A 276,801-nucleotide genomic window follows, 5' to 3' on the forward strand; every position below is an offset into this window, starting at 1 on the left:
TAGTTCCTTTGTGTTGATCAGAATTCTCAAGGATTTCAAAGTTGTGTATATTTACAATATGATTATTACATAAATTGTTCTCATTGTTATATTCAAATTGCTGTATATCAAGTTGTTATAACAAGTCTTCCCAGATTTTTCTAAAACTATCCCCTTCATTTCATATCCCCATTTCATTTCATTACAAGTATCCCATCACAAAAATATACCAACACATTTGTTTCTCTTTTGAAAGGTTCTCATTCCTGTCCTCCTTATCAGTTTCCAATTCTTTGCTACCACAAAAAGGAACTGCTATATTTTTGTACATATGGGTCCTTTCCTTTTTCTTTGATTTCTATGGGAGTATAGATCTACTAAGCAGAAATAGTAAGTTAAAGGGTTGTCATTATTCAGTTGTTTCACTTGTCTGACTTTGTGACCTCACTTGGGATTTTCTCTGCAGAGATGGGTTTGCCGTTTTCTTCTGCAGCTCATTTTACAGATAAGGAAACTAAGGCAAATAGAGTTGAGTGACTTGTCCAGAATTATTTAGTAAGTGTCTGATATCTAATTTGAAGGTGAGTCTCTATCTACTGCTCCACCTAGAGTATATATACTTTAATAACTTTTTGAGCATAGTTTCTAAATTGTTTTCCAGAATAGTCAGACCAGTTCTATGCCATCAACAGTGCATTAATATACCTGTTTTCTCAGAGTTTTCACTTTTCTTTTTTTTGTCCATTTTGCCATTCTGATATGTATGAAACAGTATGTCAATGTTATTTTAATTTGTATTTTTCTAATTACTAGTAATTTCAAGCATTTTTTCATATGGCTATTGATAGCTTGGGTTTTTCTCTGCTTATTCATATAGGTAGTTTTTGACCATTTTGATCTTTGACAATTTATCAATTGGGAAATGGCTTTTATTTTTGCAAATTTGAATTGATTCTCAATATACCTTAGAAATGAAATCTGCATCAGAAAAACTTGCTGCAATAATTTTTTCCCTCATTTCCCATTCAATTTCAGCTGCATTAATTTTGTTAGTGCAAAACTTTAAATTTTATCTAATCATAACTGTCCATCCTGTTTTTGTTGAAGGCACCATCCTTCTAGTTACTCAAGTATACTCAAGTATACCTAGTAGATTATCTGCAACTTTCTATTTTCCCTCATATTGTCAATTCTACCTTCAAAATACATCTTACATCTTTCCTTTTCTCTCTACTAATACAGACATCATTCCAATTCAAGTTATTTGTTTTGGACTATTGCAATTGCTTCCTAAATGCCTGCCTCTAGCCTCTCTTTCTAAATTATCTACTATACAGTTGCCAAATTGATATTACTAAAACATAGGTCTGACTATGTCATCTTCTTGCTGAAAAAGTGCCAGTAGTATCTTCCTGCCCCTTGGATTAAAGAAAATTCTTCCTTGGCTTTTAAAACTCTTCACAATTGGCTTACAAACTATTTAACCTTCCTACTCTCAAATTCTATATTCTAGCCAAATTGACTTGGGTAGTTTCCTTTATATGACATCTCATTTCCCCAACATATATTTTTGGACAAGGTATCCATCACCAAGTTCACTCCTTCCACATTTTACTTTTAGAATCCCTAGCATTCCGCTGCTAGCTTTTTGTATCCTTATTATTTACTTGGCATAGTGCCTAAAACACATCGGGCTTTAAATGCTTGCTGATGGAATGATAAAGTTCAGCTCAAGTACTACCCCCTATATCTCAGCTTCTTAAACCGTGGCTCCAGATCCCATATGGAGTCTCTTAACTAATGCCGGGGTTGTGAAATTATGATTTAAATGTTTGATCTGTATACTTACTTTATATGCCTACATAGCAGGGGTCACATAAAAATTCCTCAGGCAAAAAAAATCTTGAGTGGAAAAAATTTAAGAAGCCCCTCTCTTTTTATTATTTATTATAAATATTATTATTATATTATGATGATCATCTTATTTGCTAGTATGTTCTTCCAAGAAAACACTATGTTTAGGGCAGATAGGTGGTGCAGTGGATAGAGAGCACCAGCCCTTAAGTCAAAAAGACCTGCGTTCAAATCTGGTCTGAGACACTTAACACTTCCTTGCTGTGTAACTCTGGGCAAGTCTTAACCCTAACTGCTTCAGCAAAAAAAGCAAAACAAAAAAACAAAAACAAAAACAAAAACCTATGTACTTTAACTGTATTCACATCTGTTCCTCTAATAAAATATAAATTCCTTGGGGGAACTTTTGTTCAGCACTCAGGATGTAACAAATGTTTGTTTTATAAAGTGAACTGGTCCAGTTTTTCTTTCAGGGTTTTCTTCTAGACGACTTCTGCACAGGAAGCCTCTCATACTGGCCATAGCAATCTGCAACAATTGGCAGCTTATTTAGATCTTCACCGCAAAGCAGTAGGCTTGCTCCCGCGTCTAGCACTGAGGCAGATTTCAAGGAGAGAGAAAAAGGAAAGAGGGAATGCTCAGCTCTCTAGGTTTTCCACCATTTTGTGCTGGGGAATCTATATAAAGATGAAACTAAACACACTCTATGGATAGATGTATGTGTATGCCTATATGTTTATACATGTGAGCTCCTCGAAAGCAGGGACTCTTATCTTCCTCGGTTTCTCCAGCGCTTAGCTCAGTGCCTTGCACGTATCCAGTAGGTGCTTAATAAATGCCTAGAGAGCGAATGACCCACTAAAGGATAAACTAGAGGGACAAGGAAGAAGAGGGAAAGATGTTGCATGACGGGGCGGTCGGCTCTCAGTCAGGCCCTGCCTCCGGCATTGGAGTTCCGGGGTCCCTGGGCTCCGGGGCCAGGCTCGGAGGGGGAGGGGAGGAGAAGGAAGATCGCGGCCTGCCCTCGGCACTGCCGCACGTCAGCTCGGCTAGTCCCTTATCCTCTCTGGGCTGGTTATCTCCTCGGTTAAAAAAGAACGCGGCCACGGCGGGGCGGTGGGTCTCACAGACCCAGGGTCTCTTCCGTCCCACACTCACCTAGTCCCCAATATTCCCGGCGAGGATACGACCGGCCGACTACATTTACCAAGCGAACTCCCTATACCTAGGAGGTCGCCGGAGGCTCCGGCCACGGCGCAGGCGCAGTAAACAGTGCGGATTTCCCAAGTAAAAAACAGCCTCCGCCCCAAAGCGCCGCTCGGGGAGTTCGGCGCAGGCGCAGCAATCTCCGGAACCGTTCGCCAATCGTTGAGGTCCAAGAAGAGGCCCGTCTTTTAGTCCCTCGGGCGTCTTCGGCTCACTGCCCACGTCGGGTCGCGTCGCGCCGGCTGACGCGAACACTCACGTCACTTCCGCCCCCTCCCGGGAGGCGGCGCTGGGCCGGTGGCAAGCCCCCGGAGGAGGCGCAGTCGTGAGAGGGAAGATGGCGACGAGCGGCGGGGAAGACGCTGTGGTGGCGGCGGCCGTGGTGGCGGCGGCGGGGACGGCGGCCATAGCGGCGGCGGGGGCGGCTCCTGCTGCCCCGGCGCCGGCCCCGGCCCCGACCCCGGCCCCGGCCCCGACCCCGACCCCAACCCCGGCCCCGGCCCCGGCCCCGGCCCCTGCCTCTGCCCCTGCCCCTGCCCCTGCTCCGGCCCCAACCCCGCCGGTTCCGGCCCCGGCTCCGGCCGCGGCCTCAGCCCCGGCCGCGGCCCCGGGCTGGGAGGTGGCGGTCCGACCGCTGCTATCCGCCTCCTACTCCGCCTTCGAGATGAAGGAGCTGCCGCAGCTGGTGGCCTCAGTCATCGAGAGGTAGTACCGGGCGGGGACCGGGAGCCGGGCCGGGCGGGGGGAGGGGGAGATTCTGCTGCATCATTCTGGCCGCCGCCCCTCTGACCCCCCCTCCTCCCCGCTGCCGGACCCGCCCTCCCCGGACCGGGCACCTGGTCCGAGGAGCTCGGACTCAGTTTCCCCGAGAGAGGCATGTCTTGGAGGTTGAGGAGTGGTAACAGCGCCGGTTTCGGGGCATTGAATCCAACCTGTGCCTCTGACTCACGGTATAACCTTGGACAAGTCATTGCCCCGCCTGAGCCTCCTCCGTTGTAAAAGGAGCAATTGGGGCTAAAGAATGCCCGAGGTTCCGGCTAGCTTTGACATTCCGTGGAAGATGCACCCCTCCACCTTTTTAGACTTGGGCCACCCTGAAGGGGGGGATCAGGAAACATAAGGGTGCGGGGGCCAAGCACTCGCTTTGGAGCTGGGGGATCTGGATTCAGATTCTGCCTATCTATACCACTTCCACTGCTTGGGTGACCTTGGGCCAGCCCTGTGACCTCTCTAGACCTCGTGTCCTGAGAACGTGTCCTCTGTCCAGGTCCTCTCCTGCCTGAGTGTGTGCTCCTTGGATCTCGAGTCCTTGGAAGGGGGTCCCACCGGTCCTCATCATCCCCCGCATTTAGCCAGGCAACCTTGGGCACTTAGACTTCCCGCCTTAAGGGGAGGTGGAGGACAGAGCCAATATCCTCATCCTCAGTTAACAGATGAGAGAAGCTGAATCCTGGGCTTCAGTGGTACCTGAGATCACCCAGGTGGTAGGGATTGGAGTCAGAATTAAGCGACTGCAGCATTGTGGGCTTCCGTTTCCACCTCTGTCAAATGAGAATAGCATGGTCACATTCAGAGTGTGGCTTCTTGTGAATAGGATGGGGAGTTCAAAGAAGCTTGACTTTGGAGTCCCAGGAGCTGATTTGGGACTCCAGCTTTGTCATTTTATGACCTTGATGATATCTGGGCAGGTTCTTTTACCCACAGCCTTCATTTTCCTCTTCTATAACAGGGCCCTTCTAACTCTTTTGATGAGTTTGCTTCCCTGGGTACAACTTTTCCCCTCCCACAAGAATAGGGGCTTCAGGAGCCTGGGTTTAAATGAAGAGCTGACCAAATGATTTAATAACTAAAATTCCTTGATAGATGTGTAATCATAGTGATATGGGCCTTTATAAGAGTCTAAGCCACAATACCGATCATTCTCTTCTTCCCTTTTATAAACTTTAAATTTCCCTGTCACAGAATTAGGTTAAAGTCATCCAAAGACAGGGATCAGAAAGCTCCTATACTCCTTGACCAAGAAGCTGGCATTTTTTCCATGGTGAAGAGTTCTTTTTTTCTTTGTAAAAAACAATGTCTTCAAATCATTTTGCAAGCAGCTTTATTAGCATGTGCCAGAGGATCTTGGAGAGGGTTGAGCAAGTGATGAAGAGTTTCTCTGTAGAAGTAAGGTTTAGGAAGTTAAGAACAATAAGGCAGCTCAGGGAATGTAGGTTTATTTAAACCTACTCTATCATTACCTTATTTTAAAATCTAGGGCATTTATGTTTCTTTTCGTAGGCTATTTCTTTGAATAGCCAAAATTTTAAGTCAGGCCTCCTGACAACAGCCTACCCCAGTGTCCATTACTATTCTCTTCAGTAAAACAAGGTTATGAGACTAGTTATCCTTTGGTTTTCTTTCCAGCTTTTAACTTTTTCTAAATCTCGTATTTACATTGGTTTTTTTCCATCATGGAGACACTACCACCATCAGGTTGTGAGAGCCGTTTATTGACATAGATGTTATGTCAGAGTACCTGGCTTCTCATCTTGCTAACAGATCAGACTCTTATAAATGTAATGAAAGAAGTCATCCTTTAAGTTAGTCTCTCTAAGAAATGAACTTTGTTCTTTGTTCTGTTTGTCCAGCCAAAACTTTAGACTGCTCTCTACATTTGGTGCTGAGTTGCTTTATTGTAGAATAAAGTTAAAAAAAAAAAAGAAAGTTTTGCAAACATTCAGAAATAAGGAACTGTGACTTCAGCAGAGTTTAGAGTCTGACAAATTGATTGGCATTTGTGGTATATCAAATCCTTCATAATTTTATCCTGCAGATAATTTTTGCTATATTATAAAACCAAAAATATTTTTAAAGATGAAGACATATTAAAGATCTTATCTTTAAATTATATACTCTTCTTTTAAAAACTTTTAGATAAGTAGTATTTTATTCCAGTGTGTTGTTTGAATTGAGTTGTAGTCAATAGTTTTTGGCATTAGAAACATTGAATTTTACAGCCAGATGGAGTCTTAAATTGCCTTTATCCTGTCCAACCCCCTTATTTGATTAGAAAACTAAGGTTCCCTGTCCCCAGTCCAGGACTCTTTCCTCCTCTGCAAATTTACTTTTATGTTCTTATTTGATTTTGTGAGGCAGTTCAACTTTTTGGACCTCAATTTCCTTTTCTGTAAAATGAGGGAAATGGGCTATATGTCTTAAGGGTTTCAAGGCTATCTGCATAAGCTTAGGTAGTTTGTCATCCCATAAAAGCTGAATAACAGTTATTTTTTTATATACTGCCCCAAACCCAGAAATAGGTCTGTTAAATGAAAAAATTAAATGATTTCAGGGAATGTGGGCTGCTCAGTGGTGCAGTGCATAGAGTGCTGAGCCTGGAGTTAGGAAATCTTATGTTCATAACTTCAAATCTGACCTCAGACGGCTGTGTGACCCCTGGGCAAGTCACTTGATTTTGTTTGCCTCAATTTCCTTATGTGTTTAAAAAAAAAAAAAAAAAACTGGCGAAGGAAATAGCAAATGGATTCAGTATCTCTGCCAAGAAAATCCCAAATGGGATCTCAAAGAGTCAGACCCAAAGGAAATTTAATAAAAAGAAATCTGGAGAGTATACTGAAGTTTAAGTATAGCAGAACAGATAGTAGGCAAAATGATCTGGTTTCTTCCTGCTTCATCCTCTGATAACTCGTGTAATTGAGATTTGACTGTGGTCACACAGAATAGTAAGATAGCTTTTCATTGTTTTAAAAGCAATTCCCAACTGATAGGCATTTTCCCACAGGCTCTTATTGACAAAGTTGAATCCCGCTGAATCACTCACTGGGCAGCTTCGATTTGAATATGTGTGCACTGGTATGTCTTCCTTAGAATTCCAGATGAGCTTTTGAAGGATGAAGGTGCTGAGAGGATAACTTTTCTGTGAATTCTTCATTCTAATGCTGCTCTAGACAAGAACAAATACTTTGGATGTGATACATAGGCTTCTTATCTATGTAGTACATTATGGTTATATAAATTGCTATGAGGCAGTATAGTAGAGTCCATTTCTGGAGTCAGAGTAAGTGGTTCAAATCTTGGTTCTTTGATTTATTAACAGTGTGATCTTGGAGAAGGTCCTTCTCAAGGCTTTAGTACCTTCATCTGAAAAATGAGAAGGTTCAACTAGATGATTCCTAAAGGCTGTTCCACTTAGACAACTGATCACTATGATCTGATAGTAAGTCATACCAGGACTTGAACCGGGCCTCCTGACTCTCAGACCAATTCTTACTTTATTATTACATGTAAAATAGGCTGAATGTTTTATTTAATGGGTGGCTTATTCGGTTTCCTATATTTATGTGCAGATTATTTTTGCTTTTCCTCTTCTGTGAGTTCCTAAGCTCCAATTCACATTTACTCTATGTTTTTCTTCCCTTTTTCTGCCCTTTCCCAGTGTCCTCTTTTCCTGCTACTGTGTAACTTTACTTTTTTTTTTTTTTTTTTTTCTTTGACTATCCTGGCTCTCCTACCAGCTTTCACCTCCTACTCTGGTGTTCTGAAGCTCCATTAAGTCAATTCCACATGACTCTCAGGGGTGATGACATGAAATAGGAGATTTCCAGGCATTGTGATCCACTCTTTGTTCTCTTATTGATGGTAGTTACCTTCCATTCTGATGAAGAGGTGTATGGACAAGATCCAGACACTGCTTATTGAGAATCCATTGAGAATTTTAATTAGACACTTGCTGAAATAAGGGAGGAATTAATTAGCATATATAAATTGGTGCTCCATGCTCAAAAGTGTCAGAGTGTAAAAATAATTAGGAATTTGGTTCTGTTTTTTGATGGGCATATTCTCTCTAATTTTCTGAGGCCTGCATGTATCATGTAGGTCCTTAACACTGCAAGCAAGCTCTTTAAATACTAACACCTTTCCAAGCTAAGGAATAAATATATTGTAGCCAGAATTGATTCAATCCAGCACTAATGCTTTTCATGGGATTAATTGATCAAATTGATGAGGACTGGTTTCTTTTTTCTACCACTGCAATTCCTTGTCTTTGGAGAATTCTTATCTTCACATAGAAATTTACGAACTTTTCCCTGAAACAGTGTTTCCATGTGTTGTCACTGAGATTCTTGAAAATAGACTTCCCTTTTATGTTATGTAAAGATACTTGTTAAATTATGTCCCTGCCAGAGATGTTTTAGACATTCATTTCTTAAAAACAGACAAATTGGGCAGGCCTGGGTTTGAAATTGCCTTTGACATTTGACGAGTTATGTGATTATTTTCTTTATCTGAAAAATGGAGATAATATCTATAATACTTCTTTCACATTTAAGGTTAAAATAAGATCATGTCTGCAGAATGCTTTGTAAGTCTTAAAGCTTTTTATATAAATATCTGCTATTACTATTCATTCAGCCATTGTTTCTCTGTAAGAAAAGCAAAGAGGAAGGCTACCATTCTACTAACCTAATTGCTTTGTGTCAAAACATGGTGGTTAACAAATAGAAACGGATTCCCACTACTGGGAGATACTATTTAATTGTGCTGATACATGACCTAAATCCTTTAACAGTCTTTATGACTTTAGTTGAGTTCTTTAGCTTCTCTGAGTATTGACTTTTCCTTTTCGTTCCAAAGCAAATAAGATATCTGAAAAAGACTTTCATTTCATTAGTAAGCATTTTTTAAAATGTCATTCCATGCATAGAAAAATATGGGGATGCCATGTCTTTGATAGTTAAGAAAAGAATAGGGAAGGACTTTTGTTGTCCTTTGGCATTTATTGGCTAGCAGGAGGTAGGATGTAGGGTTGGATAACTGTAGTTTAAAAAGAGAGAGAAGGCGGTAGCTAGATGGCATAGTGGATAGAGTTCAAATCCAGCCTCAGACACAATACTTCCTAGCTGTGGGATCCTGGGCAAGTCACTTAACTCCAATTGCCGCATCCAGAAAAAAAAAAGAAACCATATAGAAAGAAAATAGCTCAGAAATAGAAAGCATTAAGTTGCTTGAGAGATGAGGATAGAAGTAAATTTCTCTCTATCTTGTACCTCTCTGCCAAAAAAGCGAAAGGTTTTCTTTCCAAAACCTAATCTTTATAATCATCTTCCATCACATCATTTGGTTAGCTATTGTTGCTCTTATTACACTATCATTTCCAGTATAAGACACTGATGATACTATCATGGCAGGTTGGGAAAAATGGATGTCTGGAGGATTGAATGAACAAGAGTATTATTTGACAAATTAGAGAAGACATTCTTGCCTATTGGTTCTCGGCCTTTGTGTGCTTTTTGTCTATTTTTCATTTCATGTTTTCTGCCTTTCCCTCCCCCCCCCCCCTTTTTTTTTTTTTTTGCTGCTTGATCTGTTTTCCTACTTTGTTTCTCTGTACTCTTCAATGCCTCTCACTTACTTGGTGTGACTTTTAGTGGACTTACCTAATGTACTTCTTCCTGTAAAATCCTTTTAAAGACTCATTTCTCACAGACCTTACATTCCTCTCAAAATGGCAAGTGACTCAAGGCTGTTGCCAATACATCTTTTGTCCAACTACATTTTTATCTTTTCTCTGTGCTTGTCATTTTGCTATCATATTTAGTTACTGAGCTGTTGGGCTATGGTTAGTGTATGGATTTATGATTTAATCCACACCTCACACACTCTCCACATAAAATAAGCATTCAATAACAGTGTGGCAATACTGAATCTGGACTAAATGAGTCTAAACCGTTTTTCAATATATTGGAGTAACCTTGTCCTCAGATTACAAATAATATTCAACAGAATATGTCTCTGAAGTGCAAGTATTTTGCTTCAAAAATTCCTCTTAGTTTTTAGTGTTGCTACTCTGCTCCTTCAAGTCACAAAGGATAAATAGAAAAGTAATAATAATGCTGTAATGTTTTTACATATACTACTATCTCATTTGGCTTTAATAACTGAGGTAGATGGAACAGGAATTAACTATGTCCATTTAATAATAAAACGGAGGCTCAGAAATTCATAAATACTGAAAAATGCTTTTTTGGCACTTGCTCTCTCTCTTCTCCCTCCTTTCCTCATTTCTCCTATCTTTAATGTCTTGATACTATAGCTCATAATTTAAATAAATTGAAATAAGGGACAGAGCTGGAACTAGAACATAAAATTATTCTGGGTTGTGAAAACCTTAGAGTAGTGAATAGGAAAGCCCCACATCAGAAGAGAAGGAAAAAAGCAGCTGTGTGTTCAGCTTGGAGAAAACAAAGGCAATGAGCTCCACAGTTATTTTTTTGGGGGGGGGTGGTAGTGGTGTTTTTTTTGATCTTGTGGATTCTTTTAGCAGTCTGGGAAAGTCTATGGACCCCTTCATAGAATCATGTTCAGTTACTTAAAATAAAGTACTTGGAATTACAGAGAGAACTAAGTGTTTTGTATGTAGTAAAATATATTAAAAAAAATAAAAAGACAAAATTCCATAGCAAATTTTGCATAGCCCAGATTAAGAACCCTTTGAGATGAAGAGCTCTGAACTTTCAGACTCTATAATTCTATGAACTGGTTTTCTGAAACAGAATATTAGATCTTAGAGAACAACTGATTTAGCTTTTTTATTTTAAAGATAAAGAAACTGAGACTCAGATAAATCAAGTGCCAAGCTTGTTTATGAGTCAGGACTTTAATTCAAATGCTCTGGCTTCTTCAACCAGTGCTATCTAGGCTCCACTATATTTGGTTTATGAAGTGAGGTCTACTTATAATAACTTGAAGCTTCAAATGCTCTTCCCAGACTCCCTTGAACAGAATTTTTGGTATTTCTCTTTTGTTTTCTTTGCTTGAAATGAAGCCAGAAGAGAGGCACCAGCCTAATACTGCCCAGCATAGAGAGCCTAACACATGATGGCCCCTCAGTCAATATTGAAGCTTAACTGTCATCGAAGGAACCACTCCTTGATCAGTTTCTGTTTTAGTGTTCCAAAGTAACAAAGCTCTAGATGTCTTCTGAAGGGCTGGCTCCCCTGAATTGGGGCCCTCTGAGTAGGATACTTTACTTTGGCCACATTCTACATTGAGGTGCCAACCATGATATTGCCTGTAGATGCTGCAGAGCCAGTTCTCTGTATTTACCTATGAGGGTGGGATGTTTTTTGCTTGAGAAAATCAAACTCTCAGCGAAGTTAACTGGCTCCATTGAGTCACAGACTATTCAGTGCCTTCTTTATTTCCTTAAATTCTGGTCAGTTTTAATGGATGAATAGATCATGTTGCCTCTTATAGCTTAGCCAAGAAGTTCGTACTCCTTTAAAGGTCTTATAAAGAAGCAGGAGCTTCCCAGCTAAGGGTAGGGATGTAAATGGGGGTGGAGGGAGGAGGGAATTGCCAGATTGTTATGATCATCTTCTACTTGCAAAAGTGGAGAAAAGTGTGGTACCTGATAGATATTTCAGTTGGATCTGTTAACTAAATGAATGCTCACCTTGTGTTATTGATGAATCAAGATTCTGGATTGCCAACTAGTCATGTTGTTTTTGCAGTGAATTAGAAATCCTGCACCACGACAAGCAGTATGAGCCCTTCTACTCTTCCTTTGTCGCACTTTCCACACACTATATCACAACGGTCTGCAGCCTCAGTAAGTATCCAGCTGCTGTTACTCCCAGCTCTTGGTTTGTGAATAGGGGGATTGTTGTTTCTTCTGTTAGGTTTTGATTGCACGAGTTGGTTAATGAAGTGTCTTTGCTTCAACACTCCCATGCCATCTTCCCAGGAGCTGAGACAACAGCAAACTATGATGTACCCCCAGTCTCTACATGTTCATTTTAATTTAAGCTGCCCAAACAGAAGTAGAAAGTGACTTGAGGCTTGAGATCCAGGTCCTCAGTTCATTAAGTTTCTCTAGGCAAAGCCCTTTATATTTGATTTCACACACCTGTCTCTGAAGAAGTGCAATTCTCAGTTAGCTTTGGTGCTAACAGCTGGTATATTAAACTAATATCACATCCTGTGGTTTGAAAGTGAATTTAACTTCTTTATGTGCCCTGCAATATGAAGTGACTTCTTCCAGCTTTCATTTTCTTACCTTTGTTGATTATTAAATTTGTATTTTTTCTGTTTGTTATATTTCAATAATTGATCATTCCAATTTCATAATTCTTATCAATATAGCAATCTACCTACAAAAGCACCAAAATTAATTAAATGAGTACCTGAATTCTTGACTTGTTTAGTTAGCAGGTTATTCAGGTAGACAGTGAGCAACTTCAAAAACCCTCAGCATCCTTCCAGGTAAGAGGCTGGAGTTGTTGATAGCAAACATCATATCCTGATGGCATCTGTTCCTTTGTCTTTAGGGGATAAAGCTTTGAAAAAAGCAAGAGCCCCTGGGAAAAATAGATATAGGAAAAATAGATACTTTCCTTCATACTTAACAAAGAGAAGAGAACCTATGTATCAACAAATATAAAATGTGCTTTAAAAAAAAAAATGGCTCAAAGTCACCTTTGATTATAGATGAAGGTTAGTTGATGTGACTTTTAGACATGAAGTAGAAGATCCAAAAAATCTTATCAGTTGCTTTATTTGCTGGTAAAGGAGGACTATAATTCCCTGTACATAAGTAGTTGGTTGCTTTTTCAGTTCCCCGAAATCAGCTCCAGTCAGTGGCAGCTGCCTGCAAAGTCCTGATTGAATTCTCTCTCCTGCGCCTAGAGAATCCAGATGAGGCCTGTGCTGTATCCCAGGTGAGAGCAGTGGGCTAGGTTGTCACTGTTTTCAGGTTGGAGGTTTTCTTCTTATATGGCATGGGATTGCTGAGTAAAATGAGTAAAGAAGGCTGGTGGGAGAGACTCTTGTAAGTCTTTGCCAATGAGAATGCATGGCACTGTACCTACTTAAAGTCACATTTTAAATTTGATTTCTCCCCAGAAACACTTGATTCTCCTTATCAAAGGCCTGTGTACTGGCTGTAGCCGGCTAGATCGAACTGAAATCATTACTTTTACTGCAATGATGAAATCTGCCAAGCTACCACAGACAGTGAAAACTCTCTCAGATGGTAAGTGTTTGTCCTACAGGATTTATCCATTTGGTCTCTGGCATTTCCAGATTTTTTGCTGCTTTGCCTCTATCATTTTTGTCCCATTTCCTTCCTTTGAACTAATGCAGTGGAAGATCAGAAGGAGCTGGCTTCACCAGTTAGCCCAGAGCTCAGACAAAAGGAGGTACAAATGAACTTTTTGAACCAATTGACCTCAGTCTTCAATCCTAGAGCAGTAGCAACACCATCCCTCACACCAGTGATTCAGGTGAGATTTTTTTAGCTTTGTCCCTATCACATGTTAATCTATTTAAGTAAAAGGCAATAATTAACACTTTTTGGTACATTCTCTGTGTATTGCTATTTGAACTAGATACATAACCTCTATATTCTCACAGAGTTGGGGAATAGCATTTTTGAATTTGGCCTAGGAGTAATAAGGTGTTAGAAGTGGAGGGAACTGCTGGACTAGATGACTCCTAAGTTCTCTTTCATTTCTAAATCTATTATCTTAATATTCTTTTCCAGGAAATGAATATAAACTGCTTGCATTTATGTTTTTCCTCCCGGGTTATTTATACCTTCTGAATTCAATTCTCCCTGTGCAACAAGAAAACTGTTCGGTTCTGCACACATATATTGTATCTAGGATAAACTGCAACCCATTCAACATGTAAAGGACTCTTGCCATCTGGGGGGAAGGGGTGGAGTGAGGGAGGAGAAAAATCGGAACAGAAATGAATGCAAGGGATAATGCTGTAAAAAATTACCCTGGCATGCGTTCTATCAATAAAAAATTATTTAAAAAAAAACAAAAACAAAAACAAAAAAAAATATTCTTTCCAGGATTTGGGGCTATGGTTTGTTTCCCACATTTTAGGACAGTAACTAATAAAGTTGTGGCGGCTAGTTTCTGTAAGAGATCTCAGTCACTTTGCATTTTCATTTAGGTGGAAGGAGAAAACGATGACCAGTCCTCAGCAGATCAAGCCTCTGCTATCAAGACCAAGAATGTATTCATAGCTCAAAATGTGGCTAGTTTACAGGAGCTTGGTAAGATCAACCAACTAATTTTAATCTTAGAACTAGGGCCAGTACAGGCTGTGTTCCAGTAATTGTCTAGAAGCCAGACCTTATCTCTGTGTCTCTCTGTAAAAAGGGGTTAAAAATCAGAGAGTCTTGTTTGTAGCTCTGCCTTATCATTGGTGCAGGTGGCTCAGAGAAGCTGCTTCGTGTGTGTCTGAATCTGCCATATTTTCTACGCTACATCAATCGGTTCCAAGATGCTGTGTTGGCTAATTCTTTCTTCATTATGCCTGCAACAGTGGCAGATGCCACTGCTGTCCGTAATGGGTAAGAGGTTGCAAAGGTTATGTCCAAAAAGAGAGCTATAATTAACCCTTTATTGATAGGTACTGTGACCTGAGGGTTGTAGAAGGGAAGACATTGCAAGGACTACCTACACTCATCCTGTCTTCTCTCATCTTATAGTTTTCATTCATTAGTCATTGATGTAACCATGGCATTGGACACCCTTTCTCTCCCTGTTTTGGAACCCCTTAATCCTGCTCGATTACAAGATGTGACAGTGCTCAGCCTCAGCTGTCTCTATGCAGGTTAGTAGTTGCTGGGCTTTTTAGCCCTGAGAATCTTCCTGATTTTTGCTCATTGCCTGATTTATTTCCCTGTAAGATTACCTGATAGTTTCTGTATGGGCAGTTTCCCATAGTTCATTCTCTGTTCTGCCACAGAGAAATCAATGGTGCTTGACAGAGTACCTTATGTACAATGGTGCTTATTATTGTAAATGTTCTCTGTTAAGCTTGTGACACCTTAGTTTCTCCTCTTACCTTGATGCCTGAAAGTACATGAGGCTTGAGTGGGAGCTTACTTTCTACTATGTTATGGTTATATTTTAATTGGAAGAATCTTTATAGTCTTTCAGGCCTTATTTTATACAAATCTTTTCACATACTTTGTATAGGGAAATTGGATTGTTCACCTTCCAGTTCTAGTCCAGAATTTTTCCCTAGCTGTCTTCACTAACCCTAGCTGCCTGCCTGTGTGTGTGTGTATTCTCCTCCCTAAACCCAAAGAAATATATAAATATGCAAAATACAAAATTCTACTTTTTGAAGTATTTTCCTGTCCAGCTTTCAACTTTGCTTCTGCTTCCTCCATGAAGCATTTTCACATTCCTTCCCTGAATGAAGCAATTTTTCCTTCTTCAGACTTTTCCTAGCACTTTGATCTGTCTTCTTATACCAGTTAAATTTTGCTATATATTTTATCTCTTGTTTCCCTCATTAGATTCTAAGTTTATCTCATTTTCATATTTTCATGATCCTTGAAGTTTATTTGTTTAATAGAATTATTTATTTCTTAGTTTTAAGGACATCAAAGAGGACTTGGTGTATCTTGGGAATTAAGTTCTGAAAATAGTTGATTAGAGAGGCATCCTTAGAAATTTGGCTTTGAGGTGCCCAGGAATTATTAAAATTGGTTTAGTATTATTCATTCAACCATTGAACAAATATTTATTGAGCCAGGTAGAAGGTTCTTGTTTGCCTAGTGCTAGTTGCTAAGATGAATCAGTATCTTTACTCTCAAGGGAGTTTAGAATGTTAAGTAAATATACAAATAAGAATAGACAGAAGTTGAAATTTTCAAAATGAGGAGTAGAGGATGACCAAAGGGATTGAAGGGGAAGGGAAAATCAAAGGAAAAGGCTTCAGGGAAGAGATGATATTTGATTTTAACCGAGTGTCATAGCAGTGGAAAAATTCTAGTTTTGGTCTGAGAGTGGTGAAACAAAAACCTAGAATAAGCCGGGATCAAATCATTGAGGATTTGGACTTGGATTTTATTCTTTCTTTTTTTCTTAATAGTTTTTTATTTTTCCAAATACATACAAAGATCGTTTTCAACATCCACCTTTGCAAAACTTTGTGTAACAAATTTTTCTGTCTCCATTTACCCTTCCCATAGACAGCAAACAGTCCAGTATAGGTTAAATATGTGTAATTCTTCTAAACATTTCTATATTCATTGGACTTTATTTAAGCCACTTCAGAGGGAAGCCATCGATGGTTTTGAATGAATGGAATGACATGATCTGAATTGTATTTTAGGATTATTAGCTAGTCGGTTTTGCATCTAGGATGTTTCAGAGGGAAAGAGACCGTTGCCATAGTCTTGCATGCATGGAACTTGAGTATTGCAAGCTTGGAATGGACAAAAAGGAAGGAGTCAAAAGTGGGTTCTCTTAGACTTGAATTTTTAACTACTATTGGATTTTCTTGAGGTACATCAAGTAGATCAGAGACTTTGGTGTTACCATGTTGGATACCAGGTTCCAAAATTGGGATTGTAGTTTAATTGATAGGATACGATATGATAGGTACCTTATGTCAATGGTGCTCATTATTTAAATGTTCTGTTAAGCCTGTGACACTTTGTTCCTTCCCTTACCTTGATGCCTGAAAGCATATGGGGCCTGAGTGTGAGCTTACTTTCTACTATGTTGTGGTTATATTTTAATTGGAAGAATCTTTATAGTCTTTCAGACCTTATTTTATACAAATCTTTTCAGGTGCCCAGGAATTATTAAACTTGGTTTAGTAGTATTCATTCAACAGGAAGTCATGGAATTTCTACTCTTGTTACAGGTGTGAGTGTGGCCACTTGTATGGCCATTCTTCACGTGGGCAGCACCCAACAGGTGCGGACAGGCTCCACAAGCTCCAAAGAAGAAGATTATGAAAATGATGCTGCTACAATTGTCCAGAAATGTGTAAGCCAAGGATGCTTATGTCCTGGCGAGGACTGGGGGGAGATAGAGGTTTGGTTGGTAAGGTTGACTTTAGGAGTTTATACTGAGAATAATGGACCTCTTTAGTGGACAGTGAACATATGTGGCTGGACTGTTCCTAATGAGCTTTACTTTTTTTCCTTTAATTATGCAGTAACACACACAACTTAGCTTTAGCAGTAGACTTTCTGTAATTGAGATATCACTTTAGAAGAGACAAGTTGTCTTCGTGGATGGGATGTGGGCAGAAATAGTCTTTTATTACCGGGTGGTTTCTGTGGATTCCCATTGTGTGTATGTTTTTTTCTGACAGCTTGAAATCTACGAGATGATTGGGCAGGCCATCAGCAACTCCCGGCGAGCTGGTGGTGAGGTAGGAAGCACAGCTCTTAGCAGTGTTTATCTCCTGCTGCTTTTCAGGTTTGGACTTCCTCAGATTCTCATTTGTGCTTTGCCTTTCACTCCAGCACTACCAGAACTTTCAGCTGTTGGGTGCATGGTGTTTGCTGAACAGTCTCTTCCTCATTCTGAATCTCAGCCCAACTGCCCTAGCTGATAAGGGGAAAGAGAAAGATCCTCTGGCTGCCCTCAGAGTGCGAGACATCATTGCTCGGACGAAGGAGGGTGTGGGCTCTCCCAAACTGGGACCTGGGAAAGGGTATGTAATTAGTTGCTTTTGGTTTGTTTTCCCATTTCCTTTTATAAAATCAATAAAGAACATCAATGAGGATCTTAATATATTTGCAGAACTTTGGAGAATAGAATATTTGGGTAGGGGGAGCAATATATGATCAATATTCTTCACCTGTTTTAAGGACTGGCATATGAAAGGTGGGATTGTGACTTGGCCCTAGGGGAGAGAAAGGGAGGGGAGGCAGATTGGGGAGAGGGTGTTGCTAAGAGGGAACTTTTGGTTTAATGTAAGGAAAGATTCCCTAATGATAGGATCTCACCAAAAATGGAATATGATGTTGTTGGGGAGAAATAATGATTTCTTCATCACTTCATCAAAGCAAGGGAGCTTTTAAGCAAATTATGGGCTATTTCTCAGGGATTTTATAAAGAAAACAGGTTGAATCATGTGAGTTCCTAGGTCTTTTTGTGCTTTTGTGAAATTTTAGGATTTTTTTTTTTCCCTTCCTCTTTTGTTTGAACTTTTTGCATAGAATAATGACGAAGTATTCCCAGCTTGATTGAAGTTTTTTCAGGTTTATAAGCCTAATCCAATAAAATGACATCACTTTGTACAGTAAAATTGATTGCAATAATAATTCAGCATTCTAGTAAAATCTGGACAGAAAGCACCTGAGTTTAGCAAAGGAAAAGGTTAAATTTTGAGATTGTATAATGTTGTTAAAGTCCTACTCCTCTCCCTCATTTTCTCTCTTCTTCTACTCTTTCAAAATAATAGCATTTATTTTTACAATCCCTTTTCTAAATTAGTCTGTGCCCAACAATCTACTTGTAAAGAATTTTTCAAAAATTGAACAGTTTTGTAGAACTGACCAATGCACCAATCATATCTGACAGTAAATACTTTATTCTATACCCATAGTCTTCCATCTCTGCATGAAGGAGGGGGGAAGGTGCTTTTTCTCATCTCTCTCCTTGAACCAAGCTTAGCCATAATTATGTAACATTCAGTTTTGCTTTCTTGTTCATTGTACTTATTATTGTGTTCAGTTTGTGTGTAGTTTTTCTGCTTCTACATGAGTTCATGTAAATAAATCTGTATTTTTCTGAATTCTTTCATATTTGACATTTCTTGTAGTATAGTAATATTGAATTATTCATACATCATAGCTTGTTTAGCCTTTCTGTAATCAGCAGGTATTTGCTTTGTTTCATATTCTTTGCTACTACATATTTTGGTCAGTATGAGAATTTTCTGTCTTTGACCTCCTTGAAGTATATCTTAGACTTTTTGCTCTTGTCTATACCTTTCCATGATTAAGTAGAGTACTGAATTCAAGGGCTGATTGTGGTTTTATTTCTAGGTATTGAGAAAAGCAAGGTAAGAAGGCTTGGGGATGTCTTCAGAGGGAGAGAAACAGTTTCAATACAAAGTGATAATTTTTCATTTGGACAGTAGAATTTACTGATTTCCTCTCTTGCTTTTGAGATTAGCAACTTTGTAGAAATGAGTTGTGTTTTTAAAAAATAATAATTTATTGTGATTTAATCTCAATAAGTACATACACACACAAAAGTCTTATTTAAATATTTTTAGTTTATCAAATAAATCACTTTAACCACTTTAAAACTAATTTGATAATCTATATATGTAAAATTTAACCTTTAAATAAATAAAATTTATACATAAATAACCATATGCCATATTAAAAAAAACAACAAACTTACTGACACTTTCCAGTTTCAACACCATGGATATTTTCCAACAACACCAAAACAAACATTCTTACCAAGTAACAAAACACTTGGTTGTCAATTATTAATAGAAAAGAGTGTTTACTTGACTTTGGTAATTTGACATTAAAATTAACCCTTGTGTACAATTTAATTGTGTTTCCTCTCTCCATAGTGATTCTGTATATGTTGCGCTAGATATTTATACATACAATGTATATGTTGTGTTTCAGAGGACTCTTTACTATTTCCCCCAGTTGCTTATATTTGTCATTCTTTAAAATGCAATAATACTTTATTGCAACAGTAAACCAGATTTTTTCCCAACTACTTTCTGATTGTTGGGTGCCTATTGTGTTTTAAGCTTTTTGTTATAAATAATACTTTGGTAAATACTTTTATACACATGGGTTCTTTCTTGCTGACACAATTTTCTTTAGGATTACAGAATTACAAAATTTGAGCGTTTAAAGAAACTAGTTCAACCTATACACAAATTGAATCCTTATTCAGTTGGTCAACAAACATTTATTAAATTATATACCTGGCATTGTCCAAGTACTGGGAATACAAAGGAAAAACAGTGTGAGATGGATATCCAACAGAGAGATCTATAGTCTAAATATATAGGTGATCAATCTTCATAGAGACAATAATTCAGTGGTCCCAGGAGAGGGGATCAAAGAGTAGGAATAAATTCCAAATTGTTTTCTAGATTAAAACAATGGAACCAGTTTTAAGTTTTATCAGTAATCAGTTATCTGCATTTTCATATCTTGTATCTTTCCTATTTTGATAAATATAACATGACTTCAGGATTTTAATTTTTATTTCTCTATTAGTAATTTTGAACATTTTTTCAAGGAGTTGTGAGTAGTTTGCATTTATTTTAGAAAGCTGTTTATATCTGTTCTTTTATCATATGTCTATAGAATGGATCTTGTATCTATATTTGAAAAATACATACTTCCAACAAATCATGAGTAGTAGCGACTTGTTACCACTTTTTTTTTCCCTTGGTCTCTTTTTTCATATTTACAGAAGGATTTGTTTTTTTTGCAGTTGTAAAAAAGTGTGTTCTGTTTGTTTTCTTTGTAAAATTTTGTGTTTTCCCACATTTTCTTCTATTCCTAATGTTTGATGTTTTTAATGATCTACTAACACTCCCTTCAGTCTTTCTTTTTTCCTTTAATAATAATAATAATAATAATTACATTAGTTTGCTATTTAACAATTTGCTCTACTATTTCCCAGACTTTAGATGCATAAAAGTTATTTCTGATTTTTTTTTCCTTTAACAGAAGAGGAGTATTTTTGAGGGAAGGGGTATTCCTGGGTCAAAGTATATATGACCTTTATTTTGCCTTTTTTTTTTTATTACCAGATTGTTCTTCTGTTTACAATTTCATAAACTTTGAATTTTGTCATCTTTAATTGCTTTTGTCAATTTTATAGTTGCAGTTGCAATTGCAATAACCTTAAGGTTATTGTCATTTGTATTAACTTTTAAAAACTGTTTTATTATTTTCAGTGTCAGATTTCTTCTTCTCCTGTTGTGAAGTAAAGAAAAACAAAATTTGTTACAAATATTTATACTCAGGCAAAACAAATTCCCTCTTTAGCCATGTCCAGAAAAAAAGGAAGGAAAGAAAATATGTTAATCTGTACTTTCAATCCATCAGTTCTCTATTTGAAGTATTTGGAGCTGCTGGATAGCATGTTTCTTCATTAGTCCTTTTGAATTGTGGCTAGTCGTGGTATAGATCAGAGTTGGGAGTCTTTGCAAAGTCGATTATCTTTACAATTTTGCTGTTTCCATGAAGATTGTTTTCTTATTTCCATTTTATTCTATGGCAGTACATCCTAGTTTTCCCAGGTTTCTCTGAATCCATCTCTTTCATCACTTTTTATGGAACAAAATTGCATTCCCACCTACTTTATATTTTATAATTTGTTCAGCTATTCCTCAGTTGATGGGTATCCCCTCGCTTTCTAATTCTTTGCCACCACAAAAAGAGTTACTATAAATATTTTTGTACCTTTCAATCCTTTTTATCTTGTAAAAAATCTCTGAATATTTTTCATGTGGTCCTTTATGGCTTCACTGTCTTCTTATAAACTGTATATTTTTTGACCATTTAAAGTTTTTTTTTTTAATTTAATTTAATTTTATAATAACTTTATATTGACAGAATCCATGCCAGGGTAATTTTTTACAACATTATCCCTTGCACTCGCTTTTGTTCCGATTTTTCCCCTCCCTCCTTCCACTCCCTCCCCTAGATGCCAAGCAGTCCTATATATGTTAGATATGTTGCAGTATATCCTAGATACAATATATGTTTGCAGAACCGAACAGTTCTCTTGTTGCACAGGGAGCATTGGATTCAGAAGGCAAAAATAACCTGGGAAGAAAAACAAAAATGCAAATAGTTCACATTCGTTTCCCAGTGTTCTTTCTTTGGGTGTAGCTGCTTCTGTCCATCATTTATCAATTGAAACTCAGTTAGTTGACCATTTAAAGTTGTGTATTATTACTCTTAAAAATTTGTACCAGTTTCTTAGAAATTTTATATATTAGATTTTTTCCAGATATATTTGCTAAAATCTTTTTTCCTATCAATTTGCTTTTTTAAATTTTAGTTAATGCTTAATTACTTAAGTAAATTTAAAAACTTAAAATCCTCTCTAAATTTCTCCTGTTTGTTTCATATAAATATTTCTTTTCCACAGTTAAAATATATAATTCTATTTTCTTCCAATTTTTATGATTTTAAAAAAGATTTTTGATATATCCTTGATCCAAAAGAAATTTATTGTATGTAATGTGAAATAGGGATTTAAATTAATTTTTCTTTCTACTAACTAGACTTGAATGATTTTATAGCAAAGTTTTATCCTAATTTCTTCCAGTGTCAAACGAATCTCTAAACAAGTTTTAATTGTGACATTTAATTTCTCATTCAAGTTCATCATCTCATTAAACTCCAAGATCAAAAAAAAAATCCTCTGACATGTAGAGGTTTTGATAACTTTTCCCATTTTCTTATTTCTTATTCCCTTCTCTTTCCTGCTTCTTGCTTTGATCCAGTGACAGTGTCTTCCTCTTTGTTCTCCCTGTTCTGTGCATTTTCATTTATTGTCCCCCAAACCTGGAGTCTTCTTTGCATCTCTTGGCTTTCCTGGTTTCCTTCATGTCTCATCTAAAAATCCCTCCTTCTACAAGAAGCCTTTCTCAACCCCCCTTAATTTCAATGCTTGTTGATCTGTTCTTCCAAATTGATCCTCTGTGTGTGTGGCTTATTTGGATATAATTGTTTGTATATTATCACCTTCATTAGACAATGAATTCTTGTCTTTGTATGCCCAGTGCTTAATACCATGCCTTTCACATAGTAGGCACAAATGCTTGTTGACTTATCAACCACTATATAAATACTGTAATATTGGTCAGTGGGTATAATAGCATTTGGCTTAATATATAATACCAGATCTTAAAAAGTATATCTGAAATTTGCTGATTTTAAAATATAATTTTGCTACTCAGTTCTTAATTATTGTTGGCTTAAAAGCATTTAAGAAGTGAAAAATTTTTAGATCTTAGAAAAGTTTGCTTTTCTGGCAGCTACTGTTAATCATTTAAGATCTTACGATAATTTTTCCTTCCACAGCCATCAAGGATTTGGGGTCCTTTCTGTAGTGTTGGCAAACCATTCAATCAAACTATTAACATCTCTTTTTCAAGACCTGCAAGTTGAGGCTCTTTATAAGGTGAGGAGGTGGTGGACCTGAGAGAAAGGCTTATGATATAGTAGGTATGCTTTTTTATCTGTTTAGTTTCATGCAGTGATCCATGTTGTCATCTCTAGGGTTGGGAGGCAGATGGCCCCCCGGCAACCCTGAGCATCATGGCTCAGAGTACGTCAATACAGAGAATTCAACGATTGATTGACTCTGTTCCACTCACAAATCTGCTGCTGACCTTGCTCTCTACCTCGTACAGAAAGGTGGGCCAACAGTCCTTACAGATCATTATTGGGAATTTTAAAAGTATTTTAAATGTAATAGCTCTTTGACTTTCAAAGCTGCTTTTGACTAAGATGATAACTTGTGCTAATAAAATAAGGAGACTATACAATTATAGTGACTCTCAGCAAGACTAAGGTGAGCAAACAGAATCTATCTAGGAGGGTTACCTTGTCAAAATCCATTGATGTCCCTTCACAGTATTCATCATTCTTAAGCCAGGTGAGAGAAGGTTGACACATTGAGCAGAGCACATAGGATCACACACTGTAAGGACTTTCTCTTAGTTGGCTGGAATATGGGGTGGGGATCCTTACCTAGACATGAATGATGTCTCTCCCTTTAAGATAGCTGTGAGAAGAATTTAATGTAAGCATTTGCAAGTAAAATACAAGAGGAGTAAAAGAAAAACTAAAAATTCTTTTGGAGCAACTGGTCAGGTAAGCAGGGATTTGTTAGTTGTCGATCTGTCTTGTCACCCGGGGCCTCATTTTCCTTTCTGTTCCTTTAGGCATGTGTCTTGCAGCGTCAGAGGAAGGGCTCCATGAGTAGTGATGCCAGTGCTTCTACTGACTCCAACACCTACTATGAGGATGATTTTAGCAGCACGGAGGAGGACAGTAGCCAAGGTAGAGGCCCTAGCCTTCCTGTCTCTTACAGAGAAGAGGAGCTGACTCCAATAAGACTTTCCCCAGCAGGTTCCATTTGTTTCCTATTTGTGTCATTTTGTTCTCTCTTATCCAGCATAGATATATAGATGTATTCCCCCAACAGAACAGTTTAATTGAAGAGGAATTTGAAGAATGAATGATTAGAGCCACTTTCAGCCAAACCTAGGGTGAACTCATTCCTCTCTGCCTCAGAACTAAAAATGAAGTTCCATTTCCCCCCATTTCTTTATGCTGACCCATGTCACGACCTCTAATCTCAGGCTTCTTTAAAGAGCCCAAAGGCAGTGTGTATACTCCCTGGTTTGGCTTTTCTAGCCAGGCTTACCAGAGTGGCAGAACCTACCTCGCAGAGGCCCAAGCTGGAGTCTCTCTCTCATAGTGAGTAAAACTCTTCCTGAGTCTGGAGGGAGGTGAGGAAGAGGTCTATTGGATTCTTCTTCTTATAATTGGTCAGGTGTGCTGGGTACTACTCCCAGTACAGAGAGGGTTCTAATTCTTAGCATCTTGGGGTTTATGACCAATCCTATGAGGCGTAAACTCAGGTGTTTGTCCTGGAGTATAAATCTGAAAGGCAAGCATCATTTCCTTCCTTATCTTGGAGCTAGTGAGCCCCCCCCTCATTTGAGCTTCCCAAGCAGAGGCTGAAGGCCAGCTTTTTGGGATGTCTTGTTGTAGAGGGGAGTCATGCTTTGGCCATGACCTCATGTCCCTTTGAATTTGAAGAGTCAGTGATTCTCTCTGGGGCCCCTTTCCATTTAGCAGTTTGTACAAAGTACCCGAACAACTAGCAGGGGGCCTTGGATAGAGTCAGTACTTGATAAATTCTTGTTGAACCAAATTGAACGTCTCCATGTTCTTGTACAGATGATGACAGCGAGCCTATCCTCGGGCAGTGGTTTGAGGAAACCATCTCTCCGAGCAAGGAGAAAGTGGCACCTCCTCCCCCTCCACCTCCTCCACCACTGGAGAGCTCACCTCGCGTCAAGAGCCCAAACAAACCTGCTGCTGGCGAGAAAGGCAACATCCTGGCCAGTCGCAAGGACCCCGAGCTGGTATGAGGGGCTTCAGGAGGGCCTCTGGATTGCTTCTGGGTCAGACCCTGATTTGAGGATAGGATTGTGAACGGATGATTAGATTGATCAAGTAGTGAAATCAAGTCAGTGTCTGGGACATAGGAAGTATGTAGTGCAATGACCACTCTGTTCTGGAGAAATAAAATAGCCTGTCACAGGAAGGAGATTGTGAGTACTTACTAAGCCCCTACTGTGTGCTAAGTCCTGTGCAAAAGGCAGCCCTTGTCCCCAAGGAGTAGGTTCACAAGAAATGCTAATGGGGGAGGTGGCACTGGAACACAGAAGGATTGGGAACAGCTTTGAGCAGATGTGGCACTGCAGTTAGACCTTGTAGGACCCAGGAAATGGCAACAAGTAGAGACTGTCCAGGTTGGGGGATGGTCAGGAGTGAGGAGCAGCCAGGAGGCCAGGGTCAGTGGGTAAGAGTGTATGTAAGATGTGGGAGGGAAGGAATCAGATGCTGAAGTGAAGGACCTTTGGTGGCAAACAGGGATTTGGCCTTAATATCAGGGGTGAAAAGGAGCCAGTTGAGATTGGTGTCTGTCCTTTGCGGGCATCCTATTGGCAGCTGATCAGAGGGCAGACAAGGGATATGGATGATCTTTGGGTCCTTGTGCCTTTGTGAAGTCAGGGGGACAAAACTGATGTTGAAATTGACTAGTTGTGGGACTTGGGCGACTCACTGTATCTTCGCTGATCTGTAAATGTGGAGTTTGGGTTAGAGCTTCTCTAAAGTTTCCTCTAGCTCTCAGCCTAAGCCCGGTGATCCCATCATGGTTGTCCCCGTCCTAGGGATGGGAATCAAAAGGCAGTGGCTAGTTTAGAGTCATTTGTAAGAGATCTTCACAGCTACAAACTAGACCATGATGTTTGCAAAAAGAATTGTCCCCTTCTCCATGTTTTTAATTGTAATATGCAGTCATATGTCGTATCATACAACGTGATCAGATGCTTGACTGATGTTTCCCCTGTTTGAGGTTTCCCATATATGTTAGTACTAAACCTGAGAGGAGCTTGTTCTCTGTCCTTTCAGTTTTTAGGTTTGGCTTCTAACATTCTGAACTTCCTCACCTCCTCCATGTTGAACTCTCGAAACAACTTTATTCGCAATTACTTGAGTGTTTCTCTGTCTGAGCAGCACATGGCTACCTTAGCCAGCATCATCAAGGAGGTGGACAAGGATGGGCTCAAGGGTGAGTAGCGAAGAATTCTTTCTGTAGACTTTAGATGCCTGGTTGTTTCTGGTGGCCTGGAAGATTGTCAGGAGCAGTTGGTAGAAAATATAGATAGACTATTTTCCTTGTCTTCAAGGTTCATCAGATGAAGACTTTGCTGCTGCACTTTATCACTTTAACCACTCTCTAGTCACGTCAGACCTTCAGTCTCCTACCCTGCAGGTGAGTGTGCCTCTGGAGGGGTTGGCACAGGTTGGCACAGGGATGGGAATCAAAAGGCAGTGGCTAGTGTAGAGTCAGTGCTGCTTACTCCATTTAAGGGATAAGATTTATTATCTAGTCTTGGTGCTGGACTGTGCAGAAGGGGGAAGAGGAAAGCTTGGTTATGTCCTCAGGTCAGCCAGTGAACTTGGAGGCAAATACTAGAAATAATACCTCTCATTTCTATTCCATATTGTTACTTTGCCAGCACTTTACTCAGAAAATTCCTGTGAGGGGGCTCACCTACTACCAGTCATTTCCTTTTTTAGAGTGGAAGGAAATTAGGCCCTGAGATTTTAAGGGTACCAGCTACTGCCCCCTGGTTGCTGAGAGTTTCAGCCCTGCTGTCTTCTGCCGACAGGAACTTTAGTAGCCTTTTCTCTCCATTCTGAGGGCAACAGAGAAGATCTGGCTCCTGAATGAGCTCTTCCCTATCTCTTTTCCTTTTTCTCCTTTCTTCCCTCCCTTTCTTCTTTCCTCCTTTCCTTCCTCCCTCCTTTTCTCTGTCCACATGGTGGTCAGAACTACATTTTGCAAAAAGAGGGATGAGACTTTGAGGCAGGGAAATCACTGAAGAGGCTCTGGCAAAGGTTTGGGTAGGAAGAAATGAGGATTTGAAGTGGTAGCCCTTCACAAGTCACTGTGGGGGCCATGGAAAAGTCACTTGACTTCTTAGAGTCTTAGTTCCATCCTCTGTGAAATGGGATAGCTAAACTTCATTACCTACAAGCTCCCAGGGTTGTGGTGAGTTTTGGACTTTGCCATGCTCTCAGCACCACATAGATTTGTGGTGGTAGAAGCTTAAGAAATCAAGCCTAGATAACTTTGGTGATTCATCATCATCTCCTTACACATTGTGCTTTTTTTTTTTTTTTTAAATGAAGAGTCTTCTCTTGCGTTATGAGATGATCTAGAGTAGGCTGAACACAAAAAGCCAAAACTTGTGTGTGTCTCTGTGTGTGTGTGTGACAGAGACAGACACACATCTGACCCATTTTAAACATCGGGGCTTGCTGTAGCAAAGCTCTGCCTCCTTAGACCACTGATTCATTAGGATGTGATTCAGGACTAAAAGAGACTTCCCTGAGGCACTAGAAAATGAATAGAAACAGCAGAACTGTAGCCCCACATTAACTAGGGCTTAACTTCCCACTGAAAAAATGGTCATAGCATACATAGGAATTAATGAAAGTTTTATTTTACTATACTTAAGTAAAATTCTTAAGATGAAAAATGGCAGTGATTATTCACTGTTGAATTAAAGTTCCTTTTCCTCATCTTTCCCTCATACTATATCTTAAAGTACTTGGGCCAGAGATCTGGTCTCATTCTTACATTTTCCCTAGGACATAGTATAGACCTCACACATAGTAGGTACAGAATAAATATTGAATTGATTTAATTGTTAATTTCCATAATGTTAAATAATCAGGTTCTAACAGGGCACTAAAATAGTTTTCTGTAGATGTAAGGAGCTTCTTTCTTTCTCATAGGTAGTTTAGAGTAGTATTTTTTTCCAAAAATAGTTCTTTGAGTTGTCTTTGAAGGTTTATTTCACACAAACACACTTGGCACACTCCTGACCTGGATTATCATTATATAAACCCTGATTTGGTAGGGATGGTACTTTACAGTTTATGTAACCGAACTAGAGCAAGTCTTGCTAGAATTAAAGACAAGAAAAACCATTACCTAGAACCTTTGCCTGAGGTTTCACTGGCATTGTTTTCCTAATCTTCTCCATCTTGCATTTGTTTCAATCCATCATTTCTTTTGGTGTTAATTACGAAGTTAAATACCGCTCAATTTTCTGACAAGCAATTAACATCTTCCTCCTTGGAAACATCAGCTCTTCATGTGCTTTCTCTTTAGACATTCTTGGGCAAGAATTCCTCAGATTTTGCCTCTATTCTTCTGTTCACTTTCCTGTGATAGTTCTTGAGTTTTCCTGAATGGCATGCTGTGTGGCATGCCTCCATTGCAGCAGTGTTCTGGGGAAGCAGCTGGCTGTAGAAAAGGTGCACAAAGCTGGGCATCAGGAGCTTCTGGTTTTTATTTGACTATAATCACCTCTTTGACCTTGGCCTAATCATTTCCTTATTTTGGATTTGTTTTATAATCTGTAAAATGAAGGGATTGATATAGATCCTCTCTAAGCTCTGTTTGATTCTACATTTCCCATTCGACTATTTGTGTTATAAGTGCAGTTTATTGGTTTAGCCCTATACGTAAATGAAGTATATGTGGAACTCACTTTTATCTCCTTCCTAACAGAATACTCTGTTGCAACAACTGGGAATTGCTCCCTTTTCTGATGGCCCGTGGCCTTTGTACATCCACCCTCAGAGCTTATCTGTCCTCTCACGCCTCCTGCTTATCTGGCAGCACAGAGCCAGTGCTCAAGGAGACCCTGATGTTCCCGAATGCCTTAAAGTTTGGGAGAGGTAAGAAAAATAGAGAAGTCTCCTGTTGAAAAGTTAACAACTTTTGACCCAGTTAATAATGGCTTTTTTAAAAAGTGAAGGAAATGTTTTCTTGACTTTTTTTTTTTTTAACATTATTGTCACTTTTTAGTGATCCCATTAATCACTAGACCCTCAAAAGAACTTTTCCTTACCACAAAGAGATACAGCTAAAGAAAATAAATGACCCCTTGGCCATTTGTGACATTTCAAATATTTTTGTTTGGTTCCATATTTTTATCACCTGTCCATCAAAAGGAGAGAAGCTTGCATCACTAATAATTAAAATTATGCTTAATCATTGGACTGATCAGGTTTCTAAAGTCTTTAATGATTATTTTTCTTCGCATCTTTGTGGGCATTATGTAAAATGGTCTTTTGATTCTTTTCACTTTATTCTGTGGCAGTTTGTACAGGACCTTTCAAATTTCCTGGAATTCTTCATATTCCTTGTTTCTTACTATGGAGTATTATTTCATTACATTGCTGTACCACCATTTATTTCACTATTCCCTAGTAAATGGGTACTTATTTTGTTTTCAGTTCTTATGAACATATATTTTTGTATATGTGTGATTATGATTTCCATCTCCTTCAAGGGTTGAAATTTGGAGCTGCTGATTATATAACTTGAGACAATGGGAGAAGATGCCTTGTATATGATTTGTATATGGATGCTTACAAAATAGTGATAAGGTTCCCAAAGGAATCTTTCATCAGAACATATAAATTCTAGGCTAAACATGACTCTACAGAAAAAATTTTGATCCCAGCCCATTTAAAAAAAATAAAAAAAGATGGAAGCAGAAAAGCAATCTTGTTTTCAAATTCTGTTCCTAGGCATTCTGCTTGAAACCAGTTAAAGAACTTGCATTCTTTTGGCCAGATTTTAAAGGTTTTCTTTGCACTTAAGGGAAAACTCAGATTAATTGGTCGTCTATTAAATCCTCTTTAGATGGATCTCGTTTGCCTTTTTTTTTGTTTACATGTTTATGAATCTTCAAAGCTGTTTGTGTTCCTAAAAGGCTTTGCCTTTTTATTCTCCTCTCTAGGATCAAATAGCTATAATGCTGGATTTGTGAAATCATAAACCCATGTGACTGATCCCAGCAGGATCAGGCAAAAATGAGGGGGAAAAGCCCTTATTAAAACACAAATCTCTTTCCTAATAGCCAAAGGGAGTGAACAGAATGCTGGCCACATTCATTGCTTTTTTGCATTAAAGCTCTTTTCCCTAGTTTGCTCAAGGGTAAAATTTTTTCCTATACTTGGTGCATACATAGGATGCTGACTTATTCAGAACTTTTTCATATTATGTGATAATTTTAATATGCAGGCTAATCTCTGCTGTTAAGACTAGAACCAAATGATAGACTCACCACTGGAGGAAGCAGCAAAGCCTATCTTACTTGCATAGGCTGGTTATCGTTATGCTTTTGGGCTGCCGGTTTTTTATAGTACAGTCCTTTGTCTGTCTACTTTATTTCTACTGATAAGGAGGCTGGAGTAGCTGCCTCATCACAGGACTCTGGGAACGGCTTTGGTTGCTAATGCTGACATTTGTATTTTCAGGGAAAGATTTAGTTTATGCTTCCTGTCCATTCATGCTCTTCCTCTTTCCCCTCCTTCCCCTCCTCCTGTCCTGGGCACTCTAACTTAATTATTGGATTTAAGAAACTTAATTGCTTATGGGATGTTTGTTGTTGATCTTAACAGAAGAGTCCCTTTTTTCCCCCCCCGGACAGGTTTGTGGCCACATTGAAACAAAATGCCTTGCAAGGGGTGCTTCCCAATGATACGGAAGACCTGAACGTAGAGCATCTGCAGCTTCTCCTCCTTCTTTTCCACAACTTCTCAGAGAAAGGTCGTCGTTCGGTATTGACTCTTTGCATCCAGACCATCCTGGAGTTGACATCCAGCTTGGACTCTCAGCTGCGCTCAGTGCCGTTGCTCCTGGCACGCCTTCTCCTGGTCTTTGATTATCTGCTTCATCAGTACTCCAAAGCCCCCATGTACCTTTTTGAGCAGGTATGGCCCCAAATGCTCATTCCTTCAACCTTTTGTTTTTTTTCCGATAGATTGTGACTAACTGATGTAAGATTAACCTTGTTTGTAATGAAAGGCAGGAACGTATTGTGGGAGCATTGTTACAGTTGGGAGAGACCTATTTTCAAATCCTGCCTCTGATCTCTTACTAGCAAACCACGTACCCTTAGTGAGCCTCACTTCCCTTGTCTTAAAAAGAAGATAAGAGTTGTGAGGATCAAATTAGGTTTTATAAATATTGCATACATACACACAGACAGACAGACATATCTCAGTTGGCAAATTTTAAAGCATCATTACTCTTGATTCAGCAAGTTTCACATCCTTCCTGAACCTTCTCAGCCAAGGACCCTACTTCCTACTTTACTTAGGAGAGTGAGACCATCTGTAATGCAGTCTCTCTTCTCCATTCTTCTTTATCACAAAACTTTCCCACATCATTTCCTGGCCTCTGTTTTAGTCTCTGAAGATGGGGTCTTTTACTTTATCTAGGACAACTTCTTGTGCTCTGGATCCCATCCTCTCTCTTCTGAGAGCTTGTACCTTCCATCATCCCTTTTATCTTCAGCCTCTCCTTATCTTTGCTGACTTTTTTCTGGCATCTACAAATATATCTGTAGCTCCCTTCCTCTCCTTTGGTGGCATCCCAGCCACTCCAACTGTGAGGCTGGGTTCTCTTGATCTTTTACAAACTGGAAAAAGTTAGCTGTGACTGTTGCCTTTTGAGCCTTTTCTTCTGCTCCTTTTTGATCAGAGCTCTGCAGTGTCACTCATCCTCCCTTAAGGGAGACTCCTCTTTCTGAAGTTGTTTGGGATCTCGGTTGCCAAACCTGAGGGTCTTTTTTCACTAAAACTCTTTCTTGACCTCTCTGTGGCTACTATGGGTATTCTCTCCTTGTTCACATTTTATGATCCACCTTTCTCTTGACTTTACTCATTCCAGCCTGACTGCTCTTGTTCAGTTTCCATTGATGGCTCATTATTTGTGGCTGCCCCCACTAAAATCCACATATTCTTCCAGCTTCTTACCTGGATCTCTTTCCTCTTACTCTGCCCTTGCTTAACTCCTGTGAATCCATTTTTCTTCTTTATACAGAGTATTCCCACATAGAACTATCCGATCCTTGTTTTTTTTTAGAACTCAAATTTTACACCATTAGCCAGGCATTTTAATTATGTCCTATTGCCATCTCAAAGTCACCATTCTAAAGTAAAACTCATCATCTTTTTTCCTAAATCTCTCCTTTCTGTAAATTTTCCAATTTCTATTGAGTGTAACATGTTTCCCAGTTGCCCAGATTGGCAGCTGTGGAATTATCTTTGACTCTTCCCTTTCCCTTGAACAAAAGAGTGACCAAGTGTGGTCAGTCTTTTCTCTATATCATATCTCACATCTATCCCCTTTTCTCCATTCACACAGTTTTCACTGTTGTTGGGGTCATTATCCCCTCTTGTCTGTACTATTGTAATAGCTTTCTAATCGGCTTCTTTGTCTCGGGTTTTCCACTATTCTAATCTGTCTTACACAGAACTGCCACATTGATTGGCCTAAAACATAGGTTTGACTTTTTCACTCTTCTGCTCAGTAATCGACTCCAACAGATCTTCCCAGACTTATTTCATGTTTTGCCTTTTGATCTAATTGTAAATTAGTTTGGCCTCCCTGCTACTTTCTAAACTTTGCATTTCATTTCCTTTTGCAACCTTTTCACAGGCTATTTTCCTTTCCTGGAGTCTATATCCTCTACGTTTTTGTCTTCTAGAATTCATAACTTTTTTCCAGGCTCAGGCCAAGTGCCATCTCTTGGACTGAGAAAACTTGGATGATGTTGTCATCATTTGGGTGCTGTCCCTTCTCAAAGTCATGTTATATTGGCTTTTATTTTTAAAAAGTTTACCATTTCACCCACATAGTTGGGATGAAGAATAACAAGTGGACAATCTGAGAGCTCCACACTGAAGATTCTTGCTATCTTGAGAAAATTAAGAAGGTCACTAATGTGGCCCTTCTCCCATTTCCCTCACTCCTCTTGTCACCACTAACCTCATGGGGAGGGCATGGAGAAGAATTGTTTTGGATGATTAGCCATGAATGATTGCTATAGACTTTTTTTGGAAGGAACGTCCTTCTCAAGAGATCACAGGATCCATTTGAGTAAAATATCACCTGTGGAATAATTAAAAATCCTTAAGGGCAGAAGTGATTGTTTTTTGTTTTTGTCTTTATAGCTTTTAGACCTCTCACAGTACTTTGAATGTAGTAGGTGTTTTAACAAATCTTGTCAAACTGAATTGTTAAAAGCATTATGTTAATGCTAATAATAATAAAATAACAATAATAACAATGTCCAGAAAAAGAAATTCTGTAACCATTGTAGAGTCAAATAATAAAAATAAAACTGACAATATTTTGCTTTAAAGTTTGCAAAAGCACTTTCTATTTATTCATTATCTCGAGTCTCCTAACAGTCTCTTGAGGTAGATCCTATATCTGTTAGTTATTGTCCTTGTTTTATAGCTGAAAAAGCTAGGATGGAGAAATTAAATGACTTGGTCAGTGGGACAAAGCTAGGTGCTCCCAGAGACCAAATTCTGAGCCTGATTTGTTCAGACTCCAAGCCCAGTACTACATTATATTAATGCTTGAATTTAAAGAGAATTTTTTTATGTTTCTACCTACTCACTCATGCTTACAAATCAGTGGCTCTGCAGGATGATTTATCAATTCTTATCTCCTTGTGAGAGTTAACAAACTTCTGCAACTGGACAGTTCCTTGTGGCACTTTGCTCTAGATTCCCCAAATGTGGACCTGACTATCCTGTAGGGATACCTTATGCCATTGTAAAGAGAAATAGTGGTTCCTCGTGATGAGATTGTGTATTTGGAGTGAAGTCTCCTATATGTGGCACTAAACTGATCTGGCCCTTAGCACCTCTGCCTGTGTTTCCTCCTGTGCAGTGATAATGGTGGTCTGTTTTATATATCGACAGGGCTGTTTGTGCTGTCATATGTGATCCTGTGTTAAAGAGCTTTGCTAATTTTAAAGCATTATAGGATGGGAAGCCTAACAACCCTGTTAATTAACTCTCTCATTCCCATCATTTTCATTGAGGTTCAGGTGGTGATGATTATTTTATTTACTGTAACACAATGGGTGATGCTGTATTTTCTCCCTTAAACTGAGTCCTAATGTGTCTCACACAGGTGCAGTATAACCTTCTTAGTCCTCCTTTTGGCTGGGTGAGTGGACCTCAGGAAAGTGGCCGCAGAGCCACTGTGCCCTTGTATCATGGCTTCAAAGAAGTGGAAGAAAACTGGACCAAACATTGCTCCTCAGGTCAGAAGAGAAGAGCTTCCTAAAGTCCCTCTGGCCTCTTCTGCACGTCTCACTGACAAAATAGGGCAGGGGAAAGAAAGAAATAAATGAACATTTTTTAAGTGAGAAGAGGGTAGGATCAAAATAATTAAAAGAAATGTGGATGATCAGGATCATTGTGTCACACCTAGGAAGGTAGGCTAGACCCCACTGTACAAGATTTCTAGGTTCCCTGCTAGGGGAATGAATGCCCTAACTGCTGGGCTTTAACTTCTTTGTTCTATTTTTGCGTACGGTTTTTTCAGTTTTGGATCAGAACTGTGGAGCTCCTACTTTCCCACAAGCCCTTTGGTTTTCCTAAGTGAGGGTTTAGCAAAAATTTCTTAAATATCTGTAGAGACAGAGAACACTATGTTAGACACTGAGCAAGACATACAGTTGGGAAAAGACCCAATTCCTGTCTTCTTGGGACTTCCTGTCTCTAATGGGACACACATAGTTATAAAATATTACATGAGCCATGCATTAGAGTATGCCCCACAAAATGCTGTGTTGGTTGTCCATTGTCTACTTACCATCTACAGTCCCTGTTTGCTCAGATTCCATCCCCTTATCAAGGAGGGCCAGCCAGTGGCCTTTGATGTCAGACTCTCAGGCCTATGAGGTGGTTCTGTCAGTGAGGGTGCCTCAGTCTGTCTTAATTGCACTTGGCCATCTCTTCTCTTATCTCTTGTTGAACCCATGCTTTCATTCAGATGCTGCTCCACAACCCAGGTTTTACTGTGTACTATCACCAGAAGCCTCAGAAGATGACTTAAATCGCCTTGATAATACGGTATGAGCCCTAACCCTTGTCTGACATTATGCCAGGAGCTCCTTTGTACTCTCCCCTGACAGAGCTGTTCGATGGAAAGAGAGGGACTGGCTGAGGGCTTTGAGCCTGGGTGTGGGCTGGGCACTATGGCGACCTCTTCTGATCTTAGGAGACCACTTTCAGCCAGGGTCTGCCAGGCAGTGTGGGAGGAGGCTCTTGGGTGCCCTGGGATTGTCTGGGCCAATGGGCCTCGAGCCCTACCATTTCTCACAATTACAGCCAGGGGGTCTGAGGGCCTTCAGGGGGTGGGAGTTTTGTCAGCAGGGAGGAGGACGTGGCAAGAGAGCCCTGAGAGGAGGCTGACAGAAGCGTGAGGAAATCCTCTTGTCCCTGTTTCTGCTGTCAGATCTGTGAGGTCCTCTTCTCCAGAGCCATGAAATACGATGAGCTGTACAGTGCCCTGACTTCTTTGCTAGCAGCTGGATCTCAGTTTGACACGGCCAGGAGGAAGGAGAGCAAGGATGTGACAGCGCTGGTAAGGGCTCAGGCGTGTCGCTCTGTTGTTCTAAAGGAGGGTTGGGACAAGGCAGCCTGGGGCTTCACCAGTGAGTAGGACATCAGTTGGTATGTAAGACTAATTCTTAATCCCGTGTCATAAGCAAATGTCAGAATTATTTGTTTATGTTTGGCTAGATTACATTGATATGCTTTATTGTTGTTTTAGTGAAATGACCACAAAGGAGTAAATAACAGTCTGGGTATTGTGGGCTGATGTTGAGTGGCGGGGTCAGCTCAGGAGCCTCAGTGATCTTGAGCTCACTGCCCTGGTAGAGGGCTGCCTCCGTCCCTGGCAGTGTCATGCTGGTGAAAGAGGGTAGCTTGGTCCGGCTCTCGCTTTTCCAACTTGTTGTAGACATAAATGGTTTGGACTTAAGACTATCTTCAGTTTGGAGCAGGTGATTTGCATGTGCAAAATGCATTTTCTGCTCTTTTATGGGGTGTATTGCACCAGAGGTTTTCCTCTGTAGCAGAGTTGTTGAACACAGACATCAGTACTCTGGAAGTGACCTGAGCCAGATAAAATATTTAGTCAAATAAATGAAAATGCAGGAGAACGTATGTGATGTTAACATGGGTTTTTCCAAATATGTGGCTGCAGGGATTCTTATGTAAGTTTAGTGTCTCCTTTTTGTGTATGAACTTGACACTACTGGCCTAAAACTTCTGGGAGAAGTCTCAAAGATGAGTAAAGTAAAACTCAGTTGGAGCCAGGGACTTGATGCAGTGACAGTTTTGATTCTCATATTAGGATAGTACTTTTACACAGAGAGATATTGGAAGTAGGTTAGGCCTAGTGCCAGCCTGCTGACTCAGTACTCTTGCCTCTTTCAGGAGGCTTGTGCCCTCCAATATTACTTCTTGATACTCTGGAGGATCCTGGGGATTTTGCCACCGTCAAAGAAATACATGAACCAGTTGGCTATGAACACCCCTGAGATGAGTGAATGTGACATCCTGCACACTTTGCGCTGGTCATCCCGCCTTCGCATTGGCTCTTATGTCAGCTGGATAAAGGTACAGTAGTGTCACACACAGTGTAGCAAGCACGGAGGGTTTTGGTGATTGAGAAGGTGGATGGTGACAGGCCTGGCCCAGATCATGAGCTCAAAGGTGTTCTAAAATCAGATTCTTTTTCTGTCCCATGAACAGGACCACCTTGTCCAGCAGGGCATGAAAGCAGACCATGCTAGTTCTCTCATAGAGCTCGCCTCCACCAAGTGCAATTCTGTGAAATATGATGTGGAAATAGCAGAAGAGTATTTTGCTCGACAGGTAGGTGTTCATACAAAGAGGTGCTGATATAGCCACTGGACCTTCTTAGTGCTCCTGAGTAATAATGTCTGGTCTTTTTAAGATCTCATCATTCTGTGGCATCGACTGTACCACCATCTTGCAGTTACATGAGATTCCCAGCCTGCAGTCCATCTATACCCTCGATGCAGCCATTTCCAAGGTCCAGGTCTCTCTAGATGAACATTTTTCCAAGTTGGCAGCTGAGACCGACCCTCATAAGTCATCGGAGATAACTAAGAACCTGCTGCCTGCTACATTACAGCTGATTGATACCTACGCATCATTCACTAGGTGTAGTATATTGCTTAGAGAAATGGGGAGTAAGGACAGTTTTCCGGGAATTCCAGTTTCCCAGAACTTTTATAGTTCTAATGTTGTGTATGGTATGAGTGTTCATTCTTTACAGCTCTGGTGGCTCAAAAATTCATCATTCATTACTTTTGGGGATTTTTTTCCCCCTTTTGTGCAGTGTTTCCTTGTTTTGTATGGGAAGGTACATATGATTTGTTTTTCAGTAATATGTAGGGACACTTAAGTTTGAGGAGGAGGGTCTGCTTTTGTCTAGACTCTAGCTATTTCTTAACTATATACATATATATGTATATAATTATTTCTCTAACTATGTGGGTTAGTTATTGGTGGGAAGAGTTTTTCTAAATGTGGTAAGTTCTTGCACTAATTGTGAAAGGTTTCTACTCCCTCATTTTCCAGATATTGACTAAATTCAGCAGCTGTTTATTAAACATTACTATTTGCAAGGCAAGTGTTCAAGGCTGGGCAAACAAAGGTTAGCTTCAGTCTCAGCCCTCAGGGAATTTAGAATCAGTAGTGGGGGAAGATATGTTACAGCTATAACACAGGGCACCATGGGAAGGATAAGAGCAATGGAAAGATGTAGAGTCGTAGTTGTCAATTTTTTAAAACATGAGGACCCCTTTTAAAAAAATATGTATCTTTTCAGTGAACGAAATCCATCTCTCCCTCCTATCTTGTAAAAATAGCAAAACATTATAACTTTTTTTTTACCCTCTCTCCAAAAATTCATAGGCACTCCACATAATAGTAGTTGTATTATCAGTATTTGTTGATTGAGAAAATCCATAATGACTACATGCCAATCCTTGGTGCCCACATATATCCTCCTTGGTCGTAACTATGTAGCCCTTTCTGTTCTAAAAGGCATGGGTGGGAAGGCCGGTTCTAGAAAAGGAAGCAAGGGAGATGTCACTTTCTTTTGGGAAATTAGGCAAACCTTCCCCCCCACCCCCCCAATTTATTTATTTATTTATTTGTTTGTTTGTTTTTGCTGAGGTAATTAGGGTTAAGTCACTTGCCCAGAGTCACATAGCTAGGACGTGTTAAATATCTGAGACCAAATTTGAACTCAGGTCCTTCTGACTTCAGGTCTGATTCTCTATACACTGTGCCATCTAGCTTCCCCAAATTAGGGAAATCTTGATGGAAGAGGTATTTTGATGGAACTGAGCCCCCAAGAGAAAGACTGTCAATAATACTTGGGAAAAAAAAAAGCTTTTAAAGATCTTAGAAATTATTTTAAAAGATCTAGAATTCAGTTTTCTTTTCAGATTTTCTGTTGGAATTTCCCTGTTAAAAGAATCATTAGTGGTAGTGAAAATGATTGTATGTAGGTATTCTATGGTAGAAATGTTTAGTTATTGAAACAAAAGAAAATAATACTTAACATTTTTTAAAAGTCTTATATTAAGGAGTTCCTGGTGCTTTATGCGGCTTATCTCAGTAATGTTAATGGAGCAGGACAAAATATGGCCCATAGGTTGTTTCTAGTCTTCCAGGCTGTTGGATCTTTCTCCATTGGAAATCTTCAGTGTCTGCTCTGTGTTAGTAGTGACTACAGAAGGATAGACCAATACAACATTGTTATTTTCATTTCACTAGTTTAATTTCGTTTAAATAGCATCAAATTACCATCAGAATTTTGGAGTAAAAGTCTTGTCAGTCTGCCCTGCTTCTGTTTTATTCCTTATTTTTGTTCCTGTGAGACAGGGAAACTGAGATACATAGAGTTTTAGTGATTTCCCCAATATCTTAAAGATTTTCTTGACTGAAGTGAGAATAGACTTCCAGTGTATATATTTTTTGCCTTGATTTTATTTCTCCATATTCTTCTTACAGATCTTATTTGCTGCAAAGCCTTTCTGAAGAGGGATCCACTGAGAATAAACCTTCTGAAGAGAAATTGGGAGGTTATTCTGCTGTCTTAGCAATAGGCTCGAGCCGCTGCAAGTCCAATACTTTGGGTAAGGGATAGCTGCCTGCTGAAGTTCAGAAACGGAAATCTTTGTAGAGCTGTCTTCCTTTTGGGTCCACACCTTTGTAGACTTTTATCTTCTATGTAAACTTGGATAGTAGTCTCCTAATTGTTCTCATTTCTCCCTATCTGATTCATCCTTCATATTGTTGCCAACATACATTCCATAATGCACAACTTTGATTATGTGGACCTTCTGCTCAGTGACACTCCAGTGGCTTCTTAATAAAATAGAGCACCTGAACTGTAGTGAACTAATGAGACTTCCTGAGCTTTTTAGCCTCTCTTCATCCTTCCTTTCATTTTTTATTTCATGTTATTTCTCCTCAATTACTATGTATTTCAGTCCAGATACTCCTTGGTCTTGTGTCCGATGGTAACCATTCCCCTCTTCTCCTTTCCCTTTTTCCTTCCCTTTTCCCCTGCCCAGATCTTCACTTATTGGCCTACTTTATTTTCTCTTTCAATATCCAAGTGAGATACCACCATCTCTGGTCTGTCCTTGTTTCTCTATGATAGATAGGTTTTCCATCTGCTCAGTGATGTTTTTCTCTTCCTTTCACTCTAGAAGTGCAAGTATTTAAGAATACTTAGAAGGACCAAGCTAATTTTTGTGTCATTTAATTTATGTTCTTTTAATCCAGATTAGGTAATTGTGTCTCTATAATGCCTTGTTTGATTCCCTCAGAAGTAATTCTAAGGGTGAATTATACAGTTACTTATTTTATTCCTTATAGTTGTTAAAGTCAGTCAATAATAAAGCTATTAAGTGCCTAAGGTATGTCAGACACTGCTGTTGTGGTAACAGTTACTTTTAGGAAAGACAAAAGACAATTCCTTCTTGTAAGAGGCTCACTCTTTAATGGGGAGGCAACATGCAAAACAACTATGTACAAACAAATTATGGGATAAAATTGAAGGAAGATACTAGATTTAAGATGGGTTGGAAAAGGCTTCCTGTACAAAATGGGATTCTTGGTTGTTGAGGTAAGGAAAGCATAGGATAGCTAGGAAAATGCTCGGAGTTTTGAAATGGATTGTCTTGTTTGTGGGATAGCAAGGTGTCACTGGATTGAGGGAGTAAAAAGTTTGTAAAGGTGTGTGGAGAGGGAAAGTTGTGAAGTACTTTGAATACCAAACCGGAAGATTTTATATTTGAGCTTGGAGGTGACAGGGAGCCCGTAGAGTTCGAGTGGTGCAGGCCTTTGTCACCTCATGTCTTCTGGGCGTGCTGTCTGCCTCAAGTCTTTTCCCTACTACAGTCTTTCATTCAGCTGTTAAAGTCATCTTCCTAAATTGTAGGGATCACCATACCATCACACATCTACTCGATGAACTTTAGCAGCTACCTCAGTTTCCTTATCTGTAAAACAAGGCTAATAGTACCTACCCACCAGGATGGTTGTGAGGAATCAAATGAGAGAATGTTTGTAAAGTGCTTAGCACACTCTCTGGCACATGGTATGCTGGCTATAGTATTCTTGTTGTGGTTACTATTGCTATCATCAACCTCATTCTTATTTAGTTCCTATTAATGATTTCATTGATGTGAAGAATTCTCAGCAAAGGAACTCCCTCTACCAAAAAAAACAAGCTCATTCCTTCCTATCCCTTCCCCCCCCCCCCTTTTTTTTTTAAAACAACTTATATAGACTTCTAGATGTGTCTGAAGTACTTGAGAATATCTGTGACTTTTCAAGGGTCCCACAACTGGTAGCTTTCAGAGAGGAAAGTCAAACCAGGTCTTCCTGATTCTTAAACTTGCTAGCCATTATTCCAAAATGCCTCTTAATTATTTGGCAACTTGTGATGGAGATATTTGAGTTGTAGTTTGTCATTTAGAGAGAGACATTTTTGTTTTTTGTCTTGTGCCTCTTTTTTTCTTTCAGATATTAAGGTAATGCTATTGAAAACCTTTTTCTTTTCTTTTTTTTTAAATTTAATAATAACTTTATATTGACAGAATCCATGCCAGGGTAATTTTTTTTACAACATTATCCCTTGCACTCACTTCTGTTCCGATTTTTCCCCTCCCTCCCTCCACCCCCTCCCCTAGATGGCAAGCAGTCCTATATATGTAAGATATGTTGCAGTATATTTTAGATACAGTATATGTTTGCAGAACCGAACAGTTCTCTTGTTGCACAGGGAGAATTGGATTCAGAAGGTAAAAATAACCTGGGAAGAAAAACAAAAATGCAAATAGTTCACATTCGTTTCCCAGTGTTCTTTCTTTGGGTGTAGCTGCTTCTGTCCATCATTTATCAATTGAAACTGAGTTAGGTCTCTTTGTCAAAGAAATCCACTTCCATCAGAATATATCCTCATACAATATCGTTGTCAAAGTGTATAATGATCTCCTGGTTCTGCTCATTTCACTTAGCATCAGTCCATTTGAGTCTCTCCAGGACTTTCTGGAATCCTCCTGCTGGTCATTTCTTACAGAACAATAATATTCCATAACATTCATATACCACAATTTACCCAGCCATTCTCCAATTGATGGGCATCCATTCAATTTCCAGTTTCTAGCCACTACAAACAGGGCTACCACAAACATTTTGGCACATACAAGTCCCTTTCCCTTCTTTAGTATCTCTTTGGGGTTATAAGCCCAGTAGTAGCATTGCTGGATCAAAGGGTATGCACAGTTTGATAACTTTTTGAGCATAGTTCCAGATTGCTCTCCAGAATGGTTGGATTCGTTCACAACTCCACCAACAATGCATCAGTGTCCCAGTTTTCCCGCATCCCCTCCAACATTCATCATTATTTTGAAAAACTTTTTCAATTGGGCTGAAATTTTTAAATGGTGATGTCATCAAATGTTCTCTTTCTTCTGACAATGGTTTCTGTTCCTTTCTCTTGCCTGTAGGTTCTACACTTGTTCAGAATTTACCATCATCTGTGCAGGCCCTGTGTGAGTCATGGAACAATATTCACACAAATGAGTTTCCCAATATTGGATCCTGGGTGAGCAAGTTTGTGGTATCTTTTTGAATAACGGTTGTATGAATGCTACATGTAATGTCTATGCTCTTTTCCCTTTCTTTGTCCATCAGAGAGATTCCAAGAAGATCTTTACACAGTAGACATATGTGGTGCTAAGGTCCATGCACTGTAGGGCCCAGGTGGAGACACGTCAGTTCTGAAAGCTCCCATGTTTTACCGTGGTTCAGTTTGGCTTTCTCTTAAGTTTTCTTAATCCTATCAGGGAAAAAAATGGTAAAATTTGTTATCTAGTATTCTGTTGATTAGCAGTTTTTAAGTTTCATTTGCATCTGGGAAGACAACTTGTCTTCACTGACCAAGAGTCCTGGGCCTGATATAAGAAGGATTATGTTCTTTTAGAAAGACTGATCACTCACACTCATTACATGTATTGAGTATCATTCTGAGACTATAACCTCCCTTTCCTGATCATAGTGGATAACAGATTGGATCCTGAATAACAATGCCCTTAATAATACTTCCTCCACAAGTGGTCATCCAGTCTACCTGAGGACTCAAGTCCATCATCCACTACATATTGAGATGACTCCATCATTTGGTCTTGCTGCGACATGGCTCCTTTAGCCAAATTCTTTTCAAACTACATGCATGTATTCTCCTTTGACTTTGAACACCTTCCACTGAGGTAGATAGGTTAACGATTAGTCACCTAGTTAGTTGCTGTCTGTTTTCATTGTCTTATTTTAAGTGTCTGTTCCTTTATTCTCATATCATTAAAATACAATCGTTAGTCTGCAAGCCCTGCTGACTTTTTCTGTTGTCATTTTTCGTCTGAGAAAATTTAGTAACATGTAGATTGTGTGCTCCTTATACTTTATATGATAGATTTATGTTCTGCTTTCCTTATAGCGTAATGCGTTTGCCAATGACACAATTCCAGCAGAGAGTTATATCAGTGCTGTGCAGGCCGCTCACCTGGGGACCCTTTGCAGCCAGAGTCTGCCCTTGGCTGCTTCCTTGAAGCACACACTCCTTTCTCTGGTCAGACTGACTGGGGATCTTATTGTGTGAGTATTTGATATAAGTGAATAAAAGAATAAGTTTTATGTGCTTTTTGCCCTAGTTTTTTTAGTTGAGAGAATTGTCTATATTTAGAGAAAAGATAATAGTGAGTGAAGGCTGTGGGGGTTGGTAATAGGCCTTTCTCAAATTCTTGTCTAATAGAGGATACATGTACAGTTGACCATTGGAATGAAAATGTTTGCTATGAGTCATATTTCTGGTTTTAATCTTTATATGAAGCAAGAGCATTGAGGAAAGGCTTAATGTTTTAAGAATGAAGTTTTAAGATTCAGGTCTGTCATTGACCCTTTGGACAAATAACTTGACATTTCTGTGCCTTGGTTTTCTCTGTATAATTGGTGCAATCATACTTGTGCTGCCCACCTCAAAGGGCAATATTGAGGAAATTGATTTGTAAACTATGAAGGTTCCATCAATGTGAGCTCTTAGGATATGAAGGTAGAGGCAGTCCCCACCTTGCTTCCTACATGTGATTTCTGGAAGGGAGGTGCTGTATTTAAGATAGCAATATCAGATAGATGTGGGGAATGGTGATATTGTAGGCAATTGATGAGGAGATATTGTTTGAAAGGTTTGTAAACACCAGGAGGAGCTCAGGCTTTCTATTGTAATAGTTGAGTAGACTGACAAGGGACGGTGTGATGCTTTTGTGAACAGTTCACATAAAATTAGGGTCATAGTCCCTGGAGAAGAAATGTAAGTCAAAGTGCTGGAATTATTTTTGTACCTTCACTTTTGGAGACATCAATTACTTCTTAGTTTTAAGGTATCTTAATTTATATAAATTTTACGAAATTATCTTCAATAAAGATCAATGTGTTTCCATTCAGAAATGCCTAGTAGTGTCTCAGAAGAACACAGTAACTGATCTAGTTCCTTTTTCTTCCCTGAAGTTGGTCCGATGAGTTAAACCCTCCCCAGGTAATCCGGACACTGCTGCCCCTTCTTTTGGAGACAAGCACTGAGAGTGTGGCTGAGATGAGCAGCAACTCCCTAGAAAGGATTCTGGGCCCAGCTGAGTCAGATGAATTTTTGGCTCGAGTTTATGAGAAGCTGATCACTGGGTGTTACAACATTTTGGCCAATCATGCAGATCCTAATAGGTGAGTCTGATTCAGCATTGTTGGCTTCCACCTGCCCCTTTGTCATTAATCTTAGGCAAGGTAATGGAGTTCTTGCAGATGGACATAGCAACTTTTTAAAAAATTGATCCTTGGATACTGGCCCTATCTTCAGTGAAAAATGTTAGATTACAAAAAAAGACAGGGACAATATTTGAATCCTGCTAGGATTTGTGATAGGTTCTTGTGTGAATTTTACATTTTTACAGAAAACTGTATGACATGTTGTTTTTGTCCATTTATGACAAATTTTACAAATGTCTGATTAAGGCCTCTAACATCTGGGCCTTGTATCCGTCATCTTGATGACAAGGAGACCAAGTTTGTTCAGTAGATAGATATATATATATATACATATATATATATATATATTTTAATTGTAGTAAGTTTATTTACTTTTAATACACATTGCTTTGAATCATGTTGGGAGAGAGACCAAAATGGAAAATCCATGGGAGAGAGAAAAACAAAAAACAGGAAAAAGAAATGAACATAGCATGTGTGTTGATTTACATTCAGTCTCCTTAATTATTTTTCTGGATGCAGATGGCATTTTTTGTCCAAATTCTATTGGGATTCCTTCAGATCACTGAACTGCTGAGAATGACCAAGCCTTTCATAGTTGATCATCGCACATTGTTACTATGTATAATGTATTTCTGGGTCTGCTTGTTTTCATCAAAATCTTTATTCTTTTTTGGGCATTTTGCCTTTTTATTTTGGAGGAGTTGAAAATTATTAGGCAAATGTGACTTCCCTCCTGTCACCCAAGGGTATCCAAGACAAAAAGAGGATTAGAACTCATAGCTTTTGTTGCTGAATCACATCTTTGCAAACAATTGAAAGGTAGTGATTCCATTCATTAATTCGGGAGGCACAGAGGATAGGGAAAGCCAGATCAAAGAAGTATAATTTAGAAAAGATTGATAATTTTAGTAGAGTAGACTCTTGACCACGGCTTTCATTTTCTTTGACATCTTCACGGTTCATTTATGTGGGTATTATGAATGCTCAGAAAGCTGTTAGAAGGTACCTGATTGCTCAATGTCATCTTCTCCTTTTTGATTCTCAGTGGGCTAGATGAGTCCATCTTGGAAGAGTGTCTCCAACATCTGGAGAAGCAGTTGGAAAGTAGCCAGGCTCGCAAAGCTATGGAGGAGTTTTTCACTGAGAGGTGAGACTTTTTGGCATGCTGCTGGGCTGCGAAGTCTGACTAGGGGCTTGTGTATCTGGAGAGCAACTACTTTTATTTCCTGCTTTCTGAGGTAGCTGGGTGAGAGTGAGGGAGGGTGTCCTAGCCTGAACCAGTCACGCTCAGAGATGAGTGGTTCCACTGGAAAGAGAAGTGATAGGGAGGAAATGGAAATGGATGCCTTTTGTGGGACTTAATGTGATTCTTCCATTTTTCTCTCTCTTCTGTCTCCTAGTGGAGAACTTGTCCAGATCATGATGGCCACAGCCAATGAGAACCTCTCTGCTAAATTCTGTAACCGAGTTCTGAAATTCTTCACCAAACTCTTCCAGCTGAGTGAGTGACAGCTTTTAATAATCTCCTTATGGGAACTTTGATGTCTGGCTAATAACTGGGCCACCTTCTGCCAGAGTGTCACAGCAGCATGAAAATACTAACAAGTGGGGAGAATCTCTCCAGGAGAATTTTTGGAGAGAGACAGAACACACGATTAAAATGGCCTCCCTTTTCCCTCCCCCACATTTCCTCCCATCTGCCTTTCTTCTCCCCCTTGGCTGGCCCCTGCTGTGTTGACTGAAGCCCTTTGCTCTGTCCTTAGCTGAGAAGAGCCCTAACCCCAGCCTGCTCCATCTCTGCGGTTCCCTCGCCCAGTTGGCATGTGTGGAACCTGTGAGGCTCCAGGCCTGGCTCACTCGCATGACCACATCACCCCCCAAGGAGTCTGACCAGCTGGAGGTGGTGCAGGAGAACCGGCAGCTGCTGCAGCTACTGACCACCTACATTGTTCGAGAAAACAGGTAGAGAATCTTTACCTAGTGTACTTGAATGCCCCTTCAGAACACCAAAAACATGTGTTGTCCACTGTCTGCTTGCTCTCAGTCCCACGCTCTCCTCAGCTCCATCCTGGATGCATAACCAGGGCTGTGTGCAGGGCTACACTGAGATTTTTGTCTAGATGGGGCTGGGGAGCATAACCGTGGGAAATGAAGGTGACTGATGGGTGTGCTCCCATTGTGCCCACAGTCCGGGCTCTGTTTGCCCACATGGTGTCCCACATGTCAGCCAGTTCAGGACCCAGTTCCTGTTGGTGTCTCATTGTTTCACTGCTTTCTCTCCTCAACAGCCAAGTTGGGGAAGGTGTTTGCACCGTGCTGCTGAGCACCCTGATCCCTATGGCGACAGAAATGCTGGCCAATGGGGATGGCGCTGGTTTTCCTGAACTCATGGTTGTGATGGCGACGCTGGCCAGTGCAGGCCAAGGTGCTGGCCACCTCCAGCTTCATGGTGCTGCTGTGGACTGGTTGAGCAGATGGTAAGTGGAAAGGAGACGGAATGAGGAGAAATGAGGCCTGGAGTTGGGCTTTGGAGGTGAATCCTTGCTGACTACTTCCTCATTCAGCTGATCAAATCCTCAGCCGAGCACTTTTGTCAGGAGGAAGGAGTCTGGGGGGTCGAGCTCCTCCTATTCATGAAGTTTACAGCTGGGAAGGGCTAAGATGCTGAGGCATAATTGTCATTAGAGGGCTGGCTGGGCAGTTGGCAGAGGATTGGCAAGTCAGGAAATGCTTAGTTGTGGAAGTTTGAATTGGGCTTTAAAAAACATGTACAAATACAATGATGAGAAGGAAAGATAACTCCAAGGGCAAGGAAGAGTATAATGAAGTTATAGAGATGAAAGAGCAAAGAAGAGTGAGACAGAGACACAAGGAGGGAGGGAAGGGGAGAGAGAGGCAAAGACAGAGAGAGAGAGAGAGAGAGAGAGAGAGAGAGAGAGAGAGAGAGAGAGTGAGTGTGTGTGTGTGTGTGTGTGTGTGTGTGTGTGTGTGTGTGTGTGTTTTGGGGTTAACAGGGCAGCACCAGATTATATAGAACCTTGAATGTTGCATAAGGGAGTTTTGATTTTGTTACATGGACATAGTAGGTAAAACACTGAAGATGTGATTGTGCAACATGACTCAATCGGTTTATTAGGAAGGTTAGTTTAACAATGATTAGAGAAGTATTTATTGTGTGGAGTGTTGGGGGGGAGATTCATGGGAGGAGGAGGTTACAGTTGTCTAGGTGGGTAGTAAAAATGAGCTAATACTAGATATGCTACAGGTGGGGGAGGGGTGGAGTTGACAAGAAAGGGGAGAGTTGTGAAAGAATGGAGAAGAAAACTTGAAAATCTTTGTCATTTTCCTTATAATGATGCTTTTTCATTGATTTATTCCATTAAAAAAGTCATGATTGGGTATACATCGTCATAGTTTTAGTAGACCACTGATGAGAAAACTGAGGTATGGGACACATTGCTGGAAAAGGGTTAGTGATAAAGGCCCATATAGCTTAACTCTTAGGTTGTTCACTCAATTTCAGTACATTCTGTTCACACTTTTTTTGTTAAGAATTAATTTCTCTTTTTTTTTCATTTACCAACTTTACTGGTAACTGAGGACTTGATGGAGTCAGAAAGTCGTTTCCTTTCTCTGAACACCTCATTTTTTCTGTATTTCCTTTCTTCAACAGTAAGAAATACTTGTCTCAGAAGAATGTAGTTGAAAAAATGAATGCTAATGTAATGCATGGGAAGGTAAGAAAATTGGGAAGCAACTGTTAGTTGGGTGGGTGAGAGTTAAACAATTTGGGGGTAATGTGCACCGTAGGTGGGTATTGATTGATTTTTCTCTTCAGTTCACCAGAACGGCACTGCTTCTCAGCCTTGATCTCTATCCCTGGTTGTCCTCTGGGGAGTAAGGGCTGTATCTCAAAGACCTAGAAGTGTGTAATTGTCAACTGCATGCCTTTAGGCCTTTTCAAGGTGTCAGGGAGTGATAGGAGACTGCAAATACTCTGAGAAACAGGCTTTCAGTAGAGCCAGCCCTAAAATATCATGTGGCTACTGTTTAAAAAAATACATTGTCATGGTACAGAAAATTCTTCTGCATTCCATAAAGCAACACCCTGCTTAGTGAACTGAGTATATGGTGACCTTCTGGGGTTCTGCATGTCTCTCCCTCAAATTCCCCAGGAAGCTAGGTTGCCTTGCTTTGTTCAGGTCCTCAGGTCACTCTGCTGAGATTCATAATTTCTGCATTCAGGTGACATTTCATCCCCTGTGGAATGGCTGAATATCAGGTGGTAGTTTTGAGAGTATATGGTGACTGTTTGCCTTGGGTCCCCTCCTAGAAGCCAGTTCTCCTCTTGCCAGTCTTTGTCCTCATCAAAGAGGGTAGAATAAAGTCAGTTGGGTCTCTGACAAAAAGACACAAGGGATTGACCAGAATTTGTCCTAAGCTAACTCGTGATCTCTCCAGCTGCTCCCCTTTTCTTGTGTTTTAATGGTCTGAGCATTTACTTTGTTACAGTCATTAGGTGGTGAAGGCCAGTAGGCAGCACTTGGAGTTGATAAGACTCAATCCAAATTCTGCCTTTTTTAGTCACTTTTTTGTTCCCTTATGATCCTGGACAAGTTGCTTCATCTCTCTCATCCTCAATTTATTTCTCTGTAAAATAGGGATAATACTTTAGCATCTACTTCCCAACATTGTTTGAGAATCAATTTAATATATCCTGTAAATCATTTTGCAGCCCTTAGAGTGCTGTGTGTGCTGTTATGATTATTATTAATTATTATTAAATGAGTGCTGCTGTCAGTGGAAGATAAAGGACTGATTGAAGGTTCCTAAAGTCCCAAGAGAAGAGTTAGGGAACAAAAGTAAGAGAGAATGGAGGGAAGAGAGAATGGAGGGGAAAAAGATGAAACTAATCAAGGAACAAAACCTTTGAAGTCAATAAAAACTTCCATATATATTGTACAAAGGTGTACAAACTGATTTTCAGGTTAAAAAGTATAACATACAAAGAGTGATGTAAGTGAAAAAAGGAGCTTTTTTTTCATTGGGAAAAAATACTTGATTTTATGTAACAGGAAATTATAGTAATTTCTGAGAAATCATGAACTTCTTTTGTATAGCACGTGACTATTCTGGAATGTACCTGCCATATTGTATCTTACCTGGCTGATGTCACCAATGCCCTGAGCCAGGGCAGTGGTCAGGGCCCTAGTCATCTCTCAGTGGATGGAGAGGAGCGGGCCATCGAGGTCGACTCAGACTGGGTAGAGGAACTGGCAGTAGAAGAAGAAGACTCTCAGGCTGAGGACTCAGTAAGTTCCCCCTAAGGAGGCCAGCCCTACATTTGATGGCCAGGTATTGATAGAACAACCTATTTAGATTTTTAATCCATGCTGATAGAACCCAAGCTTTAAAAAATTGTCCTCTCCAGGCTCAGCAGCTGCTGAGGCCCCAGGAAAAACTTTCCCATAACTTATAGTCAAAGACTCTTTAATTTTCAGCAGTTGGAAAAGTGCATTAGAAAAACTCATCCTTCTGGAAGGAGGTGTTCATTTGGAAGATAGTCTTTTATGTACCAGTGAACTTTGATAGAACTTGGGGCAGAACTTGAATAGGAAATTCAAGTTCTCTTGTTATTTTCACCACAAAACAAATGAGGCCTCTGCTAATACTTGGCAGTAAGTTTTGTTTTCAGCCTGTCAACTCTTGCTGCTCTGGGTTTCCTCTGACCATTGGACCATCTGGTCCAAGCTGACCAGAAGATTTCCAGATGGATGAAAGAGTTGGAAAGTTGGGAGGGCGTGTGTGCGCACGTGTGTGTATGTGTGTATGTGCATGCGTGTGTGCACATGTGTGTGTGTGTCTGTGTGTGTGTTTCTGGCTAAATGACTTTCTTTACTTTGGAGGATGAAGATTCTCTTTGCAACAAACTATGTACATTTACTATCACACAGAAAGAATTCATGAACCAGCATTGGTAAGTGCACCTTTTCCCATGAGTTAGGAGTTCTCTTTCTTGCCTGCTGGGATCTGTCACTCATTTGGGGATTTTTGATCTCCATAGGTACCACTGCCATACCTGCAAGATGGTGGATGGGGTTGGCGTGTGCACTGTGTGTGCTAAGGTCTGCCACAAAGATCACGAGATTTCCTATGCCAAGTACGGGTCCTTCTTCTGTGACTGTGGAGCCAAAGAAGATGGGAGTTGCTTGGTAAGAGAGCCGGAAGGCTTGCTGTGCTCTTATATGATCTGGCAGTTAGATCAGACTGGGAGTGAAATGCCAAGCCCTAGCTTGTTGTATGACTCTGTGAAAGTTAGTTCTCTTCTTAAATCCTCATTGTCTTCTACAAATGGAGGGGCATAGGCAGGATGACCTCCAAGATCACATCTGTACCCAAGAGCTGCTTTGGGACAGATGTGATGAGTCCAGCACTGTGCCTGTGCTGCTCCCGCAGGCACCCTGTAGACCATAGGCAGGGTACATCATTTCTTGTCACTTCCCCCCGCCTACTGCCCTGTCTGGTTTTTTAGGCTTAGTCTCTGACGTATACTGATAGGGAAATCCTGTGGCATGGCGCTGTCCTCAGAATTAAGACACCGTATATGAGCATTTGGGAGGACAGAATTTAGGTCATCAGTACTAAAATTAGTAGATGTTGTCAAGTTAGGACACACACTGGACAGGAGAATTGGACTTCCAGAAGGTCTCACCAGGCTAGATAAAACACTCGCCCAAAGTAACACAACAGGGGAGGTGTGGCTAGGAGCAGTTGATCTGGAAAGTTTAAGACTTTTTAGTGAATGACAGGTTCAGTATGAATCCAAAAAGCTAATGGGGCTCTTGCTTGCTGTAAGAGGTGACATGGCTAGGGTACAGGAGTTCCTGCTGGGCCCTGCTCGGATCACAAATGGGATGCTGTATTCATTTCTGGGCACCAGGTTTTAGGGAGGCTGGCAGCCTACCTAAAAGAGTGGAGTCAGGATGGGGAGGGCCCTCAGTTGTCTGATGTGAGGATTGCTTGAAGGGACTAGACCTGAGGAGCAGAGAAGACTTAGCAGGGATATTAGTTTTTTTCGTATCTGAAATGCTAGCATGTGAAAGGGATTAGTTCGTTTTGCTTGATCTCAGAAGGGAATTCAGAGAGACAAATTGAGATTTGATATAAGAAAAACTTTACAATTAGAGGTTTCCAAATATGTACTGGGATGACTTAATAGGCTATTCAGTTTTCTTCCTCCTCCTCTATCTCCTGAATCTAGAGATCTTTGGGCCTTTTTGGGGTATATTGTAGATGGGGGTGAGTTCCACGCATAAAATGATGTCACTCATTCACATGTTTGGCTGCCTCAGGACTTCAGATAGTGTGGATTCAAGGTTCTGTGGTTAGAGCCAGGGCTCTCTGAGTTCTTATACATTTATTAATTTTTATTACATTAATAAATGTTTAAATAATGTATTACATATTAACTAATATTTAAATATATTTATTCAGGCTCTGGTGAAGAGGACACCCAGCAGTGGCATGAGTTCCACCATGAAGGAGTCAGCATTTCAGAGTGAGCCTCGGGTTTCTGAGAATGTGGTGCGTCATGCTAGCAGCTCATCACCAGCAGACAAGGCCAAGGTCACTATCAATGATGGCAAAGTTGCTGATGAAGAGAAACCCAAAAAAAGCAGTTTATGTCGGAGTGTGGAAGGTTGTCGCGAGGAACTTCAGACCCAGGTGAGCTTCCCAGATGGCGTTCATCCTGGACCAGAGAAAAGAATCTGAAGGAGGCAAGAGGAAGAGCATTTCTGGGCTCTGGTTCTCTGTAGGTGCACTTGATCACCTGGAGTCACAGAATTTTCACCTCTATCTCTCCTTATGTGTGATGGAAGTAGCTATAATTTAACCCTCACCAGTTATTACTTCACCATAGTTCTGTCGCCTAGTAGAATAAAATGGGGGTGAGGGACATTGGAATAGTTAACTGAGGCTGTGGCATAATAAGTTTGGTAGCCATTTCCACAAAAGGTAAGGTTGGGAAGTTTTGAGTTTTTACATAAATCAAATGAAGCTTCAGTAGGTTGGTCCAATGGCTGCCAGTATGTTGGACCAGGAATGAGAAGTATATTGTTATGACCCCTCCTCTTGAGGATATTGCACATATAACCTTTTATCTTTGTGCATTTTCATTTTTTCATTTGTTTTATTCCACAGGCAAACTTCTCCTTTGCTCCCTTGGTGTTAGATATGCTTGGCTTCCTCATGGAGGCAATTCAAATCAACTTCCAGCAAGCTTCAGCCATGGGCAGCAGCAGTCGGGCACAGCAGGCACTCAATGAGTTACACACCTTGGACAAGATGGTAGAGATGACAGACCAGCTGATGGTGAGTGCCAACGAGCTCATTGAACCAGGCAATGAGGGGATCAGTTAACTTATTGCTGACCAGTACCTTTAGGATCTAGTTTCTACCTTCTTAAAATAAATGTATAACCATAGACCATCTGTCATCTTATTCATACCTCCTGTAGTTCTCGTATACTTTTTATTTCTTGTGGTATATAAATCACATAAATTGTACTTAAATTTGTTTTTAAAATAATATTTTCCCCTAGTTACATGTAAAGACAATTTTTAACATTCATTTAACAAAGTTTTTGAGTTCTAAATTTTCTCTGACTCTCATCTATCTCCTCCTTGAGACAGTACGTAATTTGATAAAAGTTATACAATACATATATTTTTTAAAAGGTAGACCTAGTATTGGGGTATAACCACTTGGTTATGTTATCACTGGGTTATTTACATTTCTCTCCTTTGTGTAGGTCCCCACCTTAGGGTCTCAGGAAGGTGCCTTTGAAAATGTCCGGATGAACTATAGTGGAGACCAGGGCCAGACAATTCGCCAGCTCATTAGTGCCCACGTGTTGAGACGTGTGGCAATGTGTGTGCTGTCTTCACCCCACGGGCGACGTCAACATTTAGCTGTCAGCCATGAAAAGGGCAAGGTAGATCTTCCAGTTCTCTTATTCATTTTCTAGTATTTGTTTTTATTTATATTTTATTTTCTTCAATGAACAAAAATTTACCTTCTCTCCTGCCTGTCTCCAACTCCTCTATCCCCTTACCCTCAAATTGAGACCAAAAGGAAAACAAAACATAACATTTATCAACAAATATGTGTAATCAAAAACCACTTGCTGTGTTGGCCATGTGTCTCTTTGTCCCCCTCCCCCCTTTAACTCTCCCTTTCCCTCTCTCTCTCTGTCTCTCCCTGTCTCTTCCTTTTCCTCCCTCTCCCTTCCAACTCTCCTCCCTCCTCCCCCCTCTGTCTTTTTCTCTTTTTCTGTCTCTCCTTCTTCCCTCCTTTCTCTCTTTCTCCCTTTCTCTTTCCCTCTCTCCCTCCCACTCTAAGATAAATACTTTCAGACAACCTTCATTAGAGTTTGTTTTGCTTAGGACTAATGCCCCCTTACTTTACTTTCTTTCTAATTGCTCGTTTTCCTTCTCTTCTTGAGTGAAGTGTATTTTTGTATCCAACTCTGTTTCCTTACCCAACTTTGCTTATTTAGCTGTCTGATTATGCATCTTGATTAAGAGAATTTTCCTCACTTTCCTTTTTCCCCTCCAGTATATTTCTCATCCCCTGTCATATTGTAGTCCTTTTTGCATCTCTTTGTATGCTTCTTTTAAGATCATTAAGATATAATAAAACCACTCCCAGCCCTTTTGTCTAATTAGGCTTCCTCTGTGACCCCAGATGGTGATAAACATGATCATCTCCCCATATTTGAATGTAAGCAATTTATTCTTGTTTAGTTCTTTTATCATTATTCATTCCTGTTTACCTTTATGTTTCTTTTCACTCCTGTATTTCATCATCATAATTCTACACAGCTCTGGTTTTCATCTGTAATACTTAGAAGTTTACTATTCAACAATGGTCTATTTTTCCTGCTGTAAGCTTATATTTAGTTTTTTGCTCAGCAAGTTAATCTTTAAGTTTTTTGTGTTTATTCTGTCTCTCATTCTTTTATAGCAGGCACTGTTAAATCTTGGGTGATCCCAACTGTGGCTTCTTGGTACCTGAATTCATTCTTTCTGAATGTAGTATTTTTTTCTTTAACTTGTAAGTTGTAGATTTTGGCCATAATGTTTCTGAGGATTTATTTTAAGGTTGCTTTCAGGGTGTGACTAGTAGATTTTTGTATTTCTCTTTTACCTTCTAACTCTCATTAACGCAGTGAAGTTTCTTTAAAAATTTCTTGAAATATGATGTCAAGGTTTCTTTTTCCTTTATGGCTTTCAGGTGGATTGATTCTTCACTTTTTTTTCCTTGATCTTTTTTCCAGGTCATTTTTTTTTGAAATTTTTTTTAAATTTAATTTAATTTTATAATAACTTTATATTGACAGAATCCATGCCAGGGTAATTTTTTTACAACATTATCCCTTGCACTCACTTCTGTTCCCATTTTTTCCCTCCCTCCCTTCATCCCCTCCCCTAAATGGCAAGCAGTCCTATATGTGTTAGATATGTTGCAGTATATCCTAGATACAATATATGTTTGCAGAACCGAACATTCTCTTGTTGCACAGGGAGAATTGGATTCAGAAGGTAAAAATAACCTGGGAAGAAAAACAAAAATGCAAATAGTTCACATTCATTTCCCAGTGTTCTTTCTTTGGATGTAGCTGCTTCTGTCCATCATTTATTAATTGAAACTGAGTTAGGTCTCTTTGTCAAAGAAATCCAGAATACATCCTCATACAATATCATTGTCGAAGTGTATAATGATCTCCTGGTTCTGCTCATTTCACTTAGCATCAGTCCATTTGAGTCTCTCCAGGACTTTCTGGAATCCTCCTGCTGGTCATTTCTTACAGAACAATAATATTCCATAACATTCATATACCACAATTTATCCAGCCATTCTCCAATTGATGGGATCCATTCAATTTCCAGTTTCTAGTCACTACAAATAGGGCTGCCACAAACATTTTGGCACATACAGGTCCAGGTCATTTATTTTCATGATGAGATACCTTACATTTTCTTCTCTTCCCCCTCTCCCCCATTCTTTTGACTTTTTTTTAATGTTTCTTGTTGTCTTATGGAGTCATTGGCTTCTGTTTGATTCATTTAGTTTTTAGAGTTTCTTGTTCAGGCAAAGTTGTCTACCTTTCATGTCAAGCTATTAATTCCTTTTCCAATTCCTTTTTCTATAATTTTTATTTTTCCCCCAATATTTTCTTCAGCATCAAAGACATTTCTAAACTTAAAAATTCTTTTTCATTTATTTCAGGAATTCTAATTGAATTTGTGCCCTTGTTGTCTTTTTCTTTTGAGAGTTTGCCTGTAGATATTTGGAATCATCCTCTTCTTCTGGGTTTCTGTCTTGATTATCTCTATCACCATGTTAGCTTTTTATGGTGGGATTCCTTTTTTTGTTTGCACATTCTGCCAGGTTATGTCTTGATTTCATTCTAGATATTTGGCTGGGCTTTGTGCACTTCTGGGCTGGTCCTGTTGCTTTTTTCTTAGGCATATTGAGTATTGTGTTCCAGGATCTCAGGGACAGCTCACACTGGGCATCTGTAAGCTTTCAGTGGTCCTAGAATAATCTAGTCCAGGGTAAAGGCTTATTGCTGCCCCTGTGGTCTGAGCTCTGCAAATTCTTCCTTTGGGCTCATATCACCACTTCAGTCCAATCTGGATCTCTGACTTCTTTCCATTGAGTTGCTGTGATATAGTTTTGGGTATATCTCAGTTTGGGCCTAAGACATCCTCCTTCCCATGTGCACAGCCTCTCCCTGGTATTAGAATGTTCTATATGCAGTGATCTTGATTATAGCTTGTCCTCGGTGTCTACAGATTTCTGTCTCTCTATGCCATCCTGTCCTGGAGAAGTAACTCACTGCTACCTTTTCTTGAATTTCTCCATCAGGATTCAATTTGGTGCATTCTCTAGTTCTTTTTGAAGGAATTTTGTTTGGGTGGCTGGGAGTGGTGAACATACTTCTACTGCTTCCTGCTACTCTGCCATCTTGACTCCCTTCCTAATTTCTTGTCTACCTGCCAAAAAAACTTCATCTAAGAGCTCTAGTCACAAGACATTAGGAAGAAATCATGTCCTTTTCTGAAGATCCTTAGCTCTGTGTCCTCTGGTGGTATCAGAGCTGGGAATATATGGTGGTCATGTTCCTTTGCAGATTACTGTTCTGCAGCTCTCTGCACTTCTCAAACAAGCAGATTCCAGTAAAAGGAAGCTGACTCTCACTCGCCTGGCATCAGCACCAGTCCCCTTCACTGTATTAAGTCTCACTGGAAATCCTTGTAAGGAAGACTATCTTGCTGTGTGTGGGCTGAAGGTAAGAAGATAGAGTTGATTTTGGAGGCCATTAGGATTTTGTCGATAGTTGCCCCTTTATCAGATTAAACCTAAGTCCTTTACTTGACCGTTTCTTGCAAGGAGTTTGAAAACTTCTTCACAGCAGTTTGTAAGTGCTTGTCTTTAAAGAGTTTCTTTCAACAAATTCAGTGAATCTTTTTTGAGTGCTCACTCTATACAATGCCTTAGGGACAGAGGCAGATAAATAATAATTTTTGCCTTAATACAATCTAAATCTAATATGGGGAGACAGTTGGTAAATGATTCTGCAAAAGACATCATGAGAAGTACATAAAGTTCAGGTGAAGTGGTTTGCAAGGTCTAAGGAGATTGGCCATTTGTGACCTGGGAGCAGAGGTCAGTGGGGAGAGGAGGGTGGACATTGTGCTGTAGCTTGATGGGACTGAGTGGATGTGGAAGTCAGTATGCTCATCACAGCCCTTAGAAGGTCCTGATGGGATGTGTTGAGGATGGGAGAAGATTACATTACTAGCAAAGACATACCATAGCCGAGAGCAAGTCTCTATTTCCAGGCACAGAAGTCAATTGAGAGGCCAAGAAAAGAGGGGGATTTCTGAGACTTGAGCAAGAATAAGTCAGACCATGCTTTGTCTTCTTTGTCCCCATGCTGGGTGCCAGGACTGCCATGTGCTGACCTTTAGTAGCTCAGGCTCCGTTTCTGATCACTTGGTGCTGCATCCTCAGCTGGCAACAGGAAACTTTATCATCAAAGCTGTGTGGTTACCTGGCTCACAGACAGAGCTGGCCATCGTCACTGCAGACTTTGTCAAGGTACTGTCTCCTCTTAGTGTTGGTACGGTGGAAGTCTCTGCTTCAGAAGGCTTCTCTGGGAGCAACCCACTGGTGGTGGCGGTCATCCCTCGTTCTTGAAGAGGACCAGTGCCATTGCGAAGGTGTGATTTGACTTGGATGTGAATTGAGACAGCTGCTCAGAGTCATACATATGTTAAATTGGAAAGCCTCTGTGACTTACTATTGAGGCTTATGTGAATGTAGATAGAGGGATCATTTTCTGTTCTGCTCAAAAATCTGAGGGTCTTCCCCTCCTAGATGGATGTTTTTGAAGATACATTAGGCCATCTTTTGTCTTAATTCTTATTTATTGAAAAGACATTGTCTCAGATCCATTCGGGGCTAACAGATTTCAGTGCCTCATTTTGCTTTTGCCAAGAAATCCAAGTTAAAACTCATTCTAACACTTTGCCAGTCTCTACCTTAGCCTGGCAGCTTTAGTTTAGCAGTAATAGGTTAGGTGAACTTCTGCCCGAGAGTATCAAGGGTTGGCTTCTTATTAGTCTTTTCTTTCTCTGCCCTACAGATATACGACCTCTCTGTTGATGCCTTGAGCCCAACTTTCTATTTTCTCTTGCCAAGCTCAAAAATCAGAGACGTTGCTTTTCTCTTCAACGAAGAGGGCAAGAACATTATTGTTATCATGTCCTCAGCTGGCTACATCTACACTCAGCTCATGGAGGAGGCCAGCAGTGCCCAGCACGGGCCTTTCTATGTCACAAATGTGCTGGAAGTCAATCATGAAGACCTGAAGGTTGGAGTGACTTTTCTCTTTTTCTGCCCTCAATTATTTAGGATCATAGGATTTAGCATTGGAGGAGAACCGTAGAGATCCTTTAGTCTAACATCCCCATTTCATAACTGAGGAAACCCAGGTCAAGTGTGGAAAATGGATATATCCTGTGTTACTCAGGGAGTAAGGAGCAGAACCAGTATTTGGACCCAGGCCTCTGACTTTTAAAAATGTTTTCCCCTCTGCTCTGTAGTCTCTCTAACAGTTTATCCATGAGAACGGGAGAGAATGGTTATTTTTTTCTATTTTTCACTTGATGTCTTGCTTCCCATGATCTTAAACAGAATCATGTCCTAAAGAACATGATTGGCCTGAAACTGATTGACTTGATTGCTCCACCCTCCTCAATTACCAGGGTTTGGGGTATAAGTTTCTCCCAGGAGATGTCCCCTCTGCAGTAGCTTTTGGAGCTGTCCAGGAGGCTAGTGTGAGATACCTGGCCCTAGCCTAAGAGTCTGATAGAACTGCTGATGAGCAGGAGCAGCAAAGGCTTGCCTGCCTGGTAGAGCTCTGCTGGTGCTTTTCTCAGTACAAATGTTGGGTCTGTATCCCGGCAGGACAGCAATAGCCAGGTGGCAGGAGGAGGCGTGTCTGTGTACTACTCCCACGTGCTGCAGATGCTCTTCTTCAGCTACTGTCAAGGCAAATCCTTTGCAGCCACCATCAGCAGGTCTACTCTGGAGGTGCTGCGGCTCTTCCCCATCAACATTAAGAGGTAGGAGCCAGCTTCATTGCCTGAGTAGGAACATTCCCTTTCTGGTATTGGTTATAAGCAAAAGAAGTTTTTTTGTACTACTTCATCTGAAAACCAAAGCTGAATCTCTGGATCATAGGATTATGTGAGAAAATAGTCATCAGACTTTTAAAGGCAAAAGTAAAGGTTTGGAATCCTTGGAAATGTTTCTTTATGGTTACTTCCCAAATGTTCTTCTTTTGGTCACCCACTTCCAGATAAACTCAGGCATGCCAGGAAACACGCCTTGCTCTAAGTCAACTTGGAGCATTAGACAAGACAATGGGCAAGGAACAAACAGGCATTTCACACTCTTATCTGTCTGCCAGAGTTCTGACCACTGAGAACCCCACATTGCCATTCTGACCCATTGCATTTGGTTACTAAACATTGGTAAAGGTGTTAGATCTATGATTCTGATATGTCTCCAGAGGGTTAGTGGATAAAGGCAAAAGTGTATTTAATCTAGAATAGAATCAGGTCCTAAAGACTGCCTAGGTGCAGTATCATTTCTTTCCTATGATGAATGACTACAGTTGATTTAACTGATCTGGTCAGACATGTGTTCCTATCCTCTTTTCATACCCTGTCTTCATTCATCATTAGTCCATGTAATCTTTTGAGTAAAATGGCTTTTTCATTCTTTGCTTAAGTGTGGAATTACTATTTGAGCTGGTCACCTAAATTATTGTGGCCTGTCTGTATTTGTTGCAGTACTAATGGCGGCGGCAAAACTTCTCCTGCCCTTTGCCAGTGGTCTGAGGTGATGAATCACCCTGGTTTGGTGTGCTGTGTCCAGCAAACTACAGGTGTGCCGCTAGTGATCATGGTGAAACCAGATACCTTTCTCATCCAGGAAATCAAGACTTTGCCAGCTAAAGCAAAGGTTTGTGCCAGTTCCTCCTGTCTTTGACCAGGAACCTCTTCTGCACTATCGAAGATCAGTACCCTTGCCTTATATAGAAGGCCTGAAGAAGAATAGCAGTTTTCTCCTATTTTGAGGAAGAAAACTGCTGCCATGCCATGACTACTATTACTACTATTACTACTACTACTACTACTACTACTACTACTACTACTACAACTTTTTTTTGAGGCAGTTGTGGTTAAGTGATTTGCTCAGGGTCACACAGCTAGGAAGTGTTAAGTGTCTGAGACCAGATTTAAACTCGGGTCTTTCAGGGCTAGTGCTCTATGCACTGTGCCACCTAGCTGCCTCATGCCATGACTTATTAATTTTGAATCCCTTTACTTGCTGTGGAAGCTTATTTTTATTTTTGTAATAGCTTTTTATTTTTCAAAATTCAGGCAAAGATAGCTTTCAGCATTCACCTTTGCAAAACTTTGTTGCAAATTTTTTTCCCTCCTTCCCCCCCCAACCCCCAGCAAGTAATCCAATATAGGTTAAACATGTAAAATTCTTCTAAACATATTTCTAAGTTTCTCATGCTACATAAGAAAAATGAGAGAAAAAAAAAAACAAGCAAGCAAATAACAACAACAAAAAAGGTGAAAATACTATGTTGTGGTCCACATTTGTTCCCCATAATCTTCTCTCTGGAAGCAGATGGCTTTATCTGTCACAAGTCTGTTGGAATTGTCCCTAACCACTTCATTGTTGAAAAGAGCCAAGTAACAGTCCTTATTTTCTCTTTGCAGATCCAGGACATGGTTGCTATTCGGCATACAGCCTGCAATGAGCAGCAGAGGACAACTATGATTCTGCTGTGTGAGGATGGCAGTTTGCGCATTTACATGGCCAATGTGGAAAACACATCCTACTGGCTCCAGCCTTCCCTGCAGCCCAGCAGTGTCATCAGCATCATGAAACCTGTCCGCAAACGCAAGGCAGCAGCCATTAGTAAGCTACCATCCTTCTTCATTTCCTTTTTAAACCATTTGAGATGCATTTGAATACAATCTGTTAGCTGCTAGCAGTAGGGCAACAGCTCTAATATGAAGCCATATAAATGTTCAACTTAGTTTTAAATTGGGTTTAGGGGGAGGCTCTTCAGTTTTTTATATTTGGGAAACATGACTTTTCTTGTGTTCAGAGGAGAACTGACTTACGGAGGCATCAAAGGTTAACAAACAACCAAGAACTTAGCCCATATTTCTGAAGTGATGCACTGCTCTTTAGTGTCTGTGGTGTAAAAGTCATGAGTAGTTGAATTGAAGCAGAGAGTTCCCAACAGACGGTTGCTAGGCTTGTCCTGGTGATTCATATTAATTAAACTGTTTGGTGTAACTAGCACTTCTCAAAAGGAGATAATATTAATGATAAGTGGGCTAACAGCTTCTCTTGCCAATGAGAGGGCCAACCCTGGAGTTGATTGTTGACAGGGAAAAATCTGTCATTGGCAAGGAAAAGAAGGACAAAGAAGTATCTTCTGATACTCCTTGGTTTAGTAGCAAGAACATGGGTCTTGGGCATCACACTTTGTTTGGTGTCCTGAGCCTGACGCTCACCCAGGACCTGAAACAAGTCCTTTCACTTCTTTGAGTCCTATGTAAAAGAAGGATAATAACGCTTATACATCCTTACTCCCAGAATCGTGGGGAGGAATGGAATCTGCTGTTTTTGGTCTGCTTGAGTTCCTCTGTGGGCTTCTCAGCTCAGAGTTCAAGGGGAGCAGTTCAAGTATAGAAAAAGCAGAGGTTTCTATAAGTGATTTCATACAAGAATTTATTATTATTATTATTATTATGGCTTTTTATTTACAAGTCATATGCATGGGTAATTTTTCATCATTGACAGTTGCAAAACCTTTTGTTCCAATTTTTCCCCTCCTTCCCCCCATCCCCTCCCCCAGATGGCAGGTAGATCAATACATGTTAAATATCATACAAGAGTCTTGTAGACATGAACAGACTCAGTGTAGTTAGAAGGTGTTGAAGCTTTTTAATCTTTTTCTTTGCTCTCCACACACAGCTACTCGAACTTCTAGCCAGGTCACCTTCCCCATTGATTTCTTCGAACACAATCAGCAGCTGACAGATGTGGAATTTGGTGGCAATGATCTCTTACAGGTCTACAATGCACAACAGATAAAACACCGGCTTAACTCCACGGGCATGTACGTGGCCAACACCAAGGTGAGCGCTGGGTGAAGCTAACTCTTTCTGAAAAGAACCCTCGCATTCATTTGTTTGGGAAATGGAGTTCTTATCAGAGAGCAAGGATGTAGTTACCAGGTGGGATTTTCCTCTAATAGAAATAGATAGCATAAAAAAAGTGGACTTGGGTGTCTTGTTACCTTCTCAGTTTCAAGCTCTAAATGTCACATGTAAGAGGATGGATATTGCTAACATTCCTAAGAGTAGTGTATAGTATCAGGGAAGTAGTATCAGGGAAATGGATAGAAGTGATGGGGAAATCTGGTCACTGTAGTTGGGCCTGGAGAGAGCGTTTAGAAGTCTGAAATTAAGAAATGTGTAGAATGTCAGTTGGCCTTTCATCCTGTGTCTTGAGGAGCATGGAGAAAATTATGATTTCAATTTTACAGGTAAGGATGCTAGAGTGACATAGGTTAAATGACCCATCCACTCACTCATTGAGCTATTGTCAGACAATTAAGTGGCCTCCCATCAGTCTTTCAGGGAAGATCATGGCCCTTCTGGGCTTTCTCCTCCTATGTGATACATGTGTGTGTCTCCTTGGAAGCTGCCGTAGTAGACCCTTCTTTTGCCTTCCCTCTGTGCTCGAGTCGCAGGATGATGTCTGTCTGTTCAAGCTCTGCTTGTTTCTTGAGCTGTGCTCTCCTTTCTCGTAGCCTGGAGGTTTTACCATTGAAGTGAACAACAACAACAGCACGATGGTGATGACAGGCATGCGCTTACAGATTGGAACCCAGGCCATTGAGCGGGCCCCATCTTACATTGAGATCTTTGGCCGGACTATGCAGCTCAATCTGACACGCTCACGCTGGTTTGACTTCCCATTCACCCGAGAAGAAGCCTTGCAGGCTGACAAGAAGCTGAGCATCTTCAGTGAGTCCTAGCCCCTCCTGCTGCAAGCTCATTTCCATTGCACTTAGAAGGGTACCTCTCTTCTTGAGATGATTTTTTTTTTTTTTTGGTGGGGGATAAAAATAGAGAGAGCACAGTAACCTTGGGCAAGCTTCAGGAGATTCATTTGCCCATTGATAGACTTGGAATTCTTTGTGGAACAGCAGCATTTAGGACATTCTCGTCCTTGGCAGGTGCTGTCTGGCACAGGAGAAGAAAAGGGATCGAAGCGCATGTTTATTCAGTGTTTTCTATATGTGGAACATTGTGGTGGTCCTTGTTGGGGGGAAAAAAGAAGTGTACCATGTTGGAGTGATAAGTTAGTGTGTCTTGAGAGGTCATGATCTGTGTTGTTGGCTGTATCTGGCAGTATGGTACTGATGGGGTCATGAGCAGAGTGCTGGGCCTGGAATCAGGAAGAACTGAATTAAAATCCAAACTCTGTTACTAATTGTGGGATCCTGCGCATATTACTTAATCTGTCTTTGTCTTAGTCTCATCACTTAAGATGGGCATAAGGGCAGCGTCTTTACAGGATTGTTGTGGGCATCAAATAAGATGATAGTAGTAAAAAGGGCACAGCATAGTGCTAGCACATGGTAGGGAATGATAATAGCTCTTTCCTTTTCCCCTCCCTGGGACTCGCTGTCTTATTTGGGATAGGGAGGCGGCCAAATAACAGAAAGAAAAGGACCCTTTGGAGATCTTATTTTGCCTGTAATCATTAGTATCTTGGGGTCATCTTTGCTCATGTCTCTCAGGCAGAGAGCCCAGCAGTCCAAGGCTGGAGTTCTGGGTTCTTTCTTTCTCGGTTGAGATTTAGTGGAGACTGTTCCCTCACTGCTAAGAACTTTTGACTTTGAGTCCTAGATCCTTTAATCATGCAGTGAAGACAGGCTCGGTTCGGCTTTCCTCTTTTACTTGTGGCTGTCTTGCCCACTTCCAGAAGAGGCAGCCATGGCATCTTGGAGGTGGCTGGTGTGCACAGGGCTGGCTGCTTAGGCTCCTATTGTGTGGGGTGGTGACCTCCCCTGGTAACTGAGTCTGGGCACCTCAGTTTCAGATCCTAGAACCAAGGACATTTGGCTTGTTCTTTGTTACTGAAACCAAGAATGTTTGTGGAGGAGTGCAGAGTCCTTGAGGTTTTAGGAGCAGAAGCTGACATGGAGAGCAAAAGAATGGTTATATTTGCTTCTCCCCAGTGTTTTCTCTCACAGGGTCAAGTGCCAATTCTGTGGGGTTCCTGTCTCCTAAATTCTCTCTTTGGTTTGCAGTTGGGGCCTCAGTGGATCCAGCAGGAGTCACTATGATAGATGCTGTCAAGATTTATGGCAAGACAAAGGAGCAGTTTGGCTGGCCTGATGAACCCCCAGAGGATTTCCCTTCTGCCTCTGTCAGTAATATCTGCCCACCCAATGTGAGCCAGGGCAATGGCACTGGAGAGAGTGACACAACAACCCCTGCCACTGCCAGCGGGACTGTCCTAGAGAGGTATCAGTCTTAGAGTGATTTAATGTTTTGATATAACTGGGTGTTTTCCTCTTCCCCTCCCTCACTCCATGCTCCTATATATCTTCAGAATGCTTTAAAACATTTGTCCAGAACTCAATCTTTGCCCTTCATTTTCACTTAGCTCGCCAATGTCCAGCATCTCCCAGGTAGAATTGAAGAGACCTCTGGAGCCTAGTTTATTCCTAAGGCTCCTTTCCCTTCTCCTGATGATCCCCCTGAGCTCAGGTTTCCTTCTGAGATTTCCTGACTCCTTCCTTTCTTAAGCCATGTGGATCAGCTGCATAGAACAGAAAGTTAAGTCTCGAGCCAGCTAGCCATTTAGGGTGCCAGTCTTGCAGATTAGTGCTGCTGGCGGGTTGTCCCAGCCTCTCTGATCTTACCATCCTTTGGTCTCTTTCTGCAGTAACCACTTTGGTGGGAAAAGCCTTGCAGTTCTGAGGCTGCCCTTTGCATCCTGGGGATCAGTTCAAGAGTCTCTCAAAACATGCCTTGTGCTTGGCTTTGTGCAAAGAGGCTTGGCCGGGTATCTTACAATATGAGATGTTGACTTTCTTATCTTGTAAGAGCTGAGAAGAGCCTGGCTTGACAGCACCTTTTCCCTGCCCTCCCCTTCCCCATATTGATTTATAGTTTCCACTTTTCTCTGAGCTTCACTTATTTTCTTTCCTTTTTTTCTTTGCTTTCCCCAAGTTCTGAAACTGAATCCCTAACCAAGCTGGATCGGTTAGTATGCCCTCCTGTCCTCTGCACGAGTGAATGTGTGTCTGAGAGCACCATGAGCAGTGATGTAGCTTGGCACTGACCCTGCTTCTGTCGACAGGGACTGTTCGCCTCTTTCTGCTTCTCTGCTTTCTGCTCCTTGCATGGCTGCAGGCTTCTCCCCTGTGAAGGTGGTTGGCCTGAGGAGTTCAGGCGCCCATTTGATGTCATTGTTGCCTGCTTTGCAGACTGACTTGTAGCTTGCTCTATTTTACCCTTTTTCTTTCTGACATTTCTGTACCATGTGTTTATGACTAAGGGAAGAAAAATGTGTTATCTGCTTGATCACTAGATACCGCCATCTGCTTGATCACTAGATACGCAAGCGGAGAGCTTACCTGATCTTGTATCTGTAGTTTTTCCTCATATCTTTCCTTATTTTTTGCTCCATTTCTCGACCCCCTTTTGCCCTTTTCTCTCATACTACCCTCTCTACACTTCTTTGTGTACCAGAACTTTATATATCAAGATACTTGGTTTTTTCTTTATAAAATACTTGTTAGCATTGGAGCAGGAGACTTGAAAGAGTGTTGGCAGGATGTTTCTTTTGGGGATCTTACACTTTGGTAATAGTATTTCTTATCCCCCTCCTTCCTTGAGTTTGATGGGCAGCTGTATGGCATCTGATTGGCACCATAAATATGCCATCACTGGGGTACTGGCAGTACAATGCCCATGATAACCCAGTTTCTTCTCTCCCTTGCTGTGAATAGCTTCTACATCAGGGTTCCCGGGAAGTGCTTGTAGGGTCTTTGCTGAAGGTGCAGGGGAGACCTAAAGGTCTAGGGTCATGATATAACTTTTGCTCATTTCAAGAAATATTCAAGAATACTCTTCCCTTGAGGGCAACCCTTCATTCCTTGATCTCTGTACCCCTGTGCCTTGGGCTCTGGTGGTGTTAAGCCAATTCCAGTGATCCTTGCCACAGGCGGCAGAGAGAACAGTTTTATCTTCTTTGAGAGAGAAAAGCTCTGTCTTTGAGCTGCGGATTATGAGCACGGCCCCAGGTTGATATGTGAGGAGGAGCCAGGTTTCACTCTGGCTTGTGACACAAGCAAACGATAGTATGGTGCCTGTGGCTCAACTTATCATGCTCTGATTCTGTCCTTGGCATTCCCTAGCTGTCCCCGAGCTACCACAGCTGTAGTCTGCCTAGGCCAGAGGACAAGGGGGAGGTGGGCTGCTCGACTCAAGCTGCTTTTCTCTCTTCCCTCCAGGCTAGTGGGGAGTTCTTTAGAAGCCCTTGAAAGCTGCTTTGCTGTGGGCCCTATCAGTGAGAAGGCAAGTAACTTCTTCAAAGCCATGGGAGCTTTGTGACAAGGCGTGTGGGTCCCGGGGCTTTTCTGATCTTGTGTTGGAAGAGCTGGGTCTCTGGCACAGGCCCTGGGAGTGGATCGTGGGGAACATATGGCCTCTGCCACATTTCTGGCTGTGCTTCAGCCTTGCAAAAGCCAGGCGGGGTTACTGGATTGCCTGCTTGAGGCTTTCACAAGGGCATGGATTGGTCTAGAGTTTGAGGTCCTGCCCTGGCCAAGTCTGAGAGAGACAGGTCTTTTAAAGTGGTGGGGGAAGGGAGAGAGGGAGAGTTGGGAACAGACCCTTTGTGTCTACATTGATACTAATCCCTGTGTCCTCACTTTCTATGTCCTCCTCTCTGGGACCAGGAAAAGAGCAAGGCTGCAGCTCAGGAGTTGGCTACCATGCTACTGTCCATGCCGGCACCATCCAGTGTCCAGCAGCAAACCAAGAGCCTCCTTGCTAGCCTTCACACCAGCCGCTCAGCTTATCACAACCACAAGGTAATCATCCGAGAGCTCCTTCAGGGCCTTAGAGCTCAAGCACCCCTAAAATTCATCTTTGCCAGTTCCTTCTCTCAAGAGATGGCCGAGACTCTGATAGAGTCTGGGGAGTGGGAACCATCACATGATACAGAGGGGAAGATGAGTTCTCTCCTGCAGGCGTAAACCTGGAGAACTGAGATCCGACTGGTGAAGAGGTTGTAATCCTCAGTGGTTTCTCATTCCTTAACACCTGCAGCAGCCTGTCCACTCCCTGCCCACTGGAGTGTGGAGGGAGTGCCACTGCGCCCTCCCACACCCTCCCTTAGGCTGCAACCCTAGTCCCCTGCTTTTGGCCAGTCCCGTGTGAGCCTGCTGTTTTAACAGGACCAGGCCTTGTTGAGTAAAGCTGTGCAGTGCCTCAACTCCTCCAGCAGAGACGGGAAGGAGCTGGACCCGGAGGTGTTCCAGCGGCTCGTGATCACCGCTCGCTCTATTGCCATCATGCGCCCCAACAACCTGGTTCATTTCACCGAGTCCAAGGTGCCCCCGGTGGAAGCAGGTGAATGGAACCTTGGGTGGCCACACCCTTCCTCATCTTCCCAGCTCCTGACTGTCCCACAGGAGAAACGAGAGGGAGATGCAGAGTGCCTTTGTGGCTCTTGTCCCTGAAAGACAGGATAATGGCTGAGGATCTTGCAGCAGCTGCCCACTTGGTCGCCTGGACTCTAGCGTCAGCCCCCTCTAATCTGTCACATGTTCTGCACAAGTAATCATCTTATTGGGGTGTTCAGATTATAACACTCCTATTTCAAAACCTTCATTGCTGCTCTTGGCAGATGAGGTTAAGTACAGTCTTTTTGAGGTCATAGGGCCTCCCTGTGTAGCCTAACACTACTCCTTCTCTTGCTTTCTTCTACAACCCTAATAAATGATGCTGTTTGGCATTCTTCAGCCTCATCTGACCCTTTCTCACTTGTACCCTGCCCTGGGATGTCCTTTTCCCCTCCCTAAGTATGATGGCACGTAGAAAATCTGAGGCCGACCTTCCTCTACTTGAAGGCCTCTAGTGAGGGGAGGCCCACCTCCCGGGAAAGCCTTTTCTTCTTTCAGACAGTGCTAAGGGTTGTTCCTGATTCTGTTATCTGGGACTAGCAGAGCAAGTTTCGTCCTTATTCCATGTCTTTCAGATATTTGAAGCTGTTTCTAGTCGGACTAAGCACCCTCGGTCCCTCCGGTTAATCCTCACTTGGCATCATCTGGAATCCTTTCACCATTTCAATGATCTGCCCTCTGTCTTCTGTCTATGGTTGCTTTCCATATGACTAGTTTCTTCCTTTTTTTCTTTTTTTGGTGAGGAAATTGGGGTTAAATGACTAGTCCAGGGTCACACAGCTAGTAAATGTTAGACTTAGAACATGTCTGAGGCCACATTTGAACTCAAGTCCTCCTGACTTCAGGACTGGTATTCTTTCCACTGAGCCATCTGACTGCCCTAAGTTTCTTAAAACAAGGTTTGCAGAACCAAACCCAGTGCTCTTAAGCTAGTTTGTTTGCATTCCCTTGTCTTGGGAAAGATCTTGGGGGCAACAAGGTACCCCATGGATAGGACAGGACCTGGAGTCGAGAAAGTCAGAGTTCAGGTCAGGCCTCAGACATTTACTAGCTGTGTGTAACCCTGGACAAGTCATCTTTGTCCTCAGTTTCCTTATCTATAAAACTAAGCGAATGACAGCACCTACCCCCCAGGATTGTTGTGACAGTTTTTAACAGAATAAATACTGTTTAAATGTTAGTTGTTGTTATTAGTTACCTTGTTCAGCTAGAATGGATTTCTCCTTACATTTACTCTTTCTGCTTGTTTCGTCTCGTTGCTTTTTGATAGTTTGTATTAATATCTTTTGTATACAAGCTCTTATATCCTCTGTTGTAGATTACATAAGAGACTTTTTCATCTTTTTATCTGTCTGTTGAGTTGAAATGACTAGAATCTTACTTATAGAAGCACTTAGAATTCTGGAAAAGGGGATAATCCTTTATTGAATACTGCTTGCAGGTCCCTGAGTCAGTGACTTTCTCTTTACCCATTCATCCTTTCAGTGTTCCCACTGGTCTTTGGCTGACTAAGCTATTGTCAGACACTTTGAAAAGAAAAGACTTTTCTTGAAGTCTTTTCTGTGGAGCTGTCCATTTTAAAATATTTTTTAGCTTGTAGATGTTGCCATAGGGGCCCCTTCTATTACATTACTATTTCATAGTTAGCATCGACAGTAACAGACATAATGTTATTTCTGGGCAGAACATGTTTTATAAGACAGCATTTTGCTTGCCCTCTAAAGTTTAACTCTCTTGACCTGTGGGGTATAACTCAAAGCCATACTTGGATTCTGATTGTGGTAGGGCCCTAAGTATTTGTCTTTCCGCTGTTCAGCAGTTGTTTTGTTAATTCAGTGGCCACTGTCCAGTTTTGGTTCTACCCTTATACTTTTGAGCAGGCCTTCTTAAACTTTTTATATTTGCGACCCCTTTTTGCCTGAGAAATACCCTGGATATGTGGGTATGTTAAATAGGTACACAAATCAGACATTTACTGATAATAAATCATAAAAAAATTTATTTTAAGGAAATTTTTGGCGTACATATGATTTACCATTTTTTAAAGATGAAAGCAAATTTGCATATTAATGAGGGGAATGTGCTTGGGTTTCTTTTTTCTTTTTACATTGATACTTTATGTAAGTATTAAATCTAGATAGAATGTTTGATACCTTTTACTTTTGCTAAATTTTTTTATGACTCCCACATTTGGTTACACAACTCCATTTGCATCCCTGACCCATGGTTTAAGAAGCTTTGCTATAGAGCTCCTATGCCAGTATTATTAAGTGAGCTTCTGAATAGTTATTTGTTGATTTCTTTAAAATCAATCCTTGCTCAAATTATTCCTTATCCATCATCTTTTCATCCTTTTTCCTCACAATTTGTAGCCCTGGAATTATTCTAGAAAAACTTAGAAACTGATGGCAAAAGAAGAAAGGCCCTAGACCTCTCCCATTTCTTTAAGGCCAGTGGTAAAATTGTTTTGAAATGTGCCTTCCCTTGTCTAATTTTTTTCTTTATAATTTCTGTTAAGAGTCTTGAGACAATTCCCCTTTTGATTGGGGCTTCCATTGAAATTCCATACATGGGCAAATATCCTTGACTTGAGGTAACTCTAATGAAAATTAAATTCCATCCCCAACTTACCATCACTAATAATTTTCTTTCTGCTGCTTAGAAGGAGTGGATGAGGGGAAAGAGCCCCAGAAACATACAGAAGGGGATGGCTGTACTTTCATCACCCAGCTCATCAACCACTTTTGGAAATTGCATGCATCTAAACCAAAGAATGCCTTTTTGGCACCTGCCTGCTTACCAGGTACTTCATTAAATAGTAGTCTGCTGCATTGTCTGTTTTTTTTTTTTTTTTTTTTTTTTAGGGAATGGTCAGACAACTGTTAGAAGGCATTTATTAAGCAGTTATTATGTAGCAGGTATTGGGCTAGGAGTTCTTGAGGTGGTGGATAGTAGTCTGGGATAGGTGGAACCTGCTGGTATATTCTGGCAAAACAGCAGCTCCCTACTTAACTTAATTCCTCTTGGTGACTGTACAACTATTAACCCGTGAAATATTTGGTATCTCAAGTCGTTTGAAGATTGTTTGAGAGAGAAAGAGAGAGATATTGATTGAGAGATTGAAATTATTTTAGGTACATGCTATGATAATACCTATACTCTCATTGTTTTCTCCCCTTCCCCCAGGCAGTTGAGGTTAAGCGACTTGCCCAGGGTCATACAGCTAGAAAATGTTAAGTGTCTGAGGCCAGATTTGAACTCAGATCCTTCTGACTTCAGGACTGGTGCTCTATCCACTGTGCCACCTTGCTGCCCCATCTCATTGGTTTCATTGTCACTCTATTGCCTTTTCTCTGATAATAACCTTCCTGCCAAAAAACAGGAATTTAGCCATTCTAAATGGTAAGGGTTTCCTTTCAATCTTGAGCAGTCTTGAATTTTCTAATTATTTTCCCCATTTTTAGGTTTGACCCATGTTGAAGCTACTGTTAATGCATTGGTGGACATCATCCATGGCTATTGTACTTGTGAGCTAGACTGTATCAACACAGCCTCCAAGATTTATATGCAGATGCTCCTATGCCCCGTATGTATTGATATACTTTGTGACTGTCCTGTAACAACCTCACAGAGGTTGATGCCGAGTATCTGAGTAGAGAATCTTTTTTTAAAGAATATCCCTGTCAGATTGGGAAAATTTAATGAGGCCTTTTGCTGCCAGAACTTATTTCTTCTTCCCATATTTTTTAATACCCACTGAATTTCTGGGATGGTGACTAATAAAGCAGTATGGTATAGGGGAAAAGCTCTGGATTTGGAGTTGGGACCTTGCTTTGAATTATTAGCTCTTTTTGATCATCTCCTTTATATTGGTCAAACCATTTAACATCTTTGAGCCTCATTTTTAAATCTATAAAATGTGTGAATTGAACTTGAATAGATTTTTGAAGTGGAGAGAATAGGAATCAATCATTTTTAATGGCAACTGAATAGATTTCTGAAGGGCTTATGTTCTATTTCCATGTGTTCCCATCTTAAGAGAATATAAAAATTAGAAGCACAAATTATTGTAGCTTGTAAACTAAGGTCATCACTAAGAAACTTTTCATTTTTTTGTTTGACTAAAAACAAATATAAGAACTTACCTTGACTTCATTTTATGTAACAGTCTGGTGTTTTATTGGATGACAACTCATCTGTTACGGTGGTGGATGTATATTATGTAGTAGGTCAGGAGTCAGGGATGAAAAGCTGATCTGATACAATGGGGTCTCAGAATTAGTTAGAAAGTGTAGGTGTTGATTGATAACTACTTTAAAACCCATGTGTGATGGCTTTCATTTATATTTCAGGATCCTGCGGTGAGCTTCTCCTGCAAACAGGCTCTGATCCGAGTGCTAAGGCCCAGGAACAAGCGGAGACATGTGACGCTGCCCTCTTCCCCTCGGAGCAACACACCCATGGGTAATGCAGGGCCCTGGCTGTCAGTTTGGCACATGGTGCTTATAAGTGCTCAAGGGCTCAGGTCATCCAAGTGCCTGGATAATCAGTCTTCTCTCTGGAATTTAGAGTTAAGCTTCTTTTTTCAGGTCTACTGTTGTTACTTCTCTCTTGGTTCTCTAACAGTAGATTGAGGTTTATTCCCCTGAGAGACAGATGGGCTTGATAGCATCTTTTTTCCTTTTTTGCCCAAGACTGCCCAGGAATAGGTGGAAATGCCTGCTACCTTCATCTTCTCAGACTAAACTGGCTAGGTGTAGATTGGAGTTCCAAGTAAGATCCAAGCTATCAAGCTCTGAGAGCTGAATTGCTGTTACCCAGAGGTTTTAATAGCACATGAGGTAACCTGCTGTAGATAGAGGAAGGAAGAAGTCATTATCCCCAAGCTGACTGTTCTTTTCTCATTCAGGAGACAAGGATGATGATGATGACGACGATGCTGATGAGAAGATGCAGTCCTCAGGGATTCCGGAGAGTGGGCACATCCGGCAGGAGAGCCAAGAGCAGAATGAGGTGGATCATGGCGACTTTGAGATGGTGGTGAGTCTTAGCCTGCTGGGGAGGGTGCCCTGGGCTTCACAGCCCTCAGGGGTACTTAGCAGGCTTTTCCCCTGCAGTCTGAGTCCATGGTGCTGGAGACGGCTGAGAACGTGAACAATGGCAATCCTTCTCCCCTGGAGGCTCTTCTGGCTGGTGCAGAAGGCTTCCCTCCTATGTTGGACATCCCTCCTGATGCAGATGATGAGACTATGGTGGAGCTGGCCATTGCCTTGAGCCTACAACAGGACCAGCAAGGTAGAAGGCTTTCCTGGCAATTGCTGTGGCCCTGCAGGAATGGCCTTTGTAGTGAATGGTTTCATGTGACTCATTAGCCTGTTCCCAGATTTGGGAGATGATTTTGATCTGGGTAATTGCTGCTCGGAGACACAGGTGGAGAGTGACAGAGGGGTCGCCTTCAGTGGATTTCATCATAAGTTTTTCTCAGGCCTCTCTCTTTGGTCCTTTCTTCCTGAATCAGTTTGGCTTCTCTGGCCCGTGTCCTTGTTCGAACAGATGGATGCTTCCCACCATCACCCAAGCCTGGTGGGTGGACGGCAGTGGCTGTTTAAAGACCTCCTGCTGGCCAGGAAGGAGCCACGCGCTGGTGTTAGAGGCTCTCAGGAACAGCAGGTGGCCTGAGCAGTGTTGTGGTTAAGGGGTTGGAGGGGGTGTGATGCTCACTCTCCACTTGTTTCCCAGGCAGCAGCAGCAGTGCCCTGGGCCTGCAGAGCCTGGGACTGTCCGGCCAGGCACCCAGCTCTTCCTCCCTGGACGCAGGAACCCTTTCTGACACCACAGCATCAGGTAACTGTCCGCAGCAAGGAGAGAGGCTCAGGGCCCCTGGCCCCTGAAGCCTCCCTGCCTGCGCTGCGCAAGTGTGATGGGCAGCTGCTTTGACGGGCCATCTCGCGCTCGCGGCTTCGGCTTTGGTTGGAGGCCGCGTGCGTCAGAGGCGTCTACGTAGATAACGCTTGGCAGCAGCGCATGTCTGTCTTCTCTGTCCCTCCCCTGCTGCAGTCCTACTCCACCTGGTGCCACGAGGGCAGGCCTAGCGAAGGCCCGGTGGCTGGCGAAGTCCAGGCTCTGTGGAGCCGGACGGTCTCCACTGGAGGGCTTTGTAGCATCTGGGGCAGGAAATACAGACCCCATCTTTTATCTTTTCTCACCACTTGTAGGTAAAACTGAAATGGCAAGAAGTGAGAATGCTTCAGGTGAAATTCGTGTGACTTTTGCATCAGTTTGACCAACCCAAGTTACCTTTGGGCTCAAAGACTGAGGGATAGCATGGACTTGGAAATTCACAGATAATTCCTAAACCTCATTATAGTCTTTTAAGTTCAACCTCTTTGCAACAAAACTTATCAGATATGGTAAAAGGAAATGTTTGACCAGCGTGAATTTCATCAGTTTTTCACTTTCCTCACTCGTGTCCTCAGGAAGGTATAAATGGTAAAGAATTAGATCCAAATTGAGGCTGATGAGAGGAAGAAGAGTTTGCAGTAGAGAGCCTGAATAAGTGGATTTACTGGAAACCCAGTCCTTTCATAGGCCAAGGGTTCAGTCCAGTGTGTTTTAGACCTTGGCTCCCTGTTTTCTGTCTCTTTTCTTTTCTCTTGGATATCTTATCTTGAGAAGATGAGCAAAGAAGAAATCAACCTATCCTACTGTTTCCCCTACCCACAACCACCGCCATGGCCTGTAGCTTCTTTTAAGGCTTGTTGGATGACTGCCCCCAAGGTTTTAGAGCTTTGAGGTGGATGTTGTCTTTTGTGCACTGTGGCTTAACTGTGCTCTGTGTGGCTTTCCTGGCTGGTCCTTCTTGATGTGTTGCATCCAGCATTTTCCTCTGTCTCAGTTCAGCCCTGATCCTGGATGCTGTGGCTGTCTCTGGGGAATTTCCTTGCTTCATTATTAGCATCTGATGAGGCTAATTAGAAAGTCTGAAACTTCCTACTGAATTTTCCTCATGCCATATGATGTTTTAAAAAAGAGGGAGAGAAATGGGCTGGTTTGTGAAAGCTCATGGTGTATGGTTGATGAGAGGACCTTATGGGCTTTTCATAAAGGAAACTTCCTTCAGAGATGAAAATAGAGATAAATGCTCACAATAATTTTAAGAGTCCCTTGTTTTGGGTGGTTATGACCAGTCCCTGGGTGTTCAGGACACCTAGATACTAATGTATCTAGTATTTAGATACTAATGACCATTATGCATTTTATTTGGGAAAAATTTGTTGAATACTCAACTTATAGCATAACACAATGGCTAAGGAAATACCCAGTGAACTGGGTTTTCACTTGTCTGAGTACCAGTGAGCTGTGTATGATGTTTGTTTTTCTTGGAGATTAACCAGCAAAGCTATCTCTTGGACAACAGGATGTAAACTGCATCGTGTCCCTTGCACTGTGTGGTTTGTTGCTGTCACACCAAAGCAATGTTTTTACCTGTAACAGCTCTTGTTACTCTCTTAGCTCCAGCATCAGATGACGAAGGCAGCACGGCCGCGACCGATGGCTCCACCCTTCGGACTTCTCCTGCCGATCATGGCGGTAGTGTAGGCTCCGAGAGTGGAGGGAGCGCCGTGGACTCAGTGGCTGGAGAGCACAGTGGTAATGTCTCATGAGAGCCTGACCTCCCTGTGGAGAGGGTAGAGACAAAGGGAGAAATGACTGCCTGGATGCTAGGCCTAGATTGCAGCAAGTGGACATGGCTTGAACTAAAGTGTTTGATTCTCCTTGTTGAGATATAATTGAAGTTATAAGTTTTTTTCTTATAATTTATATCTTTTTACATCACTTGTATTTCTCACTGTATCCCTTTCTTCACCCCCTAACCCAAAGCCATTCCTTATAAAGAATCTTAAAAGAGGAAGAAAAAAGAAGTCCACAAATCTAACTGATGCATTGAAAAAGGTTGATGTTCTATATAGTATTCCACAGTTCCTACTTCTGGGCAGAAGCCAAGGGAGATCTTTTCTCAGATCTTTTCTCTGGGACTAAGCTTGAACCTAGAGGTTACAGCTTGGACTTGTATCTTGAGCCCAGAATATTGAGAACGATACATAATCAGGGAGAGTAGAGGGGTATCATCAAGGAGAGTAGAGGTGTACCACTGGGATTCAAATCCCAATTAATAGTTAATCTAAAATTTTTAAACAATTTTCTATTATCTGCATAGGATCCTATTTCTGCATAGGATTTCCTCCCCTTGCTTATTAAAATTAGCGTACATTTCCAAAATGCATAGCAGTTCACTGAAGGACTCTGTGTATGGGAGGTAGGGATAGGGAATTGGGGGTGGCTGAAAATGAGCTTTCTTTCCAAAAATTCTCTTAAAGCATTTTCTCTGGAGTTCTCCTTTAATCTCAGACTAACTTGTGTAGGGCACATATTCGTGTATGGGTTTTATTTTCTGCTTACCCCAACTGCTTCATTAGATTGTAAACTCCTTGAAGACTAGGGCTGTACCATTTTTCCTTTTGTGTCTAGCACTAAGTTTGATAGACACTTTAGTTAATTGAATTAGGTTGAATAGAGATCACTGGCCTGAGATAAAAATTTCTGTTTGAAAAATTAAACCCTAGAAGGATTTCGTACCAAAGGGGAACGGAACTTACTGCCCCAGGTAGCTTAGCTCAGGAGAAAAGTGTGGAAGCTAAACTCATGAGCTCCAGCTCTCTAGAGGCTCTAGCTTTCTTAATTTCATGTGGAGAAAAATTATTTGAAGGCCACAAACTCTACCCATAATCCTGATGGGCCACTTGGGGCAGAGGGAGGAGGAGGGAGAGTACATTGCTTTTCTTTGGGGCTGATGATGTTTTCTGATGCTTTTCTTCAGTGTCAGGCCGGAGCAGTGCCTATGGTGATACTACAGCAGAGGGACACCCAGCTGGGCCAGGCAGTGTCAGCTCCAGTACTGGAGCCATCAGTACCACCACAGGCCAGCAGGAAGGAGATGGCTCTGAGGGAGAGGGAGAAGGGGAGGCTGAAGGAGACGTCAACACCAGTAACAGGTCAGGACCCAGAAGGTACAATCTGAAAAATGCTTCTTACCTGGGCAGGTGAGGATTGGTGGCCAAAAGAGAAGGGGTTGATTTTACTTTAATACTATAAACACAAAAAGCTTAAAAAACTGATTAAAGCCTTTTAGAGCTAGAAGAGATTTCAAAAGGTATTCTGCTTTATTTCCCTGCCTGCAGCTGAATTTGCACCAAAGACAGCTAAGTTTGTCCCAGATGGAGATCATGAACATGTCTTTAGTCTCACATTTATTTTAATAATCCCATTGCAGTTGTCAAAAAGTTAATCTTTTTAGTTTCCACAAGTTTTTCCTGCCTTATCGCTATCCTTAAAATGGTATTAAGCTCTCAATTCTTAATCTAAGTTGTTGAAATGGTTAGATGACTGGCCTTGTCACTTTACTGTGGTTATTGAGATGGCAGTGATCTTTTTGACTTGAGAAAGGTTCTGGGCTTTTTGAGCATTCATTTAGCCATCCTGGATGGACTCCTCTATTGATTGCAGCAATAGAATATTTTTCCCCACCTAAGGACCTTTCCTGATCAATGATCATTTGTTTACTCCTAATTCAGGAGACACCGCTTTTTCTACATTATAATGATTATCCCATGTCTGATTTTTTTAAATTTGTGTTTCATAAGACTGCACATGGTCCGCCTGATGCTTTTGGAGAGGTTGCTGCAGACCTTACCCCAGCTGCGCAATGTCGGTGGTGTCCGAGCTATCCCTTATATGCAGGTATAAATTGTGTCATCCTGGAGCTGGTTACCCTGTGTGTGCGGAGGCTGTGATCATGCACCCTACCTCTCTCCCCTTGCTACGTGGCTCCTGCCTTTGGAGAATGTAGTAAAAGGTCTTGCTTAGTGTAGTGTTACAGAATATTAAAACTGGAGGGGATTAAAAGTTAATTAGACCACCTCCCTCATGTGTAATATATGATGAAACTATGACCCAGAAAAGTGAAACACATTACCTAGGGTCATGAGTGGCTAGTAAAGGAGCAATGAGTGAGACCAGGCCCTTCTGGCCAGCACTTTAGTCATCCCCCATACCAATTGTCTTCATCTTTTGTAGTGGTCTTGAGCTTAAAGGGACGATATAATGAGTATGCCATCCTTTAAATCAGGTCCAGGGCCTCTCTAGCATTCTTCTATTATTTTTGCACATTACTCCCTTCTACACATTCTGTAGTCTCCTGTTCCTCACATATGGCCCTCTTATTTCCTTTTATACCCCCACCACTACCTCTTAGAAGACTGTGCTTTCTTCAAGGTTCCGCTCAAGCATCACCTTCCACATTGGGTGTCAGACTAGATGAGTAACCTTAGGGGTCCCTCCCTGTTTGAGTTTGATACCACTGTTTCACACCTGCCCCTACTCTTGGTGCCTTACTTCCCAAAATTATGCCATATTTATATCTATGTATTTTACATTATGCCTGTATCTTCCACAATGGATCGTAAGCATCTGGTGGATAGGGATTGTTAAGTCTTTGTCTTTGTGTCTTTCCCCTAGCATAGTTTTTGGAAAATAAGGCATTTAGTAAATGTTTCTTGATCGATTAACTTCTTGTATGGTGGTCTTCCCTCCATACTATAATGATGATGATGTTAATAAGAGCTAACATTGTAGTGCTTTAAGGTTTGCAAAGTGCTTTGTAGACATTGTCATTTGATCCTCATGACAACACTGTGAAGTAGGTACTATGGGTATTATTATCACCATTTTACAGATGAGGAAACTGAGACTCAGAGGTGTTAAGTGACTTGCCCATGGTCACACAGCTAGTAAGTGTCAGGTGGGATTCAAACCCAGGTCTCTCCTAATTCCAAGTCCAGCATTTTTTCCATTATGCCACACAGCCTCTTATTCTGTTATGTCCTGATAGTTCTAATGGTGCTCTATTCCTGTCAGGAGCTTGTTCTCTTCATCTTCGCTTTCAGTGCTGAAGTTTCACCTCTTAACTTAAACCATCTTTGTCAAATGGGGATAATAATCCCCACTCCTGTGTCCCAGCCCATCTTGTAGGCATACTATGTGGATAAATGAAATGTAGTTCTTATCAATAGAGAAAACTAGGAAATTAGGACTAACCTTGCCCTTTGACATACCCTGTATAGAAACCTTTCTTCTCTAGGAATCCAGATTTTATCCTTTGCCTCTCTGCTCCTTTTTAGGTCATTCTGATGCTCACAACTGATCTGGATGGAGAAGATGAGAAGGACAAGGGTGCTCTGGACAACTTGCTGTCTCAGCTTATTGCAGAATTGGGCATGGACAAGAAGGTGAGTTGAGAGAGTCCTTTCTGCAGTCTGGAGGGCCTCCTGAATCTCTCTTTTTTGTTCCTCAAGCCTCAGTCTAGGGGCTGAAGCTCTGATAGAGATTCCACTTCCTCTTCCAATTTCTTATGTCAGAGCAGTTCCTGTATGGCCTGCTCATTGAATCCTGTAGTGCATTTGTGACCCATTCCATGTGGCGTCTTGACTGTCTCAAGCTCTAGTTCTGTATCAGTTCTAGTTCTCCATCTGGATGCTATATTTCCCAGTGATCTCTGAGTCATCATCCCAGAAACTTAAGGGGAGGTTTCAGAACTTCCACTTAGAACTGGTGCTATTGGTCTTGTCCGTGCAGGATGTTTCTAAGAAGAATGAACGCTGTGCCCTGAATGAGGTCCATCTGGTGGTGATGAGGCTGTTGAGTGTCTTCATGTCCAGGACCAAGTCAGGGTCCAAGTCTTCCATCTGTGAGGTAAGCTTGGCGTGGGCTTCTTGAGGCGAGGCCAGAGGGGCCCCGGCTGGGAATAGTGAGATACTTATCATTGCCTGGTGTGTGGGCCCCGCGAAAGCACCTGCTTCTGGACATTGGTTCCCGTAGTCTTTACCACTGTAGGAAGACAGGGGAGGGTTTGCTTTTTCTTACGGAGCCTTTCCAGACCCTTGAGTCCACCTAGCAGTCAGTCACTGGAAAGCTTGAAGGATATTGGCAGGTCCATTTTTAGGAAGAGGAGGACTATTTTGCCCAACCTGGAATAGCTAAGCAGATTCTGTTGCTGTTTGTTCTAAGTTCAGCAGTAGAGCAAAGACAAAGTTGCATGTGCAGGAACATGCGCGCGCACGTGTGTGTGTGTGTGTGTGTGTGTGTGTGTGTGTGTGTGTATGTGTGTTGGTGGAAAGAAGATTAACACAAAGCTGAGAGGTTAGAAATTGAGGCTGAACTGCATCCAATTTTAATGAGCTTATGAGCTGTGGGGTTTGTTGGGATTTGCAAGACTCTCCTAATGGTTTTATTTACAGTAGCTTTTTCTTTCCCTCTTGTCATTCATTTGAGCTTCTCATCTTCGCCTTCTCCAGAAGCTGGTCCAGTTGCAGGACACCCTGGGAAAAGGGGGGGAGGGGGCTGTTGGGCAGTGCCTAGACTGGGGCACACTCGTTCTTCTCTGGAAAGGTGTCTCACCCCCTAGTTCCCTGGGAAGAAGAGGAAGCCTCCTACCTCAGTGGAACAAGAGTACTGACTGCGTGGTCCCTAGCCCCCTGGCTCAGGGCACATCTGTGTAAGAAAGATTAGACTCAAAGAAAGGATGTTTCTTTGTTTCTTTTCACCCCGTGGTTAGTCAAAAGAGTTGTGAAAAACATTTGTGCTGCTTTGGAAATTGCCGCCCCTCTTGACTTGTCGCTTCGCCGATGCTGGCCCCGAACTCTACATCTGTCCCCTCCTTGCTTCACAGGTAGCCTCCCAGGGAATGTGTAACCCTTCTCTGCTTTCCCTTCAGTCGTCCTCCCTCATCTCCAGCGCCACTGCAGCTGCGCTGCTGAGCTCTGGGGCTGTGGACTACTGCCTGCATGTGCTCAAGTCTCTGTTGGATTACTGGAAGAGCCAGCAGAGTGACGAGGAGCCTGTGGCCACCAGCCAACTGCTGAAACCCCACACCACCTCTTCCCCCCCTGACATGAGCCCCTTCTTCCTCCGACAGTATGTGAAGGTAAAGATTCCCCATAACTTCTCTCCTCTGTGCATGGGGGATTCCAGAGGGAACTGGCCTAAGTGTCCTAGAGCAGATCCTTCCTCCACTGTAGACCTGGGGGTCTTCAGCTGTAAAAAGAAGAGCATTACTTCTTAGTCATGGTCACACAAAGAATGTTCTTAGGGTTTTAGAGGGAAAGGTGCCTGCAAAAGATTATTTTATATACTTCTCTCATTTGACAGATGAGGGAAGGGTCCACAGATAGTAGCAGCAGAGCTGGGATCTTAACACAAGTCTTCTGACTCCAAATCCAGTACTCTTTGTAAGGTTGCTTAAAACTTCAGGATGAAAAGCCCTTTATAGCACAAAGATAATGTTTCAGTTTTGATTCTTGGGCTTCCAGCTGCACAAACAGACCTTTTGAATCCCAATGATAGGAGCCAGAGTAGTTATACTAGCATTGATATTTATTGTTCGGCCTGGTCTCCTGTGAATAATCTTAAGTGAAATACATGTGCAGAAATGTAATGTCCTCAGCTTCCTTCTAGACAGCCCTCAAGAACAGCCTGTGTGTCCCAGACTCTCTCTGCTCAACTAACTAAACAGAGAACAGCAACAATAATTAGCTAGTATTTATGGACTGCTTTAAGGTTTACAGAACTTTACAGATCTTACCAACAACCTTGTGAGGTCAGTGCTATTCTCATCCCCATTTTACAGATGAGAAAACTTGAGGTACCAGGTGAAGTGATTTATCCAGGGTCATGCTGAGGCTGGATTTGAACTTGAGTCTTTTCACTCGAGGTCCTTGGGCTCCTGTCCACTGGGCTGTGTTCCTCTCTGGGGCAGTCTCAGGTTTTTTCCTTACATCAGGACTTTTGTATATGAGGGCGGTGATTATGGGCACATAGTTTGATTGTGATTCCCCGAGCTGTGTTAAGTCTAAGGGTGCTTTTGCTGGCATGGGAAGGGCTAGAAGTACAGGGTGCGGAGGAGCCGCATCCAGGGAGATGGTCCTTTGTTTAACTTCTTGGTACCCACTGTCTCTTTGCCAACTTTGGCTTTGGGTGTCTGTATATGTACATGGTGCCCTGTGTCATAAGCAGCAGTACAAAATGGGATGCCTCTGAGCCAGAGGACCCTGCTTCCTTCCCCTGGCTATGGGAGCTGAGCTAATGAACTCATCTGCCCTTTAGAAGATTCCTTTTCCTGAAGCTGGTTTTAGTGTGTGCTGCCGTAAGGTAGATGAGTGCTGTGACTCAGCCGAGCCTTCTTTGTAAATGTGTGCAGGCAGGAAGCACTCCTGAATGCGTCTTCACTCACTCTCACCCATGCTGTCTGCCCAGGGCCATGCCGCGGACGTGTTTGAGGCTTACACCCAGCTGCTGACCGAGATGGTGCTCCGGCTGCCATACCAAATCAAGAAGATCGCAGACACCAACTCTCGCATCCCGCCACCGGTGTTTGACCATTCATGGTTTTACTTCCTGTCGGAGGTGAGTTCTGCTTTGGAAGGACTGACTGGTCTTGTACGAGGACCTGTACGAGGAGGACTTGTTAGTGCCTCTCTGTTCTGTGGCAGGTGGAGTGAGGAGTCTTTACAGAGTTCTGGTACGTGGGGAAATGTATAGGTTAATGAGCAGAGAGAGGGCATGGGGCAACCATATTGAGTGTGATGCAGTGTGATGGGGGCAAAGGAAAGCCAGACAGAGCTCCAGAAGAAATTTGAGGGCAGATAGTCACTTCTGTAGGGCTGTGAAGAAGGGGTTCCTGGAGGAGGTGCCATCTGGTTGGTTCATTCAGGGATGTGGCAGAACTTGCAACCCTCTCACTAGGATAAAGGAGTCTCTAGGTCTCTGATCTTTTAGATGGTGAGGGCATATTCAAGGCTACTGTTCAGCAGAAGCCATCTTCTTTTATTCCTAGCCCCTTCCACTATCAACTTTCTCCAGTTTAACTGTGATAGCCTTAAATTAACAAGAGGAAAGAAGACTTGCTGCTTGTCCTCTTGTGCCCGTGTCCTGTTTAATATCCATGCTTTCATAACCTCATTGGGTTTTTTTGGTTTTTTGCTAGGGAGTAAATCCTGGTATATCCCTTCTGACTTTCTTTTGAGTGTATAGATGTTGACCCTAGCTTTTAAGTCCCTTAGCTCATCATGGAGCAGGAAGGATACTGTGATTACTTTTTCATTCACCTGTTTTTTTTTTCCTATACTGTGTCTCAGTCTTCTACTATTGAGGTGGACTTAATAAAGAAGTTTCTTTATTGGAAGTTTCTAGAACATATATTTCGTGAGCGGGTTAAAAAAAGAAATCAACATGTACCTGTTGTGGGCTCAGCCCTGGGGGAAGTATAGTTTAGACTTCTCACAATTCGCGCCATCTAGAAGTTCATTTCTTGATGGGGAATGACACGAACACTGACAATTATAATAAACAGTGTCGGGAGATAGATGCATTAAAATGTAATTAAGCTATGTTCTGAGGGAGATGTGAGGAAGAAAATGACTCTCTTTGGGGATGGGGAGATGGATGGAGAAGACTCTCTGGAAGAGATAGTTCTAGGATTGAATGGAATAGGGATGGGATCTTTGATTTTATTGACCCATGGAACTTCCATGTGAGAGAACTCCTACCTGGCACTTTCTTTCTGGAGAAGAGTTGCTTGGAATAAAGAGAAGTCATGTCAGGTACTTCTTGATGTGAACTAGCTTTCTAGTCACCATGCTAACCTGTCTATAAGAGTTCATAGTCAAAACATTGGGTAGTATTTTGGCCAGGCCAGTCCTGACAAGGGTGTGTGTGTGTGTGTGTGTGTGTGTGTGTGTGTGTAAAGCATGGAAAAGTGTACAGGCAATGTGTGTTTTTAGGCAGTGGGTTATTTAGTTTGGCTGAACTCACAGCTAGAGAGTACATAAGGAAGAATAATGGGAGAAAAAACTAAAAAGGTAGTGAATTTATGCCAAATAAAGAAGTTTGAACAGTGCTAACTTGAGTAAAAGACAACAGGTTTTTGAGTAGAAGAGACTTGTGATCATAATGGATTAGCAAAGAAATGAGTAGAGATGGGAGGACCTATTAATTGGCCAGGCCTATATGAATGAGAGCTTACAAAAAGCTAGTGCACAGGAGAATATAATTTCTGGTTGTAAGTGCTCCAAGTACTATGGGTTCAGCCTCAGAACGTTCCTGTTTATTTATTGTTTTCTCAAGTACCTGATGATCCAGCAGACACCATTTGTACGTCGCCAAGTCCGCAAACTTTTGCTATTCATCTGTGGCTCAAAGGAGAAGTACCGCCAGCTTCGGGACTTGCATACCCTGGATTCCCATGTGCGCGGGATCAAAAAGCTGCTGGAGGAGCAGGGAATCTTCCTTCGGGCGAGTGTGGTCACAGCCAGCTCTGGCTCAGCCCTGCAGTATGACACACTCATCAGCCTGGTACACAGGGCGGCTGTCATGGGGGTGGGAGATGGGGATGCAGCAGGGCACAGCCTTCCAGGGACTGGACTGGAGACATATGATTAAATATAAGGAGCATCACATCACTAAGGCTGGCTAAAATAGGAGTTAATCCTCAGATTACACCTCCTGAATAACACTCCCCAAACCACCACATAAAGTGCATCTTCATAGCACTTGAAGGCTTGCAGCTCTCAAGGGAAGGAACACCAATACTTTCTTCATCTTAGAGATAACAAAACTCAAGGGATAAAGGAACCTGCCTATAGTCACATATTCAGGAGGGGTCAGAGTCAGGATTGGAACTGTGTTCTCCTTATGGCAAGGCCAACACTTTACCAAGCTGTGATTTAAGCAATGGGTTCACAGTCTAGAGTTTTGGTAACTTGAGCAATTCCATTGCCTAATCTGTAGTGCAAACGTTAGTCTCCCATCTGTGGGAACTGGATGTCCCAATTCTTTATTTAAGGAAAGTTAAGATGGGATGCATGGGATACACATAAGTTCACTAAGAAATTGTTTGGATTTAGAGAAATGGAATTGAGTATATCTCACATGAATAGCTGGAAAGAAAGTCTCTTTCACTAGTGATTCCCAGAGGATTCTCTGAGCTTCTTGGCTGCTACCCTTGGCCCTAAGACAAAGATAAACAACATATTGTTGAGGAGAGTTTTCCTCTCTCCCTGTACCTCAAGAGGTAATCTGACCTAGCTGCTTCTTTGATGAGAAAAGGGATAGTTCTCTGAAAACTGAGGGCCCTTGTATAGCTTAGAGAATGAGAAAGCTCACATCCCAGTGTGATGGGCTCCAGCAGTCAGACACTTTAGGCATTATTCCCTACACGAGACACGATCCCCATTTGGTGCTAGAGCACAGGACTAGGATCTCTGCACTTAGGACAATGACTTTGCTTGCTTGTATTGTGAGCTGTTCACTTGCGTGACTTATCTATAGGCATTGGTTCTTCTTTCAGATGGAGCATCTCAAAGCCTGTGCAGAGATTGCCACCCAGCGCACAATCAACTGGCAGAAATTCTGTATTAAAGATGACTGTAAGTACCCCTACTTCTTCTGGATAGCCATCATCATCGTTATCTCCAAAAGCTACAGAAAATTTTGGTCCATATCACATTACATTCCTCAATACCTATTTTCAGCGAAAATGAATTCCTTGTAACGGTATATAATTAAGGAAAGCAGGAAATGAATGTTGGTTAAATTGGGCATTGAGATCAATCTTGGCTAATGAAGAAGTCATTCTAGTTGCTACCACTTTTGCATTCTCAGGCTGGATAGATCTGAGGTAGGCTTAGTTTTATTGATCTCTCATCATCTCTTTTTCAGCGGTCCTGTATTTCCTTCTCCAAGTTAGTTTCCTAGTGGATGAGGGAGTATCCCCAGTGCTGTTGCAGCTGCTCTCCTGTGCTTTGTGTGGCAGCAAAGTGCTTACAGTGGCTGCTTCATCCGGATCCTCAAGTGCCGCCTCTGGCTCTTCTTCCTCCTCCTCTTCCTCAGCGCCCGTAGCCTCTGGTTCTGGGCAAACGACAACCCAGAGCAAGTCATCCACCAAAAAGAGCAAGAAGGAAGAAAAGGAGAAAGAGAAGGAGGGTAAGAGTCACCCTCCATGTAGTTGAGAAGCTTCCTTTGTTCATGTGTTTGTCTTCAGGGTCTTGGCCTCTGTCTGCTCTGTGGATTTTGAGTTCTGGTTTATTGTGCCCTGGATACTTCAGTGCTTTTTGGCATCAGATTGAGGTTCTTAGTATCTCATTATTTCTCAAATTCAGAAGCTGTTTATCAAATTGTATCACTTCCTATGTCCCAGTTCTCCCCATCAGCAAGATTCAAAGCATGATTTTGAATTGCCTTCCAGTGACCCCTGGAGGCTCATGAGGCTGTTGGAGGTGTTGTCCTCTGGTCAGTTTGGTATGATTGGGCAAGAGCCCTGGGCTCAGAGACCAGGAGACTTCGCTTTCACTAACTCCTCATGTAACCTTGGGTTGCTTCCTTGCTTTGTGGATCTTGGGTCCAGGAGGCTTTGTACCTACTAATTTCTACTACCTTTTCCACCTTCACGATTCCATGGCTTTGTGCCTTGGTGGGGCTGCTGCTAACCAGGACCAGAACAAATGGCATATGTCCTGAGGAATCTACCTCATGAAGGCCCCTTATCATGAACATGGTCATCTTTTTTTTTATTCTATCTGGCATCAGGAGAGTTCAGATCTTAGCTCTGATCCTAATTTCTGGGGCAACCTTGACCAAGCCCCTTTGTGTCCCTGGACCTTCGTTTCTTAATTCATCAGATGAGGAGGTTGAACCAAGGTTTCTATCTACTCTAAAGGTTCCTTTCTGCTCTAAAGTCTATGATGCTACTATTTAGGTACTTGTTCAGATGTTTGACTTTTCACATCCATCTGCCCTGGTGCTGTCAGAACCTAAACTCCAGATGGGGGAAGAACTCTTTCATTAGTGTCATCACAGAACAAGGAGGGGATGCTTCTTTGGCATATTGTTATATTACTTCATGCTAGCCCCATTCTTTGGCAAATAAGCCCTTTTTTTAAGGCAGATTTTTAAATTGCTTGGTTAGTCTTATCTGGGCTTTAACAAAATTGAAATCTCAAGCTCCAAGAAGGTCCCTAACCCTTCTTGTTTTTGCCTCACTTTGCAGGTGAGTGCTCAGGCAGTCAAGAAGACCAGTTGTGCACAGCCTTGGTGAACCAATTGAACAAATTTGCTGACAAGGAGACCTTGATACAGTTCCTTCGCTGCTTCCTGCTAGAGTCTAACTCCTCCTCTGTGCGCTGGCAAGCCCACTGCCTGGCACTGCACATTTACAGGTAGGCCCCGGGTCAGGGCTTTGTTGTTCTGACCTCAGGGCTGTTTGGCTGGACTGTCTGAGAAGGATTGTGGCTCAGAACTGGATAGATCCATCATCCTGAAAAGATCAGAAGTCTTTTCTATAGTATATTCAGCTAGTGGTCATTGAGCCTCTGCCTAAGACTTATGGTGAAATGGAACAGATTTGGGCAGCGCTGATTGTCAGGAAGGTCGTTCCTCTGTGGGATCCCAACCAGCCTCTTTTTTACTTATGTATCTTGATTGTGCTTCTCTTCTCTGAAGCCAAGCAAAATCATACTAATTGGATGTAGTAGAATGAGTCAGAAAGCTTGAATTTAGGTGCCAAACCTGCCATTTAGTTACTACCTGGGGAAAGTTGGGCAAATCACTTCTGCCTAGCCTTAGTTTCCTTATCAGTAAAATGAAGGGATTGAATAAGAGTGTACTAATCTGTTTTCTAGCTTGAAAACCAGCCCTTCAAATATTTATGAATGGCTGTCATGCACCATCTTGGTGGTCCTCTTCTGGATGTCAGTTTGTTAATAACATCCTTCCTGAAATGTAGTCAGAATAAAATAAGGTATTCCAAATGCATTCTGACCAGGTCAGAATATAGGAACATTTACATCGCCCTTCATTCTGGATTCTGTACCTCTGATCTTCAGCTTAAAATCACATTGGCTTTTTTGGTTGCTCCATCATCTGCTGAATCAGACTAAACCATCCCCCAGATGTTTTTCCACATCTGGCCACATCTCTTCCATCTATTATTTCTGTAGTTGGTTTTCTGAACTCAGGCATGAGTCTTTGTACTTTTACCATTCCATTGCATATTATTAAGTACCAGCCTTTTGAGATGACAGTATTTTGGCTAATATCTTCCATTTGGGGATGTGTAAATATTTGCCAAGTATGCCATCTTGATAAAAAATGAACAGAATAGAGACAAGCACCTAGCCGAAATAGACTCTGCGGGAGACCTCTTTTCAAAATGAATCCGTTCCATTAATTCCTTGTCAATAATCTAGTAACCTATCATAAAGTCCATATCTCAGAGAATTTTCCTATGCTGTCCTGAGAAACTAATGAAATGCTTTGCTGAAACTCAGGTACACTTAGTCTCCAGGATCCCCCTGATTTACTAGTTCATGCAATAAAAAAATGAGATTAGTCTATTCTGATCTGTTCTTAATGATTCCACACTGTTTCAGTGATCACTTTCTTATTGCTGATTAAATACATTATATCTAAGGCATATTTGAAGATCTTTTAAGGAATTCTAGTAATGCTCCTTATTCATTTCAAGCCTCCCCCCCCCCCCTTTTTTTTTTTTAAGTCAGGACATTTGTTTTTCTTTAGTCAATATAGTTCCTCTGCACAATTTTTCAAAGATGAAGAGAGTTCAACAACCACATCTAGAACATCTTTAAATTCTGAGATGTGATTCGTCTGGTTCTGGGGCATAGTGGCCAGGATCCGTTGAGGGCATTCATATATTTTCTTTCCTTGGGTCTCAAATTTTTGTTATCCATTTTCATTCTATCCTTCCAAGTCTAAAGAGACTTCTCCTTGGTAAATGAAATGGAAGCAAAGCAGGAACTGAAAAGCCTTGCCTTTTTTTTTTTTTTTTTTAAGTGAGGCTGCAGTACTTCCTGTTCATCCCATCTTCTCTTGCTTCCATAAAGGCTGGTTCTCCACACCTGGAACCTTCTTTCTCCTTAGCTCCATTTGTTCAAATCCTTCTATATTTTATTGCAGTTATTTAAAACTGATATGTAGATGGCAATTGAAGGTATACTGTGTTCTCTCAATTGATACTTGTCTCATTTGAGCATCTTAACAACTCTGAGATAGGTGCTGTTATTTTCCTGATATTATAGTTAAAGAAACTGAGGCTATGAGAAATTAAGTGATTTGTCTATTTACAAAGCATGATTTGAACCTAGTTCTGTCTGACTCCAGGTCTAATACATTACCCCATATCATGCTACTTCAGGGTCTAGCCATGTGTCCTGTCTTCCATGATCAGTTCAATTTAAAATAGTCTCTTCTCCTAAGGTGCTATGTCTGTATAGCATTTCCCCCATGACACTGTACTAATTTATTAGTCTGGTTTTTGTGTGTCTTGTATCCCCTGTATCTAGCATTTTGTCTCATAGGCACTTAATAAAAGTAAGTTGAATTTCTTGTTTTTGAACCTCATAGGGAGGTAATGCCTATAGCTTCCTTTAACTCAGTAACCTATGTTGTTATTTGTCCACAGAAATTCCAACAAATCACAACAGGAACTGCTATTGGATCTGATGTGGTCCATCTGGCCTGAACTCCCAGCCTATGGCCGCAAGGCTGCCCAATTTGTAGACCTGCTTGGATATTTTTCATTGAAAACTCCACAGACTGAGAAAAAGGTAATATGACTTTTGATCTCAGGAAGACAAAATACTCCCTCAGTTCTCTTTGATCCAGGCATGGTGTTATTTTGCTCTTTTGCTAAGGACAATATATCCAGGTCCTAGAGAGGAAGCCCATATTGAAGATTCACTTTAACACATTTAGTTGTTTTTATGTTTAGTATTAAATGCTCCCAGCATTTTTTTTATATAGAAGCTATACATGACAAGCAGACACAATATGAAACTTTCCAAGCATAGGTGTATTAAACAGCAGTGGCAGATAAATTATATTAAAGTTAGTTGACTTAGAGCAAGTAGAACCATTTTCTTATCTGTTTTCAAAAAATGTATATGCATTTAGAAATGTTCTTCTACTGGTTAGATAGTTAGAATTTACTGTGCTCAGTTTTTCTGCAGGAACCAGGGATAACTTCCCAGAGAAGATTCTAGAATGCTTAGGTAATTTAGATCAAAATTGTTATTAAGACCATAAGGAATTGTATGTAGCAGGTGAAATAAGTAGGGATTAGCCCTGCTCCCCTTAGATCCCCTGGCACCAGGCCTGAGATAACCTTAGAACAACTAGGCCAACTCTGAGTGGGAAAAATGAAAAATAGTTTTCTTCCATATAGAGTTTTGGTTTGTATACTAGGATGATTTCTTAACTTGTGTTTTAGTTGAAAGAATATTCGCAGAAGGCTGTAGAGATTCTCCGAACTCAAAATCATATCCTTACCAATCATCCTAACTCCAACATCTACAAGTAAGTTTGTCTTTTTTCTTCCCTCTTGGGGGCTAAAGCACCAGTTTATCTGAAGATGTATTTGAGTTTATACCAGATATTAGGGGGGAAATAGTTGGTGAACAGAGCTTAGATAAAAGATTATAGGCCCTTATTAATTGTAGGGAGATTTCAGACAAAATGAAAATAAAATGAGACACACACACACACACACACATATGCTAATAACAGTGAGGAAAGGCATATTATGATTATCATTTGGCCTTTGAATAGGGCTCCATCATTTTCTTTATTAAACCTGAAAGATTCCTAAGGAAAGTTATATCTAGAATTATCTTTTGAAATTTCAGAACTAGCCATTTCTTCAAGGAAGGGTATGAGTTTGATTTATCAGCAGATCATTTGTGAAATGTGATGTAACTGGAAAAACCTCAGAACTTAGGGATGGTCTTGGATCATCATGAATAAAGAAATAGTTTTGAACTTAATGAGAGTTACTTCATCATCACCATAGAGTTAGATTCTGTATAAAATAGCATGAGTTCATTGTGCTTGGCTAAAGGAAAGTAAGGAAAGAAATTAAGAAACACAACCTAGAACTGTGCTGCTTTTCTTTGGAAAGGCACTATCTTCTGAATTAGTCTGGAAGTTCCTTCCTGTGACTTCCAGACTGTAGGAGAAGAAACTTCTCATTTTTCTGTATGTCTAAGTAACACGGGACTCTGAACAGGGCTGCTGATTAAAGATTTTCTCACCTCTGGACTGGTTTCTTTTCTAGTACTCTGTCTGGTTTGGTGGAGTTTGATGGTTATTACCTAGAGAGTGATCCGTGCTTGGTGTGTAACAACCCGGAGGTGCCATTCTGTGTAAGTGATGGGCTCTCATAGAGGACCCTATGATGTTTGTTGTGTTTTTTGAAAGTGATAACTGTAGAATAGGTTATTGTTGCAGTTCTGATAAGGAATTGCAAGGAGCAGACACCCAGACTGTAAAACACAGACTTGACATGATTCTTGTTCATAACTGTCCATAACTATATCTGCAAAGCTTATAGTTTCTAAAACATTTCCCTTAAAATAGCTTTATGGGTAGGTGATGCAGATATATATCCCCATTTGCAAATTAAGGAAATGGGTATTGGTGTGAAATTATTTGCCCAAGTTTACACATGGTCATTGAAAGCCTAGATTGAAAACCAGGTCTACTGTAAGTCTAGGGTTTGTTTCACTACTTCACAACACCTTAGTGAATTTGTAATCTCAAGTAGAACATACTTGTGGGCCATTTGGGAATAGCCTTAGAAGCACACTGGCTGACCCCTTATCCTCCTGATGGTCTCACATTTTTTTGTCTTAGTATATCAAGCTTTCCTCCATCAAAGTGGACACCCGCTACACCACCACTCAGCAGGTAGTGAAGCTCATTGGTAGCCATACCATCAGCAAAGTGACAGTGAAGATCGGGGACCTGAAGCGCACCAAGATGGTACGCACCATTAATCTGTACTATAACAACCGGACCGTGCAGGCCATTGTGGAGCTGAAAAACAAGTAGGTGGTTTTTGATTTGGGAAGGGGCTGGGAGATGTGGTACGTTTGAGAGACCCAAGTAAAGGTGTTGGCTTGATCACAGGGAATGTACCCTCTCTTTTTTCTGCCTTTCTGCCTGTTTTGGCCAGGGCATGAGTTCCCAGAGAGAGCATGCTCAGATTTTGAAAGAGACAGCCTCCTGTTGTCATTTGTTAAGGGCCAGTCTTCTACCAATTCCTATCCCTTGGAAGATGATTCCTCTCCTTGTTTCCTCTTGGCTTTTTATCTTTTATTGATAAATATGAATACCCAATTTGGTTTAGAATAGAATAGAAAAGGCTGGTGCGAGGAGCAACCACTTTGTTGATTTCATGGGCCATTCACCTCTCATTTCAACATTGTAGATTTTTGGTATATCCACAGGTCTTCTTCAGAATTTGCGCGATATAGCTCTCCTCAATTTCTGACTAAATGTTTCCTGTTTTATCTCATTTTATGTAACACGGTCTTGGGCACTCCTGTAATTTGAGTTTAGATTTACAGGAAGAACAAAAGAGCTGCAAGGGGAGGGTAAGATCCTATTTTTGGGAAGGGTCAGACTTAAGGCTTAGGCCCAGAGCCCAGGAAGGTCCCACGGTGTTAATGATGAGAGTGAACTAACTTGAAAAGCCTCAAAACAGAATTCCTCATTCCTCCCCAAGCCTATTCATGTAGAAAGTGTTGACTTTGTAAAGATGTGCTGCTGCTCTGCATGAGAAGCTGCTGAGAATGATGGCAGAAGGGAAGGACATAAGAAGGGAACACCCCATCACCCCTGAAGGTTATTTCTGGGGATCAGGCTGACTGAGTTTCAGTTGAGTTCTAATTCCAAAAGGCAGCATTGATAGCCTGAGGGTAGAAATCCACTGTTTTGTGTTTTTTTTTTTTTTTTTTTTTTTTGAAGCTTTTGTTCAAGGTACCTGGTGTAATTTTCTAACCTGGTGGGGAATGGGGTGGGCCTGTGGGGATGGAGGTGAAGCTGTTTATTTTTGCTCCTATTCTTGGCACTTGGCCTAGATTTTAAGGCACTTTTCTTTGCTTCTTTGCTCAAATAATGTAACTGTGACCTTCCAGAGTGAGTATCCTAATGGGGAGAGAAATAAAGTCAGTTCAGATAGCAATTAGCATCTTATTATTATGGAACTTCAGAGGGTCATTCGGTCCCAGTCATTGTATTAGATATACCTCTTGATGTTTTCCATTTTAGCATCACTTACTTTGAGTATCGAATGACTTTATATCTGTAAGTGGTCAAGTGTCATATTCCTATTGGTTTTCTTAGAAATAGTGTTGTAAATAACTACAAAGTCTGTTCTGTACACACACACCCCTTGACTATCTCTATCTTGACCTTTTTCTCTAGGGTAAAACTGTTAATAAAATGAGTGAATCAACTATCTTTTCATCCTCCCCCTTTAATTGCTTATCTTGGAATAATTACTTAAGGGCTTGTGAGGTTCTTTTCTTTGTTTTTTGCTAGCATGAGTGGTGCTCCTTTAGGAGGCTGGAGCTCTTTAACCAGAAGCTTCTGTTCCCTAGGCCAGCTCGTTGGCACAAAGCCAAGAAGGTACAGTTGACCCCAGGGCAGACCGAAGTGAAGATTGACTTGCCCCTTCCCATCGTGGCTTCTAACCTGATGATTGAGTTTGCAGACTTCTATGAAAACTACCAGGCTTCCACAGAGACTCTGCAGTGCCCTCGGTGCAGTGCTTCTGTTCCTGCCAATCCAGGGGTCTGTGGCAACTGTGGGGAGAATGTCTACCAGTGTCATAAGTGCAGGTGAGGGAGTGACCGGGGGGGGGGGGGGGGGGGGGGGGGGAGGGAGAGGGAGGGGAAGAGGGGGAGGTAAGGGGGAGGAGGGCAGTCCATGGATTTTCCCATAAGACCTGCTCTCAGATTTCATGTTGTCAGTTACTGGAGTTATGGGGACTCAGTGGGCATAGTAGAAGACTGAAATGGTACTGCATCTCAGTGGTGTCAGACTCGGTTAGAAATGAGGGCCACCAAAGGCACATAAACATCCCTGCAACTGCATATCGACTTTAGAAAAGCTCATGTTAACATTACCTGAGGTTCATTGTTCATCTCACTTGTTAAATATGCCCCAATTAAATTTTAGTCTGTTTGGGCAAGAAATGCAGCTAGTGTGATTGACACTTCTGGTGTGTTGCATCTCGATCAAATTCAAGAGTATGTCATGGATCTTCCTTATTGCTGGAGTCATCTTCACCTTCTAGCCAGTGATAACCATTGTGATGAATATTGAGTTTTGGGAAGTAAATCTGACATGATCTCTGACCTTGAAAGCATCCCTTAAACTTCTGCTGTCCCTTTGATCCAACTATCTTGGCTTCCTAGGTCCATCAACTATGATGAGAAGGATCCCTTCTTATGCAATGCTTGTGGCTTCTGTAAATATGCTCGCTTTGACTTCATGCTTTACGCCAAGCCCTGCTGTGCTGTGGATCCCATTGAGAATGAAGAAGATCGAAAGAAGGTGAGGATAGTCCCAGGCGGAGGGCAGAAATGGCATCTCTTCTTATTTTAGGTGTAGCTGTCGGGGTAAAGAATAATTAGCTTTGTGAGAGGGGGGAAAAGGGGAAAAGACTTATCAAGATTTTAAATTTAATGATTAAATAAAACAGGTCAGAAAAATGACTTTTATTTTGATTAGGATTTTGTAAGACTGACTTTCAGTAACATAAGAGAGTTCTCACATAGAGAACAACCTGAGGTTTAAAAGTGCCAAAACTCATGTCAGCAGGGGGAACACTTCTGCTTTGTGGGAAGCATGAAACGCTTGGCCTTCCCAACTTGGTTGGTTATAAAGAAAGTGTGATTGGATTTTGCCAATTGTCTTAACCTAAGGTCAGAAGGAAATCAGAATAAGAGAGCAGAAGATAGAGAAACTCACTAGTATAATTTGGAGGTGACATTTCAGGGAAATAAAGTTATAGCTAAGAATATGGTATCTGAAAATGGAGTTTACCATTCTGTAATTTCTGGATCACAAATTATAATATAATATAGGAATATAGGCTCTTGGCCAAGTATAAAGTGCACTTGATTAATATTGGTAAGACTATATTTGCCTGGAGCCTTATGTATCTAAGTGAAAAGGAAGGGACAGGAGAATATTGTCCAGGTACCTCTACCAGCTTCGGTATCACAGAGAATAGCTATGTTATGAGACAGATAATAGTGATTAGATGGAAGAAATTCATAGGGGGAAAATCATCTACGTAACCAGTAGTCAAATCCATGACCTCATGTCTATTAATAAGTGCAAAAACTGTAGGTGGCAACAGAGATGAAGTTAGACATACTAATGCAAAGAGGGAAATTTGGCCTCGGAAATATCACCGGTCCTTGGTGCAATGAGACCATAACTGAAGGGAAGTGATGGAAAGAGATCTATTCCTTGTTTGAAAGCACTAAGGTATGGTAAAAGAGGGAGATAGTAACCTTCTATATAATGGAAGAATAATTATATGAAGAGAGGCAAGACCCAGAGAGAGGAGGTCTGGTAGAAAACATTTGAATAACGATCAACACAAGCAATATTATCATTGGAAGATACTATAAACCAGAAGGCAGAAGGAAAATGAAAGCGTTTTTTATTTAAAAAAAAAAAAACAACATTTTATAAGTCTGACTTAAAGGCAAGACATTTTTGTAACTTCAGTTATCCAAACATCTATTGGAACTCTTTCAAAAATAGAGCAGGTAAAAATTTCTTGACTTTAATGATGGAATAGAAAAAAACATTTATTAAATATTTGCTGTGTGCCAACACAAGTGCTGGGGATACAGTCTTGCTCTCAAAAAGATCACGTTCTTAAATGGGGGAAAAACATATAAGGGATTCAATTTATGGTAGTTAAAAAGGGCTGATGGTGCTTAAGTTGGGTTGTGGCAGAAAAAGTGACTCAGAAGGCAAGGCCCCAAGAACCTTAAAAATGGAGGAACCAACAAATGGAAATCCTGTCTTGGATCTAATTTTTGGCAAAGAAATGAGTGTTATTGTATGTAATGATGGGAATCTTGGGAGAAAATTACCACTCTGTCTTAGAATTTGGATTAGAGAAGAAAAGGGAATTTAGGTAATCTGACATGGTGAAAGAGCAAATTTCAGAGGGTTAAAGAATAAAGCTGCACAAACCTTTCATTATGGCCTAAAATTAATAGGAGTAGTCAGTCCAAGATGGATGAAAAGTACTCAAGAATGCAATTCTGAAGATACAAAGTACCTTTGTTTCTTTTCTGTCTACCTTGTTGTTCCATGAACAAATTCATCTCTTTTGACTGGCCATTTCCTCTGACTGTCCCTCAATCCTGGAATGCTCTCCTCTCCTCTTCTCTTATTTCCTGGCTTCCTTCTAAATGCCAGCTAAAAAATCTCATCTTCTACAGGGATTTTCCAACTCTCCTAATACTAGTGTCTTCCTTCTGTTAATTATACCCTGTTTATCCTTTACTCGTTTATATATGTTTATTTGCTTCTTGTGTTTCCCATTAGATTGTTTTTGTTTTTTTTAAAATAACTTTTTATTGACAGAACTCATGCCAGGGTAATTTTTTACGACATTATCTTTTGTCCCATTAGATTGTGAGCTCTTTGAGATGAAGGATTTTCTTTTGCCTCTTTCTTTAGCCTTAGCACATAACACAGGATCTGGCACAGTTGACATTTAATGTTTATTGGTTGATTGGCAGGATGGCTTGACTAATAAACTTGGAAAATATTGTACATATAGCTTAACTGGACTGAAGCATCTGATAAAGTTTCTCATGTTATTTTAATGGAAAAGATGGAAGGGATAGTGCTTTTTGGTGAATTCAGAACTTCTTGGCTATCCAGTCCTTAATTTGTTCATGGTTTGAGGCATTCTTGTGTGGAGCATTCCCCTGGACGTCCTTAGATTGTGCTTGGTTCTAGACTATTGAACATTTTAAAAAGTGGCTCTGGACGAAGACTTTGAAGGCATGTTTCTCAGATTTGTAGATAACACAGAGCTGAGAGGGAGAGCTAACATTATTAGGACAAAATAAGAATTCAGAATTCTGAATCTTGACATACCTAGAACATTGAGCTAACTTAAATAAGTTGGAATTTAATAGAGATAAGTGTAAAGTTTTAAATAAGATATGAGTGGGTTAATGGTCTAAAAACCCTTTCTAGCTGCCATGGCTGTGGAAGCCAAGAAAGCAAATACAATTTCAGGTTTCATTCAGGTAAGGAGTGTACAGCCAAGGGAAGTGGCCCCATTATATATGCTCTGACTGGTCAGACTAGATTTATTTAGATTTCTGGGCACAGGAAGGGATGCCAGTACTCTGAAGAGTGTCCAGAGACTGATACCCAGAATGGCATAGTGTTTTGGCTTAGTTGAGGAAATGAGGGTATTTAGACTGTAGGAGAAAAATTTTAGAGGGGAAATAATAGCTGTCTATAAGTGTGTTGGAAAAACTGTTCTATGGAAAAGAGATTTGTTCTTCCTAGGCCTAGGGGTCAGAGCTTTGGGGCATTAGATAGTGATTACTAAAAAGGCAGAATTATACTTGATGTAAAGAAAAGCTTCCACCCAATCAGTGTTTTCCAAAAGCAGGTGGATTGGGGATGTAATAGGGTTCCACTCGTCACTGGAGAGCTTGTGTGTGGAAAAGTTAAACTAGTTCTAACTCAGTCTTTTGCCTCCTCTGGTTCCTAGGCTGTGACCAACATCAACACCCTCCTGGATAAAGCTGATCGAGTATATCACCAGCTAATGGGGCACAGGCCACAACTAGAAAATCTTCTTTGCAAAGTGAATGAGGCAGCGCCTGAAAAGCCCCAGGTAATGCCCAGCTAAGTTAGGGATGTTATAGGGAGGGAAGGTGCGAGAGTTGACTCATGTTAAGAGCTCATGTTAAGACATCATGTTAAGATGTGTACGTTCCTTTGGGGGAGAATGCTACTAACGTCCTTTTTTGGGTTCTAGGATGATTCAAGTAGTACTGGGGGGATCAGCTCCACATCAGCCAGTGTAAATCGCTACATCCTGCAGCTGGCTCAAGAGTACTGTGGAGACTGTAAGAACTCTTTTGACGAACTCTCCAAGATCATACAGGTATAAAAACTTGGGGGACTTGGTAACACTGATGATATTTAACCATTCCAGGAGTCTTTACTCATGAACCCAAATACTAGACCAAACCAGCTAGAAGGGTTAACTCCTGGGTACTTGCTGTTCTGGAAGATGACCTTTATGCCCGAGTTTCTGGGGTGGGGAAGGTGAGGTCTCTGCCAGAGAGTGGCAGGACATGTGTTTGGAGGTAAAGAGTTGAAGTTACATCCTGAGTGGTAAGTTTTCAGGGGGCTTCAGGGACTTTCAAGGCTGATCCCGACCTGTCCCCGATAGCTCTCACCTCCCTGGGCATCCGTTGTTTTATATTAAAAATGAGAGAGGGAAGGGAGCCATATGCAGGCAAGGTTCCTTCCAGCTCTAGTTGATCATGCTTAGAAATCAAGTGCAACAGGGGTCCCAGAGATGTTTGAGCCCAGAGCTCTTGGCATGTCAGTGCCCACTTGAAGCTGGATGTCGGAGCATCTGTGTAGTTCATGCATAATAATAGTATTTGCGTGGAGTCTTGTAGAGTTTACTTACTGTGCAGACATTCCCAAGGAGGGGCATCGAGTGAGACTAGCAGCCCACACACTACACCTTTGTCATATCTGCTTTTGTCCTGGCACCTAATGTTTTCTGTTTGCAAAATGGATCTGTGCCTGCAGAACCGATCATTTAGAAAATGTGAGTGAATTTTAAATGATCCAGATTGACAGAGAGGGAGCATAGACTACTGGATAAAGAGATGGGTTGGGATCCCGCACTGCCTGAATTCAAGTCCTGCTGTCGATCCATATTTTTTGTGTCTTGTGTCATGCAGTCTTTCCTCCTTTCCCACTTTGGTGTGAGCATTCCTGGGTTCCATCCCATAGATCTAGGCTGGTTCCCAACATGGACAAGGGCCAGATGTTTATGGGAGGGGAGGGGCCTCTAGCCAAGCATGTCTGATTGGTTTTCCACTGATGCCACGGCAGCACGGTGCCAGTTAGTGAGGCCAGCTAGGAAGCCTCTAGCATCAAAGACTCCAGGGATAAGAAATTCCAGAAAAGGGAAGCGCTGCCACACAGGAGGGGCTTGGCTTGGAGCAGACAGCTTGTTGCTCAAAATGCTGGCCTCCTGTGCCCCCCTCCCTCACCGTGGGGTTTTTTCCTAACTGCTGCTGTTTGCCCTGAACACTCTGACTGTGCCAGATAGCCTAGGACAGTCCTACCCAGCTGCAGGAGAAGGTGCACCAAGGAGGCAGAATTAAGAGACCACTCCCAGCATCAGTATGGAATCATAATAAACAGCATCCCACCACTGGAGAGACACTGGAAAGAAATGGAGCATTTTTTGAAAAGTTAGCTAATCCCTTCAAGGAAAAAAGTTTATTTACAACCTTTCTCAGGAACCGGTTACCAGGTGAGGGGAGGTTATGCCTAGAGTAGAGAGAGCCTGTCACACTAAAGATGTCTCCCCTCCCCTCCCCCCAAAACTAGACAGTTTTTTGAACTATCACAAACAGCAGCTAAGCTTTTGTAGCATCTTATAAGTGCTCCAGGCCAAGGACTGACGCCTCTGAAAGAGGAGGCCTGGCTGGAGAAAGGTTTCTTAGTTTAGATTTTGAACTTCTTTCCTCCCTTCCTCCTTCCTTCTCTCCCTCACTTCTTCTTTTCCTCCCTCCCTCCCTTCTTCCTTTCCTCCCTCCTTCCCTCTTTCCCTCTTTCCTTCCTTCCTTCCTTCTCTCTTGCCCTCCCCTCCCCGACATTGCTTTATGAATCATGTGGAAAGAGAAAAATCAGAGCAAAAGGGATAAACCACGGGAGAGATTAAAAAAAACAGAAAAAAGAAATGAACATAGCATGTGTTGGTTTACATTCAGTCCCCTTGGTTCTTTTTCTGGTTGTAGGTTGCATTTTCTGTCCAAAGTCTATTGAGTTGTCTCTCATAGTTGATCATTGCACATTCTTGCTGTTTCTGTGTACAATGTATTCCTGGTTCTGCTTGTTTCGTTCAGCATCAGTTCATGTTAATCTTTCCAGGCCTTTCTAAAATCAGCTTGTTCACCATTTTTTACAGAACAATAATATTACCTTCACATACCATAACTTATTCCTCAGTTGATGGGCATCTGTTCCTATTTTCCAATTCTTTGTCATCATGAAAAGAGCGGCTACAAACTTTTTTGAACATGAGGGTCCTTTTTTTCCCTTCTTTATGATTTCCTTGGGAAGCAGACCCAGTAATGTCACTGCTGGGTCAAAGGATATGCACATGCCCTTTGGGCATAGTTCCAAATTGCTCTCCAGAATGGTTGGATCTGTTTTCAATTCCACCAACAATGTATCAGTGTCCCAGTTTTCCCACATCCCCTCCAACATTAGTCATTATCTTTTTCTGTCATCTCAACCAATCTGAGAGGGCTGAGGTGGTATTGAGGCAACTTTTCAGCTCAGATCTTGTTTCTTCTCTCTGCTGTTACAGTGATTGACTTCTCCTTTCTTTCCTCTTCTCTTGGCTCCAGAAAGTCTTTGCTTCCCGGAAAGAGCTCCTAGAGTATGATCTGCAGCAGAGGGAGGCGGCTACCAAATCTTCCCGGACGACGGTGCAGCCCACGTTCACTGCGAGCCAGTACCGAGCCTTGTCAGTCCTAGGCTGTGGCCACACCTCCTCCACCAAGTGCTATGGGTGCGCCTCCGCAGTCACCGAGCACTGCATCACGCTGCTGCGGGCCCTGGCCACGAACCCAGCCTTGCGACACATCCTCGTCTCCCAGGGTCTTATCCGGGAGCTCTTTGATTACAATCTGCGCCGGGGGGCAGCGTCCATGCGGGAGGAAGTTCGCCAGCTCATGTGCCTCCTCACTAGGTACAACCCGACTTGTGCTTTTTCTCTTGTGTCTGCTTTGGTGAGAGCCATGCTGGCTATGCAGGAAGCATGAAGCCATAGTCCCTGCTGTCATGGAGCTCATAGATTAGAAAATTGTATGTCCTGTTGTGGGAGGAGGCTGGAAAATGTAAGACAAAAGCACTTTCCGAGGTTGGGACAAAGGAAGGGGACACTAGGAATCAGGAAAGGCTCTGTGGAGAAAATGGCATTTAAGTTAAATTGATGGGAGATAGATTTATGATGGAGATTGACAAGTGGATCAAATGCTTAGGAAAGAATAGTTAATTTATCTTTGGAGTTTGCCAGCTTTGAACAGATGTTTGGCAGACCATAGTATTCCTGGGGTCTAGTCTAGTGCCTTGTGCCTAGTAGGCAGTGACACAGGGTGTTCAGGAAGACTAGCACCTCTGTCAGGTGGGTTGCCGAGTCCTTGTCAGGTGGCTCAGCCACCTTTGGTGTCTACCTGTCACCCATCTCTCACCTGTACTGTGGCCCTGGCCATACTCTGGCAAGAGCATCTCAGGAGAAGGGCTAGATCGGGTTGAGGGTAACTGACAGGTCTCAAATCTGTTAATGAGTTAGAGGGCTGTTTGTCCCATGAGTGTGATGAAAAGTTTCCTGGTGTAACGGGCAGATGAGAATAGTTTGTTCCACTGACCATGAAGGAGGCAGAAGCAGGTGTGATGGAGCACTTAGAACTTGGTCAGACGTAAAGACGCTAAAGTCATTCCCTATATCTTGGGCCATGGCCAGTCCTCTTACTTTTGTCCTGCCACTGACCCTCCACAACGTGGGAAGAGAGAGTGAGGTTGTTAACTTTGTGCAACTCTGCTTACTTAAATCCAATGTGCTGCTGCAAGTCAAGGTATCACTCATGAGGTCATTAGCCCTCTTGAAAAGGAAGGGTAAACAACATCCAGTGGCTAGTTGATCATTTGTCGGGTGGAGTTATCAGGATGAGTCTCGAGGAGAGATTTGAAGAGGAAATACTGGAAATACTTTCCAGACGTGCACCAAAAAGGCATAGAGGCAAGGTGAAGGGAGGATGTGTGTGTGCTCTGAAAAGTACAGCCATCTTGGAGCTGGTGTAACTGGGGGGCAGTGTCCCAGAAAGGTGCCAGGATGGGTTCTTTCTTTGCACATCTTGTTGCTTCAGTTACCAAAGTTTGGGGAGGCCTCTAGCTCTTCTCTCAGGTGGGAGACTAAAACCTCTCTAGTTAGGGAAGTTAAGCTCAGTGTACCTGGACTGCCCCTAATCACAGTCAGTAGTAAGTCTAATACTTGTTTCTTGTTTTTGTTAGGGATAATCCAGAAGCAACTCAGCAGATGAATGACCTGATCATTGGCAAGGTCTCGGCGGCTCTGAAAGGCCATTGGGCCAATCCTGATCTGGTGAGGAAACTAGCCTCTCCTTGTTGCTCCTCTGTCATTGCAGGTGCCATCTTGCCTGCTTTGAAGCCCTATTCTTCTCTCCTCCCCTCTTCCCGTCTCCTCCCTCCTCCCACAATGATTTTATCATGGTTTTTGAGGAGGAAAAGGAGCCCTTTTGCTCCAGCTAATTTCCAGACTTGCCATTCCCATGCTAAGATCAGCTTTAAGGTCCTGGTCAGTGACCCAGCTGCATGCTGGCCAGAAGGCGTGCAGGTGTTTGCTCCACCTCTCTGATGTTGCTCTTGGTATCTCTGCTGTGAAAGAAAACATCAGGTAAAGAACGAATGTGGATTTTGGACAGGATACTTAAATTCAAATCTGACAGTGACATTTCTCTACTTTTCTCCACGCAAGTGGAGAAATGTGTAATGTATGTAGGCTAGCTCCTTACCTTTCTCTGCCAGGGCTATGAAGAGGCGAGCCCCTTGTAAATAAGTGGTCTTAGCTGTTATAACTCCATTATTCCTCTGGGATAACCTACCCCAACCCAGCCACAGAGGTTTTGAGTTAGAATTAAACCACCCACTGGGCCTTGAGATGCCTGTAGCCATATCTCAGTGACACCTGTCAGACACAAAAGGTCACCGGCAGACTCCTGGCTCTTCTGGACTTCTCTCTCTCCCCTTGAACTTGCAGGCCAGCAGCCTTCAATATGAAATGCTTTTATTGACTGACTCCATCTCAAAGGAGGACAGCTGCTGGGAACTTCGCTTACGTTGTGGTGAGTTCAGAAAGTTGGGGGTTGGGAACTGGCACTTTAGGAGCAGGGTTTGCAGGGCAGAGACTCTGGAGAAACCAGGTCTGGTAGGATTTGGGACATTCCCAGGACAGTGGGAGTGACCAGACCTCTTCCTCCTCCATGCCAGCTCTCAGTCTTTTCCTCATGGCCGTAAACATCAAAACACCTGTCGTCGTGGAGAACATCACCCTCATGTGCCTCCGGATCCTGCAGAAGCTGATCAAGCCTCCTGCTCCGACCAGCAAGAAAAACAAGGTATTTCACTGGCTCTTGGTGACTGCCCAGCCCACCAAAACAAGCCAAGGGGCTAAGAACCGCTCCTGGTCCCTGGACCAGACCTGTGGCTTCTTGCCGTCTTGCTGAGTCCCCCACAGGGGAAGAGAATGTTTCAGCTTTAGCCCCAGGATGGGCTGAGCTCCGGAGCCTCTGTGAGCCTTCTGCACAAACTTTCACCTTAGGTTGTTTGCCCTCTGGGGCTTTCTGAGACCCAGACTTGACCAACTAGAGCTCATCTGGGGGAATTCTTTGAAGTTCATTAGAAAGTTTAGGGGCAGCTTGGTGGTGCAGTGGATGGAGCTTCAGCCCTGGAGTGGAGAGGACCTGAGTTCAAATCTGTCCCTAGATACTCAACACTTACTAGCGGCATCACCCTGAGCAAGTCACTTAACCTCAGTTGCTCTGCCAAAAAATAGAAATATCAAAAAGGGTCAGAAGCTTTCTGTAACTGCGGCACCCTCAGATTAGGTATGGTGCAGATCAATGGAACATCTATAGGAAGCGCCTTACAAAGTTTGACTTGGTCTTGGATTCCTCCTTAGAGGAATGTGTCATTAAATCTGGAGAGACCCAGACCCTCTAGAGCTTGGGGCTGTCTGTTTAGGAGGGGAACAAGGATAGTTCGGGGTATTCTCAGGGCCACTGTACGCAAGATGGGCATTAGGATTCTGAGAGTTGGAAGGGAGAGGCTTAAAACCACCACAAGACTGGCAAGTTGGGTACTTTCCTCATAGAATTTCAGGCTTAGAAAAATACCTCTCAGGCCAAAAACATGCTCTGATGAAGCATGGGGCAGGGGCTCGCTTCTGCCTGCCTTGCCCCCAAGGCTCTGCTGACCCCCAGTCATGTATTTCGAGCTGCTTCTCACTGGATAGGGCAACACCATCTTCCTACATGGGCCCCCTTCTCTTCTCTGCCCCTGCCTCAGTACCATCTGGCTAGACTTGTAGCGGCCTGCTCCATCCCAGTCTGATAAACTCCAGTGATTCCCTGTTGCCTCCAGCAACAAATACAGAATTCTCTCTGGCATTTAGAACCCTTTCTACTTGCCCTCTTCTGACCTTTCCGGTCTTAATGCTTTTCTTCCCTCCATGTACTCCTTGGTGGGGAGAAAGGGAAGGAATAAGCATTGACAGTGTCTCCTACATACCAGGCACTGTGCTAAGTGCTTTACAGGTACCATCTCGTTTGATCCTCACAACAATCCTGGGAGGTGGGTACTCTTAATGGCCCCATTTTACAGTTTGAGGAAACTGAGGCAGACAGAGGTGCCACAGCTAGTAAGTGCCTGAGGCCAGATTTGACTCAAGGCAGGCCCAGCCATCTGTCCACTGCGCCACTGCCTTGACACTGGCCTTTTTGCCACCCAGAGATGTTTTCCTTGTCCCCTACTTAGAATGCTTTTCTTCCTCTGCCAGAATCTCACCTTGTACAAGAAATCCTTCTCACTCTCTTAGTGCTAGTTAGTACCTTTCCTCTGAGAATACTCAGTGAGGCAGCAAAGTGGTGCTATGGGAAGAGCACTGGGTCGGTACTCAGGAAGACTCCCTTGCCTGCCTCACTTTCTTTTCTTGTAAAATGAGTGTTATTGTAGCACCTATCTCCCAGGATTATTGTGAAATAATAATTGTAAAGTACTCCACAGATCTTAAAGCACTGTTAAAATGCTGGCTACTATTCCTGTCTTTATTTTGTATAATATGTAATTGTTTGCGTGTTGTCTCCCCATTAACCTGGGAGCTCCTTAGCATAGTACCTGGCACATGGTAGATGCTTAATAAATGCTTGTTGACAACTCACTAACTGACTTTGCTTGAAGACCTCCTGGTAGGAGTCTAATTCTTTAGTAGAATTTGTTTAAATGACATGAAGGCTTGGACACTCTCTTCCAGACAAAGTCAGGGTCTAGAAATAAACAGAAGGAGTAGGTGGGTCAGAATTAAGGGTAGCTATCTTAGGCCTTTTAGGTAACATTTCTAAGCTTCAGGAACAATGCTAGGGGTAATAGTTCACTCCCTGAATTGGATCCAGTATCAAGTTGAAGACTTGTGCTGTGAGGAAATATGTATTCAGAGTTAGAAAAGTAGGGGACGGTGAGCTTCAAGAAGAAAAGTAAAATTTCCTAAGATGTAAAATCAAAGGGAAGTTTATGAGCAAGACTGGAAAGCGCTACAGCAATGCCTGAGTTCCACAGTTTCCTCTTAAGAACCAGTTGCAGCTATTCTAGTAAGTAAACAGCCTTTTAGAATACACAGTGGTGAGTCAGGAACCCTCAATTAATTCTGGATCTGTTGCTGCTAAATAGGATCCTCAGGAGAATTGGCCAACCCAAGTATGGCTGCTTGGGCCCTTCTTGCTTTGGCGTTTCATGTTTGTTGGAAAGCTCTCGTCTTATCTCCCTTTCCCCTAGGACGTTCCTGTTGAAGCTCTCACCACAGTTAAGCCATACTGCAATGAGATTCATGCCCAGGCTCAGCTGTGGCTCAAGCGAGACCCAAAAGCATCCTATGAGGCCTGGAAGAAATGCCTTCCCACTAGAGGTGCGCCTTTCTCTTTATGAAGTTTGGTAGTGGGAGGGAGAAAAAAATTCTTGGAAATTGGGGGGAAGGCAATTAAACTAGAATAAATCAAAATTGAATTAGAAGAAACAGAATTAATTGAATTGAAAAATTAGAAGAGAAACAGAAAGACAGAAAGAAAGGGATGTAAATAGAGCGGTTTTATTCCTTCCATGTTAAATTTAACATGGATTTAAAAAAAATTAATGCCTTTTATTTTCAAAGTACATACATGGATAATTTTCAGCATTCACCCTTACAAAACATTGTGCTTCCCTTCCTTTCTCCCATCTCCTTCTCTAGACAGCAAGCAATCTAATATACAATATACAATTTTGAAAAACAAACTATGTAACAGAGTCACAATTTCTTATTCAGTCTCTTTTTCGTATATTGGATAATTGGTATTTTATTGATAAATTCATAATAAAAATACTAAGATTTTAAAAGGAAAAAAAAAACTGGCAACCATGATAAACCCAAATCTGATGATAATGTAGATGGCAATATATATTTGTATGATGATTTAATATTTAGAATGCATTTAACCATTCAGTCAGCAAATACTTATTAAGTACTTATTATGTGCCTGGTACTGTATTCTGTGCTAGGGGCACAAAGAAAGGTAAAAACAGTGCCTACCTTCAAGGAACTCACAGTCTAATGAGGAAGATTTCACCTACAAAACTGATAGGCCCAGAGTTGGCTTACTTCTACCCTTTTTATTTAAACCACTTTGTTTTCCTTATTGTTCCTTCCACATTCTAGGTATGGATTCCAATGGGAAATCCTCCACTAGGTTAGAGCTCCGGCAACTCTACTTGACAGAGAAGTATGTGTGGAGGTGGAAACAGTACATGAGCCGTCGGGGGAAAAGGACCTCTCCCTTGGATCTCAAGTTGGGTCACAACAATTGGCTTCGGCAGGTGAGGGAAGCGTCTTTCCTGAGATGATACCACTTAACCAGAACCCTCATAATAAAGCCCAGAGGAACCAAGTCCTTCTCAGACTTTTTAGAGATGTCTTCTGCTTCTCCTGTGTCTTGTCTGGCTGTGCCTTTCAGATCAGGATCCAGTAGGGCTAAATGTTGTTAACTAGATGGTGGTCAGTCCAGGCAGAGTAGAAGCTCTCTTTCCTTCCTCTCTCTCTCTCTCTCACACGCTTGCCAATGTAGACATTCCTCTTTTTTTCCTCTACTCTTCCTCCAACCTTTTGTCTTTCTACCCCTCTACCTCCTTTTCCACTCTCTTGCCTCTCTTTTCTGTCTACCCTTTATTTTTTAAATATTTTTTTCTGTCTTCCCTTTATTCTCAAATTTTTTTTCCTCCTCTTGCTCCTTTCTCTCTAATCTCCTGTTTTCCTTTCTGCATCCCTCCTTTCTCTTCCTTCTCCAGTTCCTCCACAGTAGTTCTTTTTTATTTCAAAGTAGTATACAGTGAATATATTCGAACTAACTAGCCCACACTGTGAGGTGAGTTTCATTCAGTGAAGATTTCAGCAGAAACCTAATTGTTTCTTCTAAAACAAAGATGCCCAGAATTTTATGGAAATTGCCTTTAAAATAATCTATATTAAAATTTGGGTATCTTAATGTATTGTCTTGCATACTAACAAAGATCTTAGTGACTAGGCAAGAAGCACATGTATCCAGCTGTGAACAGTTCTTTCCTTTTCTTAAGCCTCCTTTCTTTTTTGCTTAGAATATTGAGACTCCTACATGAATTTCAAATTCACCCTTCCCCAAGAAGTCTTCTCAAAGGATTTCTCCTTGGAATGGAGCAAAGCAGGGGACAGTGAAACACCTTGGAGTCCGGCATAAGGAGAACTACATCCAAATCCAGTTAATGATGTTCTGCCTGTCTTGTGCATTTCAGGTGCTGTTCACTCCAGCGACCCAAGCAGCCCGTCAGGCAGCCTGTACCATCGTGGAGGCTTTGGCAACCATTCCCAGTCGTAAACAACAGGTCCTTGACCTCCTTACCAGGTACCATGGAAGGTTGGACAGGGGCGCTGAGAACCTATGCTTTTCTAGCTTTCCATCTTCTTTGCCTTGGAGGGCATCAGGGCTTCCCTGGAATTCCTAAGAAGCCTGTAGAGGCTGAGGTGGGAAGAGGTACATGCCTTGTGTTTCTGGTGCTTCTGGGTTTGTTTGTCCTTTAGAACATCAATGCAAATAGTTTATTGCACTTGGCTGTTAGCTGCTTATTCTCATTTCTGCCTGCATGTTTGGGCTGATTTCAGTTACTCAGTTAGAATTTCTTCATGTCCTTGTACCAGTTACCTGGATGAATTGAGTATTGCTGGAGAGTGTGCAGCTGAGTACTTGGCACTCTACCAGAAGCTAATCAAACCGGCTCACTGGAAGGTCTACCTGGCTGCTCGGGGAGTCCTGCCCTATGTTGGCAACCTCATCACCAAGGTATTTTACCTCTCCTTTAATTCTTCTCACTCTCAGAGGAGTTATTCTGCCTCTTTGGGATTCAGTTTCTTCATTTATAAAATTCAAGGGGTTAGGTAAAATAATAATAAGATTTCTTCCAGATCTATTGAGCTATGACACTGACATTCCCTAGGTATCCCACAAGGCTCAGGAGATGACATTTCTCTTAGAGGAGAAGGTACATAGTTTTCTGCATTAAGACTTCTTCTGACCATTTAGATGTTCTTGTATTCCTGGCTTTGTTGGTCTTGTTGGGAAAGAGATGGGAATGGGGTTCTGGTCTTCCTATCCTTGAAGCAGACTTCTTCTGAGGCTCACATGTGGCTGTGAGATAAGGGTGATGAAACTTTGTGCTCTGTGCAGGGAAAGGCCCTCTCTCACTAAAATGATGAACATTTCAATGCTTGTCACCCAGGCCTTCATTACCAGGGGTTTCAGATGTGCTTCAGCTGTCTTGAGCTGGACTTTGTGTTTTGTCCTGAGCTTTGTGTTTTCTCTCAGAAAAATTGGGAGAATCTTAGGGGCTTATGTCACCAGTTAACTTCTTCATAGAGCATTGGTTTCAAAGGTCCATTAAAAGTCAGTGGGTTCTGGAAGGGACCTTGCAGGGTTAGTGAGATAAAGGTTAGCAGTCTTGAATCAGTAAAAGCTGAGTTAGAGGTTTTGATGTAAGTAGATCTCAGGGAAGGGGGATGATGGTGATGTTTGTTATGATGTTACAGTGACCATTCCATTGTCCGTTCTAGGAAATAGCCCGTTTGCTGGCCCTGGAGGAAGCTACGCTGAGCACTGACTTACAACAGGGTTATGCTCTCAAGAGCCTCACAGGTATACCTAACTGCCCAGCTCTTCTAATAGGGCAGGCTGTTCTATTGAAATAGAAACATGTATTTGGAAACAAAGTACCTTAATCTCCGAGTTCTGGTGTTGGCCTCCTGTTCCTTACCTTATCCTCTGCAATAAGACCAGGTTTAAGATCTCAGATACTGATTTTGAAATGTTGAGTTTGTTTGTCTGCCAGGGTCCCTACAAGGTTCTCTCATGTCCCCACAGGTCTCCTTTCCTCCTTTGTTGAAGTGGAGTCCATTAAGCGGCACTTCAAAAGCCGTCTGGTGGGCACTGTGTTAAATGGTTACCTGTGTCTGCGTAAGCTGGTAGTGCAGAGGACCAAACTGATCGACGAGACCCAGGATATGCTGCTGGAGATGCTGGAGGACATGACCACAGGTAGAGCTACCCTGAGGCCTGGAGCTTCAGCCCCCTTCCCCCTGTGTTGGCTCATTTGTTGGTATGGGCAGGCTTAGCTCACAACGAAGGTGGGACCTTGTATGTCTAGAGCAGTCTGCGAAGTTAGCCCAGAAAAGGACGTCAAGTGTAGACGTGATGGTGCTTGTAGCCTAGTGGGGGGGAATTCCTTTTTGAAGACACTGCCAGCTCTTGAAGTTGTAAACTTTTAAGCCTAGAATTAGATTTTTCTCACATTCCATCAGTCAGCTTGGGGCGTTTAAGTTGAGCTGGTTTAAGATCTTATCAGATGGATCCTTCTGTTTGAAGCTCATAATTCCAAAGTCTTATCTTCCCGTGACCTTGGCACTGTAAAGTATAGTCTGATAACCTTTTGCCCGTGATGTGGGTAACAAATTAGGCCACTTCTTGGATCAGTCCTTTTTAATTTGGTGGCTTGGGATGTTGCAGGAAGACTTTGAGGGAAGCTTCTTCCAAACTGACTAGTCCTTTTGATTCTGGCAGGCACAGAATCAGAAACGAAGGCCTTCATGGCAGTATGCATTGAAACAGCCAAGCGTTACAATCTGGATGACTACCGGACACCCGTCTTCATCTTTGAGAGGCTCTGCAGTATCATTTATCCTGTAAGTGAGAAGGTGCTCATTGGAAACATGCAGGGCATTTTGGCAGCAGGGGAGAAAAGGTTGCATGCAAGGAGAGTGAGGAGCATCTTATGGCTTTTCAACAATCTCCAGTTAGCTATCAACTAGGATCCAATGACATAAAATGACAATAAATCCATTCTTTTCCTATTTTAATGTGAACAAATTTGCTTCTAATATGAAACTTCATAGTTGTCCAATTTGTCCCCTCCCCCCCAGCAAATGTATTAATTACAGATGTTAGTCAATTTTTAAAGGCCCTGATCTGCTAGTATTCCGCTACCCATAGGTTCTGAAAGCAATACTGATCTGGAGGGGTCTGTATGAAGGAGTCTCCATGTTTCTTTTTTTCTTCTTCACTCTTGTGTTTGTATTTTCCCCAGCCTTGGATTTGTTAGTTCAGTACACACTTCCCAGAAAAAGTCCTGTGCCAGGCTTTAGGGATTAAAAAACAAACAAACAAAAACAGAAAAAAAAAAACCCATAGAATTAAGAAAGTCAAATAGGTACTGGAGTTTATTAACAATTGAGGGGCTTCAGAAGAGCCTTGTGGAGCAGCCAGTGTGTACAGAGGCTGAGGGAGCCAGGGCCTTCTCTGGAGCTGGAGTTGAGGGAAAAACTCTCCAGACATGGTGGAGAACCTGTACAGAGGCACAAGGGGGGAAGTAAAGTTACACTGTGGGCAGTGCAGGCAGCTGAGTTTGGCTAAGCACAGAGTGCTTAGTATACCCTCAAAAGGTTGCAATAAAACAGCTTGTATTTGACCCTACAGTGATGGGGAGTTCTTGAAGCTGCTTAAGCAGGGGAATGGCATGGTCAGAATAATCCTTTAAGAACATCTCTTTTGGCAGCTATGGGGAGGACTAAAGAAGGGAGAGACTAGATACAGAGAGAATAATTAGGAAGCTTTTGTAATATTTTAGGTGAGAAGTGATGAATAATTGGATCAGGGTGCTTGTGTGAATGGAGAAGAGGGCATTGGTAGGAGAGAGATGGTGGAGGTAGGATTGACACAATGTGGCAACTAATTAGTTGTTGGGGAATAGTGAGAGGTAAAAGGGGGAGGGAGAATGACATCAAGGATGTGGACAAAGGCTACTGGAAGAAAGGCAGTCACCATAATTGAATTAGGGTAATTAGCTGAAAAGATTAGGATGTAGAGAAAATTTAATGTGATCTGTTAAGGGGTTGTGTTGAGATCAAAGTATATAGGGCATTTAAGGGGAGATTTTTAATGGACATTTGGAAATGTGGAACTTTCAAGTCAGATGAGGACTGGCTATGTAAATTTGGGAGTCATCTCCAGAGAGATGGTAGTTGAACTAAAGGAATTTAATGAGATCATGAAGAAAGAAAGTGTAGAAAGGTAAGAGAAAAGAGCCTAGCCCCTCTCAGGGGATGAGACGAGAGATGATCCATAGCAGAAAGATGGAGAGAGAGTCCAGAGAGAAATGTCAAGGGGAGAAGGGGTGTCAGATGCTGCAGTCAGGAAGAGGAAGGTCTGAGAGAAAGCCATTGGATTTAGCAGTAAGACACCATTGGTGACCTGTAAGAGAACTGTTTTTGTTGAGTGGTGGCCTTGGAAGCCAGACTGTCAGAGACAGAAATGAATGGAAAGTGGAGGAGAGAAAGATGTCTAGACAGTTTATTATAAGTTCAGCTGTGACAAGGAGAAGAGAGATGACCCCATCTATATAGCATGAAGAGGTGGCAAGGGATGGGGAAAATAGAGCAAGGAACAGAGGTCTCATTGTAAGCCCATGGTCTTCTCTTATTGGTCAAAAACCTTATTTTAGCATCTGCAGTAGTTCTCTGAAGGAAGGGGTCAGGTGTGTTCTACTAGGCATAGGAGGGATTTTAACATTTAACATAGATTAGCCCTTCTGGAATTTAGGGGCTTCTGGCCTGGAAGGTTGTTAGACCGTGCATAAAGAATGTAGAGAATTCTCTGGGTAATCTGCTCCAGCTTTCTGTCATAGCCTCATTCATATCATTTAGGTATCTTGGATCTCCTCTGCTTTTGACCCTAATTGACCCTTTTCACCTGAGGTGTAGATCTACAGCTATTAAAGCCTCATTAGTCATTTCCTTACAAATATTTAATGGCAGTTCTCTTTATCCCACCTCTAAAGAGTTTATTTCTCCAAACCTTGTTCTAGCCCTTGACCATCAGTTCAGTGAGGGAGTTCCTTGTGCCAGACACCCCCTCTTGTCTCCTTCCCTCCCCCCCACCCCCGACCATCCAGATACCAGGACAGTTTGCTAGAACACTTATATATGATGACTTCTAGCCTTTCCTGAGTCCATTATTATCTTTGTCTTAGGAAGAGAATGAAGTAACTGAGTTCTTTGTGACTCTGGAGAAGGATCCCCAGCAGGAAGATTTCTTACAGGGTCGCATGCCTGGTAATCCTTACAGCAGCAATGAGCCAGGCATTGGGCCTCTCATGAGAGACATCAAGAACAAGATCTGCCAGGATTGTGACCTGGTGGCCCTCCTGGAAGATGATAGTGGGATGGAGGTAAGTGCGCGTGAGTCCTGGCAGGGCTACCACTTATGGCCATTGTAGTCATCTAAGTGCTTTATATTGGTAATTCCCAACCTAAACTCTGTTGTCAAGTGGCAAAGTATCTCAGGCCTTACTGTGGACCAGGTGCAGCAGATTGATCTGGGAGAGAGAAGAGGCAGTTTTAGAATTTATGGCTTTTAAAAAGTAAGGGAAAAGTTCACATACAAAGAGAAATTTTTTCCAGACTAGTGACTGGGAAATATTTCTTTGAGTATTCTCTCCCAATTTCTATGGAAGTGTACCTGGTCATGGCTTTGGTGTCTCTGATGACCTGACTGTAATCACATTGCTTAAAGGAGAATGATGGTGGAAGGACTGGTGAGGAAATCCTTATCCCACTTATGTTTATCTCCAAGTTAATTGAGGATCAGAAGTGTGAAAACATTGTGCCCTTAGCAGAGACAACTGTTTGCTTTCCTGTTCAGGTCTCATCTCTAGTGTGATGAATCTTATCTATTTGTGACTTCCTTGGAAATCATTAGGACTAACAGGCCCTTTAATTTTCCTTTCAGCTCCTGGTGAACAATAAAATTATCAGCTTGGATCTTCCTGTGGCAGAGGTTTATAAGAAGGTCTGGTGCCCCACAAATGAGGTGTGTTCTTGCTTTATTACTCAGCACTGTGCTGCTAGGGACTTGTGTGATCAAAGGAGCTTGCATCAGCACTTAACAGAGCTCTACTTGTCCAGCTGGTGTGGGTGAGATGGAAACCAGTCATCTTGTCCTACTTTTGAGGAAATTAGCTGCAGACTAGTAGAGGTATAAAAGTTTCAGGAGATTAGAGCACTTTATTGGAGACGTGAGGGACAAGCCTCCTCGAGCGTGGCAGCCGTGAGGATTTGGAAGACTGGTCTGCGCTGGCTGCGAGTGAGCCCTGTGACCGTGCCCACTTTGCTGCCTCCCTCCTCTTCAGATTGAAACCTTTTTGCAGAAGTTAATCCTTAGCATTTTCTGGGACAGTGACTGATCTGTAATCCCTAGAACACTGTGCTGCGTCAGGCAGTGGCACCCCCATTTTACAAGACCCCCCCCCCCCCCAAACAGGCACTTTATACTCTGGTATGAGGGAAGGGGAGCAGTGCCCTGGATCTCCTTTGGAGACTCTTTAATTCTGTTCTTTGCTTTCAGCAGCGTGGTGTTGTCTCCATGCTGTTCTTCCTTCCTCTTCTCCATTTTTTCCTTCTCCCAACCCTTTCTTTGATCTCATCTTCCCTCATGTATTTCTCTCTCTCTCTCTGTTCCTTCTTTCACAGCATCTTGACCATTTCTCCTTTTATCCCTATTCCCCTAAGCACGGTCATGGGCTTTGTACTCAGTTTTGCCTATCTGGCTAAGATGGGAAATATCAGAACTGTGGGCTATTAGCAGCTTTCCTGTACCTTGCTTTTGTTAGCCATTCTTCTGGACCTGCCTCAGAACTGTTCTGGTTCCTCTTCGGTTCTTGGTGGGCTCCCATGTGCTATTTTTCTAGGTTTATTCTATCATTCATTGCTGAGTACAGCAGGCCTTTGAGCAGCCCTCCCTGAGGCTTTCCTTTGGGCTTGAGTATTTGAGGCAGCATGAAGCACTCTTCAGGCCACATTAGGCTTTCTGGTGCTTTCTCACAGATTCCCTGTTTATCAGTTCCTCATTCCCAAAGCTGCTCATTAAGTCCTGTGATTTCCTGAAAGTTTGAATCTTGATCCTTCATTGTAAGACCTGGGCAGAGGAGTGGCTTGAGCTCAAACAGACTAAAGAGTTAAATCCTTGCTTGTTGTGAGACTGTGGTTAGAGCCCCTTCCTCCCTCCTTAGGCAACGGATGAACTTAGTGATTTCTTTTCCTGTGTGTGATTACTTAGGAAGGCTTGTCTTTAATTAAAAAGCTTTCTTCTAATTAGCCTCCCCTCTCATTCTTCCTTGGGTAGTTCTTACTTTTGCTTCAGGGGCCTGTCCTCTCCCTGGAAGAAATGAATGGGTGAGTTGGATTTTAAGGGAAGTTTTAAATCATTTCTTACATAAAACAACTGCTGTCTGAAGCTGATCATTGATGTGGTATTTCATAAGAGAGGAAACTGAGAAACGCCATTTGTCTGCAGGCATATGTATGTACACACACGTTTTGTATGTGTATACATAAAGATTAATGGTAATTGCCATTTACATAGAACCTTAAAGCCTGCAAATTGTATCATACATATGTGTGTACATTGTACACATGTATTCATATATACCCACACCTTTGTGTGTGTGTGTGTGTGTATGTATGCTCATTTGAGCCTCCCAACAGTTCTGTTAGGTAGGTACTATAGATATTATTTTCTCCATTTTACAGATGAAGAAACTGAGACTTAAAGAGGTTAAGTGATTTGTCTATGGCCACACTACTAAAATGTATCAGAGGTGGGATTTGATACTAGGTGGTCTTGGCTTCAAATCCAATATTCTCTCCACTGGACCTAATATTCATTGGTCCATGAACAAACTACAGAATGGGTTTTCACTTAATTAAATGAACTATTCTATAAAATTAACATTTATGCATACACAAACGAATTAATATCATTCATGCTTAGGCAGTAACTTGGTTCATCACTAATCATCCAGCATATATATATATATATATAAATAAATGGGAGAATCTGGTCTCTCCAATGGTATTGGTTTGGGTCATAATATGTTAATGACATATTGTAAAATGATAGAACTCAGGGCACTATCATGTGGGGTATGTTTCTATTTCTCCACATTTATAATGCCTAAGGGACAGTACTATGTTAGAGGGGCTCACATTTTGTGGTGATTCAGATTCTGATGTCAGGATAACGAGAATTGTGGCATTCTGTGTCTGATTCTTAACTCATTGACACAAGAAAATGGAAGGCTAAATTATCACTCTTTGCTGATGATATGATGGTATACTTAGAGAACCCCAGAGACTCTACCAAAAAGTTATTAGAAACAATCCACACCTTCAGCAAAGTTGCAGGATATAAAATAAACCCACATAAGTCATCAACATTCTTATATATCACTAACAAAACCCAACAGTTAGAGTTACAAAAAGAAATTCCATTTAAAGTAACTACTGATTGTATAAAATATTTAGGAATCTATCTGCCAAGGGAAAATCAGAAACTTTATGAGCAAAACTACAAAACACTTTCCACACAAATTAAGTCTGATCTAACCAACTGGAAAAATATTAAATGCTCTTGGATTGGGCGAGCAAATATAATAAAGATGACAATACTACCTAAATTAATCTATTTATTTAGCGCTATACCAATCAGACTCCCAAAAAACTACTTTGATGAACTAGAAAAAATAACAACAAAGTTCATATGGAAAAACAAAAGGTCAAGAATTTCAAGGGAATTAATGAAAAAAAAATCAAATGAAGGGTGGCCTAGCTGTACCAGATCTAAAATTGTATTATAAAGCAGCAGTTACTAAAACCATCTGGTATTGGCTAAGAAATAGACTAGTTGATCAATGGAATAGGTTAGGTTCAAAGGACCAAACAGCCAATAACTTTAATAATATAGTGTTTGACAAATCCAAAGACACCAGTTTCTGGGATAAGAATGCATTATTTGACAAAAATTGCTGGGAAAATTGGAAATCAGTATGGCAGAAACTAGGCATTGACCCACACTTAACACCGTACACCAAGGTTCATGACCTAGGCATAAAGAATGAGATTATAAATAAATTGGAAGAGCATAGGATAGTTTACCTTGCAGACCTGTGGAAGAGGGAGGAATTTATGACCAAAGAAGAACTAGAGAACACTATTGACCACAAAATAGAAAATTTTGATTATATCAAATTGAAAAGTTTTTGTACAAACAAAACAAATGCAGACAAGATTAGAAGGGAAACAATAAACTGGGAAAACATTTTTACAATCAAAGGTTCTGATAAAGACCTCATTTCCAAAATATATAGAGAATTGACTCTAATCTATAAGAAATCAAACCATTCTCCAATTGATAAATGGTCAAAGGATATGAACAGACAATTCTCAGACGAAGAAATTGAAACTATTTATAGACATATGAAAATATGCTCCAAATCATTATTAATCAGAGAAATGCAAATTAAGACAACTCTGAGATACCACTACACACCTGTCAGATTGGCTAGAATGACAGGAAAAGATAATGTGGAATGTTGGAGGGGATGTGGGAAAACAGGAACATTGATCATTGTTGGTGGAATTGTGAACACATCCAGCCATTCTGGAGAGCAGTTTGGAACTATGCTCAAAAAGTAATCAAACTGTGCATACCCTTTGATCCAGCAGTGTCTCTATTGGGCTTATACCCCAAGGAGATACTAAAGAAGGGAAAGGGACATGTATGTGCTAAAATGTTTGTGGCAGCCCTGTTTGTAGTGGCTAGAAGCTGGAAAATGAATGGATGTCCATCAATTGGAGAATGGTTGGGTAAATTGTGGTATATGAATGTTATGGAATATTATTGTTCTGTAAGAAATGACCAGCAGGATGAATATAGAGAGGCCTGGCGAGACTTACATGAACTGATGCTAAGTGAAATGAGCAGAACCAGGAGATCATAATATACCTCAATAATGATACTGTTTGAGGATGTATTCTGATGGATGTGGATCTCCTCGATAAAGAGAGCTAGGTTCAGTTTCAGGTGATCAAGGATAGACAGAAGCAGCTACACCCAAAGAAAGAACACTGGGAAATGAATATAAACTGCTTGCATTTTTGTTTTTCTTCCTGGGTTATTTCTACCTTCTGAATTCAATTCTCCCTGTGCAACAAGAGAACTGTTCAGTTCTGCACACATATATTGTATCTAGTATATACTGTAACCCATTCAACATGTAAAGGACTGCTTGCCATCTGGGGGAGGGGCTGGAGGGAGGGAGGGGAAAAATCGGAACAGAAGTGAATGCAAGGGATAATGATATAAAAAAATTACCCTGGCATGGGTTCTGTCAATAAAAAGTTATTAAAAAAAAAAAAGAAAAGAAAAGAAAATTGAAGGCTTTCCTCAAGTCAGTGATCTTCTCTCCAGCCCCTAGAATAGACATCTTAAGACCTAACAGGACTCACCATTGAGAATGAGGGCAGTGTCTAAGTGAATTTTGTCACGGAAGTGAGTAAAGTTTTTCCACTTTTTCTACCTAGGGAGAACCCATGAGGATCATCTATCGCATGCGGGGCTTGTTGGGTGATGCCACTGAGGAATTCATTGAGTCCCTGGACTCCACCACAGGTATCGTGGTCTCAGGAAATGTTAAGTGACCTGGGATTTGCAGCCAGAGAACAAAGTCTCCAGTTGTGGACAGTCCATCCCTTCTGCCTTTGTGAATTTTTCCAAGAATTTGGAGAGGTCACTTTATAACTCAGGAGAAACTTGCATTGTGATTTTAGCCAGTCCCAGTCTATCCCAGAATCATTAGTGAGGAGGTGAAAACAGTCCACTGAAGAGCTTTTATAGGCACAGCCATGGACTGAGCTCTCATTCACTTTTGCTTGCTCATGGAGAGAGGAAGCCTTTCTTATTTGTCCTTAATGCTTTGTCTTCCTTCTACTGATTCTCTTGTTTGTATCCATTTGTTTGTTGGTCTTCCCCAATAGGCTGTGGCTCCTTGAGGGCAGGGACTGTCTGTCATCTTTCTTTGTATCCCCAATATTTAGAACAGTGCCTGGAGCAATGATGCCTGTTTTCTCATTAATTCAGGGTGTAAAAGTTTAGTAAAGTTTACTATGTACAAGGCTCTGTACTAGACAATGGTAATATAGAGATGAAAAAATGTCCTTGTCCTTAAGGAGCTTTCAGTTTGAGGAGAGGGGAGAGGAATGCACCCTACAGAAATTAGTATGATTCATTGTAGAATGTGATCAAAGCAGATAAAGGAGAGCCAGGTAAAATATGCAAGGAAGGAAGGAAACACATAGTAAGTGCCTAAGCTATGCTTTATACTTTATAATCATCTCATTTCATTCTCACAATCTTTTAAGGTACAGATAAGGAAACATGTTAAGTGACTTGCCCAGAATTATACAGCTAGTGTCTGCCTGAGGCAGGATTTGAACTTGAGTCTTCTTGACTTCTGGCCTAGGGCCCTATCCTCTGTTCCATTAAGCTGCCAGGAAATTCGAGGAGGGTTAGAGAGGGCTCACTTTCAACTAGAGAATTAGGGAAGGTTTTGAGGAAAAAGATCTTGGAATAACCCTGGAATGAGGAGCAGAATTTCAGATCGCAGTAACAAGGAGAGAATGCATCAGGGCAGACTATATAGTGCATAGTGGGAGGAGAGGATGGAATGAAATTAGGAAACAGCTAGTTGTCCACTTTGGTCAGGAGCATGAAGGAGAGGAGTTGGGAATAGAATCTTTGAGAATCAGGTAGCATATCCTGTGCCAGGTGAGTTTTTTTTTTTATTTGCGGAGGGGGACACAAAAGTTTTTGAGCAGAGGACAAGCATAGGTCAGAGTCACACAGCTTCACTTTGATTAGCTCTGATCTTAATTTCTCCTATGGAGAGGGTGTCCTATGGAGGGTGTCTGAAACATAACAGAGGAATAGAATATTCTTTCTTGACCCCCTTTGAGTAATTCTCTGCTTATTAGGTGGATAATGGAAGTACCTATAAGCCTAGTTTAACTCTGTCTCCTTTCCTGTTCATCCTCATCACTTCTTGGGTCCCTTCTCTTTAGATGAAGAAGAAGATGAAGAAGAGGTATATAAGATGGCAGGGGTGATGGCTCAGTGTGGGGGCTTGGATTGCATGCTCAATAGACTGGCTGGGATCAAGGATTTCAAACAAGGCCGACATCTTCTGACGGTGAGTGGATAAAGGAGAGTGGACATGAGTGGCACATGACAGTAATTGAGCTTAGCTCCAGAGGGCAGCATAATGTCACTAGTCCCTCTCTGCTAAGGAGAACTCAGTGTGAAGACTTTGGAGTCGCAGTTTCCCCAAACAACTTCTGCCTTGTTTTACCCATATCTTTGAGCATAAGGGAAATTATGAATGATTACTAAGGAACCAACCCAATGCCCCTCTCATGGTCATTGCTGTGGAATAGCTATTTACTTGTTTTTGTTGTTGTTTGCTTGATTTGGCTTTTTTCCAGCTAATTGTTCCTAAACTGGTTTTTACTGTTGTAATAGAACCTTTTTGCTTTTCTCCTCTAGGATTATAGTTAAAGCATTTATCCAATAATTCCAATAATTTTATTGGATTTTGAACATGTACAAGCCCTCACAAACATTTTCTCCATCATTTGAACCTTTCAGAGATAGGAGAACAAGTAACATATAACAAAATTGGGCAAAATACAGAAGTTTGCTTTAGGTCACATGATAATTGCCAAGGACTCTGGATCCCTTTACTTCTCCCTCTGTAATTTAGGAATCACAGATTATGAGTTTTATCATCATTTCCATATGCCCCTGTTGAAATTGATAGAGGCATTTTTCAAAGCAGCCACACTTGAGGGGTCTGTTTATTAATGGTTAGGTTCCTTTTCAGTTAGCTGCTGCTAGAATAGAAGGGATGGCCCTGACCCATGGAGAAGCCAACCATTGAGCAGAGCTATAACCTGGCTTGATTTCCCAGCTCCTCTTCCATGTTCCTCCCTACTCCTTAGCCCTATACCAATTCTTTCCCTTCCCTCCCCCCCTTCCTTGTAGAGAATACCTTGGTACAGAGGGAAAGAATTATATATGGCCACTTTGATTCAGCTTTGGAGGTGTGATACCCTCTCCTTTTTATTTGGTTAAGAATTCATAGCCAAAGCTATAAAAGATAAGTACTTTTTTCCTTCTGATTTTTTAGAAATTAAAATTAAAGCATCTTTAATATTATTTTTAAAATAATTTTTATAAATCTACAATCTCTTCTTTTCCCCAAACCTCTATCATTCCAATAAACTTGATGACTACATTCACATTATGCAATTTAGGATTGTAATAAATGCCATATCTTTTTTGAAAGGCAATAATAAAACTTTTTTTTTTTTTAATTCAGCCCAATTGTAAGCAGGACATCAAGACTGACTTGTCTTTGCTATGGACTGTCCTGTCTTGTCAGTCTCTTATCTATACATTTATAAACACCAGGGTGTTTTTTGTTTGTTTTTTTTTTTTTTTGTTTTTGTTTTTGTTTTTTTGAGGCAGCTAGGGTTAAGTGACTTGCCCAGGGTCACACAGTTAGGCTGTTTTAAGTATCTGAGATTGTATTTGAACTTAGGCACTTTTGATTTTAGGGCCAACACTCTATCCACTATGCCATCTAGCTGATCCACCAGTTCTTTTTTTGAAGCATCTCCCACTTTGAAAGGAATGAGGCAATAAACTTTTATTTCTAGAAAATAATTATAAAAATTTTTAATGTGTCTTAATATGTCAACTTAATTTATAATATATTAGTTATGAACTATTGTAATTATGCTATTATATGTTGTAACATTAAATTAGTATATTTAAATAACTTTTTAATGTTATGATCTTTAATATAAAGATTAAGTATTTTGATTTATTATGGTATCTGATATAAGATGTTGGTCTAAATCTAATTTCTAGTGTTTTCATCATTCTAGTTTTTTCATCATTATCAAATAGGACATTTTTTTCCTAGCTAATTTTGTTTTTTAATTTATTGAACAGGATTATTGAATTCTGTTATTTTTGTTTTTCTTTGTCTAATATTTAGCATTGACCTGTTTATTTTTTTTTAAGAAAAAATAAAGCTGGTGATTGCTACTTTATGATACAGCTTGAAATTTTCCCTTTTTGTTTCTACTTTTTTTTTATTTCTTTATTATTGTAGATCTTTTGTTCCTCCAAATGAATTTTATTATTTCTCCTAGCTTTGTAAAATATCTCCTTAGTAGTGTGATTAGGACATCACTAAATCTATCTTAGTTTTGTTAGAATTGTGTTTTTATTATATTGGCAAAACCCATCCATGAGCATTGAATTAACTCCCTTTATTGTTTGTCTACATGTATTTGATGGATTTTACAGTTATTTAGAGCATGACATGCCGCTACTTTTTTCTAAGACTAGTTCAGCCTCATGCAGCTTAACTACTCATATGATTTCCTAGCCCCTCTTCATTTTCAGGTGTTATAGATTTTACCTGGTTTTTCTTGGCAGGTACTGCTCAAACTGTTCAGTTACTGTGTGAAGGTGAAAGTGAATCGGCAACAGTTGGTCAAACTTGAGATGAACACGTTGAATGTCATGCTGGGGACTCTTAACTTGGTAAAGAGACTGGACTGGAAATTACACACTTAAAGCCTTGGGCAGGGGAGAGAGATGTTGGACTTCCTTGAAGAGTTCTTCAGCTCTCTGGGGATATTGGCGAGAAGCAGTCTAAATTGATTTGTTAGGTTAACTTTGTGACTCAGGTCATTCACTCATCTCTGAAACAACCTTCTAGAATGAATGCAATCTCTCTTCCAGCTCTTTTGTTTTATCTCTTCAGATTGAAGAATCCTCCCCGTGGTACCAAGTGCCACATTATGCTTCCTCTTCCTGAAATCTCACAAAGACAAGATGAGAGGATAGCCAGCTGTGTAGCCTAAATTCAGCTTTAACTTTTAGAAACATAATCACCAAGATGTGGTTTTGTTTTCTTTCATAATATTTTAAGAAAAGGTCTGGGAGTACAATCACTTTCCCCAGTCCTACTTTATTTTTTCCTCCTTCTCATTCCATCCTGTGCATTAGAGCTCTGCGAAGGGGATCTGAGGAAGAGAACATTTAGCAGGGAAGAGAAATGGTAGCTGTTTTCAAATATTTGAAGGAGTGTTGTATGGATGAGGGATTAGATTTGTTCCACTTGGCCCCAAAGGGCAGAACTAGATTGAAAGTTGCAGAGAGGCATATTTAGGCTCAATATAAGATTAGAGCTGTCCTAACAATTAGAGCTGTCCAAACATGGAATGGGCTGCCTCAGGGAGGTAGTGGAGTCCTTCTCATTAGAAGGCTTTAGGCAGAGACTAGCCATTTGTCAAGGGTGTTATGAAGGGAATTTTCATTTTGGTACCATTTGTATTAGATGACCTTTGTGATCCCTTCCAACTCTGAGATTCTGTGAATGGGTTTACTGAGGAGCAGCAAGGAGAAGTTGGTTTTGTTAGCATGGTGGGGTAAAGGGCCTTTGGTTTTATCCTCCAAACACTGGAATCTTCCTTCCCCAGGCCCTGGTGGCTGAGCAGGAAAGCAAGGACAGTGGAGGGGCGGCTGTGGCGGAGCAGGTGCTCAGTATCATGGAGATCATTCTGGATGAGTCGAATGCCGAGCCCCTGAGTGAGGACAAGGTGAGGGCTGGGGGAGGGCCCAGTTAGCTCACAAGTGTTATTTGAACACTTGTGATGTTTTACTTGGTAGTGACTCCGAAGGACAACCTTACAGGAAGTACTGTCAGAACCAGAAGAAAGTGTAATTGAAAAATGTTTAACAAAATAAATAGAAATACAACATTGATAATGATAGTGTGTGATTTTCAAAGTCAATTATGTTGCCCACAGGGCTCTATTTGAGCTTAATACCATTGCCTTACTGTAAAGAGTTGAACAGGTCAGCTCTGAATCCCTTGGTTTTAGAGAAACCCAAAGTGCTAATATTATCACTTTGCTCAGGAGCCACTAGGCTTCTCTATCTCACTGAAGATTTGTGGTTTGTCCCATAGTTAATCCTCAGGGATTCCCTTGGCTCAGGTTAGAGTGGTATATCCAGACCTTTGAAAATAATGGAAAATTTCAAAGTGCTGCAAAGGTTGATCCCGCTGTTCTTTTATCCAGGTGTGGACCATGCTTGAGTTCTGAGCAACTTGTCACAAGAAGTCTTTAAAGGCTAGGAAAATTTCTACCCCAATGTAGATGAAACTTGGAGACTTCTAAAATCCCTTCCAGCTCTGAGAGTTTGAGTCCTTTAATCCATGGGCTTCCTCTAGGATATTTTTACTGAAATGGGATGTTAAGGTTACTACTTCTGGGGCCCAGTCAAGCTCTAGTGGGACTAGGTGAAGTCTGGTTGCCTGGAAAAAGTGGGTTTAAATATCTTTCCTCCTCATTGACAGGGCATCTTTTTTCTACCCCCTCTTGGTTATTGTTTCAGGGCAACCTTCTTCTGACAGGTGACAAGGATCAGCTGGTGATGTTGCTGGATCAGATCAATAGCACTTTTGTGCGCTCCAATCCCAGTGTCCTTCAGGGCTTGTTGCGAATTATCCCATATTTGTCCTTTGGAGAGATGGAGAAAATGCAGATCCTAGTGGACCGATTCAAACCATACTGCAATTTTGACAAGTATGCCATTCTGAGTTTGTGTAACAGAAGAAGATTCTGCCCAGAATCATTGAAGCAGCTGTCCAGGGAGGGCGATGCACCCACTGTGTAGCTGGGGGCTTACCTGCTGGGTTCTTCCACCTTAATTTAGAAGACCTGGCTCAGCAGCTGACCCTCAGGGGACCCTCTATGAGCTTCTTCTCTTGCCTAGCTCTACTTTCCTTTTCAGTACAATGACACTGTTGGGCTAGGTGAACTCTTTGTGCTCTAGCTCTGGGTGATTCTGAGGTTTCAGACCCTTAGCAAATATTTAATTCCTGCTACTTTCATCTTCTCTCTTAGGTATGATGAGGATCACACTGGGGATGATAAAGTCTTCCTAGACTGTTTTTGCAAAATAGCTGCTGGCATTAAAAACAACAGCAATGGACACCAGCTGAAAGATCTGATCCTCCAGAAGGGAATCACACAGAATGCACTGGATTATATGAAGAAACACATCCCTAGTGCCAAGAAGTAAGGGTCACTTTTTGGGCCATAGCTTCCTTTCCTCCATCTGTTGATGTCTTTTGTTCATATGTCACTTTCCTTTCTGACATGCCATCCCTGTCCCTTTTCCAGTAAGTCATTCCTTATAACAGAATAAGAAATAAAAAAGCAGTTCACACAGCCACCCCATAGTCCCCCACCTCTGCAGAAAATGCTATATTCATCTTAAAGAAAAGATCTGCCGAGCTCTGGCCTCTGGAAGTGATCCCAGTTGACTTAAAACTGCCAGAGTTCTTTGGGGAGAGGAAGGAATAATAGCAGAAGTGATGATCTGAGACACTGATATTGTGCTTTAGGGTTTGCAGAGCACTTTACCTATGTTACCTCCTGGGAGTTCCTGTGTAGACATGGCCTCCTTAGCCGGACAGGACAGTGATCATATGGCTTTTCAGGGCAGGCATTCTCTGGCAGCCAAGTTCAACTGGGCATTGATGGGCAGAACCCACTTCAGAGCCCAGGGCACATTCCTGCTAAATCTGGGGGATTCATTAGTGGGTGTTTTTTCCTGAACTGCTGTTCTGAGAACCTCCTTTTGTCTTACAGTTTGGATGCTGATATTTGGAAGAAGTTTTTATCTCGCCCAGCCCTCCCCTTCATCTTAAGGCTTCTTCGTGGGTTAGCCATTCAGCACCCTTCCACCCAGGTGAGGAGCCAGTGTTCTCTGCTCCTTATATCAGAAAGGGAAGGAGCCCAGGAGTTATCTTCTCAGTTCTGCAGCTGGGTATCTGAGGGATGTGGAGTGAGCCTTTTGCTTTATAATTTGTTGTGATTTGTATGTAATTATGATGAGAAGAAATACAAAATTCTCTAGTCAGAAAGGAACTGAGAGGTCAGCCAGAGCTTCCCTCTGTTTCCAAGGAACCCCAAGATACTATTGATAAAGTTAAAATTTGAGTTTTTAGGCAATCCTGTCCCTGGAGACCTTGATAATCTTAAAAATGAGATAAGTTGATATATTAATTGGTCTCTCCAGGTGACATTCACACGACCCAATGAGTTACCATCACTTCTTTCTACACAGGAGGGGAGGTGGTGAACATGAGACCAACTGGTGGCAGTGTTCTTGAGCCTGGCCATTTTTGTTCTCTTGGTCAGCCTGAAGGCTTTGTTCACAGTGAGCCCTTTCCTTTTCTGCTGCCTGGCACATTGATCCTTTTGCTGCTACAATTGTCCAGCTGTCCATCGTTCAGCACACATTATGACTAACCTCAGGCAGACGGCTGATTTTAGAACTAATTGGTCCATCCCTCTGCCTCCAGATAGGTCTATAACTAAACCAGTCCAGGTCTGGATCTGTAGAACAGGGTTCTTTGGTGAAAATAGTTCCACACCCTATCTTGGTAACCCATTCTGATAAGCAGCTTAGTGAATTGCTTACATTGACAGAATTCTTCATTATGTGTAACCCAGATCACTGTTGCTGTAGTTTAACCCTATTTCCTTTTGTTCCCCTTCAATGAAGAGAATTATATTATTAATTTTGATTTATCAAGCATTTCACCTCCAAAGAGTTCCAAGCATTTTCACAAAGATCAATTCATTTATCCTTATTCATTTTGATGCTATTTAAAATACCTTTTTTGTAAATGAGAAAATCAAGATAGCTCAACTTAAGTATCTTACTCAAGGAAAACATAGTGGCTCAGCTGAGGTTAGAAGTAAAGACTCCTGATTCCTAGTCTGAAGTACAAGCTACTTCAGACTGTTAATTTATTTAAGCCTTTCCAGCCATATTTACCAACCTGATCTCAGCACCTAATATAATGCCTGGAGCATGATGAACTCTTAATAAATGCTTTTTGATGAATTAATTAATGCTTTGAATAGGACTTTTATGATAAAATGCCATTGCTAATAGTAATTTTCCGACTAAAGTATTAAAAATTCCAAATGTGAGATTTTGTTATGAATGTAGACATAATATAGTCTTTGTTTCAGAATTTCTTCCTGTTTCCTCCCCACACATATTCTTTTGTCCTGAAAGTGTTACATCTTTCTAGTCTCCTAAGATACTCACTATGGAGTTCTATCAAAATATTTCAAACCAAAAAGCACTCTATTCCCAATGGGAAATGCTGTTTTATATATTCACTTTTTAGTCCAGTCATTCAGCTTTCTCCTCTTTTCAAAAACATTTTTTCCCATCTTCCCTGCTGCTCACATAAATTGAGAAATGTGGGGAGGAGGGAGGAAGGAAAAAAAAACCCTTATCACAAATATATATAATCATACAAAACAAATTCCCACATTGATTATGTTCAAAAACATGCACATTTAGTCCATTTTCTTTTTGTCAAGAGATAGAGGTGGCATTCTTCAGCATCATTTCTTTGGGGTCATGGTTGGTTGCTATTTTGCTCAAAGTTTCTCATTCTTTCAGAATCATTGTCCTCATAATGTTGTTATTATATGAATTGTACTCCTGGCTTTGCTTTCTCTCTCTCTCCTCAGTTTGTTATTTCTTATGATGCATTAATATTCCGTTCTATTCCATTCCATCCATGTATCCATATATCATGGTTTATCCAGCCATTCCTCAGTTGATAGGTACCCATTTAGTTTCCAGTTTTTTGCCACTACATAAAGAACTGTTAAACTTTTTTTTTTTTTTTTTTTGGTATACATAGTCCTTTACCTCTTTCTTTGTTCTCTTTGGGATATAAGCCTATGTATAGTATAGTAACTTTTGGAGTCTCATTCCAAATTATATTCCAAAGTGGTTCTACCAAGTCACATTTCTACCAAGAGTGCAATCATCTGCCAATTTTCCCACATGTTCTGTGATGTCTGTCATTTTCCTTTTTTGTCAGTTTCACTAATCTGATGGGTGTGTAGTAGAACCTCAGAGTTGTTTTCATTTGTATTTCTGTAATTATTAGTGATTAGGAAATTTTTTTCACAAAGTGAAAGCAGCTTTTTCTTCTTAAACATATATTATCCCAAATGCCTTTCATTTTCCCCCAGCAGTCCTGTTTTCTGGCTTGCCAATCTTTTGTGGATACTCCTCTCTTTCATATTTTTCTGTGTCTTAGAGAGAGAGAGCCAAAGGATGTGCTACTGACCATAGAGTTTAGGGCCATGGTGAGACCTAAGAGATGATCTAGTCTAGTTTCCTCATTTTCCAGTGGAAGCTGCTGGGGCCCATGAAGGAAAGGGAGCTTTCCAAGGTTCCAAAGGTAGCAGGGTGCAGCACCAGGATAGGAATTCAGTTCTCTTGTTTTTAACCTAGAATTCAGTCACAGGACTGGGTGTATTAACTTTGGGAGTTTGTGTGAAAAGTGTCTCCTTTTTGTAATCAGAAGGATGTCTCACTCTGACCTTGTGGCAGGTGCTCATTGGTACAGACTCCATCACAAACCTGCACAAACTGGAGCAGGTGTCAAGCGATGAGGGGATTGGCACCCTGGCAGAGAACTTGTTGGAGGCACTTCGAGAACACCCTGAGGTGAACAAGAAGATTGATGCAGCTCGAAAGGAGACGCGGGCAGAGAAGAAACGTATGGCCATGGCCATGAGGCAGAAGGCCTTGGGTACCCTGGGCATGACGGTAATGCTGCCACGCCTTCCCCAGTCCTTCTTCCCCCTCAGCACAACCCCATTCTGTGTATGTAGCATACACTTGTGCTAGGAGCTCTCGCCTCAGGGCCTGCCTTGCCCACTTACTTGTTGTATGGCCATGAGCCGGGCAGCCTTGGTGTCTGCTTCTGAAAAACTAGATGATCATCATGTCTTTACCTCAAGGGTACCAGAAAGAGAATAGAGTATGTTTTTAAAACCTTAAACAAATTTAAGCGTCTGTTCCCATTATCGTCATGCTTATGTGATAGCTCTGAGAAAAGTAGATGAGGAATCCGAAGGTCAGAAATTCTGTAGTCGAACTTGGGGTCTAAAGTCAGTGTTTGGGGGCTGCTGCCTTGCTATCTATGCCCTCCCCAGGCCTTGGACAAGCTTTTTCCTCATAGTAACCCTGGAAAGTGGGTGGTATGTTGCTTCCTCTCTTTTGGAGATGAGGAAACTGAGAAATTGTCCAAAGTCCCAGAGCTGATAAGTGTTCTTTGCCCTATACTTCACAGCCTCTTGGAACATTGCTGTGGGATTTTCTAGGGTTTACTTCAAAATAGTCCAGGTCTCTGAAACCCAGATCCAAGTTTTTTCCCTTGGGTCCCTTCTTTCTATATTCATCATGCTGCTAATGGAGCAGGCAGGCTGTGTCCGCTTATTGGCTGGGGCCTGAGTTCTTCACAGGTGCAGGGCGGGGTGGACCTAAGAGCAGGGTAGATCCTTCCTCCTTTCTCTGGGTTTAGGCAAGGAGGAGAAAGGGTGGGGGAAGGTTTTCTCACTGCGTGTTCTCAATTTCTGTTCCCTGCTCTTATCTCTGTCTAACTCTTTAAGGTTGACAAAGCCCTTCACAAACATTAGCTCATTTGATCTCCAACAAACCAGCGTTGGAGGTAGTACATGTTTTCTTCTTGTAACAGAGGAGGAAACTGAGGCCTGAAGAAATGGGAGGTCCCTTGCCTTGGGTCACACAGATTATTAATGGCAGAGAAAGTCTTTACACTTAGGGGCTTTTTGCACCATGTCCATTTTACCCGTTGGAGATTGTGGGTAATACCTCCATGAGGCAGGAGCAGCCAGAGGTCATCTCCGTTCCTCTGCTTTCTCAGGCTGGGTGGAAACTCCCTTTGACTTTCTCAATCCTGACTGAAATTCCTTCTGCAGACAAATGAGAAGGGTCAAGTTGTGACTAAGACGGCCCTGCTGAAGCAGATGGAGGAGTTAATTGAAGAGCCAGGCCTCACCTGCTGCATCTGCAGGGAGGGCTACAAGTTCCAGGTATGGCCAGGAGGATCCTAGAGATTGGGAATATGAAGGGCTGGTTGGACAATAACTCCAAAGGCAGCTTGGCTATGTGCGACAAGAGGTACCAGCTTCAGCTCATCTGGGAAAATGGCCTTGGGGTCTGCTTGGAGCCACTAGTTGCTGGAATGGACCATCCCCCTTCAGGGGAGTTATTTTGCCCCATACTCATCACAATCCTAGGGCTTATAGGTTGACTGTAGGTTTGGTCCCCCTGGTTAATGACATGAAGGAAACTGGTGGAATCTCTTCCGATGATCTAGGAGGATAAACAGAATCTCTCCTTTCCCTGGTTTTTCTACTTGGAGCATAGGCCGCTTAAAGGGCACATGCTCTCGGATGAAGGTCTTGGTATCTCCTAGCTCCCCCATATTGCAGGCTCTTTCAGAATTGTCCGTGTAACTTAGAAGGGCAAATCATTCCAAGAGGGCATCAAATAGATGGCAACTCAGGTTTATTTCTGTCCTTGCTGTATAAGGTGCCTCTCACTGAGCGTAAACTTCCTATAGGGACACAGTTCTGTGCTCCCTCCCCCGTATGTTTTGTGTTCAGGAGAGATCAGTGTCCAGTTCTCTAATGTCTAAGCAAGGCCTCTTGTCACCAACGGAACCTCGAATGCTGGCTCGTGCTCCTCGTCGCCCTTGCAACCGTGACTTGGGACAGATTTGCTAAGTTGCTTTTACCATTACAGCCTGCCAAGGTGCTGGGCATTTACACCTTCACTAAGCGGGTGGCGCTTGAGGAGCTGGAGAATAAGCCCCGGAAGCAGCAGGGATACAGCACCGTGTCCCACTTCAATATCGTCCACTACGACTGCCACTTGGCCGCTGTCAGGTAGGCTGTGCCAGGCTTCTTCTCCGGCCTTCCACATCGTGTGTCTTGTGCAAAAGTCCTCAGGACAGAGCCATGGGCCCATGGACTCTGCAGAAGCAATGGGGCTGGGGTTGGGAGGCCTGTGGGCATAATCCCTCACTTTTCCGTAATACCGTAAAGTTTCCCAAGGGCCTTCATCACATCAAGCACGTGAGGTAAAGGTTATTGAGCATTTTCATTCCTTTTTATAAATGAGGCAAAGGCAGCCCAGGGAAGTTAACTGGGATGTGATGTATTTTTTATTTAACCCAATGAGTGTGCTGCACCCTGCTACAGCGCCCCAACTAAGTAACCACTCTTTGCTTAGACATTAAGGGAAGGGAATCTGCCACTTCCCAAGGCACTGAGTTTTAGACAGCTGTAGTTATTAGGGAATTTTTCTTTTCTTTTTAATTATAGCTTTTTATTTACAAGTTATATCCATGGGTAATTTTACAGCATTGAATTGCCAAACCTTTTGTTCCAACTTTTCCCCTCCTTCTCCCCCTTTCTTTCCCCCCATGGCAGGTTGACCAATACATGTTAACTATGTTAAAATATAAGTTAAATACAATATATGTATACATGTCCAAACGTTTATTTTGTTGTACAAAAAGTGTCGGACTTTGAAATAGTGTACTATTAGCCTGTGAAGGAGATCAAAAATGCAGGTGGACAAAAATAGAGGGATTGGGAATTCTTATGTAATGGTTCATACTCATTAGGGAATTTTTCTTTATGCTGAACCAAAATATGTCAATCATTCATTAAAAAGGTACACTCTTTTATTGGGATTCAAAAAATCTCATGTTCCACAAGTTTACTTCCCTAGGCTTTCTTTTCCTGATCTCTGAGGCAGTGCACCAAGTACCACATCTCTCCACATTATCCAAGGTCCCCAAGATCAGGAATTCTGGCATTGAGATAGGAGTTTTCCATTCCTCATTTGGGGGAAGGCAGACAAACTCTGCTTCCTGCTCAGAGGAACCAGCTTAGTAAAGACATACCCAGTAAGGCAGTTGTCTTCATGTTTTGTTATATTTGCAAACTATCTTCAGCTTTATGGCATAAAACTGGTCATACAAGCAACTTTTGGCCGAGTCCACTCTGCCAAATATACCACAGATATTTAAAAATGTAGATGTCCTGCTCTAACTGATAGATGAAGAAGAGGTAGCTTAGATCAGACACTTAGAATATTGCTAAATCCTAGGACTTTGAAATGAAAGAGTCTACCCAACATCATCTGGTCTAGGTCTTTTAGAGGGAGGAATCTGAAGTTGACAATGGTCAAATGACCTGCTTATGCCGGTCGGTTAATAAGCATTTATAAAGGGTCATGTGCTGGGCATTGTGCTCAGCCTTGGTGGGATACAGTAACATTAACTAGTTCTTCCCCTTAAGAAGTTTACATTTTATCAGAAGAAATAACATATCTGTATAGATATATACAAAATAAATACAAGGTAAATTGGAGGAATAAAGTAGCACTAGGTGGGGGTAGAAAGCAGTAGGGAAAGGCTTCCTGGAAAAGGTAATGCTTGAGCTGAGCTTTGAAGGAAACCAAGGGTTCTAAGAGGAGAGAAAGTGAAAAGGGAGTCTGAGAACTTCTGGCTCCGGACTTTATCCTGTGTTGCCTCCTGAGCCAGCCCTGATTTGGAGAGAGCAAGGGACACTCCTCTTGCTGGGAGTCCACCATCTAGTGTAGAGCAAGAAATTCTTTCTGAGTCTGATCATATCTCATATAGCATTTTATGCTCTACAAACTATTTTCTTCATGACCACCACAATTAATAGATGGTGCATGGATCACTATATTCATTTTACAGAGGAGAAAAATAAGTCTCAGAGAAGTGAACTCTCTTGTCCAGTAGCCAAACTTGCTAACAGTGGGGAGAGCCAGAACTTATAAAAACCTGGGGTCTTTGGCTTCTGGCTCCTCTCTCCCCCACAGGGTGTGACTTAGGATCAGGGGGTCTGAGATGGCAGTTTCTTCTGCTCCATTGGTGATCCCTCTGCTGTCACTCTGTACTAGCAGCACTGACCCATGAGCTGCAATAGGAAAGCCAGGCTTCGACACTTGTGCACTTGAGGTGATGTGGCTGAAAAATGGGCCCCTAGGGAGTGCCATTAGTGACTGCCATTAGCAGTCTCTATCACCTTCCTTGGGGACTGCCCTGTTTGAGGGGAAGCATGAAACCACAGCTGGAGTCTACCTGGTGAGGCGGGTCTCAGCATTCTGTTGTCCTTCCTTATCTCCATAGATTGGCCCGAGGGCGAGAAGAATGGGAGAGTGCAGCCCTTCAGAATGCTAACACCAAGTGCAATGGACTCCTCCCGGTGTGGGGACCCCACGTCCCAGAGTCTGCTTTTGCCACTTGCTTAGCAAGGTGAGTCTTGAGCTTTTGGTCATCTGCTGGAGGATTCCTGGGTAGTTAAGGAGGGGATCCACTAGAAGCAATTATCTCTCTTTAGGGCAAACCTGGAGATAAAACTTGGTAGTTTTGCCATGCTAAGACCCAGGCCCCATTACCTGTCAGTGGTGTTAGGAGGAAACTAAATCCCTTTGCCTGCTTCGTCAGAAGCTTTATTTCTAAAGACAAATGAAGTGGGAATTCCTAGTGTAAAGACACTCAGAAAAGTTGGGTTAGAAATTTGGAGAACACTCCTAGGGTAGAAGGAGTGAGACCTATTTTCTTTTATGGGATGATAGGATTTGAAACGGGAAGGGACCTTAGTTATTATCTAGTTTCAGATGAGAGAATGTCTGTGTCCTATAGAAATTTATCCTTCAAGAAAGTGGCCCATTTCCTCTTGCATCGCTCTAGATCTCTACTTAGTTGAGGACCGTTAAGATCCATAATAGAAAAGTGAAATTTTCATGTCCCTTGTGTACTTTCTAGACCCCCTTTCACTTGTAAGTCTTTGGTCATTTGATCCGTCTGAATCACTTTTGTGGCCTATAGGCTGAGGAGGCCTGGCCTGGGCCCAGTAGGAGGTGGTAGGAAAGGAGTCCTCTTGGAATTGGATTTGCAAAAGTGGAGTGATAGCCTTTTAAATAAAGGAATTAATGTTTGCCTTTCTTTTCCTGATCTTTCTTTCTCCTTTTCTTAGACATAACACGTACCTCCAGGAGTGCACGGGACAGCGAGAGCCTACTTATCAACTTAATGTTCATGACATCAAGTTACTCTTCCTCCGTTTTGCCATGGAACAGTCATTCAGTGTAGACACAGGAGGTGGCGGCAGAGAGAGCAACATACACCTAATCCCCTACATCATTCACACCGTGCTTTATGTCCTGAACACGTCAGTATCCCCTTCCATCCCACCCGGCCGCTCTCTTCCTCTTTCCCCAGTGTTTGTTTGATGATCCTACAGGGCGGCCACCCACCTCTGAGATGTGACTGTCAGTATTGGGGAAAGCAAACCCTGTCCTTGCTTTCTCTGTGGCTCAGGGCATCAGTCCAGGGCAGAGCAGAAAATGGCTGCCAGCGGTCCGACCAAGGGCTCGCTCGTTCAAGAGAAATAGCCACGGCTTTTGCCTCCATTTCCCTCCCAGGCTGCTTGGGCTGTGTGTGTCTGTTTGCCTGTGTTTGTCTGGGAAAGTCTGGGGGGCTGGGTGACAGGGCTAGAGATCACCTGGAAATATTATCCAAATAGGAAAGCAGCTAGGAGAAAAGACCTGGATTATAGAACAGGAAGGTTGACATCTGAAAATGCTGTAAGGAGACAAAACCCAGAGGTGTTTTAATGAACACCTCACATCTGCCAGGAATGACAGTGTATCCACAGACTTGACAGTCCCCCTAAGTTCAGCTTAGGTGGGAGGACAGTCTTTGCTTGTTTCAGTTCTGCCTCACATGGTTGTTGTCCCTCTCATTTTCTCATAAGAGAAGAGTCTGATCTTGTCGCCCATTCTTCATATAGAAATAGAAAGCACATGGGCAGGTCCACATTTGAATGCAGTATCAACATGGGCAGCACAGGTCTCAACGAACTTTTCCATTTCTTCATGCTGCCCTGGGGGACTCAGTCGGGTCCCATTCATTAATTTGGTTCTGCTTTGGTTGGTGGAAATCTTTCCCTCATTTTTCCTTGATATGGCACAGCTTCCATTTTGTAAGGTTACAGAGGAAGGGATTCAGTTTTAGAGCCCAGATAGCTTTGTTTATGCCATTCATTGAGGGCTTAGTTGAGGCCCAGGTGCCTGGGTTTAATCCCTTGGAAGCCAGATAAGTGACTGAACTCCAGGTGAGGACAGACACCTTGGCACTGCAGAGCGGTGGGCCACAGACCGGCCTTACTGGCAGCACAGTGACTTGGAGTGCCACAGACTACCATCAGCTGTTGGTGCCCTATTGTATTTTTATTTATTTTTAATGTTTTCCAATTATATTTTAATCTGGTCCTGGCTCCTGCTGCATTTATGGTTACCATCTCTGATCCAGACCACTGAGAGAGAAAGTGCCTGGCCCGAGGTTACATGATCAATAAGTATATGTCAGCAGTGACCCTTTTGAACTTGCTAGGTCCTGCCTGTCTCCAAGGCCTGCTGTCTCATCTGTTGCACGTATTGCCTTTTGCCAGTCAGATTTACACTGAGGAAAAACCCTTCCATCATAACAGTTTATACCACCATTCAGTGATAATTGAGGTCCTCATGTATGAGAGCCAGGACAGAGAGCATTCCCTGTTCCAGAGAAACATACTGACCTATACAGTTAAACCAGCCTATAAAGGCACAGCCTGGGATCCCACCAGCATTTCTCTTTGTGGAAAACAAAGAGTTTAGACCACAAGATCTCTAAATTCCCTTTTTAATCTCTAGAATTCTTGGTTTCAAGTCCTCCTTCAGCACTGACACATCTGTGTTAAGAGTTTTGTTCAGGTTGGACATTATAATACACTGTTCTCAGGGCCCTTCCAATTCCCACATTCTATAATTTAATCCTTGCCCATTGTCTGAAAAGTAGGGGAAGGAAACTGTGTTTCTCTTGCCTTCCCTCTCCCAGTTTCCCCTAGGCCATTTTCTCAGGCTCAATTCAAAGCTGCCTTCCGTTTGCACACCTGATTCCAAAATGCTGGTGTAGAAGGTCAGAGTAGGGAGATTGGAGCAGTGTTGGATGTAGAGAAGACCTTGTCTTTACCTAAAGAAAAAAGAAAGTACTTCACTGTACTGATAAAATTATAGCCTTAACTTGGGTATAAGTCACGTAAAGACATGGAGGACTGGTGGACAGGTTTGGGGGCACAATATCAGCTAATCTGGGAAAACCTCAAAGAAGTGAAAAGAGGGATACTTTGGTGGGGCTCTGGTTTCACATAATTTTTTTTGTGTGGGGGGGTTCTTTTTATTACAGAACCAGGGCAACTTCCCGAGAAGAGAAGAACTTGCAGAGCTTTTTAGAGCAGCCCAAGGAAAAGTGGGTAGAGAGTGCCTTTGAGGTGGATGGGCCCCACTACTACACTGTTTTGGCCCTCCACATCTTGCCCCCAGAGAGATGGAGAGCCATCCGAGTGGAGATCCTTCGGAGACTCTTGGTGATCTCCCAAGCCCGAGCAGTGTCGCCAGGGGGAGCCAGCAGGTCAGTAGTCCCAGCCTTGCCTTTCTCCTTTGTTCCTTTATAAAGTGGCTGCCTTGTGGTCTTGACTAGTGTATTCTCCCAGTATTTAAGAGTTGCTTAGCAACATGTATGTACTAAGTAAAGGAATGTTTATTTGATTCGGTAGCTGATATTAACCCTTTCTTGTCCTGTCAACCAAATTCATTCACATTGAGGTTAATATCCATGCCTGACAGTCAGCTTTTACTTCCCAAAGTTCCAGTTCATTTCCTCCCGTGATATTGTTTTTAAGTAACTAAAAAGTCACTTGTGAAGTGACTTAAATTCAGAAATTTAAGCCAGCCAAATAGGTAGGTTTCACAAGTAGGGAATAGCAGGGAGCCCTGATCAGGATTCTATTAGAACTCATTCATCTTAATGCATAAAACTGGAAGAATGCAGAAGAAAGAGAACTAGGATCTTCCTTTTCTGATAGAGTAGTAAATTCAGCATTTTGGGGTAGAATTACTTTGCCATTAGGCCATTTAATCATCATGCATTTTTTAAGTGCTTATTACATACAGGCACCATGCTAAGTTTGGGGAATGTTTTAAAAAATGTCGAAAATGATCCCTTAGTGATCTTATTTTCGGACATGGGGAGAGGAGACAACCTGTGTAAATCAGAATTTATAAATACAGAAGAGATGGAGAAAACCAAGTTGCTGAGAGGAACCAGAAAGGCCCCGTGGGGGAAATGGCACTTCAGCTGAGTTTTAAAGAAGCCAGGGCATCCCAAGAATCAGATGTTGAGCGGAAGAATATTCCAGACATGTTATAGGAAAGGACTGGTTGTAAGCTCAATATAGTGGGATCTAGAGTACGTGGAGCAAGATCCACTATAGGAAAGGGTGGAAAGGGCCCAGGTTGTTTTAAGTGCCAAGCAGAGGACTTTATCTGTGATATGAGAGGTAATATGAGAGAGCCACCAGAATTGATGGCACGCATGTATGTGTGTGAGATATAATCAGATTTACTCAAAGAAAATCACTGGCATTGAGTATTGGAAGAATTGTAGTGGGGAGAGACTTGAGGCAGGAAGACCAATGAGGAGATTATTGAGAGGCAACGAGAACCTAAATTAGTATGGCAACTACATGAGTAGAGGCAAAGAGATATATTTGAGAGTTGGGAAAATAGAAACAAGATTTATTAAGATAACTGGTTTTGTCTGGAGATCAAGGCTGCAAATCTGGGGGATTGGGAAGAGTGGTGCTCTTAGCAGAACATTAATAAGCTCTGTTATGGAGAAACTGAGTTTGAGGGGTAAAGACTTAGAGGGCATTGATAACATGAATTTGTAGCTCTGGAGAAACACTGGATTGATGATTGTGGGAATCATCTGAAAGAAGGTGAAAATTGAACCAGTGGGAGCTGGTGAGATCCCTTTTCTTTTTCCAGCTCTGTCCTTTCCCTGTCAAAAAGCTAGAGTTTACTCCACGTACTTTACTATCCCCTAACCTTTAAAATGGCTAGACTTTAAGAGATCTCTAGACCCCTTCAATTTACAGATCAAGAAACTGAGACCAGAGAGGCTGAAGTAACTTTGGTCCAGTTCACACGGGCTAAAAGTGGTAGAGCCAGGGCTCAGAGTCAGGCTCTGAACGCCCATTTCAAGGCTCTCTCTGGTAACCCTTCTATCCCCTCATGGAAAATTTCAGGTAGAATCAGGCCAGTTGCTATTAAGCTTCTGTAATTTGGACCTAATGGAAAGTTCTCCCAGAAACACTCTTTGGAAAGAATAAACTCCAAGTAAATAAGCTGTAACACCCTCCAGATCTAACATTCTCTGATCTTAGGACACTGAGACTCTCCCACTTTTCCAGTATTTCCCAAGAGGCTAAGACCCAAATTATTAATAGTTAATTTGCTGCCTGAAACCTGGAATCAGATTAAGCTAAGGATACTGGGCTACTGATAAAACTCTACTTGCATTAATGGAAAATGTGGTGATTGTTTATTTGGTTCTGGCTCTGGAGAGCAAGCATGTGATCTTAGCCCACAAGAGCCTGTTTGAATTCAATTAAGGAGCTAGAGTCCATTACCATCCAAACCAGTTAGAGAAAAGATGATTTGGTTGCAGCCCAATTAGGAAATCCTGCATTAGCCACACTCTGAGTTGCCATCTCTCTGTAGCAATTTAGTCACCTTTACTAATTGGCTTTAAATAATTAAGTCGGGTAGAGCCACCCAAGATTTCTGCTTACTAAAGCAAGGCAGCGAAGGGGAACAACACAAAGCTGTAAGTGGTCTGGGAGAAATGGGCAGAATTATTACTGGCGAGACTGGATCAGTATAGGTAATAAAGACCCATGTAAGGAAGGAACCATGTTAATTACTGTGGAGACTCATCCTTTCTGTTATGGCCTTTATCATAAGTTCTGCATAATAAATGGAAAGAAATAACTATAGATGCATAGAAGTAGAAATAGATGTCTGTTAATAACTATTACCATTTGTGCAAAGAAGATTCAGAAATAAACTTCTTCCCAAAAACTTCTTAGTGATGGGACCTAGCTCACATTCTTATATTTCTGCCTCTCCCCTTCCCCTTGGCTGCTCAGTATAGTGCCTGGCACATACATAATAGATGCTATAAAAAATGCATATTTTTTTCTCTTCCCCTTACTGTCCAAATACATACATTTTCATCTATACAATTTCAAAGATCTTGCAGATGTCTGTGGCTAGCCACACAGCATAGCAAGTGAAACACACAGAGTTGCCAAATTAGATCATTATTATCATACAAGGCACCTGCTTCTCAATGAATTTTGCCTTAGAAAGCAGCAGAAAAAGCTTCCCACTGCAAAAAAAAGAAGGGGAATGAGTGCTCAGTTGGGTAATTGGTGGTGTTAGAAGAATCAGGGAGTTTACCATCCTATCACAGCTAAATGTGCTTTAACTTTTCGGTTGACTTATTCCTCTGACTTAGGAATTAATTGAGGAAAACTTAACAAAAATTTAAACAAAAAACTTCTATATTTTTGAAACTAGAATGTCATCTTTAGTTATCACAAAATTTCAGAATTATAGGCTATCCAAAAGATCCAAGAAGACATTTAAGATGGCACTTAGTCCATACTATTTCTATACCATTAAGTCATTTCCTTGATACCATTCTTGAGAAGGTGTTTATCCAACTTCTGCTTTGTATTGTTTCCAGTATTAAGATTGTCTATAATTTAGGAAACTGACATGTTCCACTGAAGCCCTACACAGATGCTTTTGTTCTTCCAGAGCAGGACTTTTGGGTTCTGGTCTGGTGTTACTTCCCTCTGTGATGGTCCCACTGTGGGACCATTGTGATCTTTCCTAGAGCAAGGTTTTTTTTTTTTTTTTTTTTTTTTAAGAGAAGGTTAAAGGGGTTCTCAGAAGCTGAGTCCTTGTTTTCCAAGGAGGAGACTGAACTGAATCACCGGATTAGCTAAGAATGAAGCTAGTTGGAGACCAAGGGGTGTGGTAAAGAGCATCAGGATTATCCTAGGATTTAAAAGGTGTTAGGGTGGTACCAAGACACCCTGTCTTGTGATTTGTTAATGCAGACTTTCCGTTCTGTTTTTGACCTGGTATGTATTTGGTGAATTATATTTGTTCGGCTCACCTTGAAAGCCCCATTCACCCCAACCCTGCCATCCTCACTCTCAGTGCTCTCCAAAAACGTAGGGGGTGGGAAATGGGCCTAAGTAGCAAGGGATGAATTGATGTGAATCATCTTAGCCTCTTTGGATCAGTTTCTTTATCTGTAAAATGAGAGGGTTGCACTAGGATACTCATTAGCTCCCTTTTAGCCCTAAATTAATTACAATCTAATCCAGCTACCTCATTTTGCCAACAAGGAAAACAAGATGTTGAAAGGGGAATGCACTTGCCCAATGTCACATTGGTGAATGAGTGGCAGAAGTGGCATCTGAAGCCAGGTCTTGACTGAGAATGAGGCCCAATCAGAGCGTTTGATCCCACCAGGTCTGCTGCAGCCAGGCAGTGGAGGCACTTCTCTAAAACAAGGGAGGTTAGAGAGGTGAGGGGAAGATCTGTTTCCATACCCCATGTGATAAGCTTTTTGTATAGCTCATAAAAACGTGCTTCTAGAAAAGAGGTGCTATGTTTATATTATTATATGTAACTGCTGGTCATATCAGGAGTCTCTGTGGATATGGGTTGCATTGTTTTTCAATTGATGATAGCAGTGACCTAGTTGCTCAAAAATAAGATTCCGGTGTTTTGATGATTGGCCCTGGAGTTTGTGTGGGACAGTCTCCACTGCAATAGGATGAACATATCATTCTCACTAATATGGTGATTCCTTCCATTGGTGCAAGTCTTAGCTGCCCCTTTGCTCCCTTTCCTGGGAGATTCTTGACTGTGATCTACTGTGGATTGGCCAGAGAGGGTCTGCCTGTTGTGCTCAGGATCTGGTGGGATCGGTTCTGGTTTGTGGATCCCAGAATGGCACCGATCAAGGCCTGGCCCTGACCTTCCTCAGTGATGTCCGTGGGCTGCTTGTGCTCAGGTCACACAGAGCATTACTTTGGGAATGTTAGTTACTTCAGCTAGAAGTCTGGGACAAGTGGGACAGCCCGTTCTGAGGCATCAGGATGCTATCGACAACTCACTTTCTTGTCTCCTCCCAGACTGACAGATAAGTCTGTGAAGGACTACTCGGCCTATCGCTCCGCACTTCTCTTCTGGGCCCTAGTCGATCTCATTTACAACATGTTTAAGGTAAGAAAGGCCAAGCATGTGGCAGCCTTTGGTGAGCCAGGCAAGTCACCTGAGGACTGCTGGCTTTCTTCCCTCTTCTCATCCTCTTTCTCCTTCTCTTCCTCCTCCTGCTCTTCATGGTCTGTTCTCAGAACCCAAGGTGTCTTAAACTGGGGAAGAATTCCCTCTCTTCATTCCTTTTTGAAGGATGGCCCCTTTCTTTGCTCCTCACTCAGCTTCTCAAGGAAGCCTTCGCTTCTTTAATGTTGTTCATGCTGTGTTTTGGCTTATAGCCTTGCTATTTTGTGATGCTGATGAGAATTCTTAAGCCTTTTTTACACTTGGAAGTTTTGTAGTTCTAGTCAGAGCTTAAGCTCCTTCCAAGCACATGGGACAGGAAGAGCATGCCATGGCTTTATAACTTTAGGCAACTGATTTCCTCCGTCTTGTCCTCGGTTTACTATCTATAAAATAATCTCTAAAGTCCCTTTGAGTGTTAAAATTATATGATGAATAGTAACTCATACTTAGTGCTTCCTCACAATAAATAGCCCAGGGGGATAGATGGTCAGTGCAAGCAGAGCTGTTGTGACTTTACAGTGGCCCAGAGAGTCTGAGTGATTTTTCTGCAGTTACGTAACTCAAGAGAGGTGTAACTAAAACCCATATCTCTGGCTCCTAGTGCCTCTCCACCCTGTGAGATCTGTGAGATCAGGTCAGCTAAGACCATGGGCCCCCTTTCTGCTTTTCAAGCACTTTGTTTTCCCAGCTGAATGAAACAATGCCTTTGGAAGTACAGGGATGAAGTATTCTAGAGGAGAGGCTGTCACTTGTAATGGCTTGCCTGGCAGTCCCATCTCCCCTTTCCCCACTCTCCTCATCTAGGTAAGAATACTGGTTGAGGTGAGGCAGCACCTAATAACGGGTTATTAGGAACAGAATGAATTAGGGTTTTGTTGTTCTTGGAAGCAAAAAAAAAAAAAAAAGTCCTCCAGCTATTGCTTTGATGTTTATAGCAGGTGGTATATTTTTCCAAGCGAGTGAAATAACTGGATTGTCCTAAGGAAAAATCAACCTGAGCTTGAGTCATGTTTGTCCCTGACCCCGTCTCCTGTTGGTTCTTGCAGAAGGTGCCTACCAGTAACACGGAGGGAGGCTGGTCCTGCTCTCTAGCTGAGTTTATCCGCCACAATGACATGCCCATCTATGAAGCCGCAGACAAGGCCCTGAAAACGTTCCAAGAGGAATTCATGCCTGTGGAAACATTCTCAGAATTCGTAGATGTGGCTGGTCAGTGTTTCTCTTTTCCCTTTTATTCATTCACTTATAAATCCCTTCACAAAGTAAGGTATTGTTCCTCCTAGTGTTGATGCACCTTCTGACCCCCACTGTATGTCAAGGATCAGGGCAGGTGCTGAGGTAAGCTGTGCTTCCCTGCCTTCATTGAACTCGAATAAGCTACAGACCCTAGTAGTCTCCTACTGTAAGTGCATTCAAAAGTTTTAGAACAGAGTGCTCGTGAGGTCCAAGGGAACGGTCTTCCAGGGAATTGGGGGAGCTTCCTGGAGGAGGCCAATACAAATTGGGCCTTAAAGGATGAAAAGGGGAGGGCATTGCAGGTGGAGAGCAAAGGTGCAAAGCCACGGGCGTGTTAAAGGGACGAAGTGTAATCTTGTCAGGCTTTGGCAGCAGAGTAAGATGTGGTGAGGCTAGAGAGAGAAAGGAACCCCAGGATTTAGTGTGTAGCCAAGAAGTTTGAGGTGTCCTCGGGAGTGTTAAGGGACCATTCAATACTTTGGAATGGAGAACGCATGCTATGCTGAGGACTCTCTAAGTACTTTGTCACATAGTAAATGGGCCTGAAGGAGGTCACCTGAGGCACAGGCTGACTGAACTGCCCAAGAGCACACAGGAAAGAATTGTTAGAGGTGGAATTTGAACCTATGTTTTCCTGTATATAGGATATGGATCTCACAGACAGGGAAGGATAGATCTGAAGGAGGTAGAAGATCTGTTAGGAAGCAAGTGTAGGAATGAAACCTTCTGCTGAAGTGATGAGCATGGACGTAGAAAAGAGGGAAGCAGACAACAGTGATGTTATCACAGTAGAATTCATGGGGTATGCGTTTATCTGTGTTGCTCTTATTTATAAATGAATGAAAGATGAGAAAGGGGGAGAGTCAAAGAGTCAGGGTATCACAAGAAACAGTAAGATTAGCAGGAAGATCTGGCTTAGGGGGAACAATTATAACCTCTGTTTCAGAATTTTGCTTTAAAGGCCATTACCTAAGCCTTCAAATCATCAGGCTAGAACCAGAAGTCATCTATTCAAAGGCACTTGTTTAAGGAAACATAGGAAGGAGTCTCTGGGTTCTTGCTGTCACGGGCTCTCCCTGGCAGACTCTGGAAGATTTGTGGAGATGCCATCCCCCTTCTGGGCCCAATCCTGCTTTTGTGATGGCTTGGCAAATTAGCATGTGAATGGAGGCTGCTCTATGGAACTAAGCTCTCCCATCTTACGGCTTTCTTTACTCTCCTTGGAGCTAGGAGCTCCTCTGTTTCTGTTATCTTGTGGCAGAATCTTCACTTGGTGGGGGAAGTTGAAGGTGATCCTTTTGCCGAGCATCTGGGCCCTGGGAGCACAGTCGTTCCTATTTGTATAGTTCTTTCAAAGTTATAAAGCCCTCAGCTACTTGACAACTCCCTTCTGAAGCAAGTAGAGAGGGCAGTATTATCTCCATTAGCCAGTTGAGCAAACTGGGGTTTAAAAGGAAGCAGGACTTGTCCACAGTCTCTGGTAAGTGGGAACACTCCTGGAAACCAGCTGCTCTTATGTGCCCCACAGGCTTCTCACTTATGCCACAAAGGCATAATGTGTAGCATTCCACTAGGCAAGGGAATGGCCTTTCCTAGGTGTCAGCATTGTGGCCCCTCATGGCTGATGAGGGGGACCTGTGAATAGCTCACCCAAGTCAGGGCTCTCTGATCTGCAGCAAGCTCCAGATGGAGAAAATGGTGAAACCCCTGACACCTTGGGTACTGCTGGGGTTCATTCACCTTCGCTTTTTATAGGTGAGGGAAACTGAGGCCCAGAAAGGACACTTGCTTGAAGTTACTCTATTGATTCAGGTCAGAATATCATTGTTTTTGTGCATGGAGAAAGTGACACTCAGGAAATGAGTGGTGCTGTCTCACGAACAGCCTGTAGTCCAAAGACCTGGGATTTTGAGTGGCCCTGGCTAACTGAGGAGCAAAATGGAAATGATAATCCTCATGTCCCGTTATGATGGCTTCTAAAAAAAACAAAAACACTTTTTTAGTTTTAAAGCATTCTAGGAATGTGAGTTGCTGTTAAATTGGGATCACAGAGTTAGAGCTGGAAAGAAATGGAAAGAGATCTTCTGATCTGGCCTCTCTTTTTATAGACCCAGCCATCCAGAAACCTTCAGTGACTTGCCAGAAGTCCCCCAGGCAGCATATAGTAGAACTAGCATTTGGGGACAAGGCTTCTAACTCACGGTCCAGTGGTTTTGCTGCTATGCAGCATGACCCTTGTCTAATTTCCTCATTCAGTTGCAGAAACTGAGGCCTGGGAGAGGTTGGGTGATCTGGAATCACACAAGTTACTCATGTTTGTAATGAAGGTTTTTATGGTACTTTGTGGTTTACAAAATCGCTTTACATAGATTAGTTTATTTGATTCTGACCACCGTGCAAGTCAAGTGTTCCCATTTTGTAGATGAGGAAGTATAAATGCACAGAGATTAAGTGACTTCCCTGGTTAGCACAGCTAGTATTTGACAAAACCAAGACTTTAGCCCAAATCTGACGCCCACTCCAGTGCTGTTGGCAAAATGTTGCTCTTTAAAACACACCATAAGGATCAAAGCACAAAAAAATGAGAGCTCGTTTCTGCATCACAAGAGTCAGACCAGACCATCAGTCTGGGCCTGGATTAGAACACAGGCCTCCTGAGTCCTGGATTGTCTTTGCCCACTGTACAGATTCTGTTCCCAGCAAATTTGCTTTCCTAAGTATGAAAGTGCTAGAACTGGTTTGAGACTAGCCTAGCTGGGGCTTCTGCTGTGATCCACTGAGGGCTGCCTGTAGTTAATCTTTGTAGCACTAAGTGAGCCTTGTCAGCATCCTCCTTGTTTTCTAGGCAGCAGAAAAAGCTCTGGCCTTAGAATGGAGAAATCTCTGCTAGATCCCAACTTCAGCACTCAGAATAGTCTTGACTACTTCATCTCTTGCTGAACCTCAGTTGCTTTAAATATAAAATATGAATGATAGCACTCGTACAGACTTGCAGGCCACTTGATGAGGTGGCAGTCTAGTTTTTCTTCCCAGCCTCTCAAATCTCTCCAAAACAGAAATTTTGTACTAGAGATAAAATTGTTTCATCTGTCTCTCCAATCCAGGAAACCAGGATTCCAAACAAGGTTAAAACTCTTATGAACTAACCAATCCCTAATAAGTACTTAACTCCATACCTGCTCTCCTCTCCATCATGTTCCCAGCAGCCAAACTACCCAAACCACCCCACACACTTGTAATAGAGCTCAATTCTAAAAATGCTTCGGAGATCCGGACTGCATATCTCACATGTGATGGCAGCCAGGCAGCATTTGGTACCCACTGGGCCAGAGAACTGAGGAACAGGGGGAACAGTGGCAGGGAGAAAGCAGAGACTGTGTAGCATCCTACTAAACCTAAAGGGAAGAGTCCAGCAGTTCTGTTCACCCCTTCTCAGAAGTTACCTGGGACAGAATCCTAGGCTGGTGAACTGTCCAGCTTGGGAGAGGCCAAGAGCTTCGAGATTCAGCCCCAATGAGCAACTAGGGGAAATAAAGAAAAGATGGGAATTAGTAAAGATAGGAGGAAGAAAATGAAAGGACCTTGAGCATGAACAGATTAAACTAACAGGGAACACCTTAACAGCAGAAGGAAACAATGGACTCCAGATATAACACAAGAGTTCAGGTATCTTAGCTATGTGACTCTGGGCAAGTCACTTAACCCCAACTGCTTCAGCAAAAAAATTCAATTATCTCTGGATGAGAATGATGAAGTAGAAGACCCAATGGGTTTTGAGGAGAGATTGCATTTCAGCCTGCTGTTTCTGAATGATTCAAAAGAGAAGAAATGAACAAGAATGTTGGGCCTGCACTGCAAAAATAATTAACAGAGTTAAGAATTGAATCTTTCGATGGCAAGTCTCCCCAAGAAAACCAAAAAGATGAACTGATCAGGAATGCAAATACATGGAAGTGTTATTCGGTCTTCCTTCTCAAAGAGGACCAATGACATCAGGTGGCTGATGTCTTGACTTGCAAGTGAAGTGAATTTAAGGGCTGTGCAAAGTCATCAGCCTCATTCTTTCCTCCAGAGTCATGGAAGTAAAGGATAATCTGGAAGCAGTAATGTTAAAGAAAGTATGCTCTCCATATAAGGCAGGATGCGTAGAAACAATTTAAAGATTCTAAATGTCCCAGCAGAGCACGACAGGTCAAAAAAACTGAACGCTATGATACAAGAAAACTGGCTGGAACTTCAGAAAACTTTAAAGTATCAACTGAAAGAATCCATAAATTGCCTCGACAAAACAAAACAACAACAACAACAATAACAACAACAACAAAAAAAAACCAGCCCAACACTGCAAATTTCAGGTAGTGGTGAAATTTATTAGTTTTGTTGAAAAAGAACAAATTTTTCCAAGTGACCAGGAGGAAAACCTTCAAATATAAGGGAAAGAAAATTCTAATATCAGTTCTGTTCTACATTCATCAGAAAATAGAGGAAAATGGAATAATGTGTTCCAAAGAACAATAGAGTTCAAGATGCAGCCCAGGGTGATTTACCTTATAAACCTCCTGACCATAAGTGAAAAAAGATGAATGTTTGACAGTACTTTTACAAGGAGGACTATTATGAAGAACATATGTAAAGATTATATTTTTTTATAGAAGTAATCATTTTAAAAATTATTCAATACAAAAACTTGTTCTCTGTTTCTCAGAGGATAAAGATTTAGGACAACTAGAACACTTGGTCCCTGAAATAATAGTAGTATATTATCATTCTAAATTATGGGTCCCTTATTTTCACCAATGGGATTATAAGAAGATTTCCTTAGCTGCCTGTTTCTTTGGGTTTGATCTGATTGGGAGCTTTGTATCAATTTATACCTTTTGTTTCTACATGAGCTCAGTCATCAACCCTTTATGTGAGGTGACCATTCATGGCTATTTGGACTTCTCTCTTCATCCCCTCCTTGGGGACTCCTTTGTCACTTTCTGTTGCAAAAAAGTTTGCAAGGCAGCAGGAGCTCCTAGCAGAGGAGAGAGAGGGCCTTCCCTTCCGTTCCTGCCCTTCCCAGAAAGTAAAACTGAGGAGGAGCTGGCTTCAGCTTAGAACTTACAGAGGGAAAGGATGAGAGGGCTCAGCTCCGGTTGGCACTTGGCGTCAGTCTGAGTGGTAATGCTGTTTATCTCAGTGCAGTACAGGGAGGAGAAGGGAGCTCATTGAACCCGGGGGCAAGTTGGGGCGGCTGATTGACTTTCAGACTCCTCCTAAGTAAGGATTGTATTCTATAACTTCGTTATTTTTCCTGAGCTGTTATGAATTCCCAGAATATAGAGACACACCTATTTTCAAATGTAGGTTTGAATTTTTTTTTTCAGATTCAAATAGAGATGATTTCTACCACTTCTCCCTTATGCATAAATCAGTTGGTGATAATTCCCATGTTGATACAGCCTCTGATAAATATGTATGGAGCATCTACTGTGTGCAAAGGGCCCGTGTTTAACACAGATGGTGTGCAGAGGATGGCAGCATGGTCGCTGCCCTTACAGAGCCTGTCACGGCCCAGGGCCAGGGTGATAGTGAGGCAGATAATAACAAAACAAAACAAAGTTGTCCCTGTCCCCGGAGAGGGGCAATTCAGATGACTCTGGGGGCCCGGCGGAGGAGGCATTGGGAGAGGCTTCCTTAGCTGGGCTTTGGGAATGGGAGCTGAGAAGGAGGGGCAGCCTTGGGAATGGGTCCTCTTTTCAGAGCAGGGGAGGGGGAGGGAAGGAAAGCCGGAGAAGTTAGGGGGCAGAGCTTGAGAGCTCTGGCCACTTTGGGGAGGCTTCAGTGAGTGTCTGTGCCCGTGATTTGGGCCCTCCTCAGGGAGAGCCAGGGTGGGAGGGCGGCCTCCTGCAGGCTTGGGGCTGTCTTCACTTTGTAGCTGACCATCAGCGCCGACGTGGGGTTGTCTGTCCCAAAGGCTGGTCTGGTAGTTCTTGGCCCTGTGACCTTGGGCAAGCTCCCCTCTCCCTCTCACTTCCTCTTGTGTGAAATGGGATTGGGCCGGTGGTCCCTCAGTCCCATCATGTCTGAGCAGGGTCATTCTGTCCACGCTCGGGGCTTCCCTTGCAGACCGGACCCCAGGGAAGGGGGATCCTCTCATCCTGCAGAGCAGCCCCCGACCTGTCTCACCTGAGCCTAATGACCCCTTCTCCGTTGTTTTCCAGGACTTCTCTCGGAAATCAATTTCGCTGACAACTTCCTGAAGGACCTTTTGAACTCAATCCCCTGACCACCCAGCCTGGGAGAGTGACCGGCCAAGACTGACCCCAGCCTGCCTTCCGCCCCTGTGTTTCTCCTCTCCTCGTGCTTTGGTTTCTTTCCGAGGGGCGCTGCCGTTAGCGTTCCCCTCCCCTGCGGTTTGTGTGGGAGAGGCTTGGGGGGTTTAGACTTTGCTATTTTATCTTGTGTGTGGTGCATTAGCTATGAAGTTATACGTACGTACCCCAAGCATTGGAGGACCCTGTACATACCAAGGGGCCATGAGTTGTCCTGGCCAAACTTAATACTTGAGTGTGCACATCTTGAGAAATAAGTGAATGAATAAATACCCATTGAAAAGGACATTTTGTTGGTGCTTACGCCTGTCGGTTCGCTGGTGGCAAACTCCTTTTCCTTGAGCAAACCCAGCGGTTTCAGAAGTGCAGCAGAGACTAGTGGAGGCGTCCGGATCCTTGTCTTGGAGCCCCTTGGTGCAGCAGGCTGGGAGGATGTCCACGTGCCTTGGCTGGTGTGGAGCCCTAGCTGGAGCAGCATTCCTCTCCTCCTGAAGCCAAAGCCACCCCTCTCTCTTAGTAACTCCATGTTCACAGTTTGGATCACAAGAACACATGAAATTTAATTCTCTCTGATGGGGGGGTCTGAGGGTAGGGTTAGGGAAGGGGGAATATAAAAACAGTGCCTGGCTTCTGAGTTCTTAACCTGGGAGAAGACTAGGCTAGGCGGGTTTGGCGGCTGAGAAACCCCTGACAAAGGCAGTTGGAAGCGTCTGGGACTTGTTTGATTTCCCAGTCCAGTTTGATTTTCCCAGATTTGTGCTGACCCCACTGAACCGCATGATTTGAACCCTCTGGCCATGGCCTCAGTGCTGCTTAGCCAGTTTGCCGTTTGCAGAACCACACGGCTTTACTGGCATCCTGGGTTTTTTTTCCATATCTCTTCCCAGATGGGAAATACTCAGCTTATTAATATTTATTAAGGTACTAGGAATATGACAAAAGCCTTGCCCTTCTAAGGGAGGGGGAAGAGGTAGTTGTGCTTCCATAAAGAGAGAGGTCACTACAAATGAGAAGTCCAATAAAAATAGTCCATTCTGAAATATCTGGGGCTAACTGGATGGTTAAGGCTTCCAGTGGCTTCTGGGGGAATGGGGAACAAGGTGTTGCTCCCTTCTCACCCCAAGTCTCCCTGGTTCCAAGATCTCTGAATTAATATTTCTTCCATCGAAAATTCTTTCCTTCCTCCCTCTTCCTCAATGTAATTTCTTTTATTGATTTATCTTCTGTTTTGTCTACTGTAGCTGATTTTTCCTTTACCAAAGCAATATATCTAGGAAAAAAAGATGGCCTTTGGAAGTAGTCATGGAAAATTCTTAACTTGAATTTCCAAAGAGCCAGATCTGGATACCTTCTTGGAGGCAGATCAGTCAGCGTGTCTTTGTAGCCCCAAACTAGGAGCAGGAATGTGGATAGGAAGTTTGCAACCCTACTCCTATCATGGAATAATTGATGTTTCTCATTTAACTTAGTAGCTGAATAGGAAGGCTCCATGTGACTCACTGTGACCTTTCAGTTTTGTTCTGCAGACAGCATATATTTACTATGCAAAAGGATATTGTGCTAGACATTGGGAATTGAAAGGCAGAAGTCATCCGTCCTTGCTTCCCAGAGCCTTTGGTCCTTGAAAGGGAGAGGGAAACGACAAACGACGCTGCTCAAGTTAACCCCTGTTCCAAGGGGAAAGAAATCCCACAGGAGATAGAGAAACCCTGAGTATCTATTGTATCTTTAATAACATAAAGAGAATGTTATTTATTATTTGTTATTTGGGGGGAAATCACCAAGCCCTCCCTTGCCTATTTCCCCAACTTTTGGAAATCTAAAACCACTTATCTAAAACCCTTCTGTTCCCATAATAATGATACCATGAGAAGGTGCGATGTCCAGGATGATGGTAGCTAGAGTGCTGAGAACAACATCTATAGCCTCCCTTTTCCCTTTCTTAAGCCAGTAAATGCGGGAGAGTGACAGAGGACCTTTTTAAAACTCACTATCTGCTTTGGGGAGATAGTAGTGTTTATATGATATGTTCCCCACCCCTTCATAAAGCTTACCATTTAGTCAGGAGGTATAAAACAAATTCAGATGGCTCTCTAAAGTCTCACCTCTAAATATCTTAAAAGATCTTGTCAAAACTATATATTATCATGATTTTGCAATCAGATGGAGGGCTTCAGAGAGAAGGTGGCATGTTAACTGGGCATTAGAGGTAAGATATATAGATGAACAGAGGGACGAATGATTTCCTAACTATAGGGAATGGTAAAAGAAAGCAGAGATCAGAGAATGTCAGGTATGTTTAAAACAAAATAAGCTAATTTGGAGAAAAAGGAGGGGAGTAATAAAAGATAAAACTAGAAAGGAAAGTAAGTGCCTTAGTCTGGAGAGAATTCTTTCAAGGACAATAGAAGTGAGCATAGATCATAGAAGAGATGAGAAGATGGACAATTTTGGTTGCATAAAACTGAAAAGCTTTTGCATGCACAAAATGAGGGCAGCTCTTAGTAGAAGAAAAGGCTGTGTTGGGGGAAAATGTTGCAACAAATTCTTTTAAAGGTCTGGTATCTAAGATGTATAGGCAATTCATACAACTGTATAAGACCAAGAACCCTTCACCAGCATGTATAAATGGTCAGAGGAAATGAATAGCCAATTTTATCAGCAATTTTTTAAAATGAGAAATGTAAATGAAATGAATTGATTTCACTTCGCACTCAAGATTGTCAGAAAAGCAAAAGATGAAAGTAATAAATGTTGGAGAAGCTATGAAAAGATAGACACGCTAATATATTCTTGGTGAAGCTGTGAATCAGTCCAACAGTTCTGGAAAGCAAGTGGGAATTAAAACTGAAAAATCATAAAAGCGTACCTTTGTCCTAAAGTACGAAAAACTCTTTGACCCAGCAGTTCCAGTACAAGTCAGGTACGCAAACGAGCTCGAAGGTGGAAAAAGGTCTCATGACTACAATAATACTTTAGAATAGCACTTTTCCTAGTAGTTTAGGACTGAAGGAAAAAAAAAAAGCAGGTGTCTCATCGAGGAACAGATCAGCACTGTGCACATGAATGCAGTGGCATGTTTATTGTACCATGAATGGATAGGAGAAATTCAGAGAAACTTAGGAAGACACGTATGAAGTGATGCAAGGAGGAAAGTGCAGAACTGGGACACCTACACGATAATGATGTGAAGAAAAACAGCATTGAAAGACTTCAAAACTTTAGTCAATGCAGGGACCGAGCACAAATGGCCTCATATGGGAAGTGGCGAATGGGGACTTCAGAAGGAAGCATATGTTCTCCTACCTGGCCAGTGTATCCTCATTCATTTTGCTTGACTCTACTTATTGGTTAGTTGCAGGAAGCAAAGAGGGAGTTAATGGGAAGTGACAGTGATTTTTCAAGAGAAACAGAAAAAGACATCAACTAAAAAGTGGGGAGAGGAGGGAGAGAGTTTAGGACCTTGGAGCCTCCTTAAAAAGGAGTTTTAAACTAGACCAAGTAGACAAGTGTCACTGGAGGTATTTGATGTGACAAAGGATCCTAGCTCCAGAGCTGGAAGGAACCTCTGAGGTTGTCTGGTACAAGCTTTTATAGAAAGGGAAACTGAAGAAGGGGCATCATTTAACCTGTCTGGGAAGGAAGACGTGACCGACATCACATATCGGGGAACAACCACACAAAAGGATGGGTTGGGAGAGAAGCGAGACAAGGAAGACTCCTCAAGGCTATGCTGAGTTGCATTGGAATAAAAGGCAGATTCAGATATGAGAGCCACCGCTTGGGGTTAGAATCATGATTTTGGCAAATAATCTAAAGTGAGGCTCAGCAAAGGTCGGTGAGAAGACATGCAAGAGCTTTCAAACATGCCTTCTGTTGACTCGTTGAGGACTCTCTGCTTGAGGAGGTCTGGAAGAATCCTGCCCTCCCCAGGAAACAACTCCCTGCCTCTGATCCTTGTGAGCTCAGGAGCAGGTAAAGCCCAAAGTAGGCTAACAGAAAGGTTCCCCAGCCGGGGTGTCCAGGACGGCCTCGTCCCCTTCATCCCTTCCCTGGCAGTAAGATGTAAGCTCTGCCATCTACATGACAAGGGTGTGTCAGTTGGGGTGTCTCCCATTGGGCACGTGAAGCCCTTGGCAGCCCCCACACAAGCTGTGATCTGGCTAACTGCCTTGTGTGAGGGTCCTCCCCCGTGACCTTGCATCTCCCAGCTGTCCCCGTGCTTACAATGCTCTCCCTCCTCGCCTCTCTATCTTCGCTGGTTCCTTGGAGTCTTAGTGCCTTTATGAGACCACCTTCCTTTACACCCCCACATTACAGAACGAGCTCCTGGTGGACAGGGACCCTGTTGTTTTTTCTTTGTGTCATCAGAATTTAACCTAGTACCTGGCACAGTGAATCTCCAAATAAATGCTTGTTGACTGACCAACTGATCACAGAATGGCAGGCCTGGAAGGGTTCTTCGAGCTTAGTGTCAGAGGGGAAGAGCTCTTAGAACCTAGAATGTTAGATCTGAGAGCGCTCGTAGAACATAGACTATCAGAACCACATGGCACTTTAGTATGGGGAATGTTTGTTTACCCAGGTTAAAATTGGAAAGAACCAGAGAAAATAGAATGTCAGAAGCAGAAGGAACTTATTGTCTCCTTTAGTCCAATCCTTTTACCCAAAACAGAAAGAAAGAAGCATTTATTAAGCTCCTACTCTATACCAGAAGATATGGTTAAGGCTTAATATTTTTTCATTTGACAATCCCAACAGTCTTGGGAGGAGGAGGTGCTATTATCGTCCCCATTTTATAGTTGAAGGAATTGTCCTTGGGCAGGAACAAGTGCTTTAGGCCTGTCTCCCCCAAACCTCTGAGTACCTCTAGGAACCTTCCCAAGCCAGCTCTTCATGTTACTTCATGGGAGAAAACATTGCTGCCCTGAGGGAGCAGCCACCGACCCACATGGGTGCATGCAGTTCTCATGAGAATAGAAGAGGAGGAAACAAAGGTAGCTTGTTTGGAGAGCCCAGGTGTGGGTATGACCACATGGTAGGTGTGTGTGTGTGGTTTGGGGAGGGTGGGGTGGAGAGCAGAATGCCCTCTGAAATCCTGGCCCAAGCATTTCTCAGGATTGTGGGACTTCTTTCTCTCGTCGCCCTTCTACCTGGGATCTGTCCTTTCCGGTCTGACTCCTCTGGGGCTCTTCTCCAGAAAAGGAGGGGTCTGAATTCTAGCACCTGTAGTTCCACATCCATGTGGAAGTAGGGCCCTCCCACTCTATTGAATAAATCCCCTCATTTGGAGGAAATAAGTTGAGGGTCAAACAGATATCAGAGCCAGGATTGGAACCCAGATCCCCTGACTTGTGTCATCTTTAAAAAGAGATTAGACTAGAGAGCCAGGGAGGTCCCTTACAGCGGGTAGGCAGGGAAAGGGCCCCCGGGGACCACTCTGGTCTCTTATTCTTGGATTCTGACAACAGTATCTGCCCCAAGTCATGACCTCATTGGGTTTGGGGCAAGAAGTCCCAGCTAACATCCCACTTGCTCCATGAGACTTTTCTCTTGTCATATGCATCCCCTGTGTTTATTATTCTCCAGTCTCTAGCTGTTTGTGTGTCAGCTGACCTATTAGACCATGAGCTCTCTGAGAGCAGGGACTGGTGCTTGACATGTATGTAGTAAGTGCTTAATAAATGCTGATTGACTAGAAAAGCCCTCAGAAGCCGTTGGTCCAACCCTTTCGTTTAGAAGAGAAGTCCATTGGGACCCAGAGATTCATGGATTTCCCAGAAATTATGGAGCTTATTAGCCAAAGATCCTGGGACTCCAGGCCAGTTCCATGGTGGTTCTTGCTGCTACACAAGACCATGCTCTGGAAGGGTTTCACGAAGCTGCACAGATCTGCCAGGACCCCCTCCCAAAGTCCTGTCTCGGGCTTGTTCCTCGGCCCTCCGCCACGGCAGGCACCTTCTGCAGCTTCAGAGGCTTTTCCCCTCAAGCTTGTCACATGGGCAAGGAGGGACCCATAGAGCCTGGGATGTGCTCTGGCCCAGACCTGCAGATCCTGGTGTTCTCCCTGTCGGGGCGGGACGGGGCAGGGTGTTACGGGGTCGACCTCCGAGCTTCCTTGCGGCTCTGAAGCTGCCTGTGCTCCCGCAGGAAGCTGTCCTCCGGGCCTGGACGCCCCTTGGACAGCACAAGGCAGGCCCACGGGAAGGATTTAGCGGGCCTGATGAGGCCTTTAGACCATCATTTGTAAACAGTTGTGTCAGGTACTGTGAATGGGGAGCGGAGGAAAGAGCATTGGGCTGGAAGCCCTGGATTCAAGTTCTTCAGACAGTCCCAGGTGTGTGATCCTGTACCTTTCTCAGCCCCGGTCCTTCGTCTGTGCGTGGGGAGAGCCTCCCTTCCGGGATGCTTGTGAGCATCAGATGCGATAACGATGGCCAGGCCTTTAGCGCGGGGCTTGGCGCAGCAAGGGCTGCGTATGAATCTCTTCCGTTCTGGATTTGGTTGGTTCTGCTGAGCTGTTTTCTTCCCTTTTTGGTTGTGTCATAGTTAGCTCCCTGGAGGGGGCAGAGAGGAAATAATTGAGATGGAAAAACAAAAGATGGCAATACAAATTTATTTTTTTTAATGATGTGTTCCAGGAAAAAAAAAGGATAAAAAAAAATTTTTTTTTAAGTGATGGGGTTTGGAACCAAGAATCTCTCAGGTCCCTCCTGGATTTTAATCCTGGGACCTTTACAAAACCTTTCCCTCACAGCAAATCTATGAAGTATGCCTTTTTGTTTCCACTTTACAGATGGGAAAACTGAGGCTTGGAAAAGTGAGAGACAGCTTGTTAAGATCACATGGGTGGCAAGTGGTAGAGGCCGGATGCTCAGGCTCCAGGTCATTAGAATGGTGCTCTCTAAAAGGCCGGGAGATGAGGCAGGTTGAGATAGAGCCTAGTTGTGGACTTCTTTCCATTGCCCCAGGTCTCCTTAAATGTTGTGGCAGCTGCAATTCCATTTACCTAAAGCCTTTGAGAATTTCCCAGAAGAGAACAACCCTCTGAGGATGGCGGGGGTTATCTTTGTACAGGTGAGGAAACTGAGTCTCAGGATGGTGGGCCCTGAGCCGATGTCAGGGGGTCCTGACTTCAGAGCACGCTATTCCAAGGTCTCCCTCAGAACAACGCTTTGCTCTACGCCATCTCTTGTGACTTCGGGCCCTCTTCAGGCCTCTGCTGCCCCGGAGCAGCTTGGGTCCCTTCTTCCCCAGAAGACAGTCCCAAGAAAAGAGAATTCGCTCTCATTCCACAGTTAGTGGCATTTGCAACACTTGCTGCCTCTGGAGCAGTTTTTAAGTCCATAATGTCCGGGCTCAGCAGAAAATCGGGAGAGTTGGAGCTGACCTGCTCCTGCGAGGAGGAGGAGATTTTCGCCCTTCCTCTATCAGAGCCTTTCCCTTCTCCTGGAGGGACCAATTGTTCTGGGGGCACTTCTTTTTCCTGGTGGCTTAGGGGGGGAGGACAACCCGCTGTGCTTTGGAAGTGAGACGTGGAGGCTTGTTGGGCCGACCCTGGTTCCTCAGGCTCCCTCGGGCCCAGGTAAGCGCTTGGAGCCTATCTTCATGTCTGCTTGGGTCCAGGAACGCTGCCCGGCCCAAACACGCTGGGTCTGTTCAGTAACTTAGGTCTGGGAGTGATAGGGCAGGCCGTGAGCACGGCCCGGCAGGAGTCCGTGAGCTCTCGAGGTGGGACCGGGCACAGACCAAGCTTGTGATCTAGATTCTACATCTCCCTGAATCCCTGAGGGGTTGGGGGGAGATGTGCACAAGATGCCATGATGAGCGGTAAAGGGACATCAAGCCTAATACAGAGGCATTGAGTGTTACCAGGCCACTGGAAGGACTCGCACAGAGAATGTCACAGCTGGGAGATCCCATAACACAGGGCGACTTTTCCACTCTGCACCCTAAGTTTTACTGGAGAAATGCTTATGCATCTCCAGGTGTGTAGGTGTAGAAAATGGATACACAAGTCATACATTCACTGAAAATAAATCATGACTTTGAATCACTCCATGTTCAGTTACTTGATCCCATGCAGGGTAGAGTTTAAGTAGTTTAAGAAGTTTTGTGCTTAGTGCATAGAAGGTCAGAGATGTGAGGAGTTTTAGATCATGGAAGGTCAGAACTGGAGGGCCCCTTAGAACCCAGGAGGTCAGGGCTGGGAGGGTCCTTAGAACCCAGGAGGTCAGAGCTGGGAGGGTCCTTAGAACCCGGGATGTCAGAGCTGGGAGGGCCCTTAGAACCCGGGATGTCAGCACTGGGAGGGCCCTTAGAACCCGGGAGGTCAGCGCTGGGAGAGCCCTTAGAACCCGGGAGGTCAGGGCTGGGAGGGCCCTTAGAACCCAAGAGGTCAGAGCTAGGGCCCTTAGAACCCAGGAGGTCAGGGCTGGGAGGGCCCTTAGAACCCAGGAGGTCAGGGCTGGGAAGGACTTTTGAAAATGAAATTTCAAAGCTCAAAGGCACGGTGATCACTGAGTTCAGCTCCACATAATTTATGAAGGGAAGGGGCCTAAGAAAATGAATTGACTTGCTCACGGTCCCAGATGAGACAGTGACATAACAGACTGAAGTCGACTGATTCTCAGCCCAGGGCTCTTCTGGCCATGCAGGCTTCATGGCTGCTAAAAATCAGTGGTTTCTCTTCGGTCTCTAGAGCCAGTGTTGCTTAACTGGCAGTGTAACCAGTCTCTGCTGCAGATGGGAACAGAAATGCCTGGAGGCCTGGGAGAGAAGCGACAGACACCGGTGAAGCGGAAGAGGGAAGGCTGGGAGGGCCTGACAGCCACTGGGGCACAGACAGGTGCAGAATGGATTGAGAGACCTGGCCCAGTCTGGCACCCTGGAGCCCCGAGGGGAGGAAGGAAGCCAGCTGTTGAAAGGTGGCTGGCAGATCCAGGCTTGGCTGTCTGAAGGGAGATGGGACAACTGATAAGGTTGGGAAAAGGGGTGCAGGAAATATGGAGCAGTCAGAGAAACTAACCAAGAGCTGAAGGTGCAAAGAGAAAATAATGAAAATAACTCTTCTCCCAGAGACCTTGTGTCTGATGGAAAAAGGTAGGGTTCAAAGGTATCACTGCCTTTGAGGAAAGGTTGGGTCACAACATAACCACTCCTCAGCTCTGACATTCTGTGCTCCAAGACTTCTTCCAGCTATAATAAATCGTGTCCTAAGGTTCTGAACCTCTGGGTTCTAAAACTCTATGTTTCTAAGGGCTCTCCCAGCTCTAACATCCTGGGTTCTAAGGGCCCCCCAGCTCTGACCTCCTGGGCTCTAAGGGCCCTCCCAGCCCTGACCTCCTGGGCTCTAAGGGCCCTCCCAGCCCTGACCTCCTGGGTTCTAAGGCTTCTCTCAGCTCTGACATTCTGTTCCAAATGAGAAATGAGCTAGTGTAACTGAAACTTTTCCCGTTTGAGGAGGAGGGGGTCTTTTCTCTGTCCAATACCAGTTAAGGCACCCTCTCCGTGAGCAGCTTTCCGCCCTCCCCGCCCCCTTTATTCCTCCGGGTTGGGCGCTCAGTTGCGCTTGTTATGGTTCAGAGACCAGTGGAACTTCGCCTTAGACTCTCCCCCGCCCGCCCGGTTTCGGACGCGGGTCCCGTCCTGCTCCCCAGAGACGATCTGTCCCGGGAGAATGCGTGTGCTGTTGGACACCTCCGATCCATCCCTCGGGCTCCCGGGCTTGCCGCTCTCTTCTCCGAGGATCCTCAAATTACAGGGCCCGCTCTGCCAGACCCCCTGCAGGACCTGCGGCTGCCCGGGGCTGCGATGAGCTCACGGGAGCAGGTGTTGCAGGAGCGGAGGGCGAAGCACCGACATGTCTGTTGGCTCGCTCTCCTTCGGGCGCCTGCCTCTCGGAGAGCTCCGGCACACTTGGCCCTGGAAGATGCGCCCGCATCCTCTCGGAAGCGAACCTCCGGGGAGGGATCGTTGCTCTTCCCGTGGGCCCCCGGCGCTGCGGACGGAGGACGCGTGCTCGAGCCCCCGCCCGGCTCCGAATTCCCAGCCCCACCCGGCTCGAGAATCCCCTCCCTTCTCTCAACCTCAGCTCTGACACGGCCCTCGCAGGACCGACCTCCCGGGGCCTGGGGGAAGAAATGAGCCTTTAAGAGATGGGGAACAGGAGAGATCGTGGAACCCAGAGTCTCGGGTCCGAAGGGATCTGAGAAGCCATCCAGTTAAAACCTCCACCTGGACCGAAATCCCCCCTCCCCCGCCCCCCTCAGAAAGCTTTCTAGTAGTCATTTAGTGGCTTAAACCCCTCGGCAAGTTGAGGCACTAGTGGGCGGTGGCCGGAGCGCTAGCCCTGGAGTCAAGCACAGAGTTAAAATCCAGCCCCCAGACTTACTGGCTGTGCAATCCCGGGCGCCGCGTTCCGTCTCAGTTTGGCCCAACTTCCTCAGCTGTAAAATGATACTAACCCTGATTCCGAAGGGTTGTGGTGAGGGCTAAATGAGAGAATATCTGTAAACCACTTAGCACACTGCCCAGTGCATGAGTAGGTGCTGCATAAATGTTCATTCCCTTCCCCCGATAAGCACTTATTAAGTGCCCACATGGGCCAACCTCACTGAAAGATTTCTCATCAAAGCAGCTCCTGAAGTGGTCTGCTAAGGGGTGGGACCTTTGTGGTATATGTGGCACACGGGGAGAAGTCGGACACTGCTGGGTTTCCATCAAAAGTATTGTGGCTGGGACTGCTCAGGTCGCCCCCAAATTACAGTCGCTGTCCTGAGCTGGGAACCTAGCATCCAAACTACGTTCAATGACACCAGCTTTTTCCCCACTTAGAACTTAGGGTAATAAATTAAGAAAGGCCCTTAGAACCCAGGAGGTCAGAGCTGGGAGGGCCCTTAGAACCCTCAAAAGGGGCATTGGAACATAGGGTGTCAGAGCTGTGGGAGAGGCCTTGGAAGCTCAGGTTCTCCTCCAAATAACCCCACCTGGCAGTATCTCAGAAGGTTGCACCCAATGGACCATAATCCTTGACCTACTTAGAGAGATTTTTCTGGAGAAAATCTTCATCTGATGACACAGAACTTCAAAGTAGATAAAATCCAACATGCTCTGACTGTTCACCATAAGGGGAGAACTACAGTTTGTTGTCTATGATATTCTTTATTCTAAGAATGCTCCCAGCTCTGACCTCCTGGGTTCTAAGGGCCCTCCCGGCTCTGACCTCCTGGGTTCTAAGGGCCCTCCCGGCTCTGACCTCCTGGGTTCTAAGGGCCCTCCCGTCTCTGACATCCTGGGTTCTAAAGGCCCTCCCGGCTCTGACATCCTGGGTTCTAAAGGCCCTCCTGGCTCTGACCTCCTGGGTTCTAAGGGCCCTCCCGGCTCTGACATCCTGGGTTCTAAGGCCTTCCCAGCTCTGACATTCTTCATCCCAGATGTCTCCCCCTCTTTCCCTCCCCTGTAGCTCTGAGGGCCCGGCTCTTAGCAGAAGCAGCGCCTCTTTGCTAGCTGAGGGTTGGCCAGTCCCCCGGAGGCTTGCCCGCCCCAGCCTCGCGTCACCCATGGGTGCGCCATCCCAGAGGACACCCTGCTCAGGGTTCTTTGCAAGCAGTTACAGCCCCAAAATAAAACCTGACAAGATGAAAGGACCTGGGAAAAAGCTCCAGGCACTAATGAAAACTTAGAAAAACAGGGCAAGCGCCAGCACAAACAGCACAATTAGGCAACGGCTTTTGTTCCGCGGGGAACACGTGCTGGAGCCCCGGCCCAGGGCCATGGGGCTGGAGAAGGGGCATCTGCCGTCTCCAGGGGCCCTTTCCCCGCTCTGAATCCCGAGGGCTGGGGCCCCACGGCTCTGGCAGGAGGCCACGCGCATTCACCAGGAGAGGGTCACATCCTCGGCAGGGAGGACAATGGCGCTCTATGTTTACGGCCCCGGCTCAGGAAGTGGCCATTGGACTGGGGCTCGTCCCTTTCATCTCCTACAGAAGCCCCTTCCCCCCTCTGCCCAGCAGCAATGGCCCAGGGTTTCAGCCTGTGGTGAGTTAACCCATGGAGACTCCTCAGTGGGGACTCATGTGGCTCCTGCGAACAGTTCCCATGTCCATCACTCCATAAGCTTTTGTAGATACCCCCTGAGGTACCCTGGGGTAGTGGAAAGAGGGCGGGGACCTGGATTCAAGTCCTACCGAGGCTCCCCAAGTAGAAGCGAATTGTCCCACAACTAATTAAATATTCGAGTCAATATTTGAACCCAGTTCTTCAGCTCCAAGTCCAGGGCTGCTTCTCCTGCCCCATAAGGCTTTAGCACTGGCTGATGGTATCTCCTTCATTGGTTGGTCAGGGGGTCCTTGCCAAGTCCTCTGAAGGAATCAGCAGTAGGGATTCTCCTTTGTCTACACATTCTTTTTTTTATTTGTATAATTTTCTTTTCTTTTTTTTTATTATAACTTTTTATTTACAAAGTATACGCATGGGTAATTTTACAGCATTGATAATTGCCAAACCTTTTGTTCCAATTTTTCCCCTCCTCCCCACCCCCTTCCCCCAGATGGCAGGTTGACTAATACATGTTAAGTATGTTAAAATATAAATTAAATACAAAATAAGTATACATGTCTACACACTCTTGATACAATCCCTCCTGATTTTGCCAAGAGATTGCTCCCATTACGTTCCCCCTCTTTTTTCCAGTCTGTAATCTCTCTCTCAGCTTTTTCCATACCACCTGTGTGTGAAACAGGCCCGTGTCACCTCCATCCTCCAAACACAACAGAACCAAAAACCCTTGGCTTGATTTTATCGACGCCATTAGCTGTTGTCTCCTCTTCTTGGGAAGCTGTCTACACTGGAGCCCCCTCTCACTCTCCTCGCACTCACTTCTAAACCTGATAACTACGGATTAGTGACCTCATCACTCAGGGGAACCACTCTCCCCAAGGTCGCCAAGGATCTCTTAACTGCAGACTGAATAGTCTTTTCTCAGCCTTCCTCCTTCTCCACCTCTGCAGCCCCGGCCTCTCCTGAGCATCTTCTCCGTGGCCCCTTCTCGGGCTTTTCATGATTCTGCTCTTTCTTATTTTCCTCCTTCATATTTGACTGCTTCTTTTTAAAATTTTTAATTTTATTTTTAAATTTTTTAATTATAGCTTTTTATTTACAAGATACATGCATGGGTAATTTTTTAGCATTGACCCTTGCCAAACCTTTTGTTCCAATTTTTCCCCTCCTCCCCACCCCTTCCCCCAGATGGCAGGTTGACTAATACATGTTAAGTATGTTAAAATATAAATTAAATACAAAATAAGTATACATGTCTACACACTCTTGATACAATCCCTCCTGATTTTGCCAAGAGATTGCTCCCATTACGTTCCCCCTCTTTTTTCCAGTCTGTAATCTCTCTCTCAGCTTTTTCCATACCACCTGTGTGTGAAACAGGCCCGGGTCACCTCCATCCTCCAAACACAACAGAACCAAAAACCCTTGGCTTGATTTTATCGACGCCATTAGCTGTTGTCTCCTCTTCTTGGGAAGCTGTCTACACTGGAGCTCCCTCTCACTCTCCTCGCACTCACTTCTAAACCTGATAACTACGGATTAGTGACCTCATCACTCAGGGGAACCACTCTCCCCAAGGTCGCCAAGGATCTCTTAACTGCAGACTGAATAGTCTTTTCTCAGCCTTCCTCCTTCTCCACCTCTGCAGCCCCGGCCTCTCCTGAGCATCTTCTCCGTGGCCCCTTCTCGGGCTTTTCATGATTCTGCTCTTTCTTATTTTCCTCCTTCATATTTGACTGCTTCTTTTTAAAATTTTTAATTTTATTTTTAAATTTTTTAATTATAGCTTTTTATTTACAAGATACATGCATGGGTAATTTTTTAGCATTGACCCTTGCAAAACCTTCTGTTCCAACTTTTCCCCTCCTCCCACTCCCTCCCCTAGTTAATTTTATTTTTTAAAAAATAGAAAAGGAATACAAAACAAAATAAAACAGAAAACATTGTCACGTGCCCAGCAGAACATCAGGGAGGATTTAAAATATATAACAACAAATTACAAGTTCAAGAAAATGTTTATATTAGTAGAAGAAATTATATTCATGAGTGTCCATCTTTACTTCCTCATTAATAGTTCTTTTGTTCTCCGCTGCACATCTTTTTGTTGGTACAGGTTGTTGCTGAGGCAATTGGGGTAAAGTGACTTGCCCAGGGTCACACAGCCGGGAAGTGTTAAGTGTCTGAGGTTAGATTTGAACTCGGGTCCTCCTGACCTCAGGGCTGGGGCTCTACCCACTGGGCCACCTAGCTGCCCCCTGCTGCTCACCTTTTTTACTTTATTCTTTTTTCCTCCCTTTCCTCCCTTCATCCCTAAACAGGTTATAGTTAAGAAAGGAAATAGTTATACATATGTAGACAGATACATGAAGATACCTACACGCAGCCCCCCCCACACCCCTTTCCTATCCCTGCTTTAATTCTGCTTCTAACATGCCTTGCCACTGGTTACCTCCCCCCACCCATGGACCCCTCCTTGTCTTCTTCCTTCACCCTTTGTTCCCCTGACGCTCTTTCTTAGAATCCTTTGCTGGGTCTTCATCTGCATCATCTCCACTAACAACGAGTATCCCCCAAAGCGCTGTTCTGGACCCCCTTCTCTTTCCCCTCTCTCCTCTTGTCCCTATGCTCTCATCAGCTCCCCCGAGCTCGACTCTAGGCAGACCCTGCTCAGGGATGAATAACTAGCCCCGATCTCTCTCCTACGGTCCCATATCACCAGCTGCCTTTTGAATATCTCCAGCCAGATGTTCTGTGGACACGTCAAATTCTTCCTAAGTATTCCCTGCTTTTTTTTTCTTTAAAATAATTTTTTAAATAACTTTTTATTGACAGAACGCATGTCAGGGTAATTTTTTACAGCATTATCCCTTGCACTCACTTCTGTTCCGATTTTTCTCCTCCCTCCCTCCCTCCATCCCCTCCTTAATATTTCCCAGTATTTCCTAGATACAATATATGTTTGCAGAACCCAACAGTTTTCTTGTTGCACAGGGAGAATTGGATTCAGAAGGTAGAAATAACCCGGGAAGAAAAACAAAAATGCAGATAGTTCACATTCGTTTCCCAGTGTTCTTTCTTTGGGTGTAGCGGCTTCTGCCCATCTTTGATCAATTCATTCCCTTCTCCTAAAGTCCCCTGTTGCTACTGGGAACATGTCCCATCCCCCGAGTGCCTCGTCACGCTGTGGCCCTTGGTTCCTCACTCTATCTCCGAAGTATCTTGTGCCTACACCTATTAATACACACAGCTACCGCCCTATTCCAGGCTCTTAGCACATTGATCGGGATGATGGCAGCAGCCTCCTGGCCGGCCCTCCTGCCTCAACTCTTTCCCCATTGGAATCCATTCTGCATGAAGTTGCCCAAGAATTTCCCCTAAAGTGTAAATCTGACAATAATCCCCCTCTGCCTCCCCAGTCAATGAGCTCTGGCTTCTCTACTCTGGCTTGTCTTTCCTATCAGGATGAACCTTCCTTGAGGACAGAGGTGGGATTTGCTTTTCTTTGTTATTCCCTAGTGCCCTGCACGAAGTAATTCACAAATCTAAATCGAACTGGTCGGGTTTGTTTCATTGTAATTTTCTTTAAATAATAAAATCTATTCTCTCTCTCTCTCTGTCTGTCTCTCTCTCTCTGTCTCTCTCTCTCTCTCTCTGTCTCTCTGTCTGTCTCTGTCTCTGTCTCTCTCTGTCTCTGTCTCTCTGTCTCTGTCTCTGTCTCTGTCTCTCTCTCTGTCTCTCTCTGTCTCTGTCTCTCTCTCTTTTTGCCTCTCTCTCTCTCTCTCTCCTCTCTTTGTCTCTCTGTCTGTCTCTGTCTCTCTCTGTCTCTGTCTCTCTCTGTCTCTCTGTCTCTCTCTCTCTCTTTCTGCAGTTGGGGTTAAGTGACTTGCCCAGGATCACACAGCCAGGGAGTGTTAGGTGTCTGAGGCTGGATTTGAACTCAGGACCTCCTGACTTCAGGGCTGGGGCTCTATCCACTGCACCATAAAATCCATTTTTTTGTTCTTCCAACTTGCCCTGCTCCATTTAAAAAGGAAACAAAAACCACCACAGATGTTTGTAACTAAAATGCACAATCAATCCAAACAGATTCCTGGATCGGCCACGTCCAGATGGGTTCGGCTCCAAAATCTCTGTGGGGAGGGGGAGCGGGCTTTACTGTAGGGCTTCTGGGACTGGAGCTGCTCCTTATGCCGATCCAAGACCTTCAGCCTTTCAAAGCTAATGCTGTTGGCTACAAGGGCCCGGATGTTGGGGGGGGAGGGGGGGGATTGCCGGGCTTGACAAGTGAATTTTGTTGAGAGGCAGGGCCGGGCAAGGTCACCCAGCTCTCTTCCTGCTCTGGAGCCGTCCGAGGCCATGGCAAGGTACAGAGCAGAAGGGCCGGAGGTGGCCCTCGAGGCCCTCAGAGCTAATAAATGCTTGCAGAGTGACTGACTGAACGTCTCTTAGGAAGAAGGCACCAGGGAGAGCGTCCCCAGGGCAGACTCGCTTCGGGGGGCCACGGGCAGGGTCCGAGGCAGGCTCTGGCCGATGGATTCTCCCGGCACTTCATGAGGCATCTAGGGCAGCCGGGATCCCAGGCAGGGCCCCCGCCCCAGTCAGAGCGATTTTTGCCGGGAATCCTGCCCCACTGACCACGGGCCTTCTCTCCCTGTGAGAGAAGGAGCCAGCACGGAGGCGGACGTGGAGGCCGTGGGCCGTCTGACGCTGGAGCCGCCCGGCAGCCTCCCATGGGGACGGGGAGGGAGCTGGGCTGGAGACTCTGACCACCCCCTCCCAGCGATATTCAGCGGCCTGCCGGGCACATGGGCGCCACAAGCCCGGGCCTGATCCCCGAAGCCTCCAAGACCACAAGAAAGCAAGGGCGAGGGCAGGACTCTGGCTCTGGAAGCGCTGACCGGCGGCTCTAGACGAGTCTTTGCCTCTCACTCATCACTGTGTTCTCCGGCTGTAAAATGACGAGTTAGGTTAAGACATCGTCATTGGGTCAAAGATGCAGAGCAAGGGGAGGTCTGGTCGTCAGTCCAGCCCTGAGCTCTTACAGATGAGATTCAGAAGAGATGGAGGAGTTTTCCTGAGTCACAAACACAGGAAATGACAGAGCTGGGGATCCTGGATCCCCTCCCTCAAAATCCAGCCGTTGCTCTAATGGGCTTTGTTCTAAGGTCCCCTTTGCTCTGATGTTTTGTTATTTTAGGTTACCTTCCAGATCTAGTCCTTCTGTGTTCTAACATTCTCTGTTTTAAGGGCCCTCCTGCCTTTGGCATTCTATGTTCTAAGGGCCCCCCCAGCTCTGACCTCCTGGGTTCTAAGGGCCCTCCCAGCTCTGATATCCCATGTTCTAAGGGCCCTCCCAGCTCTGATATCCCATGTTCTAAGGGCCCTCCCAGCTCTGACCTCCTGGGTTCTAAGGGCCCTCCCAGCTCTGACCTCCTGGGTTCTAAGGGCCCTCCCAGCTCTGATATCCCATGTTCTAAGGGCCCTCCCAGCTCTGACATTCCATGTTTTGTGGTCCCTTCTAGCTTTGACATCTTATGATTCTGTGATCCTAGATTGGATCTTTCTGACTTCTTTCCCCATATTTTTAAGTACATCTTATTATTTTCAACCACATCTTGTCTCCTCACATAGAACCATGTATTCCCAAATGGTATTTTTTTGTGTGTTTTAGTCTCCCTCATACTAGGGAGAGAGACAGACAACATCTGTCCTCAGGAGCTTCCACTCCAGGGCTGGGTTGGGGGAGACAACACACAAAGGGAAGCTGAATGCAGAGGGAGGGGCAGGGAACCTGGTGGGGACAAGTGAGGAGTCCCGGCTGCTTTGGGCTGCAAGGAAGCCCGAGGGCTGTCCCAGGTGCTGCTTCTGCCATGAGGTGGGTGGAGACCTTGCAACCTCAGACCTTTTCCTCCTCCTCGCCCCAGTTCCCAGGTTCCCTGCGGCTCCGATCTCAAACACCTTCTTGCCACCCTGACCGCTTCCTCGGGATTTCACTCTCCAGCTGCTGACGTTCAGGTTTGAGGCTTACAGAAGCTCAGTGGCTCCGGCCTGGTTTGGAAATGCCCAAGTAGCCCATGGCCCTTGGCCAAGCCCACAGCTTGGGGTCACTTTCCTAAAGGGTGGAGTCCCAGCCTCCCGCAGGGGCCAATTCTCAGCTCTCCAGTCAACAATTTCAGGTTAAGCAGCTTTAATTACTCTCTTCTCTGCCAGAAAAGGTGGGAGACGCTCTTCTGGGTCAGAGGTCCTCGGGGTTCTGTTGGTCCCACCTGGACTGGGAATCTGCTGTCCCGAGCTTTGCCTTGTCCCAGCCTTCATTTCCCTAGACTCCCACTCCTGGCTCCTCCACCCTTCCTGAGCTGCCTTCCTTTCGCAGTCCCCACGGCCTCCACCTGTCTCTGAGTCTTCTCCCACACCGCACCCATTGGTTGTCTTGTCAGATCCTCCCTGCCTTCATTGAGTGACCTCTTGCCCAGGATCACACAGCCAGGGAGTGTTAGGTGTCTGAGGCTGGATTTGAACTCAGGACCTCCTGACTTCAGGGCTGGGGCTCTATCCACTGCACCATAAAATCCATTTTTTTGTTCTTCCAACTTGCCCTGCTCCATTTAAAAAGGAAACAAAAACCACCACAGATGTTTGTAACTAAAATGCACAATCAATCCAAACAGATTCCTGGATCGGCCACGTCCAGATGGGTTCGGCTCCAAAATCTCTGTGGGGAGGGGGAGCGGGCTTTACTGTAGGGCTTCTGGGACTGGAGCTGCTCCTTATGCCGATCCAAGACCTTCAGCCTTTCAAAGCTAATGCTGTTGGCTAAAAGGCCCCGGATGTTGGGGGGGGAGAGGGGGGGGATTGCCGGGCTTGACAAGTGAATTTTGTTGAGAGGCAGGGCCGGGCAAGGTCACCCAGCTCTCTTCCTGCTCTGGAGCCGTCCGAGGCCATGGCAAGGTACAGAGCAGAAGGGCCGGAGGTGGCCCTCGAGGCCCTCAGAGCTAATAAATGCTTGCAGAGTGACTGACTGAACGTCTCTTAGGAAGAAGGCACCAGGGAGAGCATCCCCCGGGCAGACTCGCTTCGGGGGGCCACGGGCAGGGTCCGAGGCAGGCTCTGGCCGATGGATTCTCCCGGCACTTCATGAGGCATCTAGGGCAGCCGGGATCCCAGGCAGGGCCCCCGCCCCAGTCAGAGCGATTTTTGCCGGGAATCCTGCCCCACTGACCACGGGCCTTCTCTCCCTGTGAGAGAAGGAGCCAGCACGGAGGCGGACGTGGAGGCCGTGGGCCGTCTGACGCTGGAGCCGCCCGGCAGCCTCCCATGGGGACGGGGAGGGAGCTGGGCTGGAGACTCTGACCACCCCCTCCCAGCGATATTCAGCGGCCTGCCGGGCACATGGGCGCCACAAGCCCGGGCCTGATCCCCGAAGCCTCCAAGACCACAAGAAAGCAAGGGCGAGGGCAGGACTCTGGCTCTGGAAGCGCTGACGGCGGCTCTAGACGAGTCTTTGCCTCTCACTCATCACTGTGTTCTCCGGCTGTAAAATGACGAGTTAGGTTAAGACATCGTCATTGGGTCAAAGATGCAGAGCAAGGGGAGGTCTGGTCGTCAGTCCAGCCCTGAGCTCTTACAGATGAGATTCAGAAGAGATGGAGGAGTTTTCCTGAGTCACAAACATAGGAAATGACAGAGCTGGGGATCCTGGATCCCCTCCCTCAAAATCCAGCCGTTGCTCTAATGGGCTTTGTTTTAAGGTCCCCTTTGCTCTGATGTTTTGTTATTTTAGGTTACCTTCCAGATCTAGTCCTTCTGTGTTCTAACATTCTCTGTTTTAAGGGCCCTCCTGCCTTTGACATTCTATGTTCTAAGGGCCCTCCCAGCTCTGATATCCCATGTTCTAAGGGCCCTCCCATCTCTGACCTCCTGGGTTCTAAGGGCCCTCCCAGCTCTGATATCCCATGTTCTAAGGGCCCTCCCAGCTCTGATATCCCATGTTCTAAGGGCCCTCCCAGCTCTGACCTCTTGGGTTCTAAGGGCTCTCCCAGCTCTGATCTCCCGGGTTCTAAGGGCCCTCCCAGCTCTGACATTCCATGTTTTGTGGTCCCTTCTAGCTTTGACATCTTATGATTCTGTGATCCTAGATTGGATCTTTCTGACTTCTTTCCCCATATTTTTAAGTACATCTTATTATTTTCAACCACATCTTGTCTCCTCACATAGAACCATGTATTCCCAAATGGTATTTTTTTGTGTGTTTTAGTCTCCCTCATACTAGGGAGAGAGACAGACAACATCTGTCCTCAGGAGCTTCCACTCCAGGGCTGGGTTGGGGGAGACAACACACAAAGGGAAGCTGAATGCAGAGGGAGGGGCAGGGAACCTGGTGGGGACAAGTGGGGAGTCCCGGCTGCTTTGGGCTGCAAGGAAGCCCGAGGGCTGTCCCAGCTGCTCCTTATGCCGATCCAAGACCTTCAGCCTTTCAAAGCTAATGCTGTTGGCTACAAGGGCCCGGATGTTGGGGGGGGAGGGGGGGGATTGCCGGGCTTGACAAGTGAATTTTGTTGAGAGGCAGGGCCGGGCAAGGTCACCCAGCTCTCTTCCTGCTCTGGAGCCGTCCGAGGCCATGGCAAGGTACAGAGCAGAAGGGCCGGAGGTGGCCCTCGAGGCCCTCAGAGCTAATAAATGCTTGCAGAGTGACTGACTGAACGTCTCTTAGGAAGAAGGCACCAGGGAGAGCGTCCCCAGGGCAGACTCGCTTCGGGGGGCCACGGGCAGGGTCCGAGGCAGGCTCTGGCCGATGGATTCTCCCGGCACTTCATGAGGCATCTAGGGCAGCCGGGATCCCAGGCAGGGCCCCGCCCCAGTCAGAGCGATTTTTGCCGGGAATCCTGCCCCACTGACCACGGGCCTTCTCTCCCTGTGAGAGAAGGAGCCAGCACGGAGGCGGACGTGGAGGCCGTGGGCCGTCTGACGCTGGAGCCGCCCGGCAGCCTCCCATGGGGACGGGGAGGGAGCTGGGCTGGAGACTCTGACCACCCCCTCCCAGCGATATTCAGCGGCCTGCCGGGCACATGGGCGCCACAAGCCCGGGCCTGATCCCCGAAGCCTCCAAGACCACAAGAAAGCAAGGGCGAGGGCAGGACTCTGGCTCTGGAAGCGCTGACCGGCGGCTCTAGACGAGTCTTTGCCTCTCACTCATCACTGTGTTCTCCGGCTGTAAAATGAGGAGTTAGGTTAAGACATCGTCATTGGGTCAAAGATGCAGAGCAAGGGGAGGTCTGGTCGTCAGTCCAGCCCTGAGCTCTTACAGATGAGATTCAGAAGAGATGGAGGAGTTTTCCTGAGTCACAAACATAGGAAATGACAGAGCTGGGGATCCTGGATCCCCTCCCTCAAAATCCAGCCGTTGCTCTAATGGGCTTTGTTTTAAGGTCCCCTTTGCTCTGATGTTTTGTTATTTTAGGTTACCTTCCAGATCTAGTCCTTCTGTGTTCTAACATTCTCTGTTTTAAGGGCCCTCCTGCCTTTGGCATTCTATGTTCTAAGGGCCCCCCCAGCTCTGACCTCCTGGGTTCTAAGGGCCCTCCCAGCTCTGACATCCCAGGTTCTAAGGGCCCTCCCAGCTCTGATATCCCATGTTCTAAGGGCCCTCCCAGCTCTGACCTCCTGGGTTCTAAGGGCTCTCCCAGCTCTGATCTCCCGGGTTCTAAGGGCCCTCCCAGCTCTGACATTCCATGTTTTGTGGTCCCTTCTAGCTTTGACATCTTATGATTCTGTGATCCTAGATTGGATCTTTCTGACTTCTTTCCCCATATTTTTAAGTACATCTTATTATTTTCAACCACATCTTGTCTCCTCACATAGAACCATGTATTCCCAAATGGTATTTTTTTGTGTGTTTTAGTCTCCCTCATACTAGGGAGAGAGACAGACAACATCTGTCCTCAGGAGCTTCCACTCCAGGGCTGGGTTGGGGGAGACAACACACAAAGGGAAGCTGAATGCAGAGGGAGGGGCAGGGAACCTGGTGGGGACAAGTGAGGAGTCCCGGCTGCTTTGGGCTGCAAGGAAGCCCGAGGGCTGTCCCAGGTGCTGCTTCTGCCATGAGGTGGGTGGAGACCTTGCAACCTCAGACCTTTTCCTCCTCCTCGCCCCAGTTCCCAGGTTCCCTGCGGCTCCGATCTCAAACACCTTCTTGCCACCCTGACCAGCTTCCTCGGGATTTCACTCTCCAGCTGCTGACGTTCAGGTTTGAGGCTTACAGAAGCTCAGTGGCTCCGGCCTGGTTTGGAAATGCCCAAGTAGCCCATGGCCCTTGGCCAAGCCCACAGCTTGGGGTCACTTTCCTAAAGGGTGGAGTCCCAACCTCCCGCAGGGGCCAATTCTCAGCTCTCCAGTCAACAATTTCAGGTTAAGCAGCTTTAATTACTCTCTTCTCTGCCAGAAAAGGTGGGAGACGCTCTTCTGGGTCAGAGGTCCTCGGGGTTCTGTTGGTCCCACCTGGACTGGGAATCTGCTGTCCCGAGCTTTGCCTTGTCCCAGCCTTCATTTCCTTAGACTCCCACTCCTGGCTCCTCCACCCTTCCTGAGCTGCCTTCCTTTCGCAGTCCCCACGGCCTCCACCTGTCTCTGAGTCTTCTCCCACACCGCACCCATTGGTTGTCTTGTCAGATCCTCCCTGCCTTCATTGAGTGACCTCTTCCCCACCGAGCCTGCCCAAGCTCTCCCAAAGGGGTGGGAAGCTTCCTTCTGGCTGCTCCAACCTGCGCCCCACATTCTGGTGGCTGGCAATTCCTCTTCGCTTTCCATTCCAAGAAATCCCTTTTCCAAGAAATACAAGGAGGCCTTGTCTTTCCTTAGGAGGTTGTGGAGGTTCTTTTCTGGGAGGGTGGAAGCAAGAGGAACCTAAAGGCCTGGGGCTATGCAGACCCAGCAGGTGGGAAGGACTTGCTAGTTTGTATTTTGCGTTTTGAAATATTGGCCATTTGTAAAGTCACGGGATTGTATCTTGTCTGACCTGGAAGAACAGAGAATGTTAGAACTGGAAAGTACCATAGAATCCAGGAGGTCAGAGCTGGGAGGGCCCTTAGAACCTGGGATGTCAGAGCTGGGAGGGCCCTTAGAACCCAAGAAGTCAGAGCTGGGAGGGCCCTTAGAACCAGCATGTCAGAGCTGGGAGGGCCCTTAGAACAGGGAATGTCAGAGCTGGGAGGACCCTTAGAACCCAGGATGTCAGAGCTGGGAGGGCCCTTAGAACATAAAATGTGGGGCTGGGAGAGGCCTTCAAGGCGATTGTTTTACAAGTGAAGAAACGGATTCCCAGAGCTGGAAAGCAGTCTCCCAAAGCCCACTCCCGTAGCTTATGGGCAAGACTGGGATTCAGCTCCTCTGCTCTGGCTCCAAATCTGGGGCTCCCCCCCACCGCTCTCCAGGTCAGCGCCACTAACCTCTCCCACCCCCAGGGCAGATTTGTCAGAAGTACTAGGAGGAAGATGAAATAAAACAGAGGAAAAAGCACAATAAAACAGCCGGGCACAATGCAGGCCACAAGCGTTCTGTAATAAACACCAGAGGCAGACACGGCGGGAGGGCTGCTGGGAGCCCCAGCCATGGACGGTGAGAAGGAGGAACTTCCCTCAAGCCACAACAAAGAGCCCAGTAAATTCCTGGAAGGGCCCAAGAGGGACAGAGTGTGCCATGAGCTCGGCCGGCAGGGCGGGGTGCAGAGAACCAGGGGAGCGGGAGCGGGGAGGCCCTGGGTCCGGGACAGCTCTTGAAATAGCTTCAGGGGAGCCATCTTTGAGGGTCCCACCCCGATCCGGAATAGAATCCAGCCTCCTTCTTAGCTTAATCCCCAAGTTAAGATTTAAGGTGAAGTCATCCCGTGAAGTGCACCTGCCCTCTGCCTTTGGCCCTTAGTGAATATCAGAGGCCCCCAATCCAGCTCAGTTGGAAACATCAGGATCTACAGGTAAACTGTGGAATCCGACCCTCACATTTCACAGATGGGAAAACTGACTCTCCCACAGCCGTGCTGTCAGTTGTGGGGCTGAGATCTGAGCCCAGAGCCTCTGGCTTCTGAGACAGCCTTTCCCCACCATGCTCTGCTGCCTCTCCATGCTCCTCTGGGAGTCTAGGTGGAAGGACACCAGTTTTATTTCTGGTTAAGTCAAGGCCCAGAGACGTAGCTTCCCATTCATACAGTCACAAAGATTGTGCAAAATGGATTGCTTCTTGGGCAGAGCCGGGAGGGCCCTTAGAACCCGGGAGGTCAGAGCCGGGAGGGCCCTTAGAACCAGGGAGGTCAGAGCCGGGAGGGTCCTTAGAACCCAGGATTTAGGAGCTGGGAGGGCCCTTAGAACCCGGGATGTCAGAGCCGGGAGGGCCCTTAGAACCCAGGATGTCAGAGCCAGGAGGGCCTTAGAACCAAGGAGGTCAGAGCTGGGAGGGCCCTTAGAACCCGGGAGGTCAGAGCCGGGAGGGCCCTTAGAACCCGGGAGGTCAGAGCCGGGAGGGCCCTTAGAACCCGGGAGGTCAGAGCCAGGAGGGCCCTTAGAACCAAGGAGGTCAGAGCTGGGAGGGCCCTTAGAACCCAGGATTTAGGAGCCGGGAGGGTCCTTAGAACCCAGGATGTCAGAGCTGGGAGGGCCATAGAACCCAGGAGGTCAGAGCTGGGAGGGCTCTTAGAACCCAGGAGGTCAGAGCTGGGAGGGGCCTTAGAACCCAGGAGATCAGAACTGGGAGGACCCTTAGAACCCGGAATGTCAGAGCTGGGAGGGCCCTTAAAACATAAAATGTGGGGCTGGGAGAGGCCTTCAAGGTGATTGTTTTACAAGTGAAGAAACGGATTCCCAGAGCTGGAAAGCAGTCTCCCAAAGCCCACTCCCGTAGCTTATGGGCAAGGCTGGGATTCAGCTCCTCTGCTCTGGCTCCAAATCTGGGGCTCCCCCCCACCGCTCTCCAGGTCAGCGCCACTAATCTCAGTCTCTCCCACCCCCAGGGCAGATTTGTCAGAAGTACTAGGAGGAAGATGAAATAAAACAGAGGAAAAAGCACAATAAAACAGCCGGGCACAATGCAGGCCACAAGCATTCTGTAATAAACACCAGAGGCCCACACGGCGGGAGGGCTGCCGGGAGCCCCAGCCATGGACGGTGAGAAGGAGGAACTTCCCTCAAGCCACAACAAAGAGCCCAATAAATTCCTGGAAGGGCCCAAGAGGGACAGAGTGTGCCATGAGCTTGGCCGGCAGGGCGGGATGCAGAGAACCAGGGGAGCGGGAGCGGGGAGGCCCTGGGTCCGGGACAGCTCTTGAAATAGCTTCAGGGGAGCCATCTTTGAGGGTCCCACCCCGATCCAGAATAGAATCCAGCCTCCTTCTTAGCTTAATCCCCAAGTTAAGATTTAAGGTGAAGTCCTCCCGTGAAGTGCACCTGCCCTCTGCCTTTGGCCCTTAGTGAATATCAGAGGCCCCCAATCCAGCTCAGTTGGAAACATCAGGATCTACAGGTAAACTGTGGAATCCGACCCTCACATTTCACAGATGGGAAAACTGACTCTCCCACAGCCGTGCTGTCAGTTGTGGGGCTGAGATCTGAGCCCAGAGCCTCTGGCTTCTGAGACAGCCTTTCCCCACCATGCTCTGCTGCCTCTCCATGCTCCTCTGGGAGTCTAGGTGGAAGGACACCAGTTTTATTTCTGGGTAAGTCAAGGCCCAGAGACGTAGCTTCCCATTCATACAGTCACAAAGATTGTGCAAAATGGATTGCTTCTTGGGCAGAGCCAGGAGGGCCCTTAGAACCCGGGATGTCAGAGCCAGGAGGGCCTTAGAACCAAGGAGGTCAGAGCTGGGAGGGCCCTTAGAACCCAGGATTTAGGAGCTGGGAGGGCCCTTAGAACCCGGGATGTCAGAGCCGGGAGGGCCCTTAGAACCCAGGATGTCAGAGCCAGGAAGGCCTTAGAACCAAGGAGGTCAGAGCTGGGAGGGCCCTTAGAACCCAGGATTTAGGAGCTGGGAGGGCCCTTAGAACCCGGGATGTCAGAGCCGGGAGGGCCCTTAGAACCCGGGATGTCAGAGCCAGGAGGGCCTTAGAACCAAGGAGGTCAGAGCTGGGAGGGCCCTTAGAACCCAGGATTTAGGAGCCGGGAGGGCCCTTAGAACCCAGGATGTCAGAGCTGAGAGGGCCCTTAGAACACAGGATGTTAGAGCTGGGAGGGCCCTTAGAACCCAGGATGTCAGAGCCAGGAGGGCCTTAGAACCAAGGAGGTCAGAGCTGGGAGGGCCCTTAGAACCCAAGATGTCAGAGCCGGGAGGGCCCTTAGAACCCAGGAGGTCAGAGCCGAGAGGGGCCTTAGAACAGGGAATGTCAAGGCTGGAAAGGCCCTTAGAACCAGGGGGTCAGAGTGGGGAGGGTCCCAATGGTATCCGGTCCTGAAATCCCATTTGGGGAGCGGCTCCCACCAGCTATTCTGTCATACCTTCCATGTTGTGCCCTTCCCCCCCCCCCCTTCCAGTTTAGGAAAGCCACAGGGACTGACCAAGGTTTTAATGGTTCCCTGAACCATCCTATTCACTCCTAGGTCAACGCTTTCCTTTATGAGTTGTCTTCCCCTTAGAATGTAAGCTCCCTGAGGTCAGAGATTATATTTGGTTTTATGTTATATTTATATTTCACTGAATATATTTGTTATTCATTCATTCTTTTATTCTTATTACTCTCTCTCGGCTCCATCCAAAGACTCTTGCTGTGTGGGCCATATGTCTCCCCCTATTTAAGTCCTTATTTTCCTCTGATCTTCTTTTCCTTTAACAAATGCCTGAAGGGGCAGCTAGGGGCGGATTGAGCCCCAGCCCTGAAGTCAGGAGGACCTGAGTTCAAATCTGGCTCAGACACTTAACATTTCCTGCTGTGTGATCCTGGGCAAGTCACTTAACCCAAATTGCCTCAAAAAAAAAAAAAAAAAAGAAAGAAAGAAAAAAAGAATGGCCAGAGTCCTGGTCAGTGAATTAAACCCAGGTCCCTTGCTGTCCAGCACAGGGCTCCCTGAACCACATCAGCCTTTTTTCAGCTTATCTGTGCCATATCCTGAGAATCAGCCTCATATAATACACTGTATAATATGGTTAATATAATATATATGATAAAATATGATATAACAATGATGTAACATAGTATAACATATAATGTGACATAATATGATACAGTAGAGTAGAGTATGATGTGATAGAATATAAAGCACTGGCTTCCCAGCCAGAAGTCCTGACTTTAACATGATCAGTAGAATCTGGGAAAACACTTCGCCTGCTTTTGCCTCCCTTTCCTTGTGCAGTAGATTCCAAGTCAGGGGCCTGAGTTCAAATTGCACCGCCGTCACCTACTACCCGGTGGCTCTAAACTCAGCCCCCTCCCCCATCTCTAGAACTCAACCACCGTCTCCAAAGTCATCCACACCCCAAGCCCAAGCAAGACTTTGTGAAGCTTGAATAATGAAAGCAGCAAGATGGAAGCTTCCTGGTCTGGAGAGCCCGGACGCTCACTGACTAGGTACACGTGAATCCCTCTGGAGACTCAGTTCCCTTATCTGTAAAATGGGGGTGATTATACTACTCGCCTCTGATAAAAACCCAGTCTCTCCTGATGTAGCAGGAAGTATTGGGGTCGGATAATCGGCACCTCCTGGGTGCAGACCCCCAAGGTTACATAAGACACTCCCTTGCCCTCCCGGAGCCTACAATATGTCTAAGAGCTTATTAGGCTTCCCGCTCCTCCCACTGGCTCCATCGCTGCTTCTGCGGGTCACCTGCAGCCTCTCCCAGAAGGACCCCCTTCCACCTGGCCGTCCTCCGGCGAGGGAGGAGGAGAAGTTGGAAGGAGGCAGGCAGAAAGCCACGGGATGTGCCATCCCTCTGGCCCCCGCCAGGCCGGCAGTTCCTCTGCCCAGATTTCCACTGGGTTATTTTCCCTTTCACTTGTTCTAATATTTTGGCTAAAGTTGCAAGACCTCCCTGGGGCTGCAGCTACAGATCGTCCTAGAGGTAGCTAATGGCGAACTATAATATTTCTGTAGCTCTCCCTCCGGAGCAGGCGCTGTGCCCAACACTTTACAGGTATTATTTTCACTTGGTTGAGTTGATATTTTTGGTTTTTACGTCACCGGTAGCTAGGTGGTGCCGTGGATAGAGGGAAGAAGACTTAGCTATAGATGATGTATAAATTCCGGCCTAAGACCCCAGCACCAGCTGCATGATCCTGGGCAAGTCACTTAATCTGCCTCATCTTTCTCATTTATAAAATGAGCTAGAGAAGGAAATGGCAAAACACTCCAATATCTTTGCCAAAAAAAAAATCCCCAAATCACCAAAAGTCAGACACAATTGAAAAATGATGGAACAATAGCATATTTATTTCCTCGTCCCCCCCTAGAGAGCCACCCCCTACCGACAGAGCACAAAAAAAGAGTTTTACTGTTCGGCAAAACTAACCAAAACATCCCAAAAGCCTGCTATGACATGCCCCGCTCCACACCCATAGTCCCCCACGTCTTCCAAAAACAAGGGTGGAGGGAAATGCCTTCTCTTATCTGTTTCTTTTCTGTGGGGCCAGGCTTGGTCATTCTAACTCTGCAAGTTTCCATTTTGATTGATTTGTTGTTGTTACTCTTTCTATTTATATCGTGGTAGTCATTGGGTATAGATTGTTTGCTTGGTTCTGTTTATTTGACATCAATTCCTCCATCTTCCCATGAAAGACGAGATGGTAGGATAGGTAGAACAGGAGGAAACCTGTGTTCAAACTCCACCTCGGCCACTTATTAGCTTGCGTGGCGCGTCACTATCCCTCTGTGCCTCAGTTTCCTCATCTGTAAAAATGAAGACCTTGAACTTGATGGCTCATCATATGAGCCCATGTACAAGCGATGCTCCTCTGACCTCTTTATATTTGTTGTTTTTTTGTGGGGCCATGCTATTCCATTCATTTATGCACTAAAACTAGGTTAGCCATTCCCCCTTCTATGGATATGTATTTTATTTCAAGTTCCTTGCCACTATGAAAAGTGGGCAAGGTCTTTAATTTGTGAGCTCTTTGTGAGTGAGAGGGGACCCCTCACAGCCCCTCAGAGGGACGCTGGGTCCAATCTAGGGCACCTCCAAGGAGAGTTTTATGGAATGGAACAATTTGCAAAAGATTGCAGCAGGGGAACCCAAGAGTCCTTCATTTCAGCCAGGGCCCTTTGGGTTTGAGATGGAAACATGGAATGGTCTTTACTTACTTAGTCTTTACTAGATTAGTTTAATCAAAGCGACTCTGGCTTTGCATTCAAAAGACTTGGATTTCACTTCTGTTCCTGACATTTATTAGCTGTGTGGTTCTGGGCCACTTATTTCCCATATCTGGATTATAGTCCCCTGTTCTGAAATTTGAGCAGGTCAGATTGAACTATATCCAGGGTCATTTCCAGCTTTACCTCCTCTGGGTCTAGGATGCTCCTACCTGACATCTGCCCTGGGGGCTCTTTCCTCTGTATCTCAGAGGAAACTTTTTTTTTCTTCACTCATTTAATAGTATTTTGTTTTATTTTCCAGTTACATGTAAAGTTAGTTTTCATCATTCACTTTTTTTTTCTTGTTTTTTTTTTTATTATTATAGCTTTTTATTTACAAGTTATATATATGGGTAATTTTACCGCACTGACAATTGCCAAACCTTTTGTTCCAACTTTTCCCCTCCTTTCCCCCACCTCCTCCCCTAGATAGCAGGTAGACCAATACATGTTAAATATGTTAAAGTATATGTTAAATGCAATATAAGTATACATGTCCCTACAGTTATGTCAGCATTCATTTTTATATGATTTTGAGTTATATTTTTTTTTTCTTCCTCCTTCCCTCTCTTCCTCTCTCCCCAAGGTAACAAGCAATCTGCTAAAGGTGATACATATACAATCATATGAAACATATTTCCTGACCAGCAGGATGATTTCAGAGAAGCCTGGAGAGACTTGAACTGAGGGAAATGATCAGGACCAGGAGATCATTATATACTTCAACAACAATACTATATGATGATCAATTCTGATGGACCTGGTCATCTTCAGCAATGAGATGAACCAAATCAGTTCCAATAGAGCAGTAATGAACTGAACCAGCTACACCCAGCGAAAGAACTCTGGGAGATGACTGTGAATCACTACATAGAATTCCCAATCCCTCTATTTTTGTCCGCCTGCATTTTTGATTTCCTTCACAGGCTAATTGTACACTTTTTCAGAATCCATTCTTTTTGTGCAGCAAAATGACTGTTAAGACCTGTATACTTATATTGTATTTAATTTATATTTTAATATATTTAACATGTATTGGTCATCCTGCCATCTGGGGGAGGGGGTGGGGGGAAGGAGGGGAAAAATTGGAACAAAAGGATTTGCACCTGTCAATGCTGAAAAATTACCCATGCATATATCTTGTAAATAAAAAGCTATAATAATAAAAAGAAACGTATTTCCACACTAGTCATGTTATGAAAGAAGAATCAGAAAGAAAAAACCCAAAATGAGTGAAAATAGGGTGCTTGATCTTCATTCAGACTCTGTAATTGTTTCCCTAGATGTAGATGGCCTTTTCCCATCATGAGTTGCTGAGAAGAGCCAAGTCTCTCAAAGGTGATCACTGCACAGTGCTGCCGTTACTGTGCACAGTGTTCTCCCGGTCCTGCTCACTCATTCTGCATCAGTTCATGTAAGTCTCTCCAGGGTTTTCAGAGGAAACTTCTTGATGCCCTTTCCCAGTTCCCCACAGCAGGCTGGGGGACAGAATGACCAGGGACCCCGGCCACCATTGCTCCCTCCCACCTTTTAAAGAAATAACCAATGCTACCGCTTCCCTCTCTGGCCAGTTTTCCCCTGGTAGGCCTATGGGAGCATCCCCTGCCCCGAGACATTTACACAGTGAGCGTTCAGCCCTGACTAACAGATTAAGGGACCACATCGCCTCCTTTCCAGATTCATAACATTCTAGGATTTAGCGGACTGGAGATCAGAGAGTGTCATAGAAGAGAAACCCATCCAGGCGGAAATATCAGGATTTGAACTTATTACTAGGCTTATGGACTATATTTTTCTTACAGCACCAGGCTCTGAATCCAGGCCCTCTTTAACATAAGCCTCCTTATAGCTTTACCAATGGAAGCTGTGGAAGGAGGGGGACCCCACCCAGCCGTCTCTCACCCAGGTGAATCTGTTAGCTGAGCAGCCCCTCACCTTAGCTCTCTCCTCCTCCCCCAGCCTCCAGCTATGCTTTCTCGGGGTTGGGAACAGACTCTCCCGGTGACAGCTACAGCTGTCTCTTCTGTGTGACATCTCAATGTGCTCCATTTCCTTATTACTCAGCCTTGTAAAACTGCTTTTGCTTCTTCTCCTCCTCCTCCTCAGCCTTCTCCTCCTTCCTGGCACAGGCTCCAGGGGATGGTCTCCTAGCTCATGCCATATCCTCAAGCCCCAATCCTTCCTTCTCCTCTTCTTCCTCCTCTCCTCCTCTTCCTCCTCCCTCTCATCTTTCTCCCATCTCCCTCCCCCTCTTCTTCTTTCTCCTCCCCATCCTTCTTATTTCCCCCTCACTTCTTCCCCTTCTCTTCTCCTCCTCCTACCCTTTCTCTTTCTCTTCACCCTCTTCCTTATCTTCCCTCACTTCTTCCCCTTCTCCTACTCCTTCTCTTTTTCCTCCCCCTCTTCCTTATCTTCCTCTTTCTCCTCCCCCATTCCTTCTCTTCCTCTTCCTTGACTCCCTCCTTTTTTGTTCCTCCCTTCCCCTCCCTCTCCTCTTTCATTTCCATCCATCTCCCTCTTTCTTTTCCTCTTCCTCCTCCCCTTCTTCCCTTCATCCTTCCCTCCTCTTTCTCTTTGTTTTTTCCCTCTCCCTCCTTATCTTCCTCTTCTTCCTTTCTTTCCTCTTTTTCTCCCCCCTCCCTTCCCTCTTCTCTTCCCCTCATCCTTTTCTTCTTCCTCCTTCCCTTCCTTTTCTTCTTTCCCACCGTCCTCCTCCTCCTCCTTTTCCTTTTCTTCCTCCTCCTCTTCTTCCCTTCATCCTTCCCTCCTCTTTCTCTTTGTTTTTTCCCTCTCCCTCCTTATCTTCCTCTTCTTCCTTTCTTTTCCTCTTTTTCTCCCCCCTCCCTTCCCTCTTCTCTTCCCCTCATCCTTTTCTTCTTCCTCCTTCCCTTCCTTTTCTTCTTTCCCACCGTCCTCCTCCTCCTCCTTTTCCTTTTCTTCTTCCTCCTTGGTGTGGTCCAGAGAACTCCCAGCAAAGACAGGGTGATATGAGCACCCAAAGAATGCGGTGGTAGTTAGGAACAACAGGTATGTTCCCAGTTGCACCCTGGGTCCCTCTCCATGGGGCAGAGCCAGCCTGCTCAGCCTGTTTGGCCTTCTACCTGGGAGGTCTGGGGAGTGTGTGTGTGTCTGTGTATGTGGCAGGGAGTGATTCCCAGCTGATCTGTCATGAGCTTGTCAGGGACCTTAGAGTCAGAAGGGGATTCATCTAGGACAATAACCCCATGTTTCAGATGTGGAAATTAAGGCCCAGAGAACGGGAAAGGACTGGCTCAGTATCTCCCGGTAGTATGTTGCCAAATCAGGAATTTGGACTCAAGTCCCCGACTTCTGCTGTACCAAACTGCTGACTTACAGCATAGCTGAGTCCTTGCTTCCTGGACACCAGCAAGGTAGAGGCCCAGGTGAGGAGGATTACATAAGCCTCTGACACATCTTTTCCCTAATCTTTTTTTTCCAGGGTCAGAAGGGACATCCCTGAGCCCCATTCTCCCTACTCTGCTGATGTCATCCCTTCCCAGGGTGAGCTTTCTCAAAGGCATGCACAGCTGGAAGCTCTGGGTCAGGATAGGTGCGGTACCAGTAGCCCAAGACCCAGGACCCGGCCTCCTGGCAGAAGACCTTGAGAACCCTGGACAAGAGGCCCCCGTTCTGATGAAAAAGGCTGAGATCCTAGGCTTGGTCTCCCCAAGGCAAGCCCAAAGTTGTAGACTTTGAACTGGAATGAAAGTTTCCTGCTGCTGGGTATCTCCATCTCTTTTCTCTGCAGTAGGGCAATAAGGGTCCCAGTCTGGTCCCCAGTTCTGGGATAGGTTCTGGCCCAGAGCAGCCCATGGTGTATCTGTTTCCCAAGTCATCGGCAAAGTGGGAAGAAGGCTATGATGGCTTTCACTTGATCTTGCAGAGGGACCTGGGTTCTAGGGCAGAGGAGGAAATGAGGATGATTATACTAGAACTGGGTCTAGGTGTGATGTCATAGAATTATGGAGTCGAGGCCAAGAAGACTCCCAGAACGTATAATGTCAAAGATGGGAGCGCCTTTAGAACAGAGGAGTGAGCTTAAAATATAGAATGTCAGAGCTAGAAATGCTGAGCATCTAGAGCATAGAATGCTGAATTGTCAGGACTGAGAGAGGTCTTAGAACAAAAAATATAAAAGCTGGAGGAGGGCTGGGAAGGAGCTTAGAACATAGAATGGCAGAGCTGGAAGAAGTCTTGGAGTTCAGAATGCTAGGTGGAAAGGAGCTTAGAACATGCAATATCAGACCTGGAAAAGGTTTTAGAATTTAGAATGCTACCTGGAAGGGAGCTTAGAACATAGAATGTCAGAGCTGAAAGAGGTCTTAGAATTTAGAATGCTGCCTGGAAGGGAGCTTAGAACATAGAATGTCAGAGCTGAAAGAGGTCTTAGAATTTAGAATGCTGCCTGGAAGGGAGCTTAGAACATAGAATGTCAGAGCTGGAAGAGGTCTTAGAATTTAGAATGCTACCTGGAAGGGAGCTTAGAACATAAAATGTCCGAATTGGGAAGAACCTTAGAATACAGAATGATAAAATATAGAATAAAAAGACTGGAAAGTAACTCATCTAATCCAACTCTCTGTATTTACAAATGAGGAAACTGAGTTTCAAAGAGGGGACCTTGCCCAGGACCACCCAGATAGCGGCAGGGTTAGTCAGTTCACTGTGGTGCTGTCCAGGGTTCTTTCCCTGGAATCCCCTCTCCTATTGGAGCCCCTCCTCAATTAATGGAAGGCATTTTGGGTATGGAACCCAATACTGAGATTGGTGGTAACCTCCCCAATGGGGTCTGTTTGCCAGTCTCTGTAAGGCAGGATCTGAGCAGTCTTCGTTCCTGAGCTGGTTCTGTTCATTCTCTTTGGTTTTCCATTCAATGCATAAAGCATTTGTTAAGTGCCTACTACATGCCCAGCACTGCACCAGCTGCTAGATATGAAAAGACATAAAAGAAACAATGTTTGCCCTCAGGGAGCTTACATTCGGCTGGAGGGATTCTACACGTACACAGATAAATAAACATAATACAAATGAAATTTAATATCTTTTCTGCACCAGGTGGGGACTCCCCAAAAGCAGAGAGGGAACCTGCACTTTTGGAGGGTAGACAGAATAACAGATATCCTAAGAAATGACCAATTGGCCTGTTAATTTTTATAAAACACAAATTACAGCAGCTCCTTGAGTCAGGCAATTCATAGATATCACTTCTCTCTCTGGGTCTCAGTTTCCTCATTTGTAAAATAGGTTGTAAAAAGGAATCTTTGAGATAACCTCAGGATGATCCTCTAATACTGTGATTAGATAACCCTCTTCCATTACTAAATCTATGATCTCATTCCCTATTTTATAGATGAAAAACTCAAGATTTGGGGAGTTAAATTATTTCTCCCAGGGTCATATCACTCGGAGGATTTGAATCCAGATCCCAGACTCCAAGTCTAACACTTTCCCACTATATCTTAAGTCCTAAATATCTAATTCCCCATTTTATAGATGAAAAACTCAAGATTTGGGGAGTTAAATTATTTCTCCCAAGGTCATATCACTAGGAGGATTTGAATCCAGATCCCCAAACTCTGGCCCCCCTCATCCCCAGAGATGACGGGGAAGGAAGGTGAAAGCTGTTTGGCCCAGCTCTTTTCACCCGGACTCAGCTCCTCGCCTCACAGCTTCCACGGTGGCTGGCTTTGGTGACTGTCTTCCCCATTGCCCCAGAGTAACCCCTGCTTTCTGGGAGCTCCCACAAAGGAGCTGGTGGCAGTGGCCTCCCACGTGGGGACGGTAATAAAGGTGCCCGGCTGGCCCGGGGCTGTCGACGGTGGAGCCAGGGCGGGTCACGCTTCTCCACCTAGAGATGCTCTGCCCCGAAACAAGCACAAGGTTGAGAAAGAGCTGCCCTAACAAGCAGAGTTTGGGTGGCAAAGGCTTCTGCTGACTTGGGGGATTTAACTGGGGATGGAGCCCTTGGAAATCCCCCGCAGAGAATTAGGGATGGCTAAAGGCAGCCTCCAGTCCTGCAAAGGATACTGGGTCAAGTCCTGTGAGCTTGGACAGATCATTTCCTTTTAAGGACCTCATTTTCTCTCTACAAAATGAGATGCACTGAGGGTTCTCCAAAGCCCCCCTGTCTCCCAGCTTGGACAGCCTGTGTTTCAAGACCCTTTTCAATCCTGCCATTTGGAGGGTCCTTCCAGATCAAAATTGCTGTGATTCTCATCCTCGAGTTTTTAAAAGTATTTTTGGGAGGAGGAGAGAGGAAGAGAGGTCGTCTGGGGATAAGAGTCGGGGACAAAACATTGATCCATTCTTTTCACTGCATAGGTTAGAAGGAGAAGGGGTGACCCAGCCTTTTAGGAAGAGTAGGATGGGAGACATGTTACTGCTGTGATCTAGGACTTCACAGCTAGATGATTTACCATTTCTGTAGGAATCAGGCCTCCTCTCACTCCCACAGGGCCATAAAGATTTCATTAACACAGTCCTTAAGGGTTAGTTTATTCAATGGAATAGGAAGCTTTTCCTGATCCTCTTAGTATCAATTAATTTGGGTCCTAAAATCTGGCTCTAGAGCTGAAAGAGACTTTAGGAGGTATCTAATCCATCCTGCCCTCCCATTTTACAGGTGAGGAAATGGAGGCTCAGGGAAGTGACTTGGTCAGGGTCATGTGGGTAGTAAATGTCAAAGTTAGACTTCCAAGGCAGCTCTTCCTTATTCCAAGGTCAGCACTTTGCCACTTACCCTAAAACTTCTTGACTTCAGTAACTCAAGAATTATGGCAAATTGAGGTGAGAGGTCAAAGGGGATCTTTTTTTGTTGTTTTGTTTTTATTTTGGGGGGATCTTTCTCACAGGAGACTTTCATGTGGGAACTAGCTGAGTCCTTGTAGGTGGATCTTGTCCAAGTGCCATTTGGAACTGATGACATCTCTTCCAACCGAAATTCAGTGATTTTCTAGAATTCTCCCTTTCTTTTCTGCATCATCACAGATGGGCATAAATATTCCAACTTTCTCCGAGTCTTCCTGCCTCAGTTCCACTCATCTTGGAGTTTTGGAATCTGGATCTAATTTTCCATGCCTCTGACCCACCTAAAGTTTACACAACACTTATCACAGCAAACCTATAAAGCAGGTATTTCAGGGATAATTCATTTTCCTCTCCAAGAATCTTCTCAAATGTAAAATGGATAGGTGATCTGATAGGTTCAGGAGGAGGTTTTTGGATAGATTTCAGGGATTCTACGAACTAGGATGGAAAATATCATATCTTTATTTCATCGCTTTCCTTGGCAATCGTACCTATTAGTCGTACTTTAATCGTTCTATTTACTATTTAATCTCCTTACTATTTAATGGTACCTATTTAAAAACATCGTTCTCAGAACAGATTCATAGGTTTCACTGGGCTGCCCCGCCCCCCAGGGGTCCGCTGACACACAAAAAAGCTAAGAGGGACCCCTGGCTTGGAAGGAGGCCTTCAGGAAGGTGGTTAATGTTGTCAGTCTCAGGTGATGTAAGTTATGGGAAGGTCCTTACCTGCCCAGAGCTTTTTTCCATAACCACCGTTCCAGCTCAGAGCACTGTGCCCATAGTGGGTTGGTCTTGTTTTGGATTCATACCGGCTCCTATCAATCAACAAGCAGTTATTAAGCTCCTGGCCTGTGCCAGACACTCTGCTAGGGGCTGGAGAATGAATCAATCCCTGCTCCCCAGGAGCACACAGGGCTCTATCTCTGAGGTGGGAAGAGCCGGGGGCTGGCTGAGCTGTGGGAGCAGGAATGTTTTGGGAGCAGGGCAAGGCTCGTTCCACAGGTATGTGGCCCCGGGTTCTACAGGACAATTAGCAACTTCTCTGAGAACAATGTCTGAGTTAATCATTACAGCATCCTGGCTCTCCTGTCAGGAAGGCTTCTTCCAACTTCTAACTCGCCTCATGGTTTCCTGAGGGGAAGACCACTGCGCCCAATTACCCACTGGAGAGGTTCAGAGAGGGCTTAGGCTTGGACAGAGGTCATCATTTCCTCATAATAACATTTCAGAGCAGAGATGGTTGTCACCTAATAGCAGCCCTTCTCACCTCCAGAGCTTACAAAAGGCTTCTGGGATGGGAGCGGGCTCTTTGTTAAACACGTGGCTATCTGCTAGGGGAGTAAAAACAATTCGGAAGCCTGTGACTTGAAACATTTCGTTTGCTCAGTTCGATTCAGTTCATCCTCCATATGTTAAGTTCCTACTATGTGCAAAACACTGAGGACAGGGGGAGAAAATATACAGAGTTTAGCTAAGACAGCCTCTCTTTTCTTTTTTTTTTTCTTTTTATTTACAAGACATATGCACCAGTAATTTTTCAGCATTGACAATTGCAAAACCTTCTGTTCCAACTTTTCCCCTCCTTCCCACCACCCCCTCCCCCAGGTAGTCCCATACATGTTAAATATGTTAAAGTATATGTTAAATGCAATATATGTATATATATATATATATATATATATATATATCCATAGTTATTTTGACAGCCTCTCTTTTCATAGAGCTTATGGTCTAGTGTTGAGGAAAGCATACAGGAGGCCATCCAAATACCTAGATTCAAATCCCTTCCTTCCCTGGCTCGGCTGCTGAAGTATGTACGGCTCCACATCTAAGAACTCTGGGACATTGTAATAATATGCTCTGTCTCCCATGGCTCAAGTGCTGAATAAGAGGCTTCGGGTTGCTTTTATAGGAGCAGGGGATTTCACCGCACTAAATACAGTCAAGTATGTCACAACCATTGTCTTGGAGTCAGAAATTCAGTCAACTGAGGAATACTGGGAAAACCAGAATCATGGAATCTCAGAGCTGGGGGGGGGGGCCTTAAAACATGGAATGTTAGAGCTGAAACAGACTTTTATAATAATATAGGATGTCAGAGCTGGGAGAGAATTTAGAACATAGAATATCAGATCTGGAAAGGGCCTTAGAACATACGAACATCAGAGGTGAAATAAACTTTATAATATAGAATGTCAAAGCTGAAAGGGCTCTTAGAACATACCTTAAAACACAGAATGTCAGAGCTGGAAAGGATCTTAGAACACAAATGAAGGGATCTTAGAAATCATCTATTCCATTCCTTTCATTTTAGAGTAGGATTCTGAGGTCAAAAAAAAGAAAATTACTTTCCTAAGGTTATACAACAAGTCAATGGCAAAACTGGGGCTTGAATCCAAATCTGAAACTGCAAAGAGAAAAAATTATTATTTTTAAATTTTTAAACGAGTTTATTATATTTTCACACGATGCCATTTATAAATATTGGGAAATTCATGTCTATAAAGCATATGATTTATTCAGTCTACTGAAGTTTTGCTTGATTATTATACTGACTCATGCTGAATTTTTTGTTGGCATTAAATAAAAATAAAAACAATAAAGCCAGATGTATGTATGGATTTGAAGACCTCCCTTTACTCTAGCTCTCACAGGTGAGGAAATGCTTTGCAGACCATTTCAAGACAATCTTCTCTTGCCTATTCTCTGGGCCTGCTGATGGGCTGAAGGAGATAAAGTCTAATGAGAAGGAAAAAATAGTCCAAAGAAGCCTATAGGCATGCACAGAGAATCCAACAACTAATTTTAGTTATTAAAAAAGATACAGAGAGAGCCGTTCCCATCCAGAAAGATCATGGAGAGTGAATAAGATCACAACATAATATTTTCACCTTTTTTGTTATTTGCTTTCATTTTGTTTTCTTTCTCATTTTTTCCCTTTTGAGTTGATTTTTCTTTTGCAGAATGGTAAGAAAAGAAATATGTTTAGAAGAATGCATGTATTTAACCTATATTGAATTATTTGCTGTCTAGGGGAAGGGGGGAAAGGGAAGAGGGAAAAAAATCTGGAACACAAGGGTGAATATTGAAAACTATCTGCACGTATTTTGAAAAAAAAAAGTTATTTAAAAGAAAAAAGGGAGAAATATATGGACAGAAGATGGAAGGAGGGCAGGTAGCAGAGGAAAGATGCTTAGAATGATCTGAGGCTGATGAGAAAAGCAAGAACCATCAAAAAGACTTTTCCATGTAGGAGGCAAGTGTAGGAGCAAAGAAATGGTAGGACCATGGCATAGATGTGGATGGGATAATTATGTTTCATTATATGCTCAATTTTTTCTCTCTCTTTCTCCCATTCTCCCTTCTGTCTCCCTCCTTGCCACCTCCTTCCTTCCTTCCTTCTTTCCTTCCTTCATTTCTTTCTTTCTTTCTTTCTTTCTTTCTTTCTTTCTTTCTTTCTTTCTTTCTTTCTTTCTCTCTCTCTCTTTCTCTCTTTAATTCTCTCTTTCTTTCTTGAGAATGACCTAGCAAGAGACCACACAGTTGTCCTTGATGAATTTGTGTTCCCTAGCCTAGAAAAACCTCATGTATGAAAAGAAGCAGAGGATGTGGTTGATGATCTGCTTCTCGGTGAAATTGTGGAAAGCAGGAGCGCTATTGCATAATAGGCGAAGTCTAAAGGTCCCAATATCTCACCCCTCATCCAGCAGTTCAAGAGTTAATTTTAAATTATTTGAAAAACAGTTTAGATTTATCCAAGAGATTACACACCCTGTCCTTCTACTACAGTGAGGCAATCTCTTGAAGAGAGATAGCAGCTTCAAGGAGTATGATTTGTGGCAGTAGAGAAGTGAGTCAGTTGTGAATTCTGGCAGCAGAGAAGTGAGTCAGTTGTGAATTCAAGAGAGAACTAGTCCTGGCAGCTGAGAATTGAGCTATGAAGAGAGGAAAAGAACATTGAACTGTAGAACTGGAGGTATGGGTATCTTGGTCACGTGTATTTCTCATATGTGCACCTTGTTGTCATTGTACTTTCTCTGCTCCTGATCCAACTTGTGGGAGAATGGCCACTGATTCACATGAGGGGATGTTTTGTAATTACTGTTCTTCCTACATGATCTTAATAAAAGCCTTTGCTATATAGACTGATTGGATCTACTACTACTGATTATTAATCAGAAGAAAACTTGAGGAGTCTCATTGGCTCTAATTCTTAGAATGAGCACTCACGGGTATCCTCGAATATGAGAGTGACAACTGCCCTTTGAGGACTGACCCTGTGAGTTCAAATATAAGCTGGGGAAATAACCCAAAAAGAAAGATTAGTGAGTTTGACTTTGATTCATGCAAAGGTTCTATATTTTTTCCTTTTCTAGTTAATATTGTCTATATGATAGTAGCATCAAAGGGATGGTTCATGAACATTTAGAAAAGCTAATGGACATCACCAAGAGCCAATATGGTGTCATCGAAGAGTTACGGCAAGCTAACCTTGTTTCCAGATTTGTGAAACTCCCAGGTCAGAGCAATGCTATAGATATAGCTTACCTGGATTTTAGCTATTCTTAGGGAAAAGATGGCAAGATATGGGTTAGGCAATAGTACAATTAGATGGATTTGGAACTGATTGGATGATCAGACTTAGAGATTATTTATTAATAGTTTGATATCAACTTGGCATGAAGTCCCCATTGTGGGGGGGGGGCTCTGGGATCTGAGTCTGGCTCAGAAAAAGAGAAAAAGTGACATTGACAGAGAAAGACAAAAAGAGAGAGAGACAGAAAGAGAGAGGAAGAGAGAGGGTAACAAAAAGAGAGAGAGAGAGAGAGAGAGAGAGAGAGAGAGAGAGAGGAGAGAGAGAGAGAGAGAGAAAGAGAGAAGGAGAAGGAGGAAGAGGAGGAGGAGGAGGAGGAGGAGAAGGAGAAGGAAGAAGAAAAGGAGGGAGGGAGAGAGAAAAGGGTGAGAGAGAGAGAGAAAAAAAAAGGGATATAGATCTTAGAGCCTATCTAAGTTAATTAGGATCCCTGAATAAATCCCCTCTACAAAGGACAAGTCCCATCATCTAAGCTCCAATTAAAAATTCCAACAATGACACCTAATGACACCCGTTTCCCTTCGGAATGACGGCTTTTGGAAACGTCCTCTGTCCCAGAGGCAGATCTGCCTCTGTGTCCCTCCCTTGTTCTCTCTGCAGCTGAGCAGAAGCAAACTGCTGTCTCCCGTCCAAGAGCCCTTTCACCATCCTGTCCTCATTGAGGGCCGGTACGATTTCACTTGGGTGTCTGCTTTCTCAGCCTCCCAGCACAGTGCCTAGCACATATCGATTGAATGATAGCTGGCCTGGGAACTGAGCATCATTTGTCAGTTGCACGACCATCCTGGAGGGCAGGACTCCTGTATTTTGCTCTTAGCAGCTTTTGAATCTAGCACAGATTTGGGCACATAGTAGATACACAAGCGATTGAAAAAATATTTATGAGGTGCTTACTGGGTACCCAGCTTAGTGTCAGGGATATAAATACTAAAAGCACAATCTCTCCCTGCTGACAAGGAAGTCACATTCTAATGGAGAAACAGCCAAAAAGAGAGCGGGCCAGAGAACACTGGATCAAGAAAATGAGAGAGATGGTAATGGGGCTGCAGGAGAACAGGTAGGAGAAAGAGCCATAGTTGGGAGCATAAAGGCTCATGGGAGGCTTGGAGGATGATCAGCTGAAAATGCAGTGAGGAATGGATTAATAATAGATTCTTCACAGTCTTTTTTGTAGTGGCAAGGAACTGGAGAGTGGATGCCCATCAGGTGGGGAATGGCTGAATGTAAAGGAATATTATTGTTCTATAAGGGATGATCAGAAGGATGTTTTCAGAAAGGCCTGGAGAGACTTGGATGAACTGATGCTGAGTGAATGAATAGAAGCAAGAGAACGTTGTACATGGCAACAGCAAGATTATGTGCTGACCAACTGTGTGATAGATTTGGCTCTTTTCAACAATGAGATATTTCAGGGCAATCCCAATAGACTTGTGATGGAGAGAGTCACCTGCATCCGGAACTGGAGGGACTGAATATGGAGCACAACATAGTATTTTCATCTTTTGTTATTGTTGTTTGCTTGCTTTTTTTTTTCTTTTTTCACTTTTCCTCTTTTTGATGTGATTTTTCTTGTGCAGCATGAAAAATATGTTTATCATATATGATTAGAATTGTATATGTTTAACCTATATTAGATTATTTGCTGTCTAGAAAAGGAGGAAAGAAGGGAAGGAGGGAGAAAAATATGGAACAAAAGGTTTCAAAAGGGTGAGTGTTGAAAACTAGCTTTGCATGTATTTTGAAAAATAAAAAGTTATTGTTAAAAAAAACAGTTGCTTCATAAATTTTTGATCCCAGATAAAGCATCTCTAGCTCTTTCAATTGCCCCTTATATGATAGTCGACAGTCCCTCCTTCTTTTCTCCCCCATCCCCCGCTCTGGATGAGTTTCTGCTTTGGGTTATCTTGATCTTTCAACTTTTAAAAGATGGAAATACCTTGAGATGGAGAATTCATTGAACCAACACTCTGAATAGAAATGAGGGCACTGTGCTCTGGGATGATCAGACTTAGAGATTATTTATTAAATGGTTTGATATCATTGGGGATAGACAATGATCCCCCCCATTGTCTATGGGAGATAGATAAATTAAAAAACAAGGAGTAATTCCTGTCCTCAAGGAGTTTATATTCTCCTGAAGGGCGATGACACAAACCCAAATAGATATAAGATTTAAAAAAAAAAGTGGAGGGAGAAAGTGTGCAATGGGAAGGAGTTCATGAAGGAGGTAGCCCTTTGCTTAGCCTTTGAGGAAGACAAGGATTCTGAGAGGTGAAGATGAGAAGAATATTCCAGATCAACGTGTCAAATGCTGAAATGTGGGAGATAAAAGTCAAGGTCAGGAAACAGCTGCACCATATACAGTAGCACTCTGTTGGGGATTAAAGATACAAAGTTTAAACAAAGACAATCTATTTACTCTTAGATATGGGAGTAAATCCTGCCTCAGACACTGACAGTTTGACCCTAGGTAAATCACTTTATCTGTTGTCTGCCTCAGTTTGCTCATCCATAAAATGGGAATAAGAACAGCATATACCTTCTAGGGTTGTTGTGAGGTTAAATTGAGATAATATTTGTAAACATTTTGCAAACTTTGAAGCACAATATAAACACCGGCTATAATTATCTTCCCCCAACCCTAACACAGAGAGTAATAACTCAGATGTTTTTTTCTTCTCAAATTCTTCATTATAGAGTATTACTCTTTGGGAAGATTGGGGGAATGGATATTAGGGTAAAACTTAATGATATAAAAGCAAAATCTATCAATAAAAACTTATTTTTAAAAATGTGTGTTGAGTTGAATTGGATTAAGTTCTTCCAAAAACTCGGGAGCCTTTGTGCAGAGCTAAGCCCAGCCACCCAGCAGATGTTCCATAGCTCAATCCCATTTGCAGAGCCAAGCCCACCCCCACCCCGTGCATGACTGAGCCTGGCAAATTGGCCCCAAGCAGCCCTTTTTCCTTTTTCCTCTATCTTCTTACAAATTTTCTATCAACTATCTCAATCCCTCAGGTGCTGAATGATGAGACATGAGGAAAGACTAGTGCTCTGACTCATATCCCTGCTAAACAAAAAAATAAAAACCTGGCAACCAGAAAGGAAAGTGGGTGAACTTGGAAGAGAAATCCATGTGGGGGTCAGATAAGCTCTTCCTTTCCCAGCTGCTCCCAGGTTACCCTGGGGCACTGAAGCTTGGGACTCAGAACCTAGGCTTGGACGTGGTCATCACGCAGGCGAACTTTGCCTTGTCTGTTTCTCGGAGCCCTTTCCTGGGCAGTGATGCTCACTCTCTCCCTCTTCCCTGAAATGCCCTTTCTCAGGATGGGCTCTGTTATCAGCCATCTCTACCTTGGGGCTTGAATGGATGGACAACTCAGCTATGAGTCAACAACACGACATGTCAGCCAGGAAAGTTGGTTCCATCTGCATTAACAGAAGCCAAGTAGCCTAGAATAAGGAGGTGCTCCTTCTGCTGTCTTTTACCCATTGAAGACACAGCTAAAGTATTATGTTTGCTTCCGGGTGCCCTAGTTTAGGGGAGTCACTGACAACCTGGAGATTAGCTGGAGGAAGATGACCAGGACAGTGAAAAGCCTCGAGGATGTAACGTATGAGAATGATGGAAGACAATTATTAAATGTGTCATCCTAGCAATCTTAACCTTTAACTGGGCAAAACTTAACCTTATGTACCTAGTTTTTTCATCTATAAAATCTTGATAATAATAGCATTGGCCTATAGGATTGTCATGAACATCAATTGAAGAGAATTTGTAAAATGTTTAGCAGGGACCTGACACATAGTAGACACTACATAGATGTTTGCTATTATTATTATTATTAGTCGGGAGAAGAAAAGACTGGAGGGGTGGGGAGACAGGATAGATGTGTTCAAATGCTGGAGATCTTCTCAGGTAGAAGATTAATCAACGTGTTCAGCTGGCCCACAAGAGCAGAACTAGGGGCAATGAGGAGGTGGGATGAGGAAAAGTTGCAGAGAATACCACTGAGACTTGATGTAAGAAGATTTCCTAAATATTAGAGTGGTTAAATATGGATATATGTTTTAAATGATTCTATTATCAGATTGCTTGCCATCTTGGAAAAGAGTAGGAAAAATATGGAACTCAAAATCTTATAAAAATTAATGTTGTATATTTAACATATATAGGACTGCTTGCTATCTAGGGGAGGGGGTGGAGGGAGGGAGGGGAAAAATCAGAACAGAAGCGAGTGCAAGGGATAATGTTGCAAAAAAATTACCCTGGCATGGGTTCTGTCAATATAAAGTTATTATAAAATAAAAAAAATTAATGTTGTAGTGAATGCTCCTCGGTTGGAAAATGGCTGAATAAGTTGTGGTATATGAATGTCATGGAATATTATTGTTCTGTAAGAAAAAAACAATAGGATGACTTCAGAGAAGACTGGAGATATGTGAACTAATGTTGAGTGAAGTGAGCAGAACCAGGAGATGATTATATACTTCAACAACAATACTGTATAATGATCAATTCTGATGGACAATGGTTCTTTTCAACAGTGAAGTGATTCATCCCAGTTTCAATAGTCTGTGAAGGAGAGAGCCATTTGCCTCCAGAGAGAGGACTGTGGACATTGAGTGTGGATCACAACATGGTATTTTCACCTTTTTTGTTGTTTGCTTGCATTTTGCTTTTTTCTCATTTTCTTTTCCTTTTTGAGCTGATTTTTCTTGTGAAGCATGATATTTGTGAAAATATACCTAAAAGAATTGCACATGTTTAATATGTATTGGATTAATTGCTATCTAGAGGAAGGGGTTAGAGGAAGGAGAGAGAAAAAACTTGGAACACAGTTTTGCAGGAGTGAATGTTGAAAACTATCTTTGCATTTGTCTTGAAAATAAAAAGCTAAAAAATACTTCATTGATGCTCTAAAAAAGAATATTAAAAGCTATAATTGGAAAAATGAAATACAATTGAGGGGAAAAAAACCACACACAGAGTGTTAGAGGTGTCCAAAATTAAAGTGGGTATTTTGTGATGTGATGAGTTCCCTGGAAGGGAGCTAGGTGGAACAGTGGATAGAGCACCAGCTCTGGAGTTGGGAGGAACTGAATTCAAAGCTGACCTCAGATACTGTGGAATCCTGGGTAAGGCACTTAATCCCACTGCCTCAAAAAAAAAATGTAATGGGTTCCCTGTTCACTGAATGACGCTAGTTATTGAGAGATAGAGAAAAAATTTTATTCAAATAGAAGGTTTCTCAGGTCCCTGCTAACTCTGGGATGCTAGGAGTCTGAAGAGACCATCCAGATATGGATGAAAGGGAACCCCTCTTGGGCAGCCCATTCTCTTTGGGGGCATCCCATGTCAGAGGTAAATGTAAGTAAATAGGTAGGAAGGTATTCTAGGAGAGGCCCCCATCTTGCCCTCCTCCACAGCTGGCTATGTCAGTGACATGAGGCACAAGCATGGCTGCTCCTGTCGGGAGGCGATACATCTGGATTGCCTTGAGTCCATCTGTCAAGAATACTGAGGGAGTGGCTACAGGGCTGGCAGGAGGAAGCCTGCACTCAGCTCAATGGGAAATTGCTGTTGTTCTTCTCCTAAAGAGGATTAATGATGTCACAAGCATGATGTCTTGACTTGCTGGAGAATTGAATTTGAATGAGACAGAGCCACACAAAGTTGTCAGCTACGGGATCTCTTCCAAAGGTGTCAGAGTCCAGTGGCAAGATGGGCAGGAAGAGAGGAAGAGACTCAGACCCTGTCCGTTCCGATGGAGTGGTCCCTGCCCTCAGGGAGCCTCCAGCTTGCTGGGGAAGATTCGGCCCCAGTCCTCTGGGAGTTCCTGGTCTGAGGGGGAATTGGGCACTTAAACAACGAAGGGAACAGATATCACAACATACATTCTGCAAGACTCATCCCTCCCTGCCCATCTCCTCCTGGCAAATGTCCTTCTTCCAAAGCCATCCCCATACACGTCAGAGTCCTCTAATGATACAGGTAGGGTTCCATACACTACTGCAGATCTCAGCTCTTTTGTCCACCCTGGAAAATGTGGCCAGATACCAGGTGCCTTATTATAGCTACATGTCGGTGAGCACAGGATTGGGGGCATTATGGGATGAGCAACCCCATGATGCTGGGAGGAGAACCTTAGAGAGCACTAGGGGAGTCATCTTTATTGGAGCCTTTGAATAGACTCATCCTGAGTTTGATAGCCTTCGCAGAGTGCCAGAGCGACGAGAACATCAGAACATAAAGTACTGACTAAAGAATTAGTCAGTCTGTTTTTTCTTTAGAGTTGGGAGAGTCTTTGGAATATGGAATGCCAAAGAGAAAAGGGATATTGGATGCCATCCCTTATTACCTTTGGCTTTTACAGATAGGGAAACTGAAGTCAAGACAAAGAGACTTTTCCAGGGTCACTTAGCAAGTTGATTACAGAAGAGGAACTGGGGCTCTAGAGTAAACTGGGGTGATTTTCATTATACCATGGATAGATACCTCCTTTTATTCTCTATCAGTTCAGAACTGATAAATTTATTTTGATGGATTTTCAAATTTTTATTTTTAAAATTCAGAACTTAACAAACATCAGATTAATATTTATACACACATATGATAAAATAGAAAAAGATTGTACATTGAACTCACATGTGCATTTTGTATTATATTAATTTGCATTAAAATTCCCTGTCCTTAGAATGTTTCCATGTCTTTTTCCTTTCATGAAACAGGTAACTGTAACTTCTTTTAACTTTGCACATTGCCCAGCCCTGAGTTCTGTTCATCAGTTTAGTCAATCAGTCAATTTGATTGAGCACCTACCATATATCAGGTACTGTGACACTAAACACTGACAATATTTCTAATCTACTGCTGGTCCCAGGGAGCTATTTCTTGGGGATCCTGGCTCTCTAATGGAGACTAAAGGACTGAAAGGAGGTTACTGGGTTTCCTTTCTTCCTGAAAAATATCCTCATTGAGAACATGAATCTGGATTTGCTCTTTAGAAGTTTTTAGACTAATCTCTGTGGGCAATCACTTCCTATCTCTGAGACTCAGTTTTACTCATCTGTAAAATGAGCATAATGATCTCTGTCCTAAAACTTCATAGAGACGTTTTAAAGAAAGGACTTCTGAAAATTTAAAGTGCTAAAGACAACATCCCCATAGAATAAATAAATAAAAGGGGCTGAGATCAGTCTCCCTGTTTTGCAGCTGAAAATACTGAGGCACACAGAGGAAAAAAAGAATATTTCTTAGTCAGAAAGTCAATCATTAAACATTTATTAAGTCCTCTCTATGTTCTAGGTGGGCCAGCAAGGTGGCACAGTAGATGGAACCCCAGGTCTGGAATCAGGAAAACCTGAGTTGAAATCCAGCTTTGGATAGTAACTGTGTGACTCCGGGCAAGTTATTTAATCCTGTTTGCCTCAGTTTCCTCACCTGCAAAATGAACTGGAGAAGGAAATGGCAAACCACTCCAGTATCTTTGCCAAGAAAATCCCAAAATTGGGTCATGAAGAGTTGGCTATGACTGAAACAACTGAATGAAGCAATGTTCTAGGTGTGATGCTAAGAACTAGTCTTACTAAGAAAGGCTTACAGTTCCAATGATGTTGTAATGAAGAGAGCCATCTATACCCAGAGAGAGGACTGCGGGAACTGAGTGTGGACCACAACATAATATCCTCACTCTTTTTGTTGTTGCTCGCTTGCATTTTATTTTCTTACTCATTTATTTTCCTTTTTGATCTGATTTTTTCTTGTGCAGCAAGAAATTAGATAAATATGTTTACACATATTGGATTTAACATACGTTTTTAACATGTATAACATATATTGGATTGTTTGCCATCCGGGGCGGGGGAAGAAGGGGGGAAAATTGGAACACAAGGTTTTGCAAGAGTCAATGTTAAAAAATTATCCTTGCATATGTTTTGGGAAAAAAAAAAGCTTTTTTTTTTTTTAAAGCTAAGATTGTCCCTGTGCTCAAGGATTGCACAGAGTTTGTGTAGCACTTTAAGTTTACAAAGAACTTTACATGTTTTCAGACTTTCCCCATGTACTGATCAGCTTTGCTTCTTTTCTATCTCTTCTTTCTTTTTTCTTAACTTTCTAAAATATTCTTTGTTTTATGGGATACCTCTCAGAACTGGGTCAGGGAGTGATGCTGGGAGAAATTTAGCATCTATAAAAGCAAAAAAGGGAGGGCAGCTAGATGTGGTGGGTGGTCAGGAGGACTTGAATTCAAATCTAGCCTCAGATATTTAATACTTACTAGATATGTGATCCCAGTCAATTCACAACCCCAATTGCCTCACATAATAATAATAATAATAATAATAAAGACAAAAGATATCAGTAAAAACTCCCCTCTTCCCAAAGCATTATCTCACCTCTGTGAGGTAGATATGATTCCCTCCCTCCCCCTCCCTCCCTCCCATGTATTAGCTCATTTATCATTGGACTACGAGCTATAGCTGTTGGATAAGGGGACAGACCTCTGGACTTTCTACCTCAGCCTTCCAGTGGCAAGCAGGTTTGAGTGGCCTGCAGAGGTGATGCTGAAGATCCCACGGACCATTAGCTGCTGCTTTCATACAGGATCCATGATGCTGGACCCCTTTGGTTGATTTGTTCATTTTGGTGTGGCTGTAGAAGGCATATTTGAAGTACTAGCTAATTTCAATTTTCTTCATCATTTTTCTACAGTTTGCATGATAACTGCTTCCATATTGACTAACACTTCTGGCCTTATTGGTATATGTAATATTTATAGCTATGCTTCCCAGCAGTTGAGAGAGGAATCCTATTATTTTCTTCATTTTACAGATGAGGAAACTGAGACTTAGGTTAAGTGACTTGCTCAGGATCATACAGATTATAAGCCCTTGAGGGCAAGACTGGAATTCTGATCTTTCTGACTCCCAGTCCAGTGCTCTCTCCATGATAGTGGCTAGCTACATTAGCAACATCATTAGATACGGCCAGTCCCAAGAGATGACACTTCTTGTTGGGGATTATCTGGGATCTTTCTTTTCTCCAGTTTTCTCCCTCCAGATGCCTGACTTCTGATCACTTTTTTCCCAATTTCATCAGCCCTTGGCTGCAGCTGGAGAGGAAAGAGAGCAGGAATTTTGTTCTGCTGACATCTGGGAGAGGGAATTCAGCTTGCTCCCTGAGATTGTCGTCCCCTTACATTAGCTTGTGGTCTTTTATCTATGATACTCCCATCCTGGGTCAGCTCCCCTGCCCTTAAAGATCCTGCTTCTGAGACACATCTATCCCCTCACCCACAGAGGTGAGGGTCAGACCATGCCTTGTGCCAGGATAATTGCCCAATGATCAGCCGCAACCCTCCTCTGCCAGCCCCACCCCACCCCTATTCCCAGATGTTTTTGTCCCAGGCGAAAATATTGTTTGTGAGAATTTGTCCTTGGACAGGTTTGAGAGAAGGAAAATTCAAATAAGCTGATAGAAGTGTTTGGTAATATCTCTGCTGAAAGTCTGGGTGGTGTGAAAACACAACATCTCACTCACAGCTGTGAAAAGTGCCCAGTTCTGGCACCTGATGGATTTTTAATACATGCTGTCGATTGATGGAGGGCACATGGTAATTAGTTATCAAACAAACCCAGGAATACTAACAAAAGCATCATTATTCCCATTTTGTAGAGGAGGAAACTGAGTTTCTTGAGAATTAAATCAGGAGCATTGATTTAAAGGTGAAGGGGACCTTGGAGGTCATCCAGGCTAATCCCCTTCCTCATTTTAGTGAGAAGAAAACAGGTTCAGACAGGTGAAGTGATTTGCCCAGTAATGAAAAGCGAATGTCAGAATTGTAATACTCGCTCAGCTCCGCTGACTCCAAATCTGATCTACTTGCCTCTGAAGCATGACTAGCTCATGATCACTCAGGTAGTATCTGAGGTCATATTTAAACTCACGCTTCCTAGCTCTACAACTCTATCCATTTTACCTGGCTGCCTTATAGTTAACACAAGATTAGGAATTTTCTGTAGATTTCAATTTTCCTTTCTCCTGATTTTGAGTCGTAAAGAAGGGAGACTATTGGTTTTAAAATTTAAAAGCCCTGGGTTCAAATTTTGCCTCTGATATTCCTTTGCTGTGTGACCATTGGCAAGTCAACTACTCTGTTTCAGTTTCCTTATCAGCAAAATGAGCTAAAAATACTTATAATATTCACCTCATGGAATTGTTCAAATGAGATAATATATGCGAAGCAATTTGTTTTATAATCCTATTAAATGTCTATTATTCTTTTTTCCAAATACATGTAAAGATAGTTTTCAACATTCATTTTTTAAAAAACTGTGTTCTAAATTTTTCTCCTTGCTCCCTTACCTCTTCCCTCCCCAAGATTGCAAACAATCTGATATAGGTTAAATATGTGCGATTCTTTTAAACATATTTCCATATTTGTCATGCTGTGCAAGAAAAATCAGACCAAAAAGGAAAAAAAGAGAGAAAGAAAATAAACAACTAACCAAAAAGGTGAAAATACTATGCTTTGATCCAATCAGTCTCCATAATTCTCTTTCAAGTGGCAGATGGTTATTTTGCATCCCAAATCCATTGGAGTTGCTGAAAAGAGCCACATCCATCAGAGCTGATCACCATATAATCTTCTTGTTGCCATGTATAATCATATTCTGCTCATTTCACTCAGCATCAGTTCGTGTAAGTCTCTCCAGGCCTCTCTGAAATCATCCTGCTGGTCATTTCTTACAGAACAATAATATTCCACTTTATTCATACACCATAACTTATTTAGCCATTCCCCAGCTGATGAGCATCCCACTCAGTTTCCAGTTTATTGCCACTTCAAAAAAGGGCTGCTACAAACATTTTTGCACATGCTTGGATTTTTCCTCTCTTTTATGATCTCTTTGGGATACAAATTCAGTAGTGATACTGCTGGGTCAAAGGGTATGCACCATTTTAGAATCTTTTGGGCATAGTTCCAGATTGCTCTCCAGAATGGTTGGATCATTTCAAAACTCCACCAATAATGCATTAGTGTCCCAGTTTTCCTACATCTCCTCCAGCATTTATCATAATTATTTTCCTGTTGTCTTAGCCGATCTGAGAGGTGTGAGATAGTACCTCAAAGCAATCTTAATTTCCATTTCTCTAGTCAATAGTTCATTTTTTTTCATATGAATATCTGCTATTCCTAATATTTTTATTACTTTGCCAAATCTGGCCTGGGACAAATGGTGAAAAAAAAGAGAAGTCAGTCAGCAAGACTTCCTAGATCTCCTCTTTGGGAATCTTTTCCACTCTTCCCCCTTCCCTGCTTAAGTAAGGCTCCTCTCTTGTTGTTGCTGGGTTTTTTTACTCTTGTGGGCTCTGCCACAGCCAGAAGATTCACCAGAGGGTGACTAGCCTTCTGTGATGGGAATCTCAGATCCTAACAGGGCCTTTTTGCAGGCTGGGGAGGTCATGGCAGAGAGCTCAGGGCCATGCATGCAGCCCCAGGAGGACTCCTTCACAGGATGCTTGATACTGACAGAATCTTATTCATCTCTTTCATGAGAGTTTGGCTTTAAAATTACCTCCCATTTATGCCAGCTTTACAATTTACAAAGCCCATATAAATGTACATTATCTCATTTCACCCTTAAAACCCAACTGAGAGGTAGATAACATATTATTATTCCTATTTTACAGATGAGAAAGCCTGAACTCAGACATCAAGTGATTTGCCAAGGTCACCTGGGGAATTTAGGAACTAAGCCAAGAATAAAAACATGCTAAGATCCTCCTAGGTCTTCTTTGGGGAAAGAAAATAAACATTTATTATTGTTGCTATTGTTCATTCATTTCAGTCCTGTCTAATGTGACCCTATTTGGTGTTTTGTTGGCCCAGACACTGCAGTGATTTGCCATTTCTTTCTCTTGTTCATTTTACACTTAAGGAAACTGAAACAAACAGGATTAAGTCACTTGTGCAAGGTCATACAGCTAGAAAGTGTCTGAAGCTAGATTTGAACTTAGTTCTTCCTGACTCCAGATGCAGGGTTCTGTCAATCACCACCAATATATAGTTTTACTAACATGTCCCTACCCTCATGAAGTTTCTAATTTAGCAGAGGATTGGGCAAGGATACAGAAACTAATACATAAAATTATAAGGTGAGTGTGTTTCTTTTTTCGATGTGCTATACATCCTGAATTATTTGTCTTTTTAAAAAATATTGATGGCTTTTGCATTTTTTAACGTAATTCTGACTTTCCAATGTCCATCTCCATAGAATTCATGATTATAACAGAAGCCATTAAGCAAAACAAATGGTCACTTTCACTGGATGTGATGATACATTGAGCATTCTGTCCCTGGTTGTCTACCACTCTACTGCAATGAGGGAAACTCATCAGTCCTCTGGAATCAAGATTGCTTATTAATGAAATCTGAAGCAGAAGTGCTTAACCTGGAGAACATGAACTTATTATTTTAATATTTTAATAAAAAGTTTCAATATTTTGATTTTACTATAGGGAATGACACAAAAGTCTTCAAGCTCTTTTAAGATCTAGCAGCTAGGAAAATGAAAGGATGTCCATCAATTGGAGAATGGTTGAGTAAATTGTGGTATATGAGCGTTATGGAATATTATTGTTCTGTAAGGAACGACCAGTAGGATGAATACAGAGAGAACTGGCGAGACTTACATGAACTGATGCTAAGTGAAATGAGCAGAACCAGGAGATCATTATATACCTCAACAACGATACTGTTTGAGGATGTATTCTGATGGAAGTGGACCTCTTTGATAAAGAGAGCCTTAATTGATCAAAGATGGACAGAAGAAGCTACACCCAGAGAAAGAACACTGGAAATGAATATAAACTGCTTGCATTTATGTTTTTCTTCCCGGGTTATTTATACCTTCTGAATTCAATTCTCCCTGTGCAACAAGAAAACTGTTCGGTTCTGCACACATATATTGCAGGATATACTGCAACCCATTCAACATGTAAAGGACTGCTTGCCATCTGGGGGAAGGGGTGGAGGGAAGGAGGGGAAAAATCAGAACAGAAGTGAATGCAAGGGATAATACTGTAAAAAATTACCCTGGCATGCATTCTATCAATAAAAAATTATTTAAAAATTAAAAAAAAATAAATTGCAGTGCTTTGAATTAAAAAAAAAAAAGATCTAGCAGCTAAATGCATGAAATAAAATACATTGGATCATTAAGAAAACCCACGACAGGGGTTGCAAAAGTCTTAGTGCAGTTTTAAGCCACTAGTTTATTTTTTTTAAAAAAAACTTTTTATTGACAGAACCCAAGCCAGGGTAATTTTTTACAGCATTATCCCTTGCACTCACTTCTGTTCTGATTTTTCTCCTCCCTCTCTCTACCCCCTCCCTCAGATGTAAGCCACTAGTTTAAAAGCAATTTGAACTTAAAATTGCATTGAGACCTTTGGGGCAGTTTGTCATTGGCTTCCTTGGCAATTCTATGTATTTTATCTTATGCATTAAAAACATTTTTTTTTCTGAGAAAGGGTCTATAGGTTTCACTAGGCTTCTGTCAAAAGGGTCCAGGTCACCAAAAAAATTAAGAACCTGTGACTTGGAATTGTTATTTTTTTATTTAAACAGTTTCCCTTTACATTTTTGTGGTCACTGAGTTTGCTTTTTTCTACCTTCTTTGCTCTCTATCCAGTCAGATAAATGATAGACTCATAGCTCTAGAAAAAACTCTAGAACTGGATAATCTAGTTTAGACCTATTTTACAGATAAGAAAATTGAGGCCAAGGGAAGTGAAATTATTTGCCCATGTCCTGACTCTAGATCATTGCTCTTTCCTAAATATCCATGTTTCTTTGAGTTTCTGCTTCTTTCTCTATTGGACTGATGTCAAGTTACTCCTTAGAGGATCAACTTTCCAGCCTGGAAAGGCTTTTGACGTTTTGACCCCCATTGCTGCTGCTACAGTGTATGTGGCAGCTAGAAGTCATTAAGGACCTTAATCATATCATTAGGTTCTTGACCAAGCCACGCCTGGACCTACTGCCCAATGCCAGGTGTTTGAATACTCTGGATCCTCATTACCGTTGACCTGCCCCTATCCCCATGACCTGTAGAATCATTCAGATTCTTTGAGCCCATTGAGTCCCAGAAGCCCTTTTTTGACCTCAGGGAGGGTTCTTTATGGAAGAACTATAAATATTAAAACTGCAAAGGACTTTATAGGTCATCAAGTGCCACATTGCATGCTCAGTATTAGAGAGACCTAGAACCAAGGGGTCCAGGCGGGCAGAAAGAGAAGGGTGAAGCTCAAGCCTATTTCTAAGATACCTTGAATTTAACACAGAAGAAAAAGCATGGCCAGAGGAGACAAGCAGAAAAGAGCCAGGATTCCAGATCAGACTTTCTGACTCCAAATCCCGTGCTCTCTGCTCTCAGGTAGGAATAGAGGCTCTTTGTTTTTGCTTCTAGGAAGAGCAAAGGGTTTGGGAATGGGGTGAGAGGAAGGGCAGCAACATTGTTCTGAGGAAATATTGCCATTTAAAGGAAGGAAACACCTTCCATTCAATTCAGCTCAGCAACAATGTATTGTGTCTACAATGTCTCAGGTCCATGTTAGGTGCTGGAAATTTTATAGCCATTCAACTAGCATTCATTAAGTATCTACCATGTGGCAGGCACAGTGCTCAGGATTATGAAGCAACATGAACAAAAATGAATACTTTCAGCTCTGACAGTCTGTGTTCTAAGGGGCCTCCCAGTTATGTTAAAAGGTTCTTTCCAAGTTTAATGGTTTCTGTTCTAAGATGCCTTCCAGTTGTGACATTCTATAATGTAAGACCCCTCCCAGCCCTCACATTCTGGGTTCTAAGGGCCCTCCCAACCCTGACATCCTGGGTTCCAAGGGCTCTCTCAGCTCTGACATCCCTGTGTTCTAAGGGTCTTCCCACTTCTGATATTCTGTGTTCCAAGACTCTCTTTGAACAGGTACCAGCAACTTACAGGATCTTTTTTTTTTTTCAGAAAGACTTTTCTCCTATCATCCTGGTAAGGAAATCTGGGGAAGCCAGAGGAAGCCCATGAAGCCCCCAAATCCCTCCTCAAGGACAGATTGTTTAGGAGGAGAGGGAAGCTGTGGGGCTGAGCACATGAAATGGGAAAGGCACCTTGGAATGGTCCTCTACTTCAGAGGCCATGCCTTATGTTCCCGAGGCTGTAATTCTGTCTTTGCCCTCACGTAACGTGACCGCCTGTTCCTTTGGATTCTGTTGTAGTTGTTCTCATCCTTTATTTCTACAAGATCATGAAGAATTACCTCAGTTAAAAAATAGTGCCAATTATTAGATTTGTCTTTTTTTTTTTTTTAATAAGGATGATGTGTTGGGCAGGGGACCATAGAAAGAGCTAAGCTGTTCCCCTTTTAAGGGAAAGGCGTCACCTCTCTAACTGACTCACACCTGGCTTTTGGGCCTGCAGCACGCACCTAGCTTGTTACAACTGTATTAGGTACCACCTCTCCCTGGGCAGAGACCCCACCCCCTCGTGCTCCACCCAGCGTGCTTGGGAGGCTGAATCAGGGGTGAGCTCACCTTCTTGGCTCTGTTCTCAGGCAAGCGAGTGCTTGCCCAGTCTGCCATGTTCCCACCAGCATGCTGGCTCCTCTCTAGTGGCTGGGCTGGGCCCTCGGGGACAGGTGGTCCCCGGCAGAGTGCCAGGGTGGGTCCCAATTCAATTTCTTTTGGGGGCACTCTCACAGGGCTGAGCCACTGGTGTTGGGCATGCTCTGGGAGGCTCACATCAGCTACGGGACCCTGGGCAGCTTATAGCAGTTTCCTTATCTGTAAAATATGTTTATTCAATTAGACCCGTGCTAGACATGGGGGGAAATATGAAATTAAATCATGATCCCTACCCTTGTGGAGCGTTCCCAATCTGGTGAGGGCATCAAACACAAACACAGAGATTGAGGATTCTTATGATGATATGATCTGGTCATCACAGGGGCATAAAGGAAAGTGTAGGATGATGTCTGAGGGCAAAGGTCATGATTTAGCCAGGCTACCGGTAGCCCCCTGGAGCAAATAGGATGGGCTTTAAACAACTAATGAGAACTCAGCAGGGAAAGAGATAGAAGGAGTCTTCCAGACAAAAATTCCAGACAGAAGCATGAGTGCAAGAATAAAGTCCTCCATTTTGGATGGGAACATTAAGTATATAGAGAGGATTAATAAAAAGATAAGACTGTTAGGGGCAGCTAGGTTGGTGCAGTGGATACAACTCCAGCCCTGAATTCAGGAGCACCTGAGTACAAATCTGACTTTACAAACTAAACATTTTCTAGCATGTGACTCTGGGCAAATCACTTAACCCCAATTGCCTCAACAGAAAAAAAAAAAAAAAAAAGATAAGACTATTAAATAGTAGAATGGCTCCAGGTTGTGGAAGGCCTTGAATGCCAGAGAAGAGGATTTCTACTTTATTTGGAAGGCGACAGGGAGCCAGACATTTTTGAGCAGGGGAATAACGTGTCCAAATGCATATATAAATAACACTAATCTGACAGCAGAGAATCAGCTAGTGAGGAAGTGATTATAGAAAAGAATCACTGGGAGCAGTGAGGAGACTGTTGAAATGCTGTGCTCAGCCGGCTTTCTGAAAACACCTTCTGTTCATCCACACCTATGTTCCTCCAGCTTTACCAAACATCTGCAGGGACAATTGAGAAACAACTGTAAGCATGCCGGGCTGGGGAGGGACAGAGGGACACCTCCTTGCTTCCTCTTACTCACTATATCTAACTTTCAATGCAATTTTTCAATTCTTAGTCATATTGCTGATGATCACTCCTTACGTTATAGCTAAGGAGATTGGCCTAGAAGATGGATGAAGCCTGAATCTGGCGGTTTAGCTGAGGTGCAGGGCAGAAGGGGACGACTTCTCCATCTGAGACCAGACAAGTTCATTTAATCATAGAAACATGAAGTAGAGGAACTCAGAATGTCAAAGAGAGGAATGACCTTAGAACATAGAATGTCAGAGCTGGGAGGGCCTTTAGAACCCAGGAGGTCAGAGCTGGGAGGGCCCTTAGAACCCAGGAGGTCAGAACTAGGAGGGCCCTTAGAACCCAGGAGGTCAGAGCTGGGAGGGCCCTTAGAACCCAGGAGGTCAGAGCTGGGAGGGCCCTTAGAACCCAGGAGGTCAGAGCTGGGAGGGCCCTTAGAACTCAGGAGGTCAGAGCCGGGAGGGCCCTTAGAACTCAGGAGGTCAGAGCTGGGAGGACGCTTAGAATCCAGGAGGTCAGAGCTGGGAGGGCCCTTAGAACTCAGGAGGTCAGAGCTGGGAGGACGCTTAGAATCCAGGAGGTTAGAGCTGGGAGGGCCCTTAGAACCCAGGATGTCAGAGCTGGGAGGACGCTTAAAACCCAGGGTGTCAGAGCTGGGAGGACCCTTAGAACCCAGGAGGTCAGAGCTGGGAGGGCCCCTAGAACCCAGGATGTCAGAGCTGGGAGGGCCCTTAGAATGCAGGAGGTCAGAGCTGGGAGGGCCCTTAGAACCCAGGAGGTCAGAGCTGGGAGGAATCTCAGAATAGAGAATGTCATACTTAGAACCCGAGTCTTCTTCATATCCAAACCCAGAACTGTCTCCACTTTCTCATTTTGACCCACCTATGACATAAATCCTACATGTTTCTGGGCTCCATGGCTTCACATGCATCACAAAGGTTCTGTCCCTTTCTCCCTCCCTCTCTCTACTGACCCATCTCTTCCAGCTTTGAAAGTGCAAATCCACGACCTTCTTTGATGTTATGACACCTCAGATCAATCAACATTACTTTGCCATGTCCCTGGTAAGGTCCCTGACTCAGCTCCCTCATATTTGTACTTGTTAGTTCCACAACGACCTCCCAGGAGCTGCTTTTGCGTGTATGGAGGCAGTGAGATAGAGTTGCAGGGGAGCTGTATTACTCTGGTTCCTAGATGACTCTTGGGCCATAAATAGCAGCCCTCTGAGACTATTTAAATGTCAGCACATCACCTGTAATGGGGGAGAATCTCCTGGCCCAGGAATTCTCCGTACTAACACATCACAGTCCAGGTCCTGTCTTCCTGCACGTGAATGCTGAAGGATATCACAATATATCTGTTCTAGTTTTCCTCAGTAGTTTTCGATGTAGAGGCGATACCACAAAAGGATCAGACGCACAAAATAATGGATCTTTATTCAGTTACTCTATGGAAGGAAGGTTTAAAGCCTGGACAGTGCTAGGAGAGGGCAGTGACAATCACCGAGGAGGGGTTACTGGACCTCCACTGCAAAGGTCTTCAGTCTAAAGCAATCTCACTGATGGTCCTTGGGAAAGGCCGCCCTTGGACTTGGCCCACTTGGGTGATAGTTCATCATTTTCTCTGTCAGTGAGTGAGATGGCTGGGTCCCAATTTCCTTTAGAGCAGGGCAAGCTTAATTATGTTCTATAATGAATTTAGTCCTTAGGTGGATGAAGGAAGGGGCAAAGGGGGATTAGAAGGCCCTTGAATCCATAATACCACAATGACCCAGCATCAAGTCATCCTGCCTTTGATTTCCAACACGACTTCATGGGCCATTTTTTAAAAACTAGGGATTCTATTGCCTTGTCTTTTGTGACCACAATCCCAGGTCCCTGAGTTGTATCTCTGTGTCTTATTAGCATTGCCATGAAAGAAGGGGCTGCTGAGCTGGGAGAGCAGGAAGGCAGGAGTTGTGTCAGTGGCTCCAAAAGAACAGGAATCACTCCCCGACCCGGGGCTATTTGAAGCCCTACGTAAGCCCTGTGTGTCTACGTTTTGTTCCTCTGGCTCTGTCTGTGTCCTCTCGGGAATTCTTATGGATTGGACTGTGCTAATGAGCTGCCTCAGGTGCAGGGTAGAAAACCCAGGAGAATTTATGCTGATGAATTTGTCACCAAGTCCCCGGCAGGTATCTCTGACAATAGCTCCCGATTTCTTCCCTGTTCTCTCAGAGAGAACTTTGTCAGCGATCACACCAGTCTGTGCTTTCCTGGGCTGTTCCTGCATTGTCTAAGAGAACTAAAATGATATCATCGTGTTAGAGTCAAGTTAGTGTGTCTGACTGTGGCTGATCAGACCCACATGAGCTCCTCTACAAGTTGGGCACAAATAGTCCCCATGAACATTTGGGGCATCATCTCTAACTTTGTACAGCTTGCGCTTCTTCTGAACTAATTTAATTCTGCTTCGTTCATAGAGCTCTGAAGAGAGCACGCCATGCTGGGCAGCCCCGTGCCCATTGGGCACAGGGTTTTGTACAGTCCATACGTGTGCACCCATTCCACGTACCAATGTGAGCAGAATCAGCCTAGCACAAGTTTTTGCACATTTTTTAGTGTTTTGGCTGCAGTAATCAGACAAGGGCTGGGTCAGCAGACAACTGAGAGGGCATCTTTTCTTTTTTCTTTTTTTTTTTTAAATAACTTTTTATTGACAGAACCCATGCCAGGGTAATTTTTTTACAGCATTATCCCTTGCATTCACTTCTGTTCCGATTTTTCCCGTCCCTCCCTCCACCCGCTCTCCCAGATGGCAAGCAGTCCTTTACATTAAAATAGGTTACAGTATATCCTAGATACAATATATGTGTGCAGAACCGAACAGTTCTCTTGTTGCACAGGGAGATTTGGATTCAGAAGGTATAAATAACCCGGGAAGAAAAACACAAATGCAAGCAGTTTATATTCATTTGAGGGCATCTTTTCTAGATTCTTCCTCATGCTTGGAGTTGAGCAGCATGACCCTTAAAAGGCTGCTGAGACAAGGGGGGGCTGCTGAATCCCCTCGCTGCTTCCGGTGAGAAGATGACCCTATGGCTCGGGTTGTCTGCATGCAGGACTGTGACAACAGCTCCCAGTACCCTCACCTGCTGCTTGTCACTTGCGCATTGCCATAAGACTTTGAGATAAGTAGAAATGATAAAATGGTTGGGAAGTTTTTTGATTCATGGGTAAATTGGATTAAGTAAGACAGGGTTGCATGAACTTGTCAACCTCCCTCTGTCTTCCAGAGTCATCACTGTCCAGTGGCAGAACAGAGTCAGGATGATTGGATGTTAGTAGTGTCCAGTATCTAAGCCCTGCACAACCCCTGTTTCTCCTGCCTTCGTGGCTTTTGGAACAAATTGTTCTCATCTCCCCATCCCTCCAAGGGAAATCTTCACATGCTGGGGTGTCAACTCCCCAACTCACCGTAGAGACCCCACAGTTATCTTCAACCTAATTTAGCCCATCTGCCCAATTCAATTTTTTCCAGGGACATTACTTTGGCTAGGTCTTTTCCTTTATGTGGACCTCAGTTTCTTTATTGGTAAAATGGGAGAGGGAATGTCTGATTATATGATCTTTAAGAGTTCCTTCTTCTCTGACATTCTATGTTCTAGCATTCCATATTCTATGCAGACCCTCAGGTCTGACTTTCTCTCCTTTAAGTTCCCTTCCATCTCTGTGATATCCTTAGGTCTAAGGCCCCATACAACTCTGATATTTTTCATTCTATGATTTCTGCATCGAGAGGTCATCCCTATGAAAGAGGAGCATGCATTAACTTGTTAAAGATGCTTGGAATAGAGGTTCTCTCCCAAGACGTGTTACAGCTTCAGGGAACCATAGGTAAGAGTTAGGTGGATCAGGTGGACACAAGATAGAAAGCAGCCTTCAGCAGGGCTCAGCAGCTCTTACCCTAGAGGGACTAGTCTTCCCCAAACACAGAACGGATGGAGTTCCAGGTCGGGAGTCGGGAAGATTTCTCTGTCTGAGTTCAGGTCTAGCCTCAGACATTTCCTAGCTGTGTGATCCTGGGCAAATCACTTAACCTGATTCCTCAGGTTTCCTCATCTGTAAAATAAGTTGGAGAAGGAAATGGCAAACACTCTAGTGTCTTTGCCAAAAGTCAAACGTGACTGAAAATTAACAACAATTTGAGATCTCTGCTGTCCTTAGTTTGCCAACAAACAGGAGAACAAGACACACAGTAGGCATTGAGATCTAACTCAGTTTCAATTGATCAAGGATGGACAGAAGCAGCTACACCCAAAGAAAGAACACTGGGAAATGAATATAAACTGCTTGCATTTTTGTTTTTCTTCCCGGGTTATTTCTACCTTCTGAATCCAGTTCTCCCTGTGCAACAAGAGAACTGTTCAGTTCTGCACACATATATTGTATCTAGGATATACTGAACCTATTCAACATGTAAAGGACTGCTTGCCATCTGGGGGAAGGGGTGGAGGGAGGGAGGGGAAAAATCGGAACAGAAGTGAATGCAAGAGATAATGTTGTAAAAAATTACCCTGGCATGGATTCTGTCAATAAAAAGTTATAATTATGAAAAAAATAATAAAATTTTAAAAACCCCACAATCCTTCTTATACCTTGTTCTTGTTGCTGTTTGGACCCATGGTTTCCTAAATGCAGAAGAATGGTGTGGAAATCCCTTCCATGAACTGATATCCTTGGAGACTGGTCTGTACCCGACTAACCTTAAAGTATAGGCAGGGACACCAAGAAACCCTTGATCCATAACCAGTAAATGGCAAAATCAGATTTGGAATTCAGGTCTTTCCAATTTCAAGGCCAGCTTTTTTTCTTCCTTTTTAAAAAATTTTGTTTGTTAGTGAGGCAACTGGGGTTAAGAGACTTCCCTAGGGTCACATAGTTAGTAAGTATTAGGTGTCCAAGACTGGATCTGAACTCAGGTCCTGCTGACTGTTCTATCTAGCTGCCCTCAGCTCTTTTTCTTCAATGAAAGTTGCTCTGAAATGATTTCTAGGATTTCTGCAAAGATTTACAGTTTGCAAAGCCTTTGCCATGAATTGTTTCACCTGATCTTACATTACTTACTTCATAATGTTGTTGCGGGAGAGGGCTTTGTAAATCTTAATGATCTTAAGAAATGTGAGCTGCTGCCAAAGGCCTCATTTCTCAAATATAGAGAGAAATGAGTCAGATTTATCAAAACACAAGTTTTTCTCCAACTAATAAATGGCCAAAGATAGAAACAGACAGTTTTCAGTCCTTAGTGATGAGGAACAGTCATATGGTGCTGGGGGACATGACTGAAGACCTCCTTCACTAAACCTGGAATAAGGAGGAGAAATATTTAAATCTTACCCCTAAGTCTTGCTAGCTGTGGGAACACAGACAGGGTAAGTCATTTAATCCCTGGGAGCTTCGGGTCCCTCATCTATAATATAGGGACAATAATCCCTCTAGCAGCCACCCACAGGCTGGGAGTCTCAAGTGAGACATAAAGCACTCAACATATTTTCAAGGCCTATATTAATGGCAGTTATTATTAATAAAACACTGCCTTAAGTTTGTCTCAGTCACTGGGAGAGAAGAGGTACTGTTTTAAGCTCTAATGACCTGAAAGTGTTCAAATAAATAAAGAGCTTTCTCATCAAAGATGTTTAAAGTTATCTGAAATTGTAAAAAACAAAAAAACAAAAGCCCCAAACTCTGAAAACAACTTAAGGGTCCAGTCATGGGACAGTAGTTTAAATGGTCAAGTCTTAGTGATGTGGAATTCCACAAGGCCTTGAAGTTTCTGGTTTGGGGCTGGATCTGTGATTTGTAACAGGAAAGGGAACTTCCAGTATGGAGACTCCTTCTGCCAAGACTACTCTCTACCGGTTCTTGTTAACTTTTTTTTTTTAATTTTTTTTTTCTTGTAACTTCTAATCTAGGAGAGCTGCCTCAGGTGCAGAGGGTCGGTGAGTTGCCCAGGACTTTGCTGAAAAGAAAACTCTAAATGGTTCTTGAATCTCCTCCAGCTCTAGGGATTTGATTCTGTGAACTTCCCTTATGTACACATGCCCTCCAACACAGAAGGTAATAATATCTCTCTCTTGAGGAGTCACAGAATAACAGCTGGCATTTCTGTAGCCCCTTGAGGTCTACAAAGTTCTTCCCATAGTCTTGTGAAGTAGGCACCACATTTTACAGAAGGGGAAACTGAGAGTTAAATGGATCAGGTGACTTAAAGGACCCTAAATTTAGAAATGGAAGGGACCTTAGAGTCATAGAGGCTAACCAGTTTATTTTACAGAAAAGGAAACTGAAACACACATAAAGTGACTTGCTCAAGATTCCACAGGTAATAAGAGTCACCTGGGGTTCAGCAGGTCTTTCCCCTGCACCAGCATGCTTTGGAGTCTTAGAGCAGGGAAGTACCTGAGGAAGGATTTAAACTAAGGATTTCTCCAAAATTTAAATCTAGTCTTTTTCCCCTACTACCCCACACATTTTCAAGATGGCCATAACTGAGAATTTCAGGCAGGAACAGATTTAGCTCTGATATCAGAAAATACTTCCCAAATAAGAAATAGCAGGACCCTGGAGGTCTTTAAGCTATCCTTATTTTGTTCCAATCGGTGTAAGTCATTCATCATAGAGCAGAGGCTTGATGACCATTTTTGAGGCATATTTGCAGGGGATTCCTTTGGGGTTTGAGTTGGACTGATGGCTGCTAAGGTCCCTTCTGATTTGAAATTTAGGGATTCTGTGATTTTCCAACTTAATTAATATGGTGCTTTTATTGTTGCTATTATTTAGTTATTGCAGTTATATTCGACTCTTCATGACCCAATTTGGGGTTTTCTAGACAGAGACTCTGGAGAAGTTTGCCATTTCCTTTTCCAGTTCATTTCACAGATGAGGAAACTGAGGCAAATAGGATTAAGTGACTTTACCCAGCATCACCCAGTTAACGTGGCTGAGGCTGGATTTGAACTCGGGTCATCCTGATTCGAGAATGGTGTTCTATCCTCTGCAGTATATGGTCTTTAGATAATAATAGTTGAGATTTACATGCACATTAAAGTCTGCAAAATACTTTTCATATATCATCTCATTCGAGGCTTGTAACAGTCCTGGGAAGTAGTGAAGCACTCAGGCAACGAGAATTTAAGCTTTTATTGCATGTCAAGCATGATGCTAAAATGTTGTGTCCTGCCCTCAAGGAGCTTACATTTTAATGAAGAAAGACAACATGGAAAGGGAGCTGACAAACGTGCTTCAGGGCTTGATGATGAAGCCCAAAAGCAATGCCAGAAGGGGAATGGATACTGTCCTGGGCTGTTCCCCAGAACAGAAACCCAAAGCCGCCATCCAGGAACTCACCAATGGGAGAAGGGATTGTGGTAGAGGGATGTTTCAGGGTGAGGACTTCAGGGAAAGATGCATATTCTAGGGTGGAGTGGTCACAAGCTCTGAAGGAAGTTCTTGAGGTTTGATGGTGGAGTCCAGAATCAGGAGAGCCAAGATGGGAAAACCTATTTCGTATATCATTGCTCCTGGAGAAGGAGATTAGTTTTATTCTTTGTAGCTGTAGTCCCTGGCACCTAGTATAATACCTGATTTATTGATTGATTAATTGATCATTATCCCCATTTGACAGATGTGAAAACTGAAGTCTAAAAATCTGAGTGACTTGCTCATATTCATACATCTAGTTGATCCCAGATACAGCCAAAGTTACGACACACATTGGACAAAACTGCCTCGATCATCTTTTTCCTGAGCCTGGTAGTTTATGCTCTGACAATCATTAACTCAAATGTCAACATGCCTAAAGTGAGATTACTTGGTTTTATGGATGTTTTGTATTAAGTATAATAAATCATCACCAAAAATTCCCTAAGTCTAATAATGGTTTTTTTTATGACGCTGATATGTTATTTATTACTTCCTATGGGCTTTAGTCTGCCTGGATATCATGTTGGGTTTTGAATAAATTAAGCAAATTAGAAAATAGAAAGAAGAGAAATATTGGGTCAGCCTTGACTTCCGGACGTGCCTTTCTAGGGAGATAAATTCCACGATGACTAATAGCAATGAGTGAAGTCAAGAGATAAATTCAAATTCTGCTATTGTGGCAGAAAACCGTAACTCAGTGTTAACTCTTAGCAAAATTCCTTTCCTTCCCTAGAACTCAGGGATGTCCTGTTGTGTAAAGTGATGAGGTTGTACCATATAACTTCTAAGAACTCTGTCAATTCTATGTTTTAGGACTGTCTAGATATGACACTGTATGTTCTAAAGTCCTCGGCTCAAACATACTATGTTCTAACATTTATGCCCTAAGCTCTTTTCCAGCTCTGACATTCTGTATTCTAGGATTCTTTCTAACTTGAATATCTGAATTCTAAGACCTTTCCAGCTTTGATATTTTTGTGTTTTTAAATCTCTTCTGAGGTCTCTTCAGCTTAAATATTCCGCGTTCTAAAGTCCCTTTCAGCTCTAATATTCTATGTTCTAGGGTCCTTTCCAGCTCAAATATTTGTTTTTAAGAGCCTTTTATCTTTGATATTCTATATTCTTAAATCTCAACCAGTTCAGACACTCTATGTTCTAAAGTCCCTTTCAGTTCAAATATTCAATATTCTAAAAGCCCTTTTAGCTCTAACATTCTATATTCTAAAGTCCCTTTTAGCTTTGACATTGCACGTTCCAGGGTCCTTTCCAACTCTAATACCTGTTTTCTGAGACCTATCCAACTTTGATATTCTACATTCTGAAATATCTCCCAATTTAGATATTTTATATTCTAAAATCCCTTTTAGCTTTGACAGTCTATGTTCTAGGTCCTTTCTAGCTCTAATGTTTGTGTTCTGAGGTCCCTTTCAATTCTGATATTCTATATTCTTAAATCTCTCCCAGATTGGACATTCTATGTTATAAAGGCCTTCCCAGTTTAGAACACATTTTGAGTTCTAAGGTCTCTTCCAGTTCTAACATTCTGTTTTCTTGAAATCCTCCCCAACTCTGACATTTTTTCTTTCAAATAGTCTTCTAATTTTAACATTTTAGGTTCTGAGGTCCTATCTTACTCTGTCATTCCAACAGAAAAAAATTATTCCTTATGTCTGAAATATACTCCTCCTCTTTTTTTCTTGTCCTTCAAGTTCAGCTCAGAAAATATCCCTGAAGAAGTCATCTCAGATTTTCTCTTGATAATTTTTGTGTACCTCTCTAATGCATTTATAGTGTGATATAATTGAATGATCTCTCTTGTCTAATTTATTCTGCCTAAACTTTATATCTACACCAGGGTGTAGATGTGCACACATTCTTTTCCAATAAAATATAAATTTCTTGAGGATAGAACTTAATTCATTTTTGTTTTTTTTTATTTCCAATATCTAACAAGGTGACTGGCACAAAGTAGGTGCTTAATAAATGCTGTTGGGACTGAAAAGAGGAAAATGACAAATGTTGTACACTAACGCATAGATGGTTTCAGCCATTCTAGAAATCAATTGGGAAGGATTCCTAGAAACTGGCCAAACTCTGCATACCCTGTGACTCAGATATACCACTGTTAAACCTAAACCTGAAAAAATCAAAGAAGGAAAGCATCTATATATATAAAATTATTTATGTCAATTTGTTGTAATAAGCAAAATGGAAAACCAAGAGGTTATCTTCCTATTGAAGAATGACAAACCAAGTAATGTAATATGAATATAATAGAGTACTATGGTTCCATAAAATAGGACAAGAGGGATAGTTTCTTTTTTTCTAAATTATTTCTATTTATTTTTATTTTTTAAATTAAAACTTTTTTTTCAAAACATATGGATGGAATAATTTTTCAACATTAACGCCTGGTCTGGCGAGACTTACATGAACTGATGCTAAGTGAAATGAGCGGAACCAGGAGATCATTATACACTTTGACAACGATATTGTATGAGGACATATTTTGATGGAAGTGGATTTCTTTGACAAAGAGACCTAAGTTTCAATTGATAAATGACGGACATAAGCAGCTACACCCAAAGAACGAACACTGGGAAACAAATGTGAACTATCTGCATTTTAGTTTTTCTTCCCGGGTTATTTATACCTTCTGAATCCAATTCTCCCTATGCAACAAGAGAACTGTTCGGTTCTGCAAACATATATTGTATCTAGAATATACTGCAACATATCCAACATATAAAGGACTGCTTGCCATCTAGGGGAGGGGGTGGAGAGAGGGAGGGGGAAAAAATCGGAAAAGAAACGAGTGCAAGGAATAATGTTGTCATTATAAAGTAATCATTAAATTAAAATAAATAAATAAATAAATAAAAATTTAAAAAAAATGTATTAAGGATCAGACACCAAGCTTGCTCCAGAAAAAAACAAACAAACAAACAAAACAAAACAAACAAACAAAAAAAAAAAACATTAACGCCTGCAAGACTTTGTGTTCCAATTTCTGCCCTTTCCCCCCACCCCCTCCTCTAGATGGTAAGTAATTCAATATATGTTAAACATAGTAAACATATATTAAATCCAATATATGCATATGTATTTATACCATTATCTTGCTGCACAAGAAAAATCAAGTCAGACAGGAAAAAAATGAGAAAGGAAATAAAATGCAAGCAGACAACAACAAAAAGAGTGAAAATGCTATGTTGTGGTCCACACTCTGTTCCCACAATCCACTCTCTGGATATAGATGTCTCTCTTCATCACAAGATCATTGGAGTTGGCCTGAATCATCTCATTGTTGAAGAGAGCTACATCCATCAGAATTGATCATTGTTAATCTTGTTGCGGTATATAATGATCTCCTGGTCCTACTCATTTCCCTCAGCATCAGTTCATGTAAGTCTCTCCAAGCCTCTTTGAAATCATTCTGCTGGTCATTTCTTATAGAACAGTTATATTCCATAACATTCATATATCATAATTTATTCAACCATTCTCCAGCTGATGGGCATCCACTCAGTTTCCAGTTTCTAGTCACTACAAAAGGGGCTACTACAAACATTTTTACATATGTGGGTTCCTTTCCCTCCTTTATGATCTCTTTGGGATATAATTCCAGTAGAAACACTGCTGGATCAAAGGGTATGCATAGTTTGATAACTTTTTGAGCATAGTTCCAAATTGCTCTTCAGAATGTTGGATTCATTCACAACTCCACCAACAATGTATCAATGTTTCACTTTTCCCACATCCCCTCCAACATTCATCATGATCTTTTCCTGTCATCTTAGCCAATCTGACAGGTATGTAGTGGTATCTCAGAGTTGTCTTAATTTGAATCTTTCTGATCAATAGGGATTTGGAGCAATTTTTCATATGACTAGGAAAAGTTTCAATTTCTTCATCTGAAAATTGCTTGTTCATGTCCTTTGACCATTTATCAATTGGAGAATGGCTTGGTTTCTTAGAAATTTGAGTCAATTCTCTGTATATTTTGGAAATGAGGCCTTTATCAAAACCTTTGAATGTAAAAATGTTTTCCCAATTTATTGCTAGCCTGCTAATCTTGTCTGCATTAGTTTTGTTTGTACAAAAGCTTTTAAACTTAATATAATCAAAATTATCTATTTTGTGATTAATAATGATCTCTAGTTCTTCTTTGGTCACAAATTCCTTCTTCCTCCACAGATCTGAGAGGTAAACTATCCTATGTTCCTCTAATTTATTTATAATCTCATTCTTTATGCCTAGATCATGAACCATTTGACCTTATCTTGGTGTACGGTATTAAATGTGGGTCTATTCCTACTTTTTGCCATATTAATTTCCAATTTTCCCAGCAGTTTTTGTCAAATAGTGAATTCTTATCCCTAAAGGTATAGAGTCTTTGGGTTTGTCAAACCCTAGATTGTTATAGTTATTAACTATTATGTACTGTGAACCTAAGCTATTCCACTGATCAACTTCTCTATTTCTTAGCCAGTACCAAATGGTTTTTATGACCACTGCTTTATAATATAGTTTTAGATCTGGTACAGCTAGGCCACCTTCATTTGCTTTTTTCTTCATTAATTCCTTTGAAATTTTTGACCTTTTATTCTTCCAGATGAATTTTGTTGTTATTTTTTCTAGGTCAGTAAACTATTTTCTTGGGAGTCTGATTGGTATAGCACTACATAAATAGATTAGTTTAGGAAATATTGTCATCTTTATTATATTCGCTTGACCTATCCAAGAGCACTTGATATTTTCCCACTTGTTTAGATCTGACTTTATTTGTATGGAAAATGTTTTGTAGTTTTGCTCATATAGTTTTTGACTTTCCCTTGGCAGATAGATTCCCAAATAGTTAATACTAATGCTGATCATTTCTTATAGAACAATAATATTCCATAACATTCATATACTATAACTCACTCAGTCATTCTCCAACTGATGGGCATCCATTCAGTTTCCAGTTTTTTGTCACTTCAAAAAGGGCTGCCACAAACATTTTTGCCCATGTGGGCAAGGGGGATAGTTTCAAAGGAAACTGGAAAGGACTCTATATAATGCAGAGAGAAGCTAGCAGACCTAGGAGAACAATTTATGCAATGATAGCAATATTACAGAGAAAAACAACTTTGATTCCGACCAACATAATGAAAAATCATCAGTTCAAAAGTACAAAGATAAATCTCCTGACAGAGAGGTAATGAACTTAAAATGAAGAAAGAGACATATTTTGTCTAGACTTAGCTAATGTGAGAATTTGTTTTGCTGGAAAATGCAGCTATGGATTTTTTTTTCATTTAAATTAAATTAATTTATTGAAATAAATTTTTAAATTTAAAAAAGTTTTTAAAAATTGGTCAGTGGACGGGGGGCTTGAAAGAGTATAAAGAACAGATAATTTTTAAATGCCCATTACTTGAAAAAACCCTAAAAATAAACATTGGATGATTAATTGATTTTAGGAACTTAATAAATGTTGACTTGAACTATTAAGTAGAATGGAAATATATAGAGATATAAATATAGAAATATTTTGAGTTTGATCTTATGATAGACCCCAACACTGGAACTGGGCAGTAGGCTGAGTTCTCCCAAAGGGTCATATGAATAGATTAAATCCCAGGTATACATTAATAACCCCATCCCAACCCAAAATGCCTTCCCTTGTGCAAATGCCTTGTACAAGGTATTTATTCTTCCTCCCACACCCAATACTTTCACATTGAGGATTTTATTAGTTTCTCAGAGTGGTCTGTGGGGTCGGTAGGACCGACACATCCCCATTTCAAATATGGAGAAGCTGTAGTCCAGACCGGTGGCTTGGCCAGTTCCTACTGGGGGACTAGGAGTCAAGTCTCCTGACTTGCAGCCTGATGCCCTTTCCCCTCAGAACCTGCCAGCTGTGTCCAAAGTTGACATATTTGTGAGCTGACAGCTCAGAGGAAAGTTACCACAGGGCTGCATGCTGACTAGCCTATGACTTCATCCCAGGAGCAGTGAAAGGCTCTGTAAGAAAGAGATGAGGGAGAAAAAAATGCACCCTGAATAAAAGAACAGGGATCAAGTCTGGCTGACTCATGGAAGCCTTTTCACTTTATAAGGACATATCGGGGCCATTGGGCCAATCATTTCCTAAAGCTCCTGTCTCACCTTTTGTCAAAGCTCATCATTTGATTTCTGGGAATTAAGCAAGCCATCCCCACCCTCAGCCCCCTTTCCCAGCCACCCCCAGCCTCCTTTCTACAATACAATCTGAGAGGCAGATTCTTTCTGTGCTTTCATTTCTTTGTCTGTGAAGTATAATCTTCCAGGGACATTACTTTGGCTAGGTCTTTTCCTTTACGTGGACCTCAGTTTCCTTATCTGTAAAATGGGAGAGGGAATGTCTGATTATATGATCTTTAAGAGTTCCTTCTTCTCTGACATTCTATGTTCTATGCAGATCCTCAGGACTGACTTTCTCTCCTTTAAGTTCCCTTCCATCTCTGTGATATCCTTAGTTCTAAGGCCCCATCCAACTCTGATATTTTTCATTCTATGATTTCTGCATCAAGAGGTCATACCTATGAAAGAGGAGCATGCATTAACTTGTTAAAGATGCTTGGAATAGAGGTTCTCTCCAAAGCAAACTCATTTACCAATTAATCAATGACAACTAACCAGAAGAGTAATTTATTCATTTATAATGAGACAACTAACAAGAAAACAGATATTGATCATTTACACAGAACAGATATGCCCTTCCTCAGAATACATTCATTCAGGAGTCCAAATGACAGAATGTGAACAAGGTCCAGCAAGCTGTGATAGCCTGATGAATTCTCTCCTCCCCCCCTTCCCGCAGATTTAAAAAATTTATCTTTTATTTTAAATATTTTATTTACTCCCCTAAATATTTCCCAATTGCTTGTAAAACTTTTAAAACCTCTTTTTAAAATTGAGTTTTAAATGATCTCTCTGCTGATATTTTTAAAGATCCAATACTGATTGTATAGAATGAGAATATTTTCTTTTCTTTGACACGTTGACAAAAGAAGCACAAAGAAATGACTGAATAAATAATTATCTTCATATAATGGAATATTATTGTTCTATAAAAAATAATGAACAAGCTGATTTTAGAAAAGCCTGGAAAGATTTACATGAACTGATGCTGACCGAAACAAGCAGAACCAAAAATACATTGTATACAATAACAGCAAGAATGTGTGATGATGAACTATGAAAGACTTGGTTTTTTTCAGTGGTTTAATGATGATTGGAAGCAATTCCAATAAAATTTGGATAGAAAATACCATCTGCATCCAGAGAGGGAGCCATGGAGACTGAATATAAATCAACACATGGTATGTTCACTTCTCTTTGACTTTTTCATGTTTTTTTTTCTCTTGTGATTTTTTCCCCTTTTGTTCTGATTTTCCTCTCCCAACATGATTCAAAAAGAAATGTGTATTTAAAAATTAGTGAAAAAAACTTTTTAATTTTTTAAAAATTAAAAAAATTAATGTACATGTATAACTAGAAGAAAAGAAAACAAAAAAAAAAAAAAAAAAAAAGAAACACATTGAACCAAAGATTTACTCTCTGGTTCTTTTTCTAAACCCCACACAAACCACATTTGCATCTATTATACATACTTTACAATTTCTAAGATTACAGTTTATCTTGTGTTAATTACAAATTTGTCCATCAGAGAAGTAGATAAGGCCATTTAATGATAGGCAGAAGTAATTGATAGCTTGCATGATCTACTAGTAGTCATGCAGTATCAAAGAGGAAGCACCCAGCACAAGAGTGGATCCTTAAAGAGGATTTATAGGTGGACATGGACAGGGAAGTACTCAGAAGAAGGCATGGATATACCACAATGCACCCACATGCCCCTGGGGATAGCTAATGTTTCTGTAGAGACAGCCTCAGTGGCTCAGTGGCTCAGTGTACCGACTGGAGTCTGGAGTCAGGAAGTTCAAATTCAGCTTCACATACCCAGTAGCCAATTGGAGAAGGAAATAACAAACCACTCCAGTATATTTGCCAAGAAAACCCCACCAGAGTCATGAAGAGTCAGACATGATTAAACAACAATATTTATATTGTGCCTTGAGGTTTGTAAAGTATTATCTCATTTGATCCTCATAACCCTGGGAGGTAAGTACTATTCTTATCCCCATTTTACAGATGAGGAAACGAAGACTGACAGAAGTTATGTGAGTTGCCCAGCAGTAAATATCTGAGGCAGGATTCAGACTCAGGTTTTCCTGACTCAGATCTAGTGCTCTATTCACTGCACCATCTAGTTGCTTCTTATCAACAGATTATTCAGCATTGTGTGCTGCTGTGATTAACCCTCACCTTAGTAGAATTTGTCATTTCAGCAAGAGAAATGGGTGCTATTGCCCATGGGGTAATCAGAGTTCCAGTCTGGGTGATGCTAAAATACTATGGGAATCCAGAGGAGGGATGTCTGGGAAGTGCTCTCCTAAGGAGCAAGTAGGTAGCACAGTGGATAGAGCACCAGTCCTGAAGTCAGGAGGATCTGAATTCAAATCTGGCCTCAGACACTTATTAGCTATGTGATCCTGAGCAAGTCATTTAACCCTGCTTGTCCAAAAAAAAAAAAAAAATATATATATATATATCTTTTAAAAAAAAGTATCTACTTTTCAGTTTAATTTGCATCATTGGCATTTTCTCTACCACATTCTCAATTCTAAACAATCCATAAAACAACCAATCAAGTCTTGATTCTGAGGTGTAAATGCTCACATTGAAAACTGAACAGCAGTGATGAAGAGAGCCATCTACTCCCAGAGAGAGAAGCGTGGGAACATAGCATGGAACACAATTTAGCGTTTTCACTCTCTCTGTTGTTATTTGCTTGCATTTTGTTTTCTTTCTCAGTTTTTCTTTTCTTTCCTTCTTGATCTGATTTTTCTTGGGCAGCAAGATAATTGTGTAACTATATATACCTATATTGGATTTAACATGTATTTCAACATATGTAACATGTATTGGACTACCTGACAGGTAGGGGATGGGCTGGGGGGAAGGAGGGGAAAATCTGGAACACAAGGTTTTGCAAGGGTCAGTGTTGGAAAAATCACCCATGCATATGTTTTGTAAATAAATTAAAAAAAAAAAAGAATTATCTAAGGTCAACATGAACAAAGGTCTCAATAATCCCCAAAGAATCTTTCTTTGACAAAATATTTTAAAAACATTTTGGCCATGATTTATCTAAGGGTAAGTTTTGTCCGTACCACAATTGATATAATTACAATGTAGTAAGTTTTAAAATGGACAAAAAGAAATAAATTTTTAACATCTAAAAAAAAAAAAAGAAGAAAATTTAACAGTCTGGCTGGGTGGAAGCTAGCTAGGTCCAAGCTCATTGTGGACTGAAGTGGTCAGAAAAGGCATTCTAGAATGATGAGATTGTCTCATCATTCTAGAATGCCTTGATAGCTGGGTTGAGCTTGAAGGATGATGGGTCTTAAATAAGCAGAGGAAAGGATGGTGAGCATTCTTTGGGCCGTCCAGTCTAACTGTTAGCAGAACAGAAATCCTCTCTATAGGATGGCCACTCAGTCCATGACTAAAAACTTGCTTTTTTGCTGAAGCAATTGAAGTGACTTGTCCAGGGTCACACAGCTAGGGAGAGTTAAATCTGAGATGAGATTTGAACTCAATTCCTCCTGACTTCAGGGCTGGTGCTCTACCCACTGCACCCACCTAGTGCTCAGGTTGAAGACGTTCAAAGAAGGCAGAACCTACTATGTCCCAAAGTAGCTGGTTCCATTTATGTATACCTGCCCTGGTAAGGAAGAGTTAGTTTCCTTATGCCCAGTGCCTAAATTTGCTTCTCTGTCCCTCGACCTATTGTTCCAGTAGCTCTGCTCTCTAAAATCCAGCAGCCCAAGACTAAGTTCTCTCAAAACATCTCTCATGCCCCTGCCGAGTCTTTTCTTCTTGACGCTTTGATTTCATCAGCCACTCTCTCTATGATATGGGCTTTGATATTCAGGATTCTTCCACCAAATATTCTTCAACATTACCCAATGCCCTTCCCAAACTTTGTCATTAAAAACTGGCTTAATATTGTAGATGGGGTCAGACCAGGGCAGGGACCAATGAGATTAATGTTTCCTCATTCCTGTAAGCCATGATTCTCTTAATAATAAACCAATTATTATATTTCTATTATTTAAGATTAGATTGATTTTAAGATTAAAGTATAAAATGCTTCATAAACCTTGAAAAAAAAACCCAACTATACACATGCCTTAGCAAATACAACAGCTGTAATTTTATCAGATAAAAAAAATGAGACTCAGAGCTAAGGTTACGCAACTATTTATTTGTTTGTTTATTGTACCATGATTGTTTGTTGAATTTATTATTGTGGTAGTGATGTTGTATAATGTGTAGTTCCAACCAGTTCCTTCATTGATAGTTAAATTTTTAGTGTGAGCATTTACAGCTTTTTTGTTATTCAGTTATTTTTCAGTCCTGTCTGACTTTGCGTGACTCCATTGGGTGTTTTCTTGGCAAAGATATTGGAGTAATTTGCCATTTCCTTCCCCAGCTCATTTCACAGATAAGAAAACTGAAGCAAACAGGAGTAAATGACTTGTCCAGAGTAACTAGTAAGTGTGTGAGGCAGGATTTGAATTCAGGAAGAGAAATCTTCCTAAATCTAAATCCAGTGCTCTATCCACTGTTTTGGTAATCAGTAAATGCTAAAAACTGGTGCTTGATATATTGTTTCATTGATTGACTAGACTTAAGAAAGCGATAGAGAAAATGACAATAATCAAGATTAAACTTAAACATGTAAAATGTACTGTTTCCCCACTAAAGAGCTGATTATTAAACATTTATCACCAGCATATTCCTGATAGCATGAAAAAAATAAAGTGGTTTTCTCATAGCAATCCTTTGAGATAAGTAGGATGAATATATTACACCCATTCTATGGATGAGGAAACTAAAGATTAAAGAGAAAGTAATTTGCCTATGGCTGTATAGCTACTATGTGACCAAACTGGAACTCAGATTTTCTAACTCCAAACCCCATTACTCTTTCTTTTTTATTTTAATTTTTTGCTGTATCAGTCTGTCTCCAATAACAACAGCAACAAAAGCAACAACAATGACTATGTTACCCACATTAACTAGAGACTTAATTTGTATCCAGTGATAAAATGAGATAAATAAATGGACAAACACCATGTTCAGCAGCCTCTATACTGAAGCTGAGATGGGGGTGATCTTGTCCCACTCAGTTCTAGAGCAAATATTACAACCCTTGACTTTATGGATCGCAGCACAATGTAAGCTTCTGGAGGGCAGGGTCTTTTTTTCTTTTTTTTCTTCATCCCTCTACTTCTTCCCACATGCACAAAGTACTTAAATGTTTGTTGAATCCCATATGATGAGGCTCAGAGAGGTAGCTTGCCCAAATTCAAACCAATTATTTATTTTCCAGTAAATAAAAGCTCAGATAATTCCATTGGCAACCCTTTTTTTTTGGCTTTGAATCGTAGACTTTAATCTTATGCCATTGCCTGCAATGCAACCAGATCTATCTAAAGACGGAGGTGGCTATCAGAGATGTCATCATGGTAAATAGGCTCCTCCTGGTGATAAAGGAATAAAAATATAAACACTTTTCTGTTTTGCTTTCCTATCTCTGCCCTGACATAACACCGAAAGGAGATTGTAATTTCCGAGGAAGCTTGTCAGTCTTGACCCACAGCTCACCTGATCTTTGGCGCTCCTCACCCTCACAGGTGCTCCTCTCTCTTCTGCTCACCAATCCTACTTACTTACTGACTTATTTAGCTATCACTTCTGGTTATTTATTTACTTTTTAGCTGGGAGGAAACCCTAAGGCTGGTGCCCTTTGACCAGAGCCAAATTTTCACCTGCATTATTCCCACACCTTTTCCACATCCTTGTACAAATAGGTCTTGGAATGATAGCTGACGTAACAGGAAGTCCTAAGACTATCTTCTATTCTTCATAGAAAATCATAGACTTAGAGTCAAAAGAGACCATAACAGCTATAGAAGCCATACATGAAGCAGCTAGATGGAACAGTGGATGGAACACCAGCCCTGAAGTCAGGAGGACTTGAGTTAAAATATGGCCTCAGACACTTAATACTTAGCTGTGTGACCCTGAGCAAGTCACTTGATCCCAATTGCCTCAGCAAAAATAAAAATAAATATGTAGATATATGTAAATATAAATATGTAAAAATAAATATATAATAAATATGAAGCCCCTTTATTTTATAGAAGAGGAAGATTAGGCTCAGTAATACTAAATAATTTGTCCACCATCACACAAATAGTAAGTGTCAAGATGAGATTTGAACCTAAGTGCTCTGAATATTTCTTCTGTACTTCCTCCCCCTGCTAAACTATAATTTCTATGAAAATAGGATCTTTGTCATTTAAACTCTATATCTTTTCCAACCCTGAACATCATGCTTTTGTACACAGTAGGAGTTTAATGTATGCTGGTTGAATTCTCACTATACCATAGGATCCTCCTTGCCCCAAATGTTTATAGATATTAGGGCTGAAAGGGACCTTAGAATGGAGAGTATTAGAACTAGTTAGTATGGATATGTATGAGTATAGGAAAAAGGTATACAACTTAGAATTTGAAATGCCAGAAGTGAGGAGGGGTGTTTAGAATATTAAATAAAATAACAAGAATTTATTAAACACTAACTTTGAGTCAGGGACTGTGCACAGTCATCTCTGGTGATATTAAAAAAAATCAAAAACACTCTCCCTATCCTCTAGAAGCATAACTTTGGGGGGCAGGAATAGGAGACAGGACAACAAGCACATCATTAAATATATAAACTATATGAACAAAAGTAATTTTAAGTCTAAGAAAGTCCTCCTACAGAAGGTGGAATTGAGCTGAGTATTGAACTATGTTAAAAAAAAAAAAAAACTGAAGAGGCGTTATGTACAAACCCTTTGATCCAGCAGTGTCTCTGCTGGGCCTCTATCCCAAAGAGATCATAAAAAAGGGGGAAAATATTTATAATAGGTCTTTTTGTGGTGGCAATTGAGGTAATGGCCATCAATTGGGGAATGGCTGAACGGGATGTGATAAATGAATGCGATGGAATACTATTGTGCTGTAAGAAACAATCAGCAGGGTAAACTGATGCTAAGTGAAGTGAGCAGATCCAAGAGAACATTGTGCATAGTAAGAGCAATGGTGGTTGATATTCAACTATAATAAACTAAGCTCTTTTCAGCAATACGATGATACAAAATATGTTTAAAATGATTGTACATGTATAACCTATATCAGAGGGAAGGGAGAAAAAATTGGAACTCAAAATCTTACAAAAAATGAATGTTGAAAATTATCTTTATATGTTCTTGGAAAATAAAGTTATTATTCATTGGGAAGAATTACCCCATCATAAAAAGAAATCGGTGATCTAAGACAATTTGTGATGGAAAGCCATCCATATTCAGGGAAAGAACTGATGTAGTCTGAATGCAGATTGAAGCATACTATTTTCACTTAAAATTTTTTTTTTGTTCTTGTGGCTTTTCCCTTTTGTTCTGATTCTTCTTTCACAGCATGACTAATATGGAAATATATTTAACATGATTGTACATGTATAGACTATATTGGATTGCTTGTTGTTTTTGGAGAGGAGGGAAGGAGAAAAATTGGAACTCAAAATCTTACAAAAATGAACATTTAAAACTATCTTTACATGTATTTGGAAAAATAAAATACTATTAAGTACAAAAAACCCCAACAACAACAACAACAACAAAAGAAAATTAAGAGGCGATTAAAGAGGGATAGCTAATGCAAAGGTAGGGGATATGACGATGTAGTGTTGTGTTCCAGGAATAACAAGTAGGCCAGAATGGCTGAGTTGTAGAATATTGAATGGGGAATTAAATGAAAGAAGATTAGAAAAGTAGGCAAGGGCTGGATTGTGAAAGCCTTTAAAAGCCAGGAGACTTCATTTTTGTTCCTGAACATAACAGAGAGCCAATGGCGTTGGTTGAGCAGGAGAGGTGACATGGCCTAATTTATACTTTAAGAAAAATCCCCTTGGCAGTTACATGGTGGATACAAATTGGTTGGAAAGAGACCTGAGGCAAGGAGACCAAACCAAATACCATACTGGCAGATGTGAGGTGATGAGAGCTTGAACTAGATGTGAATGGAGAGAAGCAGAGACATGAACAGATATTGTGAAGATAGAAATGTTGGCCGGGTGGCGCAAATGAAAGTAAAAATTGGAGGATGACATAGAGGTCATAGCTCTATGTCAGAGGATGACATAGCTTGACTGATCGGAAGATAATGATACCTTGGACAGCAATAGGGAAGTTGGGGAAGGAAAGGTTTAGGGAGAAGCAGAAAATTATGAGTTCAGTTTGGAAAATGTTGAATTTGAGATGACTGGGGGACATCCAATGTGAGATATCAGAAAAGTGCTTGGTGATATGGGGACCAGAGCTACTAGATATCGATATCTAGAAGCCATTTACATTGAGATGATCATCGAGCTTATGAAGAAGTATAGAGTGAGAAGAGAAGGAGACCCAGAGAGACATCTGTGATTAGAGGGATCTGGAAGATGATCCTGCAAAGGAGACAAAGAACAAGAAGAGAACAATATTAGTTTTTCTCTTCCTCTTTTTTTTTTCCCCCTGAGGCAATTGAGATTAAGTAACTTGCCCAAGGTCACACATCTAAGAAGTGTTAAGTGTCTGAGGCCCCATTTGAACTCAGGTCCTCCTGACTTCAGGGCTGATGCTCTATCCACTGTGCCACCTAGCTGCTCCAGTCTTCCTTTTATTTTTTAAAATAATAAAATCTTTTTATTTTCAAAATACATGCAAAAATAGTTTTCAACATTGACCCTTGCAAAACCTTGTGTTCCAAAGTTTTCTTCCTCCTCTTCTTCCTTCTTCCCTCCCTCAGACAGCAAGGTTAAATGTGTGCAATTCTTCTATGCATATTTCTACATTTATCATGCTGCACAAGAAAAATCAGATCAAAAGGGAAGACAATGAGAAAGTAAAAAAAAAAAACCCAAGCAAACAAACAAACAAACAAAAAAACAAAAAAGGTGAAAATATTACCTTGCTGTGCTCCACATTCACACCCTATAGTCCTCCCTCTGCTCCATCACAGATTTATTGGAACTGGCCTGAATCACCTCACTTTTTAAAAATAACTTTTTATTGACAGAACATATGCCTGAGTAATTTTTTACAACATTATCCCTTGCACTCACTTCTGTTCAGACTTTTCCCTTCCCTTCCTCTACCTCCTCCCCTACATGGCAAGCAATCTCATACATGTTAAATATGTTAAAGTATATCTTAGACACAATATATGTTTGCAGAACCAAACAGTTCTCTTGTTACACAGGAAGAATTGGATTCAGAAGGTAGAAATAACCTGGGAAGAAAAACAAAAATGTAAGTAGTCCACATTCATTTCCCAGTGTTCCTTCTCTAGGTGTAGCTGATTCTGTCCATCACTGATCAATTGGAAATGAACTGGATCTTCTCTTTGTTGAAGAAATCCACTTCCATCAGAATACATCCTCATACAGCATTGTTGTTGAAGTGTATAATGGTCTCCTGGTTCTGCTCATTTCACTCAGCATCAGTTCATGTCAGTCTCTCCAGGTCTTTCTGAAATCATCCTGCTGGTCATTTCTTACAGAACAGTAATATTTCATAACATTCATATATCACAATTTACTCAACCATTCTCCAATTGATGGGCATCCATTCATTTTCCAGTTTCTAGCCACTACAAACATGGCTGCCACAAACATTTTGGCACACGCAGGTCCCTTTCCCTTCTTTAGTATTTCTTTGGGATATAAGCCCAGAAGTAACACTGCTGGATCAAAGAGTATGCACAGTTTGATAACTTTTTGAGCATAGTTCTAAATCACTCTCCAGAATGGTTGGATTCATTCACAACTCCACCAACAATGCATCAGTGTCCCAATTTTCCCGCATCCCCTCCAACATTCATCATTATTTTTTCCTGTCATCTTAGCCAATCTGACGGGTGTATAGTGGTATCTCAGAGTTGTCTTAATTTGCATTTCTCTGATCAATAGTGATTTGGAACACTTTCATATGAGTGGAAAGAGTTTCAATTTCATCATCTGAAAATATTATTGTTCTGTAAGAAATGACCAGCAGGATGAATACAGAGAGGTTTGGAAAAACTTACATGAACTGATTTGACCATTTATCAATTGGGGAATGGCTTGATTTCTTATAAATTGATTCAATTCTCTATATATTTTGGAAATGAGACCTTTACCAGAACTTTTAACTGTAAAAATGTTTTCCCGGTTTGTTGCTTCCCTTCTAATCTTGTCTGCATTATTTTTGTTTGTACAAAGGCTTTTTAATTTGATATAATCAACAATTTCTATTTTGTGATCAATAATGATCTCGCGTTCTTCTTTGGTCACAAATTCCTTCCTTCTCCACAAGTCTGAGAGGTAAACTATCCTATGTTCTTCTAATTTGTTTATAATCTCATTCTTTATGCCTAAATCATGGATCCATTGTGATCTTATCTTGGTATATGGTGTTAAGCGTGGGTCCATGCTTAATTTCTGCCATACTAATTTCCAGTTTTCCCAGCAATTTTTGTCAAATAATGAATTCTTATCCCAAAAGTTGGGATCTTTGGGTTTGTCAAACACTCGATTGCTATAGTTATTGACTATGTTGTCCTGTGAACCTAACCTGTTTCACTGATCAACTAATCTATTTCTTAGCCAAAGCAAATGATTTTGGTGACCACTGTTTTATAATATAGTTTTAGATCTGGTACAGCTAGGCCACCTTCATTGAATCCTCATTGTGGCAGAGTTGAGTCCATCAAAGTTGATCATCACATAATCTTCATGTTGATGTTTGCAATGATCTCCTGGTCCTGTCATTTCACTCAGCATCAGTTCCTAAGTCTCTCAAGGCCTCTCTGAAACCATCCTGCTGATTGTTGCTTACAGAACAATAATCTTCCATTATGTTCATATACCATAATTTATTCAGCCATTCTCCAATTGATGAGCATCCATTCACTTTCCAATATCTTACCACTACAAAGAGGGCTGCTACAAATATTTTTGCACGTGTGAGTCTTTTTCCTTTTACATGATCCCTTTGGGATACAGACTCATTAGAGATTCTGCTGCATCAAAGGGTATGCACAGTTTGATAGCCTTTTGGGCATAGTTCCAAATTGCTGAGAGAAAAGTATTATGAAAAGCTAAAAAAAATAAAAAAATAAAAAAAAAGAATACCTAGGAGCAGATTGGAATCAACAAGTGTCAGGCTATAGAGAGGTGAAGAAGGATGAGGACTGACAGAAAGCCATTAAATTGGGTAATTAAGAGATCACTGGCAACTACGGAGAGTTTCAGTTGAAGGATGAAGCCAGATTCTGAAGGATTTAGAGGAAGTATGAAGAAAGGAAATGGAGACATCATGGTAGATGGTTTTCTTGAGAAATTTAGCAGAAAATGGGAGGACAGCTCGTACATGATAGATGGTAGAAATGGTCAGAGCAAGTTAAAGGGAGTTGGTTTCTTTTGTTTGTTTGTTTGTTTTTGATTAGGGGAGATATTGTTGAATTAGCTGGAAGTAAAAAAGAAGCCAATTGAGCGAGACAAAAGGTTACAAAAGGTGTGGATGATACAAGAAAAAATCTGTTGGAGAAGATGGAAAGTAATGGGGTCAAAGGATGCACATTGGGAGGTAGATGGTGGAAAAAAGAAGGGCCGACTCTTCATCAGAGATGGGAGGGAAGCAGGAGATGGTAGGAGAAGATGCTGGAGAGATTGAGAAGAGGAAGAAGGAAAGGTGAGCTCTTGTCAAATTTTTGTCAGAGCTGGAGAAGACTTTTGATCACAGAATGTTAGAAATGGTAGGGTTTTTTGAATGTGACTGGGAAAAATCTTAGAACACAGAGTGTCAAGAGCTTGGAAAGTCCTTAGAACACAGAATGTCCAGGCTGGAAGAGTTCTTAGAACCTAGAATGTCAGAACTGGAAGGGACTTTAGAACCTAGACTGTTAGGAGTGAAAGGGACTGTAACAGGCCAGTAATAAGTAAAGCAATGTGTGCTTATTATGACAGATCTGTTTCCTCCTGAAGATCTCAAATGACCCAAGGGAAGCAATGATCGGGAGACTGGAACTAAGCTTAAGTATCCTTGACTATCTTCCCTTTGTGAATCACCCATAGATATGGGCCCTTTGCTCTGGTGCCTTTGTTCAAGTTTCTTCCTTATTGGGTCAATGGCACAAGTTCTGGCTTGCCTCATAGATCCTGGAGCCTGTCTTGTCCAGTTCTTCATGTGATTAAAAAAGGGTTTGTTTTGGGCTTGCCAACAGCAGAGTTAAATGAGTGCTTGCAGACAAATTCTCGTCAGACCAAGCTACTTGGGTAAAATTTCCTGGCTTCCTAAAATTGCTATCCCTTCCTGATTAATGTAGAAGAGAGCAGGTTAAACCAGAGACTGGTGGATCAGGGGGCTAAGGGGACAACTTCTTCCCCATCCCCTTCCCACACAGAAGAAGCATAGATCTAGCGAAGTGAACACTGAGCTTGGAGTCAGAAAAGCTGGAAGACAATTCGTGGCTCTGGCATTAAGTAACCCACCTCGATCAAGCAAGTCAAATAATCTCCATGAGCTGTCATTTCCATATTTGTAAATTGGAGATAATAATACTGTGTCCCTCCTACCTCATAGGGGAGTTGTGAGTGCCAAGTGAGAAAATATATGTGAAAGGGCTTTGTAATCATAAAACACTGCATAAAAATTAATTGTTATTATTATCATTTTAATTACTATTATTATTAGGGTAGTGAGTCATTTTTTCTGTCCCCAGAGCTCTTCAGAATAATTCAAAGCAAAAGGAGGCTGCTGGCACAGGAATCAGCATGGTGTAGTAAAAAGGGCACTGGACTGACAACAAGAACGCCCAGGTCTGAATTCTGCTTCTGTTTCATGTGACCGCTGTGAGCTTTGGTCACCCATCTCCCCTCTCTCAGCCTTCTTTTCCTCAACATTAAAATGAGGTATTGGATCAGATTAATCTCTGAATCTCTTCTCTGTTCTAAAGTCCTTCCCAGTTCTGATATTCTATGTTCTAAGGTGTCTCCAGCACAGATATTCCATGTTGTAAGGGCCCTTCTAGCTCTAACATTCCACATTCTAAGGACGTTCCCAGCTGTGACATTCCGTGCTCTAAGATACCTTCAGCTTCCATGTTCTAAGGTTCCCCTTTCATGTTCTAATTCTGATATTCTGTGTTCTGAGGGCCCTCCAGATCAGATATTTCATGTTCTAATGATCTTTCTAGCTCTGATATTCTATGTTCTGAGAGCCCTTCAGCTCAGACATTCTGTGTTGTAAGGTCCCTCCAGCTCAGGATCCTTCCAGCTCTAACATTTTGTATTCTAAGATCTTTCTCAGTTCTGATATTCTATGTTCTGAGGTCCCTCCAGCTCAGACATTTTATGTTCTAAGGTTTCCCAGCTCAGATATTTCATGTTTTAAGGATCCTTCCTGTTCTAACATCCTGTATTCTAAGAACCTTCTCAGTTCTGATATTCTATGTTCTGAGGTCTCTCCAGCTCAGACATTTCATGTTCTAAGGTTCCCCAGCTCAGATATTTCATGTTTTAAGGATCCTTCCTGTTCTAACATCCTGTATTCTAAGAACCTTCTCAGTTCTGATATTCTATGTTCTGTGGGCCCTCCAATTCAGACATTTCATGTTCTAAGGATCCTTCTAGCTCTGACATTCTAGGTTCTAAGGTCTCTCTCACCTCTAAAATCCCATGATCCTATAAATTCTGTGTCACCAGTTTCCTTCAGTCCCGGTGGCACAAATTCATTTTCTCTGCTGGTGCAAGAAGGAGCTGAACCTGCTCCTAATTAATTGTTCCCAGGGTCATTAATTCTGAATGATTCACTCACAGAAGCTGCAGAGAAAACAGTGGCCCTGGGAATGCCAGAAGAAAACAGTGAACAGTGTGAATGGACTGGATTGTCTTCTGGCATGAGAGGGCCTTTGTATTCCATGTAGTTGGAGACCAGCTTGTCTGGCCATGGGGCCCTGGTCCTAGCAGCACTTTTAGGGAGAAGCCCTGTCCATCCTCCCGACCCATTGTTTAGCATCTGGCACCGGTCCTGATGGACCTAGGTGTCCGGCTGTTGTCACTGGCAGCAGGCAGGGGAGCAAGGATTCAGGTGGCTGGCTGCTCCCTGTGCAATGCCCATTGCCTACCGCACTCTCCATCCCTCCAGAAGTGGTCACTCCCATGGGGCTTGCCGGGCTTCAGAGCTGATTTGGCCGATAGCTGAGGCTCTGAGCTCTTTGGGGGATATCTGAGACTCAGCTGGAAGTCATTCCTCATGCTCTTTACCTAGGAAGTGTGTCTCCAAATCAAGAATTTTTATATGTCCAAAATTTGAGCTGGAATGAGTGAGAAGACTGGGGTTGTTATAGGATTTGGGGGTATGGTCCCTCCTCTCTTTTAAACTTGATTTTCATCTCTATAAAATAGGAGGGCTGACCTAGAGGATCCTTAAGGCCCTTTTAGAGCTAAGGTTTTCTGTTCTGAGTTTCAAAGCCTTTTCCAGAGTGAACTTTTTATGTTCTGCATTACCTTCCGGCCATAACATTTTCCTTTACTGCTTGCTCCCTCTGTGACATTGGGCAAGTCATTTAATCTTGACCGGCCTGAGATTCCTCATCTCCTAGGGGTCCTTCCAGGCCATACCTAAGTTCCCTGAAGTTCTAGCTGGGTCCTTTTCTTCCCACTTGCTTGGGGAACCCCTGGATTCGTTACCCCTTTTTTCACGCTTCCTAGAGCCAGATATCCATATAGCCAACCTCTCTCCTGGCTTTCAATCTTGAATGATCAGCTGACCTCTTTCGTATCTTTCCAACTGGACGCCTCATTGCGGAGGTCCAAACTCCTCAAACTCAGTAGATCCAAACTCCTCAAACTCAGGAGATCCAAACTCTTCAAACTCAGGAGGTCCAAACTCCTCAAACTCAGGAGGTCCAAGACTGAACCCCTCCCAGCCCACTTTTCTCTTCTGAACTTCCTTACTGTTAAGGATCCTCCCCCCAAATATCCTGGCTGCCAGTCTCCCATCCTCCTCGGCTCCTCTATGGCTAAGGGGTATCCTAGTGCCCAGAGTTCTGGCCTCGAAGCCAGGAATGCTTCTCTTGGCTTTCTCCTCCACAAAATAAGGGGGCTGGTTTCCTGATCCTGAAGGCCCTTCTGGAATGAGGGTTTTATGTTCTGTGTTTCAAGGTCCTTTCCAGCGAACATTCTATGCTCTGCATTACCTTCCAGTCATGATATTTTGCCATTTGTCAAATTCATATTTGGCCTCAGACACCAACTGTCTGACTCTGAACAAGTCACTTAACCATTCATTCTGTGCTTTAATTTCCCTGTCTGTAAAATGGGCATAATAATAGCACCTGTTTCCAAAGTTAGTGTGAGGATCAAATGAGATAATATTTGGAGAATGCTTTGGAACTCTTAAGTGCTATAAAACTGCTAGCTGTTTCTACTATTAATTGATTAAACAAATTGATCCTTATTTATTAAATTTGTTTAATCAATTTATTTGATAATTCATATCAATTTATTATATTAATCATCTCTGTTGTGATTAATTAATATAAAAAATTTGAATATAACCACACTAACAAAGTAATAACATTTTCAAATATAATATAATAAGGTAATGAACTATTACTATTATGTAATAAAAATAGTGATGATGATAGCTAATATTTTCCCCAAGTTATTGTGAGCATCAAATGAGATGATATTTGGAAAATGCTTTGGAAATCTTAAATGCTATAAAAAAATGCTAACTCATTACTATACTTGATTAAACTAATTGGACCTTATTTATTAAATTTGTTTAATTAATTTATTTCATAACTCATATCAATGTATTATATTAATAATTTCTACTAATGGGTGATTAAAGATGTTATTACTTAGAGTGGTTATATTCAGTTTTTTTATAATTAATATAACAAAGTAATGAACTATTACTATTACATAATAAAAATAATGGTGATTATAGCTAACATTTTCCCCAAGTTATTGTGAAAATCAAATGAGATAATATTTGGAAAATGCTTTGGAAATCTTAAGTGCTATAAAAAAATGCTAGGTGTTATTACTATTACTTGATTAAACTAATTGATCCATATTTATTAAATTTGTCTAATCAATTTATTTTATAACTCATATCAATTTATTATATTAATAATTTATCAATGGGTGTTCAATTAACTTAAAGACATTATTACTTTGTTAGAATGGTTATATTCAAATTTTTATAATTAATATAACAAAGTAATGAACTGTTACTATTATGTAATAAAAATAATGATGATAATAGCTAACATTTTCCCCAAGTTATTGTGAAAATCAAATGAGATAATATTTGGAAAATGCTTTGGAAATCTTAAGTGTTATCAAAAATGCTAGCTGTTACTTGATTAAACTAATTCATCCTTACTTATTAAATTTGCTTAATAAATTTATTTAATAATTTATATCAATTTATTATATTAATAATCTCAATTAATTAATAATAATTAACTTAAAGGTGTTACTACTTTGTTAATGTGGTTATATTCAAATTTTTCATAATTAATTTAATAAAGTAATGAACTATTACTATTACATAATAATAATGATGATGGTGATGATAGCTAACATTTATTTGGCACTTACTATCTTCCAGATACTATGCTAAGTGCTTTATAATTATTGTCTCATTTAATCCTCACAACAACCTTGGGAGTTAAATGTTATTATTGTCTCCATTTTACAAATGTAGAGCTGAGGCAAGTTGTCCAATGTTATACAATTCATAAGCATCAGGTCTCCCTGACTGTGGGCCCAGTGTTCTATCCACTATACCTCTTAGCTGACATTTTAACCCTTCTGGGATTCATTTTCCATATTTGTAGAATGAAGAAATGTAAAATGAAGAGCTTGACAAGATGTCCTCTGAGGTCCCTTCCAGCTCTAGGATTTCATTTCTCTGATCCTCAGTTTCCCCATTTGCAAGATAAGAATGATGAAGTACAAAGCACATATTTCATAAGACTATTCTAAGTCAAAGTCTTTCTAAATCATCAAGCCTTATAGAAAGCAGATACCATGATGGTGATGTCAGGCAATCGATTAGGATATGGAAACCCATTGGAGCTTGGGATTTCTTTATATGGAAGCAAGCTCAGCAGCCATACCCGCACCCCAACGGCCTCACCGGAATTTCCAGATTCCTAAGTCACCAGAGTAAAGGAGGATCCCTCTTCTCCTCCCTCCCTCCCCCCCTGGATTTCCTGGAAGGGTTTGGCCTTTGTTTGGGGAGCTTGTTGTTGGAGTTTCCATGGGGCTGGCCCTGTTCTGGGCTTGCATTGGCTTCAGGTAGAAACACCTGGGTTATCCATGATAGTTGGGGGGCAGGAAATGGACTGCTGGGAGACCTTCAGGAAAAGGAGGAGGAAGAGGAGGAAAGGAGAAGGAAGAAGGAGAGAAAGAGAAGAAGGAAGAGGAGGAGGAAGAGGAGGAAAGGAGAAAGAAGAAGGAGAGGAAGAGGTGGAGAAGGAAGAGAAGGAGGAAGAGGAAGAAAAGAGAAGGAGGAAGGAGAGGAAGAGGAGAAAGAAGAGAAGGAGGAAGAGGAGGAGGAAGAGGAGGAAAGGAGAAGGAAGAACGAGAGGAAGAGAAGGAGGAAGAGGAGAAAAAGAGAAAGAAGGAGAGGAAGAGGAGAATGAAGAAGAGGAGGAGGAGGAAAAGAAGGAGGAGGAAACTTAGCCTTGGATGGTCCAGAGATGTCCTGAGAGAGAAAAATGAGGTTGAATGGATCTGGGGATGTGAGGCTCATGGGTGAAAGTGGTTCCCAGTATTACCTGTCAAAAGCCAAGGATGTCTGATTCTCCACACATGCCCCGCACCCACATCTCCTCTGGACTTCAAAGTCCTCCCCATCCAAAGGCTTTAAGCATCAAGTAGGACCTTGTGCCTTTCAGTGCCTGCATTGTACAGAGGACATTGCAGGGACCCATGGAAGCCAGTAAGAAAAGGATCTGCTGTTCAGATTCATTTCAATGCAACAAACATTTAGTGTTTGCTGTGTGCAGAAAAAGAGGTGAGAAGGGGCAGCTACGAGGTGCAGTGGGTAGAGTCCCAGCCCTGAAGTCAGGAGGACCCGAGTTCAAATCTGCTTTCAGACACCTAACACTTCCTGGCTGTGTGACCCTGAGCAAGTCACTTAACCCTAATTGCCTCAGCCAAAAAAAAAGGGTGGGGGGAAACAGGGGGCGGGGAAGAGATAAAGAATAAGAGATAGTGTTGCTTAGTGGATAGAGAGACACATTCTGTTGCTTTTTTAAATTGTCTTTTTTTAAGGAACTGAAATTTGTGCTCAGGTCTCATCCCTGAAGCATTCTAGCTGTGTGAGCCTAGACAATTCATTCACTCTCTCTGTTCTTTCTAGCCAGAGTTATGAAACTCACTGCCACAGCTGCAGCCATCAGCAAAAGTGTGTGTAGTCAGTAGTTTGAAATATAATTGGGTTATGTATGCATATATGGTATTTAACATATATACTTTGTGCCATCTGGGGAAGGGGGTGGGGGAAGGAGGGGAAAAGTTGGAACAGAAGGTTTTGCAAGGGTCAATGCTGAAAAATTACCCATGCATGTATTTTGTAAATAAAAAGCTATAATAAAAAAAGAAATATAATTGGGAAATATTTAACAAACAAATAAAAATACAATACAACAGTAAATGATGCTAATTCGAGTTTTTTAAAAAAGTCAATTGCAGCCTTCTGGGAACTGTTTCTATTTGATTTTGACACCATTGATTTAGAATGTTCTTTAAGACTAAAAGGTTGACCAAAGAAAGTGCTGAATTGTTGGTAGGGAGAATTTCTTCCTCACCAATAAAAGTAGAAGTTCCATTCCTATTCCCTGTTATAAGGGATGGGTCTCCACAAGAAAGAGGAAGGTGGAAGTTGGAAATACGGGGCTGATAAATAGAAGAGATGACCATTTTCCCACCATGGCTTTCTTTTCTGCCTCCTCCTCTTACCAGGACTCCAGTTCTCACTAATTGTGAGAACTCTCAGAATTAATCAAATCAGCACTACAGGATAATTAGGGACATGACAGTCAATGGCCCTCTAATTCCAATCTCATTCTCTCTGACTTCCTGTCAACCCACTCTTTCCTGGCCTCAATTCACCTGCATATGATGCCTTACCTTATTAAAATGTAAACTTTGTGAGGGGAAGGAAAATTTTGTTTGTATTTGTATTCCCAGGGCTTATATTAATAGTAGGAGCTAGCATTTATATACTGCTTGACACATATTAACTTGACACATATTAATCCTTACAAGAATTCTAGAAAGAAGGGGCTATTATTATCTCCATTTTGTAGAGGGGAAACTGAGGCACAAATTGATAACTTGCTCAGGGGCACATTTCTTATGTTTGAGATAGGATCTAATTCTGCTTGACTCCAGGTCCCATGCTCACTCCACTCTACTACTTAGTTGCCTAGTTAATAAAAATCCTTTTATTCATTCATCAATAAAAAATATTTTAAAAATAATAGTTATATTACATACTCCATAATTCTGTGATAAGGGAAATACTATAAAGTATTTATATATGTACATATATATGTATAAAGGCCTTATGGTACTATAAAAATGTGAATTATTATTATTCCAAGATATAATACTTAAAAAAAAAACAGTTCCTAGACTTATGGAAAGGACACATGCAAAGATAATGACAATATCCAGCAATACTTATTAGGATGTTAAGTCTCTGTGGCCTATTGCCGAGAACCATTTACAAAAGCCTGCCTAATTTATTTTAAAATCAACATCAAGGATACTCTTACTATCCATGAAGCTCAATTTCATAAAGATTTTACATATGAATATCCAAAGGACCCGGGATTTCATCTTAGAATGAGAACTCTCTCTGACTGCTGAGTTACAGGCTGCTGGTGAATTAATTAGTAGAGAAGCCAGGGCTTTTCTCTTTCCACTTGCTGCCCCTTTTAACCCAAGAAATTTTTACATGATCCCAGGTATATAGGTATATAAAACAGGATTCAAATCAAACATTTACTCACAATAAATCATTGATTTCACAATCCCCACTTTCCATTATGAGGTTGTATGTGGGGTTGCAAACCAAAGATTAAGAAGGTGGGTCCTACATATATACTTATATTGTATTTAATTTATACTTTAACATATTTAACATGTATTGGTCAACCTGCCATCTGGATGAGGAGATGGGGGGAATGAGAGGAAAAAGTGGAACAAAAGGTTTGGCAATTGTCAATGCTGTAAAATTACCCATGCATATAACTTGTAAATAAAAACGTATAATAATAATAAAAAAAAAGGTGGGTCTTAGAGAGATGACAGAGGTAGGCAGCGGTCAAGTGTCCTGCTTTGACACCATGGCTTCATTAGATTTAGGGCCAGAAGGGTCATTAGAGGAGCATTGAGTCCAACCTTCTCATTTTCCAGAAGAGGAAACTGAGGCACAAATCTCCAAAGTGATTTAGTGATGGGAAAGATTTGTTCTCAATTCTTCCCAAATCCAAACATTGTACCTTTCATGCAATACTATCTCCTTGAGACTTCTTCTTTTTTTTTTTTTGGAAAGTTTTTTATTTTCAAAACATATGCATAGGTAATTTATTCAACATTGACACTTGCAAAACCTTATATTCCAAATTTTCCCCTCCTTTCCCTCACCTCATCCCCTAGATGGGATGTTATACATGTTAAAATATATGTCCTTGAAATTTCTTATAAAGATGAGAAAGCAGATTGATAAATTAATTTCCCCCTTCCTGAGATAGTATATAAAATGTTCCCTTGGAATTGCCAAGATCCCAGGGTAGATTTCTTTAATGTGCTCTTCTTTGGGGCCAGCTCTTCCCAATTTTGCCTTTCTGCTTTTTCCCTTTGGGGACTGAGGTGTCAAGGTCCAAATTCAGGGGTTCTTCCATTGGGAATGATTAAAATAAATGGTTATGGAAACATTAACAAATTTAAACCATTTTACTTCTATTTGTCTTCTCACCAGTTTCAGGTGTGGATGTTTTCACGATGACATGGCTCCTTTGTATACACACTTTTATATCTACTGTCTTTTTCTGTTTTAAAAGGCAATGCTGCTCAACCTTCCACAATATTCATCTGAAATGTTCTGCGAATGAGTTGTATTCTAAACCTGTGTGGGTCTTGGCTGTCTTTACTTTGTCTTTTGGAAAGAAAGACACGTGTTTGCTGCTTAAAGAGGCTTCTAGATTCGTTTTTGTTTTTAATTTTTATTCACTTTGAACTTAAATACAAAAAGTCTAAAAAGAGAGAATATTTCCATGTACATAGTACAACATAAAAAGAGGATTCCCTATAAAGCCATGAATTTCCATTTCACACTGTTGATTTAAAAAACAAAACAAAAATCACGCCTTGTAACAAAAACTATACATTATTTTCAAATCTACCCTGCTTTTCTGTGTTTTCTTTTGTTCTGCTGTGCACTTTTAATTCTTTCTCACTCTTTCCTCATCCTACCCTAGAAAAGGCTACCATTAGACAAATCTGTGTGTGTGTGTGAGAGAGAGATAGACAGAAAGACAGATGGACAGACAGACAGACAGACAGAGACAGAAGGAGACAAAGACAGAGAGAGACAGAGAGACAGAGAAAGACAGACACAGAGAGAGAGAGACAGAGAAAGAGAGACGAGAGAGAGAGACAGAGACAGAGACAGAGATAGAGAGACAGAGAGACAGAAAAAGACAGAGAGAGCGAAACTATACTATGCATACTTCTATTTATCAGTTTTCTCTGGATGTGGAGGATAGCACCATAGTTCCTGCCTTCATGGTTTTTACAATCCATTAATTGGAAAAAGGGCACATGCAAAGATAATAATAACATCTGATAGAATGTTAAGTCCAAATGCTCTTGTGTGGGTCCTCTATAGTTGATTTGAGTATTTTTTTTAATTCTCAAAATGACTTGGTTGTTTAAAGTTCCTGGATTCTTTGATCCCTTTGTTGTGGCCATCGAATTCCACCCTTATTTACTTTATTGAATGATTTATCAGAAAACTGAGAGGAAGAGGTAGTGTAGTGGTTAGGAAATTTCCTTGGCAGGCAGGCAAAGCTGCATTAGAATACCGTCCCTGATACATACTGCCTCATGGCAGTAACTTTTCTTTGTGTTCTAGGTTGCTCTCTATGATTATAAATTGCAGAACATTGGATTTTTCTCTATTGAATCACAAATTCAGTGCCCACCCCTACTAAAGCTTAGTATTATAAAATAGATAGCTTTGCTTCTATAAAACTAAAAAGCTTCAACACAAATGAAGTGATGTGGGTAGAATGAGAGAAATACTTCAGTAGGAAAAAAAAATCTTGACATCAAATATCTCTGTTAAGAGCCAGATTCTTCCTCTAAATTTCTTGCTGTCTTAGGCAGAGGGGAAAAAAGGAAGGAAGGAAGAAAAATTGGAACTTAAGAAAATTTTTAAATGAATGTTAAAAGTTATCTTTAGAGGTAATAGGAAACAATAAAATGCTATTTTTAAAAAGACTCAGATTCTTGCTTTGGTCTAGAACTCAGTTTCATTGGTATAAGAAATTTCTGGCAGAGAAACTCTCTTTTTTTTAATTAAAATTTAAATTTTTTAAATTAAAGCTTTTTATTTACAAAACATATGCATGGGAAAAATTACCAACATTCACCCTGGCAAAACCTTTTGTTTCAAATTTTCCCCTCCTTCCTGCCACCCCCTCCCTTAGCTGACGGGTAGTCCAATACATGTTAAATATGTTAAAATACATTTAAATACAATATATGTATATATATTTATCTTGCACAAGAAAAATCAGATCAAGAAGGAAGAAAAAGAAAAACTGAGGAAAAAACAAAAACAAAATTCAAGAAAATAACAATAAAGAGAGAGTGAGAATGTTATGTTGTGTTCCACACTTTGTTCCCACGGTTCTCTCTCTGGGTGTAGATGGCTCTCTTCTTCACTGAACAAGTGGGACTGGAAAGCTCTTTTTACAATGTTGTTTGGCACCTGTTCTAGAACTTAGATTCTTGGTTGTTTAGGACAGGGCATCTTAAATTTTTTCCATTCATAATCCCTTTTTTTAGGCAGAATTATAATTTTTATTATATTAACTCAGCCTAGCCGTGAACAGTTCTTTTCTTTTTTTTTTTTTTTATTATAGCTTTTTATTTACAAGATATATGCATGGGTAATTTTTCAGCATTGACAGTTGCAAAACCTTTTGTTCCAACATAATCCCTTTGTACCCAAGAAATTTTTACATGACCCTGATTACATAGGTATATAAAATATACAGCTCAAACATTTACTGGTAATAAATCATAAAGATATTTATTTTAAATCAATTCTTTGATATACATATAATTTTATCATTTATTAAAGACAAGCAAATCCTCCATAATAATAAGGATGTGCTTGTTTACTTTTACATAAAGAATTAGATCTTGTGATCGATTCTGATGGATGTGGCTCTTTTCAACAATGAGACGATTCAGGCCAGTTCCAATGATCTTGTGATGATGAGAACCATCTACATCCAGAGAGAGGACTGTGGGGGCTGAATGTGGATCACAGCATAGCATTTTCGCTTCTTTTGTTGTTGTTTGTTTGAATTTTATTTTCTTTTTCATTTTTTCCTTTTTGATCTGATTTTTCTTCTGCAGTAAGATAATTATGGAAATATGTATGCCTATATTGGATTTACATATATTTTTACTATGTTTTTAAAAAAGAAAAACTAAATGATGCATTAAAAAATTTGATAGAAATAAAAAATTAAATCTTGGCATAGTTTTAGTACCTTTTTTTCATTGCCAATTTTTTCATAATCCCCACGTTCAATTATATGACCCCAAATGAGGTTAACCCACAGTTGGATATCCAAAGAAATAAAATGCACAGATGGGTGTGTGTAGTTTTAAAAGAATTGTAAACTATTTATAACTATATGAAATACTGACTTGTATTACTAATAAGAGGAATACAAAACAAAAGAACTCAGAGGTCTTAACCAACCCTCAAAATGCAAAGATAATAAATGATGCAAACAGTACTGGAAAAATCTGGGAGGAGAGATGCATGAGTACATTGTAAGAGCTAGAAATTGGTCCAGCCATTCTGGAAAACAACTTAGAATTATGTGAGAAGAGTCGCTCAAATGTTCATACTCTTTGACCTAGCATAATCAGCTATGTGCCCTGAGGATGTCAAAGATGGAAAGAAAAGTCCCATATATACCAAAATATTTATATCATCATTTTATTGTTGTTGAGACTACAAGAGCAAAAAAAAAATGGAAATAAATTGGATGTCCTTCAATGGAATGGCTGAAAGAAGAATTGTATTATGTGAAAGTGATGGAAATTATTACGCCACTCAAAATGACGGATATGAGTAATTCAGAGCTCTGCTTTGTCCAAATATGAACAGAGAAACAGTTCATTGTGTGAACTGATGCAGATTAAAGTAAGCAGAACCAAGAGAGCCCTATACAGAATGACTACAATGATACCAAAGGGTTACAACAATAAAAGGCAGTCGGATGAATGCTGATTAATTCTAATTGCCAAACTTGGTCCCAGGGAATTGATGATGAAACCCTCCTCCTTTCTCTCCCTAGAGAGGATGCCAAATGGAATGTTGGGCTGGCCATCAGATTGGTCACTGGTCTATGGGCAGGTCCAGTTGGCTGAAATCCTTTTCTTCATTACCAGGGAGGGAAGGATCATCAGTAGGGAGGCATTAGGAGGAAATTACTTTGTTGTAAAAACAAAAGCAACAATAACCAAACAAAAATGATCACTAGGCAGGGAAAAGAATTAAAACTGAAGAGCAACTAATTAAACTGGTTTAGTAACAATAATTTTAAAAATGTTAACTATTTTCAAAGAAACAGATGTATCAGGTCAAGTCTAGTGGTAGAGAAAGTCCAGCAAAGAGCTTGAGAAGGAATCAATAGGAGGGAAGAGTTTTTCTCTTTCCTATCTCCTCTTTTTGTCCCCTCCCTCTAAGCTGTGAGATTCAGCAGAGCCTTCAGCATTATGAAAGGTCTCACGGATGACCAGAACTGGTAAGAGAGCGTTCCCAAGCTGGTAACAGTAGCCACAAGAATAGGGAGGTGACCAAATACCGACCTTGATGTAGTTGTGACCAGCTGGAGGAGCCCAGCAGAGCCATACCTAGTGGGAACATCATGAGAATTTCATACAGGGAGAAAAAGCTTCAAGTTACCAGGATTTGTGAATTCACCCTTTGGGCATATATGTTCTTTGTATTTTCATTTTTTAACCCTGTATAGAGACTCAGGAACCTTAGGTATACAGGAGAGAGGGAGAGAGGGAAGAAGAAGGAAGGAAGAAAGGAAGGAAGGAAAGAAGGAAGGAAGGAAGGAAGGAAGGAAGGAAGGAAGGAAGGAAAGAAGGAAGGAAGGAAATAAGGAAGGAAGGAAATAAGGAAGGAAAGAAGGAAAGAGAGAAGGAGGAAGGAAGGGAGGAAGGAAGGAAAGAAGGGAGGAAGGAAGGGAGGAAGGAAGGAAAGAAGGAAGAAAAGGAGGGAGGGAGGGAGGAAGGGAAGGAGAAAGAGAAGGAGGGAGGGAAAGAGGGAGAGAAAGAGGAAGGAAGGAAGATTGTATTTCTCCAGTCTGGGGATGTTTTATGTCACACTCTTACTTGAACACATTGGATTGCCCCTTCATATGCCTTTATATGCCATGCTAGATGAGTGCTGCTTCCTACCTACTCTGTTGTTTTCATATGAGATCTGTTCTCCTAGAGTGTCCAATTCTTATGATAGACATAATATTTAGCTCTGGGAGAGCAGAATTTCTATAGAATTCCTTTGGAAAATCTGCCCATTTTCCTATGGAAAAGGAGCCTAAGGTCTTGAGTTTCCAGATTTTGGGAAATTGGACAAAGGGACACTTATTAGATGTGTGACTTTGGGCAAGTCAATTAGCATCTGTTTGCCTCAGTTTCCTCAACTGTAAAATGAGAATAATAAAGTACTTACCTTATGGAGTTATTATGTTATTATCTCAAAAATCACTCTTGAGGACATTTTATTTGGATGTCTTCTCCTCTAATTCTCCAATTGGACCTCAAGCTTGGGAACAGAATCAGGGCTAGAGATACTGACAACCCCTGCTCCCAGTTTTCACTGTTAACTAGCTAGAAATATATTCAATGAGAATCCTAGACTCCTAGAGTGTTAAATCTGGGAAAGAGTCCAGAAGATTGAATGTTAGAGCTATAATGGAATTGAAAACACAGAATATCAGGGCTAGAAGGGCCCTTAGAACACAGAAAGTCAGAGCTGGGAAGGATTTTAGAACACAGGAGGTCAGGTCCATGGGGACACCTTAGAACAATGAATATAAGAGCCGGGTGGGTAACTTAAAAAATAGATTGTTAGATCTAGAAGGGACTATAAAGCATAGAACTAATAAGGCATTTAGAATTAAGCTATCAGAGTCAGAAGGGCCCTTAGAATATTAGAGATGAATGTGACTTTAAGGATCATCTAATGAAACTTTCTCCTTATATAGAGGAAGAAACAGATCCAGTGAAAATAAAGGACTTGTTCAAAATCAAACAGTTGGTGACAGGGCTGGGACTACTAATCCAGATCTCCTGAGTTTCTGAGGAGTTCTATTCTCTGCCCACTATGCCATGCTGTCCTTCCATTTTCCCAGATTCCTTTGGATACCTTGGCTAAAAATTTGCAGTATGCAGTGTGGATTTCTTTAGGCTAGATGGAAGGCTGTGGGATGAAGCACTTCTGACTTGTGTTGGAATGACTAGGGAGGTTGCACTGATGGCCTGGTTGGTAGTAAGTAAGCTATTTTTGTATCTCTAGTACCCAACAGAGTTTCTTGTGTAAGGATAACATTTAGCAAGTGTTGCAACATTGCAAAGGAATTTACCTCATATTCAGTCACCAGGCAAATACTGACATTTTGTGGAATTTCTTTTTCTTCCTTCCTTCTTTTCCTTCCTTCCTTCTTTTCCTTCCTTCCTTTCTTTTTTCCTCCCTTTTTTCCTTCCTTCCTTCTTTCTTTTTCTTTCTTTCTTTCCTTCTTTTTCCTTCCTTCCTTTTCCTTCCTCCTCTATCTCTCTGTTTCCGTCTCTTTCCTCTCTGTCTCTGTCTCTCTTCCTCCTCTCTCTGTCTCTGTCTTTGCCTCTCTGTGTCTGTCTCTGTTTCTATCTGTCTGTCTCTTTCTACCCTTCTCTCTTTCTTCTTTTTTCTTGTTGTTGACTGCCTAACATCCTGGACTCACGAGAGCTTTTTCTTCTAATAGTGACCTAATTCCTCTACAAAGTCCTACTCTGATACCTCATTAAGAAGGGGTTTCTAAGGTTATTTAACGAACCAGCATTCACTAAGCACCTACTGTGTTAGGTACTGTGCTAGGCACAAATATGACACAAAATTTTACCCCTAAGTAACTAGTATTCCCTCAAGTTTTATGATAATGAAGGACAGACTCTGTAAAGTTCTATGTTGCAAGAAATTCCATAATATTAATTAGCACTTTGCAAGCTCCTTAGACATGCTATTTTATTTGATCCTCTCAATAATCCTAAGAAGTAGATCCTATCATTATTCCTATTTTAAAGGTGAAGAAAGAGAGACAGAGGTCAAGTAGCTTGCCTGGTCAAGTAACACATGCTAAGTGTCTATGTCAACATTTGAACTCGGTTCTTTCTGGTTCCACATCCAATACTCCATCCTCAGGGCCATCTAACTGCTTAAAATATAATCTCCACAATAAATTGATTAAGTTTAATGATGATCAGTTCAGTTATGGACAGAGAGCCTCATCATGGACAAACTAACCATTTCATCAAGGCAGTTTGAGAAACAGAGATTGTGGTAATCAATCAATCTACAAATGTTTATTGTTATTCAGTCATGTCTGACTCTTCATGATCCCATGGACCAAGCTACCTGGAGGGTTTTCTTGGCAAAGATGTTGGGGTAATTTGCCATTTCCATCTCCTGTGGATTAGGCAAACAGTAGTTAAATGACTTACCCAGGATCGCATAGCTAGTAAATATCTGAATCTAGATTTGAATTCAGGTCTTCCTGATTCTGCATGGTTCAGTGGATAATAAAACACTAATCCTAGAGTCAGGAAGGTGTTCAGTTATGTCCAATCTTCATGACCCCATTTGGGGTTTTCTTGGCAAACATACTGCAGTGGTTTACCATTTCCTTCTCCAGCTCATTTTTACAGATAAGGAAACTGAGCAAATGGGTTTAAGTGACTTGCCCACACAACTAGTGTCTGAGGGTGGATTTGAACTCAGATCTTTTTGATTACAGAGACAATGTTCTTTCCACTGAACCACCTAGTTTCCTCCTAAACAAATATTTATTAGCCACTTTCTATGTACTAGCAACTGTATTAGGCCCTGGGGATAGGAACACATAAGAGAAATAATTTCTGCCCTTAATAACTTCACAGTCTGATAGGGGAAAAAACATGTACATACATATATGTATATATATGCAACCAAACATAAATTCATATATATTGGCATAAATAATATGTACAAAATAAATACATGATAGTGAGGGGCACTAGTAACTTATAGGAGTAGATCATGAGAGCCTTCCTATAGAAAATAATACTTGATCTGAGTCTTTTTAAAAAAATTTAATTTTTAATATTTTTAAAATAATAAAATATTTTTATTTTCAAAATACATGCAAAGATAATTTTCAACAAGGAGGACCTTGTAAAACCCTGTGTTCCAAGTTTTTCTCCCCCCTTCCTCTCTTAGACAACAAATAATTCAATATATTGAAATAATATTAAATGTGTAATTCTTTATACATATTTCTACATTTTTCATCTGAGTCTTAAAGGAAACCACACCACCTTCTTTCCCTTAATCTGTTTCCTTTCTCTATATTCCACACTGATCTAGTAGACAGGATCTAGAACAACAATACTAAGGAGTTAATAAAGGACAAGAACATAGACTGTTTCCTTCTATAGAAAAGGAGGAAATTAGGACTAAATGGTCTTTAAGATTCCTTTTAGCTTTAACATTCTGTTTCTCAAAGTCCTTCCCCAGATCTAACCTTCTTTGTTTTAAGATTCTTTAATTGAAGGTTCCTTTCAGGTTGAACTTTTTATTTCTAACTTTGTCCACTTTAAAGTGGATTCCCCCCCCCCAAGAATAGAAGATTTTCTTTCCTTTTTAAATTTATTTGTTTTTAACATTTACTTTTATAAGTTGTGGATTCCACACCGCCCCCCCCCCCCAAGTCTGATACTGTATATTCTAACTTCCTTTCTCGTTTTAACATTTTATGATCTAAGATCCTTTCTACTTTTGTCGTGCAATTCACAGATTTACAGAATTTCAGTTTTGGAAAGGACCCCAGAGGCCCTCCATCCAAACCAACCCCTATCTAAATGATAATAATCTTCTCTACATAACCTACAAATGTTCAGTCAGCCAGTCAATTCCATTGACCCCTTACCCCTCAGACTTCCTCTTTCCATTTGTGGTTGACTCTAATGATTAGAAAGGGTCACTTTCTCCCCATCCAAAATCAAAATTAAATTTTCATCTTTGCAATTTCCATTCTTTATTCCTGCACTGTGACTTTAATCCCAGCAATGACAACTTGCAAAAATAGATGAAAATAAAGGGGAAACACCAAACATGATGATGGTAGCGTCCTTACAGATACTTGCAGGTTTCATACCTATCATTTGTAAACCACATGCAAATACGCTCCTGGGATTCTGTACTAATTTCCACACTTGGGATAGACTCTTGGGAGAGTCCTAATGGAGACCATTGCCTTTAAGTAAGTGGGAGTTTGGGGAGAGGCTGATTAGGATTGTGGGGGTGTTTAGTTGGAGCCTTACAGGTTGGGAGCGGTTGTTTATGACTGAGGGGGCTATTGTTAGCCAGAGTTATGATGGAATTGTGAGGTTGGTTCTGGACTGGGGGTGGTTATCTGGAGCCTTTGTCACCAATGAATGATCATTGAACACTCACAGTGTATAAGGCACAATTCATTCTCTTCTTGCTCCTACAATAAGACAAACTCAATCTGTTCTCTTCCTCCTTCCTGTTTCCTTCTTTCTTTCACTTTGCTTCCCTTTTCCACTGGAGGTTTTCTAAATTTTCAAAGCTCAAATTCATTTCATCAAGGAAGGCTTCTTGAAAGGGGCTGGCTAATGAAGAGGTAGTTTGGGAGATGCCATTTTAAAAAATTACTTTTGAATCTTGGAGATTCCACTGGGTCTTTTTGCATTTCCACCAACTGAATAACTCTTTGCTTATCCCCAGAGCTGAAAGCTACTATTTGGAGAGATGTTGTGTGCTGTCTGTACAGAGCTAGAATTAATTTATCTGCAGCTTAAACTATCAAAGCTTCAATAACCTTCTGAGACAAGATTTCTCTAGGACCACCTGTGTCTTTTTTTGTAGTCTCTTTAATAGCTTCCTCATCAGGTCTTGCAGATATGGCTTACCTGCATTCATAACTTTTTGGAAAACAGGTCAGTATACTTGCTATAAATGACCTTGTCCTTCTATTGTCCCCGTTGTGCAATTGCATCATAATTAATCTTTCTCTCTGCATCCACCTGAATGGCCAATGCCTTGTACATTTCTTTTTTCTTCACTTATCTAACTGGCATTAAGCCACATGTATTTCTAGAAAGAACCTCCAATTCCATAATCCTCCAACAAATGAGATACCCAAGTTTTTCACTACCCACATGGAGGAGATTCTCTTCATGGCGAGACCAGTGCAATCTGCCTTGATGTCTGGGATCTTGCTTTTTCCTCAGCCTCAAGCTGGGCCTCTGAAAGCTGAGTTGGAGCAGGGTGATGGTTGGTCTGTGCCATTTTCTTCCCTTGCTTCCACACCCAAAGCTGATATTCTCCTTAAACTACTTCCTGCACCTCGTTGAAAAAAATTTTTTTTAATTTGAGAAATTTAATATATATATACTATCTCAGTATTAAATTATTTTTCACAAAAAGCTTATTACATAATATTTATGTTATAAGACATACTTATACTTAGGATAGTATGCTAGTGTGGCTGAGCTGAGAGGGATTTACCAGGTGACTTAGTATATGGATAACAGAATAGATAAAAAGCCAGAATCAGGAAGAAAAAAGAAGGGTCTTAAAAGCAAGGTTACTCAGTTGAAGTGGGAGTTGGAAAGTTGGGAATCACTGAGAAAAGATAGCCTTGGGTATGTTCGGTCATGTCCAACTCTTCATGGACCCCATGGACCACACTGCCCAGGATACTACGGCAAAGATACTGCCATGGTTTCCATTTCCTTTTCCAAAGGCTTAAGATTAACAGATATTAAGTGACTTGCCCAGAGTCACACAACGAGTAAGCGTTTGAGGTCAGATTTGAATTCAGGTCTTCTTGACTCCAATTCCAGAACTCTATCCACTGAATCCCCTAACCCTATGAATAGAGTATATTAAAAGAGAATTTCAGGAGTTTGAGTTTATAGAATGGTGTTTTGCAGGAGAATGATTTACACGACCACCATAATGTAAAGGAAAATACCTGTGAATTAAGACAAAAGACTCTGATTGATGAATGCATTGACCAATTATGGCTTCAGAAGACTGATGACCAAGTATACTGCCTTCTTCTTAGTGGACAAATGGTGGACTAGAGATAGATGCAATGAAACATGCATTTGCAGACCTGGACTAGTGAGCTGAAATTTGTTTGTTTTGTTTTTTTTAATGGAGGAGAGTCTATTTGGCAAGGTAGGGGGAAGTAAGTTAGTTGGGGTAAAAGAAAAATGAAGAGCCTCATTCAAATGTTTAAACAGAACAGTGAGCTATCCAGAGGAAGACAAAAAAGAACAGGCAGATTATCACTATTATATTACATTTAATATATGTAATGGATGATCAAGGGAACTCTTTGCTCTTTTGCATTGGGATATCTCCAGTGGAGCTGGGCATGTGCCCTGGTACTTCTTAGTAGGACACAGACTCTCACCCTTTGCTAAAGGAGTTTCATCTTGGTGAGATGACACAGAAACTCCTGAAGAATGAAAGGGATTACATTGAAGATGATTAGCCCCAGAATCAGCCACCTACTCAGTGGACTATAAAAAGAACTCATAAGAAACAACTTACTTTTTTATTGAAGCTTTTTATTTTCAAAACATATGCTAGAAAATAACTGTTTGGGCATGTATACATATATTGTATTTAACTTATACTTGAACATATTTAACATGTATTGGTCAACCTGCCATCTGAGGGAAGGGATGGGAGGAAGGAGGGGAAAAATTGGAACAAAAGATTTTGCAATTGTCAATACTGAAAAATTACCCATTCATATAACTTGTAAATAAAAAGCTATAATTAAAAAAAACATATGCTAGGATAATTTTTCACTATTGATCCTTGCAAAACCTTGTGTTCCAATTCCCTCCTTCCCCTCCCTTTCTCCTAGTTGGCAAGTAATCCAATATATGTTAAAAATAGTAAAAAAAATTATGTAAATTCAATATAAGCATACATATTTATACAATTATATTGCCGCACAAAAATAATCAGATAAAAAAGGAAAAAGATGAGAGAGAAAATAAAATGCAAACAAACAACAAAAGAAGTGAAACTGCTATGTTGTGTTCCACACTCAGTTCCCACAGACCTCTCTCTGGGTGTAGATGGCTCTCTTAATCACAAGATCATTGGAACTGGCCTGAATCACTCCATTGTTGGAAAGTCATGTCCATCAGAATTGATCCTTTATAATCTTCTTGTTGCTATTTACAATGATCTCCTGGTTCTGCTCATTTCATTGAGCATCAGTTCATGTAAGTCTCTCCCTGAAATCATCCTGCTGGTCATTTCTTATAGAACAATAATATTCTATAACATTCATAGTCAGCCATTCTCCAAATGATGGGCATCCACTCAGTCTCCAGTTTAAGAAACAACTTACTTTCTTACTTCATCTTTTCCCTTGAAATTATAGCAAGATGGGGAAGGGGAATTCTGATCTCCCATAATAACTAATGGAGGCTAGAAATACATGAGAAGGAGAAATGAATGAAAAAAATATTTATTTAGCATTTATTATCATTAAGTATGAAGAGCTTGGGATACAAATTAAAGAAAAAGACAGTCCCTACTCCAAAAAGAGCTTCCGATATAAAGGGAGGACATTTCAGCATTGAGTCAGATGGAAAGGTCCCGGGATTCTAGGGTACAGTAACAAAGCAGATGGCAATGCATCCCAGTCAATGTCATTCCCACTGATGAAACCATCTCTGTTGGTTAAAGGTTGAGTCCTTTGTGAGGGACAAGGATTTTGACGGTGAGAACTTGCTTTGATTTTGAGGAGCTGTGGCTGCTGGAAAGGCAGGAGTATCTGCAAGGGCAGTTCCCAGGTCCACATGTCCAGAAGGACCTCTGCCTCCAGGGGCCTGAAAGCAGGGAAGTCGTTGGAGGGTGTTGCTATCTTTAGGATTCTTGAACTTTCTTATCTCTTAGTGGATGATTGGTTGGCTCTTAGTGTTGGTGATGCTGAGGAAGATAAGTCCCTTCTTCTTGAGGGATAGGCTATTTTCTGATAGCTGTCCGAGAAAGCCTGGAAGCGTTGGAGAGGGCTGGTGGTCTGGATGGGTTTTGTCTACTGAGATATGGAGCGGAGATGGTGATTAAGATTATGGGGGTAAGGGTAGGGTTGACCCAGCTGATACGTCACCTGCTGTCTCTCCCTCTAGGAAGGAGAAACTGACTCCTCTGAGTCTTTGGCTTCCTTCTTCTGCTTTCTGCCTTCTGCTTGATAATAGGTGAGAGCACAAAGCGTATGAAAAAGGTACTGAAAATATGGCCAGTTCCATGAGAGATCCCTCAGATCGAGGGGTTTCCTGATAACCTCCCTTGCATATACAATTTTTTAAAAAGCCACCTATAAATTACAGAAGTTCATGGTTTCATCATACATTCTCTTTTTTTTGTTGTTGTTGTTCCTTGTGGAAATGTCCAGGTTTGGTAATGGTCATTAAATTTATAATAAAAAATAGTTTAAATTTAGGAAATGATGGTTTGATTAGTGAGATGCTAATGAGAGTGGGGTCAGAGGTACACAGGACCATAGATTTAGAGCTCCAAATAACTTTAGAGGTTACCTAGTCCTATCACCCTATTTTACAGATGAGGAAAATGAGACTAAAATAGGTGAAGTGAGGTGTCCAAGATGGTATAATGTGAACTGGTTGTGCCTAGAAGCTTGGCCCTGGGAGAAAAAGTCAGGATTATAGTCCAGGTTTTCTGACAACAAACTAGCATTCTCTCCTTGAGATTACTGAACTCAGAAGCTGAGGGTGTTGTTACAACTTTATGTAACCAGAGGTAAATCATTACCTAACTAGGAGGAAAGTGGTCATGTTATCTGGGCTGGAATAAGTGATTTCTGAGACTCCTTTCTTGTAATGTGAACATTGTATGTCCTCAAGTTTCTTTTAGTTGTAAAAGTCTGTATTCCGAGCGCCCTCCCAGCTCTGACCTCCTGTGTTCTAAGGGCCCTCCCAGCTCTGACCTCCTGTATTCTAGGGGCCCTCCCAGCTCTGATATCCTGTGTTCTAAGGGCCTTCCCAGCTCTGACATTCTGGGTTCTAAGAGCCCCCCCCCCCCAGCTACAACATCCTGGGTTCTAAGGGCCCTCCCAGCTCTGACTTCCTGTGTTCTAAGGGTCCTCCTAGCTCTGATATTCTGGGTTCTAAGGGCCCTCCTAGCTCTAATGTTTTATTTTAAGGGCTATACAACCTTGAAAGATTTGAAAGAAACAGGAATGATTAATCCCTTTGTTATATTCAAGGAAACAAGCCCAGAGAAATAATATCATGTTAAAAGCTCACTTTTTGGTGGTAATTTATAGTTTACAATGACTTCTCCTCATTATATGAAAGGCAGTGTAGTAGAATGGACAGAGAGCAAGCCTTACAACCAGGAAAAGCTGGATTAAAGTCTTGCCTCTTATTTCTTCTGGTTGTATGATTCTAGATAAGTCACTTGGCTCTTCAAGACATTTTTCTAAGACTACAGACTCCAGAGGAGGCCATGCTGCAAGGTGATTTCTCACCTGAGAATTCCCTATTATCATTGATATCACAAGACCAACCTTCATCTCCATCCATTTATTCCTAACAACCATGTGAGACAAGGACTATTTCACAAAGGAGAAACTGAGGCTGGGGGGAAGGGATTATTTCCCCTTCATTGCAGGTCTAGCCCAAGCCAGGAAAGTCAGGACTCAAACTAAATCTCCTGCTGTGAGAGCAAGTTCTTTTGAGTGTCAGTGTACTTGCTGGTCTGAATCCAAAAGTCTCACATTCAAGTCTCACCCCCTACATCCACTAGCTGGGTCCCCTTCCCATCTTCAGTACTGGCCAGCTAACTCCCCAATACTGTAAGTTAAGGAGCACCGGTGATCATCATCATTGGTGGAAGGGATCTCCTCAACAGAACATCTCTGCATGGATGAGATCAGAGGTCTGGGTCAAAAAAATAAAACAAGCCACTCATGGGGCCAGGAGGGAAGCTTGGGAAAGAAACAGGCTTTCCTCGCTTTCAGTCCAGTGCACTCACCATGACAAACCCATCCCCCTTGCCTTGTCTTTGGAAATGGTTCCATTTTTTTTTCTGGGAATGGGCTGCTCTCTTCTGATTTCCTGCTGCCCTTGGCCCAGGTCCCAGCTGTAAGAAACACCATTCATGCATGTCTCTGGTCTGGCCATCTTTTTTTTCTTATTAGTTCATGCCTACAAGGAGCTCACTAACCAGCCTGGAGGAGTGCAGTGTTTGGATAGAAAGAGGAGAGTGGGTGGAGGGAAGAAAGAACCTGGCACAGTCTTTACCTGTTACACCATTGAATCAACTGACTTTTCTGCTTCTAAGCCAAAATTTTATAATATGACCTTCTCTTTGAAGGTCATAGGATCATTTCCTCACACAAGACACTATCTCTCACCTCCAGGTCTTTGCACAGGCTGTTGTCTTGACCTGGAATACTGTCCCTCCTTACCTCTTCCTCACGGAATACCTCTCTTCCGTCAAGACCCAATCACTTTTTACAGAATATCTTTTCTGTTCTCCAACCTTCCCAGTCCTTTGTCTCTCTCTCTCTCTCTTTGTCTTTCTCTGTCTCTCCTCCTTCTCTTTCTATTTGTTTTGTCTTTGTGTCTCTGACTCTCGCTTTTCCTCTCTCTGACTCTTTCTGTCTCTGTGTGTCTGTCTCTTTTTATTTCTCCTCCCTCTCTTTTTATCTCAGGTTCTGTCTGTCCATCTGTCTCATCCTTCTCTCTTTATCTGTCTTTGTCTCTCTCCTCTCCCTTTCTGTTTCTCTTTGTGTGTGTCTCTCTTTTTCTTTCTTCCTGTCTCTCTTTTTATCTCTCTTCCTTCTCTTTCTATCTCTCTCTGTCTCTATCTGTTCATCTTTATTTCTTTATATATCTGTCTCTGTCTTTCTCTTTATGTCTCCTATCCCTTTCTGTGTGTGTCATTCTCTGTCTCTCTCTTCCTGTCCCTTTATCTGTCTCTCTCTATCTCTATCTCCTTTTTTAAAAAAAAAATCTTTCCTTCCTCTCTGCTATTTTAAAACCACAAGAAGGAGGAAATTAAGATACAGGCTATGAAAGATACCACATATATGGAAATATTCACAGCAGCTTTTTTTTAAATAGCGGCACAGAACTGAAAATCAAAGTATCACCAGCTTGGGAATGATGAAGTAAATATTTAACAATCAACTAAGGAATGACTAAGTAAATATTTAACAATCAGCTGGGGAGAGGGAATATACCCAGGAATCTGCATTCTTAACATTTTCTATCCCACTTTCTGAAAGTCTTGACCATCAACAAAATTCTAAATCAAGCTCTGAACAATAGCATTTGCTATCAAGGTGTTAATACTCACACTAAAAATGTCTTTGTCTCTCTCTGTCCATTTGTCTCACCCTTCTCCCTTTATTTGTATCTCTCTATCCTATCTCTCTGTCTGTCTCTTTATCTCTCTTCCCTCTCTTTCTGTTTCTGTCTCTGTCCATCTGTCTCACCTTTCTCTTTATGTGTCTGTTTCTGTCTCTATCACTTATCTCCCTTTCTCCGTGTCTCGGTTGTTCTCTCTTTCTGTCTCTTTATCTGTCTCTGTCTCTCTAATTATCTCCTTCCTCTCTTTCTGTCTCTGTCCATCTGTCTTACTCTTTTCCCTTTGTCTCTCTCTTATCTCTGTTTTTCTCTGTCTGTCTTTGTTCATCTGCCTCATCCTTTCCTCTTACTCTGTCTCTCTCTCTCAATTATGAAGGATTTAATGAACTACTTTGCATTTATTTGTACTTACTCCCCATACCTTTATGCTGTATATACTTTAGCTCTGTCAGTTTCCTTAAATTAGAAATGGGGATATTAATAGTATCTCCCTCCCAGGGATAAGATGAGACCTTATTTGTAAAGTGCTTACTTAGCACAGTGCTTGGCACATAGCAGATACTTAATAAATATTTGATTCCTTCCTATATACTTATAGAAATACTTGTCTTTCCAATAAATCTAAGCTCTTTATGAGAAAGGATTGTTTCATTTGTTGCCTTTTTATCATGACCTAACCAAATGCTGGTCCTGCCTCTTTATAGTAATTAATAAACATGTATTAATTGATTAATTAGTTAAATTTAGAGTTGCAAAAGACTTTAGAGATCATCCCATCTAAGCCCCTCATTTTCATTCCAAGAAACTGGTCTGGAGGAGGTAAAAAGAACTTGCTTAAAGTCATACAGAATATAATCAGCAGAATTGAGATTTGAACCCAAATGAGTGGTATAGTAGATAGTGCACCAGGTCTGGAGTCAGGAATCCAGCCTCAGACTCTTACTTGCTGTGCAATCCTGGGCAAACCATTTATTCCTATTTGCCTCAGTTTCCTCATCTGTAAAAATGAACTATAGAAGGAAATGGCAAACCACCCCAGGATCTTTCTCAAGAAAACTCCAAAGGTGGTTGTGAAGAGAAGGTTACAATTGAAAGGACTCTACCATGACCAAGTTATTATGTATGTTGCTCTCCTAGAGTTCTGTTGATTATAACTTAGTTCATATAAATTTATCTTTCATATTTTTATATCTTCATCATTTTCAACATTTGTTACACTACAATAATTCCATCATATTCACATATCACAACTTGTTTGGCCAATCAATGGACATCTGCTTTGTTTCCAGTTCTTTGCTACCTTGAAAAGAACTACTCCATATTTGGTATATGTGGAGTCTTTCTTTTAGTCATTTTGTCTTTGGAGTATATACCTAAGAATGGAAACTCTGGGTTAAAGGGTATGGACACTTTCTTGGTATAACTTCAAATTCTTTCCCAGAATGGTTTGTATTGACTCATAGTCCAACCAACAATACTTTGTTATGTCTGTTTTTCCACAAGGGTTCCAACATTTTTTTGGGAATACATTCGAAGACTATGATTAAATTAATAGTAATAAGTATAGGAAATATAGCAAAAGATTTAGAACAAAATTAACAACTGCATTTTAGCAAATAAAAATATAAAATATCCAAACTAACAAATATGGGCAATTAAATAATTAAGATTCAGAAAGAAAAATCAAATAACTTGGAAAGAAGCTATCAAAAACTAGGGGTGGAAGTGGATTAGGAATCTGATGCAGATGGATTTTCAAATGAATTTTATCCAATATTTTAAAAAATAATGAATACTTATGGTAAAAAAAAAAGTAAGAAAGAAATGTATTCTACCAAAACTCCTTTTATGAGGCAAACATGATTTTGATATTTAAACCAGGGACAGCTAAAGCAGAAAAAGAGAATTATAAATAATTTTTGTGAATGAAAATTAATGTAAGCACTTTAAATAAGACCTTATCAAAAATAGTAATATATCTAAAGAATAAATCACTCCAACTAAATTGCTTACTACGCACACAAGGATGTTTTAAAAAAGTAAACAGTGTAATTAGCCAAATAACAAAATTACCTGATTATTGGAATAATTTTTTTTAAAAGCCTTCAACAAAATACAGCATTCATTTCCTAATTGCTAGTGCCTGTATTAGAAAGTATGGTATTAATTTTTATGTACTTAAATTTGTACCTGTCATCTTTCCTAATGAAATATAATCTCCTTGAAGGCAGGGATTATTTTATTTTTGTCATTCCATCCATATTGTGATGTCCACTTAATACTTATTGGTTGCTTAAATATTTAAACAAAATTGTTTAATTCTTTTAAAAAGAGAATACCCTAAAATCATAGATATGGTAGAGATCTTCTTTAATATAATCAGAAAGCTAAATCTAAGATCAAGAGCTAGCATTATAAACAGTAGAGAAATACTGACAGCTTACTCAGTGGGTACAGGGGGAAAGAAAGGATGCTTCTTGCCTCATTATTATTTGACATAGTTATAGAAATTCTGGCTATACATTTTCACTCTTTTTTTGTTGTTGTTTGCTTGCATTTTATTTCATTTTTCACTTTTTTCCTGTTTGATCTGATTTTTCTTGTACAGCAAGATAATTGTATAACTACGTATGCATATATTAGATTTAGCATATATTTCTACCATGTTTAACATATATTACATTACTTGCTGTCAAGGGGAAGATAGGAAAAAGGGAGGGAAAATTGAAACACAAGGTTTTACAAGGGTTAATGTTGAAAAGTTATCCATGCATGTGTTTTGAAAATAAAAAGCTTTAATAACAAAAAAGAAAAAAATTCTGGCTATAGCAATAAGACAAGAGATAGAAATTAAAAGACTAAACCTTATGAAGGAAAGACATTATCATTATTTACAGAAGACAAAATGATTTACTCAGAAAACCTCAGAGAATTAGTGAAAAAACTAATGTATATATTTAATAGCATCAATAAAGTAGCAGTAGTATGTGAAATAAATCTTGAAATAATCAGCATTTCTACATATGCCAACAAAACCCAGAATGAAACAATAGAGAAATTCCATTTTAAATAATTTGCAAAATTTGGGTGTTAATTCACCAAGACACATTCAGGACTTATATAAATACAATTTCAAAACCCTCTTTCCAGAAATAAAGGGAGAATTAAATAAATGGAGAAACATTCATTGTTTATAATTGAAACAATAAAATAAAATGATAATGCTATTAAAATCAATGTGATCAACTAATTTAATAACTGATTAATAAATAATAATTTATAGTAATTAATCAGTGTGATACCCTATATTTATCTGTAATATAATTAATAAATAAGTTTGATAAATATTCAATCATTTCTCTACCAATCAGATTACTGAGGAGTTACTTTATTTTTCTAATTACACATATAGTTTTCAACATTTATGTTCATAAGATTTTGATTTCCATTTTTTCTCCCTCCCCAAGACAGCAAGCAATCCAATATATATTATACATATACAATCATATTAACCATATTTCTACATTAGTCATATTGTGAAAGAAGAATTAAAACAAAAGAAAAAACACAAGAAAGGAAAAAAATGAAAATAGTATGCTTCAATCTTCATGCAGACTCCAAAAGTTTATTTCTCTTTCTTTCTCTGAATGTGTATAGTATTTTCTATCATGAGTCTTGGAATTGTCTTAGATCATTGTATTGCTGAGAAGAGCAGTCTATCAAAGTTGATCACACAATGTTGCTACCATTGTGTACAATGTTCTATTTCTACTCACTTCAATCAGCTTCAGTTTACATCTTTCCATGTTTTTCTGAAATCTGCCAGCTCATAATTTCTTATACAACAATAGCATCCCATTACATTCACATACCAGCTTGTTTAGCCATTAGCCAATGGATGGGCATCCCTTTGATTTCCAATTCTTTGCCACCACAAAGAAAGCTGCTATAAACCTTCTTGTATATTTGGGTCTTTTTCCTGTGAGGAGTTCTTTATAGAATTAAATACAATATGGGTCAAGATATTCATTACAGTGTCACTTACTGAATAGAAAGGTAGTCTTGGGGATAGGAAGACTTTGGTTCAAGTTCTGTCTCTACCACTGGCTGACTCTTTCTAGATGCATTGATTTTGTTCATGCCAAAACTTAAATTTTATGTAATTGAAATGATCTATTTTTATCTTTATAATAGTTTGTATACTTCTTTATGTAAAACTTAACCCCTCCCCCATGCCCATCAATTGAGGAATGGCTGAACAAGTTATAGCATATGATTATTATTACTATTATACTTTAAAGAACACTATTATGCTTTAAGGAATGATAAAGGGGATGGTTTCAGAAAAACTTGGAAAAGTTTATGTAAATTGATACAAAATGAAGTGAACGGAATCAGGAGAATAATCTATATAGTAACAGTAATATAGTAAAGATGATCAACATTTAGGAACTCTGATCAATACAGTGATCCATCACAACTCCAAAGGACTCATGATAAAAAAATGCTATCTACTTCCAATGAGAGACAACTGATGTACTCTGAGTATAGATTGAAACATATTTTTATTTCCTTTATTTTCCTTGCCTTTTGGGGGGAGAAGGAGGGAGAAAGTGGATAACATGGCTAATGCAGAAATACGTTTCATTTGACTCCATATGTATAATGGATATTGGGTTGTTTTTTTTTTTTTTTGCCTGCTCAATAAATAAGAGAGGGGTAGAAGGAGGTAAAGAACATGAAAATGAAAATTTTAAAAAAGGAATTATCCTTCTAACCATAGTTGTGGAAGATATCTTCTTTCGCTGTCATCTGCTATATAATGCTGTATGACTCTAGACATTCAACTCTCGATGCCTCAAGTAACTAAAATTATAAGCTGTAGATGAACTTCAATTAAATTCTGGCCAGAAAACAAATGACAAATATAAAGATGTCTGGCATTTGTATGAAGTGATACATAGAGAAATATGTCCATTCAGGAGAACAATGTTCATGATAATTCCAAGAATGCAAATGAAAACAATGATAACACAAACTCAAATATTTTGTGATTATAATGACCAATGTTTGCCCCTGAAAAAAATGAGGAAATGCATTACCCTCCTTTCAGTGAAGAGATGGGAGAGTCTTTCTATGGAATGTTGCCTATTGATCAGATATGGGCACAGCACTGCTTGGTTTTGTTTACCTATTTTCTTTGTTACAAAAGAAGATCTATAGGAAGGAAAAGAGCCAAGGGAAGGGCAATTAGAAATGACTATGACATAAAAATAAAAGGAATCACTTAACTTTTTTAAAAGAAGAAATTAAATCTGTCAGCAACTATATGAAAAAAGTTCCACATCATTTATTATAAGAAAAATGCAAATTAAAAAGATTCTGAGATTTCACTTTTTAGCCATTACATTAGAAAGATGGTAAATGATGGAGATAGTCCAGATTGGAGGAGCTGTTGAAAGATAGTGCACAGTTGATCTTCAATATTCCCACATTTAACTTTTGGTACTTCAAGCTTTTGATTTTATTAGGGAACTCATTTTCACTTTTGCATTGCCAACTGCACACATTTGCAGCTGTGCACAGTAGAGAAAAAAAAAAATGAAAGGCATGATACATGTAAACTTGTGGAACAGCTGGTATCCTACTAGATACTTCCTGGGTCTTATTCACTCTATTCTTGTGGAATAAAGAGCTCCCATGCATTCATTGCCTATTTTCTTTGTTTGCCTTTAAAATTCGAGTTTTACGTTGCAATTTTGCCCTCAAACTACAGTTTAGCCTTTGCAGTCTCCAAGGTCATCCATCAACTGTGAAGGACAGAGTGTCTGGGGTGATGTTGACACTTCACCAATTTCAGTGTCTTCTGATAGGAGCGACTAAAGTCCCAGCAATTTTTACCTTGGTTTTCAGGGGCATCCAAGGTAGAGAGATATACTACAGTATAATATATAGTACAATGTTCTCATGCCGCTTCTGGCACAGTAGAAGGTAATATTCAGATTAAAAAATGTTTTCATCTTAAGAATTTTGTTTGCTTTACAATGTTTATTGTACTGTAGATTTCATGTGTTATAAAAAGTGAATATTGTTTGAAATCTTTTTTTTTTAAATTGAGGTGCTAATACAAAAGGTCATAGAGCTAAGGAATTACTAATAAGGAAATGTTTTGCATATTTACCAATTCTATTTTGTGCCCTGCATTTTATAAATTATTTCATGGAAAAATAGCATATTATCAGAATTAATGTTTTGTTATGAAGAATCAAATGAAGAAAGATGTATTTTCAGTAATCTCTAACAAAAGATTATAGTTTTTGGTGTTTACGGGAATTTAATCCTATTTCCCATAGGTTCAAGATGTCAACCTTTTTTGGGCCCTTTTTTTTAAAAAACAATTTTCCAAAATATTACTCTTGTTAAAGTTGAGGATTGACTATATCAATAGTGGAGTTGTGAATTACTCCAACTATTATGAAAAATAATTTGAAATGTCCAAGAAGAGTTGTAAAAATTTTTGTGCTCTTTGAACTACTCTCTACTGAGCACTTAGCCAAAGAAAGTGGAGGACAGAAGAAAAGATCTGTTATACATCAAAATAATCATAGAAGTATTTTTTTGTTGTTGTTGTAGCAAAAAAAAAAACACAAAAAACTGGGGAAAATTAAATTGTGAAATAGCATCTTATGGAACTATAAGAAACTATAAATACAAAGAATCCAGAGAAAGGTCAGAAGAATCATGGTACTAATGTAAAATAAATAGAAACAAAAGATATTTTATTTAAATAAATGGAACTACAAGAATGACTTCAATAATGTAAATGAATCACTACTAAAAGCCAAATGAATTTAAATTAATTGTTATTATCAATCTTGGTCCTGGAGAACAGATGATGAAACATAATTTGTTTCTCTTGATAGAGTGGTAAAGCTTATACCATCCAAGACCTTTCCGTGACTGATGATGGAAGCCTCAATGTTAGAGAATGTGAGGAACAAGTGGGTGTATCAGGGAGTTCTGTGCAGGTGTCTGGAACAATAAAAAGCTGGTATTTGGAACTTTCAGGGACAGAATCACATCTTGCTACTGCCAAGCTATCTATCATCTCATCTTAACATGGTATGAGACAAGTTAAGCTCAGAAAGTATTTTGTATATGGAAACATGCTCTTGGATCCCATGTCAGGACAAGGAAATATAGATAATCTAATGTCTAATATCCTGAGGCTCTGATAAAGCTCAAGATCTTAAGTATTCCTGGCCAGGAAGTGGGGCTATTGGGAGTGAGAGTGGGACAGTAGACCAAATCTCACTTTTTTGGGGGAGGCAAAGTGATTTGCCCAGGGTTACAAAGCTAATAAGTCCTTCCCCTTGACACTTTAGGGCTGGTGCTCTATCCATTGCACCATATGGCTATTCCCAAATCTCACTTTAATGGGAAAACAAAATCCATCCTTTACAACAAACATCTTAAATAAGAATGAAGAGACAGGACTATTTATCTTGTTGATGAGGATGCAAAAAGCTAGTGAAAAAAGCTTTGCGTATAGGGGGTAGGCGACCTGAGGTCAAGTCCTCACTCTGTCATTTACTACCTGGGTGTTGCAAGCACTTGATCTGTCTGGGCCTGAATCTTTTCAATCTGTAAAATGAGTGGGTTGGACAAAGTGATCTCTATGGTCTCTTTCAGCTTCCGATCTCTGAAACTAAAGATGGAGGTTCTGTTGGGTGCAGTTTCTCCATTGCTTCTGGGTCCACTGGTGATCTGTTCCTGGTCTCCCTCAGTTGCTAGTATTCCTGTGCCTCCACTGCAAAAATTATATTTATTCTGTATCTTCTTCAATGAGCTCATACTCTCTCCTCCTGACAATGTGAGCTTCTCAAGAGGAATGACTGTTTCTTTTCTGTCTTTGTAATCCTAGAACCTAACACAATGCTTGGTACCTATAGGCTTGTTTATTGATTGATTTATAGACACCCTTATCCATGTGTATTTCTGATGGATTTGCTCAGGATCTTGTTGTTATTGTTGTTGTTGTTGTTGTTGTTGCTGTTGCTATTGCTGTTGCTGTTGTTGTTGTTGTTGTTGTTGTTGTTGAATCTTGTCTGACTCTTCATGACCCCATTTTGGGGGTTTTCTTGGCTTTCAATGCTTTGCTATTTCCTTCTCCATCTCATTTTACAGATGAGGAAATTGAAGGAGTGACTTGTTCAGGGCCACACAGCTAGTGTTAGAGGCTGGATTTGAACTCGGGTCTTACTGACTCCAGATCAGGCACCTAGTTGCCTCAAATCTCCTTGGATATCCGATGGGTTTGTTCAGGATCTTACATAAATATAAATATGCTTATTGCCAGCTCTTTATTGTTCTGATGGCAGCTAGGCAGTAAAAAGATAAAGAGCCCTTTATCTGGTGTGACAAAGACCCGAATTCAAATCTCATCTCAGACATTTAGTAGCTGGTGACTGGTCAAGTCACTTAACCTCCCTCAGTCTCTACTTCTTCATCTATAAAATAGGGATAATAATAGCATTTACCTCCCTGGGATTAAGTGAGATAATGAGTATAAATAATTTTGTAAATCTTTAAATGCTATGTAAATACTTGAAATTATTCTGATTAAGAGGGAAAAGTAACAGATTAGGAGCAGGAAGCCCATCTGGGAGATTATTACAACACTGCAGAAAAGACAAGACAAAGCCTAGAAATAGAGTGGGAGGCACCAAGTGAAAAAAATTTGAAAATCAAAAGGACTTGGTTACTCATTCTACTGATGGGATAAGAAAGAAGAAAAAGTCGGATTTGACTTAGAAGTTTTGATCCCCCATAACTGGGAAGATGATGGTGCCATGAGTAGAAATGGGGAGGTTTCAGGTGGGAGAGCGTCAGGGAGTGGGGAATATGATGAATTCAATTTCAGACATAATGAAAAGGCCACTGAAGGGATGTCCACATAGAGGTGTCCAACATTGAATAACTCACTCCACTCTTTTGTGTCTTGTTTCTTTATCTGTGTAAAGTACAGAATAATAGTGCACAAGCCGTGGTTAGTGAGTCAGTGTTTATTAAGTGCTTTGAGATCCTTTAATAAGAAGTAAAAGATGGGTGCAGAGGAGTGTTACTGTTAATAAAATACCAATGATAATAATGATGATGAGCCCAGGTTTATAAGCCACCTGTGCCTGAAGGTCTCTGCTCAACTCTTAAAAACACCACTAAAATAATAATTAACATGGCTACAAGGGGAATGAATGGCTAAGAAGGGTTGGTTCTAGTGGTAACCCCTCCTCCTTTCCATTTTATCTTTCCTAGCCCTGGGAATGCAGCATTCCTCTGAAATAAGACGCTGAGAATCTTAGGTGCCAGAAAAGGGGCAGAATCTTGTAATGTTAAGATCCTTTGATGCAAATACATCAATCCTTTAATCTACTTTATGATTTTGGGCAAGACAATTGACCTCTCTGGCCCTCAATCGCATTAAAAAAATCTCACCTGTCTGAAGACAGAACATGAACTAGATAATCTTGAATTCCGTATGACCTTAAAAACTATGATTCTATAATTGCCTTAAACCCTATACTTGTGCCTCTGCCTCAGTTAACATCGGCTCATTAGATGGAGAAGAAATCCTGTGATCTGATATTCATTTAATTTTTTCATACATAATATATACCCACAGTGCATCCATTACCAAGGACCTTAATGACAAGGTTGAAATATGTGTTTGTGTGTTATATATTACAAATGTGATATAGTTGCTGTGTTGGGGTGTATTTTAAACATATGCCCATATGTATTTTAGCTGATTCACCTTTAGGAATTGGCCCATTGGGGTTGTAGAATGAACCTTGCACTGGGGATCAGAAGCCTAAGCTTCTAGTCTTGCTTTTGCCTCTAACTGTGTGACTTTAGTCATTTGCTTTCTTTGGGTCTCAATGTCCTATATTTCTACAATGAGTGAGTTGGACTAGAGTATTCTTAAGGTTTCTGCTGCCCCTGCATCATCTGGTCTTCAGGACCAGAGACTCAATCACTAGCTCCACCTCATCTCTGCGTCCAATTCAGAGAAGACTAATCAAACATCCAGCTAGGGGTTAGTACAAAGTTATTGAGAGGGAAGATGAGTAAATCTGATCTCAAGGGCCCTAACACTAGGACTGCAGTGGTCTGGCCATCCAGATTGGTTCCTGTACACCTGAACTGATAGGGGGGTCTAAGTTCTGCTTCTAGAGTCTTGTCTTCCCCAAATCTACTTCAAAGAAGCAAATCCCATCAAAATCCTAGCTGAGACCTCAGATACACCTCCATTTCTGACTTATTTTTAAATTTTTAGGGAGACCACATAAAAATCAACAAAGACCCCGAATCAGAGCTGAGTGTATTGTTTTGTAAATTGTTTAGATTTAAGAAAGTATCGCTAATGTAGATTACACTTAAAAAGGTATAATTTCTCCCCAACCACCCAAGACAGTTGTTAAACATTTATCAGGTCATCCCTGATGTGAGAGACTTTAGCATGTATTGCAAATTCTTTTCCTCATCCCCTAATCCATGTGATTCATAGAGGAAAGCTGCCTTCCAGTGCTACTGCTCCCTGATCCTTCATGCTGATCTACTTCAGCCCTCTACTTCCTGTGTTCTTGTCTGGCACTATCTTTTCCTCTGGGTTCCCTGAACTACGGTTTCTAGGATCCTAGATTCAGAGCTGAAAGGAACCTTAGAAGGCATCGAGTCCATGGGTCTCATTTTGCAAAGAAGAAAACTGAGGCCCATCTCTTCATCAGTGAGAGGATTCAAACCAGTTCCAATTGTGCAGTGATGAAGAGAGCCATCTACACCCAGAGAGAGAACTGTGGGAACTGAGTGTGGACCATAACATAGCATTTTCACTTTCTCTGTTATTTGCTTGCATTTTGTTTTCTTTCTCAGTTTTTCTTTTCCTTCCTTCTTGATCTTTTTTTTTTTTTTGTGCAGCAAGATAACTGTATAAATATGTAAACATAAATTGGATTTAACATGTATTTCAACATATGTAACATGTATTGGATTACATAGCAGCTGGGGGGGATGGGGAAAATTTGAAACAAAAGATTTTGCAAGGGTCAATGTTGGAAAAATTATCCATGCATATGCTCTATAAATAAACAAATTAATTAATTAATTGATTTGGAAAAGAAAAAAAGAAAACTGAGGTCCAGTAAAAAGTGATTTGCCCAGGACTAAAAAGCTATTAGGCATCTGATGCAGGATTTGAACCCAGGTCTTTTCACTATCCAATCCATTATACCAACTCCTTCTCTAGTTCTATTCTTAACCAACTCCTCATATTCTTCCAATCTTCAATACATGAAATGCTTTGTAAATCTTAAAGCATTATATAAATGCTGCTATGATGATGATGATGCTATTTATAAAGACCCGGAGACCCTTCCCCCAGAAGATTTTGTGTCTTTAGTCTTATCCAGAACAACATATCTTTGTTCATGGCCCCAATACACTGACTTGGGAAAAAGATGAGATTTACTCCTTATTCCTCACTACCACTCCCATACCCTCCTACTGCCCACCATCATTCCTTTGAAGTTCACCCCATCCAGATCGATCACCTTATCCAGATCTAGGTGGTAGTGACCTGTTGGCCCATAGCCCATTTTTTCTTCTTCCTCAAGAAGTAAGTGGTCCAGTATCTCTACTGGGTCTGTATTCCAAAGACATCATAAAAAAAGGAAAATGTGCAAAAATATTTATAGCAGCCAGTTTGTAATGGCAAGAAACTGGAAAATGAGTGGATGCTCATAAATTAGAGAATGGCTGAATAAGTTATGGTAAATGAATGTTATGGAATATTATTGTTCTGTAAGAAATGACCAGCAGGATGATTTCAGAGAGGCCTGGAGAGACTTACAGGAACTGATGCTGAGTGAAGTGAGCAGAACCAGGAGGTCATTGTATATAATGTGACAATCAATTCTGATGGACACAGTTCTTTCCATCAATGAGATAATTCAGGCCAGTTCCAACAGTCTTGTGATGGACAAAGCCATGTGCACCCAGAGAGAGCATTCTGGGGATTGAATGTGGATCACAGCATAGTATTTTCACCTTTTTTTGTTATTGCTTGCTTGATTTTTTTCTGTCTCATTTCCCCCCTTTTTAAACTGATTTTTCTTGTGATCATGATAATTATGGAAATATATATAGAAGAATTCCATATGTTTAACATATATTGGACTGTTTGCTGTCTTGGAAAGGGAGTGGGGGGAAAAGGGAGGGAAAATTTTTGGAAAAGAAGGTTTTGCAAGGATGAATGTTTTTAAAAAAACTATCCTTGAGTGTATTTTGAAAATAAAAAGTCATTGTTGTAAATAATAATCATAATAAAATTAATTAATTAAAAAAAGTCACTGCTTCATAGTCTTCCTCCCCATACTAACCTTCATCCTTATATTTGGGGAATTTAAATGAATGAATGATTAAAGAAGCATTTACCAAGCACATACTGTACCTACAACTCTTAAATAGCTCACATTCTTTAAGGGATTGTGCCAATCCCCTTGAACATCCAGGCTTTCCAGTTCACTAATTCCCCAAACCCCAGGCCCTGTAACATCTCTCTGGGGCACCCACACACAGGAATAGTTTATACCCAGGGGTGTGCTGGAGTCAGTTCTTACAGGTGAAAAACACCTCCTATTAATTTTTCAGTGTGGTCCTTCATACAATGGACATTATTATTTTATTGATTCTATGGTCCAGCCAAACTGGACCTCTTATTGTTGCTCCCAAAGGACATTTCATCTCCTACCTCTGCCTTTGCACAAGTTGTTCCCCATGCCCCGGATGCCTCTTGTAATTTCTGGTTTCTCCCAAAGTTCAGTCTGTGTGCAACTTTTCACTAAGGCTCTTGCTGAAGCCTTTCCTGACCATTCCTAAATCCTCATGCCTTCTCCCCATTATATTGTATCTGTTTTTATCTTTACATCCTTCCCTTCTGGGATAAACTGTAAGACCTCTGAGAGCAGGGCCTATTTCGTTCCCTATTCCCCTTTATTTCCCCAGTGTATGGCATGTAGCAGGTACATAACAAAAGCTTGTGGATTGAGTGACTGATTGAATAGAAGAAGTGCTCACCAGGCATTACCGTTTCCTCAAGCATCCTTTATCTCTCCTCTCTTTCACAGACAAATCCCAAGGAACTCCTGTCTGCCTCATTGCTTCCATTTCCTTACATTCTACTCTTTAGCAATTTGACTCCAGATCTTGCCATTACACTGAAACACCCCTCCCCAGGCTTACAAATTATCTCTTGATAGTTAAATTCATTACCAACATTTTTTTTAGCCCCCAGACTTTTAGAGTTCTTTGCTTTGAACACAATTGGTCACCCTTTCATCTGGGATAATTTTTCCTCCCTGGAATTTTCTGACTCTGCTGGTTCTCCATCTTGCTCTCTGACCAATCTCAATCTCCTTTGGTGGATAATCATCCATGTCTCTGTGGTATATCATAAGATTCCACCCAGGGCTCTCATCTCTTCTCTTTCAAATATTCTCTTTCTGCTCCAACTGACTCAATTATCTTCTCTATGCAGATGACTCATAAATCCACATATTTAGTTCTTGTTTCTCTTTTAAGATCTGGTATCCCATCACCAACTCTTTCTAGAGTAATATGAACAAAATAGAGCTTATTCTTTTCCCCCTTAAACCCAACCCTTCTAATTTTCTGTTTTTTTCAAGGGAACCATCATTTTTCCAGTCACTTACATTTGCTTGATCAACTTTGATGCTTAATTTTCCCTTATCCCACATAGCTAATCAGTTACCAACTGTCACTAATTCTACCTCCATGACAACTCTTGCATCTGTCTATTTTCTCCATTCATCCAGCCAGCACTCTAGTTTAGAGCCTCACCTTCTCTCACTTGGACTCTTGTAATGTCTTCATAATTGGTCTTCCAATTTCTTCTTCCAAATAACTGTTAAATTCCTAAAATATAAGCCTGACAAAGTCATTCCTCTGCTCAAAAAGCTTCAATGGCTCCTTAGTGAATATAAGCTAAAATACCAACTCTTCTATTTGACCCTTAAAATCCTGAGTCCTCTGACTCCAACCTATCTTTCTAGACCAAGTTCATACTACCCTCCCTTGTACATTTTATAGTCAAACCAAAACCATTTACTTTTTGCTCCACATACACTACATTCCATCGATTAACCCCATACCTGTAATCTTCTCCTCAGTCTGCCTTTAGGAATTCCTAATCCCTTTCAAGGCATTGCTTATGTATGTATCATTTCCTACCGGAAGCCTTTCTTGAATCCCGTAACTTTCAGGGCTACTCCTACCTCTGAAGTTACTTAGTATCTGATTTCATACCTACATGTGTGCACATTGTTTCTCATCTGTGGAATAAAAACTTCCTGAAGATGGGGACAGCTTTGTTCTTGTCTTTCTATACTTATCACCCAGCACAGTGTTTGACATATAATATTGTTGTCTAGATATTTTAGTAATGTGTGGCTTTTCATGACCCATTTTAGGGGGGTTTTCTTCTCAAAGATACTGAATTGGTTTGATATTTCCTTCTCCAACTCATTTTACAGGTAAGGAAACTGAGGTAAACTGGATTAAGTAACTTGCCCAGGGTCACACAGATTGTGTCTGAGACCAGATTTGAATTCTATTCTTCCTGATGCCAAACTTAATGATTCTTAATATGCTAGCTTGAACTCTGAAAGCATCTTACAAATCCTTGATCCTTACAACAATCCTGGAAGGGAAGTGCTATTAACTCAGGTCTTCCTGACTCCAGGTCCAATGCTCTAGTCACTGTGCCACCCAGCTGCCTTATTATATTGGCATATTATTTAGCATTTCATAAATTAGTTATATTGAATTATTCAGCTCTGACTTTCAGAGTGCCAATTTCTTAATTCCACAGCTTGTATATTCACTTCATATTTTATAACATCCTTCCTTTAGGTAATTGTGAACTTCTTTGAGGCAGAATGGGAGTCTTCTCATTAGATATGAATACTTTAAAGACAGGGACTGTGTTCTACCTTGCTTTTTATCTTCATTACTTAGTAAAGTGCTAGACACATTAAGTGGGAGCTTAAAAAATACTAGTTGCCTGACTTCTATACTGAGATGCTTATAGAAAAAAACTGTCAAAACAAAGTTATGGGGGTAGCTAAGTGATGCAGTGGATAGAGCACCAGCCCTGAAATCAGGAGGACTTGAGTTCAAATCTGGCCTCAGACACTTAACACTTTCTAGCTGTGTGACCCTGGGCAAGTCAGCCTCAGCAAATGCTCAGCAAAAACAAACAAACAAAAAAAAACCCACAAAGTTATGGGAGGGGATGATAGGGTCAGAAGATTTAAGAGTTAAAAGGACATTTGACAGATTACAAGCCAAGGGCCTCATTTTATAGACTGGGAAGTTGAGGCCTGGATTGGATTGCAGGATTTGTCTGGGAAGGTCATTGAGATAATTGGAGCTAGGATTCCAAGTCAGGTCTTCTGAATCTCCTCTCTGAGCCCTGATCTTTATTCTAAAGAAACTTATTCTTGGAACCGCTTTCTTACTTTCTCTTTCCTCCCAGAGCTTCCTTATCTGATCAATTCCCTAGAATCAAACAAAGTCTCAGCACTGGAAGGTTCTTCAGAGTTCAGTTCATACCTGAAGAGGAAGCCATTCTACTCATCATTTAGCCTTTGCTCAAAGACCTCTGGGGAGGAGGATCTCATTGGTCAGTGGCAGCCCATGCCCTTTGGAGCCACCATGGTCACTGGGACAGTGATCCTCACATTGAGTTGAAATCTGTTATTTTCCCTCTTTCCCCATGGTTCTTTCTTTTGGCCTCTGGGGCTGAGAGGATCAAATTTCATCCTTTCCTCACCTAATATGCCTTCAGACACTTGGAGGCAGTCACCACAGCCCTCCTAAAGCGTCTATTTTCAGATGATCCCTGGTTCTCTCTGTGGACATGGCCTTTCTCTGTCACCATCCTGCTTACCTTTCAGTGTGATAAGTGATAACACCTCTGGGGGTTAATAATATCTAACACTTCTATAGTACTTCAAAAGATCATTTTACAAATGAGAGTCTGATCCTCCCAACAACCCTGTGCAGTTGAGAAACCTTGCTGAAAGATGTTGGATGTGTTTCTCAATGTCACTCAACAGCCCAGGTTCCTGATACAGGATTCTAATTCTTCTTGACTCTAATATTCATGAATCTATCTCTGCTTCTTGACTTTCTCTTCTTTCTTTTAGTCTCTTCTAACATCCCACCTTCTGCTGAAAGCTGTTCCCAATCCCCTTTTCCCTCTGCTGATCATCTCCAATTTTCTATTTATGTATCTTGTTCATATATATTTGCTTGCACGCTTTCCCCCTCCTTAGATTGTGAGCTTCACCAGGAGAAGGATTGTCTTTCGATTCCTTGTATCCCCAGCACTTAGCACAGTGCCTGGCACTCTTAATAAATGTTTTTTGACTGATGGATCATAAAGTTAGAAACGGAAGGGACATTAGAAGCTATCCATTCCAATTGCCTCATTTTGCAGATGAGGAAATCAAGATAATGTGATTTATAGCTAGTGATGTTAAGGAAATGGTTTGATCCCTGGTTTTGGTGACTCAAAGCTCGGGTGCTATCTACGATGCCATGCTGCCCAATCTGGGTTCTATGTAGCTCATCAAAGCTCTTTTTAAAATGTGGTAGCCATTTGCAAAGGTCAGTGTTGAAAAATTGCCCATGCATATGTTTTGTAAATAAAAAGGTATAATAAAAAATAAAAGAAAATAAACGTGGTACCCAAACCTGGGTGGGGATCGAAAAGAAGGCTCTATCTGTCCACTAAGTGCTGATTCATCCTTTCCCACAGCTCCTGGTGACCAATATTCAGATCACAGGGGATGAGCCTCCATCCACACTGGAGTGCCCTGTGCAACCAGGAAGATTTCCTAACTCCATCGGTGAATCAAGTTGATTTACGCCTTAACTGACAGATGGGTATGATGACAAGGATCAATTTGGGAATCACCAAGCCTTCTCATCCTCCCACTGCTACTCCCAGAGGACTGACCAAGGGGAAGCGGTTCCAGGTATAGCCTGGAGTTCCATAACTCACACGGGAGGGAGGAGGCGTTTCTCCCTTCTTTTGACAATGTATGTCACCAGACAGAAGTCAGAACTCCCATAAGTGCACATTTAAGCCAGATGCTGAGGACTCATGTCTGTCTTGCTCTTGTCTGACCTAGAATCTTGGCCTTGTGGGTGTTACCCACCCATGACATTGAGCAGAGAAATCATAGTATTTAGGATTTAGAAAGAGAAAGGACCTTAGAGATTGCCTACGCAGCAATGTGGTGTAGTAGGGAAAGGGCATGAAGTGGAATACAGCTTTGAAATGTCTATGGGACATCCAACCTGGCATAGACAGCTGACGATGCTAGACTAGAGGTCCTACATCACAATCAGGGAGCAAAAGATACCAAGAAGGAATGGTCAGAGATGTGGGTGGAGAGCCAAGGGAAATCATCACTTAGTTGTTTCTGAATCATGTCCGACTCTTGCTGACTCCATTTGGAGCTTTCTTGTCAAAGATACTGGCATGGTCACCATTATCTTCTCCAGTTAATTTAATGAATGAGGAACTGAGGCAAACAGGGTTAAGTGACTTGTCCAAAGTTACTAAACTGGTACCTGAGTCCAGATTTGAACTGAGGACTTCCTGACTCCAGACTGAGCATTCTATCCACTGCGTTAGCTGGTCACAAGGGAAATGTGGTCATTTACTCATTTTAGTCCTTCCTTTTGGGGGATTTTTTGACAAAGAGTAGGGTTTGCCATTTTCTTCTCCAGCTCATTTGATAGATGAGGAAATTGAGGTAAATAGGTTAAGTGACTTGCCCAGGATCACATAGCTAGTAAGATTTGAACTTACAAAAATAAGCACTCTTGATTCCACACCTAGTGATCTATCCGATATGCTATGAAGGGAAAAAGTATCTCAAAAAAAATTAGATAGAGTTTACAGGAAGAATGGCTACTCAATAGGATCAAGCTGCAAAGAAGTCAAGGAGGATGAGGGCTAATAAAAAGCCATCAGATTTGCCAATTAAGAGATCATTAGTAACTTTGTTTTTCAATAGTATTTTATTTTTCCAAATATATGTAAAAATAGTTTTCAACATTCATTTTTGTCAAATTTTGTGTTCCGAATTTACTAGTAACTTTTGAGAGAGTAATTTAGGTTGTGTGATGAGGTGAGAATTCGGATTGGAAAGGGAAGACAAGAAAGTGGGAGGAGAGGAAGTGGAAGCAGTGAGTATAAACAGCTTTTTCTAGGAGTGTGCCTGTGAAGGGGAGAAAAAGTGGGAGGATAAGAGTTGAGGGGGTGATTGGTTTGAGTAAGTGTTTCTAAAGGATGGGAAAGATTTGTAGACAGCAGAGAAAGAAACAGTAAGAGGGAGAGAATAAAGACTAGAGAAAGGAGATAGGTTAGAAATTGTGGGGGCAATCTGATAAAGGAGATGGATGGGGATAGGATCAAGGTGCCTTAGAAATGAGAAAAAGCAGCCCATCAACAGAGATTGAAGTGAAAGAGGAGAAAAAAGAGGGATTTGAGTTTGTGAATAAAAGAAGAGAAAACTACCGTGAGCAATCTCCATTTTCTCTGAGGGAAAATCCTCTGCTGATGATGTGCCATGGGAAGTCTGTGGAGAGAAAAGGTCTGGAGCAGATGGGACTACCCATGATTCCTTTGGGGACAACAGAAGAAGCTCAATTTTCCTTGTGAGAATCCTTTGGGTGCTTGAAGATTGCAATCTCACTCCATTGATTGTTTTCTCTTCTCCAGAACCAGGATTCCCCATTCTTACAAATGATCCTCCTCAGATTTTGGGTTTTTTTAAAATTGTTTTAATATTTTCATTTTCCCTAGTTACATGTAAAAATTTTTTAACATTTGTTTTTAAAACTTTGAGTCCCAGATTCTCTTCCTTCTTCCCCACACTCCCCTCCATTAAGAAGGCACACGTAAAATTACATAAAACATTTCCATAAAAATCATATTGTGAAAGAAAACATAGATTCCTTCCCCTTCAAGGAAAAATAATTTTTTATAAAAAGTAAGTTTCAGTCTGTATTTAAACACTATTAATTCTTTCTTTGGGTATGGATAGCATTTTTCATCCTTTAGATCCTTTATTCCTTTAGAGCAGTCTTGGATTGTTGTATTGCTGAGAATATTGAAGTCATTCACAGCTGATCATCAGATATTGTTTTTAGACACTTTAGTGTCCCCAGTATCCTGTTTGGGGTGAGCTCTGATTTGCCATTTCCTCTTTTAAAATGTAGTCCCTGTACCTGAACACAAAACTCCCAACAGGGCCTGCCCAATGACTGTCATAGATGGGAGGAAAAAGGACCTAAGAGGTATGGCTGACCAGCACATCAGTAAACATATGTCTGTTTTTCGCTGGTGGAGAGGAAGTGAAATAGAGAAAGGAGTTCTGCTGGCCTGGGAATAAGTCACAAGCTGGGCAATGCTGGTCAAGCTCAAACTTTCTCTCTTATAAGAGAAAGGAGCTGGATGAATGCAGACCATTCTGCTCTGTGCCACATTATTGTTCGCCAGGAGGAATCAAGGTACACTGAATGTTTGGGTTGGCAAGATCATCAAGAGACTATGTACCACAGACTCCTTTCAGTAGGAGTAGAGGTTTGTCAAGTTCAAGGTCTGACATGCTTTGAGGTTAGTGCTTACGTGTCACAGGCAGGTTTGTTTATTTTGCAAATATTATAACTATTATGTTATATGTGCCAGAGAAGTAACCTTTCTAGTAAAATTATTTAAATTTTTTTTAATCTGGAATAATTATTCTAAAATTTCAAGGCAGACTTAATGAAACTTACTGAGTTGAGATACACAGACTAGACATATCGATTGATGCAGTATCTTTATTTTGAAATAAACATTTTCATCCTTTGCCGCTCTGTTTTAGAGATGAAAAAAAAGTGCACCACATCAGTTGATAGTTTGACCCTTCAAGATATTCCTAAATTCTAGTCCTTCTAGTGTTAAGAACCACTTGATTTAGACCGTATATTCTGGAACCCTATCCATGCTTTTCTAGCTTTGACATTCTATATTCCAAAGATCCTTTCCACTCTGATATTCTAGGTTCTAAGCTCCCTTCTAACTTTAATATTCTGCATGTTAAGCATCTTTTCAGTTCAGACATCCTGTGTTCTAAAGTCCTTTCCCAGCTCTGAAATCCTGTGTTCTAAGAGCCCTCTCTGATCTGATATCCTGTGTTCTAAGGGCCTTCCCAGCTCTGACATCCCATACTGTA

General features: G+C 41.9%; 1 protein-coding gene and 1 long non-coding RNA gene across 2 annotated transcripts; one reads left to right on the forward strand and one right to left on the reverse strand.

Moving 5' to 3' along the window:
* Positions 1-433: 433 nt before the first annotated feature.
* Positions 434-3,174, reverse strand: LOC127555793 (uncharacterized). The gene is made up of 2 exons (XR_007952286.1): positions 2,992-3,174; positions 434-2,427 (listed from the first exon to the last, which is right to left on the reverse strand). It is a non-coding gene; the product is annotated as an uncharacterized LOC127555793 (long non-coding RNA).
* A 447-nt stretch (positions 3,175-3,621) lies between these two features.
* On the forward strand, positions 3,622-148,453 carry UBR4 (ubiquitin protein ligase E3 component n-recognin 4). Its single transcript, XM_051988364.1, has 107 exons — positions 3,622-3,744; positions 11,553-11,650; positions 12,655-12,758; positions 12,943-13,072; positions 13,183-13,322; positions 14,005-14,107; positions 14,266-14,407; positions 14,546-14,670; positions 16,723-16,847; positions 17,179-17,238; positions 17,333-17,523; positions 22,904-23,003; positions 23,102-23,239; positions 23,770-23,887; positions 24,794-24,981; positions 26,036-26,195; positions 26,314-26,399; positions 28,713-28,882; positions 30,646-30,928; positions 34,152-34,284; positions 35,019-35,098; positions 35,484-35,612; positions 36,470-36,652; positions 36,788-36,910; positions 36,993-37,222; positions 39,086-39,210; positions 42,097-42,194; positions 43,083-43,240; positions 44,150-44,359; positions 45,450-45,551; positions 45,805-45,905; positions 46,168-46,366; positions 46,693-46,881; positions 48,078-48,141; positions 49,525-49,716; positions 50,311-50,381; positions 50,469-50,616; positions 51,899-52,129; positions 52,607-52,777; positions 53,217-53,399; positions 56,604-56,762; positions 57,422-57,574; positions 58,122-58,349; positions 58,946-59,103; positions 59,836-60,007; positions 60,781-60,982; positions 62,054-62,217; positions 62,895-63,111; positions 64,404-64,620; positions 65,332-65,364; positions 66,618-66,681; positions 67,065-67,199; positions 67,566-67,740; positions 70,456-70,596; positions 71,258-71,379; positions 72,146-72,257; positions 72,703-72,833; positions 72,911-73,088; positions 73,533-73,637; positions 75,306-75,443; positions 76,672-76,846; positions 77,495-77,591; positions 79,031-79,138; positions 79,485-79,601; positions 80,578-80,832; positions 82,161-82,310; positions 84,030-84,257; positions 85,252-85,330; positions 85,623-85,886; positions 86,950-87,118; positions 89,383-89,527; positions 90,190-90,275; positions 91,033-91,120; positions 91,611-91,804; positions 93,362-93,601; positions 94,181-94,319; positions 97,534-97,659; positions 97,804-97,932; positions 100,433-100,776; positions 102,099-102,189; positions 102,865-102,949; positions 103,095-103,222; positions 105,654-105,783; positions 106,570-106,727; positions 107,676-107,785; positions 108,079-108,220; positions 108,988-109,069; positions 109,295-109,468; positions 109,991-110,112; positions 112,455-112,652; positions 113,213-113,293; positions 117,844-117,931; positions 119,380-119,507; positions 121,826-121,933; positions 122,875-122,994; positions 123,794-123,984; positions 124,306-124,479; positions 125,056-125,155; positions 127,841-128,059; positions 129,235-129,348; positions 130,064-130,206; positions 132,489-132,614; positions 133,339-133,533; positions 135,588-135,812; positions 140,464-140,554; positions 141,661-141,823; positions 148,057-148,453. Exons 1-107 carry the CDS (start codon positions 3,704-3,706, stop codon positions 148,119-148,121), a joined length of 15,510 nt encoding a protein of 5,169 aa, XP_051844324.1. The 5' UTR covers positions 3,622-3,703; the 3' UTR covers positions 148,122-148,453.
* The last annotated feature ends 128,348 nt before the right edge of the window (positions 148,454-276,801 follow it).

This window comes from Antechinus flavipes, chromosome 3 (genome assembly GCF_016432865.1).
Source record: "Antechinus flavipes isolate AdamAnt ecotype Samford, QLD, Australia chromosome 3, AdamAnt_v2, whole genome shotgun sequence".
NCBI classification, from domain to species: domain Eukaryota; kingdom Metazoa; phylum Chordata; class Mammalia; order Dasyuromorphia; family Dasyuridae; genus Antechinus; species Antechinus flavipes.

Excerpts from the sequence above, each read along its gene's own strand:
- UBR4 (XM_051988364.1), top strand. The coding sequence starts at position 3,704 with ATGAAGGAGCTGCCGCAGCTGGTGGCCTCAGTCATCGAGAG. Across the intron at positions 79,602-80,577 it reads CCAAGTCTTCCATCTGTGAG|GTAGCCTCCCAGGGAATGTG; the intron begins GTAAGCTTGGCG and ends CTTGCTTCACAG. Across the intron at positions 93,602-94,180 it reads TACCAGTGTCATAAGTGCAG|GTCCATCAACTATGATGAGA; the intron begins GTGAGGGAGTGA and ends TTGGCTTCCTAG.